The sequence below is a fragment of the Ammodytes marinus genome (assembly GCF_949987685.1).
Source record: "Ammodytes marinus genome assembly, chromosome: 3".
Taxonomy (NCBI): Eukaryota; Metazoa; Chordata; class Actinopteri; order Uranoscopiformes; family Ammodytidae; genus Ammodytes; species Ammodytes marinus.
The window spans coordinates 28771069-29059426 of record NC_137232.1 but is presented as its reverse complement, the minus strand read 5'-3'; the positions used below and the strand labels follow the sequence as shown (position 1 = coordinate 29059426).

General features: G+C 41.0%; 1 protein-coding gene across 3 annotated transcripts; it reads right to left on the bottom strand.

Annotated features, from left to right (window-relative positions):
* Window positions 1-71302: 71302 nt before the first annotated feature.
* kirrel3b (kirre like nephrin family adhesion molecule 3b) lies at window positions 71303-216836 on the bottom strand (the record flags this gene model as incomplete). Of its 3 annotated transcripts, none has more annotated exons than XM_080053634.1 (16): window positions 216717-216836; window positions 123505-123654; window positions 118193-118342; window positions 107071-107228; window positions 101265-101415; window positions 93365-93470; window positions 86609-86757; window positions 86277-86404; window positions 85680-85806; window positions 78770-78870; window positions 77238-77448; window positions 75339-75446; window positions 74672-74755; window positions 74222-74337; window positions 73354-73440; window positions 71303-71782 (listed from the first exon to the last, which is right to left on the bottom strand). In XM_080053634.1, exons 1-16 carry the CDS (start codon window positions 216757-216759, stop codon window positions 71303-71305), a joined length of 2349 nt encoding a protein of 782 aa, XP_079909760.1. In that variant the 5' UTR covers window positions 216760-216836. The 3 variants fall into 3 exon arrangements, with proteins under 3 accessions (XP_079909760.1, XP_079909761.1, XP_079909759.1); XM_080053635.1 differs by having other exon boundaries at window positions 74228-74337; XM_080053633.1 differs by having other exon boundaries at window positions 77250-77448.
* Window positions 216837-288358: the final 71522 nt, after the last annotated feature.

Here is a 288358-nt window from a genome sequence, read left to right as displayed (position 1 = left end):
TCTTAACCCTGGCCTTCTCAGTATCGCTGAGGTGATACTTACTGGCTCTGCGGTTTCGATGCCGTTCCACTCGACTGGGTAGACTGGGGACATTCCTCGCATGAACAGGGCACACTTAAACACACTCGCACACGCCCACTGTCACATGCTTAATTCATACCCATGGGGACAGCAAGCAGCATCTCATAATGTGTTTCTCTACTTGACATGTTAAGCTGTGGAATGCGCGTTATAAGGACGGCGAAGGCCTCGACGAGGCTCGGTGGCCTGCTTTTCAGCACCTCTGGGTCACCTCGCTGTGACAGACACACTTAAAATGACCGTACACACACACACACACACACACACACACACACACACACACACACACACACACACACCTCTTGCAACATGTCACCATTATCAGCAGTAAAAATCTTCGTATCACTTGTGAGGATACATCCGATTACTTCAATAGATCATCTTCAAAAATTGCATTTGATTAAAAAAAGGCAGCTTCTTTTACAATGACCCCGATGGCGTCTTATCTCTTCAGTGCATGACACACATTCAAAGGGTTGAGTAGCAGATAAAAGTTCAAGGAAGTCAAGTCTCTGATTACAAAGGATCACATGATTCCAGTCATCATAAAATATCCTCACAAATAGCTCGTACTATTTATAGGTTGGCAGGGTACAAATAGATTATTATCAACGCTGGCATGCAGGAAGCTCTAAAGAAGAGAAAAAAACAAAACAGCCCAATCCAGATATCAAAATGCATTTCTAACTTTATTTCTCAACCTATAAAATTCCAGATGTTTAACTTTTACTGTGTTGCTTAAAGGAACATAAACATTGAGGAGTGCTTGGTGCTGCTTTGCTTTTCTTGGTCACCGTATAGCTCCATAGCCTCTCATGCTTGGGCTGGATGTTGTCAAGCCCAGCTGCTGGCAATATCACTCGGCACCAGCGGCGCAGTGCCGTGCTGCGAAGTGAGCTAATGGGCCCCGAGTTACTTCATCGCACTTCTAAGTGTCGCTCCGTTTAAAGAGAAGTCGGATTGACTGCGGAGTGCACTAATAAAGCCGTTCAGAAGAGAAAGCGTCCCCGGAGATTTCATGGCTCTACTTGTGAATCGTTGACAAGTCTTTTTCCCCTAAACGCCCAGGTGTATCCTTCAAAATGGAACTTTCACTCCTCCGCTCATTTAAGATACTCTGCGAGGCCCTTAAAGTGTTTTTTAATAATACGCTTGACTGAGCACAGCCACCTTCAATTGTAAGTTTTCCTCTTCCAGTTTGTCAAATTGTCAGATTTTTTATTGTTGTTTGAATTTTTTTTTTTTTCAAACATGTACTGCAAATGCATTGTTTCATCAGACTTAAATTAAGACGTCTGCATGCTGTATTTGTTTTAATCGTCACAATGCATGAGGTTATTTTGCTCACAAATGAGAAACAGAAAATATTGTAACCAAGATGTTGCAGTGTTACAGCCTCCCGCTGCAAAATGCTAATCTCAAAGACAAAGGGAGCAACAGAATTGAGGTAGAATCTCTCAAAATCAGCGCAATTTTTATTAAACAAAAACAAAATCAAGAATAAGATAAGCATGTAAAAGGTACAAGTTTAAAACAACAAACAACTACTCAGCAAACAACTGTGTGCTCCTGTGCAGCAACATGCTTTGTTGGTACTGTATTTGCCTCCAGGTGTCCCCCCACACACAGCCCTATCTAAAGAGACAAATGTCTGAGGTGCTGGGACAAATTCTTTAAGCACCATAAACCATAGCACAATGTCAAAAAATGATGTTAAGATTCATGAGGATGGAGACACCTGTCTGTGTCTGTAACATGATATTTGTATTTTCTACATGAACTGGAGCATCAATCTTCCCCAGTTGGGCAGATACGCACTGTGTGTGAAATGTCACATCGCCCGTGCACAAAACCCCCCGTCGCTACACACTGCAAACAGCTTTTGCAGTCTGCTTTTGCAGCTTGAGTTTTTGCCTGTGAGGCATCCTGTGCCTATAAATTAAATAGCAATTACACAACTGGTTGACAAAGCACAAAGTTTGGGCATCTGCGGGAGGCATCACATTCTGACATGGCTGTCAACACACAAAGCACGGCCGCGGCTGGGTGTGAACAGGGGTTTGTAAATCATCCTGGGAGAGATTCATTCGCCTATAATAGCATGCAGAGCTTTGCCTCACAAAGCACATTAAATCTTACCTTAAAATAACTTCCAACGGTCTTTTTCCCTCCCCATCAAAGCATGTCTAAATTTAACAGTAGTCACTATAGTGCTATTAATTCATCAGATGTCTATAGAGAATACCAAAGTGTGAGGAAAGTAACGCTGTCTTGATTTTGGATACAACACTTTAAGGCAATTTATCATGAAGCATACAGTGTTTTCCAAGGGCTGGATGAAACAGGTGAGATCACTGCATTGGCATTGATCCTCAGGACTGGACATGCTCGGCTCCTTTCTCGCCAGGTGAGTTAGAGGTTGCCTGTATTTTTTTTTTAACAAGAGGGGCATGCTGTTTTTTTCCACTGCTCAGTGTTATTTTCCCCTTGTCGCAGTGATACCAATAGCCCCATTGCATTCATGAGATCCTTACCTATCAATACACGTCACTCATACACGTCACTCATTTTTTATATTCCCTGAAAACTGACAAAATGGCAACAAAAAAAAAGACAGAGGGGAATTAACTGGTTGTTGCTAAGGAGCAGCTTAGGAGAATCATAACAGAAAGTGCCCTGGAGTTGATTTCAACACGTATTTTCACCTGGAGGCAGCATCAGCAAAGGTCTCGCTTGACAAGTTAAGAGGATTCACACATATGGACTGTACAATATTCTGTGGAAAGAAAAATCACATTCCTGTCCAAACAATGAATAGTATTTGCCTTGCCTTGTGTAAATGAGCATAGGGGAGATTAGCTAAAACGCTCCTGACAGGCAGCAGGGTATACTGTATTAGCGGATAATGCTTACTGTTGTGAGGTTGATAAACTGATTGTGGACAGATTGATGCCTGGACATATCACTCTACAAACAAAGTACAGTCAAGACTTAGCCCCAATCGACAGTTACATTAATCATCATCACAAGAAAGAGGCAATTGCACATGTTGGAGATTGAGGATTTTACAATGTTAAGGGTTTCAGTGATTTAAAAAAAAAACTAGAACTGCAAGCAGTTGTGAACGGGGGCCAAGCCTCCCACGCGACTCGGGATCGGGCGTCGTCGTTCGCGGCGCCGGCCCCTCGCTTCACGGAATCCGGGGATGTAAAGTTTTTGAATGTGCGATGTTCGGTGTGGGAGTTATAGGCCCAAACGCGTTTTCTTTGCTTTTTGTGGTTTTGGCGCCCCCTATGGATGACATTCGCAAAACTGTGTTTGATAGAAAGATGCAGCTCAATGTACCGAACAAGTGGATGTTGAATTTTTCAATGTGCGATGTTTGGTTGGGGAGTTATGAGCAAAATGAAATTGTGAACCTCTCCATTGTAAAGACACTTTTTTGAATTTTCCCATTTTCCCGCCGAAAGACTTAGGAAATGGCGAAAAGAGGCAAAAAAATTGAAAAACTCTTTTTTTTAATAAGTCCGGCATACATAGGAATTTCTTGGCCATATTTTTTTTATAGACTCAGGTATGCCCCATGATAGTCTCCCTTGAGTGTCAAGAAAATCCCTTTTTTTTTTTTTTTCAAGGAATTTTCGCGAATCTTTAAAGCGCTACCGTTTGGTCTTCCGATGGTCGTAGAAAAATTATTTGACCAACTTTTGCTTGTGGGAGTCGGTAGAGCATAATGCTTTTGGTTTCGTCCAAATCGGGCGAAAACTGTAGGAGAAGTATGTTTTGGTGACTGACACAGTTTTTGCGATGTAGCGAAAAATGTATATATACGCAAATGGGCGTGGCCTATCTCAAAAGATGCAACTGACTTGTGGGCATCTGTGGATATAAAGTTTTTGACTGTCGGACTTTCGGTGCGGAAGTTATAGCCCAAAACGTCTTTTCCTTTGTTGTAGCGCCACCTAGTGGCCGGGATGTCTGAATTTTTTCGTCTGCGTACGTACCATGGACCTGGATAAGCCATGCAAGTGGCATGTCCAAACCCTTTACGGTTTGGGCTGCAGCACCACTTTTACGCATGGAAGAATAAGAATAAAGAATAAAGAATAAAGAATAATCCCTACAAAAACAATAGGGTTCCCTGCCCAGCAGGGCTATGGAACCGCGTTGCTCTGCAAAACGCGGTCCCAGGCCCTTCTCGGGCTTGGCCCCCTAAAAAGAAAAACATAAGAATAAAGTAAAAATGTTGAGTGTAATAACATACACTTTCACCTTTACTGGGAGCTCAATATTTTATATAATTGTAAAGAGAAACAAGTACATGGAAAACCTTATGTCACAGGGTTTGCGAGGCTTTATTAAAGGGGCTCAGACATTTACTCAAGTACATGTATTCAAGTACTATACTTACATTTTATGCTACTTTACAATTCTATTCCACTAGGTTTAAGGAGGGGTGGGGGGTGGAGGTGGGGGGTGGCAGTAACTGCTGTAGCGACCAGTTACACATGATCAGTTTACAAAATGTCACCAGAATATGAAATAGTTAAAAGTGTCTCCACTGTGACCAGCTTTAACATAAACTGTTGACAATGAATGATTCAGTAATATTAATCTAATTCTTTAATAGATCATAATGTGAAACGGACATAGGCCATTTGGTTACATAATTAGTACCTTATATTTGTATATGTTCCTGATAATATGTTAACCAGTTGTTTGTATTTCCCTTGTCAAATAGCTTCTTCAACTTGTATCGCTTGACTCTGTCCTTTCAGTTGTGACGTATGGAATTGTTCAAATAATTAAAGTCAGCAAACTTTTCATTATTTTTGTTTTTCACGTATTCAGCAGTGAATAACTAGCAACAGCAGGATTTGAAAAACATTAGTAACTTAAGTAGTTAAAAAAACATGTAAAGTCAAAGCCATGCACTTTCAATCATGGCAAAGAAAAAAAGATTTGATTGCATGTCAAGCTCTGTTTAGTAAGAATTTACAAGGTAGCTTAACTTTTTGTTTGGCATTTACATGAGCTAAGGGAACCCCAAAGCTTAGGATCTCTCACTGTGTGCCACAGGTTTACTTCCCCCTCTCTGTCCAACTCTCTTTAAGTTCACGCAAATACAGCAACACTATCCGCCTCAGGGCGAAGGGGTTCGGAGAAAAGGAAGCAAGAGAAGCAACCTATTCATAACAGTTTTAAAACAGAGCCCTTCCTCCAGGCCTTAGCTGCTGATAGACTTATGCCCATTGACTGATAAGGAGGAGGGCATCTTTCAGCGCGCATTCTCCTGCTTACTTAGAGAGACACATAATTCACCATTCACAGGAGAATCTGGTTCTTACACACATCCATCTGTCTCTCAAGTGGCGTACGTGAGGTGAGCACCAGTGGCATAAATAAAAGATAACCTGTCAACCTTTGCAAAGAGGCCTGACAGACTGTCAGCAACAAGGGGGCAAACAGGGTGGGCACCAGGCAATGAAATGCATAAAGCCTGTAAGACAAACTGTAAGAAATGTTTGCATCTGTGTGCAGTGCTGAGCAAAAAAAAAAAAAAGGAAAAAGAAATAGAAGGACAGACAGAAAGTAAGTTGGCCAGCAGCCAACTGCTGTCTGGAGCACATCCCAGTTGGAATGATGTAATAGTGGGTTAAGTAGTTCAGCGAGCTACAGGAGTTGGAGAGAAGCATTGTGTTTTTTGGGGTGACTTCGCAGCAGGTGAAACATAACAATCGCTGGATTCATTTCCCATTTAAAAAGACGAAGGGGGGGCGGGGGGGAGGACATTTTTTTATTCTACAGTTGCTATAACTTTGCTAACATTACCATGCCCTGTATTGCCAATAAAGTAAAGCACTTTGAAACAAAAGCGAGACAGAAACATTTCAGCATTTGCAAGCCTTGTTTATCTGTGACCTTTCAATGACAACCGTTCCTTCAGGTGCTTCCAGAGGTAAGTTTATTAGACAATGCATCCGGCACCGTCCTGAAAGATGGTCGGTTTGAACAGGGTATATTTACACCAAACCTGAATTACACAGTACACATGCAATGGGTTACACTGCTGCCTCTGTTTATACAGCAACCAAAATATAACATATGGTCTGATTACAGGGTTTGATCACTCCAGGGAACTCAGAATAACCTGTTCTTGTATATCTTAACAGGTGGCACTTTGTAGTTGTAAAAATTAATAACCACAAACTTGGTAGAATTCATTTACTTTACTGCGCAAGTTCACAGTGTCTCCCCAAAAATACTAAAATATATAGCCTATGTTTACAATTCACAACACATACGAAAAAATCATTTATAAATCTGTGAACAGGATCAGGGACTAGACATTACCAAATGTGTTTTACTACTTTACTTTACTAGATGTCTTATCTTTAAGTATCATTTGAGTTTTGACAGCTGGTATTGGTTGTGATGTAATGCAAAAAACCCACAACTGACAATAAATGATTGTTTTGAATCCCTTACCTCCCAAACTGCCCTCAAGTGACTGCTCTACCAAATACCAACTCTCTTAAGTCACTCTCCCTCTGACTCAAAAGACGTCCCAGTCAGTGTGTTCGCAAACACAGTCAAAGTTACCAGGGAAACATTTTCAAATGACGGCATTCAACATTGAATACGAAATAAGATTTAATGTCAACAGACGTAGGTGCCAGGTAGCTCAATATTAGTTGTTCGGTCGGGGTCTCGGCAGCATTTCAAGTCTGTGGTATTAATGGTGGTAGAGGGAAACATTATCTCTAAGTCCTGTGGTTGAATCCAGCACAGAGAACCAAAAGGTCTGCCAATACATATGCAGCTAACCCAGTCTTACATCCAAATTGCATTATGGCACACTCAATTTAGGCCGAGGGTTATTACTGGTCACAGGAGAGGACATAAGGCACATTTGTGGAGAATGGTTTCATTTATGAAGAAGGTCGTAAAAAAAGTTGGGTTTGGGGGCTGGTGCGGCGGGGTACTTAAGCAGGGGGACATGTCATCGGTGTAATAGCATTAAGTTAGACCTTTAAGCTGCATTGAAGTGTGTTTACTTTCCAATTAATAATGGGCTGCAATAGATCACGGTTGGCTATTTAAAATATATAGTTTTTAGTGTTGGATTATTTAAAAAAAATATATATATGTTGAACAGACCAATTACAGCTTGAATGTGGAACTGTAAAAGAGTGGAGAGATGGAAGAAAAAGAAAGAAAAAGAAAGAAAAAAGGAAAGTTTAAAAGGAACTCACAACTCAAATGGCCACCATATTAATTTTACTGACATATGAACAGCTGCTTGGCCTCAGTATTCAGAGAATATATTTTTCATGGTGATGGCAAGGTCTTTACAGCTTTCTCTCCACTTTTACATGCATATTTCAGACACATTTTTTCTTCTTTCCAACAACAACAGAGACGGTCAAAATGTCCCCTGCTTGCACTCATACTGTATTTCAGTTGGACAGAATTTGTAACTACAATCAAAAGTATTTACGATCTGGAACGCTCTTCGCTTCTACCAGCCCTGCACTGCAAACATGGTGGATATCAATGGACAAACTGAGTCCTCACACTTTTGCTATCGTTATGGACATTGTTTTGACATTGTTAGCTCAAAGTTTGTATTTCAATTGAGCATGACATGAAAGGAAGCAATAGACCTTTTCTTACATTACAGAGAAGCCACTCTTTGCAGCGTCTTAAGCCAGTTTGTTTCACTGTCATTTAGCAATTATGCCTCCGTTGAGGGGGCAATAAGACGGAAATCCTCGCGAAAGGAGATCAAAGGGGCCGGCTCTGCATCAGAGGGACTGAGCTGAAACCCAGGACTTGCACAGCTATAGCCGTGGTGGTGGTCTCTTCTTTTTTTCCTTCTCCCTCATTTTCTCTCATCCCTCCTTCTCTCACACTCTCACATTCTCTCATCAGCGTTTGCCAGAAGTGGATACCCCCTCTGTCCACCCCACCCCACCAGGCCCCTCAGCGGACTATCACCAAGTGGCCACCTTTGAGCATGGCACTGAGCTGCTGTGATCTAACAGCTATAAAATGCCAAATAAAACTTATGGAGCGCCATTGCCAGAGAGAGCAGAAGCCCATACAGCACAATGGATCATTGTTATGGAATGGGGGTGATGTCATCAGGGCTGTGCCGCCGCGCTTATTGCTGCTCCTCTTCATTTCCTCCGATCTTTTCTCTTTTTTTTTTCGAAAGAGACATTTTCTTTTTATTATTATTATATCTGTATGCTTCTTTGATGATGTAATTTTTCTTATTTATGAAGGCTCAACACAAATCTGTGACTGTTGAAGACATTGGATAAAAAAAACTTTGATTAGATAAATGCAGTGCAGTTAAAATTAGGTAGTTGGTTTGATATGTTAAAGGAAAACAAGGTGATGTATCTAACTGCAACCTGATCTTTTAATAGGTGAAGTAAGCGGTTTATTTATATTAATATAAGTGTTAAATCACCCTTTATTCATACAGTGATCACTTACATAATGTGCGCGTTTCATAAAGCCAATCTCTTAGTCAGCTGCTTTGCATGTAATCAGCAATTAAACTTTATGTAGTATCCCGAAATTATTATCCAATCACAAGAGAGAACGCTACAGACCGACACCCGTCCGCACCCGTCTCACTCATGGTCTCACTGCCGGTGCACGCCAGAACTACAGATGGGTGAATGTTTATGTGCCTACAATGGCGGAGCAGGTACAAATCCTTCCTAATGTCTGTTTTGATGGTTTTTATCATGTTTTATCACACTTATGGATCTGAGATGATGCTAGATAACTTGCTGTTTGAAGACCGCAGTGCATTAATGTGGTGACGTAGGGGCGAGCGAGGGGACTGCTAACTGCAGTAACTGACAGGAAGTTAGCTAAAATAACCATTCTGCTTACAGCACCTTTAATTTTGTATTATTATTATTAATATTATTATTGTTTAGTAGTAGCTATTATCTTTTTTTTTTTTTTTTTTTAAATACGTACAAAACTCACAGAAAAAGCAAATAAGAGGTCAAACCATTATTTGGTTCAAACTTCTTGCTTCAAAGGTCAAATCTAAACTTTCAAGGTCAATGTAAACTGGTTCCAGTGCCAAAATATCTTAGGCTAATAGGTTGTACACTGTGTACCCGGCATGAAGCATGTATCATACTGCAACCCTGCATTTAAAGACACCTTTCCGGATGAATGAGGACAATTAAATAATTGCTCACCTTAGTCATCAGCACAGCAAATCATGGTAGTCTTCTTGTCAATGTTCCTTTTGCAGGCTAAGTAACAATTTGATATGTTGCTCTGATAGGGAACTATGTGTGCTTAATAATTCACCCATAGCATCATTGGGCAGGTAGCAATTAAGTACTGTGGATCAGCCATAAATCTCCGCTATGAACTTCATGTTCGAAGCATCTCGAAAACAGAGGTTAGCAGGTTTCCGTTTTCTTTAACTTGTTGAATGCTATAAATTACTTCAGGGAAGTGTATGGTATGCGATGCCACTTGTTTCTATGCTGATGGATGTTTACAGGCATTTTTTATGCACTGGTGCACTCTGAACAAACACACTTTTTAGAAATTAATACATGTAAGCAATCCGTTTAATACACGTTCTAATGAGTTTTTATGATTTTTTTTATTGTAAGACAGTATTTCCACCAAAACATTAAAGATCTTTCAATGGAAACAACATTTTATTTTATATTCTTAGATTTTTATTATTTTCTAAAGAAGTCCCTGTTTCTCCATGTCCAGCACCCTTTGCTCGACCCTCCGATTAATACAGTGTGACTAAAGTTTACCGTTGCGAGTTGGAGTCGAGGGAAGGGTTTGAATTTCATTAGAAATGTTGGAGCGCTGATGTAGCCTATACTGTGCAGAAAAAAAACACATTTATATATTTTTAATAATCAACAATTGATTTGAAAAAAAAGACTGCATCAACTGCATCAACAGTGCTGCCACGGTGTCTGTCGCCTTAACAAACGTCTGTGCTTTTTGGCACTGGCTTTAATGGAACCCCCCCCCCCACCCTGCTGCGAGTGTGTAACCAAAGAACACCGACTTTGGCCCACCACCGCAGCAGCACATGCATGCAGCCTTGTTCTCTCTCTCTCACTCTCTCTCTCCACTCATCCCCACGGTGCCATCCCCAGTGGGTCCCCTAACATTCAGACCCATACACACACAGGGCCCAACCACCACCACCACCACCACCACCATCTAGACCCACCGAGCCTGTCCGTTCCTTCTGCCATCATGGAGCTCCGTCACCCTGGCGTCGCACGACATTCTTTCCCACAGGCAGCCACATAGTTCCAGCGTCTCCTCATGCGCGGGGGCCTGGGACCCTGCAACAGGCGGGGGGCACTTCAAAGGAGCGGCCGGCCCACAGCTGCAGCCTGTCGCTTCAGCAGCCAGCTCCAGTTTGTAATCATTATTAAAGGCTTGACCTCGGAGGCATCTCTGCCGCTGTTCACACCCCCTTCCCACCCCCCTGATAACGCTGCACGGGGCTCCTCTCAAGGCGACTCCAGTTACCCATCATCAGTAAAGAGTGGGGACTGGATGGAAAGGCATGATGTGGTGGAGCCATTGTTTCATTCATGCCATTGTGATGGCCGAGTGAGTTGAGGAATTAGTAGTTTTTCTTCGAGAGAGGAGCCTTTTTTTCTTACTCTTCATAACGGCACCTGTATGGTATCAGTGCAATCGATGCCTCAGAGCCCCGGGCGGGGACACACTACGCCTGACTGGAGTTTTAACATGTCTACTGCTAATAAAACAGTGATATATGAGTGACTACAGCTGAAGTCATGTAGTCCCATATTCAACGTTCAATCCAGATATTTATAAAGATAAGAGAAAACTGTCAGTGGAGGGAAATAGTTCCCATGGTTCCTTCTGCAGTTATCACTTTGTTCATTTTAATTATAGAATTTTGATCCTTTTTAAACAATCCATACAAGCAAAAACTCTGCAACAATTGTAAAGTCTGAGTCATTTCTGGAAACGACTATATTACTTAAAGGTGGAGTCAGTGATTCTGGAGAAGAGAAATTAAAGGGGAAATCACTTTGTGTCAAGATCAGTGAATATCTCCTCACAATACATTACCTGGCTGTACGTACTGTGTGTGCACTGAAAATAAATCTGGTGTTAAAGGTTCAGTAAGCGGAATGTACAGTTTAGCTAACTTCCTGTCAGTTAGCAGTCCCCTCCCTCGTCCCCACGTCACCACATTAATGCACTGCGTCTTCAAACAGCGAGTTATCTAGCATCATCTCAAATAAGCAAGTGTGTTAAGACATGATAAAAACAATCAAAACAGACATTGGGATGGCTTTTTACCTGCTCCGCCATTGTAGGCACATAAACATTCACCCATCTGTTGCTCTGCGCGTGCACCGGCAGTGAGACGGGTGCCGGTTTGTAGCGTTCTCTCTTGTGATTGGATATCAGTTTCGGGATCCCTGAAAAGTTTATTTGCCGATTACATCCAGAGCGGGTGACTGAGAGATCAGCTTTATGAAACGCGCACACTATGTAAGTGATCACTGTATGAATAAAGAGCGATTTAACACTTATATTAACATAAATACATTGCTTACTTCACCTTTAATACACAGACAGTTCATGAAGAGATATTCACTGATTTTGCCAAAAAAGTTATTTTGACAACACTGGAATCAATTTGAGTCTAAATTACTATAGATCAAGATCCATAGTGCTGGTTCAAATACTTCACTGAACCTTAAGCTTTCTATGTCCAGACCCGGAATTTCAACATTTTCAACATTGCTTTACGCAACAGAAACACTGTTCACTGATATACATCTTATTCTACGACTATATTAAAGGTCCACTATGTAACCTAGGGTGTGTCAGAGAAGTGAACATTTTCTAAATGAATAAACAAACTTTCCTCACAGGAAAATGTAATCCCTGGAACACTGTTTGAAGTTAGAAAACTTCCTGAAAAACCACTGTTTCACTGTTGATGTTTACAGCAGCAGGGCCCACAGTTTGGTTAACAAAAAAATTGCAGTCTTATGTTTGGTTCCAAGTTCCTCAAAATGATTTTATTTTGAATTCTGATGATAGTATTATTCAATACTAAGAATTTGATTTTATAAAAATATATTTTGTAAACCAACTGCTGGCTCTGCAAATGTAAACACATCACCATCCCTTGAAAGTGCATAGTGCACCTTTAAGTAAAACAATACTTGCAATACAACTGCAATATAACTTTGGGTTATTTCTTTCACCAAGCACCTGCAGAGACTACTTAACAACTGAACCTATGCTCCTGGATTGCCCCCCTGCCCTAGCTAAAGGTTCAATGGGGTGTTATTAGCTTGTTAGTCCTAGTGTGATGAAGGAGGAATTTATAGATGCAATTTTCACCTTTTTCATATCCTTGCTGGAAATGTCAGACCTGCCCCCTAATTCACAGAGACAAAATGCTTTGGTTGTTGCCTGCCCTCAGCAGCTTTTATTGGCATTTTTCTCATTTGAAAAGCTTGCTGATTAGAAGTTTGGTTTGTCAGCGACAATAAAAAAAGGTTTTAGCAATAAGTTGAGTGATGACAACAACACGGCAACCTTTTACGGCCCATATCCCAATCGCTCAACAGCTTCATGTTCCACAGCTGGACCTATCCATTCATACAGGTTGTAAACAAGGTTGTAATAAATACAACTTGTCCGTAATCTGCTATTACACGATTTTGCTGCACTGATAACAATCATCAGTAGCGCAATGCACAATGCGCTCATGCTTCAGTGATTCTAAAAAATCTACGGCCAGATGGTAATGTGCCAACAGCCAGGATACCCTTCCTTTCCTTTTCTCATTAATTTCTCCATATTGTTGATGTAATGCTCTCGAGTCACACTCCAAAAACAAGAATAACAGCAGGTGAGCAATAATGGCAGGCCCCTGCAAAATGAGTGGGAGGTGCCTGTGCCAGGTGTGCTGCGTTGGTAACAAACATGGAGCATTATAACCCTTCATTAAAGATTCCTTACACTGTACGGCATCCAGAGTCTGACCTGAAAATATCCATCTCCACATACTTATCAATGCTGACAATAACTCATTGGTTTTTATTGGGGCCTATCATTGTCCTACAGATGGTTGGGCGTTTTGAAAACTGACATTCTCTAAAGCTATCGTTGAGTTTATGGCTCTGTTACACAGGCAGTAAATCTCCTCAGTCACACCTTTTTGACAGATAACCGGGCTTGTAGAAAAACACAGTTGGTAATTACACAGTTGTTTTTGAGAATGAAGTTTGATGAAAGAGTGCTTAAATATATCTTACAGCCATTTCATTCACAAACTTGAGAATCGTGCCACTACTAAATGCTCGATTGGCAGACAAACCTAATCCTCTGTGGGCCCATAGAGCTGAGTTGTGTTCCACAAAGCTTTTTTAATGGAATATTGAATGTCAAGCCATCCGTCATCAGGAGATTAAAGAGGCAAATTGTATGCTGTGAATGTTTGTGCTTGAACCACATAAAGGTTGGCTCATATAACCCTTGAACCCTTAATCCTGACCACCTTTAACCTCTCTGAAATATTCAAAAAAGCACTTTGACCCTAGAAAAAAAAACTTTCAAATGCAAATGTTTTCTTTCTCACCTAAACACAACATAATTTGTTTAAATAATTTAAATAACCTATAATAAAAAAAACATTTTCTCTATTGACACTCTTTGGACACCAAACCACTTCATCAATACTGCTAAAACAACTCTTGCTACATTGCCATGGGTACAGCCACAACACTGTATGTTGTGTCTCAGTTACAAGTGCCATGATCACATCCAATCATTTATAACCATCTTGAGGGATAGAATAATTTTGTTAACCTTCCTCCTGTGTTAACTTTCTGCTACCATCCATGGTGTTAGCGGGTCGGTTTCGACCCGTGTCTGAAATCAGCTGTAAAAAACACTAAAAACAATTATCTATCATCCTTTTTGTTTCTCATCTCTTGGTTACATTGTTAGGCTTCCTTATCCATGAAAATATTGTTTTTAATAGTTTTGGTGGAGGAGGCTGGGCCTTTTTTTGTCAGTATGCGCCTCAATTTCAGTTTAAAAAATGGTAAAATGAACCTTAAGAGAATCATATATATAAATATTTGGTTGTTGTGTTACCTGATTATTACTGAGGGGTATGAGAACACATTTCTTAACAAAATGTGTTTTATTTATTTTTTCATATTAATATTATTGACCTTTTTAACATCTATGGTGTTACCGGTCAATTACGACCCATAAATATTTATTTCAGAAAAGAGCAAAAAAACTTTTATTTCAGCATTATACAAACACACAATGAAAACCAGAACAAGTCACAACACAAAATATAGATTTGTAAGGTCAAATAAACAACAACCAATCAACAAATCAAACTAATCGAAATCAATTACTAGCTCCAAAACTAGTAAAAAGAAACAGAGTAAAAGTCACTGTGTGCATGTGTATGTGTGTGTGTACATATGTGTGACAAAAAGCAACACTTTTAGTGTTCTTTGCAGAGATATTTCTTGGAGGTAAAGCACAATCCGTTTATCTTTCTGACCTTAGTGCTTCGGCAGACCTGACACCTCTTATTTTTAGAATCAGTTGGCCATTTTCACCAAAAACATGATCCAGAACTTGGCTCACTGTATATCTCCTCATTTTTGAATACTGCAAATAGGAGATGTGCACTCTGCAAGTCACTAACTCTATACTGAATTGACTTCACATGTCTGGATATGCCCTTCTGTTTGTTTCGCTTTTATGCAGGTATAAGGGCAAAAAAAGTCAAAATGATAACCCCCCCAGAGCTCACATGATTGGGAGAGGAGCTGACTGTCATTGTGTTGGCTGACAGTGCACTTAAGATTTCAATTTTGGCTCTAGTTATTGTTTTTTACATCTTATTCTATAACCGGGTCGAAAACGACCCTAACACCACCAGTGTTATAATTTCCACCAGAGCATTTTATAATTAAGTGAAACATTTTTTATTTTTTTTATTTTGTTGAAATAGAGGTTCCTGACAAAGTCAAGAAATTTTGAAGCAATAAACAAAATGTAAGTGGTTCTTTTATGCATTTGAAAACCAAAACGGGTCGGTGGCGACCCTAACACGAGAGGAAGGTTAACAGAGATCAAAGCATACTACAATGAATAGTGTAAGCAGAGAGAACACAATCAGCTGTGTTTACACCAAGCCCGGTCATATCCATAATCACATTTATCATCTGCTGGGAGATACAGTATTTATATTTATGTGTTTTAATAATAGCAATCCAGTTCTAGATTTCCAAAACTGATAATATAATTGACCTTGTTGAATATTGAAGCCCAGAAAATAAAAAAATAAAACAATGGAACATCCTAACACTCATCACCTTTAATGAAAACACAACACAGAAACCCCCTATTATGTTGGATGCCAGACATTCAGTGTCTATTTTTATTTCAATAGTTTGCATGCAAAAAAAGGGTTAGCACAGTACTTGAATTATCAGAAGAGATTTTGCCAAAAAGAAAACATACAGTGGCTGTATAATTCACCCCACACTCAGTTATTTTGCATTATCGCAGGTCATTTTGCAGACACTGAATGCCCGGTCAGAGTTGGAGCTGACAGCACTGTCGCTATATACACAGCGGGGTGTGTGGTTTTAGCGTTTGGTGAGTGGAATCTTTCCAACACGCTCGCGGGCTGATGGCTCCAAACAGATGGAAACAGCCTGTCTGTCCCATGCAAGCCCCTCGCTCTCTCTCTTTGTCCACCTTTCCCCTTTTGTTTTGTTGATTTGTTTATTTTTGGTTTCTATACAATCACGGGGTGTGGAGAGACCTAGACATAATATGACGGCGGCAACGGATGAGAGGCACAGCATGGTACAGGACCCCCCAGGCGTGAGGCAGAGGGGGCCATGGTTTGGAGCTGGGATGCCTGGAATGGCTCAGGGGTCCCAGCGGCACGAGCCTCCAACACTTAACAAGCGCCTTGCAGTTGTCCCCGGCCTTGACCCTGTCTCGTCTTGAGACACATATGGAGCACAGACAGGGAGAGAGAAAGCCTTGGGGACATGATCAATTACACTCTGTCATATTATAAGAATATCTCCAATAAGAATATTTCATAACCGTCTTTTCCATTACAAACGCGTAGAAGAATCTTTGAAATGTACAGTGTACATGCTGTTGATTAAAGTGACTGTGAGGAACCTTTATCTAAATGTGAAAATGTAGTTTTTACATGTGTACGATCTCCCTGGAATTTAGATAATACAGCTTACGACAGGCAGACTGGAACATCCTGTGTTTCCTGAACGGTACTACATCAAAGTACACTTTGCTTCCCCATCGTCATATTACCATTAATAATCTTACATAGTCACACATATACACACGCATATATAAATATACATAACCTCATCGCTGTGTATCCTGTGGTCTATCTTTCACTAACTTCCTGAACTAATGTATGCGCAGTCGGCATGCGCTCGCATAGATCTAGCGCAACAAACGCTTGTGTCGTAATAACATTTCCGCTTTTGTCCAATAAAGCCGTTAGAATCAACAAAAACCTCAAAGCCATTTTAATTGAGTTGAGAGGTTACAAGCAAAAAAAATTATATAATACAAAAGATGTTTTAAGAATCTGGTGAGTGTCTGGTCAGACAAAGAATGGGTGCACCTCAGGAGATGTGGATAGCATGGTTAACACATATGTTAACACTGTCCTCCAGTTTCGATTCTGCCCTTTTTCTCTAGCTGCCTTTTCCCTTGAGGAGGTCTAGGGATTTGGGACTGGCAGGTCAGTAGATGTCTCAGCTCAGGGCCTCCTGTTACAAGACCATAGCAGTCTTTGCTTGGTGAGTAACAAGGACACATTTCCTGGCTCCTTGCATGTCTATTGGGAGGCTGTGGATGACATACAGGAATCAGTAATGTAAGCTGCAGGCCGGGTAGAAAGTCAGGAGTAAGACAACGCTTGTCAAGTCATTTTCTTGTAAAAAAAAAACTAACAAAAAAACAACATCACTTTGACTGTATTATAAAGCATCACATTCTGCACACTTCTGCATAATGCAACAGGCTGATGGAAAGGGAGCTGTTCTTTAAACAATGCTAGCCATTCACCAATATACTATGCACATTGTGCAAACACTGATACAGTCAAAAGGAATGCAAAGTAAATGAGGGATGACTAACTGTTTTTATTTCAATGTTTTTAAAGCTATAAAACATGGGGCTGACTCAAGCCCAGGCCTGACAGGCCTACGGTCTTATAATAATTTCCACAATAATAGTGAAAAGAGGAAGCTATGCTATGCTAAATTGTTTTAAGGTATAATTTGTCAATCTGAGAGGTAAACTGCAGGTAAAACTGGATAGCCTAAACATACAGGTTACTATTCCTGTACAGAAAAACACATTAGAACACATGAGCCATGCATGATTAGCTGACCATTTAGAACCGATGATTACTTTTACGTATGTTATGCTTTGAAAACAATAATTTTCCATAGCCATTAAAAAAGAATACCATTAATCTATGTTGTTGACATGGATCTCTTTATATCAAAATGCCCACATGGCTGTTTCTAAAAGCTGAACCATTAGGAATCAACACTCCACATACCAGGCAGTTAATGTGGTGGACATTTGCCAAGTGTGGATTCCATGCAAACTGAGCTGCTCCGTCCTCTATCGTCCTGGGGAATACACAAAATGCCCCACATGCATTATGCGACAGCGCATTGTGCTCTTGAAAACGTGGCTTTTAATGTTTCCCTAATTGGGGAACATTAATCAATTGTGCTCCATCAGCAGAGGCTAAGAGGGCTGTAAGCATCTGCCCACTGTCCAGCTCTCTGACCCAAGACCAGCTGGCTCTCAACCCACGCTCTGCCGCAAGAAATCACTTTTGACTCCATCCATCAAAGCTACATTAATATTCCATCTTAAGCAGCCCACTACTTGGACTGCATTCATGGTCTTAATTACCTTAAGCCCTGCCAGAAGAAGGTGACCGCAGAGAGCAAAGCAACTGTATCAGCTCTCCCTTTCTGTCAGTTACCATACATACTGTATATACTCCATCAGGGACTAGCGACTCTTTCAGGCTTGTCCGCTTTGGCCCCCGTACATACCGGGTACAAAGGACAGAGGGGTATCAGAAATCGGGGACAATGGCAACAACTGCGCAACTAATTTAGCCCCTTGTTTATCACAAGTTTGTAATCAGATCCGCGGCACAATGCAGGGGGAGCACAATGGAATGGTGATCTGGGAGCTATTGTTTTTCAAGCTAATTAGCCTCTGTTCATACCTCTGAATCCTCTGAGGTGTGCGAACGCCGGAGTTAAATGTGGCTAAAAGTGGCATACATCCCGGGTACAGCTAAAACGAGCCTTACAAGTGAATGGCATTTGGAGATGTGTTATATGACGGCCTAGTTATCTGCTCATTACATTGCTCTGTTGAACATAGTCCCAGTACTTTGGGAGCCCAGTAACCACACCAGCAGTTGTTTTTGCTCTAATGTGGTCCATTTATCAGTTGTGATGCCAACACTCATTGTCTTGTCCACAATTGACAGTGCAGCTAAGCTAAAGAGATTACGCTATATGGCAAAACGGGTGGTGTCGACATTGACAACATTTAGCTTTTCCAACACCATGTCTTTGAAAATAATTTAATCACATATTATTTGAAAATTGACCCATCTAAGCTTCACACAAATTCAATATCGTAACTATTTTTACTGCAATAGTGTATCAATATAACCCTTAGAAAATACCAGTGGGGGCTGTAATTTGACAACAATGTGTGCAGCATGCATGATTATTCTTAGGACTGTATACTGCCAGGCCATTTACTAAGCAGCTCAGTGCATCTCAGCGATTGGTCTTAACTGTTGATTCAAACATTCAGCACCCAGGGTGGGAACTGTTACAGCCAGAGAAAGCAAAAGTTCCAAACTAGCCTTTGTGGAAATAGCCCTTGACCTTAAAGCATTAGCCCCTGACCTGCAACAGGTGGGGACAGTGTCTTTTCAGCCAGTTGGACAGAGTGTCTGGGGCTTTCTAGCATCTACTCTCAGCTCCCTGGAAAAATATTATCATTTTCCCGAGGACTACTCAGACAAACATGGTGTAGACTACATGTGAGGTCTAATAGCACATGTCACTGCGGGTGTAAATGCTGTGTCTGGGACTAGGAGAGGTCCAGAGGCTCGCTGACCGAATGAGGAAAACAAACCAGACACCTGTTTGGCAGTTACAACTCCTCACAATACTTGGGGAATCCGATGAGATGTGGGGGTTCAGAGATAAAGAGAGAATTTGTTCTAACTTCTCAGGGACGGGGACACCCAAGAATAGTGTTAGAGCTCAAGCGTTTAGATATGCCGTAATGTGAATCATCTTAGTCTATGAAAACACAGTGTGGGCATGACGATACGGTGATAATACAGTTATACAGATGCAATTCTTGTGTAAATCATTTCATTACAAGACTTGTTGGACTTTTTTTTTACATTTGCAAAATGTTGCATTTGGAATTCAGACAAGTTTAAGGGGTTTCGCTCTAGTGCCAAAATATCCACTCTGTTTTTGGAGGGAAAAAAAAATCCAGTAATTCTTTATCAGGCTTTAACAATTATTCCTTTCAAAAAATATTTCTGGCTTGGCATCTATCAGACAGCATGCTGTGGTAGAGCTTATAGTTATTAGTAATGGGGCGAGGAGGCACAGAGTGGTCTGTTGGCTGCCGACCAAATGGACGATCTTTGATGTGCAACTGTGTAGTTTCTTGGGGCCAGGCAGGCGGCTTCACAAGCCCTTTTGAGAGCAAGGGACAGGCGATGCCCCCCCCCCCCCAAAAGGTGTCGGCAAATCTTCCTCTGGTCTGTCCTCATCACGGGGAGAATGCACACAAGTGGCCCGCAGAGACTGTCCCTGACGCGGCTCTCAATGGCAAACGAGTTTTAATGGAGGGGTCAGGGAGAGTTCCTGACCAGCGGGGCCGAGGGCCAGGTGGCACATCACAGCGTCCCTATGTGCAGCTATCCCCAGAATGCGACAGTGTGGCGTCGGCAACTTTGCCTCTGATCAACGAGGGGAGGGCTAGGGCGTGATAGCATCGCCAAATGCTAAGGGGGGGACTATGGCAAAGGCCTGCTGTGCCAACTCTCAGTCAGGCCGTTCTTTTTTTTCTAGTCTGGACGGAGCTTAACCGTAAAACATTGTTATTCAAAGGTGCTATGAGGAACTTTGAAATATTTCTGAAACGGTCTCATTGTTCCTCTAATGATCATAAATGACATGTAACAGCAAACGAGACCATCAGTGCAAAGAATGCTATTTTTATATAATTTTTCATAATGCCTTTGTCATGGGTACGCTCACCGAGGAACTGCAGCTGGCGTAGTAAAAGCACTGCCTACTAATACTAATATACTAGCATAATACTAATACTACATAATATATGTATTGTTTTTTTATACTAAAAACACTGACCTTAAAGTCTTTCCAAGGGTGCCATGTTGTGCAGCAATGTAGAAAAAAATCAGCTATATATGTGTGTATCTGTATGTTTATCATAAAATATTGTAACTTCTAAAAAAAAACATATTATTTATTAACATTCTCACTTAATATGAGGATAAATAATGTGTTTGTTGTTTGACGTTCTGAGGCAATGCTTGTCTAAACTGTCTGTTAAGAAATAGTCTGTGATCATTTAGGGTGACATCATCAAAGTATGTATCAGGAAGTTTGCTTCAAAATATGATTTCCGTCTAAGTTGTATTTTTACACCATTTATTTAAATTTTTTGTTTTAAGAAAGGTGAATTTTACATTCCATGTTCCACAATTTAATTTGTGTTCACCGTCAGCCCGAGTTACAAGATCGGACCTGAGACGTCTTGAACAGAGATGTCATGATGACATGAGACAAACATTTGTACATGTGACTGTTAGGAGTGATTCAGTAATGCCATCTACTGGCTGTATCTTGTTTCACTGCTTTTAAAGAACTGAAAAGCCCACAAGTTGAAATCCGTCTTTGAATTATTTGTCCCTGTGCCTGATTAAGGCTCACCTGCCCACAGAACAGGCATCATCTTACACATTAGAGACTTTTAGTGTCCCTCCTCCAGTCATTTATCTTGACTTTAATGGAGCTCAGTCCCTTCTTGAGAGGAGAACGGGGACTAATTAGGGCTGCGTATGGCCCACAAAGTGGCTCTGTCATCTAGTGGCCATTGAAGAGAACAAACAGTCCCTTGCCACTCTCAGCTGTTCAGAGATATTAGAAAAACATTTTTGAAACGCCAGCTGTCTTGTGGTTTTCAGTGCGCAATCCTCTAAAACCACAAGCCTTGCAGTATAGCAGCATATCTGTCTGCCTCAAGACAGGAGGATAATGTTCCCGGAGGCCATTGTTGTGTACGGTCCAGTGAAAGCTTTGCCGGTGACAGTGCCTATGTTTATGCATGCAACTGAATAGCCTGTTAATGGCCTGTAAATAAAACCGATTTATTGTAATTCAAAACATAAAGACCTTCTCAACACATTTCATTTTAACCCAGCTAAAGCCGCAGATACTCACCCGAACATTAAAGTAGCTGTCATGTTATGGCTCCAGCCACTGCACTGTTCGCTGGCTGCATTTTCACATGAGAGAAATACACGTTTGCACAGTTTCTTATTTTAAATGGTCTTGGCAAAGATATTTAGTGTTGTGTACATGTTAACTATTCATAGAAGAAATTACACCATATCTCAACAATGATCTGTACTAGCTTTTTTTTTAACACAATATGCACCGCAAATAAACACCAAGTTGATTGCACATGCATCACGTCTCCATTCTCTCTGTCAAAACCTCCAATTAAGGCCCATGCCAAACACACATTTTTCTTTCATATACAGCCATCAAATCTCCAAGCGCTAGCTGCATGTCACCTTGCTATCCGGGTAAGTCAAAATACTTATTTTATACTTACAACGGGGAAAATTAAACTCTGTTTTTTCCACATCTATGCATAGATTATCACTGTGAAATACACAATGCAGCATTGCCTTTAAAAATGGCAGTGAATTCTGCTCATCGCTCACCGGAATAATCATTAGTGGAAAAGACAGCGCTGGGTACACAACATTATCTGTTTTCCTTTGACTGAACATTTGTAATTTGTGTAAACAGATGTGCAGCCTTGTTTTTACACCTGCAACGTTTAATTAGAAATGCACTCCTCCCTGCAGGCTAATTGTGTTATTTATCTATTTTGAGGTGGGATGCTAATTTGCACATTCTGTGCATGTTAAACAAACTACTGTGGGGTTTTTAATCCCCTGAAACTAGGCAGTAATCCCTGGAAACTAGGCATCACCCAGACACCAGTAATGCAGTATTACAGCTCTGCAAGGCTCGGCAAACTACAACGTTAGCTAATTATCTGAACAGCAGCTCCTTCAATTATCACTATTTTTTAACGAAGACAGCTTACATTATAATATATTTTAATGAATGCTCCAGTTTAGCCAATTTGACTACTGCTCTAGCCCCAACAAAGGTAAGCAACAATTGAAAGAATACATAAACCGAAGAATAAACTGAATAAGATGGTTACACAACTGATTGCCTTCAACCAAACATTGAATTGAGCAAATAGGAATGAGCAGAACCTTCCTACATTTTAAAAAGTGTATTATGTATGAGCTGTATTGCCCGAAAACAATTATCCAAAAAACAGCCCTCCTCCAAGGAATTATATAATCACTCAGCAACGGATGCAGTACATCTGCTATCAGTTGTTTTCTGCTTAACAAAAGCAACTCCATGGAGGTGAAGCTAAGCCTTGTACAGTGAGATCAACACTGGATTTGAACAAGTTTTCTAAGCTTACTCATTTCTGTCTGTTTGAAAACCACTGGGGATCCTGTCACCTTAGCAACCAGGTTGTATTTAAAACGTTTGCACCTGGCAGACATGTATCCACATACATTTACATATTGCAGGCTATAATCATCTTTGGTGTGTCACATACAGATACAGAAACTGTAAGTAAAAGTTTTTCTGAATATGTATAATTCATGTGCGATGATTAAAGCAACCAGAATGTTTTTCTGACCAATTTGCCTCAACTCTCCTATCTAATTTACTGGAGTAACAATCAAACTATACAATGTGATTTTTACACAGTTGTACCAAGACAATGATGATGTGTTTTTGATTACAAAGGAAAGGAAACATTACCATATATATGCAATTACATTCAGATTGAACACACTGCCAACATAGAGTGGGAGGTGGACATCTTGACTTTAAATGTCCAAATAATTAAATATTGTACAGCATATTCTAACCTCAATATCAAATCATCAGCTATAGAAAGCACATGGGAACACTTGTCCTACCTATTACTGCTGTGTAAAGTCAAGAGGGTTTCTCTGCAACTGTCTGCAACTGTAAGGTAATAAAACGCCTGACCTTGATCATCTCTTCAGAAGCTCAGATAAAGAGAAGAGCAAATTCAAGCAGCCATGCTTTTCTCTCCTTGCTTCAGTCCACTAACAATGGCGGTAATTAATTGAAACAGAACAAACTAGATGAGGTCCATGAAAAGAGTTTCACTGACCATTGGAATTTGATGATAATAACTTAAATAGTATCATGTATTATTTGTTTTGTTGCAAGGGGATACTTGTATTCCATAACCATGCCTGCATAGTTGGCTTATGTTTTCATACATTTTTGAACATTTCTTTTTCTGAAAACTAAATGTCTTAGGCTGAAGTTCATCAGTGACTAGGACAAAGACAAGATGTGTGCTAATAACGCGGATGCTGTGGCCATCTCTAATAATTACAGGGAAGAGACAGCTACCAGTAGCCAGTAGCAGTGTTTTTCATGGCAGCCCCTTGTACTCTGACCATAATAAAGACACTTTCTTCCCTCTATTATTTAGCATTCATCACAATGTACGTTGGACTGAGAGGACCCGGTTTTCCTCTGCTACACCAACAGATGGAGCCAGTGCTGCACTGCAGATCTCTGCCTGAGCTTTGCTGTCAGGCAGCTTCATCCCAGATGGTCAGAGTCAACACAAACTCCTGTGTGTATTTTTTGCCATGTAATACCCTCCCTGTTCCCTTTAAATCGACATTACCTTCCGGTAACTGTGTGTGCGTTAAAACCAGGTGCTGCCATGTTGCCAGCTTATGGCTAATTAGTGTGGAGAGAGTTAGAGGCGTACGGTACATGTGTAAATATTTTGTTTTGTGTCTTGCAATTTTTTTTTCAAAATGTTACAGAATGCAACATTTATTAGAACATGATGCCAGTCAATTCAAGATGTTTTCTATTATGCTGCACAGAGTAGAGTATAATGAACTAATGGCAAATAAGCTGCTCTCAGCTTGCTTTCTTTGTTACATTATCGAACAACACGTCTGCGGTTTTAAATGATTTCCTTTCCTGATGACATTTATGTTCTTTTTTTCACTTCCTGCACTGACTCACTTTCTCTGTCTCAAGCAGAAGAAACAAAGAGAGCAAGCAAGCGCGCGCGCGCACACACACACACACACACATACACTCACAAACACACACCGCGCAGGCACACAGGCACACACACGCACGCACGCACACACACACAAACACACACACACACACACACACACACACACACACACACACACACACACACACACACACACACACACACACAAGCTGAGATGAACAAACACCTCCACTAAGCACACATTTAAACACCACCTGAAAGCACACAGCACGTTGAAATAACACTTAAAGGTGAAGTAAGCGGCATATTGATGTTAATATACGCGTTAAATCGTTCTATTTTCATACAGGGATCACTTATATAGTGTGCACGTTTCATAACTCCGATCATAACTCTGCCTTGTGACTTCCATCAATGTGTGCATTAAGTTTACTGCACTCACTTTTGCAAGTCAAATTGTTACAGTACGTGCATATGCACTTGGATACAAATCTGATTGTAATTCTGTTTCTGTCTCAAATTCTGACAGTGCTGGCAGCTGGGTATCGATCGGTCTGGGATAATGCGCAAAATATAGCAACTACTACAGTAGACACGGTATTCCCTTTAGTTTAATTATATATATGAAAAAAACTGTTTTTCACCAAACTAATGCGTCTCAGCTCTACACACTATCACAAACACAAATAGTTACAGATAACACTCAGATAACATTAAAGGGAGTGTCTTTGACAAGCATGCGAAATCCCAGCTGACAATAACATGCAAGTGTATGTCTGTTTGTGTACGTAGAAAGTCTTAAGGTGACCTTGGGCAATCTAAGACATCTGAGAAGATGTCAATACAGCTGTGCACATGGTGAGAGCTGTTTGGTCTTTGTTTTCTGATAACAAACGTCATCGTTGTCTAAAAGAAGAACTGAGTGTGAGCGTCATTTATAAGGAATCCATAGCAGTTGGATTTGATTTCCTCGGGCTACAAAGATTATTATTATTTTTTTTTACAAAAGGACACAAACAAGTCGAGGAAGCGTTGTGACAATCCCACACAGACTGACTTTGGTGATTTTCCCTGTGCTGTTATCTGATGCAAAAGGTGACGTGCTTTGTTTTGCAATTGGCACATTTGCCTGCACAGCGAGAGGACAAAGCCTTCAGAATCTGATTGAAAAGATTTGTTTTCTGCACTTTTCAATTACCTTTTTCCTTGACGTGGGAGCCCATCTCCTACACAGTGAGCCAATCCGAGGATAGAGAGAAAAAGAGTGGCAGCGGGGACGGGTAGGGAAAAGATGCATCTTGTTGACACAAAATAAGAGATGGCATCCTTCCAAATGTGCTTTCACGATGTTTCCGAGACAATCAAAGAGAATGCCAAGGCCTCTGACTAAAATGCAGTTCAAATATATCCAATGTTCAAAACTACTCCATGAAGGCTGACTGACTTCCCAAAGGGGCTGTTGTCCAAACGTTTGCATAAGCAAGCGATAGCACTGGCACTGAAAGTTTAACCCAGTTTCTTAAATGAGCTCAAAAGCAAAAACTCCCTGTTGTTCTCCCCCCCCCCCCACACTTGCAAGTCACATGTATTCACTAATTAATGCAAGAGAATTGAAGGCAAAACACCCTTAGTCTCTTTTTTTGCATGTATGGCCTCGATGAGAAGCAGATAGTGTGTCCTTGAAGTGTAGGAATACAGAACTGCAGAAGCTACTGATGTAGCTATTGATATGCACAGCGCTGTTTTTTTGTCTTCCCACACCAGAGACCTCAACTTCTGCTTTTATAATGAACCGCCCACCTCAATCAATGCGTTAATTAACATATTCTAGACTTGCTCCGAGGAGTGTTGACGAAACTTAACGCCAATCTTTGACTGCAGTCGGTTACCCTGTGGAATGAAGACGGTTCCCAAGGTCGAGCTAATCAGACAACTGATTCGAATTATATTCTGCCTGAAGGCCTCTAAAGTGGGAACAGCGGAGAACGTCCACTATCAATGCACATTTGAAAGGGAGAACATGCAGCTTTTCACAAAGCGATGTTCCTGTCCTGTTTGCCAAATTAAGCCACATTCTGGTATTCGAGTCTAAATGACAAAGTCAAGGTGGAAATCGTGCACTGCTTTGTTTTATTCGGTGAAATGCTCCTCTTAGACCAACTCCTCTGAGTAGGCAGAGCACATTTATTCTCTCTATTTTTTTTATTTTTAAGTGGAACTTGTATAAATTGTTACATTATGATTTAGTTGCTGAGGAGAAGTCAAGGGAATCAGTTACCAATCATGCTTTGAAGTGCTTCTCAGCCTTAGCTCTTTCTCGCTGGCATCTGCACTGTGTGTGCTGCCCTCTGTCAGACTGAATTGTTCTTTTTCTCTTAATAACCTCATTGACTAGTCCTTCCTCTTCCTCCTTCTCTCTCTTCTGCCGCGCACTCTCTATCCCTCTGTCACTAATGCTTACCCTTTAGGAGGGTTTTCTTTGCATCATCTGACAACCCTGTCAGTGTTTCTGAGCCTAAGAGAATCATGGGCTTCCTACAATTGCCCTGACAAGCATTCAGATGAAGAATTTAACTGATGAAATGTTGTAATTTCCCAGCCTCGGGGAAAATCGACGTTAGGGTCAGGATTTGCGTTGGATCAGTTGAGTGTTTCATATTGGGTCTTAAATGATGAGATTTTGTTTAAATAAATATTTCAAAAGATGCTTGCCGTTTTGATGTTCACTTCTCACAATGCTGAGAAACCTGTCGCCCTGCCTCGTCCGGATGGCTGTGTATGAATGTACGGACGCACTTATAAATATCCGACATAAATCTTGAAAGCCTATTTTTCTATTTTTCAAATAAATGACACCTGTCTTTAAGCCTGTCGTGACAACTGACAGCTGATTCCTGATTACAACAAAAGTAATCAGGGAGTCAACTTACATCCAAAGATCTTTAGGTAAGTATGGTATCTCCTGAATTTTAACAACACACAAATTGCGACAAAATAATTGTACACTTGGTTGCACTTTAGATTACAGCAAGTAGTAAAACATTAGCAGAATACAGCACAATCTATGTGATGTAATGCGCATTGTGCCTGTTAAAACTGGTGTGTGGTTAAGGACTCAATAGGTAGTTCACGGACTGCTGGTGTCGCCCTGGTGTGTTGGTAAGAACACCTCTTGAGTCAGAAATGCAGTTTAGGATTTTTACTGGAGGTTGTAAGGCCAGGACACACCGGCCCGATAATCGCCGTCGTAGAGTTTCGAGGGGACGGAGACACGAATCTGTTTGGTGTGTGCCGTGAAATCGGTCGTAGTTGATGTCGTCGGGCTTCTTTTGGCGGCGGACAGTTTTTCAGTTTGAGCAATTTGATTTGTGGAGGGCTAGCGAATCAGTGAAGCCCGGAAGTGAGGCGGGTAGCACAAACAGCTAACAACAGTTAGCCATCGTTTTAATGTGTTTGTTTGTTTCGTTCAGCGAGTACTCACATGCATCAACCCTTGTTGACTGCTCGACACCATGCTCGACACTCTTTGCTAAAAATTGTGCTCTTTATGGTCCATAAATATAAATACATATTTCTATCTATGTTTATGGGCTAGAGAGCCGTCCCATCATTTCCGGCTTCCGTATTTTTTCGGGCCACAATACAGATTAGCGCCGCCTGCTGTTATAGAGACATTACGTCCCGCGCAAGCGCAGCGCGTACGGAAAGGCAACAGTCGGTTTGGTGTGTTCTTTGCACTTTTTCGGCCGCGACGGGAAGACTGGGACTCCCTGAATCGGCAGTCACCATTTTCGGGGTAGTCGGACTGGTGTGTCCTGGCCTTTAGGCAGTAGGCTAGAGATGCAAATAATGTGGTCTACAAGGAAAGGGAAACGGGAATATGCATTGGTATTTGTAATTAAGGAATACAAACCATACAAATCCTCACATATATGCAAATAACATAAAACAATGCACCCACCACTTAATGGTAAATCTGGACTATTCTAATTAACACATAAAATACAGGAAAATAATCGGCCATTAATATATTAAGAAAGTAAAACATATAGGCTACGAGGTCGTTACATAACGTGACCAAACAATGGCGATCCAACCGTTTCTAAATCAACGGCGATTAAACATGTAACTTCCACAAACAGATGAAAATACTCACGAATCATCATTGACACACACACACACACACACACACACACACACTTGCATCCATACAACGGTATTCGGCTAAAACTTAACAGGAAAAGGAATCATTAACAAGCCACGTAGCGGGCAAACTTATCCACGGTCGAAATAATGTAAGCGAGTGACAGTTGCGAGCAGGCCCGGTTCTAGAAAGTCAGACTTGGGTGGGCCTGTAGAAATTTTGGGGGGGCACACTGGGCAGGGAGACCGAAGATGCGAGGGCGCGCAGATCTGCGTCTGCTTTTTGGCACATTTACTGTGAATTGTGTAGAACACAATATGCAAATAAACTTTGAGTGTTGCTGTGTGGGAAATTTGATTCTTGGATGTTTTTTTTTCCAAAATGTTTATGAATAACATATAATATACATTATATACTACATAATGTATCTTTTTTTTTAATCGCAGTATTAACTGTAGGCAGCCTGAGCTGATTGAAGAGAAAGCTTTGGGACTGGGCAACCTCGATGGTGGTAGTCCAGAGCTATATACTATACACACTATATAGCAGGCGCGGCTGGCCCATAGAGGGCGCTGGGGCGCCGCCCCCCTCCTCCGACCCCAAAAAAAATAAAAAATAAAATTATTATTTTTTTATTAATTTGAGGCAACTAAACTATTTAATTTTACTTAAGAATGCACACTGAATTTATATTATGGCACTGTATTTACATTTCATGGCGAAATTCAAGCTCGAAACTGACTAATTTGACTTCTACGGGCGCCAGTTCACGGCGCCCCAAACCCTCGTTCACTCAGAGTGGCCCTATCAATTTCTATTACCATTCAGTTTTAACGGAGGGTTTGGGGCGCTAGGCATTGGCGCCCTGTAACTGGTTACCTGGCAACAAAAACAACAACATTCGGATCTACTACCGGTTGCTCGCGGAGTCGCGTGCAGTGTTGCCAACTTAGTGATTTTGTCGCTATATTTAGTGACTTTTCTACCCCCCTGGCGACTTTTTTTTCAAAACAGCGACAAGCGACAAATCTAGCTTTGTTCTGGTGTTATTTGGGACTTTTTCGCCAAGGCAAGTATCACTTTTCACTGTTCTCAACGAGCAGCGAGAGACTCCCCGGCCCCTCCCCGTCACAGAGCACTGATAGGCGGCGGCCCGGTCCTTGCGCACCAGTCCCTCTCAGCTGCGGTCAGAGCATGAGACACACACCTCTCTGCTCATGTTCCGTTAGCATCCCTATTAGCAGTTGTAGTAGCAGCTTCCCCCCCCCCTCCCTCTTCTACAGTCTATGAGTAGTGCAACTCAAAATATTATGCAGTGCTTTTTTAAACTTTGAGCATGTATGATATGATTACTGCTAGACTTACCATTATCACGTTGTTTATGCGATTGTCACGTTCATAACACACTAGAACCTCACCTATTGCCTAAGTTTGCATCATGCTTTTAGTGTGCATATTGTATATAGTTCTCTGCAAACCTATGTTGGCATCCTGCCTTTAGTGTGCATATTGTATATATATATATAGTTCTCTGCAAACCTATGGTGGTGTGACGCACACAAGACATATGGTCACAATTTGTGTTTATGTATTAATTTTATCAGTGATCATAATCACTTGTTTCCCAGCACTTGCTGATGATTTAAATTTCAACTTTTATTATCTCTTATTCAGTCTTTGAAGGCTTGTACTTCTGGGTGTGATACCGATTAACGCCAGAGAGAGAGAGAGAGAGAATGTTAACTTGTGTATAATTCTCAATTGTTATTTGCACTTTTAATCTTGCTGAATTCTACAAGGCAAATAAATTAAGTTAAAACCTAGTTCCCCTGCCCCATTTGTCTTTGTAAGGAAATTTTCTATTTTGTCTTTATTATTTTGTCAGAATGCACCAGAATGCTTAATTTGTATGTGAAAATCACCAAAAAATCTTCTGGGGGAGGATCCCCCCAGACCCCCCTACATGGTTTTGGTTTATAAAATTTCAGCCCCACCTAAAAGAAAATTCACCAGCCGCCACTGCTATATAGATGTATAGTCTTTCCACTATTGCCTCCGATGTCCAGCTGGGTGAAAATAGTAGCCAGCCGAGGTCACGACCCTGCTAGGGGGGTCCGGGGGTATGACCCCCGGGGAGATTTTCTTTTGCCTTTTTAAAGTGAAATGCATGAATCTGGTGCACTTTGAGAGGAACATTAAGAGGCTAAATCTGAGGAATTTTGTGTGAACAAATAATTTGGAGACACTGGGTCGGATGAATTAGAAGCTATTGAAGAAAGACACATGGATTTTCCATAGAAATATAAATTTGAAATAAAATATTATGCAGGGTCCTCTGGGATGGGCTTGGTGCACTTTTTCTTTTACGGGACATATTTTTCTGTAATATAATGAATCAATTTAAATGCAGTGAGAGGAACGAAGCAGAAGAACTCTGTTGTCCAGTTATCTTTTTTTTCCACAGACGAGGCTGAAATAGGCTATAGACTATAGTATACACAGTGCATGGGCAACTGAGGGCAGCCCCATTTTCAAATATTTTTAAATAAACTCAATACACACTGTGCATGCCATGGACTTGAACGTGACGTGATCAGTTAACCTCGGATTACCTCCCAGATGAACTGATTCAATTATTAAGCTATTAACTATCTACCAAAACATTGTATTACTTTTATTGTATGATAATTTACATTTACATAATATGATGTTGATATCAAACACACAAACTTAAAAAAAAAAATTGAGGGGGGCCCCCCTGGCAGTCGGGACCCTAAGCAACCGCTCATTCGCTTATGCCTCGGGCCGGCTCTGCTGACCAGTGACCACTATAAGCGGGTGGGTAACTTGGAGGCAGGCTGATCTGCCCAGTGCCCACCCAATAATACAATTAGAAGCAATGCATGGCAATGGTATATTCTTTAGTATTAATTAATTGTCTGAATTTTATTTGACATTTTCTTGGACAGCGAATGAACAGGTCCGTCCGATAGTGGGCCTGGACTTCCACCTAAAAAAACAAAAAAAACAAAAAAAAAAAAAACATTTTTTTTTTTTTTATGATTGGGTGGGCACAGCCCACATCTGGGGGGGCACGGCCCACCCTGGCCCCTGGCTAGCGCCGGCCCTGGTTGCGAGTGACAGTTATGAGCAAGCGACAGCATGAGCATGAGCTGTCAATCAACGCTGGCCGCACGCGTCACAGTGATCAACGGCTGCGCACATCACGGCAGCAGAGCATGCACTCAGGAGTTCGGAACAGCCATCGGACTTTCTAACAGTGCCTGCACTTTTATTCCCAACAGGTAGACTACTTCCACGTAGAGTAACCACATTACCAGTGATTCAGTGAACTGAAGTTTCTGAAGGCCAGTTGTCTGAAAGAGTTGGAAACAATTTCAATGTGAAGCACCACAATGGGCAAGCAGTGCAGTGCAGATAGCCTTCAGCTGAAAATTAAACCCAACTTTTTTGTGTGTTCCTTTAAACTCTTTAAAACTCTCCAACTGTGCCACACCTGCATACAAAGGAAACTAGCAGAAGCCATTGAGGGATGTTCTTTCAAAAGTGGATAGTAATTTTGTCAGGTTTTATGTGTGTCTACGGATTTGAAAGTGTGCCGTGATGTTTATTTTTATGTTATCAGGGACCTGAAAGCTTTTGGCCAGGTCATAAAAATGCCAAGGCTGAAACACAGTGGGTGCAAAAATAAAAACTTGTTTTGAGTGTAATACGAATGCAAGCCTAAGGCCTTCTACAAAGACCTTCATGAAAGATTGATCCTTTATTTTTGTTGAGATTCTGTCAGAACTATGTTCATGCAACCCTAACATAGGCTACATTTTGAAACCATAGTTTGGAAGTTTCACAAAATTGTTTTATATAGAAATGTATAGTATTTTGTGAACATATTTCAATCCAATAAAATGCCACAAACAATAACATCAAAGTTTGCCAACGAGTTGAATAGATTCCTGTCTATTGTTTTGTTTTATTAAAACAATTGTATCGTCTACCAGCACCTAAAGAAGAGTCAGCACTAGCTTGCCTGGAAATTCCCCGTCCTTATTTCGGATCTCCATCGACTCACCCAAGGGCTTAGCTCTCAGAATTTGACCCAGCCAGAGTTTCAAAGTGATTCAACTGGCGCCCTCAGTGACCCTCTGGCTCATAAATTTTGGATCGGGGGATTAGTTAGTGTACGTCTCCCGCCTCAAATGACCCTCCTGTGAGGACAGTGTCCTGACATCTGATGCTATCTATCCATTCTAGCTGGGTGATAGTGATGATCAATCTTCTTCTTTCTCTCCTCCCCACATCCAACTTTTCTCGTCATTGCACCCCTGGCCCCATTGTTCTGCCGACAATTTTAAACATGCTGACAGGGGGGAGCGGCACAAATCATTGGTGTGATCGTTAAGTCTTTAAGCATTAGAGTTGGCGATGTAAGTAGAGCAAGGGGGGTACAGGCACAGTGTGAATGGATCTCCACAGCAGGTGGGCATGTATTGGTCAGATAGACGATCATCAAACATCAGTGGCCATTCATAAGTTTCACAACATGTCTTGAAGTATTCACAATACACTGCATTAAAGGTGGAGTCTGGATTCTGGAGAATGCTTGTTGTCAAAATCACTTTTTGTAAGAATCTGTAACTATCTCCTCACGATCCGCTAGCTGATGTCCGTACTGTGTGTGGGCGGGCTGAAAAGAAAATCTGGTGTCAATACGCAACCTAGGCTCTGTAAACTGGTATGTACACAAAGGGTAAGTGAATGAAGGGTAGCTGGCAACATGCAGAGCCTATTAGGACTGGATTTCTTTTCAGCGCATAGGAGATACTCACAGATTTTGACAAAAAGTGATTTTGTCAACACACATTCTCCAGAATCACTGACGCCACCTTTAATGTTAACCAATCAGAAAGGCTAAAATAATGGTTCATCATGTATCACATTTTAAATGGTCACAATGAACATGTGTGCTACTTTTGACATACTGTATCTTACAACCTCAAATGTAAATAAATAAATACATTTTTCATATTTAACCAAATGGATTCATTAGTTTATTTCTGAAAATAGGGACTGACTATTGATCACAGTGTCTCTCCCTTTCCCTCTTCTTTGTTGTTGTTGCCATCTTTCATCCATCAACTAGAGGCCCTCGGAGCCAAAACATAAATAAAAGAAAATGCTAATGTCAGCTGATTACTTGTTTACTGAGTGGAATCAAATGTCAAAAAAGAGCAAAGTCAGATTTTGAACCTGACATAACCTTATGTCAAGTTTAAAACTGGCTGATACCCGATTGTGAAGCACTTTTGCTCATTTACACCCCGAGTGCAGCTGACGCACAGTGTTCACAGACTTCCAAAGCAAATGCTGCTGCCATGATGAACTCTGATGGAATCTTCAACGTATTGGGTCATCCTTATTCTTGTGGATGCAGGCTTCAAATAAGCAAACATAACGTATGCCCGCTGAATTTTGGTTTGCAAAGTAGCACTTCAGCCTTGGCTTACAGTAGAGTTGCCTGACCTTTGAGCCAATCAATAGCTTGGGGGAACGTTTGAAAAAGGCAAAGTCTGGAAGAAACCATGTGATTTGGTTTGTGCCTACTCTAAAACATGCAGTTAGGTAGCAATAGCAGATGGGTAGAGGTTAAAGGCATGATTTGACCTTTTGAGTTTCAGTAACAAAGAAGTGCCACGACCCTGTTATGTCTTTTGACTTCCCATCTACACTGGAAACGGCAGGGACGTGAACAGACATGTGGAGGGGCTGTTGCTCAAAACCTGAAGAAAAACTCCTCAAAATGACTGCGCCGATCGCCATCTCCATGAGTTAAAAGATTACACGCGTAAGTACCTCATACAACCCCAATTCAAAAATACTGACCTGTCCCTTTAATATGCTAAAAATGGATGAAAGCCATCCTTACAGTGAACAAACACACACCTGTGTGATTGATTCTCACTGGAGTGAACACAAAAAACAATGTTTATGATCATACATATCAACAGAGATATCTGCTATTGCAAAATCACCCTTCAGATATGCTCTATATTATTGAACAGTACTTGAATGTTGAATTACTTTATTCTCATAAATCATAAGATGAACATTATGTTTATACTGTCGCCTTCTTCAAAGTCTAAGTCTGGCAACCCTCCACCTCTGCCACTTCTCCAATCAAAAGACATTCTCCCATAATTCTGTTACATTTTTCAACATGAGTGGTGATCTCTGGTGTCTCCTTTCCTCTGACAGAGGCCCAAACAATTGCCTTTATAAAGGCTATATTTTTGGCAAACACTTTGATGTCAGACTGTTATTTTGGGTCACGGTCAACCCTTCTGACACTGCAGCATTCATAGGGTTTGCACCTCAAACAACAGATGTTTTGTTGTCTCAACTTACTCTACGAGAACTTTGATTTCACACTGTGAATTTTTTTCTCTTATTAAGCGACTCTGTCAGCGTTTGCCATGATTGTTTGAATTCAGTCAGCGTGAATGAATATTAATTACAGGCGTTTCACAGACTATTTATGGGGAACTATGGGTGTCACATGAATCCTGCAAAGGTGCTGCCACACTTCGAGTTGATTGTGATTTGATAAAGGGAAACTGGAGTAGGACAGCGTGCACCGTTTTTCAAATCAGAATATTATTGTGCCGAGAATTTCATGTGTTTTGTCCATACGCAACCTTTTGACAAGTATCCTACCCACAATTTAATAAATGAAGTGCCAGCTAAGATACGGTGAGAGCAGCTGCAAACAGTGAGATAGTCATTGGGGTAGAGTTAGTTGTAACGTTTTTTTAATCCAATATCTAAAGTGGATGTGGTGATTCATGTCATATCTGAAATATTTAAGCATTCATGTTCTCCACTGCAATAAGTGTGAATCAGTAGGTGTATAAACTTTGTAACATCTGAATTAATCTCCTCTATAGATAGATAGATAGATAGATAGACAGATAGATAGATAGATAGATAGATAGATAGATAGATAGATAGATAGATAGATAGATAGATAGATAGATAGATAGATAGATAGATAGATAGATAGATAGATAGATAGATAGATAGATAGATAGATAGATAGATAGATAGATAGATAGATAGATAGATAGATAGATAGATAGATAGATAGATCTGATTGGATTGATTGATATACACTTTACTTTATTAATTCCAAAAGGGTATGTATTGTATTGTATTACATCATATTCTGTTAACTGAGGTCGGCAGCTAAATCCTCCAGCTTCTTAGCCACACGGTCGTGGAACATGTCTGTCTTATGTGTGTCTTATCCATGCAGAAGGTGATAATACAGCATTTGTATATGACATCGCATAAGTTTAATGCTGTGCCCTGGCATTAAAGATCTGTGGGATTAAGTATGGCCTACAGCGTAATGGTTGGCATTGGGTCACCAAGGTATGCTTTTAACACTGGAACGGGTATAGGCAGGTTGAGCTTAATGGATTGAAGTTCTTTCTTGCGGTAAGCACAGTGTGCAGATGGAGGAGCTATATAAGCTGTGTCTCAATCGAGGGGCCGAACGAGCGTTGTTAAATGAGACGGTCTCCGCAGGTCTCCGTTTAGAGCATTTCCGATTTGCCTAACAAGCCGTTACCTTGCGTGAGGACTCGCCGCTCCTGTGCTGCCTAGCAACCCTGATTGCTGCCAACGTAAACAGCCTTGTCAACGGAGGAAAAAAGTAAAAGAAGTTGCCTACCAGACGAAAAGAAAAACAAGTACAAGAAGAAGTAAAAGAAAAGACAAGAAAAACAATAAGGAAGATAAAAGTTAAGAAGATGGAGCAACACGTTGCTGTTTTGTTATTTTTTATTTTATTTTATGCCATCTCTGAAAAAAACGCAATGAATCTTGGGATATGTTGGGCCGTGAAGGATACATCTGTTGGACCCTTCAAAACCGTGAAACGAAGGCTGCATTTCTCAGCCGCATATGAAGGAGCCTTCCAAATTGGACAAGCCTTTGCGCGCCGCAACGACGCAATCGGTCTTCAAATGCAGCCTTCGCAGGCTGCGGCCCCTTAAATGAGACACAGCCATAGTCTGGGCCCTGGATGATCGGCCATGTTTCGAGGAATAACCCAGTGTCAATGAGGCTACCATGTCTTGCTTATGGCGTGAATGAGAGCAAGAGAGCTAGAATGGTTCCCACTTCTGATTCTAATGCTGAAGTCCCAGCACCACCAGCACCCTCTCAATTCTCTGGGAAGCTTGCACTTAACGAGGCATGCAAGGTAATTAGCAGCAAGAGAGAAGCCTCAAACGAACACAAACTGTCTTCATCTTACTTTTTACTTGTTGTATTGCCCTCTCATCTCCTACCCTTCCCCCCACCCCACACACACTCGTCTTTTTATATCCTTTCATCTCTCCTACCTTCTCTCCCCCATGCCAAAAGGATTGGAAATAATGACAGAGGCTATTTTTGTCAGTTTGTTTATACGGCAGATAAATAAAGACAGACAGAGAGTAATCCCATAAAACAGGCATGTGAGTGATGGGCAGGTCCTTCACTTAGTACAGATGATTGATTAAAGAACACAGCCTTTTCTTTCCAGGTCTCATAAGACTCATCCAGGGTGATCGCCAAGGCATGATGAAACCTTGGAGCAATCAGACCCCCAGCAGGTGATAACGGATAATGTGGAAGTTGTCTACGTCAATACACACATTTTGTCGTTTAGTGCCGAGCAAGCCCATTGTTCAGTGTGAAAGGGTGATTTTACATTTAGTGACTTAGCTTTTAAAACATAATAATAGAAAAATACCTTAAAAGTAGCATAACACAACATTTCACCTTCAGTTGATAAAGTTCACCTCCAAACACCTGCCACGAGCCTTTATGGGTTGTCCAAAATTAAATGGAATGTAAGCCTTGGCTTAGGTAACTGGTAAAAAAAAAAGCTACTGCTACCCATTTCTTTCATTCCTCACTGCTTTCTACTTTAAATAAACATTTTAAAAAAAAGAAAATCTGAAAAGAAAACATGTTTTCAAAATCTTAACAATGCCGGTCTTCAGAATGTAGCTCCTACAACATTGCATTTTAGTATTTTCTGAGAGCAACAATTTATTTTGTACTTTGAACAATTCATCACAAAACCATGTACCTTTGTTTTGTGTTTTCTTTTCATTGAATGAGTACTGGGCTTTTATTGAAAATGTCTCCAGGCAGCAGGAATTGGCAGGGGTGAACATGGATGAAAACATCTTTTGCACATGGATGCTTTCCTATCCCGGGCTCAGATACTGCAGCAAGAAAGACATGGTCTAAATCACAGTGCTGGTTAGTCACGCGGAAGAAGGATGTGCAGACAGAGGTTGTGGAATACAGGGAGGGGGGGGGGATTGAGTTTGAGGTGGTGTGAAGGTGGTGAAAGGTGCCGGAAGTCAAAACTGTGGTGATCCAAAGTGAGCCGATGGACTGGCCTTGTGCAGCGTTCATGCTTTGCTTCCATCCTAACAATCCACACATCGATTCTGTGTTCCTTAATGAGTTCTTCTGGGCCGTGTGGGATTTCTGGCTGGCGATCTTCCATTCGCTGTCTTTTTTTAGGATGTGAGTGCTGTTTTTTACACAATTTATACGTGGGTTTTATTTGGAATATTTTAAACATAAACTTCCCTATAGTGAATTTATTTGCTCATCTGCTAATATAAAACAATCTTATCTTTCAGGGAGGGATACATTTATGGGGGAATACTAATATCAGTTCTGCTGCGTTCAAATTATCATTACATTTTTTTTTTTTTTTTTTTCTAGGTATAGGTGGGTAGGAAAAAAGAAACATTAAAAAATTAAACTGTATTTTCCTTGTAAACAAATCAAATAAATTGACCAACAGCTACTTACTAGTATTGTCTGTATAACTAAAGCTGGTTATAGTTCATTATTTTGTGTAATAGAGCTCCATTGTTGTCCAATAAATATACTTTAAAAACACATAGTGAGCCACTCAGATGCTTTTCTTCAGTAGGAACCAATGAAGACACATGGAGCATATTAGACCCTTCTTCTCAGGTGTTTTGTGATTCTACACCAGTGTCCCAAATTAATCCATGCCTTTTCATTGTAGTCAGTTCTTTATGAGTCAACTGTTTGCCATGCAAAGTGTTTGTACAGTATACATATGTATTGTATGCACATTATTCATAATTCAGCAACGTGTCCTCTGGCTCCATTGCAAAGTTCATGGGACACTGCCCTGATTAAGTGTATAATTCACTTAAGAGCAACCCAAGTCCACTGTGGAGTCATTACATTCCTTTGGAGAGAGGATTTGCCTGCATCATTCATCCATCCAGTGGTGGTTTTGGTTAGTTAGCCTGGCTTGTCTGGCTACCCCTGGCAGCAGGGGAATCTCTTGGATTACCTGCACCCTTACTTCTGTCCATATGTCTCGTTTCATGATTGTTGCCCAGGGTTACAGCAGTAGTCTCGAATCCACTTGTTCATGTTTTGCACACAGGACAAGAGGTCAGGAAATCCCCTTTGGGTAGCCATGGCGATTCATCAATCTATCTGTCCATACACACATGAATACACTTCACAGGTACAATCCTCTGTTTCATTTTTTATCCACCTGTCCTCAAGTGCCAAATCTCCTCCCCATCACCTTTTCGCAAAACTGCTATTTTCCTATGTAGCAATCCAGTGCAGCAGAACACTCTCTGCTCCCTTGACTTACTGTCTGTGAAACACAGCACCATGTGATATCTTATGACATCTTCTGTGCCTCTAGTTTGTGTCAGCATGGCAGAGGACACGAGTCAATGAACAAGCCCTGACCAGTGAACTGTAAAGTCTACGGGAACTCCTGTGGGAACAGTGCTGGAGGGGCATGAGCAAGAGCACAACCATGAGCCGTCAACCACATCAGCTGGCTCTACCTGACATTTTGACAGCTTAAGGAGATCGCCCATCACCTTCATGTAACTGAGACACAGCTGGGAGAGTGCGGTTGATAAGGCATTTCAGGTAGTCACTATGGTCAAATTCTTTATGAAAATATCAGTTATTACAATAAAGTACATTTTATTGGACATCGTTAACTGTATGTGAAAGGGTTTTGGTCTATACTCATCATAACTCAATTTATTTTATTTTTTTTACATATTTTGGACTAAAATACCAACAAAATAAAAATGTGTTTACAAGACGTGTGTTTTTTTGAAAAGTGTAATGTTGGCATTATGATTGCCGTGTTCAGTTGTGTGATATTACAGAGTCATGACAATTATGTGTTTTCCCTTTGATTTCCTTTCGGGCATTTTGCTATGCGGTTCTCTGTTATGACTTTTAAAATTTCACCATTATTATTGTATTCTTGTCATTTCCTTTTCTCCTAAATAATGCATCAGATCAAGTCATTTAAAGCTACTTCATCCGTGGAGAAAACTGTAACAAACAATACACTTTTCTGTTTTTTGTTTCTGGAATCTGTTGAAAACTCTTGAGTTCTTGTCAAGGGCGAACACAATTTAGTCCTATTTGACATGGTCTGTCCGTTTCTCTAGGGGAGGCATCTCAGTGATCTGAGAACCGGACCTTGCAGACAGTGTCGGCATGTTTTCCTCGCTTTCTGCTGATGGAGCTAAGTGAAGACAACAAGCTACACTCCACTGTCAGCTACCACCCACCAGTATCGGGCTGGCTGCTAATGAGGCATGTGTGTAACTGCTGTATAGGAACCAAGGTCTCGCTGAATCCATTCGTATTTGTCTGTATTTTATTGTGTAGGTTGGACAAAGGGTTGGGAATGTACAAGACATATTTTTTTACGTGTCAAGGTTTAATCAGGCTAGGCGTCTAAAGAAATGTATGTTATTCAACTATGCTCACATTTTATGCTTTACGCTTGAGAAATTCTGTTCCAGTCTACTCAAACAAATCCAGTATTGAAAAAAGAAAGTCATAATTTAATGTGGAAACAGGAGAAGCACCTCATACATTTCATTATTGTAGGTAATACGCCATGGTTGTTATATTTAGACTCGAATGCAATTCCTTTGCCGTTTACACACTGAATCTCAAACAACACTGCTTAATCCACACATTTATAGACACATTTCTATTGAATTCAGCTGTGATCTGTTTGCATTGCGACGAAGACTGGATGTAAGCTTGACTCCATCTCCCACAAAGTTTGTAATGAACCTTGTTTCTGTTCCTTTGATCTTGGCTACTGAGAAAAAACCCAGTCTGTGGCTGTTTGGGAAGAGATGCATGAGACACACCCACACACACACACACACACACACACACACACACACACACACACACGCACACACACATCTGAAATGTCAGAAGGGCGATGAGCTACTTATTAGAGAATATGCTCCAGAGACAAGCCTGGCTTTAATTAATTTTGTGCCCGCCAGTGACGAGACGAGAGGGTCAATTGGGTCTATTTGGAGACCACTTCTATTCTGACTTCGCTTTTCTAAAACTTATATTTAATGATTTTCAAAAGATGTTGCTGTGAATAATACGTTTTTTTTTTTGTAAACGTACTGTCAACATAATGATGGTAATAATAACAATGATAATGTTACAGCCTCCGGAATCCCAGTGTGCTCTGGCGCAACCAATGCAGTCTAGTGAAATGAGTCAGATTATACCGTGCTTCTGACTGGAAAGCTTTTGGCACGGAGCACAAGTATTGGACCATCAGCTGAAGCACCACTAGGGCCTTGTGTCTGACTAACAAGTCTCTGTAGCCCTTATTAGGCCTGTATTAGCTGGACACATTGTGCCATCCGCTGCCCTCTGGCCTCATTGTCTGCTGTGTAGGATGACAAACAGTTTCCAGACACTTCCTCCACGCCCAACATATAAACACACACACACACACACCATTAACACAGAAAGTTCCCCAACAATTCCCCTATATTTTCCAAACATTTTGATGTATTCAGAGTATGTGCTGAAACGATGAAAAACAGATGACCAAATATACTTTCTTTCCTCTTTCTTGTTCGGCATCTTCTTGTGGAGTGATCACAACATTTGTGACTACTAGCTACCACATACATGGCTATTAACCATGACAACCATGGTGTACCTTTTTACAAGAGGGATCAAAATTGACAGACACATCAAATAAAAAAATTAAACTGACAGTATAGTAATGAGGCTTTTTATTTGAGACATGAGAAATGAAGATTATAATTAGAGGTAAATCTTATAAACGTTATAATATACAATCACAGGCAAAGGTTGGCTCATCTTCAGTTCATTATACTGCATATCCTGAAAATATAGTTTGGCTCATTAATCAAAGTCAATACACCCTCGGATGTAAATGTAAGGTCGTTGTTAAGGAGCCAGGCAAGACAAATTAGGTATCCAATCTGGTATGAGACAAACACTGTATCAACGTCGCTACAACAAAACTTTATGACATAGTACGTGAAAGTTTGAGGCTAGTGAGTTCTAAATTCAGTATTAACAATATAGATCTTTTCATACAAGGCATCATCTTCAGGCTATAGGTTGGGCTATTATAGTTTTCTAATCAATTAGTTATCTACATTTACTCATGCATTTTGGGTCTTTGGATCAATAAAATCACACTGTCTAGTTGCTTGAAACTGTTTTTGCGTACTGCGCCATTTAGGCATTTTGTCAACTGTGCCTTTCTAAGTCTGATGTAGGCTATAGTACCTGCCTTGCCTTAGTCTAGAGATAACTGCATGTGAAGGAGCAGGAGTTGGGTCAGTATACTGATGATGCAGTGTTCTGTATAAGAGTGTATAAGATAATATTTATACCATTTTAATTAGAACACATATACACTGCATGCATGTCCGATTGCTATGTTGTTCCTTGATACAACATAGCATACATTGGGGATTGTATGGACCTACATTCCCTCCAAAAAAGGCCAAAGATTCCAGTCGTGGGTTCTGTTTAGACAACAACTCACACAAATGTGTGTTTTCTGTTCAGTCTGGATTAGTCTAAGGCACTGTGCATTCACATAAATGTGGATTATTCTCTCCATAATTTTTTTCAAAATGCTGTAGAACAAAGTGAACTGCTTTCAGGGGACAGAATGAAAATAAAATGTGTTGGTCATGACTGATGTCAGCCCCTCCCACAAGCACTGATAATGTTTCATACTAATCCAACCTTCAATGCCAGAAAGTTTTGACTGGCCCAAGCCCAGTATTTTTTATGGGCTATCTCAGGGGGATGTTGAACGGGAAAGAAAAAACTGAATAATTCAAGGGGCAAAGAGCTCGGCCCTGGGCAATGCAAAGGATTATCGACATTTGCTGTTTCAGGGTCCCGATTAAACTGTTGTCAGAAGGTCCAGGATTTCTGGCAGGGCTCCTGACCCTCCCTGAACATGGATGAATGTAGACAATAATTCACATTCACACATGCGTACCCACCCACACACAAACAAGTACATTTAAAATATTTTTTTTTCCGATTTTATAGGCAACTCTGTTGACAGTAAAATAAGCAAAATCATGTAGGCCTAAGTATACTTCGCTAACGTAAAGCCTGCAGGCAAATGATGCATCAGTAATAGGAACAGCACAGTTAAAATCTATCAAATACATTGTAAGAGTCAGCATCTATATTTTCTTGTAAATTTGTGACATAAATCTCAGATGATTTTATTCTTGCACATTTAATGTCAAACAATTAGATGTATACATTTATAATCTCAAACAGTATATAATTTATTTTTTATTTGAGATCTTCTCGTACATTTACAACTGGAATCTTAGATATATTTGACTCTAAATACCAGCTATTTTATTTAATTAAGTGCCGAGCGCAATAATTGTTATCCACCATACTTTATCTTATTATTATTTCCGTTTTTACGCGCAGAAATGCAAAATGTGTTATTTCTTTTTCAAGCAATCCGCCACAAGGTGGTGCTGTTATTAAGGCCCGAGTGAAAACAGTTTGAGAGGCCACGCCCCTCACACCGTAGTTCCTATTGTCTAGAAAAAAAGCCTCTGGGACCATATACATCCGCCTGGAAATATTCTTCGCTAATCAGCATGACCTTAAAAAGTTTTTTACCAAAATGTTCTCAAATTTTACGCAATCAACACCAACTTGATGAAGAAGCATCGGGGGGAGAGATACAGATGTCCGTAAAAGATAAGTAGGGCTTGAAAACGTTCAAAACGTTTACTCAGGGGCAGGGCTTAGCAGCTATTTGGCCATAAATCATTGACCATAGGTCGTATCATCAGAAAACTTGCTGGATATGTGCAGAACATGTGTTGTAGCATGTCACCCAAGGCCTTTCGAGCCTAACCCATAGGGGGCGCCAAATCTTACACACGTACAGCTCGTGGTGCACTGCAATAAAGCCTATATGACCATAGGGGTCAGCCATGATATTTCTTTTTCACCTAAATTGCAAAAACTGAAATATAGTCACGTGACATCTACTTTATGGATTTCCAACCTATCATGACCAAATTTTGTACACAGCCTTATGGGATTGACATACACATGTGTATAATGTTTTACCGAGATATCTCAAGAAACTTGGCAGCAGTTGGCGAAAAACTACCGTAGAGAATGAATGGGAAATGTTCAAAGAGATAACGGGGAAACAGCGCCGCAAATTCCACTTTTGGACAAACATATATTACATCCGTAGTGAAAATGGAGAAGAATCTCGCTGCGACCTGCAGGAGGGTGGTGCTTGACATCCAAGCCATCTTGCCTTTGCTTAGTGCTCAAAGTGCTTACTTCGGTGCTGTTTAAGACTAGCTTTACACCATCAAACAAAATCCTGGTTTTGCTAACAGGTCGTCTTCCTCATAAGTCATGGTTCTTCTTCTTCATTTTTGGTGTTTTATGGAGGTTGGCATCGGTAGTAATTGCATTACCGCCACCTGTATACAATTTTAGCGAGCCCCAAACTTTAGGACTCATCTTCGGAAAGAGCACGGTGGCACAATCAGATAATGATTCTGTTTTTTTGTTTATCACCTCAAGCAACAATGACATTTTATACATTTGGATAATACAATATTGATTATAGTTTAAACAGAGCACCACTGATCAATTGAAAACATTGCATTGCCCACACTATCTGGTAAGGTTAAGCTTTGATTTAGCTTCATTATGCTAACCATTTACAAAGAAAATAACATGCAGGCTTTACAGCTGGAGCAGAAATGAAGAACTGAACAGTATAAATTAGCAAATTATATTTCCCTGTGAGGTTGGTATACAGAAGAGTTATGAGTTAATTTTGAAGCAGACATCCCATGCTAAATTGGCATCAGTGTTACGTTGAGTACTAACAGGCCGACCAGGCAGGAAGTTACCGGAGCTGTGAAAGGCAGTGTTGATTCGACAAATAATTTTTGCAGCACTGGTGATGCTCTGCTAGGCAACGCTGACCCCCCCCTGTTGTGATGGCATATGTTAATAAAAAAACACTGCAGGACGTCCTTTGCATCCTAATCTGCTGGTGTCAAAATTACTGGTGACTGAGATTCCCCCATCCTTATGCTGCAGCATCTACTTGGCAATTGCATCAGCTTTGAGTGTATGTGTGTGTGTGTGTGTGTGTGTGTGTGTGTGTGTGTGTGTGTGTGTGCTGTGAACTTTCATATGTACTTATTCCGTGTTGTGTATGCCCAATGTGCAGGCATGGGGTATACTGACAGGCACAGCACCTCATCTACATGTCAATTTTCCTAATTTTAGTACATGGCTTATTATACTGATGGTGGTGATAATTACCTGTTGTGCAGTGAGTAGGGCACAGGTTCCCACAGGGCCCTCTCTCTCTCTCTCTTTGTAAGCCTGGTTTGCTGAATCCGTACACAGTGCAGTGGAGTATCTTACACTGGGGACTGGTGGGACATGACAGCACAGCAGGAATCCCAGCTTTCCCTTGCCACCAAACAGACAATCCTTTGGTGAGCGTTGCAAGGACCATCATGTAGGAAATGACACGTGGAAAATGTCTCTTAACATCTGGGGCGTACTCCCAGCAGACAATTTGTGCGTAATGATAAGCTGTCTACCAGAGCATAATCGGTTTAGTCAAGAAAGGGTTTAAGAATCGGGGGGGAAAGGTCAAGAGATAGCGTCTAAGACAGACAGAGAGAGAGAGAGAGAGAGCTTTTAAAGGGTGTGAGAGAACACAATGGAAAATATCCTGTTTACATTTGATACTACAGAGAAGATGGAGATTATAGCTGTCAGTTTGTGATACCAGGTGTCGGTGGCGATTACCAAAATAAAAGGAAAGGGAATTATAATGGGAGAGATTTTCAAGAAAAAAAAAGTATGCTTTATTCAGCATGTATCTAAGAGATGTTGCCTTCTCAATGTAGATGATTAAAACAAATAACATCATTTGTGACAATGTTTTGACAGTAAATAACATCCATCTGTGAAGCCTTGCGTTTGTAATTATAGCTGGTTCATGTGGCAATTTGCTGCTCTCCGGGACATTTGAAAAAAAAAAACTGTGTCTATGTGAGCACAGGTGAGTCATACTCTGCAACCTGAAACTGCACAATCGCCCAGCCTGCAGCCCCACCACCATTCCGCACAGATGAACCCTTAAGATGTCATAGAAAATTAAAAATGATTCCACTCATGCTCTACAGCTATATGTTCCCTGCCACCGCCGAACCTCTGTACTGCGGTGCAGGGGCGCACTATCAAGGGCCCGCAAATGGGAATGAACAGGTGTCACCTTAATTATGTCTCTTTTTTGCATTGGAGGGAGCCTTGCAGAATGGGCCTGGAGACGGTGGCTCTCTTAATTAACCTTGGAGCTTTCGCTGTTGAGACGGTGACAGTGCATATACGCTTGGGGCGCCCGTCAAATATAGGTGGACAATATCTGCCGTTCTACATGACTCCCTGGCTTCTATTAACAAGAACTGAGGTTGTGTGCTCGCCTTTTTCTTCACACTCTTATAGGCTTACGTTTTATTTTCCAACCTGCTCCAGTATGTCTGCTTAAGATAACATCATTTCACCACATGTTGAAGTCCACTCAGGTAACACCAACACCATCAGGCCATGGGGCTGAGTGTACATATTGCTGCTCTTATGTCATTTGATTTGAAATGGGGTCAGTCCAGCCTCAAAAAGTGTTATTTTCTGTTATCTTTACATAGAGGTTCTGACAGCCTAAAATGAGCTGGCATTGGAACTTTCAATTTCAGAAAAAAATCCCCCTTCAGAGAAGCAGCCAAATAGATCAGTTTGCTGTTGGCTTCATGCTGGAATGATTTCAAGGCCCAACCAGCACTTCTATACTCATATATACCATGCAGGAATGTCTCTGTAGATTTCCCCTCACTTACTCCCAGATTTGATTGACATTTTTATCCGATATTGCTGATACTTATCTCGCACACTTCAGATGTTACATCTTACATGCTTCCGGCTTCTTTTTAACCAGATAGAACAGGCTGCAGGAAGCACACTTCATCATTTTATGTGATCGACCCTAAATGAATGTATTTTCCATGAGTCTTTTAAAGAACATGTATACAGTGCTTTTCAAATCTGTATAAGTATAAATACTATTTTGCGCAGGTTTAACTTACCACTGTATTGCAAGCTGCTTTGGTTTCCTTCAGGTCATTCAAATCATTGAGCTACCAAAGTGATGAAGGATCTTATGCTGATGCATCATGTTTCTAATGTGTAATATGCACTCAGTGTGGATTCATTGATAATCTAAAATGCTTTATCTTCAGGGTTTGAAGAATCCATTGCCTTCTGTGGGCTACCTATCCTTTGGGAGTGTGAGTGTCGCCTGGAAGGTAGCTAATAATAGAAATGTGCAGAGTGTTTAAGCAATGAGTATGGAATATGTCATGTACATTTTTCACCTTAAGAGAGGTATTTCCTTTGTTCTCCACATGACTCCTTGGATCACAATACATACACCCCATAGATAAACTCCACCACTGACTATTCAGTATGTGTTCAAATTTAACTGCACATTTTGAGCAACAAAAGATTGAGTTCAAAGAGTTTCGAGATGTGTTTTCTTGCTCACAATCTGGCTGAGAGGGCGTATCATCATTTACAGAAATGACAGCCAATTGAACAAGCTTGGAGACTGCAAACGGCCTTATGACCAATATAGCATCACACAAGAACATTGCCATTGCCAGAGATGCCAAGGGGTAGGTCTCGTTTACAGGACACAATCAATAATACTACTCTATCGTAAACAAACCAAGGGAGTTCGAGACGAGCATGCGCGGCGTGAGAGGACGGAAGGGCTAGAGTCTCCTCGCAACGTGGTGTGCAATGGTCAAATAAAGTGTAAATCAAGACATTAAAACTCAATCAGTACCGACTAAGTACAAGAGGAAGTTTCACATTAACTGGACCTGTGGTGAAAAGAAAGAAAAGGGGAAAAGAAAAGGCGACAATTGAAATCTTCCGCGATGCCAAACCAAACAAGATCACAGGTGGCCGAGGCCGCACCTGCCGACATACCAGCTGGAGCATACGCAAGGTTTGACGAACTGGAAAGCAAACTTGACAAACTTTTAGACCTCCACACGGCTACCAACAAGCTTTTGTCAACGGTTGTAAAAAGAGTTGATATCATGGACGGGAAAATTGAAAAGTTAACAGGAGAAATGCACGAGCAGGTGGTCAATCAAGACGCGCAGCAATGCCGCACTAAAGAACTTGAAAACAAACTGCAGCTCGCAATGGATTACATTGACCAACTTGAAAATCGCCAGCGCCAAAACAATCTGAGGCTTCTAAACGTGCCTGAACGGCTGGAAGATAATTCGGGAATGAACATCTTCCTGGTTAGACTCATAGACCGAGAGTGGAAGGTAAAACTGAAGGAAGAAGATTTCGAAAGCGCACACCGCCTTGGCCCTTTCAAAGAGAGTGCGCGTTTCCCCCGCACCATTATATTCAAACTGCATCACCTTCAGAAGAAAATACTGATCTTAAGAGCTGCGAGGGAAAGGAAACAAAGTTCTGTGCTACACAACACCGACTACAGAATCACCGCGGATATCTCGACACAACTACGCAAGAAAAGGGAGGCGTTTTGGCCGCTGAGAGAACAATTGCACAAACTGGATATTAAAACCCAACTCCGTTTCCCTTCATCTCTGCAAGTGCAAGACGGTGAGAAAACGATGAACTACGCTACACCACAGGAGGCCCTGCTGGAGCTTCGCAAGAAACATCCTTCTCTTTCATAAGAGTAGGCTACACGTAAGATGAAGTAATTACTCAAAGACAATTAGTGGGGTAAAGTAAAAAGCCTATAAGTCAACTCTGGACCTTTATTTTCTTTCTCGTGTAAAGTGGGGAATTATTTAATGAAATGTCTAATTTATTGTAAAGTAGACTAATTGCTTTGTTTGTTTTTCAGGTCTAGAGTAATTTACTTTATTTGTCATTGCTGTGTTTACGGGGGGGGGGGGGGGGGGGGGAATGGAAGTGTGTGCTAGGAATGAATGTGAACGTGTTTAGGAGTGGATGACGTGGCGGATGCGTGAGGACGCTGAGGTAACGTGTGGGGGGAAAAAAGGCTATGGGCATTTGTAAATCTTAGTTTGAGGAGGTTTGAATGATGTATAAGGGGAGTAGTGTTTCTTTTTTCTTTTTTCTACCCTTATCCTTTAACCCTATGTGCATCCTCTTGTAGGCCTATCTTTGAGGAATATTGAAGGAATTATAGTATTTATTTTATTTTATTTAAATTTAAATTTTTTGCTCTCCTTTTCCTTTCCTCTCTGTAACTAAATTGCATCCTCCTTTCAGGCCCGCTGCTGCATCTCCTCCACTCTTCTTTTCTTCTTCCTCTTCCCTTCTCTCCTTGATACCAATATTTATTTTGATTATTTATCAAATTATGATGATTTGACCGAGGAGGTACAATATTGCTTTGTTAAAGTGAAAACATTGTTATTCTTTATGACCATTGCTATACACCAGGGGAGGGAGCAAATGAATTAGCTCAGGAAAGCATGTTTAGAGATGAGAAGTTTTCAGGGGTAGGTGTATTTTTTCTTTTCTTTTCATGTATATCAGTCTTTTATTGTCTGTGTCAAATGTGTCTGTGCTCTGTGATCTCCACGGTGGTTTCCCCTCGCTTTGAAGCAGCTATGTGTCCCACAAGTAAGATTACAAGTAGAAATGGTACTAAATAAATCGTTAGAAACCATACCCAACAAATTTACCATTTGTACCTGGAACATTAACGGGTTAAAAGAAGGTGCAAAAAAACATAAAGTTCTAGGTCAGTTAAAAAAAATGTCCTCTGACATAGTCTTTCTTCAAGAGCTCCATTTCAAACCCGGGGAAATACAATTTCTTAAGAGACAGTGGGTGGGGGAGGCGTTTGAGTCTACCTTCACTTCCAGTAGCAGAGGCGTTGGCATACTTATAAGTAAGAATATTCCCTTTAACCTAATATCAGAATACGCAGACTCAGAAGGTAGATTCTTAGTTATTAAATGTGATATTTTTGGAAGTAGATATACACTAATCAATATTTATGTCCCACCATCATCTGATGGGTTATTCCTAAATAAAATTCAGAAAGTTCTTGATATGACTCCAACAGGAATAATTATATTAGGTGGTGACTTTAACAACATCTTTAGCACACATGACAGCTCATGTAAAAGTAGAAAAGCAAAACCACCAACAAAACTTTTAGAATTTCTTTCTACAAATGAATTACGTGATATGTGGAGGGTAATGCACCCCAAAGGTAGGGATTACACACATTACTCGCATGCTCATAAATCGTATAGTCGAATAGACTACATTTTCATATCGGATATAGGGCTCAGCAATGTTATATTTACAAAGATCCATGACATAGTTATCTCAGACCATGCAGCAGTTACGTGTGTAATGACACCACCAACAAATACGTTTTCTCATAAAATCTGGAGAATGAATCGAAAATATTTGACTGATAATCAATTTCTTAACTACATAAAAAAGCATATTGACATATTTAAAAGCACGAATATAGATAACGCATCTTCTACTGATAGTCCTCCAATAGATATTATATGGGATACATTTAAGGCGTATATAAGAGGGATAATGATATCATTTTCAGCTAGAAAGAAGAAAGAACTAGATAAAGAGATTGACAGAGTAGAAAAAGCAATGCATTCTCTTCGTAATATCCATAAACAAACACATGCGAAAGAAGACTTAGAAAAACTGCAAAAATTAAAATTAGAATATGATAATCTTCTACTTAAAAAGGTTCAAGACATTAAGCATAACTCAAATAAAATATCGTATATAACGGCTAATAAAACGGGTAAACAACTGAGCGCCTTAGTTAAAAGAGTAGTTAAAAGGCACAACGTAGCATTAAAGGACACTTCCAACAAGCTAATTATAGACAATGAAATAATTAATAAGAAATTTGCAACATTCTATGGAAATTTATATAAATCTGATATAACTGAGAAATCTGACCCAATGCCCTTTCTAAAGTCAGTTAAACTTAAATGTCTCTCTGATGAACAAAAAGAAGACCTAAAAAAGGAAATAACAATATCAGAAGTCAAAAGTGCAATTGATGGTTTTCTCCCAAAAAAGGCATCAGGAAATGATGGTTTCCCAATTGAATTCTATTCTATATTCTGGACACAGATTAACCCACTATTATTGAAAGTTATTAATAATGCATGGAAGCACCAGGCTCTTCCACAAACAATGTATCAAACAATTATTAACGTGATACCAAAACCAGGACGGGAGTGCAACAAACCATCTGATTTTCGACCTATAAGTTTAATAAATAGTGACAATAAGATTATTACCAAAGTCCTAAATAATCGTATAGCCAAATTATTACCTGATATAATCCACCATAATCAAACTGGCTTTATACAAAATAGGAGTCTCAAAACTAATATTAGAAATTGTATATCATTAATTCAATATGCTAAAAGGCAAAAGATTGATCTGACATTGATGGCTGTGGATGCAGAGAAAGCCTTTGACCGTGTAGAATGGGTATATCTTTTTAAAGTATTAGAATTATTTGGATTTCCTGATGAAATAATTACCATGATAAAGACGATTTATAAATTACCAACATCACAGGTTTATGTTAATGGGACTTTATCTGAAATATTTAGGTTAGAAAGAGGCACTAGACAAGGATGCCCGTTATCCCCCTCCTTATTTGCGTTGGCCATTGAACCCTTGGCTCAGAAAATTAGACAAACAGAAGAAGTGAGTGGTATTAGGGTGGATAAACAAAAATATAAACTGAGTCTATTTGCTGATGATTTATTGTTATATTTAACTAATATTAAAACATCTCTTCCAAAGGTAATGAAGATCATAGACGAATTTTCTAAAATATCTGGTTATAAAATGAATATTGAAAAAACTGAACTGATGCAAATTAATAAAGGAACGTGCATCCCAGAAGATTTAAAGAACCTTCAGTGGAAAAAAAAGTTAAAGTACTTAGGTTGCATCATAAGCCCTGAAAAAACACAATTATACAAAGATAACTTTATCTCTCTAATAAATGAATTAAAAATTAGTATTAAGAAATGGTCAGACCTGCCCATAAATATAATTGGAAGGATAAATCTTTTTAAAATGATGTGGTTACCAAAATTTCTCTTTATCTTCCAAACAATACCTTTAATTCCTCCAAAAAAATTCTTCACACAACTAAACTCTCTACTCACCTCGTTTGTCTGGTCCAATAAAGCACATCGACTGAGTAGAACTCTTCTTCAAAATGTAAGAACAGAAGGTGGTCTTAAACTTCCAAATTTAGAACTGTACTTCTATGCATCACAGATGTTTTACATAGATCGGATAATCAATAATACATCTGAAGAACCCTGGATTGATATAGAAAGTAACCATTTAAAACCCCAAAACCTGTTCACAGCTTTGTTTACAAAACACAATATAAAAGTATCAAACTTTGTTACAAATAGCACTTTAAAATCATGGAACAAAATTGAAAAAATACTTGGAGCGCAGATTAGTATCCCTAGGAACACAGAACTTTGGAATAATCCATCAATTAAAATCCAGAATGAAGAGCTCAATTGGAGCACTTGGAGTACAAGGGGAATTAATCAATTGTCAGATCTAATTTCGCACAATAGGGTTCAACCATTCACAGAGCTTCAGAATAAATTCAAACTGTCAAACCAAGAATCGTTTAGATATTTACAGTTAAAAAATTGGATAATGGAAAACTTTAATTTACAATATGATTTGGTTCAAGGACCATTTGAGGAGGTTATGTTTAAAAAAGGAAAGAAGAAACAGTTAATTGGTAGCATATATAATATTCTTTTGAAGGAAGAATCTAAACACTACTCAATGCATAAGCTCTATGAACAATGGAATAAAGATCTCCAATTCAAAGAAGCCAATATAAAATGGAAGAAATGCTTGTATCTTACAAATAAAATTACCACTAATGAAAATCTCAGGTTAATACAATATAAACTAATGACAAGAATATATTATACTAGAGATAAATTACATAAGTTTTATGCTGACTCCTCTGACCAGTGTGTGAAGTGTGGCTCTCAAGACTCCCTCATACACGCCTTTTGGCATTGTATGAAAGTGAACAAAGGATGGAATGAAATCCAAGAATGGATATCAACCATTTGTAAAACAAAAATGCAGTTCTCAGCTCAGCTGTGCATTTTTCAGAACCCTGAGGGTGTAAGGTACCCTACGGGATGGCAAATTATGTTTTCTTCCCTTGTTTACAAGAAACTAATTTTAAAATACTGGAAAGATGCAGAGGCTCCTACATTAAAGAACTGGAAAGAACTTATGAAATATTATCTGACCATAGAAAAGACATTATCCGAAGACAACAACAAAACAAATCAATTTAATGAAGTATGGAAACACATCTATGAGGCACTATGAGAAATAAAGCTTGTAGCATTGCTGAGAAGGGAGGGGGGAACTACGGTGGAGATCACAGGACATGGATTTTTCTTTTTGTGTGTCTTTAAATGTTACGTGTGTGTGTGTGTGTGTGTGTGTGTGTGTGTGTGTGTGTGTGTGTGTGTGTGTGTGTGTGTGTGTGTGTGTGTGTGTGTGTGTGTGTGTGTGTGTGTGTGTGTGTGTGTGTGTGTGTGTGTGTGTGTGTGTGTGTGTGTGTGTGTGTGTGTGTGTGTGTGTGTGTGTGTGTGTGTGTGTGTGTGTGTGTGTGTGTGTGTGTGTGTGTGTGTGTGTGTGTGTGTGTGTGTGTGTGATCATGCAATAATGAACAACATACACATTTGTCCTTTTTTAATTTTTTTTCTGTCTTTTCTTAGTTTGTATGTATTGTCTGGTGTTGTTGTTTGTTTGTTTGATTATTGTTACAAAAAAAAAGCAAAATAAAAAGAATTATACAAAAAAAAAAAAAAACAAACCAAGGGAGTTCTGACAAGAGCAAGCTCATCCCCTATGTGAAGTGTGGATCATTTGACAGGTCAGGCTTTATTCCAAGTCAATCAGTCAATGATAAGGATGTCTCCTGAATTCAAGCCATTCAAGTGAAATTATGGATTTGTTTTACCATGATGTCTTTTTTTAAACTGACAAACTACGTGGCCTTTATCGTCAACAATCAACAATCTTCATTTATAAAACTGTGATCATAAAAGTGTGCTAAGGATAATTTAAAAAAGAAGAGTTTCCCGTTCCAAAGTGTGTGGGAAAGAATCATATAATAATGACTATCTTATGCGCGATAAAAGTGTTTACAATACTATAGACGTGGGATGAATCTAGATGGAGTACATTTGGATCACCTATTGTGCCTTTAGAAAACAGTAAAATGTAGTAGTGGATAATTGCACAGTCCTCCCCACCTCCTACAACTAAACAATGATATTCACGATGCCTCAGAAGATTCAGGTGTTGAGTTTGAGGATTCATGCAAATTGTTATTATGCATTTTTATTATCGAAGAAATACTCCATGAGAGAGACAGTGAAAATAGAGTTACATTAACCAAGACACTCTCGCAAAAAGACAAACCTAGCCAGAGAGCCAGCTGAATGTCCTAATTAGTTGCACACTTTGTGTTAAGATGATCACGATTTTGTGAAGGTGAGGAAGGTCTCTCTAGAGGAAAAATGTAAATTGAGTGCCTTTTTGTAATAAAAAGCAAGACGGTCAATCCAAATCACTGCTCATCTTGCCGAAGGCTTTAGATATATAGTGCCCAAAAGTCAAATATGCAAACACCTAAAAACCAAGGTTGCATCATTCGCCCGGTAGGTGGAAATCCCATGCTCTCTGTACGAAAAAAGTACTTTTCATAAACTTGGGGGAAAATGAAATGAGAGAAGCTGCGAGTTGAGAAAAACAAACATAAACCTCCCTCAGTCTGTCTCTGTCAGTCTCTGTTGACTTCTTTCTCCAATGAATTTCTATTTGCTGTGAGGTACTGTACTGCAGAGAGTTGTGGGTCAGATAGAGTGCTTTTCTGTCTCCTTGTGCTGCTCTCAAACAACTCTTAATTATTTCTGGGATAGCAAGGACTCCCCTGGCAGAATTGACTTTAAGGTTTTGGGGCTGGGACAGAAATGGCTCTCACATGGCTCGCCTTTTCCTCGCACCTACTGCACTCTTGTTTGAATTATTGGATGCTTTTCAGGTCTGATAATGTCCCCTCAAAATGTAGATATTGGATTCTTCTACCCCAATCTCCACATCTCGCATCCACACTATAACAGTGAATTGCCTCGGGGTGGCATGTGTGTGTGTATATTTGTGTGTTTGTGCAATGGAACACTCGTCATGATATTGCTCACCGTGTCAATGTGCAAACAAATTCAGGATCTTGGCCCACGCAGAAATCCAATCAATAATGCTGTGCTTGATCATGATCCAATTTGCCTGCTGCGCTTACCTAACGGTAAAATACAACAGCTTCTGGGTTTGCTGGCTCTCTCTTCACTTGTGCTCTTTGTGTGGGTTAAATAAGGAATGCAGCCTTGTTTCTAGAGGCATAACTCTCCCAGTCTTTCTCGCAGGCCTATAGAACTGCTTGTCAACAAGGCTACAAAACAAATTCATTTCTGAAAGGTCAGAAAGGTGATAAATGTTTAGAAAGGTAGCGAGGCAGAGGCAATCAATAACTTCAAAGTCCATCAAAGCAAAAGAAAACTTTACTGACCTCAGAATTTCAGGATTTTCTTACTATCCTGTAGGACCTGAAGGAGGAGGAAAACACGTCTTTCTTACACCATATAATATATTATCTAACATTATTTTTTTTTTTTCAGATTGTAATCTTTTTATATTTTCTTGAGTTTACCATAATGCAAAGGACCCGTTGTGTATTAATACTATCATTCGCAGTTTGACTTCTCAGGCATCTCGTTTCTTTTTGCTGGTTCTGGTATGGATGATGTGTGAGCTACAAATGGCACCAGAACATTTTTCGTTCACTGAATACTAATAATTGACCTACAAACAAGACCTCTGTCATCTCCTCAATTTCATGCCAGCTGTCTCACAGATACAACAATGTCCATCTGCAAACACAGATGTGAAGCCCCGCTGTATGTAAACCAATACAGCTGATGAAATGATAGGTTAATACAACATCTCATAATTAAAAAACTGGATACTGGCTTACATTTTTTCAAAATAGGAAGGGGTGGTTCTCATGGCAGTGATTGACAGATGTATGACAGTCGGTGTTGCTAGGAGACCTAAGAAAATGTTTCACCTTTTTTAACAACACACATCTCTGCTTATGTATAACAAAAAGTGATGTAATACCTCTGTCCATTTACAACAGTCAACATTTGGTAGGACATCGATCCTGTTAGATTTGCGTTCAGAGTCTTAAGTGAAGCTGGGCTAACTGGCTTCCATTGGGATGCTTACTAGCCTAGCTTTCTTACGTTAGCACCTTTTTTATTCATGTTTCCCCTTGGAATTCTGTTTGAAATGAAAATATATTTTTAGTGCCTCTTAGCACACATATGTTGCTCCATTCGAATGATCAATACTGATTGTCCCCTTTTGTAGGGGGCGCTATCACAGCAGAAAAAATAATAGGCCTACTTATACCAATTTTGAGTATACAAGTTCAAAGAAACACTGAAGATATATTTACTGATTACTTAAAGCCACTACGAGTAACTTTGTCCGTTGGCGGCCCCTTTGGACAAAAGTGATAGTATTTTTACGACGCCAGCTGTCGTGAAGCTGTTTTCTAGCTCGTGCCGGGCGTGCGAGATTCAAATGATCAGGAAGCAATATAATGCATGTCTGTGTGTTGAAAGTGTTAGGGCACGGACTCTTTTCGGCTCCGTGAGCGTGGTTAGACTCTGCATCAACTAATACCAATCAGTGCCACACACACTTGATTGCAATGAGTTGATGCAGGTTCACTAACAACTCGCACAGAGCTGAAAGATTACTTGTCCTCACAGAAAACAAATGAACGAGAGACGGCAGTTGGTAGGCTATGGATCACGATGAGGTAATGTGTTTATGTTGTTGTAAATAATGACTATTTCAGAAGAATAATGGTCATCTGATGATGGTGAAGCAAAGTAAACGTTGTTTTAGTACCGCTCATTCATTTGGGAGAAAACACTGCAGTCTAGTTCGCTCCCGTGCTTGGCAACGCCATCCCGCCCGTCTATCACTCTCCCTTTTAGCTTTTCTTCATTGCATTTTTTTCTTCTTTGCTGGCCCCGCTATCAGTCATTATGACGACAAATAATTGTCTCAAACAAGGCTCCCGCTCCCCTTCCCTCACCTGGAGGGATAGGCTTCTCAAATCGCGTTGCAGCGCTACACTGAAATCTGCGACCAATACGAATATGTGACCATAGAGCATGCATGCGCCAACCGAAAATCAGACTGGTTGTGCGCCCGGACCAAATGCAGTAATAAAAACTATATAAAAACGTCTTTCTTTGCACTGATGGTGTCGTTTGCTGTTAAAGGTAATTTATGACTATCAGAGGAAACATGGGGCTGTTTAAAAGATATTTAAATGTTACTCGTAGCTGCTTTAAAGCTCAGCTTCGTTTGTGCAGCAATATGTCGATGTTTGAATCATGGCAGTCTCTGCCATTTTCTCTTATCACAGACCCCCCAAAAAACATATAATTAAATAACTAAATATCTGTTCTGTGCTGTTGACTTAAAATCCCCTGATCATCTATCTAATGTGGAAATGGATTCTCATTTGAATATGCAGACGTGCGATCTGTCATTTCTTATCTGTTCTCGGTCAAGAGAATCTCTTCTGTGTCTTCCACTCAGCTGCCATGCAGGTTTATCACTTCATTGCAACCCCTTCTCCACATGGCATTCTGCGATAATTAGAATTTTGAACCTCAAGGGCAAATGAATGGTTAAATAAGAGAGCCCCTTATGAAACCTCACACAAATAAGTAACATAGGGGTGTTACACTAACGTCAACTAAAGACATTTCTTTGACTTCGATCGATGTGTAGGATAAGTGACACACTTACAGCATTAAAGGTTAATTGAATGAGAGGCAAATACATAATTGGCTTCTTGGTTGAAGATTGCTTCTTGTGGATGAAGTAGTTTGGAGGCACCTGCAAGGAATTTGACTAGCATAATCAGATCCCTTCCATCCATAAACTTCTAATTATTTACCACAGATGGAGTTGTTCTTCAATCACCTAATTCCGCGCCCTGATTGCGCTTGACATTTTACTCCTGAGTGTCAAACATTTTCCCCCATACATGTAAATGAGTTCAAAGTGTCTCCATTATGCAAACAGGGGTGCTAAGATCTCAGAGACTCCCGGATAAACATTCACACCCTATTGACTTGTTGTAACATTTTTGGGACAATATACAATGGTGTGTGAAAACAGTTGACATGTCAAAATGCACTAACATTATTCATGTAGTGTGACAATGACTTGCTTCACAAACCCGAGTGCAGTACAAAAACAACAACAGCACCCGAACGGCCTGTTGACAGAAAAATGTTGTCAAAGGTTGTGAACACAGGGGGGCAGTGTGGAATCATCATCCCTAAGTGACAACCACACACACACGAGCAGAGCTGAGGCTTTTTCTCAACAGAATATCTACAAATCTTTCATATCTGATCGTGAGTGTTTGATCTTTACCATATTCACCAGACTGCCATTTTCACTTTGTCCCTGATAGCTTTTGCGAGCTGTTTAGACTCAATGTTGAGAGAACACACAAAGACAGAAATATAATTAAACCCAATGAAAAAACAAAATCCAATCAGTATTGGCACACACACACGCTGCTATCTTGCATTACACTTTTTCTTTTTGTCGCTTTGTGTGCCTAAATACCAACTTTCAGCACACATAACGTCATTAGGAGGTTGTTTTGCAGTGTGGATGTTTTACATCTGACTGACTAAGAGTCACTCAGAGGGAATGTTAAGCTCATTAGAGAAATGACTCATTGTTTTCTGTCCTTTCTCCAGTCCTTCCTTGACTACAGGCTTGGTCACAACCCCTGGGCCTAACCCCTACCGCCCCCCTCCATCCGTGCTTGTGTGAATAACTCAATAAGTCCCATCCATGGCACAATTAAGGCATTATTACACCCTCCGCTGGACCTCCCGCTCTGGGGTGAATTGTGTGGGGCAGACGGGGGCCTGGCCCGACCCCGATTTCCATTCCCTTGCCCACTGTGAAGCCATGGCTACTTTTACCCCTGACCCATTTTACACTCCCTATGTCTCCTGATTCTACTCAGACACACACACAGGCAAGCACGCACACACGCACACATGCACGCACACACACACACACACACACACACACACACACACACACACACACACACACACACACACACACACACACACAAACTTACACCCCCCTCTGTTGTTTCCATCCATCCAGCAGGCGGAAACATGGCATCGTGAGTCAAGTCAGTGCCAGCAGCTGTGCGAAAGGCGCCATGTGGGGCGCTCATTTGGCCAAGCTGGGGGTAGGGTGTGTGTATGGGGGGATTTAGCATCGTTAGGGGTTGAAGGGTGGTGTGTGTGGGCAACCTCTCCTCTGTCTCTGTCTTTTACTCTTCTCCTCTCGTGGCTCTGTGCATGAAGGAAGCCATCTGCCTACTGCCAGTCATCTAAGGCTGGGAGAGCGTCTGTGACACTTTGCACTTGTCCATCTGCCGCCCACCTCTTCCCTCACACACACACACACACATGATGAAACCATGCTGTGATATCTGCTGCTGCTGACCATCTTTGGCTTCATTGCAACAACTTATTCCCCCTCTGTTGCTGAATAGCTTTGCTGCTATTGTCCTCATCTCCACAGTAGGTATGATGATGTTGTTGTTGTTGTTTGGCTGATAGTGCTCTGACATTCTCACAGCAAATGTTTCTTCTTTCTTTCTTTTATACACACAAGAGATACTTTGCTGAATTCCTTTTAGTCTAAAAAAAAACAAACCTTTGAATCGAATTGAATTGAAACTTTAATCGAGAGTTTTATTGGCCTTCATCACCTGAGTGACTTCAATTGAATGTGTTGGGTTCATTATGAAGTGTCCGTCAACTTCGCAGAGAGAATTTGTTAGCTCAAGAAAATAAACCTTCTAAGTAATATGGGAGTCAATATTTGTGCAAACAGTTTCCTCCCAAGGATCAGCAGCGCAACAAAAAAAAACCCTCATCACTTTAGTCGTCATCACTGAAGCAACCCCAGCCGCTCTCTCTCTCTCTCTCTCTCTCTCTCTCTCTCTCTCTCTCGATAACACCAGAGCCCAATGACTTGTTTTCCTGTATTCTAGCTTTGAGTAAGAATTCTTTGAGTTCAGTGGATTAACTGAAATAAACGTCATCGCTGCCTTTCATTAAACTGCAATAAACAACATTTCATCATGATTTACGGGAATTAACTAGATACGCTTTGGTTTCAAACAGCCAAGTCCCATGCTGCCCATGTTCTTCTTTAAAAAAAAACTCTCTTTGTCCACTGTCCATGTGATATTAATATTCATTGACAATTTCTTGAACGCTTCCAACTCAGAGAGAGACGAGTCTAACGAATGGACTGGCGCTATAGAAGAGTGGCTCGCTCTCCAAATGTCACGTCTGCTGCGGGGCAGTTCCATTTGTTTTTGAATGCGCTCCAAATGAAAAGCAATTTAAAGAGCTTAAATCATTAGAAAAGGGCCTCTGCTACTGAAGGCTCAAACCAAACCTTAATTAGGAAAAGTATGATTGTTCTGTGCACGTGCTCAGTTTCCCTTTACAATTGGCAGAAACCTCTTTTCTCTTTAAACCACCCTCTGACGATTTATATACCTCAGCCCGCCCGTATACTGTGCAAAATGTCAACATGCCAGCGATTAAATTAAAGCAGGTCTCTGTAAAGTAGACACATCTATCACATCATTACTGGCAGAAGATTAACTGGTTGACATTTCTCTCCACTACATCGGCACAATGGGACCTGATCCAGACGAGTCTCTGTCTACAGGCCCTGTCAAACACACGTGCATGATGGAGAATATAATTAAGTCAAATAACTGTCAACCATTTTTCAAATCCTCCCCAAAAAAAGGTTGTAAGTTGACTTTGGTAGGTGTTTAAATGTCAAGGACATTGTGGAGTTATGGTGCTGAAAACTTTCTTTTGGTTAATTTGACTATAAACCAATAAGACATGAGTGTGACTGTGTTTGCGTATTGAGGCATGTATGATACACGCTTGCAGCCTCATGCTTTACCCTTTACCTGTTATAATACAGGTCAAAATAGAGCCAGAATAATTAACAGTCCAATATGGAAAGCTCACATTTGATCAATCCCAACTGCCCGTAGTGTGAGTTCACTCAAAAGCACTGGAATAAACAAGAGCAAACCTTAACACAGGGAAAGGTCATAGGATCAATAATTCATTTAAGATGCTCCCTGGGATTTACTCTGCAGTCGCCTTGTAATCAGTAAGGGGAGATTTATTTATCCTAACCAACTTTAAATCCACATTCCGAAGATAGAAATAAAAGAAAAAAACATTGTGCCACCTCGGTCGATTTTCAGTGCTCTCGCAAAGCCATGCAATGTTTATTTACCCCCCCCAGGACCCGGCAAGGAGCAGCTCTTTAATAATACTGCAACAATGGACTAAGCATCTATTTAAGAAACTGTGGAATAAATAAATAACCCTATAAAAGCAAGGAGGGAACATTTAAGAATGAGGACTAATCCACGGCTAGAAATGTAATTTTAGTGGGGAGGTACTGGGGGAGGTAGAAGTTTGCTAGAGAAAACAAGAAACATACGTTCGCTCTGATGAATCTCTATCGATTCAAAATTCGTAAAGCGAGATACAAAATGGATGTTTAATCTTTGGATCCGTGTTGGTTGGACATGTGATGAGGTGTGTTTTTTGCAGTCCAGTGAAGGGGATCATTTATTAAACCAACCCTTGTCATGAATCATGTATTTGTTATAATTCAATGTATCAAGGAAAAATATCGTAAGTTCCTTGTAAAGTTTTCAAATATCATTCGGAAATCCATCATTTAGTTTTGCAGGGCTTTTGTCAAATGCAGTGCAGTGTGGTCGCAGGACTGGATGTGTGATTCACTGACAGAACCGGCTCCTGTTGATTTTAATAATGCAGCCCCGCTGAGTGAAGGCCACTCGAGGCTATACGGTGTGTCCGCTCGAAAGCTATACAAACCGGGCAAAAGATTTACCAAGGCCCTGTGTCCTAAGCGTGACATGGAATCTAGATGAACCCGATTGCCACACATTGCAATAAGGCTGCTTTAAACAAATATTGAGTCTATGCCTTTCGACACCATCCTCTGCTTCTATCTGATGTGCAGGTGATGGTGTTTAAGGACTGTAGGGATCCTATTCAAGATTTTTATGTGTGCCTGAAAGAAAGACAGATGCTGGTTGAGTGAGTTTTTTTTCCGACGAAACAGCTGTCCTTAAAATAAACAATTGACGATAAAGGAGACGTTTCTTAGGCAATTTCATCAAGGAGGCAGCAGTGTGGAGTTTTGCTTCAACCTGTCACTCAACTCACTTTTTTTGCTTGTTATTTAGACCATATGGTTTACACTTTTGAGGCTATAAACACATTTGACTGACAAGCCCATCAGACTGCCAAAGCACAGTGTGAACGAGACTATTTTATTCTGAATGTAAAAAAGGTTGGCTAACGCATAATGGCACAACGACCTCAACATGTTTCTTTTGTTGGGTTTTTCGTTGTCAACACGTTATACGTATGTTTGAGTCTGTTCTTTTTGTACCTCCTATTCCACTTCTTCTCTCACGCCATGTTAATGCCTGACAATTTTATAATGGAGTGCGATGGCGCATCAACCCGCTTAGTCCCTAAATTTAGGACTTTGTTAAATTGGATTCCATATGCAATTATCTAGCCAAGGTAATTCATGACCACATCGGCTGCTGTAAATGCTCATTTTAAAGGAGTCAATTGTGTGTCGTTTGGGACGATACTGCATATCTATTGTAAGAGGTGGGCCCCGCGAGGAGCCCAGCCAGCTTCCTACTTAAGTCAGGAGGGGCAGGCAGGAATGATTTGTGCCTTCCAATAACCAGTTCCAAGGAGTAGTGTTTAAAGCGATAGCCTACTGTTAGCAAATGACTGGCCTAGATCTTTCTACTAATGAGTTGGATCTCCATGATTAGTCAAATCCATCACAAATGGTGCTATTTGTATAATGTTTTGCAAATCACAGGCATTTTCTTTTTTTACAATTCAGCATAGGAAGCTTTTCCAGGGAAATCATGTCGTCGGCAGATGGATTTTCAATATCAAGACCAGAGTGGTTGTGGTGGCACTTGCTTTGAGGTAACCTTACGTAGGCGCAGCGAGTCCTTTGGCTGGCTGCTGGTTATTAGTTTGATGTGCAGCAGTGGAATGCTCACTGTGTCCCCCTTGTAAGCCACACACACACACAGCGTTCGCAAATCGGAGAATTGTTTCTGATGCAAGACTTCAAGAATGCTGTGTTTGCCGTGGTGCAGGCTGCAAGTGGATTAATCCAGCTAAAGAGTAATTGGCCTTGCATTGTATTGACTCTATGCATGAGGGAATTCAAATCACTTTTAAGTTTCAGTTCTGTTATAGGATTGGAGCCAGCACTTGAGACAAGCCAAGGTGTTTATGCGAGTTCTTTTCATTTGGAGTGAGCATTGCAATGGTCCTATTAATGGATTAACGGACTGCTTGTAAATGTAATGATGAGAATCTGCTGACTGGCTCGGAAAAATATCCGAGCAGGGAGAAGTGAATAAACAGCAGTCTGCCTACTCTGAAGAAATCCTGTAGAATGTAGAATGTCTCGACCTGAACATCTCAGAGTAGCTAAACACTGGCTGACTGTGGGCCTACAACAGTCAGTGCGTTTCCATAGCACAACTAGATTGGATTAAGACATATACCGAACTAGACACTCGAACGGACCGTGTCACTTGTCTGAGTATACCGTACTTTTCGGCTTACAAGCCGCAACTTTTTCCCCGTTTTTCGACCCTGTTATTACACAGCACAGTATGTATTCTGTAGCTACTGGGGATGGGCGTTAGTAATCGAGTACTCGAGTACTCCTCGTTTCAAATGATCTCGATTGGTGGATGAGGAAAATCGTTTTTTGTGTTTTTTAGTGTTTGTAGCCTTTAGGCCGGCCGGCGGGCCGCCCCTATTTTAAAATGTTATATACGTGTACAAAACGGCACAAAACGGATATAAAGTTTAACAAAATTAAATATTTTGATCCAAGTTAAATAAACTAAGCGTTGTGTCAAACAGAAACCGCAAATAACTGCCACCTCCTGGCAGCGCAGCCAGTGTGTGGTCTCCACAGCACCGCGGAGCTGAATACGGTGCTGGAAAACTTGGAAAATCACGTAAAGAAGCCAGGCTGACTTCGGGCACATTCGAGCAAACGACATTTAAGAAGCCTTTATAATGGAATATAGGATTGAGATTCAAAAGCCGACGGTGTAACGTTCCATTAACGAGGAATTAGTCGCGGTAATTAGTCACGGACAGGAGTGAGGTTGGATATACTAGCCTACTACTTCTACTGCTTTGGTGAGTTATTTAGCCTATCTATGTGTTTAAATTGTAGGACAATAATTTTATTGTATTTGCTGCCCTTCTTATTTTAAATGTCTATTTTGAATGTTAGCCAACTACAGCCCATGCTTTTTTTCTCTCTTTTTTCTCTCTCCACCGCAGACCTACTCGATCGGTTTAAATTGTGGCCCGCTTATTTAATTACTTTCAGTTAGGAAAATGTGTTTTAAACTTGTGGAAAATAAATCCTTAATATCATATGGCAACTGTGACTGTTTGACATAAGCATTGAGCGCTTTATTGCGGTCAACCGTTGTTCTGTAGACAGATGCGTTGCGTCCTAAAAATAGAAAAAAGTTTGACGAGGAATCGATTGATCCTCGAGGAATGCAAGCGATCACACGAGTAGCGAAAACACTTGTGCCCATCCCTAATAGCTACTATTGCACAAAATGGTAACACTTACGTACGTTATGCAAATATGCAACTTGTTTGTTGAAATGTGGGAGCTTCCTCAAGCAGCCCTCTCTTTCCCGACAATCCCCTCTGTGCACAAACTCTTACATATGGTAATTAAACATTATAACACCTGCGGCTTATTGTCCAGTGCGGCATATAGTACGGAAAGTACGGTACATGGCTTTTCAGGAATCTGAGAAATGTCCGATGCATGACTGTCTCCGCTATGCTAGGTGGCGCTGTAGCCCTTTCAACAAGTGGTTATAGAGCCACGTCTGGTTCCCTTCCGGCAATAACCCTACTATGGTTGCGTTCCGAATCGCATACTTTCTACTATATAGTATGTAGAAAAAAGATTTAGGATGTCCCGATTCTTGTGGCCAGATTTAGGATGGTTAGAATACCTGGATGGTCTACTTCATGCGGCCAAGATTGTTATTGTTGAAAAGTGCATCCTATTTGGGCGATTCTGACCCACAATCCAGTGCGCACGTGAAGTGACGTAACATCGACGAAGCCTATAGGTCCATGTTATGAAAACAAACGGGGATGCGACGGATATAAAAGCAAGAGGCAAGATCAAGGCGCAATGTTATGATGAAATAAGAGAGTAAAGTATGTCCCAATAGTATGCCTACTGCATCCTAACTAGATTCTTTTTATCGTCGGATGTAGTATGTAGAATAGAAAAAAGAAAGAGTATGCGATTCGGAACGCAACCTATGTTTTACGTCGTCTCCTTCCACTTCCTTGTGAAATCCTCCGCAGGGATTCTCGAGCAAGCGCAGAACGAGAACTCCGATATGCAATATCCGATCCCTGTATACATGCAGAGCGAATGCCAACAATGAACGAGTTATCTAGGTGTTCTTATCCGTCTTTGCTTGTCCGTTAATGTGCCGATTTGTGTGCGAAGTAGATCGGATAAAGGTGTTTACATGCATTTTACAAGTCCTGTTGAAGTCTTATTCGTTTATTTACCCGATTACGAGTCTGCATGTAAACACACTGAGTGAGAGAGGCATCGGTGAATGAGGCATGTCACTTTGCCATCGTCTCTGTTGTTGTGACACTACACCTGCACTCAGTCGTGTGAATAGGATTGTGTTTTTGTCAATTTTACACCCCCTCATTTTGCATCCTCCTAGTTTCCTCCCCATTCTCTAATGCAATCGGTTAAAATGAGGCAGTGAGATCATAAAGAGAGAAAGTGCTGAAAGGTGCAAAGAGGCCACAGTAGGTTCATTATTTTTTACATGTATAAATACGGCTCATGGTTTATTTGGTTTTAATTTATACTACGTTGCATTGTAAATGATGTAGTGTTTGTAATCACATATTTTCTGCCCTTGTTTCCTTCCTTGACGTTGTTATAGAGTGTTTCATTTTGGGCTATTAATAATTTATATGTTTTCCATTACAATTGTACTGTATATTTTGTTGTAATATTAATGAGCAGAGGGTTTTTGATGAAGGCTAAACCAGGGAAAAACCAAACCATCCCCATGCTATTAAAAAGAGAGCAATTGGCCTTACCAACGCAAATAACGTTTCACACCGAGAACATAATTATCTGAAAGTGGCCTATAGTGTCAACAAAATAAACCATTGAACTTATTCTAAGCAAACAATATTTTGCTTACTAGGTGAAGCTCATTCTCCATTTCTGCTCATTCCTTCTCACTGAAAGACAACAGTGCGACATATACACAAACTCAAACATCATTTTTATTCTCCAAATATACAGAGCAAAAGCATCATAGATTCACAGACCAGAACAGTTAAAATACAACCATTTTTTTTTCTTAGATACAGAGGGCCACTGCGTGAAAATAGTGGTTTACCAAGTATAATTTACATGTTGTCTTTTCATTACAATTATGCTTATGGTATTTATACAAACTTTGAAATGTCCATCTTAGTTGAGTACTTTTCAGACCTTGGTCATGTTGATGTTGTACTTGCAAACTAGATTGCATTGTTTGGAGCACAGAACAATTCAGCCAGTCGTAGAGAAGCGTACTGATTTGGCTTTCAAACGCTTTTCTGTGATTCTTTCAATTGTCCGCGTCTTACCACACAGTGTATGCTGCACACCGAGCCACACTGATTCCTTGTGTGCCCTGCAGGCTAGAGCAAACTATGAGGATTATTTGCAAACACTATTTAGTCCAAGCCTCTTCCCCTACAGTCGTATGTTATTAAAGTACTAACAAGGTATTGATTGGTAGAAAAGAACTGGAGTTGAGAGAGAAAGAGAGAGAGACATAGTGGTAGAAAGCATTTACATGGTTAAGAAAGAGTTATTCGGGTCAATACAGCGTTTATGGAATGGCACCTTCTCTAACCTATTCCATCACGGACAGTCACACCTATTGTGTAATGACGGAGACTTCGAATGTAAACCACCTGTTGCAGGCATAGGCGATACAATGGCAGTAGTAATGTTAAGCATTTCTTTATCCATCCCCAATCTCAACCCCTTTGTTTATTCAGACCAAGCGAGACCCTGCAGTAAACAAATATGATACTGTATATCCAGTTGGCAGAGAAACCAATGCCAGACACCTAGTACCAACCAGTCTTCATTTCCACCTGACCTAAGAAATGTCCAGTGTAGTACACGCTATAGTCTTACTAGCGTCTCAGTATACCACACCACCCTGTGTCCTCCGCTAGCTCTGACAGGGTTGGCTTTGTTTTATTAGGGAAAGGGCAGCAACCCCTTGTAATTGTTTCTGGGTCTCTGTGTTTATTCATCTGTTACGCCCTGGCATCTGTGCTGGGCCAGGGCAAGCAGTCCTGCTCTGCCCGCCAGCAGCAGCCGGGGAGGCGTTTTGCAGGTGAGCAGGAGCAGACTCTGGCCCACCACATGGGCTTTGATTCCCAATGACTGACATGGCACTCGCTATTCCGCGGTGCTCTCATGCCCAGTGTATGGCTGCTGCCATGGGGGGAGGGGGATGGGACAGAAGGCTAGGCCTATCAAATATTTATATGTTTACTGTGCAGTGTACACATTCTCTGGACTGGGGGAAATGCATCATGTTTGGATGAGAGCGGGCGGCGCACTGCATCAGATAAGTATAAGTTGACCTTTTTGTTTGATGGGAAAGTTAATTTGTTTTGTTTTTTGAGGGGGAGATGCTAAATGCCTGCATAAAGATACGTTTTGAATGGGGAACGTGTTTGAATTCTAAGCTGTGCATTTGAGGTGATGCATAATACATGCAAATAAAAACATAAATGTAAACTGTATCCCGACCAGTGTAAACTAGAGCACTCGAAGAAAAATGACTGCTGCCAATTTTAAAGGTATGAATTTTATCCTAGACTCATAAATGTGGAGAAAATATAAATTCAGAAATGGCACCGGCATACTTGACCAGTCATCACGGTGCCAGATGCAATATATTGCCGGGCATCTGGGCATCTCTCAGGAGGGCAGAAGGTATAATAACCTCTTAGTGCATCTCACTTCAAAGCTGTCCCAGCTAAGCCCAGCTTTTCATGCTATAGCCCCCTGTGTGCGCGCTGTGCAGAGTGTGAGTTTTCCCCCCGCGAGATCTGGGCTACGAGAAAAAAACTGCTCACACAAGCCTTTCGTGTGATTACTATGAAGCGAGTGAGGTTGATGACATTTTTTGGAAGGAAAACAAAGAGACAGAAATTGTCTGTCGTACAGTTTTGTTGCCACGTGGCTTTGTTGAGCTCTAATACAGTCAAATCTGACTGAGAAATAAAAGAAAAGCCAGGAAAAAAAACAATATACAGAGAAAGACAATATTAGAGATGTATATACAGTCTGCTAAGTGCCAAGTTGGATTATCAGCGTTGAAACAGAGCTTTGTGTCTTAAACTGTACAATGGGCGCCAATCCATTTGTTAAATTAGGAGTCCAAAACCACTGCCACTCATGTGGAAAACCCCATTGAAACGCTTTGAATATAATCGTATGTACAGGGCTTACAACAACAATTTGCTTTCGTTGGAAATGCCGTGCTTCGTTTTTCATGGGTGGAGAGGCAGTTCTTTTGATCATATCGACTTTGAGAGACATATGAGTTATTTTTTTTCCTTATTTTGATAACATAATTTGTTGGGTCTACATCTTATTTAGAGTTCCACATTGAACCTGACAGTGTGCAGTGTGGAAGCATCCAGGTAAGAAAGAAGATAAAATAGTGTTTCCCTGACTGATTTACAGTCTTTGCAGTCTGCGCTAAGCACACATCTGCATTAGGATGTTCAGTGTTTGGTGCTGAAAATAAAATAAAAAAACCTCCCCAGTCAATTCTTGTGTTCTGTCACAACACATAAACAATGCATGACTATGCCACTCTTGACAACAGGCTCCCTTTGAAATGTTACCTAGTGTAGTGTTTGTGTAGCTGCAAGTTAGGTCACTACTCTCACTTTTACTCTCACCTAAAATAAATACAGTGTCAGTGATTCAATAATAAATCCAAATGTCGTATAGGTAAAATACAGTGCAGAACAGAAACAAATAAAGAAAACAATATGCCCTCGAGAAGAGTCAGTGTGCCACCATTAGCTCCACAGTAGCCAAAATGAATAGCAGATGCCAAAATAAAACCCTTTTTTAAACCCTTGATGACCAGCGAGATCACAGGTAGGTATGCAATAAGCTCCAGCATCAACAATGACATTTGACAATAGCAATGGGATAACCACACAATAAGAAGCTCAGTTAAAATAGAATGTTTACATTTCATTGAACAGATACTCTCAAGTATATGGCTGTTGATCTACAGCGTTAGTGGGAGAAACAAGTACACATGTCTGTTGCAGTTTGCAGGCTTATTCCTACTGCGTGCCTAGGAGCCGGATTTGGCGCCATTCTAGCGCCATGGAGGACCCAGTTCCCTCATCAGCTGTAGAGCTGATTGTGTGTATACTGTATGTCTAGCTGGCGTATATTCAAGTTTGTATTGACACAGTTAAAACATAAGCTCAAGGCAAAGTAGATATAGACAAGAAGTCTCATTTCTGAGTCCGCCATGAGGACTCAGAAATGATATGCTAGAAAATAAATGACAGTCATATTATGTACACTGGTTATTCTTTATCGCAGTAAGTGTCACAGTAAAAATAATGACTCGTTGAAAATGAGATCTCAGCCCTGCTTTATCTCCCCAGCTCAATGGCCCAGATACAGAGAGGAACAACAGACACTTCTTTAAACGTTCTGTGGGCACATGGAGAAACTTTTCTTCCACCTACACAGGAGACCAGTTCCAACAAGAAGAAAGCTCAACGTAACAAGTGTTTGTAGGGAAGGTTGAGGGGGAGGGGAAAGAGTTATCACTTTAACAACTAAAAACGACATGCACATTCCTTTTTGTGCTTCGAAACTACAAGAGAGCAGCAGGACATTTAGTTCACTCATTATCGCGGCCTGTCCATGCTGGCTTTTTATGAATGACAATCTTCAAAAGGCAAAGAATGGTCCTTTGCCAGGGGAGCTGATTGTCACACAAAGCCATGTGTGGCTTGCCCTCTTCAAACCCTGCACCACTGCAGAAACCGTAGTGTTGAATGTTGAAATTCAAAACACTGAGTCAAAATGTTGTCTCTGTGTTGGCAAACAACCTCTCCATGGCACAATTCTGATAATGGGTCAAAAAAGGAGGAGGTCGATGGGTTAAGCTCGAGGGGAATATAAGGCTTCTTGATCCACTTTTTTTGGGGTGGGGGGGGACATTGAGAAGTCAAGTCACACAGTGTGTTAAAGCCAACCTCAGCCCCCTTGCAATCTCCCGGCATAAGAGAAAAGTAACAATATCACTCTATAGGGGGCTCCTTAGAGAGTTGGTTCTGTCACAGTTTTTTTTACAATCCTGGCTGCTTTGTAACACGCAGTTCAAACACACCCCTGCCTTTGCCCCTGCCTGCTCGGTCAGACGTGGGTCTGCATGCGCTTCTGCAGCGGCCGGGTGAGGTCTGAGTTCTGCGAGGAGGAGTTCTGGGAGTAGTGGGAGGAGGAGGAGGCGGCCGACGCCTTGCTGTCCTTGTCAAACTGCACGTAGCCGTCGGGCTTACTGTAGCTGCTGATGCTGCTGTCGCACTGCGTGTCGATGAAGGAGCTGGAGTCGCTGAGGGAGCCGCGCTGGAACTCGCGCTCGCACAGCTCGATGGAACTGCTGCCCATACCCAGCACGAAGCGCTGGCTGTAGTCATAGAGACGGTTGGGCCCGGCGCCCAGGGTGGAGTAGATGTTGGTGAAGGACATGCCCGTCGGTACCCGCTGCTTGCCCAGGGTGGCTGTGCTGGTGGGGTTGTTCCTCACCTCGACCGCCGACTGATTCCCCCCGGCCATGGTAGTGGGAGTGTGGTGCTCCTTAAAGGTGTTGACGCTGTAGTAGCCATTTGTAGGATCCTGGATAAAAAAAAAATAAATCAGGAAAGAAAAGATTATAATTATTTTTCATTATTATTACGATTGTATGTTTTGTTGTTTTTTATTTGTTAGGCTACATGTAATAGCAAATTATATCAGGATTTAAAAAAGAGGAGGAAAATCAGACCGTCCCCTTGTTGATTTGCAATTACTTTTTTTTTCTCCTGCACAAACCTCAACAGGAGCCAAGGTCACTCTGGCAGTAATTACCATTCAGATTTCTGAATAAATAAGGAAAGAGGCTCCCGTTGTACATACATAACAAGAAAAACAGTGCTTGTGTGCGAGGGTTGAGTCAGACTAGCCTCCTCGCTTACCTTAAAATAATGTCTCTTGCTAATTTAATGGGCCTTGATGATTCATAATTTGGCAATCCAACATGTCACAGCAAAGTTAATTCACATACCAGCGTTAATTGGACCCTAACACATTGTAGTGCCTGTTATTTTATGTATGAGCTGAAATGGCTTCTGTGGCTATACGGCAGTGCCACTTGTTTGTCTGCTAGGCTGCAGGCACTGTGCTGTCGCCATAGGCCCAGCACAGGGTATTAGTGTGTTTTTGTTTATTTATTTTTTCACAAGTCCTTGTGTGAATGGACGCAAATGTCAAGTATAGTGAGCATGGTGGCAAATCCCAAAAGAAGAGTGCTCATAATGGGAAAATGTGAGAAAAAAAACCCTGAGAGGATCCTTGTCATGCTTGTCATTATCAGACAACTGACGGGGGACATTGTTTGCGTCTGGCCTTTATCTCTTGTTCAGTTCCCCCCTTTATGCTCTTGCTTCCTACAAACAGTCATTAACTTAGATACACAAAAAACTGTTCCCAGAGGAAGCAAGTAAGCAGGCACACACTTCTGAAGCACACTCTAGGGAGCCAACAACACCAACATTGGATTGGACTAGAGAAGAGGGTCAGAATTGTGTTCATGGACCGGAGAGACAGGCTGTGCTAGATAGACTGTGGTTAAGTTTACTTGGAGGTCCACATGGTGTTGATATGACACTAACACATGCATGGGAAAATAATGTTTCTTTGAAAGGACAGGTTGAAAAGGATTTAGATAAAAAAACAAAGATTGTACTCCAAATTTGGAGTTAGAGAATGCCACGGAGATCAGCACTTCTTCCTTTCCAACATGCTCTTCTAAATAATCCAATCATATAAATGTGGTATAAGTAACACCTTAATAAGCAACTTAAATAACAGCTTGAGGGCCAACCAGCTACTTATTGCTTGAACCACCTTTGATGAGAGACTAATTAATCAAAATCAGCCCTCTACAGTAAGAGGAGTCATCTTGCCTCTGGACTAACACCTTGGAAAATCATGTGCAGCAGGAGAGGGATTAATGCTTTCCAGCTATTTCAGTCACATAGTTTTTAAGACCACCCTCTTCCCCTAAAGGCCTTCTCTCTCTCTCTCTCTCTCTCTCTCTCTCTCTCTCTCTCTCTCTCTCTCTCTCTCTCTCTCTCTCTCTCTCTCTCTCTTTCTCTCTCTCTCTCACACCACCTATCATTTTGGCTGACGTTGTTCATGAATTGTACCTTAATGTGCTGATATTCCTTCTCTTCCTCTTGTAACACCTCCAGCTGCTTTAGAACAGATTCCTGCTGGAACTCTCCTCTTTCAACCTGTATAGAAAATCAAGGAAAGTATACTTAGAGTTCTGTTCGTTTAAAAAAAAAAAACTCTTTCACTCAGAGGAAAAAAAAGGCATTTTGAGACTGAAGGATTTCTCTTTTATCACTTGTTCGTTCTTCTCCTTTTAAATATCAGTCAGGCATGTGTCACCTTCACTCAGGGCTGGCAGGGAGCATTAATAATGCATCCATGAATATATTTTATTTATCCTAACAAAATGCAGATTTGTGAAGTAGCCAAGCTCTTTTTCAACATCATGTACCGACCGCTTAAAGTATTTGGAAGTACAACGTAATCCAAAACTTCACACTGCAAATAGCCCAGCCCTGGGGCAAGCCGCATGCACACCAAACTACCGGTCCACTTCCAAAGAGGAAACAGCTCTTTGTGCTTCTCTAGAAGGTGTTTAGAAACAGAACTACACCCACACTAGGATTACCCAGTATGCATCATCATCTCCATAGTTACAATGTATTGGGGTCTGTTGAAGCTCATTGGACTACTGACATCATGTATAGATAAATATAGACCCTAGGCCTTAGCTACACCACATATACAATCTGCATGCCTTTCTGTCGTTCCATTACTCACAAAATAATGTATTCCAGAAGAAAATAGCAATGCCAATAATGAAGTGCATTCATCATGTTTCTGTCAGCTAAATAAGGGAATTGCAAATATGTACATATATTTAAGAAATAGCTGACATTTATTTTTGAAATAACAAAAAAAAGTAAAAAGTAGTAAAAAGTAGTATGTTCCGACACTCACACTCACCATCAGTTGTTTCATGGAGGTGTGCTCTTCGTTCTCGCGTGCTGCATTGTGGTCCTTGTGCACAATCTCCACGCGGATGTCGTTTTTCGCTGACACAACTCCTTTCAGATCTGGCAAAGAAACAGATGACACGCATATCTCAAAAAGCCAGATAAACACCATTCTGTATCTGTTGACATTATAATTTCCCTCAGTGCTGTTTGCAGAATAACAGAATTTAGCGAAAGAAAGATCCCAGGGTTTGGTCTGTGAGAGCTCCCCTGTTCCCCCCCCCCCCCCCCCCCCCGAAAAAACAATACAAGGCATTATTAATCATTTGTCGCCTGCCAACACAAGATTATCTTTTTCTGCATATATACGCAATCTCACAACAGCCTTTCCCTCGGTGGCTCATTCTGTTTTCGGGACAATGCTGATTGATACTGTCATATAACAAAGTCTTACTTTCTGTCTTAATTTTGCTTGCAAGTTCTCTCTGGTGAGCACAGATGGAGACGGGCAGTGAGGGCATAACCAGGTGCGCTTCCTCTGTAGTATACAGACAATAGACATGCTGAAGGGACCAGTAGCACAAATTGGTTCTTGGATAGAGACAGTGGCTAACTGTCTCTATCCTGAGTCACTTGGTACATGGGTGGGTGGCGTTGAACATGGCGCAGGATGTAAATAGCTTCACAAGCAAGAATGCAGCCAGACTGAGATTGCATGAAATGAGCCCTCATTACAATCTGGCTATCTCTGCACCACAAAAAAAAACATGTCCATCTCAACTATACAGGGATTTGATCTTTTATTGAGTGTGACACCATGTTCCAGCAATTTTAACTTGTGTCAGACATTTTGTCAAAGCAGATGGCAATATCTTGTAATCTTCTATTTTTATTTTATATTATTATGCCCCATATTCACGAAACCTAATGTCAATTTCTTTTTTTGCAGAGATCCAATATAACTTAACCTTGCAAGCGGATTTATTTTCCTCACCATTGGTTTTAAATGGCAATTATGTCTATATTGGAAAAGATGGACATTTTTATTGTGTGCTGGGGGCGATACAGTACTTTGGCATGCTCGCTCAGATAGTTGTAACAGGGGGGAAGAGGAGACTTACTTCTCTGGGCGCGGGTGCAGCAGAACGCTCCGATAGTGCCCATGAGGACAATGAGGGCCACGAAGGCTCCCACAGCAATGCCGATGATCACCGCCACGGGTAGAGACTCTGCACGGAGAGAGGGGAAAAGAGAATGGTTCGTTCAACATTCATAGCCACAACATCTCAAATCAAACACTCAATTCAACACAGGGCAAATGACAGAGAGTCACAGAGAGTGTCATAATATGGGGAACACACATGCATAAGTTCTCCTCATTTCTCAATCCTCATTGTCTGTCTGCCTGCAACAAACAGGAAGTAAGGGAAGATATATGCTTCATTAGAGCCCTCTAAGGGACTTTGACATTTTCCCTTAGGCACAATGTGATGAAATAACAATACACAGGCCCTACTATGCCACAAAAAAGTTGTGTACTTTACCTCCAAATCTCAGCGAAACGTTTATTTTATTTTAGCAGTGCATGTAAATATAATTGTCCTACTAATATTGTAAATGGTAAATGGTAAATGGACTTGACTTATATAGCGCTTTTCTAGCCGATTTTCTCAGCCCCAAAGCGCTTTACATATCTTACCACATTCACCCATTCATACACACACTCATACACCGATGGCAGTAGCTGCCATGCAAGGCGCTCTCTGAACCATCGGGAGCAATTTGGGGTTCAGTGTCTTGCCCAGGGACACTTCGACATGTGGCGGGTAGGCGGGGAATCGAACCTCCGACCCTGCACTCCAGAGGCAATCTTCCTACCCACTTCGCCACTGCCGCCCCGGCTTGTCTTGTTGTACTGCCATATAACTTTTTATTCACACTCATTTAAGCTGATCATTTCACTAGGGACTTTTTTATTTCCATAGAGTAGAGTGTGTTTGTTTCACATGATCGTGTTTGTGCGTTTTTCTGCGAGCATGTTATAGTGCATGTGCGGACCAGCAAGAGATTCAACCTGCATCAACGTGCTTCTCGGTCATTAAAACACACTTTAATGATCTGAGTAACCAGCCCGCGTTTATGACCTTCTCGCATTTTAAAGCAATGCAAACAAACCGAGCGCTCTCGCTACACCATTAAAGCCTATTTAATGTCTTCATTGATCAATGTCACTTTCACGTAAGCAGCTTATAATTTATCATTTGTGATAAGTGGATAGAAACAGCTTCCCCCTACGGTAGAGGGGAAAAGGTCAGCAGATAAAACATGTTCATTTTCGAAGCAGAATAAATAAATACAGAAGGTTCCTCCTTTACGTAAAGAAAGCAAGAGGCATAGTGTATTTTATATTCAGAGTGCAGTGTGTGTGCTAAGGGTCACTAGTTCATATTACCAGGGAGTTGCTCATGCTCATGTCGAACCAGAAAACTTATTTGAGTCATCATCACATTGACTGTACATCAAACGTTGTAGAATAGGTCATGCATGGTAGGTTTGTATTACCATCTTGCAGTTCCGAATTAAACATTTCGGATAACTTTCCAAAATAATTTGAAATTTTTATTTTATTTTAGGGTGTTTATGTAAAACTGCTGTATCTAAAAACAAATGTAGTTCATGATATACCAATTATTTTTAATGAATTACACACACAACAATGGATATGTTGTTCTTCATTTGTTACTGTGCATCATCAGCATTATTCATATTGGACAAATTTGTTAGAACATGCTGTATCATTCATGCTCACACACACACACACACACACACACACACACACACACACACACGCACACACACGATACAATGTACAGTCACACGCTCACACACACAGGCACACAACCACAGTGGGGCACACACAGCGGCGCGCAGTAGCTTGGTCACTTTTCAACCATCTTTCACTAGTAAAACCACAGTCACGTGATTTTTTTTGAAGAAGAGGAAGGTGGAACCTGTCGAACCTTGGCTCCCACCTTGTTCCTTAAGGCGTATGATCTCCGTGTCCGAGCCAAAGCTGTTCCACGCCGTGCAGTTGTAGATGGTCTGGAAGTCGGCCGGCACTATGTTACTCATGGTCAGTGTTGAGATGACTCCTTCTTCTGTGGTGACCGTTTCCACCGTGTAGCGACCCGATGTGCCCGACTCCAACACTGTCTCCTTCCATGACCAGGCCTGAGGAAAGAGAAAAGGTATTTTCACCTTTTATTGACACTTGAAGATTTTAAGTAAATAGCGGAAATAGGGAGAGAGAGAGAGAGAGAGAGAGAGAGAGAGAGAGAGAGAGAGAGAGAGAGAGAGAGAGAGAGAGAGAGATAGGGGTGATGACATGCAGTGGACGGCCAGGGACCACAGTCAAACCCGGGACCGCTGTGATAATGACTGAGCCTCAAATGGTAGGAAGTGCACTCTGATGGTAAGACAAAAGTGTTCGGTGGGAATACATTATAGGTGTAATACTGTATTGTAAATGGTTAGGGTTGAAATGTTTTAGCTAACTGGCCATTTGCTGCTGTGTTCTATTTGAAAAGCTGCCAGCTCTGGTTGATAATTGCAAATTGCATGTAGTACTCTAGGCAGATCTCTTCTCACCGCGGTATTAAGATGACTGTGTGCTGTGTGTTTTTGGGATAAGGCTGTTCGGAGACTCCAAGTAACCATTAGTAGAGCAGTGCTTGATTTGAGACGTATACGACCGAGTGGCAAGAGCAACTTTGTATTTCTTTTTTTTACACAGCAACAATAATTTTTTGGGGCAAAATGAACCAGATAAAGAAAATGTTCAAATAAAAATAAAGATTCAACCTTAATAACTTGTAATTAATTCATTCAATTTAAGTTAACTTTTTTTTAGTATTTCTTAGGAATAAGAACACAAGAATTTTTTTTCTCTCACTGACTGTTCACTGTGTTGGAACAGCAGCACATGCATAGCATGATTCAGAAATATTTCAAACACATTTTTGGTGGTATTTCCTATCTATTAGTAGTAGCCAAGTAGTAAGTAGCCAAACCTGCTAAGTCTAACTAACGCCACTAGATCTTAAAGCCGGACCTTTCAAAATGATGAATATGCCAATGCCAAATTCACTGACATTTGGTGTAATTATGACAGACCGTTACTCTGAATACTTTGAATACTTTGAATTCTGGGACGGACAATGACAGAAATATAGAGCTGCCCCTTATTCTTAAAATATTGTTTCCCCCAGCGAGGTACAGCAATAATGGAGGTGCTCTTTAACAATATAAAGGAAATTGACAGGCATTTTAGGTTTTAAATGTATGGTGCTGGAACAAATGATGGAGTTAATGTTATATTCTTCAACCTTTTCCAATCTTTTGTTGCCTTTGCAGTCTATGGCTAAAGTTAATAGATCCATAGTTTAGTCACGCATCATATTTCAGACACATGATAGGTCCTTGCATTTAAATCAGGCAAAGTTGAGAAAAAGATGAGATCAGGAAAAAAAAATTAGTCCCAAGGTGTACTTACAATGCGGTCCGGAGGAGGTGTGCTTCGAATGAAACATTTGATTTGTCCTTTTTCTCCGTGTAAAGCTTGCTGAGTCTGCGTACTGGAGATAGTAGGGGGCCCTGAAGAAGAGAAAAGAAGAACAATCATAAATACAAGTTTGACTCATTGATGAGTCACACACATTGGAACATGAATGATTCAATACAATTTTCAGTTTCATGTCATATGCCGATTCTACTCAATCAAGTTTTGATGGTATATTAGATTCTAATTGCGCTCCAGTTCCAAGCAGTTACACCTGAAGTGTTCAGTAAATTGGGACTCTAGGGGAAGATTGTATTGTGGCCCTATATGAACATGCCTTATCCCTCACAATCTAGCCAAGGACACACCAGGACTAAACAAAGGGCATACGTGAAGGCCCACACCTCATTCTGTATCAAGAAAAATTGCTGATTTATGGCTGGTTTGATTTCTCCCACGGAGATAAAAGTCGTTGGGGGAAAGTACAGCAGTGCATTCAGAATCGCAAAGATGGAAAGAGAAAAATGCCTCTGTGGGGAGTTAACACACACACACCCACACACACACACACACACACACACACACACACACACACACACACACACACACACACACACACACACACACACACACACACACACACACACACACACACTTTAGAGTGTCACCTCAATCCATTTTCTTACAGCGGATTTGACCTCCGAACCAATAGTTCAGCAAATCAATTAACAGTGAGCCACAGCTATAGTAAAAGACACAATCCATATATGACATGGAAAAATACAGCTTTATACTGTATTTGCATGCATTGTTATTATTCTAATTTATACTATAAATAAACATTTTAGTACCATTAAAAAAGTCTAGGTTCCTTGTAGGTATGATTGCATTTCAATGACTTTATTGGAGTTACAAACAATGTACACAGGGTGAGTTCAATCACTAGGATCTGCAGGTATGGACTTCAAGCCAGCATATGTTCTAACCTTGGTCAGGCTACAAGATCTGGCCTGACAAGGGCAGTTCAGCCTAAACGACTGGTCTGCTTGCCATCTGGTCTGGAGGCTGTTCACACTAGGTGACAGCACTAATATGAAGACAAGATGTCACAGCAGATGACCCAATTCTGTCTTTCAAGTGTATTTTCCCTTTGGTTGTGAAGAGCTCACTGCAAGTACAATTCCAGTAGAAAAGTACAGAGGAAAGCACTTTAATTGTTTTTTTTCTTCTCAGATCTAAGCATATTTTGATATTTATTTGATTACATGTGTCTTATACGTAATGGCAGAAGCCCAACAGGACGCATTCCGAAAAAATCAATAATTTCTGAATCATGTCGGCTTCAATTACGTTTGTTCACATTTGAGGTTCACCATATCCTGAAAGATTTAGGTTTCATGCTGGTGAATTTTCTTTTGAGGATGGACACAATCCAATTTAAAATACACAAACGTACATCATCACTCTCATCCACTCCTATTTCTTTTGAAAGAAGGGTTTCTTTAAATAAACAGTATGCTCGATCGAAAATAACACTCATCTTATGCTGTTTTTTTATTTGGTAAAAATGAAAAGAATGTAAAAATAAACATTAAAGCACGTCTTTTGTGATGGTTAGGGTTAAGAATATGGGTTTAAGGGGGGGAGGGGGGAGCTTTATTAGTGAGACAATTCGCTTCTCCGCCAACTTTTCCTCAAACTCCCGCTCTCTGCCGTCTCTCTGACAATACATAATTGCAGTTTATTACCTGTCTCTTATTAAAATGAATTAACATTTTAATGAGACTTTGCCAGATGGCGTCTTGGCATGCTACTGGAGAATGCTGCAAGGCTGCTACTGCTGCAGAATGAGGGCTGCATGCAGACAATATAAGACAAATGGATCAAAAGCTGTTCTGCTTCTTTAGCTTGTTGTTTGCCACATTGGAGTGAACGTATCGGTACAGCATGCGTATGCTGAAGTTCATGTTAGGATAGTTTCTATATGCAGTATTCAAGAATATAGATTACTAGATTAGCAGATTAAATGTATGTATGGGGATCCTATGAACTGTCAACTGTTGACACAGAATGTGCCAATCGCTTGAGGGTTGCAAAAGGTCGGTTGGGAGACACAAGGAAGATCTATTCTATGGATCAGAGCTGCAAATGAGGAATATAATTAGATAGCTTTATCTCACTGGCTCAGCTTGGTGTGAAAGTATGAAAGTGTGTGTGTGTGTGCGCATGTGTTTGTGTGTGTCAGTGTTTTCCCCTGTTGGCGTGTGCACTTGTTTGCAGCTCAAACTATCTGATTAGAGCAAAACACGTTGGAGGTGGGTGGCACTACGACATCAATGCTAGCAGCAGGGGAGGTAATCAAAATGTTGGGTGCAATGTTTTGCTCGTTCATTTGAGGAGGTGTTCACTCTGGAGTGGACATTACAATCTGATTACACAATATCGGTGTGGGTGTCAAAAGGACAAGGCTAACATTTCCTTCCTGACTGAGGCATCAGCTTTGAAAATAAGCATCTCCTTTGATTTGTGTGTTTCGTTTGTGATGAAAGAGAGCAAGACACGAGTCACAGAGTGAGTGGAACAGAAGCAAAAATATCAGTGATGGTCACTGGTGGCTGCATTTTCCAAGGGGAGAAATCCCTGTCCACACGTTGCCAATCAGAGTCTGTTTCATATTATTAATATTTGAACAATTTTGTGCAGTCAAACATACCAACTGCAGTATTTTATTTGTACTGTATTTATACTATAGATGTAAGTACATAGCCAAAAAATACTTGTTTAAACATTTGACATGGAAAAATCCGATAATGCAAACAAATAGTGGATACATATGATTTCCATGAGATTATCTGTCCAGTGGAGATTCTACATATTGAACTCTGTGCTTTGGGTTTATCTCCTAAAGTCCAGTCACTCTGCAATGTGTCCAAACACCAGAGACAAGATTAATCTGATAGAATTGTGCGACTGTGCGTGAACATATTGTTATTTAGTGGCTTCTCATCGACTTGGCTAGTCTACAGCAATGTTAGGGTAATCTTCCTGCTGTTTTATTTCAACTATGCTACATTGCAATGACAACAGCCAGTCAGGAGTGATTTAATCTTCATCCCTAATTGGTCAGCTGAGGTTGCCATCATGTTGAACTTCTGCATTAATACACTTTTCTATCCAAGAATGCTCTGACAGCCTCACCACATGTGCGTTCTTTGGCTCAATGCATCTTTACAACAGGGAGCAGACCCCGTCTATTTTCCCTGCATGCAGTGTGAGACACTTTTGCTTCCATTCACACTGTGAAACACATTTTACAGCAGTAACTCGGCACAGATGGCACAGGCAAAAAACACACACGAATCAGTGTATTGTCTAGCAACATTACTGTAAGTGCTTTATCCAAATGTGCAGCTTTTGAAGGGCGCTGAAAGTGTTTCCCAATACTTAGTGCAGTCTTTGCGCTATGGTCACATTAACAGAATCAACATAACACATCAACATTAAAAAATAAATCAGTTTTTGCCACAACAACATTCCACACTTGAGAGCCTCTTGCTTGCGCTATGCAAGCAACCATCCATTTGAAATATAAGTGAAGTGATTTAAGTGACTGGCCAATGTTTTTGTGGAGTATGTTCGTGAGAGATTTGTCTAAGAATGAAGATGTTTGACAATTATAGGATTTATTTGTTGCAAATGTAGGATACTTATCCTTGATCATATTCATGTTATGATGCCATTCCACTGTGGCATGATGTACTTTGCTACACAGCCATGTATTTGAAAATATAAAGATCCAAGTTGAAAACTATTGATTGTAATCAGTGGCGTGCGACTTTTTAATGTGCAGGCTGGGGTTTTTAATAGACGTTCTTTCCACTTCATTGACTGTACGTAGAGGATCTCTCAACCATTATTCCCTCCCTGCATAGACATACAGAGGACACCTTGGAGCTGCTGCCCTCAAAAAGTATATGACCTTTTGTGAACAGGCCTTATCCTCCGAAGAAAAGATCCTGTTAGAAAAACCTCTCCACACATTTAGCTTTTTGAACACGGTGAGGGAAATAATTGAAAGCTATTTTTCCACATGTGCGAAACATGGTGTCTGTATGAGCTGAGCACAGTCGGGTTCATTATGTATAATGGGAAAAAGTGAGTTCAAAGTCTTTCCGGAAAGTCTTGAAGATCATATCTCACTATGCCTGAGTTTAGCCGGTCAGATGAGACGTGCTGCATCTTAAATGCAGTTTTTCTCCTTCATTAATTTGCACTTTTCTTTCTCATACGGTATCATTGCCAGTTTAAAGGAGGCTGGAATGCTAATTAACTAGGCACACATAAAGGCTGTCTAGAGAAAGAAAGCAAAGAAAAAGGATCCATAACAACCTGGCGCTCTGTGGGATATGGTGGGATTCTCCGACCCTCCCTCTCTTTTACTGTGGTAATGGGCTCTCTCTCCCTAGGCTGCCCATTTATGCTGTATGTGTGTCATTATACATACTGCTTTGCCTAAAAGACACACACATTCTCACAAACACAAATGTCTTTCCAGATCGACTCACACTTGTTAATGTATTAATAAGTATGTATTGCCATACATGTATTTCCCTTCAGTATACACCCGCTAAATCCTTTCAAGCATGCCAGATAACTTTTTCTCAATTCCAACTTCTGCAGGACTGCGGAGGAAAAAAAGCCATGCGAATATATTGTATGTATGCTATATAAATAATCACACGCATGGAAGTGCACGGCTCCCCCCTTCGTTAATGTAGCCACTTGACGACGTCTGAAATGCAGAGACGCTTTCCGTTCTGAAAAAGAATGTTTGACTAGCGTAAGCAATATGTATCCATTAGTGACTTAAACACAAACGCTTTCCCCTGCTAGCTGTTTGATTATAATTAAATTACATTCTTCCCCAGGGGAAAGCAGGAATCCTCATGTCTTCAGATGCTATGCCACAGTGGGAGCCATTGACACAAAACAGAGGGAGAGACCGAGGGAATGACAAATTATAAACACATGTAATTTAAATGACGGCGTTAAGGAAATGGGGGATAACTGCAGGGAAAACAAACAGCAAAATAAATATTAAAATGTGCGGCAGACACCGTTGCGACATGAATTTCTCTATCGGAATGTGTACAGCCTTGCCTTAAGACCGTACCATGCCGCCCCCCCGCCCCCCCCCCCCCCCCAAAGGCTACTTAATTCGCTATATGTTAATTATTCATTGAGAGAATCAATGGAGTCCAGCTGACTGTCAGTGAGCTTGGGCTTATAGGCTGATTGTGAGGTATGGAGGAGCCCTCACATTCGTCTGCATCAGCCCCACACACGCGACACCACTCCAGCCGCAGTGTTTGCACTTTCACAAGTTTGACAATAAGATTCGCCTCAAGGACTGGCTATGAGAAATGACTCAGACTGTCCTCATTTGCTTTGGGAAGTAAAATAAATGATGAATTTCAATTATTCAGAAGGGTAAAGAGGAAGGAGGCTTTTCTAGAATGTCAAATACCAATTCAGGCAGCAAAGGGGTAGGAGACGCACACATACGCAAATAAATAGACTAGAAGACATCCAGAATTTGGTTGAATGAAGTCTGCAGAGACTAAATAAACATTCCATTTCGGCTTTGTTGTTTCCCAGTGTGCTTGCATTTGTGTTCTAATCTTTATTAAAGCAATCCGTCTTCTACCTCACATCATATTTGCAAAGCAAGGCACACTCAACAGTTACATGAGAATAAAAGAGAAGCAGTGAAATATACTGGTACATTGAATATGATCTAGTGTGTTTACAAATCAAGGCTGCTGTAAGGATGGTTGCTATCAGCGGAATGGGAGACAATAGAATTAGTCATGAGTTTTCTTCATGCCTCTTCTGCCTTGATTTCAACTGAATTCCTGGCTGAGAAAGAGGGGCGGGGGTCTCAGTGTGGTTCATAGAAAGCCATGGTTCTGATCCTGTGCTAGAGGGAATGCTGGTATCCCGCTCGCTCTGATATGCAAAGCTTATGTCAGGGTTTTTGAAAAGAAAATCTTTGCACACACTGTTTGCTGCTTGATGTACCTTCATGCCCAAATCAGCACCAGGGTTGCTTACAGGCATGCTCTTTTGTTAGCTTTTAGAAATGTGCGATGAAACACTGTCAGCATTAGCTCAACGTCATTTCAACAGCTTCTTAAAAAAACCTCTCTCTCTTGTGTCGTCTCCTTTATTTCTTCCTTTATTTATTTTGGGCCCAGTTTTCTTTGAGATGGACACGGGGAAAAAATAAAAGACACGTAAATTCCACTACTAAGAACCCTCTGCCACAGCCAAGCATGCTGCCTGAATATCAAGCACCGATAATGAAGTCATTTGTTTGAGAGTTGCCAGGTCTCCCACCAAGGCTCGTATTCATTAGTCAGTCGATTCCTAGGAAAAAGGCAGCTTCCTTGTGACTCACACAGAACATAATTAGCATATAAGTACATTTCACCTGTTCGCCTCGAAACGACAACGTCTGTTATGTGTGTTGCTTTTTATATGTAAGGGCTTCGCAATGATGCCAGCTGATGAAACAGTGCTGTTCTTATCACATTATCTGTGCCAGGAAAGTTAATTTGCATAGGCAATGCTATGTTGCGCCTCGTCCTTGTGTTTGTGTATATGTGTGCGTGTGTGTATCACGGCTTGCGTTTTGTTACTGTACAGTACTTTTTTTTTTTTTTTTTTTACAGACAGAAGGATTTCTGTAAACCACAGAGGAAGCAGAATCCTGACTCCTGTGACAAATTGCTTTCTTCTTGCTGTCGACGACCCCGGACCTCGGGATACACATGTGTATGTGTATGAATTTGACAACTTTGTGGGCTTTCCGAGGAGAAGACTTATCAATAATACAGCTTACCATTAACAGTGAGGGCAACCTCCTTCTCCCCTGCTCCTACACGCGGGACCACAGCACGACACACGTATTTCCCAGCATCCTCCTGTCTCACGGACTTCAGTGTCAGGAGGTTTTCATTGCTGAGAACCTGCAGCAAAAATAAAAGTCAAAGGTCATCCAAATGCAATGATAGCAAAGGCCCCATCTGAGATAGCAACAAGGCAGCGCAATGGGAAAAAAAAGACTAAAGGCAGCACATGGACCATTTAATACCTTAAAGGGCACCACTTCTCAAGTATTAAAATCCAATTTAGGGTCTGAGCTCAGTAGAGTGAAGGGGTTGGCTTTGGCCTTTTGATGTTGACAAAAGGAAAGGTGGAAGGGGTCTGAATTCAGGATCAAAACAATAAAACTGATTTGAAAAAAGGTGACCTGACAACACTAGGTTCACATAGAAACAATATATGGCTATGACGTAAAATAAATACCCAAAGTACTTCACATAGGCAATGGAATCCTACAAAGTCTCACACATGGACTATGAAGCAATTGTAAGTCACAGCATGTGACTGTTTATTAATAAACATACTTGGTAGCATTGGAAATCAATATACTTACCACTCCAGATCCTCTCTTCATCCACACTATGGTTAAAGAAGGATTTCCTGTCCAGGCACAGTTGAATACAGCGTCAGATCCAAGGTCCACCTGCAAAGACTGAGGCTCGGCAGCCATGCGAGGACCAACTGTTGAAATAAACACAATGTGTTGCCGTCTATGATACATCCACAATCAAGCATCGTGCACTTCTTGGAACGTCAAAATACACAAGGCAGTACAAATCCATATAAACAGTATTAGGTTGCTGGCATTCTTGCTGGCATTCTTTAAAAAAAAAGGCACAACACATTGCCAAAAAGGCACAACACATTGCTTGAATAGCCACTCACAGTAGACGTCAACATTGCGACTGACGTTGGTGCTGCCAAGAGGGTTGGTCACCTCGCAGGAGACAGGTTCCGTGAAGAAGGAGTGATCCACAATCACCTCGTACGTGTCTCCAGAGACCTCCTTGATTATACTGCCTCCTTTGGCCCACCTAGTAAGAGGATTACAAAGCAGAGACGGTAAGAAATTAAAACAAAATGAAGTTAATGGGGAAAAGGCATTAAAGGTTTTTACACCTCCTTATGTCAATAGCATCCTTTTGTGTGAATAAATCATCATTCTGGGGTAGGTTGTTCTGTGCTGGCTTCAGCATTTTTTTTTGTGGCAGCCCTCCACGCTTTGACAAGCTCCCTGGCGACTCGGAGCAGACAGCACGTTGCTCATTACGGCAGGCAGAGAGTGCAGCAGCAGAGAAGAAAAACAAATCACAAAATGACAAATGGGGTAACTCCCTCACCTATGAAGACGTCAGTTGACACACACACACACACACTGTATTACACACAACAGCTGATGTAAATTGACACGGGATCACATAAAAAAACATCTGTTTACGTTTGTGAATGATGGCTTCTGTGACAGGGATACAGACACTCGCCACGTGTTGAGGTGAGACTTTTATGATGTCACGGGCAGGGGTGCCTCTCACTGTGCATTGGTGTGGATGGCTCTGTGCTACTATGAGCAGACGGGTCCCATTTATAAAAAGTGAAGTGAAGGCATCTGTAGCTGTCTTGGCCCCTCTTTGGAAGAATTTAGACGATGCTGTGGGACATGCAATACATCATGCTTCTAAACGCTGCCATGCTCCACAATAGAGATGTGGCCGCATGCTGATGTAGCAAATGGAAAACAATGACAGCGGAGCCGGTGCCTGTCTCCCGTTTTTTTTTTATATTCCTGCCAGTACTCAGAGCACTTTTCACGGGATAGGGAACTCATTTGTTTTCCATGACTAAGCTGGCCCCCATGCTCGACTGAAATGCTATCTTTTAAATGAGAACAGATTACCTCATTCAATCAGTAAGTGAAGTGAAGCAGAATTCTAATTGGGTTTCATGGGATTTTTTTGTTGCATACTTTTTTTTCTTCTTTCTCTTCCCTCTAGCAGTACATCTTCTCAGAGTGGTGTTCTCCTGTGACAGGGAAATCAGCTAAGAGCACTGCAACACCTGTTTTTCCGGAAACGTTGAAAATGAAAGCAGACGGTTGTTTTTTGGCCTTTCTGATCCAGCACTAGTAGTACTCGCATGAGTCTGTGATTCAGTAAGTGTGAACATATGCATACCTTTGACAGCCTTTGAAAAGAATACACACTTTATATCTGCAAAGTCTCACCCTTCCGATACATTTACCAAATGTGTGCTACCTATATTCTAGTAGGGAGACTGTTTCATTGAATGTTCATTCATTGACATTGTCCCTCTTGAGCAAATAAATATAACATTACATTCCACAGGTGAAAAGCTTTGAATGGCTTTCTTGCTCTTGGAAACACTAAGCAAACTCCCTTTGCGATTGAAGATCATGTTTTATGATCCAAAGCTCCATAACCACTACAGCAGGGACTTGTAGGAGCTACTTGGTCTGCTGATACAATGGTTGGGATTGTCATGACCATCAATAAAACGACAACAACAATACATGTAGTATGGCAGCGTGTCACTGTTTCGAGCCACACTTAAGGAGCTGTAACAGAATTAGCACAGATGTTTCTTTGCAGCCGGGCTACTCTAGAGTGCAGGCTGCCAGGTTTTTGGAGCCCTTGACTGTGTTAGAGGGAATGGAGACAGAATGCCGTAGTCCGCAGGGAACATGGGATCTCTGCTGGTGTGCTGGGCCTTATCCAAGACTCATGTCTAAACATAGCCGGCTCACGGTAACACAAACACCTTGAGTCCCCTTTGGGAGGTTAGAAAGGCCGCTGGAAGCTTACTCAATAGCTGACTCACTTTACACTGCTGTATCCTATTCAGGGATTTGATTCAGACAAAGGGGTGGGAATCCTGTAAGATGGACTGTGAGTGTGTGTGTGTGTGTGTGCCTATGCACATGTGCATAGAAAGGTGAGTGTTTCTGTGTGTGCACGGCTCTGTTACCTAACACTGTCATATAGATAAATAGGTTGGCCGTTAATGGAAGCAGGGGATGAAGGAGACGTGGAGGAAGGGGGAGAGTTTTGTATTTGCGGAATGTGATTAAGGCAATAAAACAGTAACAATTAAATTAGGCAGGTATCTGTGCCATCAGCATCGAGACTCACAGTACATCAGGACCCACAGTTATTATCAGCATGGCTAAGCACAGCACAGTGCAGTTCCACTCTCCCTTACATGCATATTGAAAAGAAAGGCTGTTGAATTCTCAATGGAATATAAAGAAGTAATAGTAGTAAAAACCATGCTGTCATGCTGTCTAATACTTGTGCATTACAGAGCTATTTTATGGTTCGGCCAAGGAATCAAAGTTAAATATGCAGATTTGAAATTAAATGCATATAATATTTGAAAACAAAAACAATTGTCCCGTGTAATATTGTGTTAAACGGAAAAGGAAGTATATACAATCCACTTGGGAATAACCTCGAAAATTCAGTCTAACTTGTCACTTTTTTTTTATAATAAAAAAATATCGATATGTAGTCCCACATTTTCGTTTAATCTCCTACTTGTTAGTGTTGCATCGATTTATGAGTTTTTTGGAATGGTGCACATTAAGTCAAAGAAATGTGCAATTATGCTGTAAATTACTGAACCAATTACATTGTAGTTGGTGCGCCCAGGCACTTACATTTAAAAATAAATAAATCAAACACTAGGAACAGCAAACTTCCTTTCTCAACTATTATGTGTGTGTAGCTGCAGCTATTGAAGTCATACCAATGTGGCTATAGGGAATAGTGGTCTAAAGAAATAGTCCAACATACAGTAGCATTAATCAACCATCGCTACCATACCATATATTTGCAAATAAGGACGTTGTGATGATTGAAGTGTCAGTCAATAGCAAACAAATCAGGCAGTAGCAACAGCAACAACAACAACAACACTGATAATATAAGGAGGATTGGGATGCTATTAGCTGCAGTGCCATACAATAGACGAGGTCTTTGTTGTCAGTCTGTGCTTAGTTGGCTGTGCAGATGAGGGACCTTATTTGCGTTGTTTGTTATTCTTTTTCTCTTTTCTCTGGTGGGTTTCTTGTTTGGATCTGAGTAAACCCTGTGCGACTCTGTTAGCCTTATGGTGATTGGTGGTTGAGTGATTGATATGTATGCTGCCAGTTAGCCTTCACCATTACACACAGTAACGAAAGATGCTCCTAGCCACTCGCCTTTCCCTCGCAGGGCTTTGATTTCCTGAGTGCTAACTGCAACACATGGTCATTACTCTCATATCCTTCACACTTTTAGCACTATACTCTCATCTTTTTCTTCCCCTTCCATAACCCTTGACTTCCTGCCCATTTCCTCTCTCATTGAGGTGTGTTTCTGGCAAAGGGTTCAGGTATCTGTGGCAATTATATTTATGTCCATTCTCTTGTTTTTAAGTCAGATTTTGGCAATCACTGGGGAGTTGTATAGGCAGCAGAGAGTGCCCAATGCATTTGACTAGTGCACCCCACTATCTTGGGTCTGTGTCTCAAGTGTCCATTGTATTGGCTGATGGCAAAGTGGCGCGAGGCACATTGGGAATGGATGGCTCTCTTGGGGGATGGAAAAGAGGCCATCCGTCTAAGAAGTACTCTGTCCTTGCGCCGTATCTGATCTGGGGGTAGACAGAGTGTATTAGCACTGAGAAATGGCCCCACACTGCTTGACCAGCTTTCCTGCTCTCCTCTGTGATATTGCTCTCTAGAGAGGGGGAATTTGCAGGGGGGCTTCTACCTAGTGGAAAACCTCTCGGGCCGAGCATTACGAGGCCCCGCAGAAAATCTCCCATGTCTGCCACGACCTGAACTCTTTGAAGCATTTTGTATAAAATGTCTAGATAAATCTAAATGACAAGACTATGAAACTGAAGAACTGGTACAGGGAGCATGGCCTTGAAGAATCAGAAAGTGATTAGTCCGCGTGGATATTGTTTAATCCTACAGCAGATTGGGTCTATCTACGTCAGAGAGCCAGACAGGAGGGGGGGACGGGGGGGGGGAATCAATGTTGGAAAAAGGTTGGAGGTTGACTCCAACCCTTTTCTTTTATTCTGAAGCTTGTCAAGAGAAAAGAAAAAGCCATCTCAACTGCCATTGCATCTTAGCTGTTGATACCCTGGGGGGAGAAGTCTGATTCTAGCATTGATCGCATAACAACAGAGGTGAAATCCCTCTGCAGGTACAATAGACGTCCTGTCTATGCCGTGCACCTACACAATCAAATACAAACCTTGTTCTCAACAATATCAATGCCCTCCCGCCTCCTTTTTTCTTTTTCAAAAGGGCAAAATCCATCAAAAGGCAACATCTCTGTTTTGCCGCCTGTGAGTGTGTTGTACATCTATTTCATTTCCCAGTACCATTACAAAATTCAGAGCTGGCCAATTGCCTTTGCTATCGATTTCATTCCATTTATTTTTCGGCGGGGTTTCTTAAAACCTCCCACACAGAAAAACCATCTCTTGACAAATCACTTCAGTGTAACACTTCTAGAGGACCATGAACAGTTTTATGAGAATAATTACTGTCCTTTTTTTAGTTGATCACAAGTCCATATGAAACAAAGAAAAATGTAAATAGTGATGCTAATAATTACATTATTCAATAAGGTCAAGAGTGAGAGGAATGCAGCTATACTAATATGGCATTTATTTAGCTGACGCTTTTATCCACAGTGACTAACAATGCATGGAAGTTCTTTGACCATTGTTTGAATTGTAATGGAAACAGGAAATGGGACTGGGACTTAGTATCTTAATTATTTAAAAGACAAGCTCACTTTCCAGTGACTCCTGTACATATTGGATGATCCTGCTGTTCACACTTTATCTGAGGTGCGAATGTTGAACCAATGCAGGCAGAAGAGTACCGGTATTGCATGTGTCAAAGCAGAGTTTATCTTTGTGCAGGTTATATATATATATATATATATATATATATATATATAGATAGATAGATAGATAGATAGATAGATAGATAGATAGATAGATAGATAGATAGATAGATAGATTCAAGAAAACAACTCTGCTCTTCTACTGTATATCAGCACCCTGTCTCGTGAAAGGGTTATTGAATACCAGAATATAAAAGTTGTCTAGGGATAGCTGTAGCGTTGAATGGATAGCCAACAAAACATGTATTGATGCGTCCTCATGGAGGCTGTAAATGTTTTATTTGTACAATGGCTTCAGAACGCATTGAAATCCCTTCATATTTTCTATATCTTGTAATCTCCCAATAACCTTCACTAGTCAGAAAGACAGAAAACACAATCTCAAAACTGTTAGGCAAACTTTTTGAATTTGCAATAAAGACTTGTTCGCTTAAACTATGGTGAGTATTGTTTAAGTTATTCAATGTCTTTTGTAGAACTATGGGCCCCTGAAGAACCTTCACATTCTTGTTCTAAAACGTAACTCGGTTTCCCACACATTATTTCCAATCTGTAGTCTTTAAAATAGGCTACAATGGTTCCAACCACACCTTAACTAACCTCCACCACTCACTCACACTAATTCAAGTATTTTCATTCAATTTGGGCTGAAATGTTAGTACAAGTTTACATCAGACTAAAGTGCTCCTCTTGCAGTGGAGTTAGTCTATAGCCTCTTTATTAATTCTCATCCCATTTTTTAAAAGAAAACAATGAAGAAAATGACAATTGAATGCGCTTTGAACACTATGCATTTGTAGACGATTTTCAACCATTCCAGCACACACATAAAAACACGAGCAAACCCCTGGGGGGGCAGACCTGCCTTCTTACTGTATACTTCTGAGCACAACCTAATCTCAGAAAAGCTGTACTGTTGACAGCTTCATCAGATATCATACATTTTATGTTTCCGGCTTTCCTCCAACACACTGATGGACATTTAATGTCCAAGGGAGAGGATATGACCACAAAGCAAACAGCTATGCAACAAAACACTCTACTGCTTTGCTGCAGCCCAGTGGAACATGACACATTTTCCCAAAAGATTCTTTCCTGAGGTGTATTTTCATTAAATCCTTCAGCATGACGGTGTTTCATTGATTTTTTCTACTCTTCCTTTCAAAGTTTGTCAAGATATAGGCTATACTGGTGTCATGGCACCATACAAAGGTGTCTGGGAATGATGAATGATGCATGCTATTACATGCTAAGACCTAATTCAAAAGGTGGAGTCAGCGATTCTGGAGAATGCATGTTGTCAAATTCACTGTTTTTAGTCAAAATCAGTGAATAGCTCCTCCCTATCCGCTACTTGTCAACACTGGGTGTGTGCAAAAACAAATACAGTTTTAATCAGCTCTTTAAACGGGCATGTTGCTAGCTACGGTGGGCCCATTTGTTTAAGAACCCTTTGTTCATATACACATTCAAGGAGCCTAGTTTTTGCATTGACACCAGATTTTGTTTCAGCGCCCACACAGTACAGACAGGGAGCGGATTGCGAGGAGATATTCACTGATTTTGACAAAAGGTGATTTTTTTAATCTCCAGAATCGTTAACCCAACCTTTAAAGTTAACTGTACCACCTAAAGTTTATATTTAAAACTATGGTAAACCTTATGTTTTAATGCATTTATGACTTGAGAAACACTTATTGTTGTATGATCTCACCTGTAGAGTGTGACAGGAGGGTTGGCCTTTGCAGAGCAGTGGAATTTCACAAGGTTACCTTCCAGAACGGGCTGCGGCTCCACTGAGAGATTGACAAGTGGGAGATCTAAAAAAAAAAAAAAACAGCAACAACATAGAGACACAAAAGACAACCAATTACAGATATGGCAGCCCCTTCAAACATCCTGTAGTGAGCTGTTAGAGACTATGTTGTTGACATGTTCTGTAACTGTGAATAAGGCTCAGAAAGAAAACAAATATAGCGCATAGTCTGCAGAGAGAAGAAACTAGACACCTTATGAGCAGCTCAAAAAACATCTAAACTCTAAAGAAAATATACACAGACCAACATGCAAACTAGAATCACACTTGTATTCAAGCAACCTTCATTTTTCAAATGTATTTTCTCTTGACCCATGTCTAATATGGCTGTCTTTTAGCTGTACCATGCATATAGCACTGCAGGTAATAAAAATGCTCCATTTAAAACCACTTCTGAAAAATTATTTTTATTTGGATTATACAGAAACCTGTGGCAGAACAGTTGTGACTACTTATCACACATTTTGGCACAGCATTTTCACCCAAATAGTCAGCAATTTACTCCTGAATAATTTGATGTCCTACTTGTTATATTCCCACCTGGGGGTCTGGGCCCAGGTGCCTCTATAACACATTCACAGGTGTGGGAGAGACCATGCTATTCTTACTCTATTATATTCATTAGCACATTTAGAGAATGCAAAGAATCAAAGGAAAGCTTGACTCAATATAATGAGTTGCAGTTACTTGCAATTTAGGAAACAATAGTCCACGGTGCAACCCACTGCAATTAAAACAAACGAGCAACCTCAGCGATACAGTGCAATTAAAACAGTTCTTGGAATAACAAGCATACAGATCATGCAAATTTCATAAAACAACATAATCTATCCTAATTGACAAAGGTGGGATTCTTTTTGAAGATGTGTGTTCATTTCCATATCAATCACGTCCCATGTGAAACAAATAGCTATTTACCCCACAGACTCAGAACATTTATTTCAAGTAGGTGAGGCTATTTGTCAGGGATTTATACGTAAGTCGTATGAGCGTATTTAGGTGAGAGCTTAAAATGCAGCGAGGGGAAACATTGATCAAACTGAACTGTAGCTGTCCAATAGTTGTTTAATGGAATGTGCCCTGTTACAACAATTCATACAGTCCAATTTATCATGATGTGATGGTATAAAAAAAACATTGTGTGCCATTATAGCAGGTTAACTGTATTATGAAATGCCACTTCCAAAGACTGCATAGACACGTTACATTTGTGGCACCAGTATAGGCTATACATTATGGACAGTAGAACAGTCCCAGGGGGGAAAGCTTGTTAGGGGTTTGTTGTTTTTTGCAGCCATCTGTTTCAAAGGTGTACCAAGTCTATATGCTCTGCGTTCAATGTTACTTATGCAGCAACCAGGGACTGTGTTTGGACGTGGATGAAGAGGAGCAGGGAATCCACAGAGAATTAAAGAAGCACACAAACACCACCGTGATGAAGCCAGACCCCACTGTGTATAGCAATGTAGAGTGAGAGAGAGAGAGAGAGTGTGTGTGTGTGTGTGTGTGTGTGTGTGTGTGTGTGTGTGTGTGTGTGTGTTTGTGTGCGTGTGTGTGGGCATGAAGTGTAGGAAAACTGTTTTTTACCCTGTGGCTGTGCAGATGCTTTGGGATGGCTCAGCTGCCACAAAGCCCCAGAGAGGGGGGTGGTCCAGGTGCCATATTCCTCTCTCTCTCTCTCTCTCTCTCTCTCTCTCTCTCTCACACACACACATACACACACACACACACACACACACACACACACACACACACACACACACACACACACACACACACACACACACACACACACACACACACACACACACAGTATTCCCCATCAGCAGACTAACTTCCCCCGTAGAGAGTTGCCCCCCCCACCAACCACTCTACCTTCAAATCCACGAGTTCCACCTGTGCCAGTTTTCCCCAGGCCGATAAAGAAAAACAACAACACTGTGGATCCTGGAAGACCCAAGGCCACAGTGAACCAGCCAATCTCTCCAGGTACTGAGCGGCCAACTGTGTGTGTGTGTGTCTGTGTATTTGCATGTGTAGGCACATGATTATCGGTGGGTATGTGTGCATATTAAAGGGCATGTGGGTGTGTGTTATCGTATAAAAAATAAACTTTCCGTGCCTTGAGCTGCGGCATTTGCTGCCAAAAAGGTGTATTCAGCATCGCATGCGGTAAATTGTGTGGACAGAAATGTGGGCAGAAGGGAACATCAGGGGCAAAATGACAGATGTGGCAGTGGTTGGTTGGTTGGTTGCTGGTAATAAAAATCCAGCAAGCTGCAAGACGCTGTATAGAGTTAAGACAAAGGGCAGACAAAAGCCGGGAAGATCTGGAGGTGGCGCCTTAGCTTATAGGTACAGTGTATGTGTAGAAGCTAATCGCCAAAGTTAATTCACATGCCTTTTTTAAAAAGTGTTCCTATGATGTACTTTTTAATCATGCCAACCTTCCGGAACTTGCTGCCAGGAGACCTCTAATCAAACACATGCTCATTACCGTCACTCTGGCTAGTAATATGTTCTTTTTCCAACAATTGAAGCATAACAACTTCAACCTCCCCTAAAAGGTCCCTGTGAGCAAGAGGTTACGTCGTCATGACAAATTTACATCTATATCCGAGTCGGACGGGTCGATTGTTGCATAGTTTCATATTCATGAAGAACCACAAGCAAAGGCAGCCATGGGACAGCTGCTGTCAAAAAGTCTGACAGCAAAGGGACTGTCACTTTTTCGACACCTTTGACCCCTTCCGATATCACATCTTTTTTAATAACACAGTCAATGTGCCACTCTGATGTATAAATGCATGAGTGGCTGAGAGAATCCCCATCAATATGCACAGTGGTTAATTCTTCAGATTTGTCAAGAGAGTAGGAGTGAGGGATAAAGAGAGGGAGTGGGGGACCGATCGCTGCTATATAGTGAAAACAACAGTACATGAATTGGGATTGGGGGGCTGGGGGCAGTGTTAAAGTTGGCCGACAGCTTTTGATCAGTTAGTTCAAAGTGGAGACCAGATGGTGTTTCTGGAACAATCATCCAACTTCTCTCCATTTCCTGGAGATAGTGCCAACACAAATTGTTTTTCCCCTTTTCTTAAAGCTCAATTTCCCGTCTCTCCGGCGCCGCTGTAGACAGCTGTTCTCCTGTAGGACTGGCCTCAAACTCCAGGAGTATCAGCCGCCTCTACCTCTACAAAGCAGTTTGTGGGCCGTCCGCTTGTGGCTGACGGCTTAAGCATTATGTGAACACTGTCATGTGTCTGGTTGAGTGGAACACTTAAAGGGAGAACAGACTGACTGAGAACCTGAGGTCAAGCATATTGATCATGATATATTCCGCCGTGGTACAGCAAAGCATTTACTCAAGCTTTAATGAACGCAGATGTTCTGCTATTCAAATAGCAGCCTTAAATAAGAAGGGGCTACATTGCTTGTAGCATATCTCCAAGTGTTTAACTATGTGCATTAGTATCAACGTTTTGTTACAGATCCAATCAAAAGATAGTAGTCAAAGCTTAGTTTGGAGCATCAGATAAATCCTCATATCTTCGGAAGTGCCATATTAAGAAATATTCACACAAGCCTTGCATTTAAGATCCCATGAGATAATTCAGTATTGCAGCATCGTTAATGTACAGACAATTTTGGGGTGTGTATTGCCCCCTTATCCTGGCACACTTTTTTTCAAATTCTCTCTCCTTCAAAAGTCCTCTCAACTGCCTGCCGACAAGTTTGCCATTAACTGCTTGATTAAGCAGTGAGACCATGTAGCTGCTTCTAAAAAAAAAGCAAATCCTCCCCAATTGCACATCTGCATGTTCTTTATTAATTGGTCATTACAAATGGCATTAATTTCCCTCCCACATGGTTCAGCTTGTTTGCAATGCAAACACATGGAAAGACCTTGGCTTGGTCATTTCAGAGTGCATGTTCAAAAGCATGTTTCGTAGCCTCTGCAGGTATACACAGATGGACCAGAAAACATTAGAGGAATATTTTAAGTGGGATTCAGAAGGAAATGAAACAGTGGCATCAACATCATATTTCACTGTGGTGGTGTTACGCCAGGGGTTAGGGGGACTTCACTGATTAAAGTCCAAAGGGCATAATGCAAGTTAAGTCATGCTGTCAGAGAAAATAGCATCAGGGGGTAGCCACCCCTCCGCTATCAAATAATTGCAGTCAGCTAATGGACTGGTATGGACAACTGAAGTCAGCAGTCTATGCTGGCTTCTGAATCACCTCTGTTGGCTCTAAATCCCTCTCATTCTGGCAACATCACCAGTACATACTGTATTTAGATGCTAATTTGACTAACCCTAGGTCAGATACCTCCGTATGAACTTCTGTGGGAATGGAAATGCTGAGGTGGATGTAAATCATGAGCACTAAAGCAACGATTAAAGAAAATACCGTTATAAAATGCATTGGTTTTTAAGGCCGGTTTAAGCTGTTGAGCAATGTGCAAGGTTGTGTTTAGATTACTCTCATTTGGATAGCTGTAAGGATGTAGCAGAGAGGGAAAAAGGGTTCACCTAAGCTGAGATGTGAGTGGAATACAACATGTTGAGAAGGGCAGACGGACTGAGAAGGTTTTAATGATTTCCGTTGCCATTAATATAATCTCACTCATTTGGTGAGTTAGATAACTCTGGGCAAGAAAATAAAAGCCTATTTGAATTCCTAATATTAGGACTTACACATACAGAGAAAAATACATATTTTCAGGGAATTAACTATGTATTCAATAGCTGCAAACTGGACATTTCAGACTTCTGGTTAGCGAGAGGATAATGAGTCTGAGTAATCTAAAATTACTGTCCACACAATCAACACACATGTTGCTTTCACCAGGCTGTATGCTTTGAATTCATTTTGAAGAATACTTTTTTTTAAGCATGCCAAATTCCAAAACCCAATTGTAAGTCAATCAGATCTTGGATGGACACAAGTGGTTTAGAGTTCTGTTTAGGCTCAGTGATGTTCCGTAAACGGCCCTCACCACCTCACTCTAAAGGCTAGACTGCCATTGGTCTCATCTTCTTTGTTACAGAACTGAAGCACATTGCAGCACCACTTGTAAAACCCATGAGTGCATATGAGGGAACATGGAACGGATGAAATGGATTTGGATGAGCAATAAACATGGACATTAATTATTTCTATTTTTCAAATGTGTTACGAAACATTAACGGCTTTAAGTCTAGATTGACCAGATAAACGTCAGTATGATTTTAGCCATGGGAAGATACGGCAATGTTTGAGGATGTCCAACTTTACGAGGACCAATTTTGTCAAAACATATTGAATATCAGTGCTGGCTATTAGAAGCATTTACCACTGCCAACACTTATAATCCAGTGGCTGTTGAATCATGAAATAAGAGTTTTTCTTTTTAAAAAGGGAACATCCAAGCACAATTGAAAGTAGATGGTCAAGTGTTACATGTATTTTACAATCCGAAACACTTGAGGTCTGAAGGAACCATTGCTTTGATAGGAAGGGTGATGGCTTTCACCTTTGCAGTGAAAGGCTAACTAAGACAGTATTGTGGGCAGAAGAAAACTAGGTTTATTTTCAGTTTCTGAGATGTGATACATGCTCTTCCATTTGGCCTTGTTCTATTGTCTGACAGTGGTCTAGACATCGTTAAGAGTCATCTTTGTTTTTTATCGTATTAAAATCCTTAATGAATGAGAAAAATACATTTCTGAGTTAAGAGCACCTGAGATGTCACAGTTGATTCTGAATATTAGTTCATGGAGGAATACATTGTGTTAGAAAACCGCTGTATGTACAAGGTCAGGTTTTCTGTTTGCTTCTTTTTTTTCTTATCGGGTTGATTTGGTTCAGCCAGCATTTTTTCTTTAATGGTCTGAAAGTTCCAATCCTCTGAATTGGGACACATCTTTGTTGTGCTGCCTCATCTGTATGACAACAGAAGCTTGCCATCAATATTTACCACTCGACCTCTATGGAGGACTAAAGCGCCTAGGTCTGCTCCTTAAAGTCAAGTTTCATATGCTACCATTCCCGATGTGTTCTATCATTTATTCATCCGACACCTGTTTTTATTGTCACAGTATAAGACTGGGTGCCACTCTCCAATGCAGTCACCATCTCTGAAACGCGTGGTGCATTCATATTCTAGTGGTTTCCAGATTTGCAACTTCAAAACATTTGATCACTTAATCCAAATTGCAGAAATGGACAAATAGGTAAATAGTCACAATACATTTCAGCACTGCACACCTTGACAATAAACCATTCATAAATAAAATCCAGATAAATAATCACATATCTCTACCTTTGGTATATTAGGAGTTTACTGCATCCGTCTGCGTTACAGTGCTCAAAGCGTACATCTGTGTTGTACATCTGCATCATAGCTTATTTTTATATAAAAAAAAAAAACATGTAGTGTTTTCAGACGCAGTTGTTGAGCCACTAACCTAATAATCGAATCAATCTAATCAGGCAGTATGTGCAGTATTGAAATTAAGTAAAAAAATTATCCCCAACACGAATGATTCAAAGTTCAATTACAGCATGTTTCAATTTCAGGAGAAGCATCATTTGCAAGTGGATCTTAGCACACAAACTCCTGAGGCTCTGCTGAACACTTTACCTGTCAAGTCTGCGGCAGGGGGGAGAAGGAGGGAGGCAAACGCGAGGCTAAGCCTTATGGGAGACAATTTGAATCTTGACAATTAGTCTCTGCTGTCGCTCGGTTTGATCTCAAACTGTGAAAAATGTTGTCAAGAGATTTAATTGTGTAAAGGGGGCACATTTAGGAATGCTAATTAGGAATGCGCGGCACTCATTTTTCAGGGTTAAATCGCACATTCAGGAGCGAGGAGGATGCCATGATGGTGAGCATTTATCACAGACACATCATTATACATGGTGACAAATCAGTTTACATGTGGGCAGACGTTCCCTCTCTGACTAGGGCATGACAGAAACAAAAAATGACGAGGACAAAATGCCAGCCTTGCAAACACTAACAACTGTTAATAATTTTTTTACCCCCGCGCCTGAGTTGGCCTGATGGTGCTGTGCCCGCTCTTGCCATGCATTGCCTCTTGTGGTGTACATAATGAAAATAATGGAGCCGTCAGTCATATTGGCTCCTTAAATAGCATTTTCTGCTTTATTAGTCATACTTAATGGTGTTGAAGGGGCGTTGAGTGATGCAAAATCCCCTTTGTTCAGAGCCCCTCTCTTTTGCCGTGAAGGCTTCTCGATAGAAAAAAGATTCCCTGACAATTTAGGGCTGAATGTGTTTTACACGCTGGGCTTAACTTTCCCTATTTGGAGTGAAACTGCGCATGCACTCATCAAAGAGATTGATGGCATGAGCATGGAAATAAAAGAGGTGGAGACAGTGTGCGTAATGCCACAGTAGGCAGGTAGACGGACTAAAAAAGACAACCCATTCATTTTAGACGGACAGCTCCTTTGATATTTCATGATGGCGGGCAAAAAAAAAAGGAAAAAGAAAATTATGCATCATCAATCCATCGTCACACCTACATGGTATGAAAGCAAAATGGAAACCAATTATAAATATCCATCGGAGCATTAAACAAATCTTAGATGTTTACAGTGTGTTGGTCTCGTATGTTCGTCTGACAGTTTTACGCCCCTACATGTGCGAAATACCTGAAATATTGAGCAATGCATGTGATTCGCAGACTTAATTTTCTCCATCTTTACTGCTCACTCACCAAGGAAATAAAAAAAAAACAATACGATGTACAAAAAACCTACATAAAACGTAATATATGCTTACGTTGGATGTCAATTGTGACGCTGGTCTCCTTGCCATTGGGGACTGCTTTGTTGGAGGCCTTACAGATGATCTGCTGACCCGTCTCGATGTTGGAAGGCGATAGGTAGAGTGTGCTCACAGTGCTTTCTCTCCTGCCATCCCGGAGCAAGGTCTGCAAGGAGCAAATGTAAAAGTTGAGTGAAGTTGAAAGTAACAGTGTAGGCAGTCGTGTGGATGAAATGTTTTTTTTTTCGCCTTAAACAATGTATGAAGCAGGGTTGGATGGTCCGATGGCTAGTCATGCATGGAACCTTAGGTTTGGATCCATCCATCATCAATAATACGAGTCAAATACGTTTTGAAGATTGGATCTTCAATAACTCAAATTCAAGTTGGGAATCTAAACCGTTGAAGTGATACACAAAGGGAAGAGAGACGGAACAAAGCGTTCATCGGATACACTTTGATAGATGGGTGTAAAATTGTAAAATAAAATCACAAAATACACACATTTTATCCCACGAGGGGTTGAAAGAGGCAACAACTATCAGAACCCTCTAGCCTGTAGCTTTACTGAGAAGAAGAAGTGAAAAAAAAAGTAGAAATATATTTTTTTGAGCCTCTTTTGTGTGTCTGGAGAGCCGCGCTCTAGTGCATGGCTTGTCATACTCCACAAAGGAAATCAATCTTCTTTTCAGCGCTCATCCTCTGAGCCCTACATTGTGGAAGCCATCTGGAATCGGTTGGTAGCGCTCAGTATAGCTCTCACTCTGCCTAAAACGCTCAGGGGGGGGGGGGGGCTACGGTAGCCTCTGTTAACCAGTGCGGGGCAGAACAAAGTCACTGACTAGAACAAATTGTGTCGGCAAACAGGGCACAGTGTGGTCAACCACAAAGTCAAGATGCATTTCCCTGCCATGTCTTTAAAGGGGGATCACTGTTGCTTTGCGTTTTTGAAGAAAAATAAAGCCCGGCTATGGTGAAGTGCATCAAACATTTACTCAATATAGCAACATAACTATACTTTATTGACAAGAGGGAGCTGACTGTGGACTTGCTTTACTGCATTGCTACCTTTGAAACAGCCTCACACAAATGTATGGATTCCTTCATGGATATTTCCTTCACTTGGAGTCAGCAAGAAAAGCAATAATGTCACACCTCAACTTCTGCAAATCAAAACTTCTGTAAATGTTATGGCTCTGTACTTATGGGCAATAGCCTTAAACATGAAACGAAAAGCTGATATGTCATGACTGAAACTCAGCCAGCTACATAACTGTAATAATACAATGTCCTAAATAGAGCTAAGCAGCATATTTCAACCACCATAATCACTACCCATTAATCATTACCTGAGTCAAACTGTGGCTCATTGTCAGCAGTCTACTGTAATGCAAGGGTTTATTTGAAATATAATCTAACTTCATGCCCGCTGTGCTAAACGCATAGCCTATTGTTTATGGGAAAATATAATTAAATTGCTACAAATAGTTCAAGTACCTCATACATCTAAGTTCACATTGAAGCACCTGTGTGAAGATTAATAAAGAAAATGCTCATCAATACACAAACAAGAGCTTCAAGTTTAAGGACATTAAATATGCCATGCATGTTTCTGTGGAGTCCATTTGTATGAAGAACCATGCAATGCAATTCATAGTTGTGCATGAGTCACTTCCTAAGCAGAACGCATTGGCTGTCAGACTCAGGATATGTCAATGTAATATCCTTTCTGACACAATCAGGATTGTTTCCTGCGTCGCTTTGGACCTGTCTGAAGTCATTAATCTTTGGAAACGGGTTAGCCGGATGCTGCGTTGAATTCAACACCACGCCACATTACAAACTGATACAATTTCATATCACTGCATGGAGCATATGTGAAGAATACTTTTACCCAGGCTAGGCTAGGAATGGCAACAGTCACACGGATTGAGACGGAACGGGCTGATTTTATTCCATGGTAAATTAAAGCTGCATGTGTTGATTTGATTTCTGACTACTAGAGGGTAAAAGAGACATGCAGCAACTAGCCAGAAACCTCAACAGGGGCATTCCATTGACACTCTCTTGTCGGTGACTGAGGAATTATAACTAATATTTTCATTCATTTCAGCCTGTGTTTGTTTACATCATCTCTTTGCTATACAGCTTATTTTGCGTTGTTTTGTTTAGGTATACTCAGTTTACTTTCTACCTAAAATAGCAGCTTAACAAGCCTTGAGCCAGCTAACATATAAATAGCTAAGCCTAAACTATAGCCTGACTTTAAGCTGCAACTGCCAAGCCAGGCTTTACCTGTGACCTGTGAGTAAACGATCAGGCATTGGCCACCTGGATTATCTGTTCATTAAAAAAAATGGCTGCATTTAATGTATTACTTACTAAAATAAACTTGATGCGCTTGCTGTTTTTTAGACCTAGCACCTAAAAACCTGGATCTCGAGTCAGACACGTAGTTAAAAGGATTCGGGTTATCATTATATGAATGGATACTGCAATGCTAATTGATGATATCTTCTATGCAAATCATATACTATATTGTCGTCATTGAGTTTGCACAACACATGTAAATGCACCATATCCTGAGGAAAACTAATCCAAGTATTTGTATTAAAAAAAAAACGTTATTCTTAATTTGAAGAATAATGACAACTATACATGATTCTATTTTATTAGTTTATTATTAAAAATAAAAATACATTATTATTGTTTTCTTCATTAAAAAGCACTATAGTCTCAGAACCACCTTTTGATCCTCTAATTTCGTCAATATATAGTTGATGGAAAAAATCAAAGCAAGCTTGTTACTCATCTTTTATGAGCATTTCATTCATACCCCCCCCCCCAAGTCATCAATAACGCAAACTTCATAACATTAAGTCAAAATTAAAAATGATCCACTGAGACCTTTGCAGGCACGCTGGGAAAGCCTTGATTGGATCAGTAATAGGGGATGTAAGGGAAAAAAGCCTTGCAGGGATGGTGCTGATTTTACCAAATAAGCATAAGCTAATCATTTATACATCATTAATATTCTGCTAACCCAACCAACAAGCCTTTGATTTGATATAAAATGTATCTCTGGGTTGTATTGAAATGCCTAATTATTTTTTTAATATTCTGGACAACAAAAGGTTTATCTAACCCAAAACAGTCAATGTTCTTATCATTGTACTACATATGAATGCATAAGTGACATTTTCTTTTTCTTTACTGGGGTTAAAAAGCTTTCTTTATTTAACTTTACTCGCTATCAACTCAGATGAAAATACCAAATCAAAAGTTCTTATAGCGATGCATTGAAGCAATCTATATTCAACTATTTGAATGTACTGTATATCTTAAAAAATAAGGTCCATTAGCTTGCCAAAATATGTTGAGCTCTTTTCAAACTGGCACGAACAAATTATATTAGTGGTGAATGTAAAGAGCCCTTACACTTAATACTCTCCTCGGCTGCTGGCAAAACTAAACCGGCTTCATAATGAAAAAAGAGTTGACCTATTTAATGCCCACTCAAATTTTAATAGCTTGCTTTATTTGTAAGTATTTTCCTACCCTATTACTCAATGAGGTTGATGATTAAAATGCAATAAAGTGCTCTAATTACACAAACAGACTCCCATGAAGGATAAGAGAAAAAATAATGAAACCGAGAGGCAGCAAAAGCAGCCGCTTTCGACCACTCGTAGGAAAGTAAGGTGGTAGGAAAAAAAGGGAAATCGGATCACAAATGGGATACTTTTTTCTTCCTGCTGAAAAATTAAATCAATCAAAAGTAGCAGTTTCATGTAAACTTTATCAATTTTACCTGATGTTAAACAGCAGCATACAATTCCACAGCAATGCTGAGCGGGTATACCATTAAAAAAAGCATCATACCGCTATTCCCAGGAAGATCAGCACATCAAAATGTCATTAACAAAAAAAAATAAAAAAATCCAACCTCCTAACACTGCGATAACTCCCCGGTCTCCTGCTCACCTCTCTGCTTTGCCATTGGAGCGTTCACGAAAAAAATATGTAACACATCGGGGGAGGAGAATGCATCATGTATTTCAAATGATTTGTTGTAACATCCCAGTGTAAAAAAAGTATCACAGAGGAAGTGTGCACACCTCCAAAACCACAGCTCAGACCTGGAGGCTGCTACACACACAGTCATCTGCTGTTTGCCACGGAGCACAGATGGGAGATGAGTGTTTGAGAGAAGATAGAACATTATTCATTAATTTCCTCCTGCCCACATCTTCACACAGCTAGTCTTTCTACTTGAATCATTCGAGCTTACTGTGACAGGCTCCAGCCACTTAGTTTTTTGGGGGGTGCCCCCCCCCCCCCCCTCCATAATAAACTACAGTTCTGTTTTCCGAAAGCTATACCCTCACTAATGATAAGCAATGTGTCAGTTCAGTGACCTTCTTATATGGCAAAAACCAACACACATTTTTGCTAAGTAATAGCTTTATTCATACACTTTCTCTTCGACCATCGGTCCGGGAAATCGTTTTTCTCCGAGAGGTCATAGAGATGAGGGTTTTTTTGGAGGCTTTGGTGGGAAATTATCTTTTGGGTCAGAACTATCATTAGATGCGACACCATCAGGAAAGCCATTTCTGTAAAAACCCTCCATCGCATCTGCTCGCATTAGTCCTCTTCATCTGCGGGATATGAGGAGAGCATCAGAGCAGATGATTATGCTTACCGAACGTCCCCTCACTGCTCTTCGGACCCCAAAAAAATAGTCATCTCCTTTTAATTGAAGCCATTGCTTTTTAATGGTAGGCAATAGAGATAAGAGGAGACAGAGTGACATACTTGGGCTCAGTGCAGGCATGATGTGAACATCCATCAGCTAACACCAGCAACAGCATGTCCCTTATACAGTATCTGCCTTTCGGTGTGAGACAAAGTCAAGGCACGGAGCGCACTCTCCGCCCACCATTAGCGAGCGGCACCTCCAGCAAATCACTTTATTCAAATGCGCCCGGTGCTGTACCCCCAGTCCAATCAATGGCAGTTATCTGCCTCTTTGAAAAAAGCCGATAATGGGATGAGGCAGCGCTAGGAAACGAGCGAAAAGGCGGGGGAGGTGTTCTCTAAAGTGTGTCCAAAGTGCCTAGTCTCTTTATGTGCTCTGTTTAAATGGAAATAGAACATGACAGTGTTGATTCAATAATTAGCCTTCGAGGAGTGAATGTCAGTCAAAAGTCTATGGGAGTCAGGTGATCATACCACAACAGGCTGGTGTGAACAGAGGGCTATTGCGTATACCGTGGCATCAAATGTGGGAACGCGCCGGGCGAGATACGTAAAGTCACACCGGCGGTTCCCTGATCTCGCCATCTGCTACGTCTGAGCCGGCGCGTATATACAGGAAGAAAAAGGTCAGCCATCTTGTTGTAATCAAAACACAACCTGGATTTTCAAGGGATTTCATTTCGGCGAGCAGTCTGGATGCAAACGCCCTCTGATGACTCAGGCAGTCACTTTGGAACATGTCACAGGCGTTGAGCACTTTTGCAGTAATTTTTCGCAGCAAAACAAGACATGTAAAGTAATGGGTGTTTTCAATACTAATCTTAGGTGACTTTAAAGGTGGTGCACCTGCCGTTAGTTTACAACACATACTCACTTCAAACAGTGTACCTGGGGATACACCTTAGAAAATGTTCATTTCTCTGACACATTCAAAGTAACATTGTGCACCTTTTAATACAAAAAAAAAAGCACAGCCATCCTGCAACCCTGTTCCCCAATATTACTAACTATCCCCAGCCGGTCTCTATACACCTGGTATGACACACACCTCCATGCTTACCTTGGAGTACATGGCCCCGTTGAGAACCTCTCCGTTGCGGATCCATATGATGGAGGCGGCTGGCTTGGCGTTGTCAGCGTGGCAGGTCAGATTGAGGTGATCACCGGCCCTTAGGCTCACCACCGGCCCTCCACTGATGACTGGGTCCTCCGGGGGAACTGCCCATACAAGCACAGAGAAATGTGGGGCCATTTAGCCATTTGACAACCATATGAAATGAAACCTTTATTAGGAAAACAAATGTGGGAATGTGTTATTCTAATAATTCAATCTGGACTATTGACAGAATGTGAATAATCATACATTATTGAATGTGTTATTTTTGTTGAATGCAGAATTATGGCATACTAGCAGCGAACATTGATTCCTGCATGACACCTACCCTCACACACCATGCAGTCATAGCCATTTAATGAAAGTGATTAGACGGCAGACAAGGGACAAAAGAAGTATTCTTGTGTACACATTATTTTTCTCTAAAACATGAAAGCCATGTTTATGGTTACTCTTTTTTTTTTTTTTACCTTTATTTATACAGGTATATCCCATTGAGTCCGAAGACTCTTTTGCAAGGGAGACCTGTTCCCATTTACACGTTACCATTCACACACACATTCATACACCGATAGCAAACTATCGACATTCACACGAGGCAAGGTGGGTGAAGCGTCTTGCCCAAGGACACAACAACTATGACACAGGTGGCAGGGCGGGCATCAAACCTCCAACCCTTTGATCATCGGCCGACCTGCTCTACCAACTGAGCCACAGTCGCCCCTAAAAGGGCTTACTACAAAGTAAGACATTTCCCCTGGATTATGCTTGTAGTATATCTAAAACCTAGTAGCAATAGATTGTGCTGTTTGAGGCCGGAAAAGCTTTGCACAGGTCACAGCATGAGACTCTAAATAACTAACAACTCTGGCATCATTCAAAGCAGATGTGTTTCCCAAACTACACATACGATGCACACATACAGTACATGTCGAAATCAAATAGGATTCAGTCTGTGCACAACCCCCCCTCATACATATGAATATTTGTTCACCCTATTTCTCTCCATATCAGCTTTGACAAATACAGTAGAGAGAAGAAAGCATCACAGCGATGCAGTATGGGTCTGAGAATGGCACTGATCAAAGTCCTATTCCTGTTTTACCCACGAGATGATCTGTTTGCTTTTTTGTTTTCTTTCTTCTTTTTTTCGTTGATAACTGAAACTCTTGTAAATTATTGATTGACCTGAGTGCTCATTACAATGCAGATCTGGGGCAAGATGAAATCAAAGGCTGCAGGCAGCTGCCATATTCCCCTGCACAAGCATTGTGATCAGGAGGAAGTTTGTACGGGCTAGAAGTATGCTGTCAGTGGCACTGTGATGAATGAAAACAAAGAAAATGCAATTTGGGATTTTCACATTTAATGACAATAAGTGTAAAATAGCTCTTATATGGCAGTGTGCATTCAGTGTTCTATGTTGTCATTTCTTATCACTTTGCTTAACTTGGTTTTTGCTTGAAATTGCCACAAATTTGTACTTGTCTTTGTCAGGGCTGTAGTAAGTTACTGCTAATGCAAACTGAACATTTCCTAATTATTTAGCCATTTCAGACACATTAACTGCTCAAGGAATGCTTGCCGAACTGGTTCTCACCGCCATGAACTTCATAAACAGAAATATTTTAAGATCACAACTTTAAAATGTGTATTTTGATTGGATTAGATGGAGTTTATAGTTCACCTCAATGAAAATGTGTCAGTATCATCTGCAGTACAGCACATATAGCACACTATCCAACGCATTATTGTATCACACGGGGGTGGCATTTTGTTCTCTTATGACTAATGCCTTTTCATTACCAAAAATGATAAAACAATAAAAAATAAACTTGGAAGCATTCATTCCACCAGCGCCAAACGTATATAAAAAAATGTGTAAGAAGTGAATCAGACCAAGTTGGGAAAAGAGAGAATTTTGGACTCTCTTTTTTAAGACCACACTAATGACTCGAACAAACTGGACCAAGTAAACATGCTATTTCAAAGACAATTCTCACTCACTAGTTTCCTATTGTGTGTACTGTGTTTTGACTTTGCAATGCTGTGTTGATTCTGCCCCGGCCGGCTCCCTTTCATCTAGGCCTTCATTAGTATGCGGAGGGTTGGTACTAGAGGTAGAGGAATCCTCGGGTCAGCACGCAGCAGATCAGACAGAGTGTGCTGATCTCGGCAGGTCGAGAAAGAATCTGTGTGAGAATGTGGTCACCTCCCGCTCGTCTATCAGCGATTGAAAACAAGGTCAAGAAGTTCGCATTGGTTTAGTCTTGCACTCGGAATAGAGCTAGTGCGTGGTAATGCAAATGTGGAAAAACCCTATGAGCCGGCACACTTTCGAAACGGCTCGCTCCCATTTGTCGTTAATTAAAGAAATAACGAACAAGATGCGAGGCTGGGTGATCGCACTGTGTGACAGTTGATTGTGAAAGATTCACTGTTATTGGTTTGCTGTCAGTGCTTTCTTCTACACATGACTTAAACATTAATTAACAGTCAAGCGCATAAGGCAGTTATAGACAGTTTTTTTTTGGAGAGGAGGAGATTAGAATGGAAAGTCTGCCAGTATATGTGACTGATAGGACTTCGGAATTGATTGTTTACCATTCATCATAGTGAGGTGATTTCATTTTTATTGCTCGGCAAGTGCTCAACAGTCTTGGGGAGGCTTTTGTTCACCTTTCTCTCCAGAGGATAAAATGTTCATCCAATACCCTATTAACACATATCAGTGTCTATACATAGGTACTACAGGGTCAGAGGGTTACACCACTAATGAACAGGGTTATACCCGCACATTTTTTTCAGATAGTCACTCTATGCCTCTCTTTGACCTTTAATAGTCTCAGTTGACTGCTATTATTCGGCCGTATGTTTCCCATTAAGGGATGTCAGAGCGTATACAGTGCAAGACGAGTTTATGGTTTCATAAATATCGGAGTAACATGGGAGAGATAGGAGGTCACAGGCAGACCAAACAGAGCAATGCTACACTTTTGCAGTGCATGTCCCCCCTGGAGGGTTGCCTGGCTGCCAGCAAGACAGTGAGGGTGAAAAGGAGAGAACAGACAGAGAAAAAAGAAGGGACACGGCTGGCTGCCTCAGTCCTGCGTTCATATACCTCTGTATCTCTCTGTCCCCCCATTGTGTCTGAGGTCTTACTGTATGCAGAGGGTGCCAGTGTGGAGACAGTTTGTGACAGCCTGTACTGGAATGTAGTGTTGTTTTCTTTCTGGATAAATAAAACATGTGCAAGGCATCTTTTGGAAATCCGAACCAAAAAATAAATAAAAAACAAGAATGGAAAAAGCTTCTCACCAAGGCAAAAAGGCGACTCGACTTGATTACACAAAATTCAGTTAAAGAGAAACCTTGTTCTCCTTTTCCTGGCAAGGGAAATATTCAATGTCTGCTGAAGAAATGTGTAGATTTGACCAATGACCCAAAGTAAATTGACTAAAAATGAATGGCTAGGAAAGTTTAATTCAAACTGATTTTTTTCTCTTTATCTGGGATCTTCCACTGATCCTGCCTTATGACTGCCAGGTCTGACTGTTATACAAGGCCAAGCCTTGAACTTGAATCAGCCATCATCATTACTGAGCTGTTTGCAAACTCGGCAGTCCCTAATGGTTCTAAATTAGCTCTTTACTGCAGCCATTCGATGGACTTGGCATAAGTAGTGTGGTCAGTGGTACAGATTGATCGCTCCCTCTTTAATTACAGGGCTGACTCACTACAAACTGCTCCCCTCGCTACTTTTCTTCTCGGGGATAATAATAAAATTCAATTCAACGCTTTCGCAAATCTGCGTATTCATGTCCATGCCTAGACATGCACGCGGTTGCCATGCATACAGACAGTCTCAGACATTTACATATTTTTCAGTGATTGCAGGTTTTATAGAAATCAAAGATGACTAATAGCACATATCGGTTACAAAGGAGTGTGCTCTTTTGCCCGTCTGTATTAATCAAAGATGTAAGGCGTGTGGTTTCAACCCCAGCCTTTAAAACTGCCATGAGACACAGCCAGATCATTACCAATCATTTGAAATAATTGGTCAGGGTGACTTTAACCCATGGCTTCTTCAGATCAAAAATGTCATGGTGCTAGTTAGCGCCAAGCATTACATTTTTTGGGGGAGAAATGGAGTTGGTCCATCACAATTTACATTCCGGTATTTAGTTTAAAGGCTGCTTACATTTTAGAACCTCACTCATTCTGAGATAAGACTTGGGATTCATTTCCTCCCAAATCCACCAATGCCGGAAAGATCTGACTATGAAGCCCGTCTCGGATAACTCAATCAAAAAAGAAAAGAATAAGGATGTGTCAGAAAGCCTGCACTTCAGCGAGATAATTTACTTTTAACTGCATAATTAAATAGGTCCATAAAATGAGACCAAGGCATATTGGTGTGTAATTAACTCAACAATGCAAAGCGGTAAGTCCGTCACCAACCACAAGGCTCCTGAATAAACCGCTGGGAGTAATAAAGCTGCCTTTTGTCCCGTGATATATATATATATGAATTCTACAAATACAGGACATAAAAGCCCCCAAACACAAAACATAAAACTTGAATATAAATGAGGGGGGGAGCTGCCACATGCAATGGGATTTGCTGAGAAGTCCTTTTCGGTCTGGGGGGATAGAATGGAAAAACTGGTGCTGCTGATGGTGAACCTGCTGGATATTCCAGGCCAAACCAATATTGGGGAAGAACTTCTACAAGGCAGCCAATGATATTGTGTGAGCACCCCCAGCTTTCCAGAAGAGTGAGTGGAGTGGGGGGGTGAAAGCAATTTGGAGGCGAATGGATGAAGGAGGGAGGGAGAGCTCCTTGCATAGAAGGCTGGATGGCGGACTGGCAAACGTGTATGGCTGCTGTAGCGCTGTGCCTCAGAAATACGTGTCCTGAACAACAATGAAGCCTTCTGACTCGCCTGTCTATTTCAGAGGATTTCTAGCACGGGGCCGCCTGTCATCCCCAGTGCGACAGCTTGCCAGAGTTTGTGATAGATAGATCGGGGTTAAAAAATAAAGGAAGACAAGAAAGGAAGAAAAGCGGAATACCCAACACAGGTGGATACTAGAGACAATGCGTGGTGGCTCGGTGGCCCAAATCACCGATCCCCTCTTCAAGTGCTGTCATTACACCACATCTGTTTGAAAAGCCAGCGGAATCCTTAGCCATGTGTGCGCGCATATGTACACACAAATACTAACACACACACACACACACAAATACTAATACACACACACACACACACACACACACACACACACACACACACACACACACACACACACACACACACACACACACACACACATACTAACACACACACACACACACACAGACACTAACACACACACATACACACACGAAATTAGGCACAAACAAAGAAGTGTAAGAAATTCACACAATACTTTAACATGATTCGCAAACAGGATGACAGATGGCAATCACAAAAAAGCATGGCATACTGTACGAAAAATAAACACATAAAAGCAGCAGATGACTGAATTGCAAAACAATGTGTGAAAATAATGTGCGAAAGTGGGGGGGAATAAGGGAGGTACATAAAAAAGCCGGAGGTGAATGAAAGTTTTAAAGAATTGCGCTATAGAGGCAGTTTGTAATCTAATGGGTAAATGTGGAAGTAAGTACCATTGAAGGAAACATTTCTTAGAGGAAAAAGTACCATTCAAGGAAAATGGCTCTGCCCCCCACCAAAAACAAGCAGCAACCAAAAAAGCCTTTACTTCCTACTTACTTGTTCACTTCACGCCATTCTACGAGATGTGAATTTGAAATCAGCACCAGCAGCCCATGTACTGTTGCAACAGTATACTGTTGTTTTGCAGCTACACGGATGTAATGTGTCATTTCATTTCCTTCTTTTGAAATGCAGAGAAAAAAAAGAAGGGAAAAACATCCCACGTGGCAGTCTGTCTACCATAATCAGGCACCTGTTCCCAGCGTCTCTGAGATCATAGTAGTTATCATTACATCTCGTCTTTCAGACAAAATGGAAGGAAAAAGGCAATGCAATATAAACGTTTCAGTCATATTTTTTACTCCCGGAATGACTATCGTTTAAGGACATCTTATATCTCTCCCTGTGCTTCAACTGAGATGCTTGGCCAGATCCAAATTCACTTTGGTAAGAGACAAATTGGTTACTTAAGCTGGAGAACCATAAGCTTTTTTTTTTTTTTTACTTCTACAATTGGACTGCTGGGAAGATTTTATTTTTCCTAGGGCCTCCAGTTTGGCTCATACACACACTGAGTAAGTGTAATGCAGGTATGATGTATAACCTTACATCCTTAAAATGATGAAATAAAGATATTTGAAAAGCAATACATGTGCATCTACAAACACCCGAGTACTTTGGGACAACATTTGTACTGGTTGCTGTAGGTCATAAAGAAGTAATAAATCATATAGCAAAGTAACTAGGCTTACCACTAGAGTTGTCAAACCACCCTACAGGGGCTACCCTGAGATTATGCTGACACATAATTCTGCATGGCCCAATAACAATAATTGCACAGGTGAACAGACAAAACAGAGGACATTTTTTTTTGTGTAAGCTGTTATATGGTGAGGCAGTAGCAAAACATTTCTCTTATCCTAATTTAGCAGTGAAATAGCACACTTAGCTGAGAACAGGTCTAGCACCACGGACAGCGTTTTTCTTTTGACAAAATGCACATTCATTGACAGTGTTGAACACTAACCGTGTCTTGTTTTCAGCATGAACGCTCTTAATTCCGTGGTAGTATTTGTTTCACCATGGCCCTAAAGTTCACATCCATTACCAAAAGGATGGCGGTGTGTGATCCTTGAATTGAATCGAGACATATCCAAAGAAATGGCTGCTTTAGCGTTGGCTGTGGTTGTAAAGAACAATAACAAAAGCTTCCTTTGGGTTTTTGTGTACATAATTAATTGTTGCCAAAGCATAGGACCAAAATGTTAATGGTGCAGTAAGGCGAAACAAATATCTTGTGCACTGCAATGGCTCGCTCAATTATTTTTGTCAGAACATAATCACATATTGTGTTTAAAAAAATGCCTGCCACTTTGAAGATATGTGGAAGGTCTTTAAAGTTTAGCTATTGCATATTTTCTTTGTTTTAATTGTCTTCATATGCTACGAGTCAGATCAACCTCTTAAAGCACTTTTCAACTTCTGCCTGAATTCAAAAGCATGTTCTGCAATATGACCTTAATAACGACCCTGCAATGGACAGGGCTGGAACACGGATATACATTACTGTGAGAGGTTTGTCAAAAACCGACGCTGCTTTGCCTTGCTTCAGTTCCAAAGGCAACACATTATGCACATCCTTTGTAGTATTTTCATTAGAATAGTAACATAACAGAATACATTCACAAAAGGACTGTCAATGAGAATACCTGGAAAAACCTGCATATAAATATAGTGATATTGTTCAACTGTAATGAGAAGCTACTTGTGTTATCTATTGAGTTCCTCTCTGCCTGTCAAAGTAAATTTTAAAAACCGCAATTAACGGAGATAACACCGACATACTATGAGCTTTTGCATTCATTTTGTATCCTTTTAAGGTGTTTTCTTTGTATTTAGCAGAAATGAAGTTAGAAGAAAAAATCCATGGCTTGCATTAGGAAGGATTCAGTGAGTCATGCAGAGAGACAAACATGAAACTAATAATAAAATAATATGAAAAAGGATGATAGAGACAGAGAAACAAGAACATCCAAGAAAGACTGATGCTCTATTCAAATGTCAAAGCCAAGTCAGTATACAAAATTACACGTTGCATTTGAAAAAAAAATAACATAACCAATTACGTTAAAGTAGTTTTTCAGCAGCAAACCTTCATCAAACAATGGTGATCTCCCTTGCTTTTGTTCTAGTGGTCCCCATCCTAAGGTAGAAAAGATTAGAGCAAAGGTCTGGAGCAGTGCCAAGTTGCTGCGAGGGATTTAATTAGCCTCAGGGGTCTTTTTTGGACCTGAAACCCCTTCTATTCTCTTTCTTCATGACTAATTCACAAGACCTTGATTCTCCTTTGGCATCCACGGCTAAGCCTGCACACGCTCGGATGGGTTAGGTTCACCATCCATATTTTATTCTCAGAGCTTTTGTTTGAGTGGAAAGAGCTTCATTAGTGTTTGTAAAATGTTGATTTGTTGAGTATAAGTATTGTTTTGTATTCTCTAAAAATGAACAAACGGTAAAATAATGGCTTTTGCTATATAGTTATTCCAGGTTTGTTCTTGTAAATGGTTAACTGCTCATTTAAGGTCAACCAGCGCTGATACATCTTTGGCTCAGTGGAACTGTTTAGGTTGTCAAGGACAAACTCAAATCATTAAGGAAGCAAAGCAAGAAAGAAAAAAAGGAAACGTTATAAAGGTTACCGTTATCTGTTGGTAAATATTGATGTAACGCTGCTTTCGGACCTATCAAACTCAAGAAGGGAGGAAGTTCCTTTTGATTTTGGCACATTGAGAAGTTTGGGGGGGCTGATATTGAGTTATGAAAGATGGAGTGGAGATTTTTAGATTTATTTATGCTGTCAGCTTCCCGAACAGGGAGGCTGCACTGGATGTAGGTGCGCGCATGTGTGTGTGTGTGTGTGTGTGTGTGTGTGTGTGTGTGTGTGTGTGTGTGTGTGTGTGTGTGTGTGAGGATATTGTGTAAATGCCTATATATTTGTGTGTGTGTGGGTCTGTGTGTGTGCACAAAGGTGTGTGAGAGCGTACCTGTCTTCCGAGCCGATAGACACACTCTGTCACCACTGGCATGCAATTGACAGCTTGGAGTTTGCAGTGACACAGGCCTTGCATATATTTCCTCCATTGCCTTGTGCGTGTGTCAGCCTGCAGTTCTCCCTGGCGGTGCATTCAGCAGTCAGCTATACTAGCTCGACAGGGGAATTAAACAAACACCTCCTATTCTGGGGCTTATGGGAAGGAATGATAAACTCTCACCCTCAATCAGCCAAATAGGTATTAAAGGCTTCCCCCTTCCCCCTTTCTCATTGCTGATTGGTTATTTAAATACAGTACAGGGCCAACTGCTGCACTTTCTGCTGCTGCACACTGTTTTTTGGTTCAAAGTCAAGCATTTGCAAATCATTTGTTTCTTTGTTTTAATTACTCTGAGTAGCCTGTGTAGGGTTTTGCCAAATCAGGAAAGCACATTGTCAACTGGATTGAGAAAAAAAAATAGAAGCAGAATGATTTGCTCCTGCTTTGAATGGCAGTTGCACACTCCCTACATGGGGCCGTTTTCAAATGAAATGGCTACAGAGGAGGCCAAGAAAGGCTAAATAAATTGTCATTCATTATGATATTTAAGTGAGAACATTGTTAAAAAGTTAAAACTTCTTATAAACCTTTACTGCTTGAATGCGATTCGATGGCTGAATCAAAATCCTGAATTGCTAGTGACTATTGTTTTACCTCCTTTGTCACTGTGAGCATATAGCAATAGGTTCTGTGAAAGGCACCATGTCAGAGGAGCAAGACTTCGATAGACAAGTATAGAGAAAGAAAGGACGGCATGAGGAGTAGAAAAGTGCACTCGCCACAGACATTTTCCAGTTCTCTGTATAGAAGTATCCATAATTATTCCCTCATATCCATTTGCAGGGCAGCTCGGCAGCCAGAAAAACGTTATGCCGCAATTTGTCTTCCCCCCTCTCTCTCTCTCTCTCTCTCTCTCTCTCTCTCGCTCTCTCTTTTTCCTCCTGCTGCCTTCTCCTCTACAAATCGTTAGTTTCACTTTTCATTAGGCTGGATCAATAAGGCGGATCAGTCGCTCGTGGCACGGCTACTGCGTGGCACGGATACCCCCTTTCTCTCTCAACTCCTCTTTTTTCCCCCATTTCTCCCATCCGCAATTCTTCTTCTTTTTCCTCGCTGTCATTTACTCGTTGACGTAAGGTTGTCAGAGGCAGCAGGAAGACAGACAGCAAGAGGGCCCGGAGAAAAAAGACGTGAGCCAGCAGCCATTGCACTGACGCTACTCAATAATAATGAAGGCAGGAATGGCAATGCTGAATAATATCCCGATTATGTTTAATTACGTAGCTGTAACCTCTCAAGCTTAACAGTTATAATGAAAACCGAGGCCGCATGCAGAGGAAGGAAATGAAAGTGGGAAATGTAAGGGTCGGTAGAAGTTTAGTCATATTGACACTCTCTGCCAAACAGGAAACTCTAGCAGTGATTTCATTCCTATCTGATGGTTCTCATATAAATACACTCTTCATCTCAAGATGTAGCTTGCTGAGAGACTATATTTGATCTCGTTTTGAGTAAGACTGCTTTTGGAACACCTGTGTGTGTGTGTGTGTGTGTGTGTGTGTGTGTGTGTGTGTGTGTGTGCGTACCTGTATTCCTATTTTCTGTGTAATGCAAAGTGAACAAGGACACACGCTGTTTACTTTTATTGTTGTGAAGCACCACTTGTGTGAGGGGCCCCCTTGAGCTCTGCTAGTCCTCCCAGTCTACTGTTCAGGCTCTAGAGTGCAAAATTGGGTTGAACATTGTGTGGATGATGCATATGCGCCAATTTGCCTTGTTCTCCTTCAGAACACCTGGATTTGAGCTCAGTGATGTCGTGTCAAACAGAATCGGAACACGATGCTTAAGCTGCATTTTGTTCTAATGCAAGATCAGATAGCACACACATACTGTACATACTGTACATACAGACACACACACACACACACACACACACACACACACACACACACACACACACACACACACACAGACAGACAGACAGACAGACAGACAGACAGACAGACAGACAGACAGACAGACAGACATACATACATACATACAGGGAGCTACGCAAACAATAAAGAAAGCTTCTGTTTTGTAGACAGAGTTGCTTTGGAGCTCCACAATTGGAGGCAGTTGACACTAGTGCAGCAGTGTTTTTTGCAGACAGTGTGTGTGTTTGTGTGTGTGTGTGTGTGTGTGTGTGTGTGTGTGTGTGTGTGTGTGTGTGTGTGTGTGCGTGCGTGCGTGTGTTTAAATGGGACTCACCCAGCACAGTGAGACGGGCAGGCCGGGACCTCATGGCAGCCTGGACAGCCTGGCACTCAAACACGGAGTCATCCATCAGCTCCACACGCTGGATTCTCAAATGATGCTCTCCGGTCCCGTGGTCGCCAATCACTGTGTAACGAGGATAGCCTGCAGCGCAAAACACATGTGTTCATTTTAATCACCCTCAAAATCACAATATTGCATACATAAACAGTTATGTCAACGGTAAAACATTGGCACAATGCGCCTCAACTGTATGCCTTTAGCCACATAACCAGAATACTCAAACAGGCAGCAGGTGAATGTTATAGAATATTGGTGAGCAAAAGTTTTGCGATTGTTCATTTAGCTAATTCACTCGCGATGCATTTTAATTGCAAGGTTCAAACAGGAACTGTAAAATACATGTCTTTACAGCACTCCTGTAGGCGACGTTAATGAGCTGGAGGTTGCTGCATTTCCGAGAATTATGTTTTACAGCAACAGTATAAAAAAAAAAAGAGGCAGCTAGAGTTTGAAGAGGTTTCAGCATTGCTCTGTCAACTGATTTATGGTTTAATAATGCACGAAAGCGCAGCAATATCCAAGAGACCTGAGCATTTTACACAAGTCATGTGAGATTTTTAAAGGTATCCCCTTAACTATTATCAAAATATGCATTGAGAGTGTGCTGTGGAGTGCAGCTCACCACCGGGGGCACATAAGCAGTAAGAGGAATGTGTTTGACTGGTTGGCTTTATGGGGTTATTTCTCACGATTTTGGAATTGCTTGTCTCTGAAGATCCCTTTTGTTTTCTCTCTCACTCCATCTTTCTAATTATTGGAGATACACTATATGTGGAATGAAATGATAATGTTCATAAAGAAAGGCACTCTGAGGAATGTTAACAATATCCAGCTAAGAATTACTATATTTCTTCCTGCGGTGGTCCTTACGTAATTGATCAATGCTGGAAACTAGTGGCTAATACTATATACTATAGTATTGGATAATGTTCAATCATAACAAGGGCAAACTTTCAACAAGGACTCACTCAAAACTTTCTGCTTTGTACGTTTAAAGCTTCAACTCAACCCCCTTCTCATATCCTTTCCAAAAAAAGTATATCAGTACCCATCCGACTGCTGGGCCATTGCCAACAAATTGTTGGGGCTTAAACTATTGATTTCTCAGTAACAGCTTTAGCCAGTGACTCATGTTGACTTCAAAAGATTCCAAACATGTCAGTCTTTCACTGTAAAGGTTTTACAGGCTGCCTATAAGCGCCAAAAAAGGGAACATAACAGACTGGGCCGCCTTGTAGCATATTTTAAGCCCTTGCATTTGTCTACTGCAAATCCCTTCCTCCAAGTCCAATTACTGACTGTTGCTTCATTGAATCCAGTTGCCGTTAATAGAGCATGTAGAGGGCCTCATTTTACGCTGGTGTGGTGAGCTACAGACCATTAAGCCGTCCTCCTACACTTTGGCCTTTAATCTTAAGGGGCTATACAGTGGGAAGCCGAAGAACAAAAGAATGCCTAAACATCAACATTAAAGCTGAGAGAGGATAAACAGAGGAAAGCACAATAAGTGGCAAGCTAACTAAGAAAACATAACAACAAAGGACACTTTTGTGGAAAAGCTAGTACCACTGATAACAAATTGTCTCCTTTATTTCAATTTTACGCTACTTGTTACAACGTGTCCTACGCTGAGGGATATCAGGACTTAACTGAAACGGGATGCAAATGTAACAGGGTTAATAGGGACCCGATCGCAACTAAAAGCTTCTATTAATAACTTGTATAATCATCGACCGAAAATGACTTTTCTTCCTTCTCTTCCTCCGAATGATGCCAAAAATAATGGCCACGCCATCATGTGCACGAGGTCACCCGGAGAACCATTTAGTTTCAGTGTTATGTCCATTGATGAGATTCAAAGCAATAATGCCATTGCGGATCTGAAGGGTAATGATCATTGCATATCCTGAATGATGTGACCTTGGGTTGACTCCAGTCCTACCAACCCATGCATGTATACCTACCCTCAGAAACATTTATTTACTTCAAATGTACTTTTGTTGTGCTCGTATTAATTGCATGATAGTATGAATGCACATTACTGTTACACAAACAGATGATCTAGCCAATTAGCTCATCTGTGCCTCTGGCAAACTAAGAATAATTTTGCTGTGTGAGGATATGGCTCTCTTCCAGCTGTAGGAACGGAAAAGCGATTTGCATTTGTAGTGGACATTTATTGACACAAATTTTAACGGTAACATACTGCAATGTGTTTTTGCTACTCTATTATCACCTTGATCATGCATTTTGTCATTATGAGTCAAATTGGAATGGTGCCCAACCCATGAAGACTGATCACCTCTGCACATGTGATGTGTACCTATAAAGGGCCATTGATCTTAGATCTCAGCGAATTTCAAAGACACAATGTTGTTACCTAAAGCAAACAATGTAAAATAGGCCCATTAAGGAGTAATGAATCCATCAGGAGGAAATGGATTTGTCTTGAGGCTGGATCAATGGTGTACGTGCATGTGTGTGCAAATAAGAGTATGGACACTTCTATAGGCGTGGCCTAGTGATTTATAGCATTCACCTACAACATGTTTCACATAGTGTATAACCAAAAGGGTATATAAACAGGTTAGCTGCAGTTGTGAACAAGTTACCAGTGTTCAGTGTGCCCTCATGAGAGGCAAGCCTCTTCTGAACAGTTCATTCTCCTTTATCTCACACAAAGCATAATGTACACAAACTCCTTTTGCTCTGTCTTAAAGGTGGAGTAGGCGATTCTGGAGAATGCTTGTTGTCAAAATCAGTGAATATCTCCTCACGATCCGCTGCCTGTCCGTACTGTATGTACACAAAATCCAGTGTTAATACACAGCGTAGGCTCTGTAAACGGGCATGTACACAAAGCGTATGTAAACAAATGGGGACCACCATAGCTAGCAACATGCCCTTTTACAGAGCCTATAGGCTGTGTATTAACACTGGATTTATTTTCTGCGCACAGTGACACTGTACGGATAGATAGCGGGGATTTTGACAAAAGTGATTTTGACAAACAAGTATTCTCCAGAATCGCTGACTCCACCTTTAACTGTGTATGCACCATGATTCATCTATAGCCGCCTTGTCTGTTTTCGACATCATCGTGTGTAGCCGATATATTCTCTGTAATGCAATGTTCCTGACACTGATTGGCGGTTGTGGGGCTACTTTCCTTTCCTTTAATTAGAGTGGAAGACGCATGACACAAAAGGAACTGAATAGGAAATTCAGGGACCGATAGGAATCATTGGCTTTTGTGCAGTGATTTCTTGCGCTGAATGGTGCAAGAGTTCTCTGGGTTTAATCACCGCTCCTCTGAATGAAAACAGGTCCCAGGCGAAGCACAACGTTGCCGACGCGGCTCCTTTCTATGAATAGCCGAGCAGACCTATGTTATTGAAATGCTCCATGCGACATTTGATTTGTCGCACTTTTTATGTATACAGCTGCCACTTCCCTTTCATTGTGTGCATCTCGCGGTGGATGTAGCATCACTCTTTTAATGCCGCTTGCATTGCCTGTTTATGTAGGCAGGAGCGATAAAAAGGACAGCTGTGGAGCCCTTTATTTTGAAAAGTGTCACCCCTCTCAATAGGAGGCACTCAGCCCCTGTCTGTATCATACCGTTAATTCTACCCATCTTCTCCTGGCAGGCAGCTATTCCTCCTTATACAAAACACTCTGTGCATTCTCGACACGGTTTCAAGAGAGAAACATCGATCCGACTATAGTGTTGGGAAGAGGGTCAGGATTAGTGCATCGTATTGAAACATTCGCACATGTTTAGTTAAAGGTGGATCCGTTGGCGGCTCCCTTGAGAGTTGTGGCCCAGACATTTTCTCCACTTTCTCTGCTGCTCCATCCCTTCCTCTTTCTTTCCTTTGGCCATTTTTTGAAATGCGATTCCACCTTGATTGTGTTGTCTTGTAAAATCAATATATAGAGAAGGGAATAAAACAAACTCTACATCTCTACTCCACTCTGACCCTAAATAAAATTGTGCTCTCTCAGTCTGTCTCCGGCAATCATAAGTACCTTCCCTGTCTGCCTCCTTCTCCTCTAAAAGGAGACTCAGAGACTGCAGGACCATTGTTTACTGCAACCCCTCCACCCTCCCCTGGGCCTGATAAGAACCTGAAGAGGGAATAGCATGGCTTTACTGGGGCTCTGTCGGCCACTGAGGTTTAATTACAGACCGCAACGGTGACAGGGGTAGGCCAAAGAGCGTTTTCTAAAGCTCAGGGAGTGGATGTAGACCCACAATCTCAAGTGAACTACATATTTAAGTGTACCTGTTCTACAGAGTTTTTGTGTTTTAAAAAAAGGCTGCAGGCAAATATTGCATCACTGTGCTTTGAATTGCAATTATTTTGCTTTCTTTGCGGTCACACCGGGGTAATGTGGTGTGTGAGGATAGTTAGAAAGGGCTAACATAAATACTCTGCCCTTATAGAGTAATGCAACCCACTGCCTACTGAGTGCTGTACTGATTCAAATGTGTATGTGACTTATTGACGGATTTAATGATAATTTCAGTAAATGATGCAGGCGCACTATGCTTTCATGGATTTTCTCATTCAAAAGCCCAGGGCTTCAAAAGGTTGTAAATGTTTATTTGGAGGAGTGATATGTTTCCTTGAAATTCATCAAGGTCATGAATAAACATCAAGCCTCGATTGGTGGAACAACAGGCCACCAAATGACAGAGTGCGGTAGTCACTTTTACTCTGAATTAAACAATTAAGGTAATTATACATGAGGTACAGAGTAATTAGAGGACGCCAAGCTACTCCTCACAAAAGCCACTTAGCAGCACGCACGCACCATGCAGAGAAAGACCAGTGCAACTATTGATTTCACATTTCATTTTCAGATTTTTTGTACTTCACTGTCAAACACAAAGCGCAAGAGATTTAGTTCTGCATCTAACACAGAGACCGAAAATAATATTTTAATTGTAGTCATGTAGGGGTGATATTATAAATTGATGTTTCACCTGAACACTTGTAATGTGATATCTCCTTTGTGACAAATTATTATGAGAGCCCTTTTTATCCTCATGTGGAGTGATGATATATTTTAGCGGAAGGGTAGAATGTTGACATGCCGGGGTTTGGGATGACAAGAAGCCGCCATTTGATTATGACAGTTATATTAGATAGTGTAATTAAAAGGGGAAACTGAGGGTGATAGAGGAACGCACGGCGATACGGAAACTCAATGGAAAAAAATGCTTGTTTCCTTACCGGCTAGATCTCTGCCAACACCGAGAGCCAGGCCATCTTTGATCCACAGAACCACACCGTGGTAACCGGGGATGGAGCATGGTAACGTCACAGGCTGGCCCGCCACCACAACCAGGTCCTGGGGCTGCTGGGAAAACACGGCCTCCGCGCCTTTAAGAAACAAAAGGAGAACACAAAGATTATAGGGGCTGACCAATTTAAAACCATCACGCTATTCTTAATAGAATCAGCAGAGGAGGGCATAAAGATCAAAGACGGTGGTGCTTTCAATGTGTTTCAACTACTGAATGGCAGTGTAATGAAGGAAAGTGCACACCACACACCGTATGCCCATTTTCACCAATTTCACTCAACCCCTTGTCAGACTCTTGTTGAAAGAAACGTTAAGGGGTGATATACAAATGCGTGCACATTCTTTTACTATTCATGAGGCCGAGGCCGGATAATGTACACGCATTCCGAGGTGTCAGTGCAGGGCTGCCAGGACCGAAGCACAGGGTAAGAGACAGCCGTCACAGCTCAGCTTGGATCATTTATGAAGGATGACACCATACAGATGGAGCTGGGCTCGTACACACCACCACCAGCAGATAACACCAGCTTGTCTGCCAACACTCGCTCTAGTGGCATACATTAACTGAGGCTCACACCCATGTATTCTGACGCTGCTACTGCTATTAGCTGCACTCCTTCCAATGTGAAAAGTGTTGTGCAAGTGAAGTCCATTAGAGGCAAAAGTGTGTGCGTAAATGGGGAGGGGTACGGTGGCACCAGAGAGAGGGGGGGAGGTGTCGTGGATCAGAGTGGAAGGTACACAGACTCAGTATCTTTCTTTATCTTGGATATGTGCAGAAGCACAACCACAGGCAAAAAAACTATTATGCTGAAATGGTCACAACACACAGTCCTGTTTGATGTACTTATATGTAAATAAAAACCTGATAGAAGAAATCAAACGTGGTGGATTTCAATAATACGCATCGCAAAGACAGCAATGAATGTGACAGCGTGTTTTCATCTTTACACCATCTTTGTATTTGCATCTCTCCGTATGACCGTCTTCTTTGTATGCTCGCTTTTATTATTCCAAGATCATTTCTATCCTTTTGCAGACAAGAAAATTAATTAGCTCTGTTGTACAATTTCAAACAACATCAGAGAAAAGATTGTTGTCACACTGAAAACGTGATTTTAATTTAGTTGGAAAAAATGCCATTAGAATCCCCACACGTCATATTTTTTCCCCCTCGGCCTTGAGCTGAATTCCACGTGATGGATAGCTTGTTAAAGATGTAAGCAGAAGTTTTTCTCATTGATTCATGCACTCTCTTCCACACGTCTACGCACTACACACACACAAATAAATAAATACACAATCAGGTACACCGCCTCATTTCAATATACATTCATCTAAACCAACACCAGGACAATTATTATGTGCCCGACAGTATACAATGGGCCTTTTCATCAACTTCAGACTCACAGCCGCTTCTCCCCGGCTTACCTGACACATTTCATAAATGCACCTGTATATTGCAGGGGGATGCTGGCAAGTTGAGACTTAATCACGCCATATGTGTTGCCCTTCAAAAACCTACACAGCTTTGTTCAAGCCCTGACTGTATGTTCCCACGTGAGGCGCTTATCTCGGCTTGCACTCTGCTGCTAGGCAGAAGGCAGCACCGCTAACATTTAGACAGCTCCTCAGCAGATCTCTTGGCATGTTCCGGAAAAACAGTGCTAACGCCAGGGAATCTTGTATGTGTCATGGCCGATATTATCAAACAGTTCAGTCTGTGCTGTAATTGATTAAACATTGGAGGGCTTGTCTCTGTTGGCAGCACACTAGACCCTGCATACTTCCTAAAACCCGCCTACTGTATATGTCCTCACTCTTGTCCTTCTTTTCTTGAGCCCTCATGCTTCATGTGTTAACAAGAGGTGGGATGGGGGGGAATGGGGATCATTTTGTTCAGAGATATGGCAATACCTGCCATGCTGAAAACCAGTGCAGAGCTGATTTAATTAGGTGAAACACGTTCTTAGCTGTTTCATTGGCTGTTTTGTATTGTCTGCCCACTGACAGATTTTCTTTTAGCACACAATTTGCTGTAGGAGTTCATGCTAATTCTGTGTCACACCTTGCCCTGAAAGAAACTGTTCTAAACACATTTTTGAATTCTCAAACAGCCCACTCAAGAATATTAATCAAGCGTACTCAGTTGAATCATCAGCAGCATCATGTATCTCACACGCATGACTAAACACACATGTGTGGGGAGCTTGACCTGGAGCTGCACGACTTAAAGGGCGCTCTCTTTTTTTCACACCAACATTGTGTTACTCCTCCAGAGAAGCATAACTCAACATGTGAAGTGCATCATTTATTCTGTGGCTCTGGAGGGATCGTTCGATAGATTGAAAAAAACAAAAAAAAACAGAAGATCATTCTTTATTAAAAGTGTGTTTATTTTTGTGTTATTTAAAATGGGATGTGGAAGAGAGGAAAAAGAGAAGAATGAAGACACATTTGTTCTGGTTTTCCCTTTACATTTCATTGTACTGATATTGGGGTGTCTAGCTGAAGTGAAGAGCAATCAGCTCTGAATGTGCTGCAGGAAATGAGACCGGCGTTGTGTGTTTAAAATTGAGGGTATGGAGTTTAAAAGACATACGTGTTTACTCTGCAAGGAAGGTCTCACACAGGAGATCATTCATTTGGGTTATGGGAAATACAAAATCAAGTGTTTCTTTTTGGATCTTGACCCATAGGCTACTGCGGTCTCAAAGAGTGGTTAGTAGCAAGCCAGACCTGTTCTCATGCATAACTTTCTCTTCTTTTCTTCCTGATGTTGTTTTGTTTCTTTTGTCTTTTCTAACCGCCTATACTGATTGGGTGTCAGTGCAAAACTGTATTTTAGCTAGTTGTGAATTAATTGTGTAAAATTGTTTTATGTAGCTGCATATTGATGTATTGTATTATGACTTGCCGGACTACGGATGCAAATTAGCATTTATGCTAACTCCGGCATATTTACATTGATACTCTGCTGACATGTTGATTAATATGCACTGTCCTAATCAAATAAAACTAAACTAAACTAAAAGGTAGCTATTTTCTTTTATGGAAATGTAATATGAAACAGCTTGAATAACACTTTAAAAAATACATTCACAGACCAAAGCAGGCTGCTTTTTGTAGCAAGGTTGCATCACTCTATCGCAAGAAACATCAGACAACGCCTGACACAATAAAGCATGGCAAGTATTCAACTGAAAACCAGACAGTCGAAAACCCAAAGTTTTAGGACCTTGAATGTTACTTTCAGATAATTCTCATCTTGAATTTAGACATTACAAACTTGCTCTTATACCTCTGTATTATTTCAAACATCTTCCTAAAACTTTTTACTCTGTTGGCCTTTCGGGACTGATGTCCTGGCAGGGCTATTAAAAAATACAGCGGTGACAGAAAGAAGACTTAACTGACTTCAGCTTGTACCTGCCACCTGAGCGGTTAAAAGTGACCTCCTTCGTTCAATTTAAAGCCTGGCTGAGTCTCGCAGCAAAAATGTGTCTTTATGGGCACACACACACACACACGCACAAACACAGTGGCAAAGGATGGTGTGGTGATGTGCTCGAGAAGGCTGGGGCTTACATCAAGGTGGCTACGTTGACTCATCCATCCCCCTATGCACCGAATAAATCCCTGTCACGTCTGCCAGATGTATCCTTCACTGGGCACTTCACAGCGTTGGCAAAGAAAAAAAAGGAAAAAACGCACCCCTCCCCAATCTACTGTAACTCTTCGCAACCGGGCAAATGTAACCCCTGTCCCCTCCACTTATTGTGACAAATATTTTCACAACTTAAAATGCCCAATTAAGCATTAAGCACCTCACTTTAGACTTTATGGCAGTAATATGAGGGGAGGAGGAGGATGATTGCCCGCACAGAGCTGGAGATCCACGTTAATAAAGCCTTGTTAAGCATCCTATTGGGGTTAACTAGAGCATTAGGTAGAGAGAAAAAAAAAAGCATAAATAAAAACATGAAATACAGTCTGGACATGCCAATTTGCTGTAAGACAAATGGGCCTTGACTACATGGGTTAAATGAGTGGGCTCCCGGAGCAGGAACGGACAACTTATGTCTGTTGCTAGAGACAACAGAGGTTTTTCTCACTCAACAACAACCATGAATAGAAAACATTGGGCACTATATTTATTGTTTTCATACATTGCCAAGAAAGTGACAGTGGCAGAAAAATGGTTTTACTTCAGCACTTTGGATTTGCTAAATTGCGAATAGTACTTCTTTCATAAGAGCTTATCAACACATTAACAGCCACCTTTCCTTAAAGGCACACCGCACAGTTTGACAATCACTTACTTTAGCGTGAAGGTCGACTAGATGGATTGAAAAATACTTATTTTTCTAACGAACATAACATTTGTCCAATTGAATTTGGAGCACAACGGCATTTTCGACAATGGCTATAGTGCAAATGCAGGGTACATCACTGAGGATTAGAAGGAATCTCCATACAGCACATCACAATGACTAGATTAGCCAGCATTGGGTTAACGTGCATATACCCTTAACAGACTCTTCTAGCTGTGCAGAATTTACATGGCAATCACCCAAAATGAAATATGTCAATAAAGCTCACGTCATGACAGAGAAAAGAACGCATCTGCCGAAAGCTGTCAGTAAATGGCATTGGTAAATATCCATCTAGTCTATGCATTAGCCCTTACTGGAATGTTTATGCATCAAATTAGAGACCTTGTTCCATGCTGGGTTTGATTGAATGCACTGCATTTAGAATGGGGAGGCCAGACATCTTTCATAAAGGACTGGCCAGTTGTTTCAAACGGTGGTGAGAGAAGCAGGTAGTTAAAGACTGTATACAGAGCCGTATTCATAATGTGGACCGGCACTTTGCTTCGCCTAATGTTGTCGTTTCACTTCAGATAATGTGTTTACCACTGGACGGCTGCCGCATTTCCACACACTTCAGCGCTATTTTCCCCTCAATGCTAACTGCCCCAAATTTCATGTGTGTGTGTCCATAATTACCATTACAGACACACATCCAGCCCACTTCAGAGGAATAATCAGCATGCTGTCTGTGCGGCGGCATGTGGCCACACAGCACCGGAGCTTAGCCCAGGATCATTATCAAAAACTATTACCCCTCTGGCCTGGGCATTTTATAACAGCAATTTAGAATCACATGAGGGTTTCAGAATATGTAGTAGTGGGTTTCTTAGTTATATGTGTCATGGTCGGAGGTTCGATCCCCCGTCTCCCCGCCACATGTCGTAGTGTCCCTGAGCAAGACGCTGAACCCCAAATTGCTCCCTATGGTTCAGAGAGCGCCTTGCATGGCAGCTACTGCCATCAGTGTATGAGTGTGGGTATGAATGGGTGAATGTGGTAAGATATGTAAAGCGCTTTGGGGCTGAGAAAATCGGCTAGAAGGCGCTATATAAGTCAAGTCCATTTACCATTTACCATGTACCATGGTTTGGGGTAAGCCAATGACCACGGTTTCCATTTTTTTATGACATCACCTCTGGTAGTTTTTCGGGGGTATAAAACAGGAAAGTACTGGAGAGAGAGAAGTGGGGAGGTGAGGGGGGAGAGGTTTATTTTTATCTTCTTATCCACATGGTCCTGTTGCCATAGGTGACAGGTACTGTGCCTTTTTGATAAAGGGCAGTATTTAGAGACTAAGGCCAGTTGTTCTTATGCTGGAGATTCTACTGCAGTGACCGCCAGGAACCATGTCAAATGAAAAATATCATCTGTTCTCCCTGCAAGGGCCCCCAACAGTTCCATTTGCTTAAACTACAGAGGAGGAGATGCCACCCAAAGGAAGCAGAAAAGTACATTTTTTACATCATGGACCAGACTTTATTTCCAGCCTTTCCGAAGCTCTGTAAATTGTTTGTTAACACCTGTAACATGACTCCAGTGGTGTCTTTAATTCTGCCCTGCAGTTCAATAAAAAAACACAAATCTCCTACAAGATGGATGTTAATCCCCATCCCTTCCAACTGAAAGTAGCTTAATCCAGTGCACACCACCACCCTCCCCATCTCCTCACCAAACCTCCTGCTCCTCTGAGGCAGCCATGCACATTTGTGTCCTTCATCATCAGACATTGATCAGTCACAAGCCAACAAGCATGCATCCTCTCATTCTCACCCTAAGTCCACTGGCCAGGATTTGTGCAAATCATCTGCAGAATAATCATTTATTTGACGATGTCGTCGAGGCATGAGATTCATCAATCCATTTAGAGATTATAGAAAAACCCAAAAGAAAGACTTCTATCTTGTCCAGGGGGTTATGTGTTGGTGATGGATGTGTTCTGTAACATTTCTGAAGAAGCATTTTGAAGGAATTGGTCCAAAAGTAAGCAAGCCCAATTTGAGAGGTGTTAATGCAACATTACTGCAAATGTGTGACAGAAAGTTGGCTGCAAAAAACGGCCAACTCATTACCAGGCGTAGCCACTGCAAGCCCGGCTTCGATCAACTATGATTTATACTCAAATGTATTCACTATATAAAATTTAGAAGCAATTTGTCACCACGTACTTCTGATCGGCTGTGATTGATTTCCCGCGTTACTTTCTTGATATTCGACACTTTGAACTTATTAAGAGCAGAACCTGGTATATTTGTAATAATGTGTGTCAAGTGCACAATGGAAAGAGATGCATGCCACATAGAGCTAAAGCGCCACACACACACACACACACACACACACACACACACACACACACACACACACACACACACACACACACACACACACACACATTTAACTAGACAGACCATGTCACAGCACGCTAATCTCAACATTAAGTCTGAGGGCATGCAGGCATTAACTCTGCAGATGAAAGTGGCTGAAAATGAATAGCTTACCTCACATTTACGAAATACATCTTTCTAACTCATGAAGGGTACAGCATTAAGTTCCAAAGAAAGGATGTCTATATATACAGGCAATGCACAGAAAAGGATTGTAAAGTACAGTATGACACATTTTGTATAAACTCACATCATTTTGACAAGAATGACCCTCAATGTGTTCTCAAAAGTGGAAATTACATCTGACCTCAAACGTCTCCCTTCAGAGAGAGAAAGAACTGCAGGAATGACAAGGCCTCACAAACTGTTTGCCATAGTATTTGTTGTACTTCTGCTTTGGATTGTACATGGTATTCACTGTGAAAATTGAAAACTTGGTTTATAAACGTACTGGTGACCTGTCAGAGCAGCTAGGCTTTTGTTGCATTGTCGTTATACTTCATTAATATCAAAATGTAGTCCTTCAGATGTAGCTTCGCAATGTCACAACAGTACTTACCAATAGTGAATATTTCACACAAGTTCCCTATCAAGCCCATCAGAGGAGCTATGTATTACTAATGATCTGTCTCCCAGCTTTTTCTCATCACAATGTTCAAATCCTTTTTCCCGTAAAACAAACACTGTACGCAGACTGATAATACACCAGGCCTATCTGCGCCGTGATGGCTGCTATTATGAGTAGAATTTGTCAGTGTGTGGAATGCAAATTCATGAAGCAGAGAAGATAAACATCAGGGCTGCTGAAAGACATTGTATTTATGCCCTCTCTCACACTGTGCATTAGTGGAGCATGACAGTTGCCAAGGCATAATCAAGACGGATCACCTCCCGTTATGACTTCTAAAAAATTACAAATAGCAACAGCGGGAAGGCCTCGCAGGCACTCGCTGTATCACCAGCCCTACTCGGCCATAGGAAAGTGAGATTCCACGGACGTATATCGGCCACAAACGGCATATTTAATCTTTCTAGGTTGCATCTTCTCTGGCTGTTCGCATACTGTCGTGTCCAAAGGTCAGCAAAGCAATGTGTGCACTGGAAAGGAATTCCTAGCGTCTGCCATAATCCGCAGTGGTAAACCAACAAATTAACTTTAACATTTCACCTGATGGAAAACTAGATATAGAGAGTGCACTAATGAAGCGTAAAGGTCATCACGGCCGACAGGCCTGTAAGCTTTCCAAGTATTGTGAAATCAAACAGTACACACACTGAACTCTACTTACTGTACAATATGTATGCATGTACAGTATATGATCTTTGTTCTGGAGACCTGGTCTGACCATGGACTGTAATTACTGTTATGAAGCAGCAACTCATGTGGGTTGGTTTCCAAGGTAACTACAGTTCAAAGAGAACGGTTCAAATATTCTAGTTAGCATAAATGCGGCTGAACACCACCTAACCCTCCCCTCCACTGGCTGGTATTGATTAAAAAAGTGCAGGGAGATGGAGGGACTCGCTTTGCAAACTGGACTACTTTTTTTTTTTAGCGTACACTTTTGCATAATGGAAAGCTGGGGACATAAAAGAGATGCAAATGAGCGAGGGAGATGGAGAAGAGAAGTAGTTTGGGATTTCAGATGGGGCCTGATTGAAGAGGAAGGGTCCCTTCTGTTTCTCCACCACGCCATTATGTCCTTCCTTTGTCAACTTTCGCCACTTCATCGCCCGAGCCTCCTCGGCGCTCTCAAGTCCGCGGAGTCTTTTTTTTTATGTTTGTTTTCAAAGCTCGTGGCCAGCCCTGATATTTTTCTCTACACTGACACATTAGCACTTGAGTGTTAACCGAGTGTATGAATGTCAAGCCACTTGATGATTTGCAAAGGGGAATATGTTTGTGCAGGGGATGGACCTTGAAGGGAGCTCAGAGTGAGCCTGCATTGGGATTGATCATGTTCATTAAGGGATGATGAGCATTTGAAACAGACTCAGGTGGCTGATTTGATGGATGTGGTGTTGGAGAGGGGGCCTTAGTCCACTATAGGGCATATCATATATTTTGAGGGAGAGTCCCATTTTTCTATTACATGATATGTCACAGGCACAGAAAGCCACATTAAGCTGCCTTCTGTCCAACCATAACTCATGTTTTGTAGGCCTGACAAGATAAAAGTGCACCATGACTTTCAAGACTTGGATCTTTTGTTGGGGTCAGATTAAATCACAGACAGATCAAAGTCCTTGGAAAATCAAGTCAAATGGGATGTGTCTGTTTGTCAAGAAGGTTTAGGAAAGATAAATAAAATATTTCAATAAGTCAAAGAATGTGCTTACAAGTGAGATATCAGGATATTTCACGTATTTGAATAATACCATTTCTCAATCATTTATTGTTGAGTGAAACCGTTTCCTTTTTGTTTGTATTTCCACACATTTATTTGAGATGAACATACATTTGAACATCGTGATGACCATATCCAGGCCGTGTTAAGACATCGTCTATGTACATGCTTACAGTAGACAACCCACATAGATGAGGCTCCAGAAATAAACCGCACTCTCAGATATACTTTGTCCAAGAAGAGGTTCTCACAGTACAACAGTGATGGCACTTTTGAGTTGTTTACTGTTCTCAGCACCCCCCACTGAAAAAGCATGTCGTATCTGTCAAGGTTTCTCTGGCAAAGCTGTGTTGTGTTCATTTCTCTCTATTCACCGCAAGCTGTGGAACACAGACATCGACATTTTGTTTCTTTGTTTGCAAGGAATACTCGGCTACGTAAGGCAGCCTGTTAAATCCGCGACGTCTTTGGCAGGATAAACAAAGGTATAGCGTGTGAGACGTCGGAAGAAAAAATAGGCTCGGTGAGTTTGCTCTTAGTAATTCACATGGTTTAAATGCAAAAGGCCAGGTAGTTAAATATTGTAAGACATTGTCAAGTTACTTTCCTTTTTCAAGAACGCAAAGTTGGCCTAATTCAACCCATGTCCTGTTGACTTCAATGGATTAGTGTAGAAATAATGGTTTGAATGAAAAATAAAGATGATAAGAGCCCTCTTCCTACTACCCATTCTCCCGGGACAAAGCAGTGAATTCTCACTTGTCTTCAATTGGTAAATATATTCATCCACTTCCAATGATTGATGGTCTTTATAATTACCTAGGATGCAAAATACATCAACATAGACTTGTTTGACCTGGCTCACAATCAAATTCCGTGATTAGAAAAACACTATTCGGACCAGAGGACAAGCAATGTGGTAATGATAGCAGGTAACAGGGGTCACTGGCAGCTGGCATTGTTCTTGTCCCTGGAAACACTAACCACTATGTAGACAGAGCCACAACTCCCCGCCTCTTCACAAATAACTCACATAATTGATGCCGCTGTTGCTTTTATGAAAGGTTTTTTATTTATTGTATCCAGGGTTTCTAACAATCACCGAGCAAGAACATTGAAAATGGTCTTCCTGAGAGAGGAATGCGGCCTCATTAAAAGCGCTGCTCTTCGCTGAGCTTCTTTCCTCTGACTCATAAAATCCTCATTCGACACCCTCCAGACAGCGCAGACATCCATTCTCCTCTCATCGTCTTCAACTATTTGCTTCCCCTCGGAGACAGCCTCGCCGTCTCATTCTTCTTCAGCCCCGGCTGCTGTGACATTGAAAGAGACCCCTAATCAAAACATTTGTCTTTCTCTCAGCCTGCGCGCGCTCAGACCGGTGAATGAGAGCTGACACCGGAGCGGAGGGAGACGTATTTGTCCCAATCAGGGCCCCATTTCTGTGTCACCGCTGGCCCAAGTGTTTTATCTCGACAGAGTACTGATGAATCCGCCACTTAGCCTTGATTTGGAGGAGCGGCTCACCAGCGCCAAAGTGCCAGGTTAAATCACAACATCAGGCGCTCGAGCCCTGGGTTCATCACGGGCAACGTGCAGACAGCGTCAGCCCCTTTAATGTGCATAGAGGTTGCAATAATAAAACCCTGCCTTCTTGTTTGACTAGTGAACTGCAATGAGAATCCCATGTATTATAATTGCATATTCCTATATGAGCTTTAAGATGACCATGCCAGTGTGAATTATACCCGTTATCATTGTAAACGTGGCATTAAAACAATGGGTTTATGTGGAACTTCAAGGATGTAGGCTATGTCTTTATCTGCAGGCAGTGGAAGAAGATGGCTTGACACCATTGCCCAGGTGGTGTTAAGTCTTAGTCCTACTACCACATATACGGACCCTCGTTTAGCTCAAGGCTCACGTGGATTTGGCTCACATGGGCTGCCTGATTGAAAAGAAAAAGAAAGAAAAAGAATAGGCTATGTGTCACAAATGCCACCCCATAAGACAGCTTACTGGGGTAGTTAACAACGTGAGAGAAGGCTAAGGGCCTTTGTGTCGTTTTTCAGAGGGAGGTGTTTCTAAGGAAGGGCTTAGATGTTTGACTTTGACATTCATTTTCATTTGAATTTTTTTGCCCACAAACGTTTTCCAAAAATTCCAAAACAACTCCACGGACAGTGACCTCATCTCAGGTTTTATTTCCTGGATGGAACGCTGTAGTCACTTTCTAACAATAACATGGCTTCATTGACAGGCTCCATTGTTCCATTGGAGAGTATTTAACTATTTAACCCCTGTCTGGTTAGTGGGCTGCAGGTTGTCAGCAGCTCTACACATAAATGCAGGTGATGGATGATGTGTAATACATTTTGAATTTCCCCAAATGCATGTCCATCGCTGCAAGAGCTATCTGCTACATTAGTGAAAAAAGCTTTTTGTGGAAGTGGAAAACGAATGCTTCGCGTGTGTCTCTGTGTGTGTGTGTGTGTGTGTGTGTGTGTGTGTGTGTGTGTGTGTGTGTGTGTGTGTGCGCGCGTGAGAGAAAATGTCCGTGTGGAGAGAGGCTATTGCTAGATAGAGTACCTGTCAGAAAGAGTGGAAAGTTGTTTTAAGACAAGGAAAGTTTTTTTTTATATATATCAATGTGTGCAGAAAATCACTGATAAAAGATAAGAGGCCAGAGTCAGAACTACATTACTCCACACCTTCACTAAGAGGACTCTGTCAAGACAAGAGTAAAGAGATCCATTTCAGTTTGGGAGCCACCATAATACTCAACTGCAGAGAAGCCATTACCGTTCAAGCATACACTCTACCTTTAAGTGCATATAAGGCAATAAGCAGACACTCTATGCTGTAATTTCATTTGGATTCCCCAACCCTTTCTTTGAAATCTGCCTTTAAATGGACAAAAAAAAAACATATTTCCTGAAAGCTGTGGGCAATATCTATCTTAAGTGGCGAAAAAAGGTTGGGAAAACGGCACTGTGTTTGGAATGGGGAAATCAGCTTTTATAAGAGGTGTGGTTTACAGTGAGGACACCTGACCAGCCGATCGTCTGCTCAGTCGTCATATGGATGGCACTTGAGTTCAACAAGGCGTCCTAGAGCGTCCTCTACCAGTCCATGTGGATCCTCAGCAATACATCACCATGCCGCAAAAAAACAAACAAACGGGACCACAAAACATCTCCCCTTGGACTCGCTCTCCACACTGTCACCTCATACACAACAACCCTTTCAATGGAAATCTCTCAATCAGGGCTTCATTTGCATTTCAAAGTAGCACTTTACAGCCACGGAGAGGACATAAAATCACACCTGCTTTCAAATAAATAAATGGGAATTCAAGAACGCTGTAAAAAATGATATAAAAGCACGCGCTGGCAGAAAAAACTAAGCGTGTCATATTTTATTTCATTTACAGTACATTAGCAAATGCCATAAAAGTGCACAGCTGTGCGAGATGCAGAAGTCGTAGGATTTAGAGGACTTAAGGCAGTAATATAAATGGGAGGGTAATGATAGGAAAAAGGTTTGCCAGAAAGTACGTGGGCAAAAAGCCTAAAAACTAATTGAAAATGCTCCCTTTTCCTTTTTTTTTGCATTTTCTCTCTGGAATCACGCAATATTCTGAACCAGATTAATTTGTTTAAAGAGCTGTTCATCAAACTGCTTTGCTTGGAAGGACATTTACGGACCTGACCAACAGAAGTATTTTTCTTATGTGGGGGGGGGCCTTTACCTTAATCAAACATGTTAATGTTTTCCACTTTACTAATAAAAAGGGGGGGGGGGGGGGTCCATAAACCAGCATATAATACAATTTCAAAGTGGCAAGGATTTCTTCATTCCAAAAGTGCTTGTATTAAAAAAAAGTCCAACTATGACAGTACTTTTAAACATAAATTCCCTTTTTCTTGATTGGTGTCGACCAAGAGCAGTGAGACCATACGGACCAGGCTGTGATAATCGCTCCTATTGACAACTGTTGGGGAATCAGTGAGCGAACACAGAAACCTTAGTCTTCAGTGTATCACAGGAGTGGTTTGATGCCTAGGCCCAGGTACCTCTCATCTTTAGTTACTGTCTCTTAGTGCCCCTGGCCTCCCCCGGGGCACTTCCCTACATCCTACTCAGGCTCCTGCTTACTAGACTGTGAAGCCTCAAGAAAGCCCCTTTTTTCAAGACTGCTCCTCTATTTTTCCACACCTCTTGAACTTTCTTTTTTCGCCGACGGCATTGCCTCGGGCCATAATTCAGCTCTGGATAGGGGAAGAGCTTTGGACCCCCACAAGCTTCTTTACCTCCATAGCCCCCCACCCAACATTGTCTCTACCTTTTACTCTTTCCCATTTCATATGAGCTTTGCTCTTGCCTACTTCAGTGTTGTGTGCTACTAAAACACTGAGAAATGCAGCTGAACCTGGTATTTTACAAAAAAAGAAACAATGTAGTCACACTCACTCTTCTCAACATTGTTGATTTGATTAATGACTCTGACATGCTTTTACAACAGGGTGCCTTCACCACACAGTTTTACTGAGGAAGGTGTGAAGGAGTGGATGTCAGACTTTGGTAGGTCAGTATTTCTAATACATGTGGAGTTCAATAATGGACTTCAACTCACTCAACACGCAATGATCAAAGTGTGTTACTGAATTGTTCCTTTCACACTTTGTATCTTAATAACATTAGAGGAAAAGTCCGGTTACAGCCAATGTCTCTCATTCACAATTTAGCCCTACTAATGCACAGCATACAAACTAGAGGAAAGAGAGGGGAGAGAGAAATAGGCCTGAATGACCACAATGGGTTTTAAAGTGGGGAAACATCCTTGGCTGCCTTTGCCTTACTGAGAGCGTATTGGGCATATAGACTGTTACAGCCAAAATGCCAAGCATGAATAAGTAGTCATAAAAACTGTGCCATCTACTGTGGAGTTCTCTCCAGGGACCGGCCCATAGCTCATTATACCAAACGATCTTCCATTTAAACCTGTTTATAATCCACGAGTATAGGTCCTCATCACCTCTCCACTTACTATGCGTGGCTACTGGGTTGTGGAGGCATATTTCAAACCACTCTTAAGTGGTGATGACATGGGTTCTAAACCAATTAAAGGCCCTTTCGACAAGAAGCAGTCATGGTCCTCTGCGGTTTTCACAGGGCACTTAAACCCTTTTCTACACTCACTTTCCGCCTGGTCACTGAACCACCTCCGTGACTCCAGCACTCGTGGATATACCCTTGGCTATTACCTTTGGCTAGCATTGCCTCTGTTGTCCGAGCCTTTGTCCCACTGCTGGGCACAATGCCAGTCGCGAGCTGTAAATGTATGTGAGGCTCTCACACGTACACACAGAAGCATATGAACACCATCAGGTGTACACACACGACACATACACGCATATAAATATGGACGCGCAAGCATACAAAAATGTGCCCTTCTGTAGACACTAATGGAGATAATGTTGCACTATTGAAGGTCAGGTCAGGGAAGATTGGAGTGGCTGCCCCGCACTGACAGTCTGACCTTCTGGAAGCTAGTCCTCACAGTGTGACTTCTCTACTGTTGCCTTGCATGATCACTGTGCCTTAGTTACACCTCCCAGAGGCTTGTACTCTATGAATGCAATCATAAGGAATATGGCCCTATAGCCAGTCTCAAGGCTTTCAAAAGTCAGCAACATTATACATAATGTTGCTGACTTTTGAAAGCCTTGAGAGTTACTACAATCGACACTGATATTTCTTGGGACTATCAACAAGTACCACCTTAGAAGGAGCGACTTGTCACAAGTGTGGGGCAGGAATTATAGGCTCTAAAACTTAATGTTCATGATAAGGTACACAGTTACCTTACCTGCTGTTTTGAAAAGGGCTATAAATAGAGAGAGGCATGGGAAGGTGAGACTGCAAGAACATCTCCGTTGGCAAGTTTGTTGCAATCATCTGGAGTGAGCTCTACTGGTGGAATGACGCGATGCCCTTTCGGATGATAAACATCAGATTTTGTTATGCTACTGCGGGCAGTGCTTGTGTGGGTGTGTGTGTTCAGATGTGTGTTTGTTTGTGTCAGTGCGAATGAAGACGAGTGGAGCATTGACTCCAAGCCAGATTTTAAAACCCTACAAGGTGACAACTCTCTCCTGCACCTGGCTACAGACAAGCAATTAACATGCCACAACCTCAGCCTTCTGTCCCGACAATTTGCCACTGAATTTACAAATTGCTTCTGCCCAAGCCTCGGTTCATAACCAAATGAATTCATAAACCAGTGGCTGAATGTTTGACGGATAGGAAAATGCTTAAGTGCCGAATATATGGGGAATCTGACTGAAATGAGCAGTGCGCATTAACATATATCCCTTGCAGTGACACCGTTATTACCACTTTGTTCTTTTATACCCACATTTAACCTTGGTTGAAATAGTGCTGAATATGAATAATAGGTGGCGGGTCTTAACCTGTGTGCCTGCGTTACCTTGGTGTTAAAAATATCTTCAAATACATTACCAGGCTAGAGTCAGGACATGCATAATGCCTTTCCATTAATTTCGAAAGGCGCATATTTTTATGAATAATTATTGCTGGTATCCCTGCATCTCCGAGGTAATGAAGTTGTCATGCAGGGAAACCGGCCGGGAGAAGGATGAGAGCGATGGGGACGTGCCAGAATAATGGGGGCCACTGGAGTACAGCCCCGTGGAGGAGGTGATAACTTGAGAAAAGATACTCTCTGTGATTCTTAACAAAGGACATTATTTATAGCCAACCTCCAATAAGTTCCACTTTAGCTAAAAATACCTCTCAAAAACATTTGAGCCCATGAGGATCCACCACCCTCTTGACTATATCCAGGCACATGTTAGTACGGCATATTATAAGCTCCCTTAGAAAAAGGGACAATAACGACCTAATTCTGTTGTAATAATGCACCAGTTGGTGCCATTTTTCCAGTGTTGATGTATGTTGCAGATCTATTTTTTGGTCTGCTTCAATCTTATTTGCAATGTTTTTTGAGTGTATGCGAACACATGGACAAACACAAACAATGCATACATATGTGTGTGGTTTTGAGGTTGGTTTGTATTGAAGCAGGGAAGCCAGAACGCACACCTCGAGAAGTGATATGCGTTGAGTGGTTATGTGAATTAGATTAGCATGTCTAGACAAGGATCCATAGCAAAGCCATTGTTGTTTGCGGCCGGTGTTTTTTTGAAAAGCAGCCATCTTAAATGAATCCCTGGTACCATTCCATCTACGCCAGAATAGAGGACATAGCATGCCGTGTAAAAAGAAAGGACAGCTGTGAAGTTGACAAATGTCATCCTGCACAACTAGGACATATATGGCTATACTTTTACTTCTGCATGGCTAATGGGTACTCATTCTCACACTTGAGCTCTGAACAATACAAATGAATTATTAGGGTAAGGGACCCTATCAAACATTGATGTTGATATCCCGCCTGGAAAGTTGATCGAATAGCCTTCTTACCTATACAGTATATCTGCCAGCTGCCTCATCTGTGGGCAGCATGCATCAAAACTGGCTCTGACATGCAGTGACTTCTCATCCGCTTTAACGTTGGTAGTCACATATGGATTATGACCTCTCTCTCTCTCACTCTCTTTTCACATTTTCTGTTTAACTACACATTCACCCTCTTTCCGTCTCTTTTCTCCTCCAAGCCCAGAGCACATAATTTGTCATCTGGAGAAATTGTTTCGCCTCTGTCTTGTCATCATGCTGGAGCATATTTTCCTGATCTCCAGGATCAAGGGGGGTTTTTGAATAAAGAAAGAACTCCATATCATCCAGTGACCCTGGCTTCACGCTGCCAGGCTCCTAATGAGCCCTCGGCAAACGGGCTGATTTCTTCTCTCGTCTGTGCCAATTGAGCTGTGACCCGGCTAAGGCCTTAGCAAATCAAAGGCGTCTCGAGTCTACTCATTATTTACTTGTGACAGCTAGCAGCGAAACATGATTAAAGCCAGCCAACTGATAGAGTGGGGAGAAGAAGAAGAAGAAGAAGAAGAGACGAAAACAGCGTCGCCGAGGTACGTATGTGGGCCGATTTGATCAAATGTTTGCTTTGGACTTTGACGCAGCTGAAGGTCATAGCTTCGGATTATTAAAGAAAACAAAAAAGCAAACACGAGCGGTGTATTACTCTATTTCAGACTCAAAAAGCTCATGGTATTGCAGGTGTGGTATGTGTGTGACTGGTGACTAAAAAAAATATTGTTTTGGTGTACATACTGTATATGTGAGGAACAGGAAAATATGACTTAGCTATGCCTGTGAACCATTAATCACTGATAGATGTGCATATGTCCACAACCTTTAATATCACAAGGAGTCACTATCTATGGATGTCACCACACTGTGTCACTGTGGAAGGTCAGATGATTCTATGTTTAGGAAAGTCATTCTCTTCATCAAAAGCTTGAACACATGAGTCAAAGAGAGACACGTTTTCGAATCATAAACCTAGACAATACCAAGACTGGTATTAATCCCACTCCATTAAGAACTCGCCAATGAGCAAAAATAAATAAAAAAGACTGTTTCAGAAGAAAAAACCTGACAGTAGATTTAGTGTTATCAAAGCTCTATTGCTCGAGCATATGTTAGCATAGACAAACATTCATGCCACACACAATTTAGCCATTTGAGGAAGCTTTTAGATGTCAAGGCAACACGTCCTCAAGGAAAAGATGGAACAGGCCTTCAGGGAATTCAGAGTGAGAGGGAGAGGGAGAGATAGATAGAGAGAGGGGCAGAGAGAGAGAGAGAGAGAGAGAGAAAGAGCTAGAGAGAGAGATAGATAGAGAGAGAGAGAGAGAGAGAGAGAGAGAGAGAGAGAGAGAGAGAGAGAGAGAGAGAGAGAGAGGATGAAGCTAGCTTGTCCCCACCGATGTAGCGAGGGCTTAATTAGGGCCAGGGCATTTCATTAAGTACGCCATTAAAGCCAGCTTCATTAAGTGCAACACTGTCACGCCACACTGGAAGATTTGAGCCATCACACACACACATGCACATGCATGCAACCATGGCAGTGGCATCCAGTGGACCTGAACGATATGCATGGGGGCAGATTCCTTTCACTATAATTAATAAGAATTCTCCCCTCCCCCACCCCTATGGGTGTAGAATACATATTGTATCCTCCACCCGCTTTCCTTACACTCACAGGGACCATCCGTCATATTGCCTTAATGTGTTTAGTTGCTCCACACAAGGACGACGGATTTTGAATGAAATCATAAAGGACACTTAGATTGCCATTACATGGGAGAGGGAATCCCATATATCACACCCCAGTGTGTGTTCATTTCCAGGAAATGACTCAGGCCTTATGCTGTAATAAATGGTTGATCTCTCTCTCCATCTCTTTGTCTCCACCTCATAACCGCATAACATATAGAAAAATTGCACCAGGCAGAAATGCTGTAACATTATTATGTTACTGATTGGGATGCATTTCATACAGACAATATTCATTTTGCACTGCTTTGCTTCCCTAATCATAAACAAAACATATTGTGTCCTCTTTCGGAAATTCATAATCCTCACTAAATTCAAGGGGAAAGTGTTTTACAATGTTATTCTGCTTCGTGTCAGCAGCTGCAGACAAGCCATTGACTCGCTTTCCGCCAGCCTGTTTTCCATTCTTTCCCGTCAACTGATCTCCAAAGCGTTTGTTAGCCTCTGCATGCAGGGACGGCACAAGTCATCCCATGCAGGAATTGTGTGAAGATTATGTGAAGATGGCAAATAAAGGGAATAAGAGTGAGTGAGAGAGAGAGAGAGCGATTAACTCATCTCTGATCTTAAGTGACAATTTGACTTGGCGTTTTGCCAGGAGGACGCCATACTGATGAAAGAGAGCATAAATAAAGGATGAAGAGAAGATGTCAGCCAGCCGCAGAATAGTGGTAGAGACAGAGAGAGGGAGAGGGACGGGAGGAGAGGAGAGGCACAGGGGTAGAGTGAACTGTTTGGACACTTCTGGCTACATTCCCTTGCCTATTACGGAGTCTGGATCTGACTTCACATGCTATTAGAGGCAGTGTAAATCAGCAATTAGGGGCACAAATAAAGAAATGTCAGCTAATACCTGGAGCACAACCTACCGACAGACCTCGCCACGGAGCATTCCAGCACAGGCAGGATCTCCTGTCATACAGCCAGTCAACTACCCACACGTGTGCACACACACACACACACACACACACACACACACACACACACACACACACACACACACTCATAGAATGTTCAACATACACACACACACACACACACACACACACACACACACACACACACACACACACACACACATAACCACATGGGTCTCCACTCACAGTTCAATTGAGCAGTTCCATGGTTTTGGCAAGGGGATGGCACTGAGCTGCGTGGCTCAATTAGATATGTTGTTGTAGTTTCCAGTAAGTATGACAACCGTTCCCTCTGGAACTGTCACAATCTCTTCGCTCTGTTAAAGGGCCTCAAAAATAAAAGACAACAAGGGGGTGGAAGTGTGAAGAATGAATAAAAACTAAACATTAGTTTGAATAATTAATGTGAAGAGATATTTCCCCTTGCCTGGATCCTTATACAGGCAAATGTCCGGCTCCTTGCATGGGGTCTTTTTTTCTTTTTAGAAAAGTAATAAAAAAGGAGAAAAGAAAAATTGATTCCCCTTTCATCAATCAACCCTGTGGCATTAAATCAATACAAACAACTTTTTTTCCGTTCCCTACTGGAAATTAAAAGGGAGCTGAAAGCTATCCCAGTTGACATCCGGATAAGGCATTGAAGGCCACTGATTAGCTTTAACAGTAACTTAGTGGTGACTATACAATGGAAAGTTTCCAGTTGATCTCTTGCGTGTGGACTTTTGGAAAACTTAAACGCAAACGGGGGACACAACATGTGGTCAGAACTGTTTGTAATTCCATGGATCTTTACATTGGCCTTTACTTCGCCTAACGTAAAAACAGGACTCATGAAGGGGTTTGTTGAAGTCTTGCCTCTCTGCACTCTAACATACTTGTTTTTTTTTACTAGGTCACAACAACCACATCCAGTTCATTTCAGTAGGTTTACTTAACGTCGGGAGATCTATAACATGGAGGGACAGAGCAAAAGAAGGGGAAAATGTGCAGAGCTAAAAAAGCAGGGCCACTTTGCAACGCTGTCAACAGTGTTGTCCTAATTATGCAGCCACCCAAACGGAGGCCCCTTTAATCTGCAGGCACACTGGCCTGTCAGATTTCCTACCAAGATCAAGAACCCGCATACAGAAACAAACTCAGCAACTACTTATGCACACTCACCTCGCACCTTGAGCCTCCTAAGACTTAAATTTAAAGCGTTGATGGGAAATGGAAAATCAAGTGTGAACACCCATAACCCTATATTTACTCCATGTTGTCTTGGCTTGCATTGTGAAGGATCGGGTGCTGTGACCTAGGAAGATGGAAGCGCTCGACTAGCCCTCCGGGGATGTGCTTACTCTAATGCAAGTTATTAAAGCAAACAGCTGCGTTAACCATGGGAGACCTTTTGAGTGAGTGTCTGCGCCACATATTTGGGTATGAGTATGATGTAGAAATGTACAGTATAGTGACATAAGCATTCAGGGTCTATGTCGGCAAAGATTGCACACAACTGAATATTCTCGTTTTTTGGTGACCTCCGTCTCTGTCTGCGTTTGCGGATGTTTTGTGAGGCAACCCAGAGCCCCTTTGACGATTTGCCTGTTAATGAGATGTATTCCCAGTGCTTTGTACTTGCGCTAAATGTCAATATACACCTCATATAACTCCCTCGTCTGAACCAGCTTACACATTATAATGACTGCCTTTGTATACCCCCTGCATCTGAAACATCTACACTGCCCAACTCCTAACATCACAGCATCTCGTGCAAGCTTGACATCATGTTTTGATTTTAGGTTTATGGTCAGATGCTGTATTGGAAAATTCACTCATATGGTGATTGAAGGTCATTAGTTGGAACTGTCTATCATGAGAAAGTGTTAATCGCAGTGATGTTAAACAGTTTGATTGAAAGAGTGTATTGGTTTGAGTTGAACTGTTGGAATGAGGGCGGGAAGTATGTGGGAAACTACATTTAGCCAGACTTGAGAAATTAAATGTTACTCTGCCCTTATGATGGGTTCCAGACATAATTTGAGAAATCCTGCCATATTTTGTTGGCCCTAAAAATGTGTGTGTGTGTGTGTGTGTGTGTGTGTGTGTGTGTGTGTGTGTGTGTGTGTGTGTTGTTTATGTTATAGGATAAATTAACTTGTAGTGGTTAGTGAGGCAGAGCTGAGGGGAAATGATTAGCGTGTTGACCGAGTGTCTGCATCTCCTGTCTCCCTCTGACATTGCAGATGCTTCCCTTTCAGGTAACAGAAAGCTGGAAAGGCTTGAAGATGCTGAAGATACTAGGAACGATGAGGGTAGACACTGATGGCAGCAGCTCCCTGCAAGGAGATGGATTTTTCAGGCTAAACCTGGCAGCAAGTTTACACTGCAGCGCCCAAACGCACGACAGGCATGGCATCCAAAAAAAGAAAAATCCATCTCCCAGATGGAATAAGAGGAGATGCCTTATGACTCCGGTTATGAAAGGCGTGGAATGATTTCCACAAAAATAAAACTGCCCATCTAAGCAGAGTTTATATGCCTGCTGCATCTCTTCTCCTCACATACACACAAACTCAGCTGAGTAAGCACAGATGCCTGAATGGCTTTTTACCTTTGCCCAACTCCTTTTTTCCCTTGCCAGATGCTGTTTGTCTTCGACCCTCTTGCTTATAGTATCTGGGGCCATCTGAGAAACCCGGCACTAGCATTGTGCGCTGCTGGGTTCAGAGCACTGTGTGGGAAGGATTAATGTGACACAGACTCCCAAAGGTGCCACAAAACCATCATCTTTAGCCCTGGCAGTAAAAAAAAAACACACTCAAAGGGAGTTAGTAAGATGAGCCAAACAGTCTTGCTGCTTTCTACCACAAACCACCCACCACTAACCCGTAGATAAGCAACGGCAGGCAGCAGAGAAATGTGTGAGGCATTAAATCATGTCTCTGCTAACATTAAAGAATAATAATAATGGAAAACATTGAGACGTCTCCAGTTATTGATGTGTCTTTTATGACATCCCTCTACTGAAGAGAGTGTGACACTAATGTCTGCCCTGTGGCAAAGAGAGGGAGAGAGCATCAGAGACAGAGGCCACTGTTCATTTATTTGCATAAGAATAAAAGAGCACTGTCAAAAACATGTAGAGTAATCATTTCAAAATCCAATTTATTCCCCTTATGAGACTCGGAAATATATATCAAAAATAACACCAGAGTTTACAAACAATTCAGGGTTATCATTTCACTTTTTTTTTTTATAGATGTCTGTGCAAATGGTTTTGGAGATTGGGAGGGATGAAATACTTATCACGTTGGCTGGAGGGAGGGGAAAGCCGATAGTATATTGCGGCAGTTTTTCTTCGACGCACCCGCGGTCTGATTGTAGCTTAGTTTAGTTTGAGCAGAATGGTGCCCCAGGTGCCACTCTGTGACAGTTGTGCTCAGATGGATCCCAACCACCATTTGCACTGTTGGCAGCACTTTGCTTCCGTATGCTGTGGAGTGGGCAGGCAATGTGGGACACTCAGCTGGCCATGTGGACTGGGTTCGTGGGGACATAGCCGTCTGCCAAGGGCTAGATGTCTAGGGGTTTGGTGCTTCTTTGTTGTGCATGGCGCTGAGTGTGTGCTGGCAACTTACTGGAGCCCATATTAACCAAACAGACACAATAAATAGTGGAGACATCTCCAACTTAGAGGTCAACAATGAAACACACAGATGGCGGCAGCACTGGCTGTTTCACGAGATCTTTATGCAAAATGATTTCCCCCTGAAGGTGAAAAATAAGATAAGTTTTCATTTTCATTCAATAACAAGCCCTGTGTATTTAGTTTTAATTTAAAAATCTATTTTAAAAAAGAGTCCATGGTAACTCAAGTGGTTCTAATAGAAAAATGTTCTTGCTGTGCAGCAAGAGATGTTCAGCTTTGTGTTACACTGGAAATTGTAAAGAGTCCCCTTATTGCAAATGAATTAGAGAAGAATACACAGAAGCCTGACAATAGCAGCATAATGTGTGTGTACATTTGTCCTTCATCCATCCCTTACATACTTCCTCCATATACCTCTATTTGTCTATGTCTACAGCCTCCAGCAGTGCACTCTGACACACAGAGTTTTAGTTCTATTTCAGTTTTCTATCTTCATCCACCCCACTGTATCTATGCACTATACACAACCTAAACTCCCAGTGCTACACCTGTATGACCTACGCCATAGTACCAGGCCGTGGTCTGAGCGAGGAACCCCCAGTAGATCTCTACAAGCTGTGTTCTGCCGAGGAGGGGGGGGGATGGGGGGGTAATGGAACAGCGTCTTCCCGGGGCGAAGGGCTGAAACGCAGAGATGGTAGAGAGCATCGTTAAAAGCATATGGGCGCGCTTGGAAGAGCGAGGAGCCAGGCTGCTCAGAGAAGGGCAAGCTTTTATAGGGCCAACCTTTGTCTGGGAGTGCAAGCAATCAACACACTTTTCTTTGTCCAATGCTCTCAGAATTTCAGTCCCCCCCTCCTTAGCTGTGGGTGTCCTTCTAAAGTTTGTTGATTTGTTGTGTTTTTTTTTTACTTTTTCTCTCTATCCTCCTCCTCTCTCACTCTCTCTCTCTCTCTCTCTCTCTCTCTCTATTTCTCTCTATTTCTCTCCTCCTCTCTCCCACTGACAATCTCTCTTACTCGACCATTGGTTGCCGTCACACGCGGCCATGACATAATGTTGAACCGGCAGGGTCAAAAGTCCCTAATAGGTTGTTTGGTATCTCAGACGCAATAATGGCGCTGATTCACTTTTCTTTATAACACATGCGGGCGTTAATGGAAGGCCAAGGGGGTGACGCTAACACCGTGTGAAAATAATAGTGTTTGCCCGTGTACTGGCTTGTTGATTTGCTGCCTGATGGATTTTTAATATTCAGCGCTGGGTCGGGTCGTTCCGGACGGTTGGTTCGTGGCCATTTAGCAGCTCAATGCTTCTGGACGACATGCCGTGTTGCCACCATGGAGAGGTGACCGGGGTCGGGGGGGAAAAGACAGAAAGGGTAGACACTTCAAGTTAATGATGGTCCGTGGCAAGTCTGTTCTGGTCTTGGCCGGTTTAGAGAAGAGAATAAGACGTATGTCCGATGACTAAAAGGTTTCGTTCTAATTAACAGGAGTGACTGTGTCCGGATGGAGAGGCAATAATCAGGTTTGGGGAAGGTCTGAGAGGGAGAATGGGGACACGGTGACCTGTGAGCAGGGACAGCGGGCGAGCAAGCAAACAGCAGAATGAGGAGAAAGCAATGCATTCTTCTCAGGTTAACTGACTAGGACAATCAGAGTGCCCTCCAAAGGCCTTGTATAGCAACAACCTTGAGTGACTCATTGATGTTCCAAACACCTTTACTGCAGAGACATATTCTGCTATTTGTCATGGAATGGATCGCTTTTATCCATTCAAGTGTATAGCAATTGACATATGGCATTCAAGACATTATAGATTCCACATCCGTAGCATAAGTCAAGCTTTCAAAATGAGGACATACTGTACAAGCTGCCACTGAATAGCATTTTCTTTTCAACACACCTTCCCTCCTGTATACCTTCTTTCAAACTCATTAACACTACATTGTATAACTACTTTAGTTATAAAGTGCTACTTTATAACTACTTTATAACACAGTCTGAAGCATTGACAATAATAACTCAGTTCTTTCCTTACACTGTATAACCGTCTAGGCGGGAACATATATTATAATACTTTTTCACAACCTGAACAGCGATCTCTGGGATTGAGTGAAATAACTTTTAATAAACTAAGAAAATTAAGAAAAATAAAATAAAATGCTGTTTCTATTGCCCATACACTTACAACCAGACCCCTAGACCAAAGAAAATACATTATAATTGAACCGTGTACCCTCTACAAAATCAAACGAGTGACACTTGGCAAATGCACAAAGGTGATTCAACAACTGAATCATCAGATGCTTAATGACGTCAATTCTCAGTGAAGATGTTCTAGAAGTGTCATGGCTTCCTAACAAGGCCAGGCTAACTTTGGCACACACTAGTTGTAAATAGGATGATCCGTTGAGCACACCCCCGATCACAGGCACAATTCTCTCAGGGGATTGCTCATAAGAAGTTTGGGTGTGATATTTACACTTCTGCCACCTCTTCTCTCCCAGTGAAATGAAACTCTGTGAACCCAGTATGCCGTGAATGTGCACTTCCTTACATCTTTCACACCGTCTGTAATTGGACTCACCAGGAGCGGATGCTATTCAACCTGGCATCTGAAATATGACTTGTTTCTCAATGACAGGTTATTATTTCATGAAAGTATCTTTTACGTGTCTTTTTCTTGTACTAATGCCTAGCCATCCCTTCTATTCACGGTTGCCCGTACAGATTACAGACTATATTCCCCCTGGGCACTGTGTTATGAATGCCCCTTCATTTGTAGGTAGGCCTAATTTGACACCTGCCTCATCATTTACAATTAGGCATTATGGGATGTAATTGGCCATCTGCCTCTGCCATCTTGTGTTCCTGGACAGGGGCCATGTTTGTCGCCTGCTGTTTGGAAAGAGGCTGTACACACACAGAGATGGCATTTGTCTGAACTTGACCACTTGATTCTTCTGGTTTAACAACAAGAGCATGGCCGGAGGTAGCTGTCACAATTTTACTTACACAGCAAAATATGGTATATGCAGTACATATCCTGTAAATAAGGCAATTCTGGGACATTTAGATGCTCTTAAAAAGCACTTGAGCTACTGTAAGTCACCGTTGTGTAACTGTCGAGCATAATTAGACCCTTTTACTTATACTTTCAAGAGCCACGGTGAATATCAGTGGCTGTTGATTGAAAAAAATAATAATCATGCAGAGACTGAAATGGAAAGATTTAAAAAAATACCTGAAATGTGTTGCCTCCTCAATTGTCACCCCACCCACACACACACACACACACACACCTATTGAAGTCAAAACCACACAGTGTGGCACTGTAATTGTTCCCTTTCTTTCTGTCAGTCACAGTTAGCGCTCTCTCCATATGCGGTTCCCACTTTTAGCTCCACCTGTGCCCCCGTCGCCTGCTCGCTGTGATGACAAGCGCCACATTTCTGATGACAGGCAAGACAATCTTGAGCAACAGTGGCGTTCATTCCTTCATCTCTGTCACTGTCTCATGCTGCCTGGCCACTGGGAACAAGTGTTTCAACTTAGCTTGTTGTCTCTGTACTGTAAGTGCTTAGCATTGACAGTAAAGAATGATGTCTCTCTTGCCCATGTGCACTTCTCAGAAACCCCCGTGGTTGATGCTGGGACAAGCTACTGTTCAATAAGTAAATGACCTTGTGGGTGTTGCAATGATTAAAACAGCCATTGCCAGCAGTTTTTTTTTTCCTTTGGCTTCGGGCGCAGCGTTTCTTGCGGTTTTAACATTGCCACTGAACATCACTACACTTCCTCTTGCTGAAATAGATTATTTTAAGTCCACTATCAAAACATTTGGGGCCCCCAGTACCTGTGGGACTTAAAATGTGTTTGCCCATCGGCATACTGCACATACAAGAGATCAGTCTCTCCAATATGCAAATTATTTTCGCTGGAGGCAATGAGAAGTGCTGCAGTCTTGTTTGCTATGCAACATATCCCTGTTCTTTGCATTTTTCCCTTTTTTTGCCAGTTTTATTAATCAATATTTTTAATTTCACAGTTTAGACCAGCATTCTTGAGTTGGTTTATATTATGTTTGTGTGACTCCAAATCACCAAGTGGGTAAATCCTAATTAATAAATACATCAAATAATACTAAGAAAGTCACACACAACAATATTATCACAAAAACAATGTTCCGTGACAAAGCGATCATGATTTTCAAAAATGACATAATGTGAGGCTGTCTGCTGCTGCAAAAGCATGTTCATTTCAGACCTTATTCAGATATTGCGGCCATGAGCACATGCAGTACATTCATGCTGTCCTCTCAGACATATTTTTTAATTTTTATTTGAACTTCTCCCTTTCCACACTGCGATGGGTTAATTAACATAGCTTAAGGAGAATGTGGAGGACAACATTCCGGAGAGATGTGCAGGGTGTATGCTCATATCAAGAGCTGCTTATAACTTTTTTATTTTTTTTTCCGCCTGCAGAGAGATACAACTGTAGTTATACAGCTCATCAAAAGCTTGCCAAAGGAACCTTGAGGACATCTATGGCTGGCTTCTCTTAAATATTCTTTACTATGCTAAGTCTTCAGATAGACAGACAATCTTACGCAATCGTTATTTTCAATATCATTCACTTTACACTAATTATTGATTGTGCATTTTCATTTTCCGATATTATTCTATTACGCATCTTATGAGTTTGTCTTTTTTAAGGCAGCCACAGGAACCAAAGAGAATGTTTCATCTGAGAAAAATCAACACATACTGCTTAACTTTACACATGCACACATAGACACTTGTTTGTTGTTTAACACCGTAAGTCAATGTTGGACTTTGGTTGCTAAAGGGCAAAGAGGGGCCCATAGGAACATACCATGCTGCTCTATCCAGCAGACATCTTACTGATTTGTTCACTTGTCTCGGCTTTATCTAATCAATTCCTGGTGTCATCAATACTGGATGAGCAACTTGAGAGAAAAAAAGTGAATCAAAGAGAATAGTCATGCACAGGGTGTTAAGTAAGAGCAGTTTCCGTGGGGGTATTTCATTCGTCTTACAGATGTGGCAACTCGGTTTCGTGGAAGCGAAAATGCTGGAGACAAGACAAACTTTTTCTTTCCAGGGTGGAATTTTGCTGTCATTAGACAACCCATTAGTTTACTTTCAGACTGAGAAGGCTGAGAAAGCTTGGTGGTATGGATCAGTCGGCATTGGTCAGCAGGTCGCCCTGGATTTACACTTGTAAGGCTGTGGGTACATCTGCAGCCTCTGAAATGTAAATGATGCAATGCAGGGGTGTATTTATGCGAGCAGTTGTTTGTTGTTTTGGTATATTTCAGCTTGTATATATGCCCAGTAAATTCTGCCTTCTCTTATCTTCCATCCCAATTTATAAGGTTGCCTATTTTTTTCACTTTTGCACCCTGTGCATATATGGCCTTAAAAGTTCTCTATGTTAAATGGCATTACATTACCACTGCAGATTTACCTCTGTCCATCTCTCTCTCTCTCTCTCTCTCTCTCTCTCTCTCTCTCTCTCTCTCTTTCTCTTTCTCTCTCTCTCATACATGTTGTGATACACTAATGTATCTGTAGCATCCGATATGGTGTGCCCTGCCACAGAGAGGGGAGTCTGCCGGTTGCTGTGTCACTATGACAAAACATGACAGATGTGTTTAGGGAGTGGAGTGCCGGACCTGCCACACAGCATTAGGCTCAGGCACTCGGAGAGGGGAGCGCTGGGTATTCCCACACAGGGAGTCCAATCATGGACATAATAATGGTTTGTCCACAGTGAGGGTCGGGTATCTGAGTCAGCCTGAGAGACTGCTGTAGAGCAAGGAGAGCTGTAACTCAAAATCCTCCTGGATATATACCGGGGATTCACCGGGGTGGAATTGTTGATGTGGAAGATCTCCAAGGCTTTTGCTTTAATAGGCTCACAGCTTACAGTGACTTTCAATAGCAGAATCCGGATGATTTACCACAAATAACCGACACGAGCGAACATAAAATGATCAAAGACAATCTCATTATTCTTCCATCATTCACTGGGACTTTTTATTTTTTTTCTTTTTTTCAAAATACTGATTAATTATTAATTCATCACAAGGAGATGCGCATGAATACACAATTTTGGGGGAACTGAGATTTGACAGGTATCCTAACACGGCATTTCATGTTCATCTCTCATATGCTGCTAAGGCTTGTCCTGGTACCAATCAGTAAACTGCAAGGCAGCCTATTGTCGATAAAAATCTGAGCTGATGACAGATCCCCCCTTGAAAAATGCAGTGTGTTTGATGAATTATGGAAGGGCATAATGGAGGTTGTGCTGGACCTTTCTTCCACTAGAGGATCATGGTCAAATGTGTCATGTGATATTCCACTCACTCTATAAAGGGCTGACTTGGAAACATAATGAACATAGCCTTTTGTCCCTATTATCGGCTCACCTGCGCTCAGTTTTACTGTGTTGAACAATGGCAATTACCCCGGATACCCCTGATAGCAACTTCTGCAAGGTTTTAACGCCAAAAAAAGTACAAAGACGTGACTTTGTGACTAACCTTGGTAAAATGGGGCTTCTATTACCATAAAATGAAGTGCCAGAGTCATTACATCACAAGAAAATGTACATAAAATGAGTAGATGGAAACCTTTGCTCTGGACTTTAAGGGATACTTACACATTATGATTACCCAAGGCTTAATTAACATATATAATGTATCCTTGGCAATGTCCAGCCAACACGTGAAGAACACCTTAAAATAACATTAATATAATGTAGCTTGAACCAGGCTGGTTGGTTGGCTAGCTGACTATGAGGAACATTTTCAGAAGTCGGATCTTAAGGAGTAGAGCAGTGCACTTGCCATTCACTTATATTGTTTTTGAAAGAAATTCATTAATAAAAAAAATGGCGCTGCATAAAATGAGCACATGCTACATCTTACCCATCAAAAACCACAGAAATTTGACACAACATCTAACTGAAATGTAGGCAGAGCAAATTCCAACTCAGTTCACTTAGACATGGATGGTTTTACAGGCTACACACGGATAGTTTTACATTTCTCTGCGTTTTCTCTGATTTAATATCCTCTCCGACAGAGTTAACCAGTTGGGATGAAAGGCAGGTCCTGCTAGTATGGGTCTTTGCTAGTGCGGTGTTGTTTTAGTGGCCAGTGCTGCACTATAGAAGTATATTTCTGGTCTCATCTCTCAGAGATAGTGGACACATCCGGCCTGGGGGAAAGTGTGTGAAGTGCATCTGCTGTCAACACGACTGTGGTCACAGCAGAGGTCAGCAGCACTCAGGCCCTCTGGATAGAGAACGGCTCCCTCCATTTAGACCATGAACAGAGGTCTCTGTGTCGCTCTCACTTACATACACGTGTGCATTTCCATCCGGAATGCCTAGAAAGCCACAGTGCAAACATACCACTCAAACACAAGTTTACACACACACACACACACACACACACACACACACACACACACACACACACACACACACACACACACACACACACACACACACACACACACACACACACACATACATACAAAATATCATGGAGAAACAACAGCAAGCTATTACAAACAAAAGCAATATCGGCATAAGTGCCTGCATAAGCAATACAAGTAGTGCCTGCAAATATGACACAGTATGTCACAAGCCTGCATGCCCACTGCTCCCATCCGGAGTCACGTGGCCATCACCATGGCAATTGAGTTTCTTGATGAAAGCTGTCCACCAATGAGATGCCTACGTCACTCTAATCGGCCAGACAGCTTATTCATGCTTACAGGCAGCGGCGCATCTACCCACTAATGTGTCTGCCGTAGGCTTTGGAATCTACGCACTTTTTTAATTTATTTCCCGTACACAAGATCCTAATGAGAGTGCACATGTTGAGCTCTAGACCCAGAGTGGTTTTGACTTCATACCTTAAGCTAGGACTGAATTCAACACTTGATGCCGCGGCTCGAGTGTGACATTTCCCAGGCAAGGGCATATCCGCACACCTTTCACAAGCCTATGCTCTGGGGCAGAGGCTAAAAATAATCTGAGAATGTTGCAGTGGAGCTGTTTCACAATAAAACCTCTCTTGAGCCCCGGACTTTTACTGCTTCCTAATTGGCTACAGGACCTTCTCACCTACTTTATTAGATGTTTTGACAGTGTGGGAGCTAAAAATACTGCCAGTAGCCTCGAAAGGTTTATGTTTCAATCCTATTATAATTGTATATGTCTGACTCTTGTCACTGCTTACTGTGGGAATGTTATCAGATTCTTTTTCTACGAGATCACAAAAAAAAATATGATTCTTTGCACGTCCACCTTAGAAAGCATGAAAACGTCGAAAATGACCCGGAATTCCACTGTCTAAGCCTGCATGTCCTACGGTTTTCCTCCATGCGCCTACGTCTGTCAAGACTCACCGGTTCTGTTTTCAAAGCAGGCACGGCCAGCGCCGCTGGACAGCTGTAGTCGCGAGACCAAGGAGTTCCCGCGGTAATTAAAAGTGATCACGCTTGATAATATGATTCTGTATGTTGTATTATTACGCAACAACAAACGCAAGGAAGGTTATTGTTCCTATCCGAACGAGTAAAATAACAGTGGACATGCTTGTATGTGACTGGATTTTTTAATATCTTGTCGCCGTCTGTGTTCCTGTCTTTCTCGATGTGTTCTGTTCTAAATTGATTCGGCGAGCTCCTAGCCTGGCACCGCCTGCCTATGTATTTTCGCTCAATTTTCCTTTCCCTTCAGTAGAAAGTCTGGGGCTGCGGTATATTAGTGGGTTGTCTCCACCAGAATTTTGCCGGTCCAATCAGCGAACAGAGGGAGTAGCTGAGAACAATGACGTTGAGGTTGTGCGCCTGTTTCAGTGTCAGAACCCGGCGCATGCCATATGTCACAACCAAATCTTATGAGATTGCTTGGCAGATCCAGAGTGGGACTGGGCAGATCCAATAGTTTTAAACTTCAACAGACACCTGCCTTCAAGTGAGTTAACATTTATCAATTGAGCGATTCCAGACCTTCTGTACAAATGAAATGAGGTATACAATTGTCTGGTAGGACCAGGCTAGCAAGCTCGGGCATTCGGCAAAAATAGAAGCAGCGGTATCACCGGACAGCTGGAGCAGCAACGGAGCAGAGAGACGGTTCAGTTGACCTAGTGGACGCTCACACATTGTCTAAAGTAAAAACCTCTCAGCTCCAGTGTCGTGGCGGAGCGGAGAAGGACCAGACAGGCAGCTGGTGGAATGTGGCCTTAAAACCCTCCAGTGCACATCTTTTTCTATGGCTCGGCATCTAAAAATATTTTACGGACGTGATGCATTGCTTACATGACATAGACCTATAAGTGGGCTCTTATTGATTGTGGTGCTAAGTGGAGTTCATGAGAGGCAACAGGCAAAATTAAGTAGATGCATCGTGGTAGACAGATGCCTGTAAAACAAATTCAGTAATATATGGTTCTTGCAAGTCTGCAAAAACTCCCTCTGCAATCTTTCTACACATCTTGTAGATTGGCCTGCGCCTGCACAAGTCAAATGCACTGTGCAGGCCACATTCTATATTTGTCAATGATAGCATTGTTAATCATACAAGGCTTTGATTAGATGTTTATGTGTACTTTGAAAAGGAGCAGCAGGTGAACGTTGATTTTTTTTCCTGGAAGTTCATGTGATGACCACATTTCATTCTATTCTCAGACTCCTGTGCGTAATTGGAAAATGAGAGAAAATAACAAAATACTGTGTAGTCCTATTTACATCCAAAATAGAGTAGGGTTTATTTTGTATCATATAGCTTCGGCTGGCTCTCCAGGTTTGTATATTATTGACACAATTGCACTCCAGCATGCATCCGAGGCATCAGAAGTCTATACTGGAGTAAACCTGCCTGAAGGTGTGGCTTTCCACCCTCCGGCTGTATTGTGCTCCCGAAGCAATATGGCACGGAGTAGCAGGAGAATTAAAAACAAGCCCTGTCAATTTTCATTATTAGGCATCAGGTGCTGTGCCAGGTCCAGCCGTCATGCTCGGCTACTCTCCACCACCCTCCAAGCCTTTTAACCCTAATTGACAGTCTTAAATCCACTATCCTGGTGCTGCCTGGGAGACAGACAGACAGAGAGGGAGGGAGAGAGACTGAGGGTGGAAAAACACAGACACACTGTATGGATGAATACAGTAGAAAAAAAAGTGAAAATGTGAAATTTGAGACAGTCATATCTTATGAGTTTCAGTCTGTTTTGCCATCCATTAGCATAAAGTATAACTAAGAACAAAAGTTGTTTCTATCTTCATTCTAAGTACAAGACCTACCTAGATTGAATTGGCAAAATGCACCACCTTAGCCAAGCATGGTTTAACATTTACATGTTCTCTTCTTAAAACTGTATCACACTGATTCAAGTGGAGCAGTGGACCTTATTTCATTGTGTCTGACTCCCCGAGTGTAGTTGAATGCCTTAATCAGCTAAACACTACTGATGCGCACTTACCACCGAACAAGTTGACTCCTAAGCTGCGTAACCGTCCCCACTGCTCCCCTCTCTCCTTCTCTCTCCTCCCCGCCGAGCAAGCCATGCTAATCAGTGCAGAAGAGGCGACTAAAGCTACTGTTAATCCATTCTGGAATTACGGGGGAGAACAAATTAAGAAACTTCAACTCATTAGCTGAGCTTTAATTCACCGCCCCTCCTGGAGTAATCCCTAAACCCAGCCTCTCCAGTTAATTATATCCAGGCCCTGGATGAGAGGCCCTTCATTTTGTTGCTGTTGTTGTTGTGTTTGGGCTGTGTTGGGTTTGTGAGGTGTGTATGTGTGTGTATGTGTGTGTGTGTGTGCCTGTTTGCCGCTGCGGTTTTGGACTGAGAAAAGGCAGGCTAAGAAACATCAATACCACACCGGTATCCTAGAGCGCGAATCACCTTAATGCTAAATATATTTCAGCTGGCGAGATAACTGCATAGACTCTGACAATTCCAATGATTTATTTATCGAAGGGTTCAGTTTGTAAGGGAGATGAAGAGAGGTTGTATTGCGTGTGGATGCACTTTTTCTATTTGCGGTGTGGGGGCATGAAAGTAAAAAAAATAAACGCCTTCGATCAAAAAAGTGTGCATATTTATTTTTCTTTGCATGCAGGTTTGAGGGGATATTTTTTTCAGGGTCCATCGTGTGCATGTGGGAAATGGTATGGTGCCGCTGTGATGAGAGGAGGCAAAAGACGGCATGAATCAAAAAGTGTTCCTTTCAAGAAAACAGTCACCTGTGCCAAGCTACACATTGAATGATTTAAAGACTTTGGCATTTTCTCTCCACTCTAAGTATTGATACACTCGTACGAGTCCGGCCCTTTCGAGCAGGAACCAGGGAAGCTTAATATGAACTTTGGTAGCTCTGTAAAAGTGCTTTCAACTTCTTTTGCCGATCAAACATCGGAGTATAGATTATAGCAGCTTGAATTTGCATCACAGACATTGTTTGCTTCTGTATTCCAGTTCAAAATACAGTATGTAATCCAGAAATGTGTAAAGCACTACCCTGGTTGAACACGTATTTACCCCTGCTGCAGCCATTTTCTTTGCAAGCAGTTTATGTTATTGGACTCGATTGTGATGCTTCATGTGGCCCTCTACATACATCTTAGTGCTTCGACAAGGACACCTTAACAAAATGGTCGTGCAACATTGCATTATGCTAGAACCCGATGTGCTGTAACTAACACAACAATAACACTCCTGCTGTCCTCCCCAAAGAATGTCATAACATTAATTTAGTTCTCTAGTCCAGAATAGTAGGCTACTGTAGATATCCAATTTACAGCCACAACATTTCAATCCATTTTTTTTTCAGACACCAGCAGCTACTTTGTAAATGAACAGTGGTTGCCGCGGCCTCGAGCACCTCTCGGAAGAGCTTTTCAATGGCTTGTTTGAGCTGTGCAGATGGATTCACATTTGAACTTTGTCATTACATGGGTGATATAAGCCGCCCAAAAGAGGAGGCTTTTGTAATTTCAAATATGGATAAGTGGCGTGTAGAGGATCAAGCAGGAGCGATGGATGGACGGATTGGATGGAGGTATAGATGTGCGGGGCCGTGCTTTAAAGCCACTTCATGTGCCTCACTTATCTTGCCCAGAGACGCATGCGGGGTGATTGTTGTAATCAGACAAAGCCCTCCAGTAGGCCTAATATGGGAAGCTGTGTAATACCTGTTTCCAATTTGCTTTTTGTTTACGCTCCATTCGCACACACAAGTGGCCCTAGCCATTTGCAATCACCGCCTCGATAATTAACGCCGAAGTATTGTGGACCAACAGATAGGATGTATATGCTCTGTGTAGCCCCTCCCTCTCACACCCCGCTGCGAGCGCATTGATTTGTGGGCCACGGGAGGTTAGTGCTGGGGACGCATGCCATGGATCTCCCATCAGGCTAATGAGGCACGGCATGACAGCGTTGGTTTCTGGGTTAACAGAGGAGGCTCTAGTGTGGCTGTTCCGTCCCAGTGCATTGCTGTTGTCCGGTTACATGGGCCTTATTAAAAAACAGGGGTCAAACACTTACAGCAGTTCTGATGCACATTTGAATTGTGAATGTGCCAATATCCCACAGAGGTCCTCTCCAATCACAGCTGGGTGTTATGTTTGTGGACATCAATTATGAGATCATGGCCCTCGAGATCAAACACTGGAAAAAGCTGAAGAATTGGATATGCGTGTGTTTGTCTGTTTGTGAGGGCGGGTGGGGTGGGTGGGTGGTAACATAAAAGGAAATACACTTTGTCAAATGCAATTATAAGCTGGCTTTACAAGAATCAATAGGCATGAAGTCAGAAAAGAAAATAACTTGAAAGAAACAGAACAGAAAAAGCCTTTTTTTTAACTATTTTTAATGAGTTTTTCTGCACATGAAAAATAAGCTTTTGTCCTGTTCGGCTCGCCATTGTTCTCTGGCATGACAGTTTTCCTTGTGCAGCGGATCTCAAGGTGTAATGAATGTTGTTGAATGCGTGCACAACAAAACACATGTCATTTAAGCATGACGGAATTGTCACAGCACTTGAACCCATTTCTCCGTATAGCTCTCTCTCTCTCTCTCTCTCTCTCTCGCACACGTATACACACAGGGACGCACTCGCTCCTCATCGCTGGATTCCATCTCTCCCCCCTAAAGGCTCAATCTGACGCCAGATCAGATCTCATCTGACGCAATGCAAGACCGCATCCACACTCCTGCCAGCAGCTAGAGGGAGAAATAATAATCTCTCTCTAATACCTGAACCTAATTAGCTCTGAAATCTGAGGTTAATTAAACAAAAGGAGGTTCAATTAAGTGACTGGGATTTAGGTGGCGACACACCAGATTAAAGCCGCCCCCGTCCCTCTCTGAATCACTCATCCTCTTCGCTATCCACAGAAAGCCTGCTCTCTCTCTCTTCATTTGGGGTCTCTATGATAGTTCACCATCAAAGACATGTTTTAAGGACACTCATTTTCACACGGTTATACTTAAAAAGCACATATAAGCAGAAATAACACCAGACGACCATGGAGAATAGCGCAGATGCATGTTGCTCACAAAAAAGGTCACTGTAAAGGCTGGTGATGATTGCAGTCATCGGTCGACAGTGTTTCTGTTTGCACCTATCGAATGGATGGCAATGCAGCGACCAGAATTAGAAAAAAGCTGTCACGCACTTTATCTAATAGGCTAACAGTGAAAGAAAATTACCATCGGGTTTCTGACATATAGAAAAAAAGGGCAGCCTCAAAAAGGGATCAGAGTGCTCTAATGAATGCCTAGTTGACACATCAACTAATGGTCATCATAAAGCCTTGCGAGTGGGCTCACGACTCACGCACATGAAAGCCTTAGTCTAACCATAATCAATTTTGATCGGCAATAACGCGCTGTCAGCGAACTCCGAGGTAATGGATTTTCTTTTTCTCTTCTCTATATCACCAGGTCAGATATTAATAGGGAGGTGAATTAGACATTGTGATTCCAGTGCTGGGTGATCCTTACATTTATTTTGTAAAGCACAAATAAGAATTATATTAGTATATCTCCTACATAATGCTTGACCTTGTTATTGGTTCATATGCAGGGTGCCCTCTTGGCCCACTCATCACTTTTAGGGCTGCAAATTCCAAAACATAAATTGTTCTCACTCTTACTCAAACAGTCTCCTCATCCTCTTTCGCCGGACTATAGTAGAGGCGCACGGAGGGTTTTTAGCGCAAGAACAACTGTAATGAAAATGATGTCATTTTAAGAGTTCAAGCTCGCAAGCACAAAACTAACCGGATAATGTACATTTCAGGATAATGATTACCTCTCCAGAAGTCTCTGTAGTATCACCAAGGCCACCACAAAGAGGAAAACACAAACAAACCCTGCTACACGTAGTTTGAAAGCACTTTGTATGTTCCTGCAGATAACCTTTTAGTTGGTGGAAAGAAAAAGCAGATTGGCCATTCAGGCGTTTTTAGGCAACACATGTGACATGCTGATAGCCCAGCAATCACTGGCACTTGAAAACCCACTCCACTTTCTGCTGCCACCTGTGTTTGTTGCATAGATTTCACCTGCACTCAGGCTTTCAGCGCTGGTTACTTTCTGTCCGCGGCTAACATTTGCAAGGCCTTTGCAGGGACAAAAAAACAAAAAATTGCTCTGGATAAAAGACGGTCTGTACCCTAACCTTCATCAACAATGCTTCTCCCCCACTGTAGCATGCCACTGTTAACAACCTTTAAAAGTAAAAAATAACAACAACAAACCTCAATTTTTCTGAGGCAAGGTGTCCTCCACTAATGGGCCAGCATGCAACCTGTTGCCTCGCTGTTTTCCTCCACACATGTAGCCCTGAGTCAGTAATACAAAGGCATCTTTTTTGAGTTGCTTTTTTTCTGGTCTTCCCATGGAAGGGGGAAATGTGCTGCGAGCGGGTTATGTGCTAATGCTATTACCAATCCGGTAGACTATAGAGAAGTGAACGCGCAACAAAGAAATTGCTGCCCCGGTGTATCCCTATAATCATTGAATTCCTTGCGTAGGTAGAGCCCATAGTTTAACCACCATACTCTCCCTGTGCTCCGAGGTCCATCATTATGAGCTAGAGAGCTGTCTTATTCTTCCCTGAGACGCTGTGTATGCATCTGCCATAGTGCTTCCACACGGTGTGTGTGTAGGTATACGGAAAATGTTGAAACCTCTCTTGCCCCCCACACGCTCCACCACAGTATGAAAGGAATGGCTTGAGGGAGGTCATTTGTATGTGCTGCCCCTGTTCCTTGTCTTAGCTGTCCAGCCTGTAGGCCACCTAGTCACGTGGAACCTAGGTGTCAAAAGGAGTAATGGCACAGATCGATGTCACAGGATGCGCTGGCCATGGGCAAGTTTTCTTTTCGCCAACAATTTTGCTCTCTCTCTCTCTCTCTCACTCTCTCTCTCTCTCTCTCTCTCTCTCTCTCTCTCACTCTCAGTCGAAACACATTGCCTGGGAGCCGTTGGCGGTGGTGAAGGCCGGTGCTCAGGGGTCGTCGGGGTGACATGCAAACATTTTTCCTTGTCTTACTGGGCCCTGTCTCTTAACCCTCCAGGCAAAACATACATCAAGAACATGAAATGCATTGGCTCTGTGTGTGGCTAAGGGTTTTTCGGACGATTTGTAGCCATGGCCTTCTTCAAAGCACATCATTAATAGCATCTTATTTAGAGCTCCGGTGAAGTGTAGAAATGTTGTCATAAAATCTATTTCCTAACTGTCACACCTTTGAGGGGAAATTATTCCAACTGTTGATTTAGTACATCAATATCACAGCAGGCTTCAGGTGATACAAATGGCTTTGGCCTGAAGCCTCTAGTTTTTATTTGCTGCTTGTCAAATAACAGTGTTTACAGGTAAATCATTTGCAGAACAAAATTACAATTATTTTTCACAGGTGTCATCATCTGTTTTCATGGACACCATTGCGAAATGTCCAAACAACTGTACTGCTGCCGACTGATCTATATAGACCAAAGCCTTTGGAGGAGATTACCAGAGTAATCATCAGAAATGCGGTTCCTCCAGGAATCAGCTATGAGAATGAATGGATTACATGAAGCAATTCCCAGCTCAATATCAGAAGCTATCCCAAAGCCAAGAATGAAAAAAAAAGATTCTGATCTCATACTATTTGCTGTGTCCTCTGGGCTCTGTGCAGCGGTCTAAGCACCTCTGAGACCCTCCAGTGCATAAACCACCGTCGCTTTATAGCGCTGTCAAGGTCACAAGTTCACATTGGGTATTTGTGCGAGTCCCTAACGTTTCTTTGAATATTTGTGAAACAATGCAATGCAACTGTCCCTGAGTTATTTTCATATCACAGAAATGAAAAGATAACATAACCATATATATGTAGAGAAATACATAAACACACACACACACACAAATAGCTATTTAAACGAGAATCTCAAAGAACATTTTTTAGGAAAATAAATTCCACCCAGTGTTCTCTCCCATGGTAATGACATGGATCCACATCTGTCATTCTGTGCCCGTGGCAAGACCCCATCTCCAGGGAGAGAAGGTAACAGGAGGCTAATCAGCTCCTTCTGACATCTTCATCACAAACAGCCACACGCACACACACACCTCTCAGTCGCACACATACAGGCACGCAAAGGCACACACACACACAGACGCATGGCCGAAACAAACACAAAGACTCGCAAACACATGCGAGCGCAGACAGATAAAAAGGATTAAGGTCTAACAGGCCAGCAGACAACAGGACAGAGGAAGGACACGCTGTGAGTGTGTATTTGTTAGTGAACTGAACAGCTCCCTCTCTCTGTCTTTCTCTCTGTCTGTCTGTCTATCTGTGTGTGCTAGATAATGTCTGTCTCTCTTACCCTACACACACACACAAGCCTGCACGACGCACAGTCCCTCCAATCTCACCCAGCTACACACACCACACACACACACACACACACACACACACACACACACACACACACACACACACACACACACACACACACACAGACACACACACACTTTTTGCTCATTCCCTTCCTCGATCACTCCTCCGTGATTAATGGAGGCTGAACGTAAAATTGCTTATTGACTTGAAAAGAGGTTATCTATAACATCAATGCCCAATTCCCCTCAGGCATTCCACATGCAACAGCTGCATATACTGTAGGTTTTGGCAACAAAAGAGAGAGCATTTACTTCCCTGTGCCTGATTTTTTTAATGATTTACTATTTTGCATGTGCACAGTGTGCGGCACACAATGGCATGGCAATAAGAATAGAAGCGGGCATTTTGATGACAACATTTAAATGTAAATGCGACAGGGTACATTTACATTTCAATTTTAGGCATTTAGTCTCTACATATATCCAACACAACAACAATGAGCTAAGAATTTGAATAAGCCTCGATTATACGTGGCCTACATTGCCAAAAACTACAAGCGCAGCAACGACGAATGCAGGGATAAACGCAAGCACTTTGATGGTATAATACAGTATGTCTGTGTGTCACAAGGATTTCTCCAAGCAAAAGCGCCACAGTACAAGGGTATCATGTCATTCATCATCACGTTTGTAAAGTAGCTGAATGCCCCATCCCCGCAGAGATCACAGGAGGTTTTTAAAAAATGTTGCATAGCCTCATGTCCTGATGACCCCCACTGCGTATGTATGCGTCTGATACGGCCCGTGTGAATTATCACACATCTACTATAACTCATCGATCAAAGTGTAAACAGCAAAGACAAGACCGCAGGACTCGCATTGATTTCCCCCTTTCATCTCTTGGTGCAAAACGAGAACATGTCTTCTTTATGCCGTCCGGGGAGGATCACTTGTGGTGCAATGTTCAAAAAGAACAAGAAAGTGTCTAACATCTTGTGATAGAATTAATTGTATTCTGACAGAAGTAATGGATGTACTTCAGGGATAGAGCAAGTGTGTAAAATGTTACCCTTTCTACAAAGCAATGGAAGCTGACATATGTCAACGTGTGCATTTTGTCATCCTTTGTGGTGGCGAGAGGTAATCAGACTCAAAGAGAGATGGAAAAGTCATGCTAGTGGGGTTGCCGCGTCAACTACGCTTTGGCTGACATTGAGTATTGGTTTAGCACAATTTACCTCACTCTTACGTACAATTTTCTAAATAGACTTGTTTATAGATGCCTTGACTTGAACACATCAGTGCTGCTTCTGTGAGCTCTGAACAGCTGGCACTTGTCGTGGATGTCAATGTGTCAAACTGCAGTCAGCTCAGGGTTGGAACAAACTTTATTGGAAACATAGCTCGAAACCGCAGCAAGTAACTGGAAAAATAATAGAGAATATGCAACAAATGTAAAATGTCAAACATTGTTTTCTCTATTAAAATAAAAAAAATGTTGTAACTCTAAATCCCTGAGGAAAAAAAAACCCTGACGTTTAGATATGTTGAAGAATACAGAAGCCCAAAAGCAGCCAATTCATGAAAAAGATAAACATCTTCAAAAACATATAAAAGGCTATTTTTCCAAGTTTGATTCATACTTGCCCTGTCAAATGGCCCTTTTGTACCCTTTGTGAATATTTTATGAAAGAGGACACTGTCAAGAGACAAGTGGCCCTTGAAGGTACTAAAATCGTTCTTTTTCTGTGAACCATTCCTCACTAGACACCAAATATCTCATGGGATTCTGTTAAATACCAAAGTCTAATAGCACATTAATAAGGATGGTTAACCAACATAGTGTTTTTATTTTTTTAAATGGTTTGTTGGCAATTAATAAATAGCTCTGTGCCTTTAATTTCACATCCTTCTGTTGCTGTTGAACATACCAAGTGAGACAAATACATTACCATCCAATATGTTATATAGCTTATTGAAAAAAAAAATATAGCTGGACAATTGGAATAAACATTTAACAAGTTGATGAGGTTAAGGAGTTTGTTTACACCTGTCCGTGAAGATGCCACAACAACACACCCTTGCCAACTTTGGTGAGATTAGCATTGGGAAGGGAAGCTGTGAGGTTAAAGAAAAACATGTTTTCTCCCTTGACCCTCTTTCTCTCCTAACCCTTCCAGCATATTGCCCACCTCTCACCTTCTTTCCACTTTGCAGGCTAGACACCCTCTCTCTCTCTCTCTCTCTCTCTCTCTGTCTCCCTCTCTGCCTGCTTCCTCATGCGTAGCAAATATTTGCCTGCACTTAATGCACATGTCACACACACACACACATACACACACACACACACACACACACACACACACACACACACACACACACACACACACACACACACACACACACACACACACACACACACACACACACACACACACACACACACACACACACACACACACACACACAAACGCACACACATAAAAGGTTAACCCTGACAACAAGTGGGCTAAACCTAGCATTTACCTCAGCAGCTGGGTTCACCACCAGCTACAATTACGGCCATTAGCATGCTTAATCAACAGATTTGCTGGCAGCTCATGCAGGCGGAACACGATTCCCCCCTCCCTGCCTAAACCACCGGGCCTCAGGAGATCCAACTCCCACACCGCTGACCTCCAAAGGTGGGCGATTTGTGGGGAGGCCAGAAGAATACCACTATTCTGCTCAGCCTCATAATAAATAATAAATTAATGAAATTCATGTATTATGAAAAAATTAGCAGAGACCATGTTTGTTGCAGACTGTTGCAGCACTGACTTCTGATGGATGTGCACGGACAGAAACCGAAAGCATGTAGACAAAAGCTGTGTGAATAAAAACATCATCCTCACTGTGGCCCACTGAAAGCTGCTAGTGGTTCCAGGCACTTGACCACTTGTCACAACATTATTTGTTTGCTTGGAAAATGTAGCAAACCCAACTCTTACCCGAATTTAAGTATGCAAACATCAGTGCACAACTTAAGCATCCATCCAGTCATTACTGAGGTCCATGGCTTTCTTTTACACTATAAATATCATGACGAAAACATTCCATCGTTCATTTGCATTCTTAATATTTGGTATATAAAGAGAGTGTTACTAATATATGTACACATTTACTGTATTTGTGATATTTTAAATTTCATGATATATCCTTTGTGCAAATGGGGTAATGACAGTAAACATCCCTATAGTATATATATAAAAACAAATTGAGAATTGAACCAAGAAAATGTTTTAAAATAGTATGCTTTAGTGGTGTGTAACCAACTGGAAGACTTTAGTTACTCTCTTGGTAGGTGATGTCATCCGCACTTGAAAGAAACATTAATTTATTAAGTTGAGAGAGAGAGAGAGAGAAAGAGAGAGATAGAGAGAGTTATTAAAAAAAGGTGCCATGGCTGGACAATCCTCAGTAAAGTACTCAGGGGATAAGGATATGACTTTATGAAACAATAATGTAACGCTACAATGAAGCTGTGGGAAGGGGGAAAACCCAATTAGAGTGTGCCACTGGTGTAGAGTCCTCCTGAGAGAGCGACACAGGCTATGTTAAAAATGTATCACACAGTCCTCGGCTTATTAAGATGTCATCTGTGCAAGCTCTGCAGGTTTCAGGGGGTAAATACCCTGGTGGCGTATTCTTGTGTGGGCACGTCGATCCACCCTGTCGCCCCCTTTCGCAGTCAATGACTCTTTAGTGGCTGACATTGGCTGCCTGGAATGCTTCATAAACATCTTCTGCTTTCTCACCTAATTAGGCTGGAGGGATTTTGCCAAAACCCTCGCCCTTTACTACTACTCACACTCACACTTGCACTGAGGAACACACTGCTAGATGATGCTGCCCCCCAGACAATACTCTGGTGGTGGCTATTCCCCTCTACTCCCCCTCTCCTCACTTCTCACTTCTCAAACTTTGTCACTTTGTTAGAAGTGCTTGAATGCGTTGTAATAATCCAAAATGTAAGTGACTGTTTGTGGTTAGAGGGCCATGCAGGGGCCAATGTGCTAAAACATTTTGACGTAAAGGTGCTACAAGGAACTTTTACATATTTCTGAAATAGTCTCATTTTTCCTCTAATGATGAAACGTGACATGTAACAGCAAATGAGACCATCAGTGCATCGAATGCTATTATATGCTATATTCTATAGTTTTTCCTTAATGCCTTTGACATGGGTACGCTCACCCAGGAACTACACCTGGCGTAGTAAACACACTATCGCTTTTGTCCAAAGGGTTGCAAGAATGAACACAAACTGAAAGTTCCTCAGAGCACCTTTAAAAGAAAAATAAATAATTGAAATAATTTGTGAATTACACGTTATATGCTTTTGTTAGTGCAATGATTGGCAGATACAGCAGCAGAGGTGACTGAGATTAACCATGTTTATGGCTCACATTGTATTTATACATACATACATGCATACAGTACATTGCCAACACCTAATGTCTATGATTGATTCCATATCACATGCATCAATTTACCATCCAATTAGACTCCTGGCAGATAAAATACCACCAATGATGCAGTAATAACATTTGTGTCTATACTGAGTCTGTATCTGCATTCTGCCACATACACATGATGCATGCAGGTACACACATATTCATGAGCACGCATCACACGCTGTGTCGACATGTGTGAACGAGACATCTCCATAACAGGACCAGCTGACCTGAGACTTGCAGAGCTGCTGGTGACTCCAGGGAGGAGGATAATAGAATTTTTCCAGCCGCCTTCCTGTTAATTACAACAGGCCTCGTCTCTGAATAAATATTTATTCACAGGGTACGGCAATCTGCATGCATATTTTCGAGCAACCTAGCCATGGCCAGCCAGAACAATCCCACGCGTAAACAACATAAGAAAAGAAGGAAAAAACAACAATGACAAGAGCGATAATAGTTTTGTTTTTGGAGATGTGTCTGGTGAGAGCATTACAGTGCTTTCAATTAGCACCAAGCCATCAATGCTAAAAATACAATGAATGCAACGTCTGCAATGTAGAGTATTTTAATATTGGACAAACAGGTGATAATGTAGCTTGAACAAGAAGAGAGCAAAATAAAATGAAAATAAGTGCATTTGTTATATTTTCTTGAGTGACTTAGTTCAAGGTTACAGTTTTAGTTTAGTTTAGTTTCAGTTTATTTCGATCAAAACATATTCACAACATTACTTACATGAGTTAAAAAATAAAATAATACAAAACACACAAAATAACACAAAGTTGTCATCGTAATTTTTATATTAATTTCTTATAAATAGTATTGATCGAAAAGGTGTAGGCTGAAGCCTTAGCTTATTGCGCCTACCCTTTTTACATTATGTTTATTTATTCATTTTCCGTTGGTCACTCAGGATCTTATTTAATTATTATATATATATATATATATATATATATATATATATATGTTTTAATAATGTTTGTTTGATAGTTATTGTAAATATTATTGCTATAATTAATTCCTGTATATGTTAAACATATTACATGTAAAGTTATGACACAAGACAAAATACATCCACAATACATATTCACAGTGCCATTCATGCCTCACTTTTATATTTGTTAAGCATCTTCTTTTTCAGTATGTTTTTAAAGTACAGTGACAGTATCACACCACAATAAACCAGCTACAGTTGAGTTACACGACAGAAATATTGCAGGGGCATCTGATACAGTACATGTAAGTGAATGAGTTTCATACCAAAGCATAGTATGAACTTAAGTATGCAAGGACCAATTAAAACACACAGATGTATTTATCTAGTGAAATGTCTGTGTACTTTGTTTTTTTTAATAATTTGCAGCATTTGCAGTGAGTGGCATACTACATTTTACTGTTTTTCTTTCACCAATACCACCCCTTTTCTTTTCTAGGGACATAAGGAATCGCACTGTTAAGTTTCAGAAGATTTCTTTGACAGATGGAAAAGGTAAAATCTATACTTTGGCAGAACCACCAACCAGTTACCAAAGAAAGACTGAAGCAATATAGTATAGGAAAGACAGGATACACAACACCATACTGATGTGATTAAGAGCAGACAAATAAAATATCACTGCCCTCAACTGCTTCAGCTATGTATCTACTGTACATAGCCAGATATACTTGAGATGCACATAATACTGTGTACAACAACACCCATGCATGGAACACTCGTGAAATTACACACCACACACACACACACACACACACACACACACACACACACACACACACACACACACACACACACACACACACACACACACACTTTTCCCCTTTGCTCTGTGGGCCAGGCAACAGCTGTGTTTGGTGCAAGTGGAAGAGCAGCTAATGAACCAAACACAACGCTCGACAATTCACATCTGCTGACACTCTCCAGCTGCTGCTAGCAGGCTGGCCCCGCAAGCCTCCCCAGACCAAGACCTAATGCCAGCCTAAACACCTGGGAAAGACACCACAGACACACACCATTTAATTCATGCATACAGTACAATAAATAAACACAATAAACTCACACACACAGACATGCACATATTCCTTAAAAATATATATATTCTTGAGTATAATCATGGCTAATACACCCACAATTGGCTTAAGAATAACTAAGGTAATGGTGCGTTCAAACTGAACTCACTGGATCACAGCTTACATCCGATGAAACCACAAAAGACACAAAAGAGTGGTGTCAACTACTTTCTGTTGATATTAATTGACTCGGTATCACGTGCAATGTTTCCTCGTTATACCTCAAGGCACAACATCCTGTGGCAACATGCAGTTTTGTGGCACTATATCTGTCATACTCAGCTGTGTGTCTCACGCCACTGTTTCATCTCTCCGTATATGCAAATATTTTATTTATAGCCAGGTCTAGAGAGGACAAAGCCTTTACTGTGATTGCAGCATAAAGATCAGTGATCCTTTTCGACCATAATGCCCTCTTAACAGTCATCTTGTAGGACCAAATGGATCGAGACCCTGCTGTTTACCCCAATGTGGACTCACTAGTGACATTGATGGCAACAGGTCTCCATACCTATTGTGCTTCACACTGCAGCATACAGCACTGTGAGCCCATGTACTGGATAGAATGACACTCCAGCTGCTGCAGTGACACTGAGATTGCGGTGAATGTAAAAGCAGCATCCTCTCACTATCACCGAGATGAAAAGTGGTCCCTTGGGTGCGTGTCACTGCCTCTACTCTGTTGCCTCACTTAGCATGAAATTGCTCACCTGTTCGGTGAAACTTGTAACACACACTGTAGAGGACTTACTGTATGTTCACACACAGATAGGTCCCATGTGTCTCCCTATGTCTCTGTGCGTCATGTTATGAGCCCTTTGTAGTTTGTTGAGGGCTCACTCACACACACGCACGCACACACACACACACACACGCACACACACACACACAGACACACACACACAGACAAATAGACAAATGTGTTCTCACAGAAGAACCTTTTGTCATGCTATCCCTCTCCCTTTCACTATGTCCAATTTGCCCAGGATCTTAATGCGGGGAAAATGGCTCATCCTTTCTGATTGCATTTGATAACAGTTTTGTCAAGGCTCCTCTGGCAGCCGGCAAGGAGCAGTCCCATCAGCAGCTGTAGCTAATTAGCCACTATCGCTAGCTCTTTTGGCTCACCCTCCACCGCTTTCCCTTGGCCCAGTCGCTTCTAAATATAAATTATTGGACTGTCGAGATAAACGAAGGCTCGCAAAGAAGTGAGTAGGAGAAACGAGATGAAAAGGCGTTCATGAAGGAAGCGCCTAGAGGAGAAAAAATTATAGAGATTCTTGTAATTGTTCCTTTCTGCGATCCTCACAGTTTACCTACAGCTATGTCCTTGGTCATGCAACACAAGATCATATAGTGACAATTCGACTCACTCCAGTCAATTTTGTGTCCACTGTGTAAAATGGATTTAATTAACCTCTGCGTCAATACTGTTTGACCTTTTTCTATTGACTGCAGGAGAACACAACAGCTCACAATATTACTTTGGTATGATGAATTACGTTTTTATAATAAGTGAAGGGTAAATATTTGCCAAAAAAAAAAAAATTCCGCTATCTCATGTTTGAAATAGTTGAAGAAGCATATGAGTGATGGCCCCTACTTGCTTTTCCACATACATTCCCAAGACAAGAGTTACCAATATTGGAGATAACAACGAAACATAGCAAGCACCTACACGCCAGAGGAGTTGGACATACGTTGCTGCGTGCTGCTAAGGTGCTGATAGTTGCTGACGGTACTGGGAAAATGCAACTGACTTACAATGACAAAAAAGGCAACTTGATGAAAACACAAGGCAATCACAGAGAACAGAAAGTCTAGTCAAGGAAAAGCAGTGAGCGATAACACATAGGACAATCTTTTATCCCCCTCTGATTTATCCCAGGTCCTTCGCACTCATACACTGGATACAGTGTCATCAGCAACCTCTATGTTAATGGGAGTTTGACTAGGGTTGCAGGAATTCTGGCCCGTAGAGGGCTGTTTGAGTGTACAGAGATTAACCTCCTGGCCATCAAGGCATTTGTCTGCTGTATTTCATCCTTCATTCTGCTGCAGATATTGCATCTGCTGCACCACCTTGCATATCTTGAACCCCATGAGGAGGCAGACATGAAAAAAATCAAAGTCCTCCTAATGGCAAAATCAATATAGAAAGGGGGCCATCCTTATGGAATTACCAGTATGAATGTATTAATCTTGCATTCAGATATGGAATCGCATTTGGAAATATATGCCTGCATTTAATCTAAAAAGTGAGGCGATCAGACCTGAGAAAAAAGCTGAAGGTACTTCAGTCGGTCACAGCATGCAGTGGTCTCACGTTGATGCCTCAGTGGACAGTTCACTTAAAGCAGGGAAATAAATCCTGCTTTTCCTGGATAGCTCTTCAGGAGGCTTGCTTCACGGACAGTTATACGCAATGAAGTAGTTCTGGTGGCACATGTTAATGAAATCGTACAGCACTTGAGTGATTGGAGGAGTTGAATGCAGGGGGGGGGGGAATTACTAACAGGTAAAAATTAAAATAATTAATTTAGATTCTAACGGCATCATCTTGAGTTGCTATGCTTTGCACCTTTGTGTGTATAGGGCCCACAGCAATTACTTACTTATGTGTCTGAACAGTTCAGGTTTTGCCCAGTGATCAGCAGGTATAGCTAATGATGCGTTGAAATGTTTAACATTTGTATCACACTGTATTCAACCATGTTATTAGATCTTGATAAATAACTAAGATATTATAGCCAAGCACTTAATTTTCTTGAAGAGTTTTTAGGTTTTTAGTACTGTCACATAGCATGGGATATCATCAGTTAGGTTCTGGGCCTTGGTGTCCAACACATGTAACAAATAGTCCTACATGCAAAAGTCCAATCTATCAACTTCACCTGTTTATATTTGATACTAAATTATGATTTGTAGTATGGCTCGCTAGCCTACTTGAAAGCACAGTCATCGATTTAGGGATATATCGAATGCAATATCCAGCGTAAACAAAATAAATACTATCTCCACATAAGGGCTTACTATTTCACCGTTGCAAAGTGCAAACTGAGTGTCCCATCATGTGTAACTCACTGGAAGGTTATCTTTCCTTTACTACGCGGTTAATGAGCCCAGATGCAGGAATATGAAATCCAACAAAGTCTGCCACAGGTTCACTGACAGGTGTTTTCGTGCTAATTGAACACATGCCAGCAGGCGTATTGGTGTCAAAACAGACATACCCCTGGGTGACTGCAATGTGAAGGAATGGTGTAAGAGATAATACGGATTTGGTTCTACCATCTTCCTTGTGACGCCTACACACACTCTTTTGACAGTGTTTTGCCACATCTGAGCTAGATTGTGTGTGTGTGTGTGTGTGTGTGTGTGTGTGTGTGTGTGTGTGTGTGTGTGTGTGTGTGTGTGTGTGAGTGTTGACACAGGAAGTTTTTTGCGGTGGATAAAAGAAAACAAACAAGTTACTGGCAGCCCTCAAAAGCTGCTAAACCAGCGTGTGATTTGCAAATCATGTGTTGACCTTCAGATGTCAAACAGGCCGACATCAGAGGAAAATAACGTTCCTCCGGTCGTACTGCAATGCGTTTCTGAAATAGTTTGTGGTGTGTGATTGTTTATTTTTCTCAGGCAGCAGCTGTCATTGACGATTAAACAAATAGCGACAATAACAGAGTCTGATTTGAAAGCGAGATGAGGAAGTCAAATGTTCCTGTGTCATTTAAATGAGGACAAGTGCATTTATGTGAGCTTAGAAGGATAAAATAATCATGTGGATTGGATCCATACTGGGCCAACTTAAGATGATCAGATATGAACTTGGCCCTTCATCCGCAACAGCCTTAAAACATATTTAATTTCCACTTCCTCGTTGGCACCTCAGAACTTTGCCTCTACAAACATCCCTGTTCTCTCCTTTATCTCCCATCCTCTCCCACTTTAAGCTACCACGGGTCTATCGAACGTACCACATCCCGCATGCAGGTGAATGACAAACTGCCCTCTCAATGAAATTCTTCATAAATCACACAAATAACAGTGTGCACTTGACAGATAAGCGATGGATTGTGGATGCCGCAGGGGTAGCGCCAAATGACGCAGCCCATTAGGTGTAGAGTAGAGTTATTCAAATCAATAACGCTGTCTTGTAAAAAAAAATAAAAAATCCAACTCCTTCCCTTGAGGTCCGAGCCTGTCAGATAATGACACCTCTATTTGTTTACCATGTCACTTTCCCCCTCTTCCATGTATCTGTTATGAACCTTGTCTACTCAGTGTATTACGGCCATAAGTGACACGTCATGCCCTCTGTGAGGCTGCTGTTTGGGCTTTAAAAGTATGCTCCACAACCATTTCATGATTTGAGTATTTGCATATTTGACATTTGTGCTCAAGTAATTAATCTGGTATTTCAGGCAGAAATTAATCAACAATCAACAACAATTAAAATACATAAGTAAACCAGTGCATACATAATACACTCAACATGTCAAATATTCTGTGGTTTCAGCTCCTTCAATAAGAGTTTATTTCTGTTTTATCTTACTATATATGGATATCAGTGGGTTTTAGACTGTTGCTCAGCCCAAACAAGCACTCTGAGGACAATATCTTGGATTTTTTCACAGTTTTCTGACATTTATCCAACACAATTAATCAAGTGAAATTGACCCTGAAAATTGTTGTTAGTTTCAGAACCAATTAATATATGAACATAATTACTTTCAAATGAATGTATTTTCTGTTGGGATCTGAGGTATAGCTGAAATGCAGTAGATGCTTAACTTTGAAGCCGAAAACGTAAGGCTTCATAATTGTTTTGAACATTCTTGACAGTGTTAATCTCATCCTCTCAATGTAAAATATCCAAGGAATGGCGGAATGCACCAGAGGCCCAGACGCTTTCCATTGCAATAGACACATATTGTCTTTAATAAATTGTGCCACACTGTCAGAGGGAATTGATGTGTAAACCAAAAAGCTAAAAGCATGACATTTAAATCAAGAAAGTTGTCTTCATGTTTGAAAAAAAAAAAAAAAAAAAACATAAGTAAATTCAAAGGAAGCCATCCTGCTGTGCTCAGAGCTATTGAAGTGGTTGAAGTATGGAGGAAAACAGAGAGAATAAAAAAGAAAAACATGAAATCAGAGTGGGTTGTGACTGATTGTTTTTGAGTAATAGCTCTGCACACTGTGTTAGATCCTCCAGGCCCGTTGCACTGCATCTGGCCAAAGACAAAGATAATCGCCGAGGACTGTGATGTGAGAGATGGTGCTGGATGGGCCCCACCGCGGGGCAGCTAGGCTCATGCTGGGTGTGATGTTTGCGTGTGTAAATGTGTGTGCGTGCGCGCCTTCAATCATGAGCTCAGTGTGGGGGTCATAGCACAGACATCACAAAGGCTTACCTCAAACTCTGCATCTTGTGCGTGTGGCTTGTTTTTTTTTTAGCGCTATGTGTTGTATTTGGAAGGATGCATTGGTGTTTGCGAAGCCTTGCCTTAGAAGCTAAGAGCACCCCAAGCTGTGATTGCTTTTCAGAAGGCAAACAACATTAGTCACCCTTGACAAGTGCTTCTATCGCTTTAGTTTATTCCAGATAAAGTGGGCCACATTGTCTCATCCTTTTTATACAACTTATATATGTTTATGAACATCCTTTGACAAGACTTGGGAAGCGGAAGCACGCCATCGACTACTTCACCGCACGCTGTGTTTTGTTATGGAAGCCTAAACTCAAGCCCTGTTCATGGTCTGAATTGTTGGCCTCTGGAGGGTGGAAAAGACCCAAGCTATTTCAATGCAATCATCTCTTTTTTCCTCTGCCCTATCCACCGCCATGCTTCCCTTGTGTGTCAGCATCGATATGTATTTCATTCCTCAGGTCCATGTTTTAAATTATAGAGAGCTCCTGGGGAAATGGCCACGGATTCGATTCACTCCTGGCACATTTAGTGCAGCAAAGAGCTAAAGAAGCTTGTCACTATTTTTGGGGGAGACTAACATACCTACACAGGATAAGGTTGGTAAGAGAGGGCTCTGCATTGGCTCTAAGTCAATGATGTAATAGACTCCCTTGGTGAAAGATATAGTGACAGAAGCTTCCAAGCATCTGTGGTGAGTGAAGGATGAGCACAGTTGTATTGCGGTGGACCCGACAGCGTGTTAGAAGAATGGGACTAGGATGGAAGTAGTCATTTGCCAACCACGGGGAAGCACTGTCAAACACCAATGATAATATTGAATGGAGGGATGTATAGGGTGTGGGGGGGCAGATACAGGGGAGGTGGGGAGATCAGCCCGTCGACTAGGGCAAACAGGAAGTAGCGGAGGTTGTGAATAACAAATTAATTAGAAATGGGTGCAAGATAGCGATGGATGAGAGGCCCGACGGACAGGGTCCAGAAAAAAAGAGAAAAAAAAAAGCCAATCACTGAGCAGTGAGCTGTGAGCCCCATCCATTATGTGGGGACTGACAAGTTACCAGCAGTCAGAGCAGGAGCTGCACTTAATAAATCAAAGCTGACAACTCCTCCTTGGCCCTATCTCAAGTACAGCTTTCCCACTTCCCACTTCCCCAGCTTCCATTAAGCTTCACCTTCTGCAGATGCCCGCTCCAACCATACCAAGGGCTATGCGAGCAGCGGATTTGTTATTCCTTTTGGTTGTTTCCGGGCAATATGTACTACTTACTGTAATAAGCAGTGGGAATGACAGCCGCACGGTTTACAAGTGCGAGCCGGAATTAAAGGTTGTTGAATCATGTGACCTATAAGGTTGGGCAAATCCCTTAAAGAAGTATCTTCTCCCTAAAGACAAAAGACGACTTAAAGCCTCTAGTTTCTTGATTTTTAATTTGCAAAAAGAAATGAGGGTTTATTCATTGGCAATTCATTTCTGAAATCCTGTGGCTCCCTCCAACAATGCAACAAACAAAAAAGAAATACATAAATGTATCTATATGGGGTTATAATTGCAGGGAATTGCATTGTGGAGTGAGTCTGTGAATCTCCATAGCCGTCTTCTTCTACATGTCTTTGCTCCCCAAGGGTTGAATGGGTTTAAGTCAAATTGCCTGTTTCAGAATGAGAGAAATCCATTGATGTGTCGGCTCCACAATTGCATCGCATGCCATTATTTAGCACTTGTGATTTAGCACAATTTGTTCCTTAATGAAGACAGAGCTCCAGGAAAAGTTACAATTTAATTAAAGAAGTTTGTGCTTCCGACAGTAAAATAAAGTTTTTTCCTGCCTTCTTTTATAAAGTCAAAAATCTTTCAAAATGTGATCAATTAGCACCTGCTAGAGGAGCAGAATACGTAAACAAGCACTGTGCAGTGCAGCACAACATTTTCAGCAATTAAGAGCCTTGGTTGTATTAAATGGAAAGGGTTCTTTAGGGAGCAGTTACACACAAACACACAGACACACACACATACACACGCACACACACACACACAGAAACAAACACAAAGGAGGAAAACAATTACTTGTGCAGCTGTGTATACTGTAGACCTTGCTCGGATCAATTCTAATCAAGTGTCAAAGGGTTTAAAAACTGCCTTGACATTCACTCGTTTTCGCTTCATTCCCATTAAGACTGCTGTGTTGTGTATATATTGCCTTTTATCACGCAAGGACAGGGGTGAACCAGAAACACTGAACGTATTCAAAAAAATATACCCACACTAACTTATAGTGGAAAAGCAAGGGCAAGGCACTTAACCCTTGGGCTGGTCTGGTGGAGCTACTCACTGACCCACAGTAGACCTGAGCAATCGGATTGGGTTAAGCAGAGGGTTTCAGCTGAGAAGTGGAATCAGCAGGTCAAAAAAAGTAGTTCTCCGCTACAAAAGATAATACTGGCCATTGTCCAAAGTCGCAATGATTTTTTAAACATATTGTTGCTCCGGTAATGTAAGTCTATAGAAAATTGCAAGTCCACTGGTAAATGAATAAGACCATTCAGTGTCTGCGAAACGATCGGGAAAATGATATTTCCCTGCAGTTTATTCTTTTATGCCAGCTTTTTTTTCAGATCCCTTATGTCCTTTCACACGTGGCCGATTTTGTTATGAGACACCTTTGTTCGAGGTAATGGAAAGGTTAGTTGCCTTTAAAAAAAATACATTGGGCATCACCCTGCGCATATACAGTAGCTGTGGGGCAGTGAGCAGATAAAGTCCTGCAAAGAAAAAAAAACACTGGATAATTGGAGGAAAACACATCGCTTTCGCCCCCGAGCATTTAGAGACGCTCCAGCCTGTGCTGACATACGGTACAAACTGTATACCTGCAGTTTCATGATAAAGGGAAGAGAGAGATTTCAGATATTTACCCAACACAACGGCTCCCGGTGTGATAATGGTAATAGAACAGAGGAACCAGACACTGTTTACCCTCATCTCAAACTGTAAGCCCTGCTGGGGTGATATGAGCTGCGTCATAATCTGGAGATCTTGTTTGATTTGTGAAATTAAAAAGGCAAAAAGGCAAAACAGATGAATGGACATGAGGCAACTGTTGAGAGGCTTGGGCAGAATGTGTATGTCCTTCTATTAAGAGTACTTGAAGTAATACAACAATGAAATATATCAAAACATGTACACCTGGTCAACAGCAAAGTCACTCACACATACAAACAATAAGCTCTCTCTCTCTTGCGCACACACACACACACACACACACACACACACACACACACACACACACACACACACACACACAGTTCAATTTGCAGTCCTTGTGAGTCCCCTGGTCCTCTTCACGGTCAATAGCCATATAACACCAACATCGTCAATGGCCATATAACACAAATTACACACAAATTATGTCCCCTCCCTGTTGTAGGGCCAAAACATGAACAATTAATGCACACACATAACCAACTAGGGCTTTAATTGATTATCTCATTAATATGTATGATTTTATATAAGAAAATCATTATACAAACCATGTGCAGATTATGCCCTTATGGTTGTGTTTCTAAATATATTGGTGGTCTAATTTCAACCTCCCCTGACCCGTACATTTCTGCAGCATGCAGGACCATGCCCTACCATTTTAACCTGATATGATGGATGTATTTGAAAAATAATTGTGGTCCTTAATTCCTTACATGATTTGCATTCAAATTCCCCATTAGGATGCATTTTTGATATACTGCACTAGTTAAATGAGCACTATGGCCCCACGACCAAATGCGAATACAAGTGTCTCCCTCTGACACATACTATGATCCAAGTGATTTGTATTGTTAGACAAAAAAAACGTATACGATTTGTCGTCCTCCCCCACCCCCTCAAAGGACAAAGTAATTATCAGCCTTGGACCCCCTAGTAAAGACTCTTTCTAATTTGTAGCTTGGGGTTTTTATACGAGTGGGTGGTATATCAGCAATTACTCCCTGAGGCAGGGCTCCACGGCACCGTTCAATATCTCCACTGCTCATCCCTACCCCAGCAGTATATATCCTGTCGCTGTTCTCTCTTGAGGCGCTACTTGTTATGCATTTGCTCTTGAGGAAAAAAAATAAACTTGTTGAGGCTAGATGGGACCTTGCCCTCGCGAGGCAAGATGTCACTTCACTACATATGACATTAGCTTTTCCCCTGGTTTAAGTAATTGGTGTGCCTGTCCCTCAGCCCAGAAGGCAGAAGGGGTTAGGGGTGTTGGAGGGGGGCTCAAAAAAAGGATGGAGAAGGAATGGAAGTAACGGTTGAGCGGCAGCAGGTATGCCTTCACAGAGCCTTTCTGATGAAGTCCCACGAGCTCTGTGCATCTGCTGCTCCAGATAAGCGTATACCTCAGATGCCACTGGGAAAGGTGGAGGAGAGAAAGAAAAAAATATATAGGAAAAGATGGATCTTCTCCTCATCTTTTTCCATTTTGGAATGAAATGCTGGGAGAACTTTCTCCAGAGTTATACATAGAGAAATACACAGACATCTCCCAAGTCAACCGGTACTGGAGCCAGGCCCTTGGAGAGCGCATGATGTGTTGTGGTCATTTGAACAGAGGGCAGAGAGAGAGAGAGAGAAAGAGAGAGAGAGAGAGAGAGACTTAATCCCAAACACATAGAATTTGTTTTATCTTCGAGACTCACAGCCCCCCCGCAGAGTTTAACTTCAGGCATCATCCCTGAGCAAAAAGTCTGAAGTCATGAAGTCAATACAATTAGAGTGGAAGAAAAAAAAGTGATGGAAATCTCCTCAGTCAAGATCTTCCCAGTCAACAAACTGGCTTTGCTGTTCCAATGCTCAGGTGCTAAACAAAGATGTGAGAGTGCACACTCGCACGCTGCTGAATTGGAATCCAGAGAAGTAACAATCCATCTCTCTACGGTTTGATTCTACCCTCCCAAAGGCCATGTGTGACAGGCAGATGGCTGCCGAGATTATACTAGTTGGATGTGCTGCTTTTATCCCTTCCTTAAGTCGTTATGTTTGATGTTGCGAGGCCAACACTTCCAAAATAATAACATGCGTGCAGTCTAGCTTGATGCATTATTACGACAGGAACGAAACTGCACAAAACATCAGCAATAATGACATCATATGGTTTTAGCTTTTGCAAGAAGAACAACGCAGTGACTGTAGCCGGGCTTATTGTTTAGTCTTTGCATAATAGGAGCCAGCATCAGCCCAGTGCATTTTAGAAAGTTACATTGTGTATGTACAATGTAAAATGTCAAACACAGTCTGATTCCATAGAAAAAGACAGAGCCAGAATGACCAATTGCTAAAATTAGCAGATGTCTTGTAGTGCTACAGTCAACATATGTTCCTTAAGAGAGTCGAGCTATTTAATATTCAGATGGGCTTCTTGAAGTTGTTCGAAAAAAAACCCGCTTCATTTCAGATGTTTTTTTATTCCATCTGGTTTTACTCAAGTTGAACATAATTGAACCTGATATTTAATCACAATCCCGCAAATCATCGGAAAGCAATTTATTTCCTTGTGGTTTTTCGGAGCATTCGAGATATTGCACTTCAGTAGGCACTCATCCTCCTCTTTGCTCACTTTGCAGGCTAGCAGTTTATGTGTATGTATGTGTGAGTGAATGCTCAAAACAGTACACACACATACCCACGTTTTGTGTGCACATGTGTGCACACGCTCAGCATACGTAATTCTGCAGTGACAGCGTGGATCTCTGGTCCAGATATGGTTGAACGGCTGCAGGGGGAAATTACTCCCTCTCTCTGACTGAGGCCATTTTTCACAGCAATGGTATACTCAAGGTCAAACCAACTACCTGAGAAAACACAGCCATTGTTTTCTGCATAATAACAAAACAATACATTAAGCAGTATATAATTAATTTGCTACGCTTGCTTCGTACGTTTGTTATCTGTGGCTTGATTGCACAACCTTGTACCAACAAAAAACTTTTTTTTTCAAGCTAAAGTCTATTTATGATCACACTTTTCTCTGACGCACGGATTATCCTCAACCTATAGTAGAAGAAAATAAAAGCCTGTGCCAAATGTTACACGCATGAATTATTGGAGCGCAGTGAATTTGAATCATTTAGTAAAAGACAAACCGAGAAAAGTTCAACCTCCTATATCCCTTCAGTTCCCCATTCCCCTCTGTGTGACTTTGCCACTGCTCCTCAGTAAATGTCTGGCTTAATTAAAACATGGCCGGGCCGTCTCTCTCAGTGCACACACCTGTGCCATCGTAAATCCAACTGAACTGTGGTGGCACGGTGGTGAGAGCAAGGGGAAAAGAAGGAGAGCAAGGTTTTGTTTGTGTGTGTGTGTGTGTGTGTGTGTGTTTTCATTGGTCTGCCACCGTCTCTGTGCTGCGATACACCCTTGACCCGATTGTCAGCGATCCGTCATGACCGCTGAGTGACGGCCCACAGCGCATCTCTTAACCTTCTTTTAATCAACCTGTCTCTCTGCATCACCTTAAACATAAGAAGCGGCTGGCGTGGGGACACCGGGGCATTTGTCTTTGCATTACAGACGGACGGCCTCTCCTTGAGAAGCCCACCAGATTCATCAGTGTGATAAAGTGGTGTGTGTGTGTGTGTGTGTGTGTGTGTGTGTGTGTGTGTGTGTGTGTGTGTGTGTGTGTGTGTGTGTGTGTGTGTGTGTGTGTGTGTGTACTCCTCAAGGGAAGGGAGAGAAGAGGGAGAAGAGAGTCAGAGGAGCAGAGAAAGAAGAAGAGGGTTAGATGGAATAGAAAATGAAATGTTAGGGAGAGAAGAGCTCTCCTAATAGCAGAATGTGTGTGTGTGTGTGTGTGTGTGTGTGTGTGTGTGTGTGTGTGTGTGTGTGTGTGTGTGTGTGTGTGTGTGTGTGTGTGTGTGTGCACGTGTGAAGTACTGTGTTTACCTGTTTGTGTTGAACCTTGAAACTCAAAGCTTGTGTTTGTAGGGAACATCCAATCAATAATGGTGCGCAGTGAATGAATGGGTGTTAGGGGAAGTTAAGCGTAAACTTAGTCTTTGCTTCTTGTCAGCACATTGATTGTAGCAGTGATGACCATGTGTGCTCCTCTTATGTTCAGATGATATATATATATATATAGTGTATGTGTGTTTGTGTGTGTGTGTATATATATATATATATATAAATATATATATATATATACACATACTGTCAACGTTAACACGTTAAGTCAGAGCATGACACGTTTGATTTTTTGAAATACATGTGTGCTGTTGTTTTGTCCATTCGGCGCATCCTTACTGCTTCTTGCTTCCTACTGCTGCTGCCATGAGACAAACAACAGAAAAAATATGCTCATAAATGGGTCTTTTACTTTTCTTTTTTAATCCCAAACTGCTCAGTAGAAATGTCAAACCTAATTTGCACCTTGCTTCAAGTTTGAATCACATCACCTATTTTAGCATCCAATTGCAGCTCAGCAAGATGCTAACGGCACATGCAAAGCCAAAGCACACTATTTGAAAGTGTGAAACTCCTTAGTTTTAAAGGTTTTTCTCCATAAGCTTCAGTATTCTGCCAAATTCCTTCCTGATAACAGTGTAGTCAGGTGATCAACAAAATTGATACCCTTCATCTGGAGGGGTCATAACTGTCTTCACCAAATTACAAGGCAATGCAACCACTTGTTTTAGAGACATTTCATTTAAATAACACTGATGTTATCGTGGCACAATATAACAGTTTTGAGGGTGTTACGGAAGTCATTACATTTTAAATTTCGACTTGGAAACCGTAGTTAAGCTGCACTTTTCTTGGTTCAAACCAATCATGTTTGTCATTGGCCACAAGGTCAGTTTGTGGAAAAAACATATTGAATGGTCCAAGCAGTTACCATTCCCTCGTGCTGCTATCACAGCTCTCAAAAAGCTTCAGCTGATCATGCTTCCCATTGTATCTGTAGATTTCAGACAGCAACAGGCTGGTTCACCTACCTGTCATCTCCCATCGACTCCAGCAGCGTGTTGTTTTGCCTCCTGCCAAACCTCAATCTTTATGACTCACCCAGCGCGTCCTCCTCCTCCTCCTCCTCCTCCGAGCTTTGCATCGAGTGAGCGAGCACATACTATTATTCATGCCAAATACCTTTTCATACTTGACTTTACACACACACACGGGCAAATCCTGAAACAAAGCCCACACACTCAAAGAGGTGGTATAGCCACCAGCATTTGCTTTGTCGTCCCAACAGAGTACACGGGGCTCCTTCATAGGTTGAAGGTCAATGCTCCACCAAACAGGATTGGTGGTCACCAGGGAGACCCACTTCCTCCAGTCAGTTGGCAGGCATGCTTTAATCGCATAGCAAAGCTTGTGTTATTCACCCTAAACATGTTTCAGAGGCACACCACAGACTCGTTAAGAGAAGGTAAAACCTAGCATATTAGCTAAGGCTTGATACACGTCTAGACCCTTTTGACTTAAGCCTGCATTCCCTCAACCCTCTGCAAAGACAAACAGAACCAAGGCTGTGTGTGGAAAATAAATAAAAACACTCTAGATATTTTCTCATATCCTTCCATTGTCTTCAATGACAAAATCCCATCACAAAACCAAACCTACTACTGGCACATAGAGAGACATTTGCAACACACACTTCATACCTCAAATGCACCTCACATACCCAAGGGACTAGCTGAGTTGAGAAATGATTCAGACAATATTTCATTCAACATTGCATAGTTCCACGGCAGTCTCATTCACCTTTGACGGTGATAATCTAAGTAGCTGCTAATTGATTACCTGCTGCTGGAATATAAAAGGATTGAAAAGGTCAAGGTATGGCACCATGCAAAGGACAAACACCGCAGGCAGCAGGAGAAGGTCAAAGCCCCTTTTTGCAATTTTTTAAGAAAGGAGCGGTGGATGAGCTAGCAGAGTCCCAGGGGAGCCACAGCATGAGTCATTTTAGGGCAGACGGCAGTCTTGACTAAATATACAGTAAGCACTCAAGCTGTGCTGACTGGCCCACGTTAAAGGCCCAGTCTTAAGACAATGTTCAAATCCAGGTCAAAAGGATATAGCTTTGCCCTAAGCTGCATAAGCGTGTTACATGTTTAACTAACGGTAGTTAGTACTGTATGGAACGGCTGTAATGGATTTGATATGTACATTCAAACATCTACTAAATCAACTTCTGTTTGGAGGTGTCTGTAGCAAGGTAGGGAACATTACTTTTTTAAGATGGCCAGCATATTCGTTATTTATTTTATCATTAATATGATATGAAATAAATATTACATTATTTAGTGTTTTTGGCTACATGTTAAATGTAATGAGCTGAAAATGTGTTCTAGGTTTTGGAATACAGTATGTATATACGGTATGACACATAATATGGAATCTAACATTTAAAAAAAAAGAGAAATTAAATAGTTGAATTAAATAAATACACACACACACACACACACACACACACACACACACACACACACACACACACATACACACACACACTGTCACCTCACATGGTAACTGTCTCTATCATGTGTGCTCAGGTGTCTACTATTATCATTTGGATGCCTATGGTTTAGAAACCAACAGTAGATTCATTGATTTGTAACGATACCTGCTTGTAGCTGATGTCTGACGTCAACACTATACTCTACTCTAGCCTTTTTATCCGCCCCTCCCAAAAAAGCAACAACGTGAAATGGTGGTGACAGCCACATCCTTCCCGAAGCAGGCCAGACATTGCTTGTTAACACACAGAGAACGAAACAAGACTAATGTACACTTCAAGGGCAAAGAAAGAAGTTGAATAATTGAACGCCCCACTCCCGCTAGGAGTGGGGCGTTCAATTGGATGTGTTAAAAAACAGGCTGACGATCACATCACATCGCATTCACTTTTCCAGTCGGTTTCCGCTCTAGTGCCGGGCAGCCCCAGTTGAAACACAGGCATTAGGTATTCTTTCACGTAAGCTCCGTTTCTCCCATGAGTGTCAGAGCTCTATTCATGGTACAAAGGGGAGATAGTGTTTGCAGTCTTTGATTTACCGATGTGGCCCCCATAAGATAAAAGGAGCTTGGGAGTCAAACTGAAGTGAAAATACTGGGCTTAGTAGACAGCAGTTAACCAACAAGGCTCCCTCTGGACCTGAGGGTCCTGCTCGTCAACTTGACATACTTCATGTTGCCATTTGCACTTTTACCAAGGGGATTTTCCTCCCTACCGAGCCTCCGCAGGGCTCTCCTCTTTCCAGCAGAAAAAAGGATGGAATGAGAATCCAAAGGCGTTGCAGGTTTCACCCCCGAATACAAACGGGTCATAGGACCATAAGCTGTAGCCAAATCCCAAGCTCTCAACACTCTATCTACACACCGTGGTATCTATGTGAACATCCACACATACACACATGCATGGAACCAGGTGCAAGTGCACAAACATGGTCAGGAGTTGCTGCTAAATTAGCTTGGCTGACTATAGCATAATCTGACACCTTCTGCCAGATTTGCAACTCTAAAGCTTTTTTTATTGTTCGCTTCATGGTTTTATAAAGGTGTTTTAGGAGGGCTCCGGGAGCTGCTGCATAAACTGCGTTTGCTGACACATGTATATTTCAGAAAGTGTCAGGACTGCAGATCAAGGGGGACAGGGGGTTGTTATAACTACGACATATTATATTGGTCTTAAGACTAATGCTCTGCAAAACACTGCAATGCTGCTCTTGTTTATATGAAGTAAGTTGTTTGTATATAGTCAATTTCAGAAGTTAATGTCAGAGTTCTGCAGATCAGGCAGGACAACCCACTGACACTCTGATGATCATTCACTGCCATGACCTATCAATCAGATCAGAGGTGTCGGGAGATACAGACTGCTTGATTGATGCTATGTGTCATTGGACTGTGAACAGAATTCGATTTAGGTGGTGACTGAAAGCCTCTGGGAAGTTAGTCAATATGTTGCTTGCCAAACTATAATTAGCCCGGTGGGTTCCGTGTGCTGGGGCAAGGTAACATTGTAAGTCAACTGTCAACTTTAATAAGAATGTCAGTTTTGAAAAGTGATGGCTTGACAAAGGTGTCATAGCGTATTATGTATGCTTTAGACAAGAACATTCTCTACCTGATGACATTATAAAATATGTGTGCTTAGCTGGTGGCGTCGCTGTTTAAAGTCATTGTGACTGCAAAGATGGTCGTCATCATTTTTATTTATTTTTTGAAAACATGAAAACGTTGTGTTATGAGTTGATGAAAAACGTTCCATTGTCCCATCGATTGCTCAACTTATCATAAGGAAAATAATTCATTAACCTGTATGGTGCATTTACTGCAAAAGCAATCCATTATTAAACATCTATATTTTGTAGTTTTCTTTGCTGTTGGAGACATGCTGTTTCTCCGTAGCTCTGTAAAAGATACAAAGGGCATCAGACACAAGGGAGCGAGTGATGAGCTATAGTTCAATCTCAAATATTGTCAAAATGTATGTTTACCATGCAGCAAAAAATATCATAACTTTGTTGCATGGGTTCTGAGAGTTGTGGTACACAATGCGCTTCCGCAGAGTGCTTTCCAAATGAGAGGTGCTGCTGTTCAACCCATTATTGGACAGGGAGGACGTATTTATGGGATAAAATACATGTTTGCGAAAGTGTGTGTGTGTGTGTGTGTGTGTGTGTGTGTGTGTGTGTGTGTGTGTGTGTGTGTGTGTGTGTGTGAGTTTGTTTGTGTGTATGTTTTGTTACACACAACGCACACTCTTTCCACACAGTAGAGTGATGGCATGTAATTATTTCCTCAATGGCTGACCATGTGTTTATCAGAATGTTAATGTATGCATAATAACAGGCACCACAACGCCTGCAAGAATGTCAACGCTGCCAGCCTGTCAATCATGCCTCAAAATAGAATGGCAAATAAGTATGCACCGCTGTCATGCTAAATGACAGACAGAGCCCCCTCATAGCCCTTAAGCTGACTAATATCAAGCCAGTGTTTGGGATGGAATTATTGTATCAGGCGGCGTAGTGAGTGTATAGTCATTTGGCGACTGGTGAACAAGCACCTGAACGTGGGGAGAACTGAGCTGAGGAGTCAGAGTAGAGGAGAGGGGGCGGACCACAGATGACACACACACACACACACACACACACACACACACACACACACACACACACAAGGACATACAGAGCAAAAATCCGATAGCAGATGGACATAAACATAATAATAATAATAATAATAATCATTTTAAAAAGCATCAGCAGAGATTTTTATCAAGTGGTAGAGGGAACCGTGAAGATCAGACATCAATGAGCTACCCACATGTAACTGCTGTCGATTATCTGTGAATCCTTTGGAAGACCTCCCCCCCCCATCCCCACACACACAAAGAAATGGAACAAAATACTATTGGTTTGATCCTTGGTAGACCCTACAAACAAAGGATCACGTTAGAAAAGAAAGTGTCAAGTGCTTAAACCTATATTCCTATTTCTTACATTTCTGCTGGATATTGGTAGACAGCACGGCAGTGTGTTGTTAAGGGTGCACAGTTAGCGTACCTGTGCCAAACTTGGAATGGTTTTGATACTCTCTGCCTCCTTGGTATCTAATAGTCTATTTATGGCACATTGTTGGAGAAAACAACATACACTAGGAAGTATGAACTTGGTCCAAAAAAGGATTCAGGACAGCTATTATAAGGCACAGTTAACATTACAAATTTAAATTAAACATAGCTGTGTCTCAGCCTACTTCACCCCCCCAGTGTACGCTGTCTTTTTGGCTCCAATAAATAGTTATCAGCAGCGTAGCAATTATCTGATTTGCCTCATTAAAGAGATTAAAGAGCAGAACCTGCTAATTATCACCTACAGGACAGATTTCGTTCAGATAAGCTCAAAGAAGACTATTTAGGAACACGGTACGTTAGATAAGGAAGCAGGGACAGACGCCAGAGAGGGATGCTACTAGGCCCTCCCGGGTGGATCTCTGCGTGTGTCCATGAACCCACAAACAGTTATCCCAAGGCTTTAGCTCCTGTCTGGACCACACGCCGTGTCAATTTACGACCAAGGAGTGAGGGTTATCTGTGTCAAATAAGACATGTGAGTTGGGAGACACCCGCTGCCTCACAAATGCACAGAGCCATACCTGAGTGGTGAATAGTCTCCATATGTATGTATTATGTTATTGATCTGCACAATTTGAGCTGCAGATATGTTCCAGAGGAGAGACACACATACACATACACACACACACACACCTACACACACACACACACACACATACACTGGATGTTCTTTAGCTAGGCAAACTTTTGGGGAAGTTGTACTTTTTTTTTTGGGGGGGGGAAGTTCCATTGATTGCAGTCATTCATCATTTCTATTGAGAACGTCTGTGCTTGAGCCACAACAGTGGAGGAGGAAGCACAATGCATCAAAGATGCAACAGCTTTGTCCTGAAACTTTTACTTGTTCGAACAGTGCTGTCATACCTGTCAGCGACTGGCTGCCTGCCACCACAGTGCAGTGCATCCCAGTGTATACAGTCGTAATTGTAGAGGAGAATTATGAGCGGCCCACATGGCCTATTCCTCTGTTTCTTTGTATGATAAGGCATATAGGAGCTGTGTGGATGTCAATCTTGAGCTCCGAAGCTCACATTGCCAAGGACACTGGGAGCACAGTGTCGCCAGTGTAAATCTTTAAACAGTGAGCTCACCTGCACATATTTAAAATAAGTAATGCCAGGATGGCCGAGGGGACAGGATGGCGTGTCAGTCAGTATGAGTGAATGCCACAGAAACGAGTTAACCAAGCAGAATCGTCTTACAATAATCAATTCTTAATTTCATGCTGAGTGCCTCAGATTAATGTGTGCAGCAGGGAGAAGTAGGTGAGCTTTGATTTTGGGCTGTGTTACTGTGCTGCTTGTTAAATAAAATAAAGGAAGAAACAGAGGTATGGTGGAACTGGAGAATGACGGGTTGGAACTTCACTGTTTATTTCAAGCACAAAAGACACTCCAACCACATGGCTATTGAATTTGTTATACTGGAAAAACATAGTGATGATAGCAAAGAGACCCGTAATGGATGCCAATTACTGTAGACGAAATAAAAGCATTCTGTCAGGCTAAATAAAAAAATGTGTTTTGGAAACCCACAGTCAGTCGTCTCGGAAGCTTTAAATTAGAGAAGCAACAACATGTGGTTGCTGAAGTAATGGAAATTGCCTTTTGCAGCGCACACGTTGAGAGCCTGAAAATAATTTTCTGTAGGGATATTTAGCAGTGTGTCCCACCATGCATTTAAATGACCTCATCACATAGACCAATGTAAGATGTATGAGCTTTTTCAGTGTATAATCAGCAATATCCAAGGAAGATCAGTGCGCCTCTGTAAACAGTTTATTGAATCAAAGCAGATTTCCCCTTAATGACAGTGCTCAGTCCACAAAACCGACAGCATCAGCGAGAGAGAGCAGCCTTCAAACTGTTCAAAAAGACACACCCACGTGCACACAACAAATGCACACGCCGTCTAATCATTAGGGCCAATCTGGTGACAACGATCACCTAGTTAATTGAGAGCGCTTTAGGAGATGAGTGCATCAAACACACACACACACACACACACACACACACAAACCGCCACCCAGAGGAAGACAGCTCACAGGGATGTCTTAGTTATTTACTAAGTAATTTTTCTTATCACTTAGTAAACAGCCAATGGGGAAGTAATGCAATCTCCGGTACTGCTCACTCAATTCTCAGATCGTTGGGGGAAAAAATTTGAGAGAGAGAGAGAGAGAGAGAGAGAGAGAGAGAGAGAGAGAACAACACACCCCTATTCTGCCAGTTCATCACTCATGACAAAGTGGCAACCCAACGAGGTGACGTTGAGTGGAAAGCCTATAATACATTACACCATTTTTCCTATACTACTATGGATGACAGTTGTGTTATTGTTTTTAATGGTGATTTAAATGCTTGGGAAATATAAAAATGTCAGGTCTGTGCTTGTCGAGTGGTGCCCCTCAGCCGATAGCCTTTACACAGAGCTGCTCCTGCCAAACATTGATTTAGTCACTGACCTTGTGTAATTGAATCGTAACTAATTGTAATTAGCAATCAGGGGCTGGAACCACCCACCTCGTAGAGAGCAGTGCTTGTACCATAGGGGAGGCTCACAACCCTGCTGTCACTTTTACTGCTTGTCAATGGAAGGGGCCCCAGCTTCGGACTCAAATGAATCAATCATCTTCTGCATAAAGCAGAATTAATAAGGCATGCGGTAAGTTATGGCTTCAGGAACAGAGACACTTCTCATATAAAATCAAGTGCAATGCACAGATCTAGACAGCCCATTCATAGGGCACTACAATCTACCTCAATTTTTTTTTCTTTCGTCTCTAAAGCTATCCTGGCATGTTCACACCACAGAAAACCCAATTCCCCTTGGGAGTGCCGTAGTTTGATTGCTTTCAACTGAACAGATGTCAGAAAAAAGAAACATAGAAATGTAGCATGGATGATTTATTGCAATTTTTTAAAGCACAAAACTAAAAATGTTGGTAAGTTTAATGTTCTCTCTAACAGAAAAATTGAAAACAGGTACCAAGTCACATTTAACCAGCCGTTACAAATCAGTGGTTTGAAAGCTGCAACGTGGGTTGTTGCATTATGTTCTACCCTCCTTACCACCCCCACATAACCCACCACCCCTAAATTTCACCACACACAAACACACACACACACACACACACACACACACACACACACACACACACACACACACACACACACACACACACACACACACACACACACACACACACACACATACACTGATCTGGGCAAAATTCCTTCTTTTCACATAATACAAAGATAAGCATGCTATCTCACACCAGTATCTGTCAAGTGCCATTAGTTTCCCAGCTATTCCATTTCGCTGTGTGGATCCATACTCCGTGCCTGGTAATGATAAAGTCACTTAAATGGATGGCTCTCTGGCTGGCTGCAGATAATCTTCAATCCGAAGAACAGTCGTTGGTGTTCCACTACTTGAAAAAAGCTCACCTTGACTTTGTAACTAGACTGTAATGTATGTTGCACAGACCAGTCAATATGAAAGTCAATTGATAAAACAAGGGCTTTCTGTTCTCTGCACGTGTGACCTTAGATTAGAAAAAGTCTGGCTTGTCTCCCTGAAGAACATGACAAGAAAATAAAATGTTTCTGGATTTAATGTTAAATGAAAATGTAATCAAATGCAGCTTTGGACTAAGCTGCAGTTTTAGAACTGTATGTCCTATTACTATATACAGGGCATGTTATTTATTTATTTTTTATTTTTTTATAATGGAATTACACATTGTTTATTTTGAATGTTAAAAATGTGAGTCATGATAACTTGCTTTTCAGCTTCATTGCATTCTCGGTGGATTTAAAATCATGTGTATGGCTTGTATTCCTGTATGCGCATGGCGGTATGCCACAGAGAAGTGTGTGTTCTTCTTAATTGTCAAAAAAAATCTATATTTGTTTTAAAGCATAATGTCAATTGAGCAAAATCGAATATTTCTTTTTTAATCGTTTTTAGAAATGTTGCTTTTCAGTGATAAGTATCTAAAGTAATAAGCCTCAGCTACAAACAACACAATTTGATTAGACACAATTAGATTTCTATATCCCTCCCTTCCAAATGGAGGATCTAATCCAGCTCTTGCTAAAGGATGGAGCCTATACAGATATGATCGCTGCATCTGCAAAGCTAGTTGAGCACAGCACATGTTACTAATCCATATTGTGCCCTAAATTGAATTCCCCAGACAACATGCCTAATACACATAGCAACTTACCCTAAACGTCCCAACTCACAGTAAAGATTTGGTGTCTACATTTTACACAATTTTTTCAAGTCCAGCCTTTATGTTCTGCATCCTCTTTCTAATCGTATGACATTCTATTGAGCAAAGACATGATTCCGATTACTCAACTAAACATAGCAGGCTCTCATTGTTCCTTGCAAAATAGTACAGGCAGAAACATATTAAACCAAAAAAGACTGAAAGTACTAATGCCTCCGTAGCTTAATGTGGAGAGTAATATCTCATCCATCATGTCCTCTCTATTTATTACGCAGAGTTTGATAATAAAAAAAAGACTCACATTATTATACTGTAGCTTAAAAATCCACGGTATGTCGCGCTGCTTTTCAGGCGTCGCCCGGCTAATCCGCCGCCGTTGTTGGACAGCTGCTATTTGTTTACATAAGTAGCAGATGTTGCAGATGGTATTTTCTGGTGCACTTTGTGACACATTCTTCAACTTAAAAAAAAAAATACAAAGTGAATGATCAAAAGCAGATCTAACATGCTGGGACAAACTGACGAAAAGAAAATGCCAAGTAGCTTGGGCTGTCATCTAGGGTTAGCGCTGCCGAACTCACAGCTGTGAAGCAAACCACCACAGAGGTTCTGTGAATCCAGAAGGATGATGGGGACATTCTCGGTAAATGGCAGCATTTTTAGATGTCCAATTAAGTAACAGACAGCAACTTGACAAGACCGAGAAACTTTTGTAAAAAAAAAAGTCTTATCTTCGGGGCAGTTATCGCCGACTCATCCCTTCTGTCAGTCACAGGGTAAATCTGTATAAAGGACATTCAACCCTCACAATCTTCCTAGTTCTAGAGCTACCCAGTCATTGTTTTCTCTTTGCCCTTGATAAGTTAAACAATCTTTAATCAGTTCACTTTCTGGGATGTTTTAGTATGTCATTACTGACGAAATATTCTAACACAATAAGATTAACACATTTGTTGTTCTACATCTTAATTAATATTTCAAGACGGCTGCATTCTTCTGACTGATACTGGAGGAAAACAATATTTCAACAGATCAATTACTCGATTAAAGAAGAAATACTGAGACGATTAGTCAGCTCAGAAAGGATTGAGCAAGGACAGCTGTGGTCTTCAGACACATTTTTCAAAGAAAATATAATGACTAATGCAACTTTCAACCAGTCATCTACTGAACCAACGTGTTAGCTGAACATGTCTGCATACATCAATGCTGTCAAAATAGATGTGTGTTTGATTATTTGGTAAATCTTAATATATAAGCAACGTGGACTATCAAATGCTAATAAATCTCTTCAAAAAGTAGTCATACAAAGGATCCTAAAGCTCATTCCTTGACTCTTACTGGAGGAATCACACTTGCAATCGGGACAAAGAGAGAGGACTTACATAGACAAACAAATGTGACAGTAGTCTGCGGTCTAATCCTACTTAAGTCCACTGCTCTTGGGGTACTTTTGTTGGAAAGGAAACCAGGGGTGTTTGCCAGTTTATTTCAGATTCCCCTGTCTCTCCAATGAAGATATGAGGAATATAAGCCCCCGTCAATGAGACGGTCAGTACTTTTGTTCAGCAAAGACAATAACTCATCTATCTCCTGTAGGTTCACAGTCTGTGCTGAGTTTAGCTTTGAGTATTTGAAGTAAAGCTGAACAAACAAGGCAATAAATCAAATGAAACAGTACACAACTGTTTATCGGTGCAAATGAAATATGGATCCCCAAGGAGCGAGAGAAGCTGTGGATGCAGATCAAATCCTCACTAAATCAGAGCATCACAGCTTCCAACTGAAAGGGATTTTGAATAAGTTACCAATTTTCTTCTTGTGAACGACCATTAAATTGTGATTATGGTAATAAAAAAATGTGTCATCTATCTACAGTATGTTAAATCCATAATGGATTTAAATCCACTATTGCTTGCTAGGGAAAAGTGAGCTAGGGAAATCAGTGATCTCAACCGTAAACAATTATTAAAATATAAACAGATAATGACCTTCATTATTCAGAATGGTTGGTCAAGTTATAGTTATAGTACGTTCCCCATGAGGAAAGATAAGGGAATTTAAGCAGAACAGAAGCATTAACAAAGGTTGGCATAGACAAGTCTTAAATTACAGGGATCACAATTATACTTGTCATAATGAATTTTTTTTTGTTTTTGTAGTTGCTGCCAGATACTGTGCAACAAAAGAATAATCCTATTAAAGTCATACACATGTGGTGTCAAGTACAAACTGTGTCATTCTTCAATATCCTTTTTTATGGGTTTCCAGGACAATGTTTGCCTTCTAGCACTGTCTGTTTCGAAGCTCACCAGTAAACTATTGGCTACTGACCTCTGGGGCGGTCACAACAATCACACACAGCTGGACTCCAGGCCATAATAGGTGCTGGGTTTGAGGATTGCAGCGGGTGGATTCATCAGGAAAAGTCAAGGCACATTTCATTTATCAAGATTTCTCATCCTATCAAACTTAACAGTGAGCCAATTGGTATTTCAGGTCCCTGAAATTGCCCTTTAGCCACACGGCTGGGACCCTTTACTTCCACAGTTGCTCTTTGGTTCAATGTTGTTCATTGTACTTTGAAACTTATAAAAGCTGTAGATTATGGTGTAGCAATAACGTACATGCCCTTCCCTCTGGTGCCACTATGTATTTGAATCACACCATCCAAAAACACACATCTTTTCAGAAACCAAACATATTCCACCCACATCCAGCTTGCGGTCAAGGCATCTCGTTTTATATTTCCGCCCCATATTGATTGTATCTCAATCAATAATATGGTTGAATAATTTGATGTTCAAAACGAAAACAACAGAATTATTATTTATTTATTTTTTGCTTCCTGAAGTGCATGCATCTGTGTAGTTGTATGAGTTTACACCTAGCTCGCTTTACGAGGCCATTGAACAGCAATGCATCATCGATATTTATAAAGCATACAAATGGGACATAAAGGGCCACATTTTCTTTCCAGGAGGGAGGGGCGGTCGTGTACCTTCCTGTGCAGTAATGTTGGCATGCTAGGTAGATTAAATTGAGTGCTACAGATTGTCAGGATTTAGGGGATTTGGTGGGGTGGGATTGACGGTATAGTGCGTGTTGATGGGGGGTGGATATTGAGAGCAGATTGCTGTGATTTGGGCATGATAATCCAGCCTTTATTGTCACTGATCTCCATCATCCTGTTTCATTTTCTCAGGAAGTGCAGCTCATCTCAAACAGAAAACCCAACCGCCCCAATCCCAGGCAATGGACTCCGTTAATGGTGAGGATTAAAGGTACCTCCTCCCCTGTTTTTTTTTTTTTTTTTTTTTGCAGTGCCGCTGTATCTCTCTCCTGACCTGACTGAATAAAATGACGTTAAGAAAACTGAATTAAGTGTCTTGGTTGAAACGGCTTGTCTTTTTTGGTTTTCTTTCTACCTCTTTATATGTCGCTTTTCAAAAGTAGAATAGAAAAGGCTTGAAGCAAGTGGTGCAGAAACTGTTGGAGATTTATATTGTTCCTGGCTCGGGCAGGTGAGAGTCGCAAAATTAGATCATAGTCATGCTGAGAAATCAGCTTCGGAGAAGGTCTGCCAAGGGACAGGGGCCAAAGCCACTCGCCAAAGAAGGAAATTAATTTGAAGCCATAGCAAGTAGTGAGTGTTGGAAGGCAAACAATATTAATCTCAAACATGAGCATATGTCGTCAGGGTGTTTCTTGGCACCGTGGAGTCCATTAACAGCCAGTTTCTATCAAGTGCAATGGTTTGTCTAAAGCCTAGGTCGGAGTAAGGTCAACCAATCTTTCTCAAACGGCACATTTAAAACAAGGTTAATCCTGGCGCTGTCCTGTGCGTTATAGAGGGCGCACTAATGTGAGTGCTCCATTAAAAGCCTAGTGAAGGTTACCTCAGAAGCTTTACAGCAGACACAAATGCCCACTTTGAAAGACACTTACACATACACACACACATATATACCTGTGTCTTCATAGCCAATCAAAAGTTAATCCTTGATGAATGTAAACATATGACAATGGCATTTCTTTTTTTGTACTGTTTCATTATGGTTAACGTTGCATAGTTAATGTATGTTGTTGCAACTCTTGATTTCCACCGAGGATAAAAGCAGCCAATCCCATTCCTTTTTCACCCTTTCTTCTCTCTAATTACTTCGGCTTCAAATTGAATAGCTACAGGACTATGAAATAAATCAATTTAACTCATTAACAATGTTGTTTCTTTTTCAGCCTATTTCACACTTTTCATGGTAAGCACATCAGATAATTTAATCAGCCTTCAAATATGCATAGAAAATAAAATAGATGATTCATTTTACGACCACTGGCAGGTTCATTATTAGATTCCCTTCCCAATGCATTTAAATAATTGTGTGACAATTGCCGGTGAAAGATAAGGTTCAATTAAAAAATGAAAATTAGAAAATAAAAAAAACACACAAAACCACCATTAACCATGTCACCTTGCCTCGCCTGCAGTCCCACTTACATTAAGCTGCTTTGGCGAAGTGACACCTCGTCCCATTTTTGATATCTGCCCAATCATTTTGACAGGACCCTCTATGAGAAAGGCTCTTGGCACTTTTACACCAGTGAGGGGTGTGAGTTAGACTCCCACTCCCACAAACCATTAACAAAAAAAACAAAAAAACACTCCACATTTGATAACCATGCCTTGTCTGTGTGATGGGAGCTGGTATGGATGTGTTTGTGTGTGTCGGTGTGCGTGTGTTAGCGTGTGTATGTGTGTGCGTGTGTGCGTGTGCGTGTGTGTGTGTATGTGTGTGTGTGCATGTCAGGGCTGATATACAGGGCCCAGGGCAGGTGACAAACACAGGAGCTCTAAATTTGGAGTCGGTGGCACCTCAATAATGAGAGTGAGCAGGCACTATAGGGCATTGGCAGGCAAGACCCTCTGACTGTATGGCCATCTGAGCTGCATCCACTGTATTACAAACCACAATGCCACTTCAGTCAAACTAAGGTAAGTGCATGTATTCCAAGTAAGAGTTGCCAACGCTTTTGAGCATCTCCTCTTGTTCAAACCTGCATGTGTCTTTCTGTGTCTTTTCTATTGTCTCCTTTCAGCCATTTAGCTTGGGGGGGGGGCAAAGAAAAAAGTTTGCATAGTTGGTAGACTTCAATGTCACCTTGTCGGGGAAACTGTTTAGCTATACTTGTCAGTACATATTATTTCTAATGCTTCAGCCAACTGTTTCAATGTCAGCGCGGTCAGTAAACAAGATGATTCATTTTTCTGCCAAACTTACAACAACTTTCAGTGAGCATTATAAGGTCTTAAAGGCTTGGATCCTTTTTTTTTCAGATTTGGCGGGACCTGCATTCTGTGTGCTCGACTTTCCCCAATGAGAAAACTAGGACAAGAGTATTTCAACATCTGTTTTCACCAGTTATAAAAAACCTGAGTACGAGAAGAAAAAGAAAGGAATGTGCACCCTTACAAAATGTCTCTGCAAGGTGTTACACACACCAGGAGAGGTATTTACTAATGATAATGAGACATTTTAAGCAGGGTTTTTAGGTTAACATTCTACTTCACTGAAAGCTACACTACCCCTTAGTATGATAAGATGTGGCAAGGAGGGACACTGATAATACAGCTTTAGGGTGTTTCTGCCAGTTTTTGTCTTCAACCTTGGGAAGCCACTCTAACTCGGTGCTGTATAGGAAAAAGGAGCATTATGCTAATGAGAACTTGCCCTGTGAAGAATACATTTGCTGTTGGAAAACATTTTGGCTTCCGCCTTGGGAGCTAATTGAGTACTCTGACAATGCAGTGCTTGGCTGGTTCACGTACACATGGGTGGAAAATTCAATTTCACAGCTGGTTCAGAGCACTCTGCAAAGGAGAAGTGAAAGAAAAAAGGGATGCCTGGATTAAAGAGTCGAGCTGGCGCTGCGGCTTGGTGTCTGGCTCAGCGGGCATATTCTTTTCATTGCACCTCTGTGTTTTATTGTTTTATTGACCAGCTGACAGTGAGACTGAACATGTAAATATACAATGCAGTGCCTTCCTAGGGTTTTCAAAAGCATATTTTGTCGCATGCTACATTACATTTAATAGTAAACATAATTGTGAATGTAGTTGTAAGACCTAAAAATGACAACATTTAGTGTTCACAAGTGAATTTCTTCTTTTTGTTTTACTGGAAAGACCTCAGATGATCACCTGCTACTTATTTTTTGGTCGTGTTTTTTCCTTCAATTTCACCCATTATTGTTCCTGTCTTTTCATCAAAGTAACACACTTTACCCTCAATGACTGCTGGCAACAGTGGTGTATTTTGTGTCTCGTAGATTTTTATCCAACCCTTGGCCAACATTTCCATTTTCAATATTTTAATTTCATCAACTCTGTGTCATGTTCAGGATAAACACTGCAACGCTCTGATAAAAGACTGTTTTGCTGTTCGGGACCTCAGACTTAGTGTCTCCTGTAAACAAACTAGAGCTATTAACGATCAGTTCAGTTTACTACTGGGTGCATGTGACTACTGTGCATATTAAATAGTACAAAATATTTATCCCCCTGCAATTTCTTGGTAAGACAATCTTTAACCACGGTGCAGTTAAAAAAAACGTGTCTGGGTTGATACTTGTCTCCCACGACCGTGACTGTGTACGGATACCTATATCTTTAAGTAAATACTCATTTGCAAGCTCTTAAGACACTAATGGGGGTCTTAATTAAAGGCAGAGCAATTGGAAAGGTCCCTAATTTAGCCCCTTTACGTTCAAACGCAAGGCTCAATGTTAGACAAGTACTCCGATAAACATTATCTGCCTAATTAGAGTGATCAGCCTGTATTCACTTGGAGGTGATTTCCAATTAATTTGCAAAGTCACATTGATAGGTAAATATTGTACAGTATATCAGAGAGCTCTCTGATAACATCTAGGTTCAATTGTTTTTCACTGTCACTCCATGTGGCGTCATCAGTTGTGTGGTCCTATAAAAGTATTGCAAGGGGGCAGAGGGACTCAGCTGTTGTTTGCTGGCCCAGACCTTGACCCCTGCCACAGCACTAAGGCCAGTCCCAGTCATAGAGGATTGTACTCTATGCCTGTCTTGCTTAACCAGCTCAGACATAAGGCACAATTAAGTGTCAGTGGACAGCCTTAAGAAAGCTGTTGATACACCAGAGAGGAACTGTCGTCACACACTGTTTGCTATCCACCAAAAACGCCCCAATGCGTACACACACACTCACTGTGAAATATTCAAAATTACACTGTGTAGACTCACTGCCAACTTTACAGTAATGAGGCTATATTATTACTTTGCTGATAAAGTAAATTAACTATTCAATTACTTTGTATACACATTTAATACATTCTGTATGCCCATATTTACTTTTTTGTCTATTTTCAATTGAATTTTCTATTGACCAAAGTGCAACAGGACGTATGATCAGCAGTTTCAGTTCTGTGTTGCTGACTGATGTCGACAAATGAAAGAATCAGTCAACACTGTGAACAAAGCTACAAAAGAGAGGATGTTGGGAAGGAAAAACAAGTGTACTTTGAAGGTAGGGTTACAACACTCTTGGGACAGCCTGCAGATTTCTCATTGTCATCAACATAGACGTGCCCTTGATCAAAGAAGCACACTGCCCCCATTGTGTGCACCATGTGTAAAGGGTGTAAGACGCTTCCTGCAGTGCTCCTCAATACTGAGAAATCTATTTGTTTCAAATCCCCTTTGAAAGGAACACAGCAGAAACAAGTTCTTGTCTGACAAATAAAAGTCCTTGCAAAGACCAAAGTGCTGTTTAGTACACAGTGATTTGGGGCCCTGAGCAGACAAAAGCCATATATTTTTTTTTCTCACACAAAGGTAGTTTTCCTGTTGCTTGTTTGATGGAATACTCTGAACCTATTAACTGTGCTGTTTTGTTCTGACAGTGTAATTACTCGTGAAGGTAAGCACAGCTTTGAATTTGCATTATAATGCGGAGAGAGTCTGGTTTCGCTCGGCGCTAGGTTTTTTTCTTTTGCAAGCTCAATGCAATATAGCAGAAACATTAGCTTGTAGACCTTGCAGGGCTGAGCTGAACTCTGCCTCTCGCTAAATGACTCTTAATTCACGGAGCCCTATTCTCTCTTCGACTAGCGAGCAATTAGCATTTGCTGCTAGGGGTGCTATAGATTGTGCTTTGACATAGCAGTGGGACTGAAGAGCCTGTGGAGGAGAGGATGAGGGATGTTAATTCCAGTATGGGGGTGGCCGCTCGTGGGAGGACGCCGCCGTTGAGAAAGAAGCCTATCTATTTATTTTTCCCATTTTTTTTGTGCATTTCCAGCTATGAACAAGAACGCACCTGGCTTCAGTGCTGGCATTACTAGAAGCGCTTCTCCGGCTCTTATCTCATTTGCACTTATACGCCGAAAGGTTTGTCTATGTGGGTAGCCTTCAGTATTGTTAATGATGCTGCCCTTCTGCTATATACCAACACGGCTGGTCCTCGGTGTGGCGGAGAGAGAGAGAGATGGATTGAAAGAGATAGTGAGCAAGTAGGGCACTTCAGAGCAGCCAGCGTCCCCCCGAACAAAGAACAAGAGCTCATCTTTTAGTCTGGTGGATGCTGGGGCCACGTGGCGCAGTATATAGTGAGCCATTCTCCCAGAGCGTTTGAAGGTTCTTGGCATTTGTGACGCACGGAGGGGCAGTGACAGGCCGGCCCGGGCCTGTGAGTGGGCGCTGATGCTTTTGTATGTCTTTGTGTTTGGAGAAATAAGTATAGATACATACATTCTCATGTTATGTACATAAAAACGTGTGGCTTTTTGTGTCCAATTTTTTCTCACGTGTGTCTGGAAAGAAAGATGAATTCAATGTTCCTTATACTGAGTTTGTTTTTTCTCTTCCTCCCCCTTAAGACACAGTGCTCTGCCGTCACTCATCTGTTTGCTTCACTGTCACACAGGCATATGTTGGAGTTGTCTTGTCATGTTGCATTTTGTGAACTCTGAGATGCCCCTGACCTGCTTTATGTCGCCGCGGGGTGAATAAGTTGGGGGTTGGGGTAGGGGTAGGGGTAGGGGTAGGGGGTGGAAGACGGGGAGGCAAAGCTGGTGTGCAGTGTCCCAGCATGAGTCTCTGGGGGTCAGGTGTGAGTAAGTGCACATGTGACATGCAGTCATGTTAATACTTCCATGTTGCTATGTATTTCTTTATTTATCCCATCCTTGCTGTCATACTAAGGCTCCCCTATGCATGCTCTGGTTCAGTTTCCCCTACTCTCACTCCAGCCGTGTGACTTAATCAGTCTGACAGACTCTGGGTGCCTGGGGAAAGTCTCTCTCTCTCTCTCCGCAGTCCCCTTTGCTCCGCAAGTTTACGCTCTCCGTGACAAACTCACTCTGGCACCTTTCGAAAATGCAGTGCTCTCTGTTGGACGGCCCCCTCTGTGGTCTCCTCCTCACACTCCTCACGCATTACACACAAAGACAGAGTGCGCAAACTCCGCACAGCACATGCCACACACACACACACACACACACACACACACACACACACACACACACACACAAGGCATCATGCATAGAGGACCATGCATTCAGGAACATGACGATATGCCAAGACATAAATACACAGGAGATGTGACTGAAAAGCAGATCGTAGGGAATTCTCCAGACACACGTATAATGTTTCACGCTGCTCTCCCCCTTGGTTACCCTCCTTTAAGTGCTCACTCAAACTGCTCTCATGCATAAAGAAGAAGCAGTTCTGCGTATTGGTTTATTGTTGTTGAGTGACATTCTCAATTAGTTTTCATGGGAGTCTCGTGGCGTCTGACCTCTTGAGTTCTTGCTCAGAGCCAGTTATAAAAACAAGAGGATTCTAGGTCCACAGTGCGGACTAACCTTGGCTCGAGCCCAATACATTCCGGCTAACAAAGTGGGCTGGAGAAATAATATTCAGCCCGTGGTTAAGGACCTCCCCACAGAGTTCAGATGCTTCTCTGTTTAATTCAGCAGCACAACAGCACCCCTGTGACATCTTCAACCACTCCACTTAAACTGAGAACTAAAAAAAATATATGAATATTTTCTGGAACAGCCTGGGTCTGTGATCATCTGGGACTTGATTAAATTTAGGAAGAAAGATTATTCTAAAATGCCGGATATCCTTGCTAACAAAGTTATTTTGAACACCTAATACAAATTCCATCAATAGGCCTACTGTGCAATGAATTTAAACTTGTAACTTTCAAAATGAATGATATACAATACTAACTTAAACAAGACAAGGCTTGGATTGGATGTAGGTATCCTTGAATCAAAAAAAGGCCCAGAAAGCTTTTCACTTACATAAGAGATGGAAACGGAAGGTTGCACAGGATATCGAAGAAAAAAGAAAGAAAAAGAAAACTCTCCGATTGACGTTGCACTCTACATGGTACCAAATTATAAAGCTCACCGACTGCTTCAATTTGCTGTATTCTATCAAATTGATATGACTCAGCTCAAAATCGGAGTCTTAGCCTTGACTTTTCTCAGTGTGTGATCCCTCTGCCAGGCCGGGAGCTTTCATTCTTTCAAATTAAGTTAAACAACACTTACGGTGCACAGGGCGCTTCATATTCTAACGAGGCTGTTGCATATTTTGTAGCTCTTATGCATTTTATTATTTTGGCTGGTTGCCTTTTCTTTTCTATGCAACTTGATTATTGTTTTCCCGTAAGACCAAGTCATGAAGCTAGCAGTCTTCCTCTTGGAGCCCTCTCAGACCTGTCTCTCTTTTAAGGGTCTTGAGATAGACAGCTTTCATACTGATAGCACCTGACAACCGTTGCCCCGACGTACCTCCTTCCATCTCTTGTCGTTGGCTTCCACATGCCTAAGCATTTTAACGACAAAGGGTTTCAGGCAGAATTGATGGCATAAGGGGACCTACACAGCAGAACAATCTGCAGACTTACTTTTTTTTTCCGGAGGGCAACACACGGACAGAAGGGAGGAGAAAAAACAATGGAAGGCGTAAGGTTTTCAGGAGTAAGCTAAAGGGACATGTGTTGGGTCTGCTCAAGGATCCTCTCATTATTCTCCATTTTCAAGAGAAGCAATGATGAGAATGAAACATTTCCTATCTCTCAGAGTGGCAATTTGCTCATTTAATGACTGCTTTATGCGGGCCGCGCGACATCCTTTCATCCACCCTCGTTGCACTAATTTAATAATTTTTTCCCTCTTTTCTTTCTTGGCTGATAATTCTCACTTTATTTCCATTAAGCTTTGTTTGTTCACAGCGATCTGTTGCTGTAATTTATTAGGGGCTGTCAGCTTAAATGATGTTGCATGCCGACACAGACCAGCAAATAGTGGCTATCCCCTCTCTGCTTTCCCTTCTTTTTATGGAAATGTGCCCTAGTTTTTTTTTAAGGGGTGGAAAAAGGGAGACATTACAATTAGGGTGGCGACATGGACCCCCTTGGTGACCATGCTAAGGGACCAGATGTCCTGTCAGAGAGATGCTGGCCCTCACCTCTGGGGAGCTCTGGGTTGAAATCTGGTTCATGTCTCAGTGGGGGAACACCACTGCTCCTGTTCTATCATTAATTCAAGGATAACCGATTCATGAAGATTTTTTTATCTCCCCCCCATTGTGGGCACCTTCACCTCCAGAACTAAACCTACTCATCCGGCCATGTGTTCACCTCTACCATTTTCGATCCACTCCCTATTCAGCTCTCTCTAGTCTACACCAACTGTCAGGATTGTTGTTCAAATCAATTGGTTCTAATGCATGGCATGAATTAGCAACCCAGCAATACCTGAATATTCAAAGCATCGTAACGTATTGCATATTTACATAGAAGATGGTTGTAAGCTATTTGGCAGAAAAAGGGATAATCAAATTAGAGACATATTTCAGTAGCATCAATGTGTCTCTGAGATTCATTCTGTAGTACCTGATTACACCTTGTTATGCATCAACACATTTTTGGTTAGAAGCCTCATTAACGATGGAAGGAATAAGCGTGCCTCTTCAGAAAGAAAATCTGCTTGGCTAGGTAAACTGATTTAAAAATAAAAAGTTATTCATGCTCAAGATGTTTGGCAGATGCCCTGACTATCAGTGTTGTATGAGGTACAAGTCATTCCCCCCACATGATTAGAGGATACCCGATCACAAAAGAGACCTCACAATCTTCACTTTTTCATTTCCAAGTCTTGGATACTGCCTTTACTCGAACATGGTGTCCTGTTCTCCTTTTGTACAGGGCGGCTGCAGTTTTTTCTCCCGAGATGAAAGACACTTGTTTTGCAGTCTTCAAAGAGTCACAGAACTCTGAAAGTCACTTGTATGGCGGAGCTGTTCATTCTCCATTTCATATCCAATATGGAGGTTATGATCAAAAGGATCAGAGCTCAGGGTGAAGCTAAGAGATGTCTGCTTTGGAGTAAACAATGCCACCACTACCAATACCCCGACCCACATAAGGCCTCTTCTAAGGGTTGTCCTTCAGGTTATGCCGGAGAGCAGACTAATACCTATTTCTATATTTGAAAAATGTCTTAGGTTCTGATCAAACCAAAGGGGATTATTTTTATGCTGTTTATAAGTGTGGATGGATGGGTAGTTGGCACTAAATAAATCAGGACCAATGCATCATGTATGGTTTTAACTTATCAATGTAATTGATGGTACACAACCAAGAGGAAAAAAAATAATCAATTACAAATATCAAAGCATTAGTTACAGAGGACTGACGGTAGACTCTCCACTCTTTGCGGGGTGCAACCATCTGGAGGAGACTCCTTGGGCTGCAGGAGATCCAACATGAATGTATGATATAGTTTATCCATGTTTCAAATTAGGCTTTTTTGGAGTTTACATAGCCGCTTCTGAACAAATTGCATTTTTAAATGGAAGCCTTTTTAATAATTCACACCCGAAACCTGGTTGAAGTTGAAGGCCATGCACTGGAGTAGTTATGGGGATTGGTGATTGGTGTCCTGCTGTGCCATTGTCACACAGTATTGGGACAGAGGCATTGGCTTTTTCCAGGTAGATCACAGTGAAACACAAGCTCAAAGGGACGCAAGGGTATTTTTTCTGAAAATAGTAATATACAACTCTTGTGTTACGCTGCTGCCCCAAAACAAACAGCACTTGTGTCCTTTGAAAACCATTGAGATGAAGTTTGAACCAAAGCTGTTTAGAGTTAGATAGGCAAACAATGTGAAGTAATACAATTAGCATACAACGAAAGCAAAGATGATCACAGTTGAGCTTGTTTGCACATGTGTGAAAAAATACTCGACCCAGACAAACAAATACACTGGCATTAAGGATTAGGGCTGCAAAAAGCAGATATATTTTCATTTGCGACGAGAAGGGGTCTTCCGTTTGAGACTTGTTTTTTTAATTTTCTTTCTTTGTTGTTCTTTCTTCTCCTCTCATTCGCTTTCCCAAGAGCTCAAAATATATATATATATATATATATATATATATATATATATATATATATATATATATATATATATATATATATATATATATATATATATATATATATATATATATATATATATATATATATATATATATATATATATGTGTGTATGTGTGTTTACCTTGGAAGGCATTGTGTGTCATTACCATCATCCTTCTATTATTAGATAGAATTGCCTTCCAGCAGGACTTTTTCCTAAGTGCTGCTTTGCTTTTCAATAAAGACTCCATGCAATCCTTCCGATGCTCTTTCTATTTTAATCTTACTACTATTTCTGTAATTCAATTATCTGCAATAGCAATATCAGTTTCTCCCAAATGCTTCATGGGTATCACCGATGAAATGGGACCTAACTTGCAGTGAACCCCTACACACTGAACCTTTCCAAACAAGATACACCTGTGATCATGATGATACTACAGGCTGACCAGGGTTCCAGAAATTGACAGCCCATTTAATATTAACGATCCACTGGTACTAGCTCTTAAAAGAAGATGAGTGGACTATGGTGCACCTGCTTATCCACCATACCCATCCCAACTGATGTAAGTTCTTTACAGGGCGCTGTCCACTCATCTGTCATTACATGGGCCTTTCCCTAGTAACATTATCGCTTTAGATAAGGCTTCAATAAACTGCGCATGGCTTTTACGGTTCTCTCTCTCGCCACTCTAATCCAATCTCTGATGTGGAGTCTGTTCATCATTGCGCACCGCAGGCCTTTTTTGGTGTCCCTGCGCTCTTAGTTGCACAGGAAATAATGGATGGCCTTGCCCTTGGTTCACCCCAAGGGCCGTCTGGTTCCTCCTCAGCTCTTTGTCTCGAGGTTTTCTCAAATAGGTCTCTCCACTGCTGTGGTATTTTTATTTGATTAAATCAAGGTTTAAAAAAAGGTTAGAGATGGAAGGAGGCAAAGGGGGTTGCCCCGCCCAGTATTGTGTGTCAGTGCCATTTAGCATTGGGCAGTGGCCAAAGGAAAAGTGGAAAACTGAAATGACTTCTGTGCTCCTTCGTGATTTGCACTAATGTCCCCCAGGGATTGAGCAATGACCACTGCAAATTCCCCCAGGACGCCAGCCAGATGGAAACCCCTGCCAACAGATTTGAAAGGATAGCAAATCATTTAAACTCCCCAATGTGCATTAGCATTTTTTTCAGTGCCCGGGCCAGCCTCCACAATATTAAATTGCACTTGATAAAATAAAATAAAAATCAGAGAGTGCGACAAGGGCTCTTCAGCCTCCAAATCAGCAAAGTGAATATTGGAGTGGCCCCATAAAAAAAATAATTACATTTTAATTCATTTTGTTTACTTTATCAGGTTTCTGACGTCCACTGGAGGAGCCAAGCTGATAGAGAAATGACTTAAGATAAAAGAGGCGCCCAGGCTCTGAAAGGTGCCGTGTGAGATAGACCCAGAGTAGTCAAATATATTTGCCTTTTGATGCTCCTGCATGTGAAGCCACATTATTAGGGCATATCAAAATAGACCAGGTAGTAAAGTGGGCAGAGTGAATCTCAGCAGTACAATGTTAAAAAATCACAGGGTTACAATTACTTTAGCTATTTTCTTTTTGGGTATATTAATGTTTGACGATCAATACACAACTTACTCATAGCATGTTATACAACATGCCAAAACCATTCAGCCCCCAGTGTGCACACACTGCACAGGCTTTTTCATCCATTATTGTTCTCTGGCAGATTGCTCCTTGATAATGCAAGAGAGGGAATGGGATGTGTGTGTGTGTGTGTGTGTGTGTGTGTGTGTGTGTGTGTGTGTGTGTGTGTGTGTGTGTGTGTGTGTGTGCGTGCGCATGTATTTGTGTGAGATGGTTGTGCCAGATGAAGCTTTGCCTCGTAAACAACCAAGGGCCTCACACTGCATTTGTTTGGAGACCAATTGGGGGATTTCTATCAACATGCAAACCAAGTATCCAGTGTCACAGATTTCCTAAGACTGGTGTCAAATGCCCCTACACTTCCTTCAACAAATGCACAAATAAGAAACGAGGTTGGCACAGTGCCAACATTTGTGGTGCTCAAAGAGTCTATTGTGTGGGAGGGGGGTGGTATGAGGGGCAGTTTCTGGCTCCCATGCTAACACTGCAATCCCCACTAGTGAATGGACTTTTCTTCCCGATTACTTAATTGTCTTAGTGGGACAGGCAGGTGGCTCAGAGCCTAAATTGGCATCTGGTGAAAAAAAAGAATAAAAAAAAGACATGCTCATCCACGCAGTGCATGGGAGTGTTGGGGGAGGGCGGCAGCCTTGGACATTTTTTCATTCTCAAAGCTGCATATCCCCCCTTGGCAGATTTCAAAAGTTTTGGCTCGGATCAAGAGCAAGTTTGTGCTGCTATTGTGTCTGATGTGCTTTGCTGAATAAAACATATTTTGATATCAGTGCCAGATCAAATAACCTTTCAAAAAGCCATGCCTCTCACTGTTGGTGTCTGGTACCATAGAGACAACTGTTTTTATATTAATTTATTAAAGAAAACCTACCGTGCCCTTCCATTTAACACCTCTAAACACAATTGAGATATGTCTCCTAAAATGGGAGCACACAAGTGGGGTGGTACTGCCAGAGGCACATAACTGCAGGTGGCCATCTCACACCATGGTGCAGGAGTGGACTGTATCATATTGAAGTCCAGACACATACAACAGCCTAAAGGTGTGCTTACAAGTGGAAGTAATGTGTATGCTATCTTTTGCCATTGTCCAAACACACACATTAGCCATAATGGCATGCAGAGACAACATCCACATTCATCCAGAGGTGAACAGCTTACCCCTCCCCATATTCAGCCTGTACAAGTTAAAAGGTTGATTTGCATTTATATTGCCATCCGAGGATTTCAGCTGTAATTGTTGTGGCACAGCAGCAAATGCACACAGACAACACAGGTCACTCACATGCATACAAGCAGACACGGACTGCATGTGTAGTGTGCAGTTTGAGAATCCTTTGCACGAGTCCACTGTTAGGAATCTTTAGCATTAGAATGTTGGGAGAGTGAGAAGCAGAGACAGAGATGTGAAGGAAAGGGTGGAGGGGAGAGAAGGGTGAGTTCATCCAGGTGTAATATTGAGCTGTCCCACAAACTTCCCGCCAAACACTGGGAAGTCGTTATCACATCAGCTACCCAATTCCTCAAGTGCCTCCTGCGCTGAAGCACCACATGCATCTTCTAGGCTCTTACCTAACACATCCCGTCACAGTGGTATCGATGCATTGGGTGGCTGGTTTACTTACAAATGTTTCAAGCAATAGCAGGACACATTACATGACACAGGTTGCATAATTGTGCTGTGGCGATGCGTGCGTGCATTTATAGCTCATAGCTGTGCATCTGGACAATTTTGAACTGAACATTTTTCACACACAAATTAGTCTACCTAGCATGGCACATGGGTTATTGTAGGTCACATAACCTGTAGGCTACATGTACAGTACATTACTGAACATGCGTCAGCCTCTCAGGAGATCTAGCAACATGTTAAAGTGGATGTGTTTCAAAATTAGGTTTGGAGTATGTGTAATCACCATAATACTCCATTATGTTGACACAACTGAACAGATTGAATACAATAATTAAAGCTGCACTGGCCCAGGTGTCAAGTATAGAGGACGATTCTAATGAAGTTGATGTTAAAAACACACTAAATAATTAATGCTTATTGTTCCATTAGCAAAAGCTAATTTTGGGTCCAAATATTTTTCATTTTTAACCTGCAATCTGTAACCTTCTGCACATGACGGAGCATGTAGTATACCTGTATTTTGTTGTGGTTGCTTTGCAGCGAAAATGCCATCGTCGATTCAGTATTACAAATAGCGATGTATTTATAGAACCCTAACACTAATGTGTCCTTTTGGCAATGAGAAGTTAACGGGTATGGACCAACAAACCTCATCAAGATCAAGATTTGCCATTAGCAGTGCTTGATGAGTTTCTCCAAATGCTTTTCACAATGTGTTGTTTTGCTCCACTCAACCGTACACGTTTATATAATAAGGGAGTATTTAGTGCACATTTTTACATAGTTTTATTCATTTGAATGTATCAACATTAATATAATGTTGCAAATGAACAGAAAATAACTCAAGGAGAAGATTGTATTTGCATGAAGACAACAGATGGCATCCTCTTTTTCCCCCTCTGTTCACACATTTTACATTTTCACCCTCATAACCTTTTGTTCTTGCTAACCTGCTTCCATGACGAATCAAGAGCCAAGTGGTCTCGCCCATGTATGTAAATACAAAAGGCTTATTATATTGCTGAAAACACACATCTAACAATAGCTGAACTCTGCATGTATCTAGGTTTTTAATGTTTTGAATCTGGTGTCCAAGTGCATTTTTTTCCCATTAATACAACGTATGATAATTTATAAACTGAATGCACTTATATTTTGATTTTCTTTTGTTATTTTCCAATATACCAATAATACATCTTAGTATTATTTGTATTGAGTTTTTCTATGGAATAAGGTTTTCTCCCTTATTAAATGAGTCTTATTCAGAAGTTAGTAGAGAAGTGTTTTTATTTAATTTTTATTATTATTAAATGCATTCAGTGCATTGAAATGTGTTGTTGTGTGGACCCCAAGAAGACTATCTGTCAATAAATTGGCAGCTAATGGGGATTCTAATGAAAAAGAAAGAAACAACAAAATATCCTTGTGGTGCAACAAACTTGTATTCGGTTAAATAATGGGGACATAATTATATGTAAAACCTGAATGTGAAACAAAATAAACATTTGAGTGTGTGAATGTCTTGAACAAAAGTCTTATAATGGCTGAGTTTTGCAAGCCACGGTTTTGACAAGAAAGGAAGATACTTTGTATTGCTACTTTGTTTGAACGTACCCGTGTTCTACTAGCAATCACAGATATCAGTAACAAGTAAAAGAAAAGTCTATCAAAACCCCCAGCTAGGTAGCCATGGGATTATCATACCAAATGAATCATTGAGCTAAACACACCAACATTTTTCTTTTGCCACATCTGTGCCATTGCTTTGTCCTCTCCACGGAAAAATAACACAGCATGATCCACCACTGGTCTACTTACAGCACCCCCACACACACACAAGCATGTGCACGCACACACACACACACACACACACACACACACACACACACACACACACACACACACACACACACACACATCACTATTCAGTTGCTCTAGAGGGGGACAACATAGACTGTTGTTATCTGTGCATTAAACCGCAATTTAGAAGACAGTAATCCTCCCCATAATCCCGGATAGGGTTAGAGGGCTTCGGCACACTTCCCTACATTTTACTGTACTCTTACATATACCTCCTTTTAAAAATCCAACTCTCTCTCTGTCCTCTGAGGATAAAGTCTCAGGTGGATGGCGATGTAACGATACACAGCGGAATTAAAAAAGTGCAGATGCTTGCGCCGCCTTCACAGGTGACCTAGTGTTCACAACAGCATCTGCTTGAATTACTTAACACTGTCCGCCCAACAGACATGTAATCCAGGATAATGCCCTTTTGCTGAGTGCTTCAATCTGGATAAATTCATCCCAGAGGAATGAGATCTGGCAGCAAGCAGCTAGAGTTTTAGAGAGAGGGAGTTAGAGAGCGAGAGAGCGAGAGAGAGAGGAGATGAGGGGCTTGGGGTTTGATTGGTTGGTACTAAAGAAAACAGTTTGGGCTGAGGAGAGGGTCTTCTAGATGGATAATAAAGCCCCAACAGTAAACAGCTTGATTTTTGTTGACTGGTCGAACTGACTTGACTGCATGCACGCGAGGAAGCAGATCATTGCCTGGATTTCCAAGAACACTCCACCAAACTAATCATATTCCCTTCCACTGGCTGACCTGAATCCCCAAAAGACTCAAGATGAGGCTTTGATACAGGCTGCAGTCGTCATATACTGTACTTACTTTACATTACACATTTTTATTTTGGTATATAGTACCTACAACTGAAACAGCTTCAAGGTTGTGTTCTTAAGTAAACATACGTATGCCTTCGAAATATCACTCTGATATTATCTTTATCTCTGTTTATTGATTGAATTATATATTTTTTCTCAATGTAGCGTTTGAAATCATCGACCAATCTTCTCGTGGGCCATCAACCAACATAAAAGGTCTTAGCCAAAAAACAATTTTTTTTTCTTGGAAACAGCATCTCTCATTAATGCAGCAACCACTGCCAAGCATAGGGACTTACAAGTTCCAGCTGTCCATCGGGCGCCTCTTAGATTATTTATTCATATGTTTACTTATTACCATTAATATCCAACGGGGCTCTCGGCTCAGAGGGATTACAGTGGAGCTTAATCTATGGTGGCACAGAAATGAGCATGGGTCACTGCAGCGGCTGAGGTGACTTAAGCTAGCAAGCCTTGATGGGACATGGAACACAAACAAGAAAACAAACTGCATGCCACAGGGCCCCCCATCACCAACTGATGACATCATCCGTCACTCGCTGCGTTTGCATGACAGGGTAAGCTCACGCCAACTGTCATGTGTGTGGTGACCGGGTAAATCATAGCAGTACAAGGACACTTTAGGTCTCTTAACAGGCGTGTATTCATTTCACCGTATAAGACTCTCATAATAACACAGACAAAGCTCAGATATTTAGTCATTTGCGTTACCTGTGTCGTAAATCTGACCGATGAACCGGCAAAGCGCATGACAACGTGGAAGAGAAATGTACATTGCCTTTTTAGCATTCCGTTTACATGGGGATACATCTATTAATTACCTCTGAGTTATTAGGATTTGAATCTGTGCCTCAGACAGAAAGCAGTGTGTCTTGCTTACGAAATAACAATGCATTATAATGAGGCTGATCATTTGTATTCCTGTTTGATTATTTCTGTATTTATTTCCTTCTCTTTTTTTTTGCCCTCGGAGAAGCGAGAATGATTCCTCCATCTATCAAATATCCACACATTCAGACATGACATTGGGAAGACATTTAATTATACGTTGGTTGAGAAATATGTATCAAAGCCTGCCGCCCATGAAAAGCGGATTTAGAGTCGTCAGACAGCGGTTAATAGACGGCAGTAAATGAAATAGGGGGCAGTTGAGGGTGGGGCGGGGGTGTTAAGACATGCTTTCCAGGACTAAGAATCAGCTTAGTCTGGCTGGGCGCTGAAATCGGGAGTTTTGACACAGGACATATGCAGGGTTGGGAGATAATTGCTGCAACAGTGGGGGGGAGGCAGATTTTTAAGAAGATTGAGGTTGTCATTCCTGTGCATCAGCACCACCACTAGTGTCATTTAGATATAGGTGTCATTTAGATAAATAAAACATAGTGAAAAAAAAGGAAACTAGAGACAGAAGAACAAAGGGATGGGGTAAAAGAAAGCCCATATACTTAACCTTAACAATTGTTTTCTTCACATGCTTTTCAGTGTCTGGCACATCCAGCACAAGACTATATTCTCAAACTGTCTCCACTCCACTAGGACATCATGCCCTCCCTTTCAAATAGTTCACACTTTGCCCGACAGGAGGCTGGAGTCGTCCATTACGCTGCTTCTCAAAGCTTAACAATACAATTCATAGGAGCAGAGAAATCAAGAGAACCATGGGCTGAGTGTGAGAGTTACTCTGGACTTTGTATGGATCGCAAGGGGGGTGGCGGGGGGGTGTGGAGGAGGATGTGGTGGTACTGTGACGTGAGGAGATGCACCACAACCTTATTTATGGACAGGTTTGGCTTGAGGTGAACGTGTTCCTAAAGGCTGTCTCTCCTAGATCCTGCTGACAGGTGCTGTGTCATATGTCACAGGCACGGGAGAGGTGACGGTGAAATTAAAGAAAGGTGCCCTAGATGCGACAACTGCACGCACAGTCATGGAGGGAGAGAATCTCACATCAGATGTCCTCTTTCTCAATTCTCCATCTCTCCATCTCGCCCGCTACAGACCATATGCTTTTCTCAGTTTGAGAGAGAGAGAGAGAGAAAATAACTGCTCGGTGCCTCTGCATACGCTCCGACACGACTCTCCTGCTCATTCTCTCATTTTCACGCTGTCTTTCTCTTTCTCTTTCTCTTTCTCTTTCTCTTTCTCTTTCTCTTTCTCTTTCTCTTTCTCTTTCTCTTTCCCTCTCCCTCTCTTGCAGGATAGCTTGATTCTATAAGTGCATGACGGCCACAACTCCCCTCTGTCCCCCCTGTTCATAAAAACGAGATTGTTTTCCGGCAGCTTTCTGCTGACACCGGCCCGGCACATAAACAGAGCCGTAATTTGTACAACAACAGTAAGCTACTGGGGAAGCACTTTTTGTCCTCCCCAGAGGCATGCCTATAGAGAAAAGGTAGGGGTTGTTATCCCCTGTTTACCTGGCAGGGAAAGCAGTATTTTATATTAGGGTAATAACCAACTGTGCTGCAATCCCATCTCATTCCGGTCGTACCACTCGCCTCATTCCAGGCTGGTAGGGATCTGATATATGGTGCTGGTTGTCCCCCAGAACTGCGGAGGCTAAGCCTGTGATGGCATGGTAAAGGCATAAGTAATGGTCGCAAAATAAAATCTGAAGACAACATTTTGCGCCATGTCAATAAATCCAACCCCCCATCAGCAGTTTTAAAGTCTATTATAACCAGGGTGTTATTTATGTGCTTGACTTTTCAAGAAATGGGAATACATTTATTACAGAGACAGTACAGATCCAGTGGAACTCCGATGTGGATATGAAGCTTAGCAGATGCTTAACAGAGTGCAGAAGAAAAGACTAATGACTGATCATGTACTTGTGCGTCACACAGTAAGCACAGATGGTGCAGAAAGACTTGACAATAAACTCCGGGGACAAGAATACAGCAAAGCAGTTAAAGTATAGCACCTACAGTGCCACTTCCGATGTACTTAGACTGCCTCGTAACAAAAGCCAAGACCTAGACAGACAGCTTCCAATGGCTTAACTGATCACACTCTATCAGTGGATTTAGACAGCCCGGGTCACTGTCCCAGGTCACACACAGTCATAACGGAAACAGACAGGGAAGCTGACACCCTCTTTGGAAGGGATCTTTAAGTGTGGGAAATGCTGAGAGGGAATTAGAAGCTTCATCATTCCACATTCCAATAATGAAAGTATCATTATCATTGCACCGATCCTGCATGAATACTGATTCAGCTGAAATGTATCATTTACGGAACATGATTGTATTGAAAGAGCAGAGTTTTTCATGTGTTCCCCTCGTAGGCTATACATCAACTTGTGGAACAGCAAAAGTCAATGCAGTGAAAAAAGTATCTTGTTTACCAAGTTTCATTTGTTGCTGCTGCGTCAGCAGCATGTTATACCGACTTTTAGGTGCCAACCTCAGCAGCACAACAAACTGAAAACTCAGATTGGGTGAAAAAAAAAAGATTTTGCCTTTCAAATCAAATCAAATCAAATCAAATCAGTTTTATTTGTATAGCCCAAAATCACAAATACATTTGTCTCAGTGGGCTTTACATTTCATACAATATGATACAATATGACACCCTGCCCTTACACCCTTAGCTCGGCTGAGAAAAAACTCCCAGTAAAAACCCTTTACCGGGATTTAAAAAATTGAAGAAATCTCAGGGAGAGTCGACAAAGTAAGGGATCACTCTCCCAGGACGGACATACTGCAATAGATGTCATAAGTAGAGAAAATCACGAAGGAATTTGATCATTGACCAGGTGATTACATGGTAATACTAAAGTAAAGTGCGAATAGTGTGGATGCATAGGAAGACATTCCTATGCAGTTTTTTTTAACAAAAAGGTTACAAGCCCCCATGGGAAAAATATATTCACACGCACATTAAGACACAAACATTCATTCAGTCAGCCCCCCTTAGAGACTTCTTCAATGTGACGGGGTCAACCTTTGAAAGGAGGGGGTGGCTGTGTTACTGACCCTGACCCTGTGGAGTGTAAACCAGGGTGCTTGTTGCGACGCTAGGAGCTGACAAACACCCACTGTCTGATTCAGCCCTGTGTGCCTCTGTAAATCCCACAGACAGCACACAGAGGTAGAGAGTTCGGGCTGTACTTCACCTCACCTCTATTGTCTTACAAAGACAACCACCTGGTGGCAAGCTGGGGAAACAACTCATCCATCCTCATTCTGTCCACAAACAGACTGTCAAGGAATAAAAATAACAACAGCACACTCTGTCCAAAGGGCAAGAGCTATATACTCCTGAGTCTGCCCTCTGAATCACTTCAGCGGTAACTTTTTCTTCTCCCCTTTCTTTTGCCCAGAACCCCCCGTAGTTGAACTCAATTGGGAAGGGCTGTCAGTTCAAAACAATGTGACTTAGCAGTGAACGCTTGACTGAGCCGGACTGGGGTTAGAGGGCTTTTGTTTGTGTGCATCTATGTGTGTGTGTGTGTGTGTGTGTGTGTGTGTGTGTGTGTGTGTGTGTGTGTGTGTGTGTGTGCGTGTGCGTGTGTGTGTGTGTGCGTGTGTGTGTATATGTGTGTATTACAGGAATATCAAGCCCGCATAGGAAGCATTTAACTTGGTTTGAAAGAAATGACACAATATATAGACGGAAAGTAAATTGCATGCAGGCTACAACTATTCATAGCATCTTAACCCCCAGGACAGCCCGCAAAGACCTGTTCCTCTAATGTCCTCCGTTTACTCTTTAGCATCAGACATAACAGTGCACTCAGAAGTGCAATATTAGAAGCACTTAAAAAGCACAGATGGTATAGGACGAGCTCAGACATCACAGCAGCAGCAACGATGATGATGATGGATTCAGAGTATATACACAGTTTTCCAGCAGGTCACACAGTGTAGCCATCGCAAGCAAGCAAAAAAAAAAAAAAGATGTGATGAATAAGCCAACTTAATGTGGAAAACTTACCGTGTCCGGAGATCCACAGGAGCAGAAAGACCCAGGGGATCATGACGACTTGGGGGAGTGAGTGGAGAGGGGCTAAAACCTATACGAAAAACAGTGGGCGAGTGTGAAATTGGAAGTTGGCAGGCACCAAAACACATGCACCGGATGAGACAGTGGCTCCTCTGTGCTTCGCTGGAGGGGATGGATGGATGGATGGATGCTCCAGTCCCTCTGTGGCGGTGTCTCCGTTTACCAGTGGAAGGCTGGCAGTCTATCTTCTGTCCTCTTCTTCTTTCTCAGTTCTCTCTCTTTCTCTCTCTCTGTCTTTCCTCGTTGTCAGTACTCTTCAGAGTTGCTGGTGGTGGTCAGCTCTGCCTCGCGCGCTCTCGCTCTCTCTCTCTCTTGTTTGGTGCGCGCTTGTTGTGGACTTTTCTGCGTCTTCGCTGCTGACTCTGAGCGCGCACACACACACACGCTCACTCTGTCTCCCTGGCTCGCACGGTTTCTCGCCTCCCATCCATTCTCAGTCCCGTCAGCCCTCACTCGTCCTCCACCCCTCCCCTTTTGTTTCTCTTTCTCTCTCATGCTCTCTCTCTCTCTCTCGTTCTATATCTCTCTCTCTCGCTCTATCTCTCTCTCTCTACCACTCACGCAGCAGACACAGTCGGGGGATAGTGCTCCCCTTCTAGACTCCTCCCTCCCTTCCTCTCTCTCTCTCTATCCCTCTATATATATCTATCTCTCTGGGTGGCTGTGTATGAGTGTGAGAGACCTGGAGACTCGGGTCCTCACTCTGGGAACGAGAGCTGCCATGGGAGACACAGAAGAGAGGGTTCAGCTCCAATTAGAATGAATTAGAATGAGAATGGGGAGCGACTCGGCCCCTATGTAGCTCTACAAATAACACAGACATCAACAAAACAAAACGTGCAGTCTAGTCTCACCCCTCCTCCCAGTTAAAGACCCCCAGCCTTTCTGTCTTTCTTTCTCTCTTTCTTTATTTGTATTTTTTATGCATTCTATGGACTGAATTGTGGGGCATGGTGAGCGCCATCATTGGGAATGGAGAAAGACTACGTTAGAATTAAAGACTGAAGCTGGAGAATGCTTTCGATTTTAATTTTTCATCAGGATATTCATCCTCACTCACTCAACGAGCCATGATGTAGGATGTCATAAAATACCTAAATGCACTGCCTACTTACAAACACATTTTCCTAGTTATGCTGTTTAATATTTTAAAAGGGGGCATCTCTTTCCTCTGTTGCATACAGGCCTGCTTGGTCCACACTGTACAGTATAACAGAGAGCGAGCCCTATGTTGTGAACTATAAAAACACAATGGTCCACTGTGGATTATGGGAACTAAAATGCTTGGTAGGATTCACATACTATTTACGTTTAAATACTCACAAATTAAAATTATATCTGTAAATGTACCCCACGTATCAATATTTTAGTGGTCTAATCTGCAATACAAAAACAGCGATACTTTATTGTATAAATACAAACTTTATAGAGATTTCAAATAATTTCCGTATTGTTATTTCCGTATATTCCCTATTCTAGTTCAAAACTCAGAGTATAGTACAGTATGGTTGTCAGTGGTAAAAAAAAGACAATAGGCGGCGGCACACAAATTGAAGTGATGGTTGGAGAGATGGATAACTGTAATTTAAATGTTGTTATCCATTGTTAGGAAAACATACATTGTATGTTTTGATGATGGGCATGCTTGGTTTTGATTGGTGTGTGACACGTTTTGTGAAGGCAGTGTAATTTTGAAAACGACATGTGCTGTTTTTTGTAATCTCATCTGCAGTTCACGGCTCTGTGGGAGTTTTGACAAAGCAAAATGGAAATGGAAAAATGTCCCTAAGCAATCAAGGCAAATTGTAAAATGACTGATAAAATATCTTCAAGCGCAAACAGTACAGCTCATCTGTGATTTAGCCCTGGTAGAACATTCTAGAACGACTTCATTAACATTTCAGAATGTAGAAACATTATCATTTTCTATTTCTTGTGGATAATGATTGACATTCAAATCTGGTGCAGAGGGAAACAGCGTCCATTAATATGAGATGTACAGTAATGCCCAGTAGCCGATAGGAGCTCTGATAAAGACACAGTAAGCACTGCATGAGGGGCCTAGTCTACGTCATGTCAATTTAATCCATCCCTTTGACATCCTAATCTAATCAAAGAGCCAGAGGAGGACAGGTGGTCTTTTCATCAGTGCAACTAACAGCTACACACAAAACAACCCCACTGCGACCAAACAAGCGGATAATAGATTTGCATTCTACCTAAGAACATGATGAGTAGGGGCAAAGAATAACAAAGGAGCTTAAATGCTTGAAGGTTGAGCAATGAGGGTAAGCCAGGTAAACAGGCAAAACACATTTGAATGTCTACAACTCATAGCACCCTATTGGTACAATAAACCCCGTAGCTTGGGTCCCATTTTGGTTTTGATATATTAAATATTTAGACAGATTTAACGATTATGAGCTGAACTGAAGTCCTCATTGTCTTTTCATCAATATTAAATTAGATAACATTTTGACGAAAAAAAGAGAAATACAAGCAGGGCTGATTTGAAGAGTAATGTCTATGATACAAGTGATCACCTTTGTTAGCTGAAACCTGGGTGTCTTCAAATGCGATTAACACATAACATATACCTTTAAAAACATCAGCGGTTCCCTCATGTTAAAGGTCACCTATTGTGCAAAATGCAGTCTTCATGTTTTTTTCAACATTAATATGGGTCCCAGTAGGTGTGTCTAGATACTCTCATACTTTGGAGTCTCTCTAGACTCTAGAGAGACTCCAAAGTATGAGAAGAAAACAACCCTGTATCTTTCTTCCACCTGCTTTCTGAAACCCTACGATCAAAAACCTTAGTCAGATGTATCTTCCCTTATGACATCATAAGGGGAGAAGCCACGCCCACTCATTACCAATTTAACTTAGCACCATACCTCTACCTGGGATAGAGCACAACCAACAGATACACTTAAATAAACAGGCTCTAAAATGGAGTGTTTCAGACAAAGGCTCTCAAGAGGACATTCCGCAATGACACTGTGATCAATACAAACATGTTTCTGGACAGTACATCAAGAAAACAGTTTCTAGTATTAACCCACATTACAATTTTGAACCTGGAAATTCGCAAATTATGAGACCTTTAAAGCCTGATGTAGAAGTTGCGTGTACCATACTGAACACCAAGAAAAAAAAAGCAATAACATGTTTAGTCACAGGCACAAATGGGGAAATTAAAGAGATTAGAAGTCTAGTGAAGGGCCTCTACACTCTTAAACCCAGAGTGCACCCACAGGGAGCATACTCTTAAATGACTCAGGAGAGAGGGAACTCTTCTTTTCAGAGTTTAAGAGAGTCTTTAAACTGTCCATGACCATAATCCACTGTAAAAAAAGACATGCTCAGAAGGAAGTGAAAATGAGCTTGAACAAGATGAAGATAGACCATTAATCGGTCAGTGCTGCCTACATATCACCCTGTACTCTCAACGGCAGGTTATGTCTAGTCTCTGGTGGGACGTGTTATAAAAATAATTTTTTTTCCTGCACTGATAATTGATTTAACACAGAAATATATATTCACATTCTCTACTTGTGAATTCAATTATGATCATGAATGCTGATCCCATTTGTTGTGCTAATAAATAATATCTTACTTCCTGGTATAACATAACCCACAGCTGCCATTTATTGGGCTAAAGTGTATCTGAAATGGATCTGAGGAATGCTTCGCTAACAGAAAAATATAACTTCAAATCAAGCAATCGAAAAGACAATAGACCTGATATAAAAAAAATATTTATGGCAATAAAAGAGCACATTAGCATTGCACTTCTATAACATTGTTGAAATATGTGTCAAAATCAATTAAGCAGAACCAGAGATATACTTTTTTTTCTCCACCCATTCGTTTTCCTTATCAACACTTGGCCCCTACATTACCCACAATGCAACTCAAGCGCAGATAGTTCGACTGGAGAGTGTGTTATGCAAGTAGCGGCTAATGCTGCCTTGATCCTCTAGCCTCTAGCAGAGATGATGAGCCGGCTGTGGAGGTCTGGTAAGCTCACTTCCGTGGTGCTCAAAACCCTCAGATTTTTTACATTTTCAAACGTGTAGTCTTTAGCCCCACACGACGCAGACTAAAGTTATGTCACTTGGCGACTTATCATGTTCCCTTTTGGAGTTTCTCTTAAGGGTTTCATGAACACTTTGATAACATGTAAACATACAACCAAAAAGCAAGGTAAAAACTGTTAAGTAATACATTGTATGATACAATCTAAATAATGTGTGAAAGCCCCAATCTTGTATAAATTCAGTTTTGGTTTCTACAGGGTTAAATATGGCACAAAGCCACAATTCATTCGGTAACAAAGAATACATGTCTATACAAATAACACTGGTTATTTTAGATTGTTGTAACATGGGGGTCAAGAGATTTATGTTCATGTAAATTCAACTTTCAAAAACGTAGGATTCTGCAGGGCAGCGAGCAGTTTCTCTTCAAGTGAGAAATGGCAATAGATCATCTTTACTCTGTTTTTTCTAAAGCCTGCGTGTCAAAGCTCAAGGAGCACATCTTGCACCGCACAGCAGAACAGCAGCTCCTGACTAATTTAATTAATAAGGTTGGTTACAAAGTGACCTTTGAAACTTGAGAGCTTTAAAATGAGTACAGTACAAAGTACAGATTGAGAATCAATCCAAAACTAAGAGCTGAGGGGAAAAAAATGCAATTTGGAGGCCATGAGTAATGATTCATGGCGCTGAATATTAAATTGTCTATTGGAAATATAATACTTGGCATGGAGACAAAAAAATAATATTAAAAAATTGTACAAGTTCATTTTAAGTTTTGCAACGATATGGCTGCCATGGTGAAAAAATACTTTGGAAGTGTCAAAGGCCCTGTTTCCACCTGGGATTATGATGTGATTTTGGTGATCCGATCAAAGGTGGCCAGCTCTCAGTCCGTGTGTTCACATTTGTCTTTTTACATGTGACTTCTTTGTCTACTTGTGATCGGATTGCATTTACCCGCTCTGTATGTAAATCTACAAGTACATCATTTCCGTATGCATTGGTGTTTTTAACCGGTGGAGTTCAAACAAATAAACATACAGAGCTGTACAGTGCCATAGTTTTAATCGCATTTGCTATTAAAATTCATTACGTGCGAAGATAATTACAAGTCTAGGTTGACGAGATAGGCTACTGTCTCATTTAGACAAGGAGGAGCGATGCACAATACTGCTTAGAGGGCTCTACATTAACACTTGCCAAATGCGGGTAAATATCATAGATAGTATATAAAAATAAAAACTCTTAGTTATTACGCCACTTTGGCTGGTGAAAGATGTGTGCTCGCCGGGCGGCTTTTCTAACGTCTGCTACACTCTGGTCACCAACCAGTACACGGCTGTCTATATGCAGTTAAGTTACTGCATGTGCAAACAGAATATTTCCTGTAAGCCGTCACATTAAAAGCCTGTTACTAGCCAAACGCGAGTTGACTTTTATTTTTAAGCAGATAAGAACAGGAAGTCGTTGCCTTGCAGCGCACTAGTCAATAGCAGTGATTTCCGTGTTTTCAGATTTACGCAGTGAAATGAAAACAGAGGACAGAAAGCTTGCGATATTGGCAGATGCAACTAACGTTCATGAGGCTTCTATAACCTTCCTCTCGTGTTAGGGTTGCCACCGACCCGTTTTGGATTTCAAATGCATAAAAGAACCACTTACATTTTGTTTATTGCCTCAAGATTTCTTGACTTTGTCAGGAACCTCTATCTCAACAAAATAAAAAAAAATCACTTAATTATAAGTGGAAATTATACCACTGGTGGTGTTAGGGTCGTTTTCGACCCGGTTATAGAATAAGATGTAAAAAACAATAACTAGAGCCAAAACTGAAATCATACGTGCACTGTCAGCCAACACAATGACAGTCAGCTCCTGTCCCAATCATGTGAGCTCTGAGGGGGTTCTCATTTTGACTTGTTTTGCCCTTATACCATCAAAGCGAAACAGACGGGCATATCCAGACATGTGAGGTCAATTCAGTATAGAGTTGGTGGCTTGCAGAGTGCACATCTCCTATTTGCAGTATTCAAAAATGAGGAGATATATAGTGAGCTAAGTTCTGGATCATGTTTTTGGTGAAAATGGCCACCTGATTCTAAAAATAAGAGGTGTCAGGTCTGCCGAAGCACTAAGGACAGAAAGATAAAAGTATTGTGCTTTACCTGAAAGAAATATTTCTGCAAAGAACACTGAAAGTGTTGCTCTTTGCCACACATCTGAACACACAACCAAACATATGCACAGAGACTTTTACTCTGTTTTTTTTACTAGTTTTGGAACTAGTAATTGATTTCGATTGATTTGATTTGTTGATTGGTTGTTGTGTATTTGACCTTACAAATCTATATGTTGTGTTGTGACTTGTTCTGGTTTTCATTGTGTGTTTGTATAAGGCTGAAATTAAAGTTTTTTTGCTGTTTTCTGAAATAAATATATATAGGTCGTAATTGACCAGTAACACCATAGATGTTAAAAAGGTCAATAATGTTAATATGAAAAAATAAATAAAACAAATTTAGTTAAGAAATGTGTTCTCATACCCCTCAGTAATAATCAGGTAACACAACAACCAAATATGTATTTTTATTGAAATTGAGGCGCATACTGACAAAAAAAGGTCCAGCCTCCTCCACCAAAAATATTAAAAACAATATTTTAATGGATAAGGAAGCCTAACGAGGTAACCAAGAGATGAGAAACAAATTGGATTTAATTGGTTTTAGTGTTTTTTACAGCTGTTCGAAACCGACCCGCTAACACCATGGATGGTAGGAGAAAGTTAACACAGGAGGAAGGATAAGAAGCTGCATGAACGCCAGTGATGCATTTTCAACGTATTTCCGCTCAGGCCGGGGGGCGGCAGTTGAGTAGGAGGTCCATAATGTGGCCAAAAGTCACATTGCTGTTTCCACTACCAAATGAATGCGGACAAATCGGACACAAGCGACGTAAACCACCTCCGAATGTGGTTTTTGTGATCCGATCTCAAAGCGTCTAGAGAGTGTTTTCACCTGTAGTTAGAGCTGTATTCATGTGAGGGGCGGCAGTGGCGAAGTGGGCAGGGAGGTCGCCTCTAGAGTGCAGGGTCGGAGGTTCGATCCCCCGTCTCCCCGCCACATGTCGAAGTGTCCCTGGGCAAGACACTGAACCCCACATTGCTCCCGATGGTTCAGAGAGCGCCTTGCATGGCAGCTTCTGCCATCGGTGTATGAGTGTGTGTGTATGAACGGGTGAATGTGGTCAGAAATGTAAAGCGCTTTGGGGCTGAGAAAATCGGCTAAAAAGCGCTATATAAGTCCAGTCCATTTACCGTGATCAGATCACACAAAAATCACAGGTTAAAGACAAGTGGAAACGGGGTCAGAGCTGTGCTGCTTGCCTGGTTCCATGTCATCCATGAAATCCTTTGCCTCCTCCTCATTCCTTCACCAGATCAAATGCAAAGTCTTATTATCTTATTCAAAAAAAAGTGACACATTTAAGATGATTGACAGACAGTCTGTTTTTGAGATAAATAAAAAGTGACATATCTGTTTATTTCTCCTGGGCCTGTATGTCTACTGTGGAGACACAGAAAGCTCTGAAACACTGCTATCTGTAGGTGTGTGTGCGTGTCCCAGTGTACATGTGTGTGTGTGTTCACTGTGTGTTACCATCAATTTGTATTTTGAAATTAGAAAATCAGCCAGTTGTCTTTCAGTGAAGGACATCCACTCAATCTTTGTCAGTCAGACGATTCCCCAGAGATGCTACATGTAGCCTTGATGCCTCAGATTCACATTCCAATCAAGTCTGCAAAGTGGCAGAGCAGAGGATATAAATGAACGGAATTAAACAGTCAAGGCGTTAGAAGCAAGCAGGAGGAGTGACGACATCTCATTTTCACCCAGAGCACATTTCAAGACAAAGACCCGCGTTGGGAAATACAGGAGGGTGGTAGGCATGCTGCAAATTTCCATGTCATGTTATGATAAATAATACACACTGAATAGATGTGGTGTTATAATGTATTCTTAATAAGATAATTGCATCATGGTATAGATCAACCTTTATATTTCGAATTTACACAAAATCACTGTTGATCAAAATCAATCCACTACCTCTCTGTGTGAGCTCTGAACAAAATCTCCTATTGAAACACAGCCTAGGCTCTGTAAACTTGTATGTAAACAAAGGGTATATTAACAAAGTGGGCCCACTGTGACTAGCAACGTCCATTTAAAGAGCCTAGGCATTGTGGTAACACTTGTTTTTCAGTGCACACACAGTCTCAGATATCCACTGATATTTACAAAAAAAGTGATTTTGACGACTCCAATTTTGATGGTTAATAGTAATCAAATTATTAGAATTATTTTCACAAATGAAAGTGCAATGTCACAATCATAACCTCATGGATTACCTTTGCTGCACCATGCTCTTTTATTTGAATGCTTTGGCTTCACTGATTTCTCACCTTAACCACTCCACAGGCACAACCACTTACTCTCCTGAGAGTCACTCTGCTGACTTTGTTGATTTTAAGATGTTATTAAGCCTTGAAATCAAAGGAATTCCAAGCTGCACAACAATAACTAAAAGAGGAAAACTGTAGGATTCGAAAGGTGTGAGAACAGACTTGAAGTGGCTGTGTGCCTACATACTTCCCCAACAGTTAATCAAACTAAAATTATGTGGTTGCTGGAGGTAAAATATGAACAACTTGCAATCAGCCTCCTAATTTCAAAATACTACCATGCACTCAAAACACTAATTTGACAGCTGATAATACATCACTGATACAAGTATGCTGTATTTTGATTAAAACACAAATTCCAAACTTGTTAATACACCCACCTCAACATAAGTACTTGTTGTCTGCGTCACAGTGCATCACAGCATAGCACACGCATTTACCTATAAAACCGTACTGAAGAAAAGCAAGAATAAAAAGATCATCCCACCAAAATGTCATAACATAACACACAAGCCTGGGCGTAGCTGTTTTTCTCAACCCACATTTTTTTTGTGGACTTTCATAAAACCAGTACGCAAATCTACATTAGAAGCTGCAGCAGACAAACTGTGATACGTCTCTGTGGGGAATTTCCTGAGAACCCTTTCCGTCCTCTCAGTCAGGCATTTGCGTGTGAGGCCTCTCTCCAGACCCAGCTGCACCACCTAACTCTAACCCCTGCCACCATTGATGCGCCTCCCATGCCCCTTTCCACCTCAGCACACAAGTTAAACGTTCATTTGAAGTTGAGTGTTTCTGAACAACCCCCCGTGACCTTTTTTTTCAGCAGCATGGTTCCAATCTTGGTAGCCTCTCACTATGAATGTTGGGATCACTGAGGTAACAGGTGCAAATGAGGTGTAGATGTCACCCCCATTGGACCAAGTCAACCAAAAATGCAATATGTTAAACCACATATTACATAACCACATACATTTGGTGCAAATATGCTCACATTAAATGCATGCAATATTTATTTGCAAACATGTCAATTTTTTCATTTAAACTGTGCAACTATTTACACAGCCTGGAACTCTGCTCTGACTCAGCCATGTTCACATTGCTGCAGGGCAGCCAGGTGATTTGACTTTTCCCCATTTGAATTGCATCTTCACTGCGCCTTGGATTTGAGGTTTGTACATGGTATGCAAAATAGTAGTATAGATTTGTTTGCTGTGCTCAAATGGAGAGCAACGGTCAGCAGAATGCATCTCAAGAAAGCCGGTCAGGGTTCAAAGGGTTTTGCATAAGTCAAGCTGGGCTCCCTTCTTTAGAGGGAAATGGCTACATGTTGTTTCACATCTGACTGATCGACCATTGACACTTCATCTTCTCTTTTCATTGCATGCATTGCCCCTGCCGCTTCTCTTCCTTGACATGGTGCACGGTAAATAAAATCAAAGTGTTGAACTATGGATTGCCCTCAGGCTCGAAGAGGAATCTACGTAATATAAATGGAAAAGAATCTGCTAAAGGGAAATCATCATCCAAAAAACAAACACAAATGATGTAATATTCCAATTACATTGTGTAGAACAGTGTGTCTTTATGAACTGTTTGTTCTGGTGACTGGTCCACACACACACACACGTATTAAAACGTACAATTTCCGATATTGAACATATTTGGAAAATGATTAAATATTCATGTTCAAACTTTCCATTGTTATAGTCCATTAAAATCATAACATTTGAAATAAAAAAAAGTTAAAACCAATAGTAATCCTATTTACCTAACCTTCGAACAGTACCACACAATTTGAAATGTTTTTTGTTTTTTTTGTTGCAAAAATACATTTAAAGTGCTATGGGGCAAACATCCGAGGCAAGCATCACTGTAGAGGATATTTTGTGCTGAATCGGGATAGCATACACATGAGAACGGAGCATTTCTTCAAAAAAATAAGTAAAATGCTGATGTTATGCAGAAGCAAATATGAGAAAATATGCTGATTCAGCCCATTACCAGCCTACACTATACTATTCAGTTAACCCACTTATAGCATTTTTGCCCGTAGTCTTAACTAAAATGCAGAATGGGCCACTAAGTCTGAGCATCCCAGACGCCCAAAGCCAAGCCTTTGCCATCAACAAATTACTCTTGAGAAAACGTGGAACGCATGAGAAAATAATATGCATGGGACGTTGCTTTAAATTCAAATGGATTTCAAACTGCTGCTCAACACAGGCAGGTTTCAAGATGGGTGAGAAAGTTTCTTATGGGGTAATAGTATGTCAATAACTGTTGACTGAGAGCCACATGATACACATAATACTTCACTGACTTAGTAAATCATTGGAATCAGACTTGCTTGGCAGATCAGTAAAAACATTTAATTCACACTCACTCACAATGAATGTTCACACATTGCAGTGCATGCCCCCTGGGTTTGAATCGCAAAAATGGTATAAATGTTTGGAATTTAAAAAGCCTGAAAATCAAGCACATTTTGATAGAGTACATACAGAACTTTCAGTAAGAACATTCAGTAACTTGTAGGCACACTTTCGCCAACTGTTTCCTTGCAATTTGATAAAGTATGTAATGATTACAAATGATTTTAACATGTGTTCTGGATAGTGACTGTGGTAGTAGTACACAGTGCTTTCAGGTGTATTTGTTCTTAAACGTGAATGCCCTTACGGTTTGGATTAAGTCTTTTCGATGGTGTGACTGTGTTAATCATATTTTCAAAGTAAAGGCATTCTCTACTGTTTGAAGGATGCCAAAGGTTTCTTTGGCAGGTGTGGACAATCCTGAAAGGATGTTGTTGGTTTTTCACCTTAACCTCCTTTTCCAGGAGATCTTTATTTTGTTTGAACAGCTACCCCCAGTATAAGGCGTTTCTGCCTCGCTGATTTAAATATATAAGAAGAAGGAAATGGCAATCTGGTGCCATCTCTGAATGAATAACCAAACCCTTATTTTTGTTTTTCAATGTGCGGCCACATTCCTGTGTATATTAATGTCCCCTGTTTTTACTGTAACAGTCATTTACGTATTTGTGTTTAAAGGCAACACGCATTTATTTTTTAAGTATAAAATTCACACGTTTCAACCAGTTGCAATAAAGCATGCTAAAACACGTATATGATGCTGGAACATTGTTATAAAGTATACAGGAGTGACGGAAAGGCAAAACACTGAGGTACTAAGCAGCAACTGAAGCGAGGGAGTCATCACGGAGAGGGAAGCATTCGCCTAAATTGTAAATCTTCCATTTATTTCTGTTCATGTGTAAAATGTTATTGGTTTCTCTGATGTCTGGATACAGTTCCATAGTAAGTTATCTGTGCAATGGTCGTATAGATAAAAAAGAAACAACATTCATTCAAGATGCAAGAGATGGGTATTTGTTTAAAAAAGTATAATATTACATCAATATTTTGTAGAAAATACTGTACAATGTATGATGGCCTGAACAATTTAAATGGGCATTAGGATTAATTCCTTGTACTACTGTTGGTAATACTAATGGCATTAAAGGGGCTATATTCAGTGAATGAGATCTTTATGTGGGTCAGACTCTGTTTTCCTCTGATAATCTCTGTTTTGCTGCAGTCTTGATTTATGGCCCAGAGAGGGTCACACTGACCTTAGATGGAAGGTGTTCCCCTTTGTCAAAGACAGAACAAAACAACATGTTCCTTTATATGTGTTGTATTGCTATATCTCCTACCCTGACAACACCAACGTGCATGCTTTGTTGTGAGATAAATGCAATCAGTTTTTTCAAAAAGGCATATATTATTATTATTAAAGTGACAACAATCTGGATGCTCTGTGATGTCTGTGTGAATGAAAAAGGATGCAAGACATGAATACGTTTGTGTACACAGGAGAGATGCAGAATAACCTCAGCCCCATTTTGAAGCTGAAATAACTTTAGGATAAAAAAATAAATCTTCACTAATTATGCATAATATCTATTCCACTTTACAGTATATTCCTTTTTTTATTTATTTGTATTAAAAGTGTACATTTAGGAAACTGTCAATGGCCTTCTCTACAGTTCAAGAGCTGATGGCTTATTCAAATAGATGATCCTTCTCTCTCGGCACAAAAAGGAAAAAAGAAAGACACTTTAGCTCTGAGTGACACTTCAATTAGCCTCTTATCCTCCACTACTAATAATCAGATTGTGAGCCATGTAAAGGACAAGGCAGGTCATTAAAATATCCTCAAAAACCCAGAAGATTTACTGTAGGCTGTAGACATTGCTTGTGTTTGCTTGACAGTCGTACAGCGCTGCCCTCCCTCTTGCTCTCCCCAGATGAAATAAAAGCTACACTATCTCGCTGTAATTGCTGAGAAAACTGATTTGCCAGTGTCAGAAACACTTTATGTGCCCTCTAATTCCGTTCCTCTCTTTCTGTCACTGCCAGACCCCTCACAGGGGCCCCTATCTACTCCATTCAGTACTCTTCAATGTGATGTTGCTGCAGACCCTGATAACCAAATGACGTAGGCACAGTGTTATGACAGCGTAAACGGACGGAAAAAAAAACACAAACAGAAAACCTCCAAAACTAGCTTTTGGTCTACATGCAGCAGCACCATCAGAGCACACCTTCTTAAAGTTTTACAATATTGTTTGGGCATTCCACAATATATCATCATTTGGATTAAGTAAACAGTTAGTTCAAGGTAAATTGTTGCCATCAATCCACACTAATGTGGGTCAGGGCACCTTTCACAAACAGTTACAGTAATAGGTGCTCCAGAGTTCAGGCTGGATGTTTGGTGTAGCTTTTTTTGCTGAAGTGGGATTCTGTTAAAGACTGTTAACTCAAAGCTGTTTTATCAAGCGTATAGCTTTTTCAAACAAGGTTGATTTTGTTGGTCTAAGTGTTTATTAACCTTCCTCCTGTGTTAACTTCCTGCTACCATCCATGGTGTTAGCGGGTCGGTTTCGACCCGTGTCTGAAATCAGCTGTAAAAAACACTAAAAACAATTATCTATCATCCAGTTTGTTTCTCATCTCTTGGTTACCTTGTTAGGCTTCCTTATCCATGAAAATATTGTTTATTATATTTTTGGTGTAGGAGGCTGGGCCTTTTTTTGTCAGTATGCGCCTCAATTTCAGTTCAAAAAATGGTAAAATTAACCTTAAGAGAATCATATATATAAATATTTGGTTGTTGTGTTACCTGATTATTACTGAGGGGTATGAGAACACATTTCTTAACAAAATTTGTTTTATTTATTTTTTCATATTAATATTATTGACCTTTTTAACATCTATGGTGTTACCGGTCAATTACGACCCATAAATATTTATTTCAGAAAAGAGCAAAAAAACTTTTATTTCAGCATTATACAAACACACAATGAAAACCAGAACAAGTCACAACACAAAATATAGATTTGTAAGGTCAAATAAACAACAACCAATCAACAAATCAAACTAATCGAAATCAATTACTAGCTCCAAAACTAGTAAAAAGAAACAGAGTAAAAGTCTCTGTGTGCATGTGTATGTGTGTGTGTACATATGTGTGACAAAAAGCAACACTTTTAGTGTTCTTTGCAGAGATATTTCTTGCAGGTAAAGCACAATCCGTTTATCTTTCTGTCCTTAGTGCTTCGGCAGACCTGACACCTCTTATTTTTAGAATCAGGTGGCCATTTTCACCAAAAACATGATCCAGAACTTGTCTCACTGTATATCTCCTCATTTTTGAATACTGCAAATAGGAGATGTGCACTCTGCAAGTCACCAACTCTATACTGAATTGACCTCACATGTCTGGATATGCCCTTCTGTTTGTTTCGCTTTTATGCAGGTATAAGGGCAAGAAAAGTCAAAATGAGAACCTCCCCAGAGCTCACATGATTGGGAGAGGAGCTAACTGTCATTGTGTTGGCTGACAGTGCACTTAAGATTTCAGTTTTGGCTCTAGTTATTGTTTTTTACATCTTATTCTATAACCGGGTCGAAAACGACCCTAACACCACCAGTGTTATAATTTCCACCAGAGCATTTTATAATTAAGTGAAACATTTTTTATTTATTTTATTTTGTTGAAATAGAGGTTCCTGACAAAGTCAAGAAATTTCGAAGCAATAAACAAAATGTAAGTGGTTCTTTTATGCATTTGAAAACCAAAACGGGTCGGTGGCGACCCTAACACGAGAGGAAGGTTAAATCAAAGTAGCTCAAGGCTGAAAATTGAGAGTGCCGACAATCACAATCGAACTCCAGTGCTAAGAAAAATGAATGGAACGGAAGAGAAGTCACCTTTAACAACAATGTCCACAAATGCAGATCGCTTGCATTAGCATTTGAGCTCCACTGGCCAAGCTAATGTTGTTATAAGGAGCTAATGTTGCTTGTTTCCCCAACATTTGGAATCAGGCCACTTCGATAAACTTTGTGTTATAGGAATATTACAATGTATGCCTCTATGCACTTTTAGGGTGTGCTGTATAAGATTGCCTATTTTTTTCTGTCAAATGTGTTCACATAAATATAGATTCACTTTTAAATCATTGTGAGAAAATCTGTTAGGTATTCATACATACCTAATAGGTTATATTGCTGGTATGCAAGGTGCTGGCTGGGGACTCACGGATGCAGCCTGGTTGGATAATATACTATGTGTGTACACACTGGGTAATTTGTGCGTGTGCACAATTAGTCCTTTCCCTATCAAGCTCAATTTGTGAGATGGCTGGACCATCAAGGAGCAGTAGGGAGTCCGTTGGTGTAAACTCAATTGAGTACACTGGGGCAGAAATATTTTCATCTACTCACTGGGAAGTCTAAACTACGGTGCTCAGTGTTTATAGGGGTCTGATTCGATTTGCAGGCGATTCCTGCAGCAAACTGCTATTAACTGAGAAATAGTTCTACTTCTACTTGTGAAATCAAAAAAATAAAAAGTGTGTTTGGACCTCTTTCATCACTGAACACACAGGCTCCTGACATACGCTCCCAGATGTATAATGGTCACCGCATTTCGGCTCCCCTTTTTCTGTGAGCAATACAGCGATAACATCTCCAGTAAGACTTTTTCATCACATCAGCAGTGCCTTTCTGGATGGGGCACAGCAATTGAAGTTCTTCTGAAAAATCATCCGTGTGATAACAGAAGCGATTGGTGGAAGATTGCCAAGAAAACTCTTTTTTAGGTTGTCAAAAGATTCAATACTGCATAGGTTAGGCTTTATTTAGCTTTTCGAGAGTCTTGATGCAACTATATCACGTTCTGTCAAAACCTATATTTCATTGTTAAAGGGTTGAAGCAGCATACTTTCCTAATTGTATTAACATGCTTGTTGCTGTATCCAATTTTAGTCAAATGATCAATATAAAGCTTCTTGTGACGTGACTACACTTAATCCAGTCAATCGGTACACAATGTCAACGAATCCTCAACATGCTTTACAGACTTATCTTCAAGTTTGAGACATTTCAATTATTGCCCCAACACCTTAAGTTATGCAGCACAATACATTTTTTTTTAAAAGAGACTATTTACATTTAAATCGAAAACCACTATCTCTCTTATGATGATGTGCTCTAATCCAGCTTTGGCCATCATCCAAGGAGGTTAAATTGTGAAATATTACATGCAGCAGTCAGAACGTTCTTTGAGTGTCTCCTGGGACACAAAGCCTGTTCTTGGTCGTTTCCTTCCGTTCTTTGAAGACAGGGGAGGAGGAGGAGAAATAGGATTGGGAGGTGTGACAGGGAGTTCACACAATCTCTTTTAGGTTGGCCTTCACACTGCAAGACACAGTGAATTTAATACCTTCTTTTATCTGCTATGTGTGCTGCAGTGAATGGGAGGAGTTGCAAATGTCAAGTCTTTATACTCAGGTAGTGTTCACTTTGGTGTCTTGAGGCGCCCACCATCGAAGTGGATGGATGTGGGGGTAGTTATGGGGGAGTCTTTTTCAAAACGGACTGACAAACCCATTTGAGTGATACTGACTCCTGCTAACTATAGCTAATTAATTATACCTGCCAAAGACAACATATGACACACTTAAGGTTTTCAAAGTATTTGAGTTATGTGTGAATACTGTTTGTATGTGAATCAAGGGAAAGTGGAGACTTTGACCAACTGATCGTTTACATGCAGTTGGAATTCCTTATTTGACTTAAGTGTAAAAAATGACTTTCTACACAAATGAGAAAAACACTTCTGCTACAGTCTCATGTTAGCTGACATAAGCACATTTGTGCATGTAACTGACATTTCTGAATCAGTTCACTTACTTATAGACTTACATGACTGTTACAATTCAGCATTTCACAGGCAAACAATTCAAAGATTTTAGATTCTAAAATTTTGAACAATTAAATAATTGAAACCACCTCACTTGTTGTTTCCTTTTGGTCCTGTTCCACTTAAGGCCTTGGCACACCGGGCGCGACGCGAATAAACGGCACGTAAAAGCGAATGTTTTGAAATGTGAATTTTGTCGCGTCTCACTTTAAGAAGCGACGTCCCAGAAAAATCGAACTCAGTTCGAAAAAATAAAAGACGCAAATTTGCGGAGCGAAACTAAGGCGCTGGTGTGGAAGCTTGTATTGACTCTGTATACGTTTGTTAATTAACGAATGAATCGCACAAATAAAACGCGCACAGTGTGCAAAGGCCTTTACTCTGTCCGGTCGCCTTATGATGATGTCATTCACGCATTTGACTCAAGATAATCTTGGGAAATGTAGTGTGGCACAATAAGCCATCAACTTGTAATTGCCACTCACGCCACTGTGGTCGCTGTTGAACAAAAGTTACACCGCCTCACATTTAGACTTAAAGTAACCAGAACCAGGAGAATAACTTAAGTTATTTAGTTATTTAGTTACAGGTAATAGTTACAGTTTGAAATATTGTGAGGTTAGGATCACTCCAAGAGACTCCAAGATACTGTACAAGTATGTATTGTTATTAGTCTAAGAGTATATAACAGTATAGCATTTAGTGCTACACATTTGACAGTAATGGTGAAACTAGGGGTGTTGCATTATAATATGCACAATGGTTACATGGGTTTCAGTCAGTATCTGGTTGGCAATATTTGTTTGCATCAAGAGATAAAACAAAAAGTAATACTGTGAACAACATTTGTATTCATTTATTTAGTTTGGTTTGATTGCTGTGGGACTATTAAAACCTCTTCAGCTCTATAACTTACTAGTATACAGTAACACCACCCACACATATTTGCATTCCAATCAATGGCAAAAACCAGACAGCCTTACAAAACATGGGCCTCAACAGCTTGCCTCTAATTCCATTGGCTCAAATCAATGCAACAGTTCAATAGCCTTGATTCAAGATCTGTGTGCTGTGGCCTCCAATATCCCCTCTGAACCGTTAACTATCTTAGAGCAAGGGAGCGCTAAAAAGCATAAAATCCTGCTCTATAAACTCGAGGTTTCAGTTAATTCAATTTGTGGTCACACTTAGATTGCACTATTCTAAGGTTAAACTGCACAACATTTTCCCAGATCTTTCGCCTTTATGTAACAGGTGTAAGATTGCAGAGGGTACACTTGCTCACCACTTTTGTGAATGTCCAAATCTTTACAACTTTTGGTGTCTTGTATTTCAATGGTATTCTAATGTTTTAAATGTGTCTTTAACCCCTGATCCGGAAACCGCCCTGTTCGGACATTCCACAGCCCTGGAACAATTGGACCACAATGCACGCATAATCATGGTTTATGGCATGGTTATTGCCAAAAGATGTATCCTGAGGCTGTGGAAGTCCGACTTGGCCCCCCAATTTGACACCTGGCTGAGGGAAATGGTGGGCATTTAACATGTGGAAAGGCTACAACATAAGCTGTCAGGCCACCCCCATAAATTCCCCGCTATATGGGGCAGTGCTGCGGCACTTAGGGAACCAAAAGGTGTGAGGTTTGCCCCAGTTTTGTTTTAGCTTTGTTTTGTTTCTTGTGCATGTATAGCTTATTTTCTTAACAATTTTGTCTTAGTTATTTATTTCACTTTGTGTCTGTATTCCTTGTCTGTTTATGTGAGGGAGGGGGAGGGGAGAGGGGGTTGGGTGTTGTGTATGTATTGTATGTGTTTACTTATTCAGTTTTTTTAATAAATAAAAAAAACACTAAAATAAAAGTTAAAAAAAAAACTATCTCAGAGCAGAATTAATGCATTTTGTATGCAAACATTCTACACATACGACTGTCAAAGCAACAACAACCCACTGAAAGGTCACATTAAGCACAATCAGTGAGCAGTTGTACAATCTATAGCTAAGTATTATGAAGGTTTGAGTTTCGATGCAGCTGTGGCAATGAAGGAGAGTAGGCAGAAGACAAGAGCGTTAGAGGCACCTTCATGACCTGCCAGAAGAAAAGCGAGTTGGTCCAAACTTTAATTACCCATCATACCACATGACGTGTAACAACTTCTCTTCGCCCACTCAAGCACCAAGAGGATTACCAGATCCAAACACAAGCCGACTTACAACTGGACAAACTAACTGTTCAGTTATAGCTATAGAGTCTCCTTTTATTATGGACCTCACATGCTATATATATACGTACACTTTCAAGCTGCTTACTCACAAAAAGGAAGAAATTAGCTTCACACACGCAGTGGCTGAAAGTCTAGCTTTAATTTACACTCATTCTGTATTATTCTGGGAAAGACAAAAACCTTTTTGTAGGGTATACTTTAAATCATAGTCCGTATCGGTGTGCCAAAATACAATAGACATTGCTTGGTGTCAGGAGTCTGCAATGTAGTTCTTAAGTTATATATTATGTAGTAATATGCTTGTCATTGTTTGGCTCTTTTCCACCACACATGATTTCAAATGACAAATGACTTTCAGCAGGTGTTCACATCATCCATTATGGGTGGACAGTGTAGCCCTTTTTATCTCTGGGGAGTGACTTCATTAGAGGGGCGGCTGATTCTATAAACAATTGTGAACACCCATAGGGAGCTTTGGAAGTCCACTTTTTAATTTTTATATTGTACTATATGACTTTACACTTTACTAAACAGTTACACCTCTTCTTCAGTCACTTCCAGTAACAGTAATCTTACTTACCCTAAAACCTCCAACTCCCCGATTGTTTGCTATCTTCTCTCCTCTCTCCTACCATACTGCTGACCTATGAGCAGAGGTTCCCTTCCCCAGTTGGACTCTCTTTGCTGAAAGCTAACTTTACAAGCAACACAACAAGTTAGCGACTGTACATCTGTAAGGCGAAGGACATAGCACAGCAAGGACAGTACCCGCCATCAGAACCACAGCTAAGCCTGGCTCAGCTTATGAGAGCTCTAGCTAAAAAAGCCGGACTTAAAAAAAACAACAACGCGCATTCTCATGCACGCGGAACGTAAGACGGCATGTTCTGTCACTCAACTCGTATGAACTTATTTTTTCTTGTGGGAGGTATACAGTATTTAGTTAGTAGACTACATACCTTGTGTTTAACTCTTATATTTTTAATACATGTTTTGAGTAATTTAATTCTCCATTTTCCAAATTGATAATTTAGTATTTCAAATAAGACTAAATTGATTAAATGGCTATCAATGTTCGACTTTTTAAAGGGTGGTGCCCTGAAGTTTATGTAATGTGAATGTTATTCAATATAAATACTGATTCCTACTGATAGCCGACAGTGAGTGTAAACCTGCTACTTCCCTTAAAAGCATTTACTGCATAACCTTAATGCCTTTTCGGCTGTTGCACCTACAACCCTCAAATTAACTCTGAAAGGGGAATACAATTGTCTGTTATGATGGAGGATGAAAGATAGATCATTGGTGTTAAAAGCCATGTTTAAAGCCGATGCTGCTGCCAAGCTGTGATCAGTATGCCCATTAGACAGCTACAGTGTCCTGTTAATGTTAAGGGAAAATGCTCTTTTTTGTACACAGTAGATTATTGAGTTTGTGTTTTGCCAAAACAGAACATCACAGCAACACATTTGAACACTGGTGTTATTGCTGAAGTGCATCCATTTCTTCTTTCTGCTCACAAACCATAACTGAAACAGTATACCATATATTGTAATAGAATTTCGAAATTTGGTGCAGACATTCATGGTGCTCAGGTGATTCCTGACATGAAAGCCATACTTTTCATCTAACGCCACGATAAGGTTGACATTTTTAGATGATATAAAAAAATAGAAAATGCCATATTTCGTAAAAAAGTTTATCAAATAGTTATTCATACCTAGGGGGCAAAACCCCTTTTTTTTGAAAAACAGACATGGAGCGTTGTAAAAGGTTGTTCACCAGAAATGATATCCAGGACCTTCCACGATCACAACCTGGGTGGACAACCTTGTCAACAAGCTGCTGTAAAGCTACAGCGGGCCGACATAGAGCAAATCAGAACCACTGTTTAAGCGAATAGGGGTGGGCTAATAGGGAATTTTTTAAACTTATATATATCATTATGAAACTTTGCAAGTTGATTACTGACATTAAAACAACAACTTTTTGTATTACAGTATTTTCCAAAAGGTTTGAATAAATATGAAAAATAATAACTAATGATGCGTAAATTTGCATATCTGCAAAGCCCCAAAATCTAGATGTTGGACAAAAACAAAGTCAATTTATTTTTAAATTTTGAAAACAAAACAAGTGTCCAACTGCCTGAAGCCTTTCCTAATCACAGTTCAAATTTGATCAATAACCCATAGAAAATGAATTTTTTACACTGTTTTTTCCAAGGGAATGTCTAGCCGTTTCCTAAAATACCAGCTGGAGACTCCAAAAGGACACCTTTGGTCCATGGCACATGAACTGTAACTGTGTAAAAAAAGTATTTTCTATGGGTTATTGATCAAATTTGAACTGTGATTAGGAAAGGCTTCAGGCAGTTGGACACTTGTTTTGTTTTCAAAATTTTAAAAGAAATTGACTTGGTTTTCTTCCAACATCTAGATTTTGGGGCTTTGCAGATATGCAAATGTACGCATCATTAGTAAGATATTGATGATGTTTCATATTTATTTAAACATTTTGGAAAATACTGTAATACAAAATGTTTTTGTTTTAATGTCAGTAATCAACTGGCAAAGTATCATAATGATATCTATAAGTTTAAAAAATTCCCCATTAGCCCATCCCCATTCACCCCCATTCACACAGTGGTTCTGATTTGCTATGTCGGCCCACTGTAGCTTACCAGCAGCTTGTTGACAAGGTTGTCCACCCAGGTTGTGATCGTGGAAGGTCCTAGATGTCATTTTTGGTGAACAACCTTTTACAACGCTCCATGTCCATAAAATCACTTTGCCCCCTGGGTATCAGTGTTTATATCAAATACTGTTGTATATATTTTTTCTGACAAGCCATGATAAAACTCAATTATTTGAACCGATTATTTGCAGACCTCACTATTTTTAAGTATGGCCTGTAACTTATTGTTATCCACCATACTTTCTCTCATTTTTCTTACTTCCCTTTTTTCTAGCTCTTTCTCCTCCAACACCGTTACACTTATCAATGCAAAAATTGTACACAACGTGCGCCCCCACCCTACGGGGTGTGCTATTATACAGTTTTTTGAATTTCCACAAGGTCACAAGAACAGTAATTCTTTTTGCAGATTTGCCACGATTGCAACCTTCAATTGGCCACAACTTGGGAATCGAGTTTGGAAAGCGCGCAGCGGCGGTTCGTAGAAGCGTTTAATCCGGTCCGACGGGTGGGGCGCTGCCGATGCGGGGCTGGAGGTCGGCGCCGGGGGGCCCGTACTTCTAAAATCTCTGCAGGATGTTGTAGTTTGGAATTGCTCTCCTTTGTTCTGCTTTTTTAATATAAATGTATGAAATCAGTGATTTTATAAGCTATTATTTGCAGAATTTGTATTGCATTTACATTATTAATGATTAAGGCAGCTTGTGATAGCTTCTCCATCTGATGAAAATATTCACCCAGTCACATTTAAATGTTGATACCGAAGTGCAGAGGCACACATGCATTTAAATAATATTAATTTCAAATAATCTACCTGGTAAAGCTTGCAATATGCTACATAATTCCTAAATGTCCATCAACCGGAAAGCAAGTTGTGTTGATCTGCACATGTTTCATCATGGACCATATCACTGTCACGGTAAACAAAGGAGACTGGAGGGGCACCAGGCTCAATGAACATGCACTCCTAACACAGCTTGTTCCACATAAATCAAAAGAAATCAATGCCAGATTGAGGATTGTGGCCTCTGTTGTGCAAATGAAGCCTGGCTCCTGAATAAGTTAATAAATCCCTGCCACATTATTTCAGCTTTTGATAAATGGAGCAAAATGAGGGGGTGGGCTGGGGGGACTGGGAGCAGGGGGCATACATCTGACTGTGAACAACTCTAATAAAACATGAGGAATGCCTTTGATACACCAACATAACGCTTCAGTTCCTATCATGATCGTGGATCAAGCACTCTGACATCTCCCGGTCCAGAAATTTTTGTATCTATGATTATTAATTTCTGATACATTAACTTCAAAACTAAAATATTTGTTGTATCGCATTAACTATTTACAGAGTACTCTTTAAAACCTTTGCCAACTCATAATTTGACTCATTTTTTGAGTTTGATAGAGAAGCCTGGCCTGCATGTCTTTGATGTTTCTCAGCTAATGCATGGCCCACATGGCCAGAGCTCCAGTCAGGAGTAGTCCGAAGAGTGGGAGAAGTTTGCAATCAAAAGCCGGGCAGATTTGAGCCTCTGACAGATGTGGGATCAGTGTCAGAAGCTATCCATGCCAAAGGGCTGGATTGGCGCTGAGGGAGTAAATGACTTGACTCTCCTGGCCCTCAGCATGTCTTTGTACCCCAGCCCCCTAGGGCAAGTGGTGGCAGGAATACAGAAAGGGGAAGCTCATATTCTATAGTACATGCCACCAAACACACATGCATTCCATTCCAGCAGAAGGCTCTCTGTGCTTCTTGATTGCAACCGGAGACCATTGGATCACCTTTACTTCCATCCATTCTGATACCCGATATGCTAACACCAATGCTGAACATGACCAGAGGAAATTAGTGAATCAGAGCATTATTCCATTCTCCATTTGCAAGATCAAGAATACTTTCAGAGAAATGCTTTGTATTCTGTGTGTGTGTGTGTGTGTGTGTGTGTGTGTGTGTGTGTGCGTGTGTGTGTGTGTGTGTGTGTGTGTGTGAGATGCATGTCTTCATATCTGATTGATTTTGAAAAACACAGATTACCTTCTGTGATATTTGTTTCTATCAAACAATTACCTTTCCATTATTTTTTTTTTTTACAAATGCTGAACAAAATTGTATATACAAAGTGACTAAATCCAAGGAAATTATGCCTACTAGCTCTGCTGGTTAAATCCCTGCTGTTTCACTTTAAATGTAATCTAAATCTAATATCACCCATGCTTCAGAGTAAACATTTCCACAATATTTTTTTATATTATGGTATTTGTCTCCATATTTATATTTGTATTTGATAGAATACACAATTACAGTCTAAATAATAAGGTAGTAAACAGTGCATCATCATCATCCAGCCCTCGGCAAGTTAGATCCAACACACAGTCTGCAGGCCGAATTAGTATGCAGAGTTAACACTGCTGAGTTTTGTTGTTCATTCAAAGCTCCCACCACTGTTATCAGCAGTCACTCAATGGTGCTGCCACTGTCAAACTCCAAGAGCTGTGAAATCACTGGAAGTTCACAACACAAGCAACTGCCATGTTTATTTCATTGTATCCCTTCACTCCAACCATCCATACCCATCCATTGCCTCAAAGTCTCCTGTTTCTGCTGTCTTTCAGTTTGATTTGGGCACTTAACATTCAGCAGAAGGTTAGGCAAGAGAGGATTGTTGTACTGGCACAAATATTGACAAGTGCCATTGTAGTTCTATAAGCCTCATGATTTACATATACTGCATGGGAGGATATATTACACAGAGAGCACAAAGGCAAGGATGACACAATGTTATTGCATAATAATGTTTAAGGTTCTTTAAATAGGCTAACAACAACCAGGTGAATTTTCAATTCTAGTCTATGACCTTGTACTTTTCGATTTTGAAACTGCATGAATAGGCCTATACGACACACACTAGGCATTTAGACCCCCAGTTTAGAACATCATTCAGCTTGTTAATTGAATTCTAAAGTAGATCGATTTATGATTTACATGTTTTTAATTGTACCTTCTGTGGCCTCTACAATACTGCCCACAAATCGCTATGGCTGATTTAAAGGCTATAAATTAAGGGCTATAGCATCGTCAAATGTTTCTTGCTATGTCAACATCTTCGGAATTTCAAAAGCAATCCCCCCTCCCTCCTCCATGCATTCCTTGACATCCATCTCCAAATCACTTTATTCCACCACAAGATCCCCCACCCTCATTCCCTTGGCCTGTCTCCTCCTTCCATCCCTTTTCTAATGGGCCCAAATAGAGAGTGACAACTCTTCCTGTTCCCCTACAAAATTCATGATTAATGTTTCATTAATCATGTGTTTTTAAAACATGCTGTTCCCGCGGGCTTTCTCCTATACTAAAATACATTCATAAATGAGCCAAGTGTGCACAGCCACTGAGAGACGTTGCTTTTCCCGTGCCATCCTTTCTTATCGCTTAAATAATGGTCATTGTTTATGACACCACTGCACTCAGAGGTGCTTTCAGGAGAAGACCATAAAGTGAGCCAGTGTCCCACTGAGTTTTATGTGTTGTCTAAATGTTGTATCCTGTCTAGTCAAGAACTAGGGGACTTCACTCCATAGAATACATTTGTTTTATTACAACAACTAAGAAAAGATGATATACTGCATGCAATCAAAAGATAGGGATATGTTACACTAACATACTATTGTGCATTACTGTTGGACAATCCAATATAGTAGGCTCAGTGTATTGATGCTGTATCAGCATATCACAAAATATTCATGGTGAAAGGTTTCCCGAAATAACAGAGTAGACGGAAACACAAAGAGTGTAGTGTTCTCGTGCAGTGTGTTGTAACTCTGACTTAACACCGAGTTAAACCGTAGTCAATGAAGACAGAGTCGTAGTAAGGTTGACCATTTACTGTCACAATTCCTCATTAACAGACGGTGAAAACTGTAAATAAAAGAATACAAAAATACTGAATGTACATTTCTGACCAAACAGCACGTTGTACATAGTTGTAAACAATAATATAAACTGTCTAACACTGTATGTAGACATTCTGATGCCAATTGCATTGTTTTAGCTAGTACACAATTGCTATCCAAAAACGTTCTTAAACAACACATCAAACATAATTTTTAACTAAATCCACTGTGATATATTATCTTAAACATGTCCTCTATTGAGTAAACAAACTTACGGCATTGCCTCTTTGATGCTTTCAAGTGGATGTTAGCAGATTACATTCAGACGATGCACATGTCTGCCATTCCTTCTACACAGGTAAGATTTTTAACAGGAAATGATGTCACAGGAAGTGACTAAACCGGAAGTGACATCATCGCAAACCTAAACCGTCAAAATAATATGAATGTATACCTTAGCTAATTTCAACTGTAAAGTAATTATCCACATCCCGTTTTACATACAATTATTTCAGAAATAAATGCAAGAAAATTAAATGAATGCCTGGAAAGACAACACACTCCCCGTCTGACCTGTGAGGTCACTTAGAACTTCTACATTATCTTTAGATCAGTCTTTAGGAAGAAGCAGAACAATCTCTGCAGTTGGCCGGAGAAAGGTTTTAACATTGCCTTGGTCAGTTGTTTTCACTTCGACCTTCCATACATGCCCATCTTTCCCAGGGAACGTGGCATTGACTCTGGCCATAGGCCAGTTGTTGCGAGCGGCCTGCTTGTCCCTGAGCAGAACCAGATCTCCATCCTGAAGGTTTCTGCGGGGCACTGTCCATTTTTGTCTGAGCTGCAAGGACGGTAAGTATTCTCGGCTCCAGCGGAACTGGTTTGCAAAGGCCTGGACTTGTCTCCGTTGCTTTGTGTGCAGATCCTTGTCAGAAAAGTCTCCAGGAGCAGATGGAACTCCCGAGTTCTGTGTGAGGATCATGGACGGAGAGAGTATGAATGGTTTCTCAGGATCCATAGACACAGGTAGAAGTGGGCGTGCTTTCATAATCGTTGTGACCTCCACCATTAGTGTGCAAAGCACTTCATGGGTCAAGCGAGTGTTTTGCTGTTGGAGCATTGAATTGAGGATTCTTCTGTCAACGTCAATCATACGCTCCCAGTAACCTTCCATATGAGAGGCGTGCGGGTGGTTGAAATCCCAGCTACATATTTGTCCGCTGAGGTACCTTTGCACCGCCTTGTCTTGGTTTGAATATTTGTAGGATCTTGCTATGAGCAGGAGGAATACAACTCCTCTCAACAGCGAAGTAAAGGTGGAGAAGCGCTCGAAACAACCAGAGGTGACTACCGATTTCTCCAGGTGAGTAGCAGAAGTTTGTACATGTGGTCGGATTTTGGAGTCTTTTTCAGGTTTAACTAAGCTGAATCTATCAGCTGTCAGCGTTTTCTTATTTGGTAAAGGCTGGCGTAGTTCGCTGAATGCCAAACTGTTCGTGTTGTCTCTGTTGACGTTTGTGTCAATTATCCTCATGAAGCTGGTGTCTTCCACTGATGGAGCAGGTTTGTTGTCGTTCTCAGTATGGTTGAACACTGTCTGTCCCTGCATACTCTCGGGTGCTGTATCAGACCTGTTAAAGCTTTGGTGTGTCTCCTTAACGTGTGTGAAGCTTGTACAGGGTTGAAAGATTGAGTGTCGACTGCTGTCCAGCACGTTGGTCTTGAATGTGTTGACTGTTGGTTTTTGTACATTACCCAAGCACACTTCTCCTATCACTACCCAACCCAAATCCAGACGTTGGGCAAAGGGGGCGTTATGTGGTCCGTTGACCTGCTGCCTTACCTTGTGTGCCCTGAGAACATCTCTTCCTAGCAGCAGTAGTATTTCTGCCTCTGGGTCCAGTTCAGGGATGCGCTCTGCAATATGATGGAGATGAGGCTGATGAAGAACAGCGTTCGGTGTTGGAATCTCAGATCGATTATTCGGGATCTCTCGACACTCAATGAGTGGTGGAAGAGGAATGAGAACTGTGCCGTCCAGTGACTCGATTTCGAATCCTTCTGCCTTCTTGCCGGATGTTTCCATGATGCCAGAGCAAGTTCTGAGATGGTACGAGAATGGTTTGCTCTTCACACTGAACCGCTCAAAGAACTCTGGTCTTGCTAACGAGCGATTGCTCTGGTCATCCAGGATTACATAGGCTTTGATGGCCATGTCCTTTGAACCTTTGGGGTAAAGCTTTGCGAGACAGATCTTTGAGCATGAGCGGCTCCAATGACCTGGACTGCAAACTTCTGTGCAGCTTGCTCCAACGACAGCCATGTCGGGGTGATCTTCTCTCTCCCCGCCGTTCTCTTGTGACGGTGGAGGATTCTTGACAGTTTGAGGAGGTGGACCAGGGTGCATGGCTGTATCATGACTGGTGCTGTTGCATTCAAAGCACTTCACAACGGACCTGCAGTCTTTGGCGAGGTGAGAGATGGAGGCACAGCACTTGAAACATATTCCTTTCTCTTTGAGGAAGGCCTTTCTTTCGTCGAGGAGTTTGTTCCTGAATGTTCTACACCTTTTAAGGGGATGGGGTAGGTTATGTATTGGGCAGTTATTGATAGGGTTGTTGCTGGTAGTGGAAATATCCGTTGTGTGAACCGAGATGGGTTCGTTGTTGGTTGTTGAAATATCCGTTGTGTGAACTGAGATTGGTTCGTTGGTGTTCAAGTTCCGTGAAAATGGTTTGTCGGGTTTGGTGGATGTTGTTGTGCTGCCTTGATAATTAAAGCTAGGGTCGTTGCGCTTTTTCGCCTCGTAGCTAATAAAGTTGCAAAAGTACTCAAAGGGAGGGAAGCGACGGTCGTTTCCTTCTTTGTACCGTGAGCCTGCAGACACCCACTTCTCCTGAAGCCCGTAAGGAAGTTTGTCTACGATTGGTCCAATGCCGCGTGAGGTGTCCAGGTAGGACAAGCCGGCCAGATATCCATCTTCTTTAGCTCCTTGGATCTCTGTAAGTAGATCCCCAAGTTCGCGTAACTTCAAATGATCCTTGGCTGAAATCTTCGGAAAGTTGTCTAAGCGCTGAAACATTGACTTTTCAATTACTTCGGGGGCGGCATAGGATTCACGCAACCGTTCCCATGCTTTGTCTAGAGCCAGATTGGGGTTGTTGACATGCACCGATCGTATGCGTTTAACCTGTTCGCTAGATTCTTTTCCCAGCCATTTGGTCATGAGGTCCAACTCTTGGGTTGCTGTGAGGTTAACTTCACTGGCTGCACTGAAGAAAGAGGAGTACCATGCACGATAATTCTCGGGCTTGTCATCGAATTGGTACAGCCCTGAAGTCACAAGGTCTCGTCGTGCCAAATACTGTGCCAAAGGCTCCCCTAAAGGGGACATGGGTGTGCCAGTTTGAGGGGAATTTAGCGGAGTATACGACGGAGCATGAGTGTTCATGGTGGGGTTTGCTTTACTAACCTTAGCCCTTGTCTCAGCTTTAGTTGGGTCATGTAAGTCTGGTGGCGATGGTTGCTTACTGTCAGCATTTCCCTTGCTGACAGGTTGTAGTTGTGAATCGTCTTGCACCGGTGGATGCCATGTCATGAAAGTGTCACGTGACCTTGGATTAATGGAGAGAGCAGCAGGTAATGGTGAGGGAGGAGAACGATTCTTAAAGTCGATCTGGGATTGAACGTATTCACTGGTGTGTTTAATTTTCACCTTTTCAGATTCAGATTTCCCGTCTTCGACAACAGACTGCATCGCCTCTGCGTCTTCCAAGACTTGAGCTGTCACCATGGCTGCGTCAGCTTCTCTATGAAGGGTTAACACTTCCAACTCTGTGTCTATTCTTGTAGTTTCCAATTTATTTTGAGCATCTCTAGTTGCCCTTTCTGCCTCTCTAGCAGCCTTTTCCATTTTTAGCTTAGCCTCCTGGTTAGCATATGAAGCTCTCACCTTAGCAGCTTCTGCTTCAGCCCGAGCGCGGGCTGCGCTTACTGATGATGCTGATGTTTTGATGCTCCTAACACTGCCGACAGGCGATCTGTTGCTTGTTGCCATCATGACCACTTCAAAACATCCAATGCTGCCTTTTCACTGTAGTGTTCTCGTGCAGTGTGTTGTAACTCTGACTTAACACCGAGTTAAACCGTAGTCAATGAAGACAGAGTCGTAGTAAGGTTGACCATTTACTGTCACAATTCCTCATTAACAGACGGTGAAAACTGTAAATAAAAGAATACAAAAATACTGAATGTACATTTCTGACCAAACAGCACGTTGTACATAGTTGTAAACAATAATATAAACTGTCTAACACTGTATGTAGACATTCTGATGCCAATTGCATTGTTTTAGCTAGTACACAATTGCTATCCAAAAACGTTCTTAAACAACACATCAAACATAATTTTTAACTAAATCCACTGTGATATATTATCTTAAACATGTCCTCTATTGAGTAAACAAACTTACGGCATTGCCTCTTTGATGCTTTCAAGTGGATGTTAGCAGATTACATTCAGACGATGCACATGTCTGCCATTCCTTCTACACAGGTAAGATTTTTAACAGGAAATGATGTCACAGGAAGTGACTAAACCGGAAGTGACATCATCGCAAACCTAAACCGTCAAAATAATATGAATGTATACCTTAGCTAATTTCAACTGTAAAGTAATTATCCACATCCCGTTTTACATACAATTATTTCAGAAATAAATGCAAGAAAATTAAATGAATGCCTGGAAAGACAACACAAAGAGGCAGATACATAAAGTAGATTTTGTAAAGACAATGCATTGCTGTTTTAAAGGTCTCATATTATGCTAAATGCACTTTTTAAATGTGTTCTAACATATCCATGGGGCCACGGTGTGCCTAGAGACTGCCAAAATATCAAAAAAAATAACAATCTCTCCTTTTCTCACTCTCCCCCTTTCTGAAACCCCCACCCCTCCCCCCCAATTTACTCCAGTCAGAATTCTCGCCGGCTATGTCGTCACAGCCGGCACAGCCACATCCCCATATTTTCTATATATGTCCATGCTTCCGATGCTTCCCCCCCCACATTAGTAACCAGAAATTTCCACCGTGCAGTAGCCTATGATAAAAAAAAAAAAAAAAAAAAAAAGTCTATGATAACCCCACCCCCCCATTTCTTATTGGTCCACGGCCCGAGATCCCGTGGCCGAGATCCCATGAGATTCCACGAGATTTTCCCCTGGAAAATTTTCTGAGCGACAGCCATGTTGCTGTCCCCCTAAGCGTAGCCTACAGCCTGAATGTTACATACACCAACACAGAATGCTTTTGCTCATACTCCACTAATTTATCTTATCCACAGCAGTCTATGTCTCGTTTTTAATAACACAACGGATATGAAGCTACTTGTGGGTTTTTGCAAACAGTGAAACTGAAAGGAATGTTTTTATTGGTATTTTTGCCTGACTGGTGTATAGCTATTTAGCTTTGGGACAAGCATTCAGCTTTTGCTCATAAAAACATAATTCTATTACCCAAACCAGTCTGGAAATGCCTCGTTTTTAACAGGACAAAGGATTGTAACTTAATAGTGTGGAAGTGGAACTGATTTGTGCGGTACTTTTAGTTTATTTTATCGTCTGAGTCTTATTTTTAGCGTTAGCGCCCATGTAGCTTCTGATGTAGCACCAAGTTTTGCTCATAACACGCTGTTTATACTCCCCACAGCAGTTTGAAAATGACTCGTTTTTAATAGGACAAAGGATTGTAACTTAATAGTGTGGAAGTCAATTTTAAATATATTTTTTTCACTGATTTGTGTGGTACTTTTAGTTTATTTTATCGTCTGAGTCTTATTTTTAGCGTTAGCGCCCATGTAGCTTCTGATTTAGCACCAAGTTTTGCTCATAACACGCCGTTTATACTCCCCACAGCAGTCTGAAAATTACTCGTTTTTAACATGACAAAGGATGGGAAGATATTCCTGTAGAAATCAAGCTACTGTTTGAAGCTACTGTTTTCACTGGTTTTAATCATGTCAGGTCATGTCAAACTGTTCTCTTAGCCCGGAGCCTCTGGGTAACAACACTGTGTTCGCAGTCACGACTCACGCAGTGTCTCTCTAGTATCGCGAGAGCACGGCAGAGACGGTGGGAGAGCTCCATGGCCATATAAAGAAAGCCCGGCAGAGAGGTGGGAGGGGCCAGCCAGATCGCAGAAATACAGCTCATCCAGGACAATCAGGGTATAGAGGCTTGCTACAATAAATGATCCGAACGGGTTTTTCAGCAAACATCTAAAAAAATAAGTATTAGGGACTACTTGGACCATATAAAATTGACAGCAAAGTGCATAATATGTTACCTTTAAATGAAGGCCTTGCCACATATTCTCATTTGAAATGTTGGCAAATGAATAAAGAGGAGACATAGTTGGGTTTGAAACTCATCTTCAGTCGGATTCCCTGACCGTCAATATCTCACTGCGTCGTTGTGCTGCGAACAATGACTTGCAACACTTTGTGTGGAATAATATTTATAACCGATGGCCCGGTGACTTCAAGTGAAATAATCAAAAGGCACTGTCTCAAGTATTTGCTTGGCAAACAAGAGGGCCTGGAATTTCATTGAACAGCCCATCCACATAAATAAACTGAAGCTGTTCAATGTAAAATCTATTATGAGAAGCCGAGTGTTTGTGTCTTCCGTTTCCTGCCTTGTCAGTATATTATCTCATTCAAGTAACATATTCATCTTTATCTAAAGAGGTCATCCATACAGGATGATCAAAAACACTGGCTCAACTATTTGAAGCCAATGACCTGTGGCCTGATCTTGAGAATTATTGGCCCTGGTGGAGTTTGCCAGCCCAGTAATTAACTGTGCAGAACAGGGTGACTTTAAAGGTTGGTCTCAAAATGTATCCAATGAATTTGATTGATGCATAATTCCCACATCTAGAAAGTACTTGCTGTTTTTCCTGTTGCATTAAAGAAAAAAATTAAGGGATCATAAAACCGCATCCTCTACTTAGTGCACAACTATAACTCTACATCTGCTATTTTTATACTCCTGCCTATTAATGTGATGGCCAAATATGAATCAGGGTTAATTTATATGTAGCATGTAGTAGAATATGATTTGCTAATGAGCGATTGACTTATGCCTGTTGATTCTGAATATGGCTGTTCATCGGTGCTCTAGAAAAAAAAAGTTAATGTAGAAAAAGCAATGCCAAAAATAGATTATGCTCAACTTAATCCCGTCTCATTATGTCTGCAATATAATTTATATATCATCTACCGACATGCACCAAGTATGAACAGGAGGAATCTGACAGTTTTGGTAGCATTGTGCTTTTCCAAACAAAGTCATGACAGATGTTCCCTTTGAAGGGGAACACTAATGCTGAGGGTAACCATTGCCCTGTGTCCCCTGTGTCCACTCATTTATTTCTTGCATCTTTTCCCCGATCAATGCAATTTGCCAAAGGGGGTCAATCTTATTAGAATGTGAAGCAATTTGTCAACACCACCTTATCTGCTGGGCTGAATCTGTTTTTTTCTTCCTTTTTCTACCCACAGCTTCCCATTACTGTCTTGTGATCGCACATCCTGTAATGAGAAAAAATCCCATATTAGTTACTTCGGGGAGATTCAGCATGTGCTGGCCCTGCAATAAAGGAAGCCATAACGCAGGAGAGTGATTCTGTACATGCGGTCTGATAATGCAATACTGCCGTGATGATATTGATTTTCCCTTCTCTCGTCTTCCCGCTGGCAGGGCTGGTGGATGTATAAATGATTGCACATATTGGCTGATTGTTCTAAGTATTGCGTTTTTTGCCGAGGGAGGTTTTGACTTAAGAGAACAAAAAAAATCGTTATCAAGAGAAACTTCACTTCCCATTTTGGTAAAGGATTGCAGTGGAGCCTGAGCAGGTTAGATGATCATCATTTTGTGATGCAGTCATCTTGTGGTATGTGTCCTCATATGGGTTGTGAGAGCTGAGTATTACTTATAGCCAATACGTGTGTAGTACTCTAAGTTTACACGACAGCATCAACATCACCCACGTGTATACCAAAATTGTATTGGAACAACATTGTAATGAAATTATTATCAGTAAAATAAAAAATTAATACAACATGGAGAAGTTAGCACATAACACTCTTCAAAAATGGACATATTTACCCTGGAGACTCCATTAAAGGCTATGAAGCATTGTTAATGTTTGAAAGCAGATGTCTTACAATGGCGAGAGTCTCTTAGTGCTTTTGCTGTGCTAGGATATGGGATGAGTGTCATGGACAAAGAATCCCTGTTTGGCAGCTGTTAACTGGGTTTAATAATGGTCCACACAAACGTGCGTCCTGGAAAGTAACACAGTTAATGGACCCATTCTGCATCCACAAGCAGTTCCTCCTATGAATCGATGAAAGCTGGAAGAGTGCGTCTTCACATTGAAACAGGCATCATCTCCCTGCACAACGGCCTTAGTGAAAATGATTTACATGTATTTATTTATTTAATACAGGGACAGTGCATATTACTAAACAGTTCTGTCAATATGCCAGAATTAGCCAGAAGGCTATTTTTCATCTGCAGTCCCCTAGACAGATGGTAAAAGTCACCCTAAAAGAAAATAAAGTTACACATTTACATAACACAACATACCTATAGTAAAAAGTACTATTAATTTCTTTAAATGGAATTTAAATGACCTATATGTGTTCAGATTTCTGATGGCTATAGGGGTGAGGTTCCACTCAGTAGCTGCACGAACAGAGAAGGAAGTATGGCCAAATATATTCCCCTCTGTATTCCCCTCTGTTAGAGAAGCATACATCTGCATATGTTTCATACTTGTCTTCCATGTTGTTTTGGGGCTAGCGTCAGCAGTTGATATAGATGGTGATAAACCTTGTTGGTTGCAGTGATTATCTGATCTGAATGGTGGCGCGGAGACTATTTCAATGTGTTTTGGTAATCAAATAACACAATGTTACTTAGACATGCTTATTTGAATAACTTCAGCAGCATCAATAATGCAAGAGCACAGAAGTTGAAACAGAGGCGTGCAGCAAGAATAAGGAAACTCATTAGGCCTGTTTGAATGGTTTGGATGATAGCCATCATCTTTTGTTTGTGCTATTGACATATTATCTGAAACCAACTCTTCCACTCTGCAGTAGCAATGATGGGGTAATGTTATTATTTTTAGTCTGTGTTGCCAGCATTCAAGTAATTTGTTTTAATATTTATATATGAGTCAGTGACTGCTGTGTAAAATGGTATATGGTCTGTATTTACTGTATATAAGGCTAGCCGTACTTGACTATTCTAAGCGCTTTACACTGCCATCATATTCACCAGTGGCGTTTACAAGACATTTTGACTGGGGTGGCCAAGGTGGGAAACAGGCCGTATTGTAGTTGAAAGTGCAATGCCTTGCAGCCTGTAGCGTCATTGAGGGAAAGTAGGTGTGGGCCTGTCCTGTGAAATTAGATTAGCAGGAAAGGAGTGAGCAAAGTATAATTGCCCATCCTCATTTTAATCTCTGTCATTATCTTTTTGACCATACGCCCCCCCCCCCCCCCCTCTAAAATAGCCACTGCCACTCACACACACACACACATTCATGCATTGATGGCAGAGGCTGCAGCCATAAATCAGAAATCCCGAGGCTTTGATCTAACTAGATTGTTTTCCTCTCACTAACCCATTCAGATACAATCATTCACCAATGGCAGCAGCAATTTGGGGTTCAGTGTCTTGCCCAGGGGCAATTTTACATGTGGCAGGCAGGAGGCAGGGGATTGAACTGCAGCCGCCCCTACGTACAGCAGGCACCTGAGATCCAGAATTTGAGTTTCAAGGACAATGGTAAGACCTCGGGTGACCAGCGATGATTGTTATACATTTATGAATATAGTTTAGTGTATATTACAAAAATAAAAAAGGAATGTGAGTTATATGTCATATAAGGACTGAGCTACAGTAAGTGCAAAATTAATTCAAATGCTGCAGGTAGATACTGTAGATTGGTGTAAATCCAGTGCAGCAGTGCATGAAATGAGTGCAAATTGGATTTAATGGAGTTAAGGCCTAGGTCTACTTAAAGAAGCATACAAAAATCATAAATTTTCAGTGACAATGTATGCTTAGAATCTTTAATGTTCATTGCTAAGAATGATAACCGACTGTCTCCATATTTCCCTAGTCTTATTAAATATACAATAATAAACCATTCGAAGACTGTAAAATAAATTGTGATAGAAAGAAAAATCATCATATACTGTATGCTTAGACATTCACAGCCCCAGTTAAAGACATTACTAACCCTGTCTCGTTTCTCTAAATGTGATATTGATAGTGGTTTTTGACTAAGATTCATGTTTCAGAGGTCAGATGGAAGATATTTGCAACGATTGCAAAGCATAGCCCTTTGTCAAGTTGATTTATATTTTATAAACTGATACACTGTTAACAAACCCATGGACTTTGGAGAACATGATCAGATCCAGGCAACTCAATTGGGTGATCTCCAATCAAGGCATTGCATATTGATATCTCAATTGTATTCATAGAGGTTTGGACTGCAAATGGGTTAAAATGTGGAAGCTCATGTCAAAAACATAATACTAATATTTTCATCACAGGAGTATATGGAGCTGCATTATCTCCAGCGAGATTGCATATCCCGTAGAGAGGATTAGACAAATTCAGTAGCCTACTTATCTGTTAGTATTTTTCCGTTGCAGTTTTTGCTTTCATCTTGGGCATTGTTTCGAAAATCTAAAGTGCTTCCAAATAGTCTTAAGTGCTGATAAGTTGACGTACCTTCTCTTGAAAAATATAAATGTGTGTTCTAACCTGCATATTCCATTTAAACGGGATTGTGATCTATAGTCAAATATACATTTAAATATATATTTTTAAACATATTTTCAGTTTAAAAACAAATGTGCAAAAAACACTAAGAGGACATAAAGCACAGTAAAGTAACAAATGGCTGGTCACTAAAGTAAAATCCCTGACCTGGTCATATATAGATTAGTTCCTATTAGTAATGTGATATTTTTAATGACTTTCATATTATTTTCATCTAGTATTTCTACAGTACTGTTGAACTTGGATTTAGGTCAATTCTTAATGCCTTGTGTTTTCCATTTATTTAAATAATAAAACCACAAAGTAAAGAAGATACATGGTGAATGTTGTGGTGTCTGTGTGTGTGTTGGAAGTTGCAGGAATGTACATCATATGAGGGCTAAGAAAAAATACCGCAAGCATAATGCAATGCAAAGAAATCAGCTGACCTGATGGCATTTGATCTGCAAGAGCAACGTTTCAGTAAGTCAAACAAAATGGTCTACATATTACACACTTTAAACATCTGTTTGAAGTATTGTTTGAACAAGTGTCTTGCTGGTTTAGCTTGTCTTAAAAGGTTGGATGTTTTTGCTTGATTTTTGCTTGACACCAGTTTTTAAAAAAAAAGTCTATACATGAGTAATTGGGCTCTAAAATTAACTTTCACCATAAGTTGAATTAGTGGCTGCAAATCCTTCCCTTTCCATTTTAATTAACCAAGGCTTAAAGAGGGTGGGAACGTGGGGGCTGGGGAGACATGAGAGTGAAAAAAATGAAAGAGATCAGATCTTAAGTAACTGGCAGCCGCTTTGACAGAAAATTAGATTAATTTTCTGCTGAGAGCAATCACTGTGATTTGAACTGATTACTTCGAGGAAGATTTCTGAGGAAGCATCAGTTGGCTTCAAAAGTACTTTGTGTCTACAATAAGATGTGCAGCACACGCACCCAGTCAAATCAACCAGATGCTTGTCCATGTTCGGCATCTGTCATTTTAACTGATTTACCATGTAAAACCAGCCACTGTGTTTCTCAATCGCCCGCACATTTTTACATTTTGTTAAGTGATTAAAATAGTTTGGTCGTGACACTCTTGAATGGAGCCACAGCCAATGTGTGCAGGGCTACTGTATATTATGTTTTTAGTCTAACAAGTACTGTCCAAGTCAGATAGATTGGAACATCTAAAAATAGATATAGTCAACAAATAATGAATCCCGGCTTTAAAATAATGAGCATAAACTGCATTTGATCATTTAATAAATACAAATTAAAGTGTATCATGCCATTGTTGCATGTCAGAGCAAAAGCACTGGTGTACGTTCAAGTTTTAAAAAAAATCCTGGATAATGTGTCTGAAGAAGATTGTGGATTCAACTGGGACATATTCAAGGGTGAGGAGCCGTTGCGTGTTAATAATAACAGGGTGCACCTTGTGATACATTCTCTTAAAGCTGATCAAGGCAGGTTGTCCACTGGGTTGCTGGGTCGGTGATTCGATCCTCCCCCACCCTGCCACATGTTGAAGTGTCCCTGGGCAAGACACTAAAACCTTAATTGCTCCTTATACTTAGCTTGCACCCTGTTTGGTAGCTACTTCTATCGGTGTATGAATGTGTGTGTCTGTGATTTGGTGAATGTGTACAAAACAATGTAAAGCTCTTTGGGTCTGTGATAAACCTGCTAGTATCAGTACCAAAAAAGGTATGTTTTTATTAATATCAGTATGAGCTGAAAGTTACTGTGTCTACAGTGTGCATTAATGTCTTAACTATGTTTTTACCAACATGGATAGTGTGCCATGGAAACTAAAGACAAGCAAGTAAAACAAGGTTAAGCAATACTATTAGAGGATACAAAAATGATGCAAAACCACAATAGCCGAGGGTGTGCGGCATGTGTTCCAACATCATTTACATAATTAGCGGTTGAATTTTCTGATGATGTAATTCCAGAAATGTGGAGGCTGCTCTTAAGTGAAACATAATTTGTATCTCTGAGATAAATGAAATATTAAAACAATATATACTTAAACTAAAGGTTTACATTTAGGGAATGGAGATGTGCCTCTCAGGTGTGTGTACAGTGAACAAATACTTTTGTATATTTATTGAAATTAGGTCATATTCAAAAATCATTACCAAGCACAGCTACACTACAGCACATGAATACAATAATAAACACTATATTAAATACTCATATATGTGTATGCATCTCTGTTAAAGGGCATGCAATTCAATTATCCACCAAGGTTTCAATATGAATTAGTTTACTGTCAAACAATAATGGGTTCCTAATGAACTTCAAATAATGAGGTATTGATTCAAACCAGTTAATTTAGAAGTTGTGACATGACGGATTAAATGTCAAACGGCATGCTACTCTCATCATTAGGCCAGACATTTTAACAAGCTAGGGAGACGAAAATAGCAAAGAAACAAAAGGAAAAATATCACAATAGAAATCATTAAGTACTCACTGGGCATGAATACATTCTGATAATAATGCTTTGCCAATCATCATTGCTCTGCACAAACAACATCCATTTACAGGGTGTTGTAACCAATCAATAATTAGCTTGGAGATGTGTATCCCTTGTATCAGAGGCCCCCGCAGAGATCCTTTGATCCGCTGTGTATCGAATGATTGTGTTCAAATTTAATTGTACATAGATTACAGACAATGAGTGTAATGGCCACAACACAAAGGAGACAAACAACTCATATTGATGGTAGCTACGTTTTTTACGCCTCTGCGCCGGCAATAGCTGAATTCCGGAGGCATTGGGTTGTCCGTCCGTCCGTCGGGGGCATTCTTTTGAGCACAATATCTCATGAACGCTTAGAGGGATTTTCTTCAATTTGGCCAAAACTCACTCTGATTAGAATATTTACTGATAACATGTTGGAGGTCAAAGGTCATGGTCAATGGGACCTTGCATATTGTGAAGGCAATATATGATGGACAGTTTGAGGGATTTTTTTTCTAAGTTTGCACAGATGTCGACCCTGAGTCAAAGATGAACTGATACGATTTTGGAGGTCAAATGTCAAAGATCACAGGAGATTGTAGCATATTGTAGCTTCTTAGGAGTTTGACCTTTTTTTAAGCATCGCCTACCTTTTACGGTTTCAAGGTTCAAGGTTCAAGGTTTTTATTAAATGTCGCACGAGGGCAAATTTGTTTACAGCATGAGTAGTGGTTAACAACACACGACAAAACAAGACAACAATGGACACAAAACACCACAGCGTGTACACAAGCATGAGGAGACACTTCAAAATAAAGTGCCAGGATATAAAAAATTCAAATAAAAAATTTAAATCAACCAACAACAACACAAAAATCAAGTTTTTTGGCAATTGTATTCCTAGCAGAGGCACACAAGCGCCAGGTGCTATATCGGGTATTTTAAGTTATTTCAATCAAATTCGATCAATTTCAAAATGTAATTGAATTTATGGATCAGGAAATAAACAGGATTTTCTGGTGGATTTCGATGTACTGATTATTAATGCATCCAATATGCACAACATACTGTATATTGGATACATGTTTCTAAATGTAGACATTTAACAGGACTTCTCTCTGTGAAAAGTGGTTATTTGTAATAGGCTTCCCATTGGCTTTGATTAGTGTACCCACTGGGTGGCCTCTTTACCTCAGTCTCTCTCCAAATACCTGGATAAGAGAGCCAATCACTGTTTACTTTAGAATGAAAACATCGCATTCAACTATAAAGAATAAATACATGAAGGTTTTACAAGTCATCTCTACTCTGTATATAACGTTAAAGAAGGATTCATTTTTTCATACATCTGAACACTCTAACCACCTCAGCTCAAATACAAGGGCATTGTTCTAATCTGGGTCACACAGACCATTGCTCAGACCATTGGGAAATAGCAAAATGCAGAATTTCACTGCAAATCTCAACTAAAAATGCTAAAATGATGTGAGGAGAATAAGAGAGAGACAAAGAGAAAAAGAGAGAGAGAAAGAGAGAGAGAGAAAAACAATATTATACTGTATTGATCTCTTTATACTGTACTGTATACCATAGTTGGTCTGTTGATATTCCCTGTGGTTGAGCATATAAGACAGCCTACATTTGGGAAAATAAATTCAACTTGTACACGTTGACTGATATTGAGCTTGGATTCGTGGGTTTATAGTATGTGTGTGTCCTAGTGTGTGTGTTTGTGTGTGTGTGTGTGTGTGTGTGTGTGTGTGTGTGTGTGTGTGTGTGTGTGTGTGTGTGTGTGTGTGTGTGTGTAAGAGCCACAAGGGCATGCCTGTGTACATCTGTATTTTGATTCATGTGCCTCCAGCAAGGATTCACGTGTGTAGAGATGGGACCGATAGCTCACGTAACAAAATAAATTAAAAAGCAGATATTAAAGATAGATGCAGTGAAATCTTTACAAACCTTTAAATGGGGAACTAAGTGAAAAAAATGATGCCATTACACATGCATGTGTTGGCATACAGAGAATGCATTAAAAAGTGTACGTATTTTACACTTTATTTCAGTAAGAAATATTGATTTTCCCCCCCTCTGTGCTGCATTTCACATGGCAATCTGAGACTTTCATTACTAGAAAAAAACGCCTTTAATTTGTTTCAGCTACTCTGCTTTCTCCTATCAACAGCTAATGTTGGTTTCTGAGCCATGAGGGAGACCTTTCCCTGACCTTATCCACATAGATTTAGGTAAGTCGCTTAAATTAATATTTGAGAAATACCATCATTCACTTTCTCCCCAAGAGTTCGAAGAAGATTGATACCGCTCTCATGTCCACACTGCGGTAATTATGAAGCTTCAGCCAGCAGGCGGTTTGAAAAAAAAAAAAGTCCAGAACCTCACACCCTTCAACATTACATTTTTACACTCCAGTTTCATTTTTTACACTTTAGTTTGAGTACAGGTTAAACACATTATAGTATTTATAACATGGGGGAAAAGGACTGGTTAGGCCATTGAGCTCCAGCTTGTCTTGTCAAATTTAGTGAATCACCTGAAATGACAGTTAATGGACATTGTAAAAGTTGCATAGCATACGGTGCAGGAGGACAACTACAACTTTCTCTGGTGGAAACTTTTTCCTTGCAGGCACATTCATTTGGTAGCAGCTGACTCCGAGTGTTGTCCTCATTAACAAACTGTGGGTATGTTTGACCGAACAAGGTTTTCTGAACATTTCGGATAAAAGCAAGTAAAACATATGTTTACCGGAAGACAATTTTCAATGTATAGATGCTGTGGGCTTTTTTTTGGCATACAAAAAGCACCCTTTAACATCTCACCTCCCTTTTCTACTCTAAATCAGCCCCTTTCACCCACCCCTGCGTCTCACCTTCACCATCTCTCTGTGTCTCTCTCAGTGTCAGTGACAGGGTCTGTTTCATGATCAGACTGCCAGCGTGCTTGGTGCCAAACTTCTCCCAGCTCTGGGGATGTGGTGAGCAGCCCTTTATCTCTAGGAAACAGACGTGTCCGATCACCTCCTCGGGGGGGGGGGGGGGGGCTGGTGTGGGCAGGGAGGGCCAGGAACAGTAGTACTCCAGCAGGGTTTTTTTCTTTTTCTCCTTTTCTCCTTCTATTCCAACGTCAGAGTCATCCAAATATCCGTGCACGTAGCCTACATACGCACGGACACACATTTAAAAGGTCCACACTCAGCCTCAAGCCCTTGCTCCCCTGTCTTAGGAATGTTGATCATTTATGCTTCATGTATCAATGTATGTAAGCGAAAAATGTATAGCGAACGGGTCACTCCCAAGAAATAAAGACAGACGAGGTGAACAGGAGCCTGACGCGCTGTAAGACCCTGTTCTTGTAATCCTAACATGACACGGTCGGAACTTCCTCAATTGCAACGGTAACAATGTAAATAGGTGGCAAAACGTACTCACGTCGTCTTGACTGGAGTCCTTGTAGACAATAACCATGACTCTGAAATTCCCTGTTCTCCTGATACAGTCAAAGTAATGTTAGAAAATAATTCCATTGTTTTTTGAAGAAGTAGTAGCCCTAACTGTTTGTAGACGTCTTGTCAGCAGATTGATAATGATAGGAAAACAATGACGTAGGCCCTTAGCAGAGAGTGATTATCCTTGACAGCGGTCATTAGCGAGAAATGAATGACCGTATAATGCCGTGACTGACCAATCAGAACAAAGGATTGATCAGTGCCTTGTATTAACATGCTTTACCATATACTTAAGGGGCACTAGAGTACCTCTCTCCCTTCTCCTTTTGAGCATTATTTTCCTTCTTGGCAACACTTGGAATCGGGGTCACAGCTGTGTTGACCTGTATGATATATTTGCACAAGTAAAGTCCTTTCATTCGTGCTCAATCATTCATCTGACTGAAATAGGATCTCCATCTCAGAAGATGATATGAATTTGTCTGAGCAGTGGATGACTCTAGTTCGCTCCAGGCCAAACTCTGTTTCTCTTGTACTGAGCAAGATGAAACTCCAGTGCACCTACCAACACACTAGTCAAAGGTAAAGACTACTGACATGTTTACTTAACATACTTGACTAGGATGTCTTTAAAGTATTCCTGTGGTGGGTTAAAGCAGCCCTCAAAATACACATGCAACAAGTCTTACAAATCCTCAGTATTTATCCGCAATAACCTGGAACCTGTTGGGAAGGAACGGATGCTTCCGGAGCTGCCTGGCATTTGTTGATCACTATGCATCATGTATTTTCAGCTGTGTGCTTTATCCGGCAGTCCGCTTAATCATGACCCGAGGCTTTTACTACCTGCTTTTCATTCCCCTACTGCCATCTGGCAGCAGTGTCTCTGCTTACAGCATCAGTTTCCCCCCAGTTAACTGTTTTCGACTGTATCCAAAGACTCGGATGGTGAAAAACACTACCAGTATCTGGTGTTGCCCTGAGCCAGTAAGGTAATGAACGCATCAAACACATCTCTTAATCTCGGAATATGACAGTGCACACATGAGGAAACTTCTAGAGACCCACTAAAGCCCACTCATCAATGTCTTTCAGTGGCAAAGCAGAAATATGGTGGCAATTAGTACCATCCTATGTAGTATTCCAAAGAGGCGTTAGAAGAGTAATGTTCCCACAATGACGTTCATAAAAGAATCTGCTGGCACAAGTCCAGTGGGGGAATACTGATTAATAATCCATTACTTTTTACGAGTGTATTCTTTATGAATCATTATTGTTATGCGGTCAGTACAGTGTTGTCTTGTTCTCTCCCTCTCCCCTTTCCCCCCAGGAGGTCATTCACCTCCTACCAGGCCATTGCTTAAATAAGACATTGTTTCTTAGCAATGTTTGCCTGTTTAAATAAAGGTTGATGAAGGTCTTTCCTGTTGCACCGATTGAGTTTTATTCTGAAGGGGAAATGCTAACACCGTTCACCTCAGGAGCTATCCGTTAAAAGAGGCTTATAACCGGCCTGAAGGGCAATATATCTGCTGTGTATTATTATTTTTTGTTTCTGCTCCTGGCCCTTCTGTCTTATCTTTTCAATGGTTTACAATGGTCAGCAGTGAGCAGAAGACACCGGCTTTCTTTCCTTATCTTGCATGTGAGCATAGAAAAGCAACACAAAAAAAGAAAAGCCTCTTCACTATCATCAGCTCAGTGCAGTCCTATGAATTAGATAACTAATTACTAAAAAATAACATGTACATGGAAAACTGACTGGGTTGCAACCGGAAAACTACAGTTAAGAAAGGGCAGCATGTAAGATAGCTACATAACCAAGTCCTATATTTTAGATATAAATCGTTGAAGAAATGTTAAGGTTTTGATGACACTGATTCAAAATGCAAAAGGTTGCACCTTCTCTGTAGGGCGTATAGAAATCCAAGCATGCCATCGCAATAAAAGAAAAATAGTGCAAAAAAAATGTAAATATAATAAACATCCCTTAGGCAGAACTGTGTATGCAACGCTGTATGGGATATTACAGTGCAGTTTTTGATCTACCTGTCTGTAAGGGCCACGGATTTTCATCTACATCACAACACTTCACATATTCACAATTATTCCAAGAATTGTATTGTAAGTATATTCTGGTCAACACAACATAAGCAATTGATAAAGTAGGGAACAGTAGTGACTCTTTTCCTTGATTAACAAATACAGTATATTGCCCAAAAAGTCATTGGTGCATTCATAGCCCTTTTTAGAGTCTAAGTTAAATACTATTTGATTATAATATAACAACATCTACATTTGCATCCACATTACATTTATTATCCAAACCCGTAAAGCTTCTTATTCCTGCTTGGGAACAGATTGTATCTGTTAATTTCAATGGGTTGAGGAACATAAACACCAAGAATGATAAAATAGTAACCGTAAAAGAGTTGTTTGGGCTGTTAGGATAGTATCATCCACAGCGGATTTTCTGTGGTAAGCAGCTCGACTGAATGTACCTGCTACATTAGACTTTGCCTATGTCTAAGTCTTGTTATTAAATGTAGTGGACACGTAACAGGAACATGTGTGGAATGAGCCTGCTATACCCGATTATCCTTGCTTTCACAAAAGTGATTTATTTATTTTTTTAAGTGGGATTTGGGAGATATTTGCTAAACGTTACTATGTACCTTGTCAAAACAGGCCTTCAAGATTTTTCTAGTTTTTAAGATTCAATCATTCCTCTGTTGATTCTCCCAGTTCACGACTGACCATTGAATGTGATTATCCGGGACGTGTTCCCACACACACACACACACACACACACACACACACACACACACACACACACACACACACACACACACACACACACACACTCTCTCTCTCTGTCTCTTGGTTGTCCATCGATTTCGATGATGACGTTCACTTTACACACACACACACACACACACACACACACACCCACATGCACACACACACACACACACACACACACACACACACACACACACACACACACACACACACACACACACACACACACACACACACACACACACACACACACACACACACACACACACACAAACACACAGTACTCGCTGACCTCTTAGATGTCAAGTGTTTTCTAATAAGACTGTGTTGTGTACAGTGTAAGCATAGAAATAGAAATATCATTCCTGTATTTGTGAGAAAACAACTAACCTTTGAAATAATGTCACTGTGGGGCTTAAAACGGCCTGATATAGCAACTTTCAATTTGTAACATACAGAGGGCATAGAGGGACATCTTCAAGAACAGCATCCATCAGCAAAAACGATGCACAAATGATAGAGATCAAGATCCCGCTGTGCTGCCTGCGAGTGCTGCTGTAAATCTGAAACTAGGAGAACATCGACAAATCCCACAAAGCAGTAAACAGGTCAATGACTGTAAAAAACTCCCATACTGACTTTTCTTCCTTTACTTTTTTTCATTTAACTTACACATCACTCTGCATGTTGCTGCACACAGTTGGTTAAAGGTATTTTCCCAAATGCAACAAAAAAAAGGAAATGTCATAGCATCTGTTTTTTTATTAGCACTTATAGCACAGTGGCCTGATCTCTGTTAAATAGACTGAGGAGTGTGTTGGCAGATGACTAAGAATCAAATATAACATTTAAAAAAATCATTTTATTAGCGCAAATCTTTGATGCAGTTATAGAGCTATACTTAGTTTTTCATTACCTCTTACCTCTGTCCTTCAAATACAAAAGTGCCCACTGTGGCAACTGAACACAGGGGCTTTGCAGATTTTATGTTGATCTAACATCAAACTCATTTTGAAACACGCCTGTCAACGTATGCCGTTGGAGGCCTCACTGATGTCTTTAGTTTGCATTGGTCTATCAAAAAACATTTGGGTAATTTTGAAACATGCTTTGTACATAATGTTAATTCTTAGCTTTCTGAATCATTTCAGTACTAGTGCTACAAACACTGCAACCAAGCTCATAGGTATGTCAATATAAACTTGTCAGGAATATCGTTATAACAACCTTGTAGACGTTGATTGCTCCCAGACAAGGACTACGTTACTCCAAATACAAAGTGTGTTAAAATACTGTGTCATTGCATGCACTTACAGAGATGCTCTCATGCTCTCTAATATTTGTTATATACAATACATGATTGCACCATGGCCTGTGGTATGTTTTCCACAGGCCCAGAACTGGCTGACATCATTCACCCAAGTAATGAGTCATACATCATTCAGAGTGTAAACTATCACTTTGAAAATGACCACATGGACATGGCTGGTGGAAGCCTATCCAGGGCATAAGCAGCTGACTGGCTACCTTGCCTCAGGACATTGGTAATTGGACATTTAAGTCACCTGGCTGAACTTAAATGTGGGCATTAAAAAGAGATGAAACAAGGGTAGGGGTGGAACGCACATTGACTCAAATACTGTACCTAATTGCCGTTATAATTACTTATTAATTTAAAGAAGGATTTTTTTTCTTCATTAGGCAAACCAACTCATCTGAACAGACCTGTACTTTTGTGCTTGCGCGTGTGCTAAAGTTCATGAAGCCCTAATCTTGTTACAGCGGATATTAGAGCTTTGGGATTTAAAAGGTTTCTCATGTCATGAATCTTTTAATTGCACCTTATGTAATACAACGCCACAACTCAAAAGTTTGTATCAAAGTATTTTGTAATAACCAATCAATGTAATCTCAAATTCAAATCTGCTGAGGGCATGTTGAACGAAGGTGGTTTACTTAGCCGTACAGTTTTTTACACAAAGGGTCAATGTTTTTATCATTGTGATATAACTTTGTCCACATGCCCATTGCTTTTGGCTGCACAAAAGGATGGTCTATTACAGTTTTCCTGTGTGCTCTAATAAGTGTGAGAGGGTCTTTTCAGAGATAATATCTCTGCCAAGAGGTGCTGACACGCTGCAAATAGAAAATGTTACTGTATGGGCACATTAATATGGGAACTTAAATTACCATGTGGGTGTTTGGCTTCAACAATTACTGGCACAATTGGCAAGAGAATAGAAATAGCTCAAATGCGACACACTGGATCCAAAGTTATGAATAGTTTTGGCCCTAATCTCAGTTTATATATATTTCTTGATACAGCTAAGGGCACACATTTCCCTGTAATGAAAGAGAAAAGCATGGCAATGCTACAGTGAATTTTAGACAATTAAAACTGCCCCCCTCCTCCACTTCCAAAGTCTCCAAAATAGAATTTTACATTCTAACAGCTCATCATCAAGAGCCTATAGTATCTCGATAGCAGTGCCATAGTATCACATTTTCTCCACCATGCATCTCATTACCATTCATTTGGCACTGTTATTTAAAACAGTAAAGGACTACGCACACAAGTCTTGTGTTTACGACTGTAATTAAAGAAGGGCTCATGAAGTGTGCAGTGCAAAAAAAAGAACCCTTAGGACGCAACGCTAGATCACTGTGATTAAGTAGCGAGTGCCATATGTCCAGAGCCTCCTGACCTATCATCAGTTTATTAACGCCGTCCTCTAACGACACCAGAGGTCACATGCCCAGCAAGTAACCCAGTGACTACTGTGTGGCGTTGACAGAAAAATAAATCCTATGAATACTGAAGGCTGTTTGACTTTTTGACTTTATATCAAGGAGTCATTCTGCTAAAAGTACAGTAATATTGTACAATAAAATATAAGAAAATAATGCATAATTAAAATGGGTTTTGCCTGGAATAGTATATCCTTTTTATCTTAAAGTGTGTAAGCCAAACAGTGGATGAATCCATAGATGAAACAATAGGCTTTCCAATAACCGGTGTGGCTAGATTCAGGTGTGTTTTTCCGAATTTGATAAAGGAGGATAAAGGGATCTCTCTCGCTGAAGGGGTTGTACCACGAAGACCAATGCTGTCACTTTGGGCAATCAACATGGTGATGGTGATGGCATGAGAGTGATGTGATGACATGTATAGAAGTTGGCAGTCTATTAACATCCCATATAAATTCATGTCCATACAGTCAGACAGGGAACCACAGAGGATAAGGAGACTCAGGACCTGCATGCCCCGAAGCCCTCGGGGGGTAGGAGATGAGCTCACAAAGAGACACAACACTGGCTGGCAGCACAAAGAGAGGAGTGTTTGTGGAAAGGAGGGAAGGGCAAGAGTATAGGGTTCGAGAAAAGTGGAGAGTAGGTCGATAAAACAAGTGGAGAAACACAGAACAAAGGTAAAGAGTAGAGGACCAGAGCGCTATTTGGAGATGGAATAAATATGTTAACGTTTCATATATTTTTACATTTTCATCTTGCCGGTGCCACTATTAAAACCAGGGTAGTTAGTTAGCATGCTTTATCGCAATGCTATCATGTTCAAAAACAAACCACAATCACCGTTTTACATGCTGGGAAAAAATAATTCTGTGCAATTATTAGCAGATCTTGCATTACTTCATATGGGAATACATGTCTGTTCATTAGTATCGCGGTTCCTTGAAGTTTGCAGTGAATACATTTTAATAGCTTTATGGGGATTTGTTTATTTTTTTTTATTTAGCCTACATCCTGTTTCTACGAAAAAAGTGGCGTTGCTTCTGAAACGAGTGCAATCTCAATACAGGCTGGACACAAAAGCAAAAGCCGATAGAAATGATTGAAACCCTGACACTGCTCCTGTAAATGACATAATCAATGCCGTGGTGTCTTTGGCACCTCCAGAAATGCCTTAATAACGGTCTGTTTGCAGGCCGGCTGTTTACATGAAATGGCTTAAAGGCTCCCTCTCTCTCTCGTTTGCCCATGGTAAATGAGTTGCCATCTGCTTTGGAGTCTTTATATCTTTCAAGTGCAACCAAACAACCCCTTACACACACACACACACACACACACACACACACACACACACACACACACACACACACACACACACACACACAAATAAGCAATCAATAGTTGAGCTACACAGATGAATAACCCATGGGAAGACACTCCTAGAATTTGGTTCCGGATCCCAGTGCATTATGTTGCACTGGGAACAATCTAGACATAGGTCCCACCATACCAGGAAAGAAAGTCAATGTAATAGCTCCCTTATGACTCCCCCATGTGCCTCATAAGAATTCAAGGAGGTTGCTTTTCCCCCTTTTTATTTTGCTTAATGTGAATCTCCCTAGAGCTCTCCTGCGATTTGAGTCCAGCAATGATAGCCCAAAAAGGTTTACAAGCACTTTGCAAGAGAGGAGCTGTTTTATAGTTTGTGGATGCTATTTTTTTTGGCCATTGATTTTACCTCTTGGATTACTCCCCATGGAAGATGATGTTATAAATCCAGGTATGCTTTAATAATGTACACTTCAAGGTGTCCCTGCCACGTAAACCCAAAGAACTGGAGGACTGAGAGTGGTGCATTTTCACAATTCACTGTTGTCACCGGCACTTAGGTCCAGATTTGTTACTGTGCGAAGGAATCTATTTTTTCCAATTTTACTTTATTTTCTGATAGCTGAATGTTTTATTCAACATAGTCTGCTCATCCCACAATATCTGAGAGGGACCAGCGTGTATGTGAAAAGGGCAATTCATCCTGATGTGTAAAAATTCGCCCACACACCCATGGGTATGCTAAGGGTTGAATATCGATAGGAAGGCAAGTATAAAGGGAACATAAGCACTGTTAATAATTCATGTAGGCGCACTCCATTAACTATGCCAAAGTATAGGCCTTAGGGCCATTCTAGAGAGGGATGGGGGAGAGAGGTTAGCTCACTCCCAGATGAGCTAAGTGCCACGATCCCATGAATCTCTTGGGTTAAAACATACCTGTAATTATGAGAATGGAGTGGTAAAAAAACAGATGTTGAGGCAAAATGGCAGAAATGCAGGAAAAATATATTCCGCTTTTTGTTCGACCCATTTTTTAAGATGTCATGGTCAATGGTTTAAGCCTTTCTTCTCATCGAATGGCAAGTGCCCCTAAAGCACAATGTGCTCATTTGATTACCCAAATAGTCAGTCTATTTAGTGAAATAAGTTTTCACCACATCTTAAGCTTGTAATACTTTAGTGTTGGATTCAAGTGCCTCTTGAAGATGGTATTTATTAAGTAGTGTTTCAAATACTGAATATGGTGGCCATGACCTTACTTTTATTACTATGAAGAGTGAATATGAAAGAGGTGTAAGAGCTTTCATAATATTGAGTATTGCAATTTTCATTAGATGGTATCAGAACAATAACCAATAAACCAAATGACCATCCATACCTTTTTTCATTCTGTTTCCTTTTAAGCTTTCATATTATTTGTAAAAAAAAAAAAAACAGTTTGTCTAATTGGCCTGGACGGCCTGCATATAACCAGCTTTATTGATTCAAGCCTCCAGCTTCTGCTGCACCTAATCACTTATAATTCAAATTTGCAGGCGTAAGGCAGCCTCTAACCTGCTGTGTTCCTGAGCATATCTCCCCAGCACAGTAACAACAAGGAGACTTAAAGGACTGAACAGCCTTCAGTCAGTGGGAAGTGTTGTCTTAGCTTCAGAACACCACAGGCACCCAGAGCCAATGTGTGGAAAAAATAGCCAGCAGAGACCTCTGTCTCTCCCAAGCTGGAACTCATTGCCCCCTACACCCTTGGCTGGGTGAGATCTCGACGCACAAGGCTTGTCTGCGGCCGACCCCGACGAGTACTCTATTTCCAGATCTACTGGCCCAGATGATGGCTTTTTCCACATCAATGGGCACAGCCACAAATATAGCAATCCAAAAAGGTGGAAGCAGCACTAGTGGTAGCAGCGGCAGTTAGGGTAGGTGGAGTGGAGAGGGACGGGGAAGGACAGTAAGGAGTAGTGGCGGTAGGAGTATAGCGCAGAGGGGAAGTGAGTCACCCTCAGCAAGGGCTCTCCATCTGGTTAGTCTGCTGACTTGCAGCCCATTACTTTTTTATCTTGTCAGGGCGTTAATATCCACGCCATCATGCATTGTGCAGTTCAGCAAACATTTTTCTATTAATCTTACTGAAAGAGAATTGGGACAATATGTAATGGATGCTTACACTGTAATGATCTCTGTGACCCTGCTGCGACAGAAAACCTTGTGTCACTATAAATGTTTGTTCTCATATCCAGTTGTAAGATAAAAAAAGGCTTAAAGCATGCAAGCAGTGTATACTGAGGCATGTAGCTGTGATATATGTCATTGTGCTTGCATTGGGCAAAGATTTTATCTGAAGACAACTGTATGAATTGGACATTTCTTTGGGAGTGTTTATTACGTGGAGGCCATAAGTCTTCAGTGAACAAAAATGTTGTGATTAATATACCTGCAAAGTCAAGAAAAAGAGTTGAGTTGGACCCAAATAAGCAACACAACTCCTTTTATGTCATTGGTACATGTGAGCAGGGACAGATATAAACACATCAAATCTTAGGGGGAAACAAGCAGCCACTTGACTTAAATTACATTGGGCAGAACAAATAACCCCAGGAGCCATGTTTATACAGTTCTCTTAATGGACATGGATCTCAGCACAGCAGTTAATCTAACATCCCAGTTGCACTAATGAGACCAATTCATTGCAATCTCACACCTCAGATTCAACTCTTGCATCCCCACAATGACAATAGTTTTTTTTGTACAATAGTATGTGCACAATGGGCTATAAACACGTAGTAATAATCACACATACACTGAAAATCCACAGCGTTTGGGTGGCAGCTGAGTTTGAGCACAGTTCATGAGTTTTAAGTTTTGAAAATATATGGTCATTACAAGCATTTTGTATCAAAGCAATTCAAAATGTTATTCACAGTTCAGTCCAAATTGATGATGTGATGTGTGACTTCATTGTATTAAGTAGTATATGGTATTTATTTATACATTGCAAACAAATATAAATATAATTCCCATAAATGCATTAGTGTAGGTCATATTTATATATTTCTAATACTACTTGTTGTTGTTTTTTTGTTCATTGTGTAATACATATTTACACTCTGAGCCCTGAGATATTTTCGAAGGTTACTATTGGCAGACAAGTGCTGTCAGGGTCAAGAGTTGAACTTGAGGGATGTGTAGGAAGTGCAGTTTGGATGTGAGAGTAACTGTTCGACTGAGCTGTGTTCTGGTAAAGAAACCTGTCTGAACAGTTTTTGAAAAAGTGAACTCAGAATAGAAACTTGTATTTATATATGAATCTATTTAACAAGATTACCTTAAAGCAAAAAGAAGGACACTTCTTTATTGTGTTAGAATGTGCAGTACAATATATGTCAGAGAAATAATTCATACAATGCTGCTTCAGTAGGATTTACTGTATTGTCTACTGTAATATAGTGTAAGGGACACTAATGCTGGGCATGTCATGGTAATGTATCATTGCAACAAAGGCTGGAGCCACTATGGTGTTTAAGATTATGTCTGTTCATATTGATACAATAAAGGATGTTGAGAAACCTAAAAACTAATACAGTTTCTTAAACTTTAAATATTTAACTGATGGCCATGAATTAATCCACTCTTAAAAATGCAAACATATATCAGAGCCATATTGAAAACCACACCATTCATTACCACAACACATTTTACTGTAAAAGAAAAAAAGTATAATCTGATTCTGCAATCTTCCACTTCAAAACATACCACTGCTCTCCATCCGACCCTCATTCTGCAGCTGCCTCCTTCAGAATCTGGAACTTGTACTTGTGAAAATTCTCTGGACCTGTCCTTCCACAGGTATACAAACAACAACTGTTTAACCACAGCCATGGCCATTCCCTCCACACAAAGGTCCCTGACGACAAATGTTAACACCTTTCTCATCTGATCTCCAGCATGGCTTGTGTTTAGGTGGGTCGGTGGCGAAGATGATTTTATCATTACTACACAAACTTTCCAGACACATATCTAGAACGATATCAAGTCTGGCCACGATCAATAGACCTTCCCAACTCAAGGGGCGGCACCTACGCGTGCATTTCAAATATCAGCACAATAAACAAGGTGGCGTATAAAGTTCAGTTCGTTTAGCGTACAGCGGGGTCAACTGGTAAATTACACTGTTGTTGTGGCAGGTCGGCAACACAAAATTCTTCTCTCTTGTTAATGAAATATTTGAGTGCTGTCTTCCAAATCAACTTCAAATTTTCCGCCATAGTTAATGAGCTCCAATGGATTGTGTCCAGACCAACTGGCTGAGCAAATCTAAATTTACCAGCGGCAGGTCTGGATGTCCAGGCTACAAACTTTCCTCAACTCAGTGTTTTTTTTAAATTATTTCATCAATTTGATGAAAGTGGTCAGGCAGCTGAATCACTGAGAAAGGTTAAAAACTTTACTGGACTGCTTGTGGCTCCATAGCATTCATCTCCATACCATTTACTGCAGAACCTTCAATCTATGTTAAACAGTGGCTGTCTATCATGATGCGGGCTTGTTTTCACCGGAATCGTCTAACTTATTCCATCCATCCAACGGTAGACTTGTAAACTTAACTTAAAATGCTCTTCTTTCTGTTCAGTTTTTATAGAGGTAGTAGCATATACTTCATGTTAAATGTGGTACCTGTCAAATATTTGTATTTTTTAAATTGCAAGATTATCCTTGCAGATAACATTTACATATAAATATCTACTGACCCTGTGTTTACTTGAGAGAAAAGGGAAGAGATTAGGTGATGGAGATGAGAGAAGAGGTGCAGGTACTGTCAGCCCCGGATAGGATTAGCATACTCTGCAATGCAGTTGAACACAAACACGGGCCGACGCGATCTAATTCAAACGATGTAATTACCTTAGAGATATACACGTTCCTTAGTTATTACATAAACAAAACAACCTAGCATTATTATAGTGTGCTATTATAGTATTAGTGTATACACATATCATTGTCCGACACACACAATTTGCCCATATGTATGATACTGATTCAGACATACTTCTAGAATGCAAACTCTAAAGAAGGTGTAAATAATTGTAACAACATATTTTGAAGATGGTTTGCAGGGGAGACAGATGAGGGGACCCAGACAAAAAAGGATAGTCAGTATATACAGAGGGTTACATGTAACAAAAGCTTTAGTAGAATAGAGAAATGTGATGTTGAAGGCAGAGAGACAAGAGGCCATGAGAAAGGGGAATGTTATGGAAAACAATTGAAAAGCTATTAAGTTATAAGTTAAAAGTTGCTGTGGCATAGTTCAGATCAGTAATGGGAATGCTTTTGATGCTGTGGTGAAATGGATTAAAATAAGTGCGCCTTTGGATTGGTTTACAAGTTCAGTGGGTCAGATCATCAAAAAAAGAGAGTTTTTCAACTAACAAGGAAGCACTCATCTAACATATATTTGGAAAGCATAGGCCAAGGTGCTGGAAAAAAAAGTATTTGGTCTGCCTTTCAGATAGCCGCTCATGGAGGAGCACTGCCAATTGAGATATTCAAAATCAGTTCCAAATGGTGAATAGCGGTAGCTGGCAATGTTTAAAATCTTTGGAAGTGAATGTGTCAGGAAGCTGGAGAAGATGTTGGACGCATTTCCAACTTACACAGAGAGCTGCTTGGAGGATTTTGCAGAGGAAAAGGTTAACCTGAACCAAAACAAATAGTTAAAAAATAGAATCTCATATTTTGGTTCATTCATTCCATGGTGTCTTTCAACTACTTCTAAAAAATCTATCCGACACAGAGGAAACAGAGACTGCTTTGTCCTTGCTTTAGTTATTTTAACTGTAGTAATTAATTTTGATAAGCATCAAATTAATTTGCTTGAAAGGCAATCATGAGGTAAAGGAAATTAAAACCATTAATATAATACATATTGGACTGCACTGATACTCATGTCAAAGCAAAGCACAGTTAAGTGTTCATGTCAGTGATAACTTGCATTATTTTTATGTTGCATCGTGATGGTGTTATCTACTGTTTTGATTTAGCACAATACATTTAATTAAAATGTTTTTTTTTTCATCATAGCGACAGACATTTATCTTGTTATTTTGCTACCTTTCTCCCAGTTCTACTAACTTGGGCTGTAGCTGTTATTACTCTTAATAAAGTTAAAACATCTTGCAATAATTAATAAGCTGGATACAGTAATCTAAAATTAGCATTAATGCCTTAAAGGGGACATAAAGTATGGTATTCCCTTGATATAATATCAGGAGAAGTAGCTCCATAGGGAGGGGATAAGTGGAAGATCTCTATGTTGTCTAATCTCTGGGGGTTTCTGACATTTTTAGCAGATTCCTTCCCACGCTTGCGACTCAGGTCTTAGCCAATGCGTCATGTTGCAGATTGGCCAGCGGCTCTGTGTCTCTCTCAGCAGGCAGCTGATCGATAACGTCTTCACACTCCCACATAAGGTGTTTGTCCGCAGTTCTGTCTTTTTCTAACTTTTGTCATTTTAGAAGTTTTCTCTTCTTGGCCTTTAGAGTTGCCTGGATTCCCAAACTGTAATCCCACCACACACTCCCTATTGCTTATTTTCTTCTTATTTGACAGGTTAAGCTTTAAAATGAATTGGTACAGTTAACACTTGTCTGATTCTCCCATGTGTGAAAGTGTGTCGTTGTCTGCTGCTGAACAAGTATAAACACATGGTATCAACCGTATTACAGGTTTAAATGTCATACATGGTAAAATCATGTAACATACTTATTATTCTGACCACATGTGCACATCTGTGTGTATCCCCATGTGTGCATGAGTACACTTTACGTATATGCTCAGCAACTTTAAAATGGCAAAATATAAAGTTAATACTTAATACTGATCCCCTCCCCCTTGAGAGGGTTGAACAGAGTGTGAATTCATGTACATTTTATTTGGCATTGCAAACACGGTCCCTTTGCTATTTGCTTGAATGCATGATGAATTCCAGAGATCATTTTATGGCGTAGAATGTCTACTGTTAACCGCTGGTGTGTGGCCCACATACTGTGTAACCTGCTGTACATTGGCCGGTTGTCACTGAACTTTTCATTAGTGTCTTCTTTGAGTCTTGGCAGGGCCGTTGTTAAGACGCAAAGGCTGTGTGAGAAGGGAACTCAGCAAAAAGTTTTCTCCTTTCTCATTGAAAGATGTAAATGTGTTACTATTTTCCAGCTGCTACACTCTAGGGCAGTGGTTTTCAAACTGTGGGGCTATGGCAGGGGGGTGCGGATGAATATGTGAAAAAAAAATTATTTGTTCACTCACAATTCCTCATATTTAGCCTCTTAATTTTCCTCTCAAAGTGCACCACACTCTAAAAAATATTTCAAGGGCTTAGTAAATGTAACAGTAATATAAAAGTATTTTTTGCTTGAAAAAGATGAGTAAACATCATTTTGGTGAGCATTTGGGTTAACTTAATCAAAATTCATGAGTAAAAATTAAACAGAAATATTTGTGTGAAATGTAATAAATAAAGTAAGTTTATTTAATCAACAAAATGTATTACTTGACTGACAGATTACATTGTGTAAATATTCTAGAATAATTACAGTATGTTTCATTGATATTTTTGAGAATAAACTATGGATAGAAAATATTAAGTAAATCTACTCATTATTCATGGTTTGTTTTACTTGATTTCTAAGCTTTGAAATGTACTCCATATGTTTGAGTGTAATAATGTTACATCAATTAAATTAAGTAATATGCAGTATCTGTTTTTAGAGTAGATGCATGCATTTCACTTTCAAAAGGTGAAAACAAATCTCCCGGAGGGGGCATACCCCCGGACCCCCCTAGGAGGGTCTGGTTCTCCACTGGCTACTATTATCCTCCAGCAGGACATTGGAGGCACTAGCGAAAAAACACTGGGTGTGTGAATGACATTTAACTAGTCAATAATTTGGGCAAGTCTGTCTGCCTATCTTTCTCACTCCGCTGCACACTCAGTCACTACTATCCCAGGGTTTTTCCTGCATAGAGAATTTTTTGGCGCCCCCCAAAGTGGTTCTATGCTTCCCCCAAAGGAAAATCTCCAGCTGCCTAAATCATAAAAATTGAGAATATATTACGCCATTTAAAACTTCTCCAAATGTTTCTAGTTCAGCCCAATACAAGTCATCCTTCCTGTAGTGCTGGGCGATTCATTGCATTTCAATTTATATTACTGCTTCCCTCCATCATGAAAACAAAATAATCGTAATAAAACTATCATTGAAACTCTCCTTCTCAACCCCATACTGCTCTTAAAATTCACAAACTTTTCGCCTTTACTGTTGCAGTCGCGACCCCAAAGAAGTTGTTCCCTGTTGTCACCCCCCAAAGGCCCATTCTGAGCCAGGAAAAACCCTGCTATCCATGCTTAAAGGAAGCAGGATTAAACCACTGGATTAAGATGTTAAAATGTATTAAAAAATGTGTTAAAAAACGCACAATTTTTTTTAGAATGTTTAAAAAAAATGTTTAAATTTGTAAAATAATTAAAAGATCTTTCAAAACACACAGGGATATAGATTTTTTTTTTTTGGGGGGGGGGGCTCCGCTGATTTTTGTTGGGGAGGGGGGGCTCACTCTCTCACACTTTGAAAAACCCTGCTCTAGGGCATACCACTTAGACATCATTTTTAAATTGCAAAATATCAATATAACAAGTGCCAGACATTCTTAAATTGAAATGTATTTGAGACAACAATGTATACTTTTAATATGGATAAGCATCGGGCTGACACTACCTGAGTCATCAATAAATCTTCACAATGAAACTCAAACCAAGTCTTTTCATCCAGAAATACTGATTTTCTGCAATACCAATTTAATCAATATGAGAAGGGATACCAACATTCAGTGCCTGGATCTGGATTATTCATGAGTTTGTTTAGTCATAACTCTTTCTCCCCGTCAACTAGTTGGATTATATTTTGGGAGAAAAAAATTATTGTTTCAGTTCCATAAATAATGCTCATCTCGGATCATAAATGTGTTTTGTTTGTATACTGTACTTTGATGTTCTCCACTTTACAGAATGATTGAAGTGCAAAGTTTGACACTTGGTAGCTACAGCATGTTACTGTTAAGTTTATATGCGCTTATGTTGAATCTGAGTTAAAAAAAAACATTTGCCTGCAAGCAACTTAATTGTGAATTAACTTCTGTAGAAAACACATTTCCAAGCCTAGTGTATTAATATGTCCTAAATAATTACTGGAAGGGATTGTATATGCTACACCTTGATGTACTATATGAACAACCCCTTTATCTGCATATAATATAATCACTAGTTTGCTCTGTCTTTCTGTTCCTTTCTTTTCTTATTTTATTTCCCATCATGATTATCATTTGCCCTGAAAAAATAACCACTAACGCAAAGTGATGTAGCATTAACATATGAAAACAATATGGATGCCAAGAATTGTCAACTTTAAGTCATTTGATTTTGAGTTTACATGTTTAACATAATTGGGAGAACATTTGCTGATCAGGTTATACATGCAGTGGACTGATGACACACACACAAATATATGTATACAATTTCATATTATGGACAAACTGCATGTAGCCTGAGGCAGGAAGTCGCTGGAGTGAAACTGAGTTTGTGGCAAACCGGCATGCAAGTCTTTCTGGTGGAAGAGCTTATGAATACGAATATTAATGTATGGAAATACTGGTATGGAGTTTCTGAACCAAGACCATATCTGTGTGTCTGGCTAATAAAGAGCTAGAGGCCATGGAAAACACAATTTGGGAGTTTTTATAATTGGGAGTCGGAGCCAAATGTGGATAATCTGGGAAGAATTTCCATGTTGTTAATCTAAATAAGTCTCATCAGTCACTCACTCAAACTCTTCAGTTTTCTCTCGAAACACAAAGGCTTCTGTCATTTGGATTTAAAGGAAATTCATTCAACTAAATGGCATGTATTGGCCACTTTTGCAGAGCCACCGTTAACTACAGTTTATTAATTTTCATGAACTGGAATTAATTAGCAAGCGTAATGTAATGAGGGAACCATGTACAAAGCTTACAACTATTTAAACAGTCTCATATCCAGAAGAAGGGAAGATCAGAAAGCATCTATTGTCATGACATGGACATGAGGAAGTTAGTGAGACCACACTCATGCCGGACCCATACAGCCCACATTGTTCCTATCTGCTACTGCTGTCAGTAGACTGATGAAATACCGGCAAAGGCTTGAACAATTAAAATCAGGCATCCTCCTCCCCTTTAAATTATGCACATCATGAATACTGATATTTTCTCTTAAACTATTTCTGGATCACTACCCCCTTCTCTGGACCATGATGGATTAGATTGTTATTGTTTGGCGAAGCCACATTCTTTCAAAAAGTTAAGATAGATGAGATAAATCCGTTATTGTCTTCAAAGAGGAAATTTGTTTTTACAGCCCACGGTTTGCATGGCAATATTAAAGAGGAGTAATACAAGACATTGACAGTTCACAGCACACGGACACCCATAGTCCACATATTGGACAGGGTGTAACCGGAAGAATGAAGTCAAGAGCTGCAGATGCCTCATTTCAGATAGTGAGTTTCCATTCCATGATCTAATGTTTTGGGACTTCAGCATTGGAAGATGTTCAAAGTTAACAGTCCATTCAATAGTACCTGTAACCAAACCTCTGTAATACATCTGTGTGACGTTCCGTATTTTGAGATTTTGGGGTTTGGATTCAGAGATCGTGTTGCAACATAGTATATGTTCATACCAATGTAGTATATGTAGGACAAATGCTGATGGTCTGAACTGATTTTCGAACAATTTATGCTCAAGTAATATGGGCTAATGCTGGTTCTCTTGCATCCGAAAAAAGGGACACAATGTGACATGAATGGGTTGAATCATCCTTCCAAATACAGAGCATGGACTCTATGAGAGGGGATGAGAGAAGATGAATCACTCGATTGAGGGGGAACGACTATTTGACTAGGAACTGTTTTTCTTCTGAAATCTGGCTTATAACATTAATATTTTCAGTTTTACATTAATCCCTGCTTGGCAGTCACCTTTGTGGGGCCGGCTTATTTGTTAGCTTCTCCAAAAAAAGCACTGGCACCCCTAACATCAATACTCTCCAAGGTTCTCATTGAGAGGCATGCATGCAACAGTGGAACGAGAGAGATATAAAGGGGGGGAGTGGGGGGGGAGGGGTGTTGGGCAGAGATAATTTAAGCCAAAGAGACAGGAAAAAAGGTCTACCATAAAAAATAATTCCAAAACCAACACATCAAGAGTTTTGGCAATCACAGCCGGGGTTTTTGCAGGCGTCACAGACAACAGATTCGCAAACAACACTCTGGTCCGGAATAGTGTCAACCCCATGATTAATTCCCCCCAAGCCGACTGATCTTGTGAGTTTTCTGGGGTAGGCAATCTGTGGAGAAACGAATCAGTTGAGGTGAAATAAAAACAATGTTTGAACCTGATGCATGGCAGGCAATACTTTGAATGGTAACATTTGCTCAGGGGTCAGTCACCTTGGAAAGGCAATCTGCGGGGAACCACAGTGCTGACTGTACTGTAAAGTAACTGCCATTACCTCAGTGCTTACTTTTTTCGTCTGGTTCCCAATATATTACCACTGACATATTTCCTTTGATGCCTTGGGTTGTGATCATGGTATAAAGCCTGAGTTTACTGGCAATTTATGACTTATTTATTTGTCTACTACCACAAAATGTTGTATATATCCCCCTGTAAGGTTTACCACTATGTGTCAGAACAAGTGCTTCTAGACTTACTTGCTATTATTTTCATATTCTAAATTGAATACCCCATGTTTTCTATGAGTCAGCTTGCCATGTTTGACTTCATCACCAAAACCAGAGCTGTGGCCTACTTTATCCTGCGTTGCATGTGACACATCCCCTGGTTGTTTCACACAAAGCCCTGACAAGTCAGAGTCCAACTGTTTGATACTATTTATGGCAAAGAGTGGGTGGGGTGTCCAATAATCCATCCCTTGCAATATTAATCATCACCTCTCATAAAGCAGACAATGTCTGTCTACCAGATACCAAATACAGACATTCACTCCCCCATGCTCCAGCGGGAAACAAATTAGGACCAGACTAATGGGGCATTCAGGAGCAAGAGTTTTTTTTTTTAATTTCTTTATTTATTACCCTTTGTTGCGCGCTCCCCCTTCCTGCTCTTTCCTCCTGTTCCCTTCTCTCCCTCAGGTGTCCTGATTCGGGGGGTGGGGGGGGGGAGCTCTCACAGTGGACTGCTCGTGGCCGCTGATGTGCCGTTCTTCTCTGTGGTTTTTGTGTTCTATGATTTAGTGAGTGGAGGGCTGTTAGTTTAGGTTTGTTCGTGTTTTGTTTATAGTTAAAGGGTTTGGGATTTTAGGTTGGGGGGAGGAAGTCCTGGATCCAACGGTCCAACTGCAGCTGTTCCAGGCTTCCTCCACACTGCTTTTGTTTTTACAGCCCTCCAGTGAAATGTCAGTTTTGGGAAATCATATTATTGTTTAAGCTTTAATTCTGGTTTTGGTGTTGTTCTTATTTGTTGCTGGCAGAGGAACAAGCCAGGCATGGTCGGCCGTAACACCCTTGAACCAGTACGAGATTTAAAAAAAGCAGCTGCAAACCGGTTGAGAGTATCACTCCATCTCAGCTCCAGGTCACAGCAACAGTCACACAGAAAGTGATTTGGATATTACATTATCCAAATTTGGGAATGTCAGACTTTCCAAAAAAAATAAAAATACTTGCAATCAGGAGAAAGAGATTGTTCGGCGGGGATGTAAGGCGGTCTTGAGGGCTCATTACAGGGTATGGTGACAAGGCCAGGTGACGGGTACGAGAGAAGGGAAGCATAGGGGGATAAGGGAGAAAGGGATATAGAGGACGGACCAGGAGATATGGGGGCAACAGCATTGATTTATTCAGAAGCTCATTAGTCGGAGACAGGCCGGGGCACAGGGGAACAGGGAGTTCACCCTCATTGGGGGCTCATTACACACTGGCAGGGAAAGTGACCCGGCCGGGGCAAATGTGGCACTCATCAGGGTAACATTGACTACCTCTACTCAAGACAGAACAAGACTTGGCTAGAGTCACTCTCTCTCTTTTTACTCAACCAAACACACACACACACACACAATGTCGCTCAACCATTCCTTTGTCAATTACCATCATCCCTGGCTCCCCTCTCTGTGGGTTGACTGACAATCAGTGAAGCACTCTGATCTTTGTATGTAAACATCACTAAAACACATGAGGCAGTGCTGGCACAGGGGACATGTGGCATGGGGAGGAACTGCAGCGTGAATATATTCGCGTGAATACATTAACTTTTTTTTTACCAAAGGAGCCACCAGGGATTGGCTCGAATGGGGGGCTTTAAAAAAAAAAAGTGCATTGTGGTTGTTTTTGGCAGAAATATAGCTGCGGTTCAGCAACTGGTTTGCGAGTCAGCCCATGGGCCTTTTGTTCTAGAATTCATGTGTGAACGATCAGCGCATCCATAGCGACGCTCTGTGTACCTGAACAATGGCATTGGCTGGCTGGCTAAAAGGGAGCCAATTACGATGGGGTTGGGGTTTCTCGTTGATGGGAGGCGAGCCAATTAAGCTGACAGAGCTGAGAATGCTGTGTATGGGGAGGAAAAACTGGCAGGGCGTGCTAGCCTCGGGAGCTACACTGAACCAATGGGGGCTTGCACTCACTTTAGCCCTGCTGGGGTGTGAAGTGACATCACATGGCTCGGAAAGAGGAGTGGGGGGGGGGGAAAACACAATAGTTGTGGTGCATTTGTGAGTGCTATATACGGTTTGCTTCACACTTTGTACTTCGTATCTATCAGCTGTCCTTCAGAAGGAATCAAGATCCGCCATGAGCCGTTAATTAGTTGGAAAAGGAGTCCTGTTCAACAAAAACACCTCGTCTCCTCCCCCTCATTCCAGGGATGTCTCACCGTCAGATGTATTATTCATTTGGGCTTTTTTTCTTCTTTACTAATGACATGATAAGACTCCAGTGAAATAGAAAAATGCTCATGAAACTACCATCAATTGAGCGTATATCACACCTTAAAAACACGGCTAGAAACGAAAGTGGAGTGGGAGTGAAAGTGATGTTGAGCAAGGGAGATGAGAGTGATGTGGGAGGGAGGTGAGACGGGGAATTATGTGTGTGTGCGTGTGTGTGTGTGTGTGTGTGTGTGTGTGTGTGTGTGTGTGTGTGTGTGTGTGTGTGTGTGTGTGTGTGTGTGTGTGTGTGTGTGTGTGTGTGTGTGTGTGTGTGTGTGTGTGTGTAGAGGGGAGACAAGGATTGAAGGGAAAATATAGGTGCTACCAATAGAATATTACCAGTTGTTCCGGTACTGGTCATACAAAAAAAAATAAGATGGAATCAAAAGGCACAGCTTTGAAGATCAATGCTTAGTTTTAGCCACATGTCCTTCAAATACCCCTAAAATGAGGAAATAAGGGATTAACAATGATGCACACATGCACATGCACGCTTGGCCAGGCTTTTTTCTTTTTCTTGATCTTGGTGTTTCATGCATCTAATCCTTGATGTCAGAATGTGTAGATTGGTCTAAATTAACAATGGGGCTCATTTATGATTTATCCAATTCTTCAAGGGGTTTGTCAACAGGAAATACCTCTTCAATTCCGTGAGCTCATCTTTATATGCACATGTTTCAGGTTTCCCCCCATTTCTTACCCAGCGATTGGTATGAGTTGGAGCACATTTTTTAATTTTGCAAATAGCATATGTAGACAATCTCCAAGATGAATTGAGGGAGCTAGACACACAAGTTTGCAGCTCAAGGTCAGTCAAATTGGCGACCGTTGACAGAAATTAATGACTAAATGATTAATGATTGAAGTAAATTGCAGTCTGACATCAGACCTCTTGGAAGCTTGGGAGGATATGTTTCCAATTTTTAAGATTGCTTCTTATGCAGGACCATGAGGTGACGGTGAAGCGCAAAAACAAGTTAAAAATAAACGACTCTGCAATGCCTTCCTTAGCCAGTCTTTCTTCAGGTGCAGGGACAAATGAAAAACAGATGACAAAATAAGCTAAATAAGAGTATATCCCCAGTTCTTGCTCCATGAGAAGTGTAAGGAACAACACAGCAATGCCAGTGTCTGTGGATAATTGCAACTAATCCTGGTTAATGAGATATAGATTTGTGGTCTAATCATAAAGTCATCCTCAGCTATCTTGTCATTTGCAGTCACTGAAGAAATATGTTTGCATAATGGATTGAACGCTGCCCTTTTATTGCCACTGTGCACATTGGGTTGAACGCGGTAAGCAAATTTACAGTGTGGTTTGAAAAGGCTTGCGGTCAGGCTTATGAAGCTTGATTAGGAGGTAACGTCTGTGTGAAATAGAACCGTTAATAAGGTAGGAAGGTTTACTTAGTGTGTATGAGTATACAGCATTGTCCTTACTTCACTTCCCATATGGTAGTGGAACTTACAACTGCTCAATGAATCCTCAGCCTTCTAGTCTTGGCTGCTGAGAAGCGCCACACATTTAGGGCTGCAACTAACGATTATTTTGATAATCGATTAATCTGTCGATTATTTTCTTGATTAATCGATTATTAATCGATTAGTGTTTTGGTCCGTAACATGTCAGAACATGGTGAAAAATGTTGATGAATTTTACAAAGCCCATGTTGACGTCCTCAAACGTATTATTATGTCCAAAACACACAGATATTTCAGTTTACTGTCATAATAGGATTAAAGAAACCAGAAAATATTCACATTTGAGAAGCTGAAATCAGAGAATTTGGACATTGTTATTAAAAAATTACTCGAAACAATTAATCGATTATCAAAATAGTTGGAGATTATTTTAATAATCGATTAATAATCGATTAATCGTTGCAGCTCTACACACATTACTGATTTATTTCACTGCCAAGAGTCTCCTGTTCTGTTTTGGTATTAACATTAGCAATGTTTTCAGTTCTGGCCACACACTGACTTAATTATTCTTCCTTAATTATTTCCTTGTTATTCCCATTGTGGAATGTTTCGAACCTTAGCATAGACGCACTTCACAAAGCATACTTGTACCCCAAGAGCTTGGAGCAAATCAGGCTTCCAAACTGCCAACTGTTGCATCCAACACAGTGCATAAGCTGACAGCCAGCATCACATACCACAGTACACCTGACATAGAGACAATGATAGACAATTAACTTAGAGCTGTGTGAACCAGGCACAGTTCTTCACGCAAAATGGGTGGAATGCAATTTTGTTTGACCATTAAAGGTCACACAAAAGTCCAAAGTACAATATTGAGAAATTGTCACCCTCACCGTAAAACTTAATCATCAGTACACTGTGTGTATATGTTAAATTTGAGCTGATATGAGTATAACATTATACAACTATACTCAACAGCAGACAATTGTATAATCTTGAGGAGCAGAATTTTTTAAAATGTGGAAAACTCAGATTAGCAATGAAGGTGCTTTCCGTTTTGGGTTGACTGAGACCTGAGGAATGGGGGAAGACAGTTGTGTTGATTAGCAAAGACAATACAGTGTAGTCTCTGAGTGCGGCTGGAGTGCCAGTTAAAGATTGTGCCATAAATGACCTTGTCTTCCTTTTCCCAGGGTATTGAACCAGTTTGCAACAGTATTTTACTTGCCAATTTAATTACTGCAAACTGGGGGATTGGAAATATTGCCTAATACAGAGTCCAGATGACCTGGATAAATAAGGCTTGGACACAAGTGGATGTTCTGCAAACTGCACATTGGCTTTGCTGCCTATTCTAATTTCTATAATGTATTGTTGTTTCTAAGATGCTGAGTCCATCGGTTTGCACAAACTCAGTTGTGTTGTATAATAATATTCAATGGCAATACAGGATAATCTGATCTGATCTAATCTTATCTATCTACATCTACATATGAAGAAAGAAACGTCTGTCTGTCTGTCTGTGGCTCGCATATCTCTCTGACTTTAAGGGTGTATTCACACATGCCGTGTTTAGTTCGGTTGAAACGAACTCAGGTGCACTTCTGCCTTCGGTGCGCATCTTTCAGGCAGGTGTGAATACAGCAATCGCACTCGGGGGCGGACCAAACAAGCGGACCGAGACCCAGCTGAAGAGGTGGTCTCGATGCGCTTCAAAATGAACTCTGCTGCAGTTCGTTTGTGGTGTGAATTTGGCCGGACTCGATCCGACCCAATTGCAGGAAGCAATGCGCCTTTGATTTCTTTTCTTTTTTTTCTTTAATCGCCATCAGCTTCACATTATGGGAAAGTGTTGTTGTCGCCGTTGTTAGGAAGATTAGTTGTGGTTTGACCGGGAGCCCCGAGCGAAAATATTACAGTTGATAATGACGCGTACACATGCTGATATGTTCAGCGATCAGATGGAGAGGGGAGCGTCTCCCGCACAGTGCCAACAGGTTCACCCTGCGCTTTGCATGAAGTGTGTGTTTTTATTTTTCTTCCCAACGTGACCGTCAATACTGTCCCTGTGTCAGTTTGGAACTGAACTGCGCTGAACTGACACCCAGCTGATACACTGCTTAATCAGCTGAGTGTCAGCTTGAGCCTATTCTTCTCTCGAGCCGCGCGTCCAACAGCAAAAATACAGTAGGCTATACATTATGTTTCACATCGTAGGCTACAAGCCACATAACGTGGCATTGACATAGGGCTACATATTATAACCATATGAAACAACAATAATTAGATTTTCTTCTTCTTTATTTATAGGCTAGATGTAGGCCTTTTTATTATTTTTAACCCCGTATTATATCAATGATATATTTCGCAGTTTTTACTTCGTTCTTCCTGCTTCTCTCCACCCCAGAATGTCTGTCCAATGAATGAATGACCTCAGATCACGTGTGGTTTTGCTTCGTAATGCTGGTTCACTTGCAAAAGGGGCAATATGAAAGTGGACCACACCAAACAAAAAAAATCTAAACTCTATTTGGTCTGGACCAAAGCAAGTGAACTAACGGACTTTCCATGTGTGAATACACCCTAAGTCAGATCGGCCTGAGCTTCCGGATATGGCTTGTGCACGGCACAAAGGTGTGCATCCTCGATTGTTTTTGGACCAAATATGTAGAAGTTATCCTATGTATATTATGCTGAGGGTGAATACGTACAGACACTGAATGCCACAGAGAGCACGGAGCATGAAGTTAGCCCCGACTAAACCCCACCTCCCTCTGATTTGATTGGCTGCTGTGACCAAAACTTGCATTGACGAGCCGGACACACACAGCAGACACTGCCTTTTGTTACTACCTCATTCAATGCACCCAACTTTCTAAACAAAACTGTCTTAAACCTTTCCACAGACATCACCAACTCCTCAAACCTGTCTGCTTTAGTGTTAAAGATTGCACGTTACGCTATTATCACTGTTATACAGTTAATTTATAGTTAAACACTTCCGCGACAGTGATGCTAATTTCAGTTAGCTTGTCAATAGCGTTATCCATTTAAATTGGCAAGGTCTCGGATAGCTCATACCAGTGAATGTAAACACAATCTTGTTTTATATCCATTAGGAACACCTAAACGAGCTAAAGACTAGGTAAGATGCAAACATTAATCTGAATGTGAGCCACCCCCTGTATCTAGGCAACGGAAAACATTTGTGGTCATGTGAGATATATGTTTTCAAGCCCCTCTCATTTCCACATGGCCCTGAAAGAGAGGACCTCATGGTGCTGTGGTAAGCATGTTTTTTTCACCAAAATAGGTATTTTGCATGTAAAAGTAAATGTTCTTGCTGTCAACTTAATCAACTGTTGTGCCAAAGCAAATGTATACACGTAGAAAAAATTCTATCATACGTGTTGATGAACTACCAACATATGAAACCATGTGATGCTGATAACTGAAGATTAGCCTGAAATGCTAAGAGAGGTAGTTTTTTTCTCAAATTGTGGTGGTGGGGGAAAGTGAGCCAAATGCTGTGGGGGAAAGTGAGCCACTGTCTCACTTTCCCCCACCATGAGGCACAAGTTAAGTTTAGTCTTAAACATATTTTAATGTAATATTACAGAACATATGTTTTATTTTAATGTCATACACATTGTAGAAAAGCCATCATGCCAAGGAAATACACCAGGAAGATGACCTGGGGCAACCATACGGAAAGAGCACCTTCTCATTTTTCCCTGTAACCTTCAGGGCTGGAATGTAGAGTAGGCCTAGTTGTAGAGTATGACAGGCTGATGTTATAATCCAGTTGGGTCTTCACCTGTGCTCTGAGTCCCAGGCTGTTCTCGCTTGTTCTGATTTTCCTATGCTTTGACCCCCAGACACTAGCTGGCTCTAAGGGTCCTGTGTTCTGACCCCCAGACTGTGTTATAATCTAACTGGTTATATCTTTCATTTGACTCTTATTAAAACATTTTGAATTATAATATGTTGTATTTGATTTTGTTCAGAGTTACTTTCAAGTGTTTAGAAAATTTGCATTGCTTAAAGCCACTACGAGTAAGTCGGCACGTTGGCGACACCTTTGAACAAAAGCGGTAGTATTTTTACGACGCCAGCTGTCGTGAAGCTGTTTTCTAGCTCGTGCAGGGCCTCAAGATTCAAATAATCAGGAAGCAATATAGGCTAGTGCGTGTCCGTGTGTTGAAAGTGTGAGGGCACCGGACTCTTTTCGGCTCGGTGAGAGTGGTTAGTGACACAGCATCAACTACACCTGATTGCAATGAATTGATCCATTGTCACCTCTCACGGAGCTGAACGAGTATGTGTCCCCACACAAAGCGAATGAACGAGAGACGGCAGTTAGTTATGGATCACGATGAGGTTATGTGTTTATGTTGTTGTAAATAATGACTATTTCAGATGAATAATGGTCATCTGATGATGCTGGTGAGGCAAAGTAAACTTTGTTTTAGTAGGCTACCGCTCATTCATTTAGGAGTAAACGCTGCAGTCTAGGTTCGCTCCGTGAAATTGTGTATACGTTGCTTGGCAACGCCCTCCCGCCCGCCTATCACTCTCCCTTTTACCTTTTCTTCATTGCATTTTCTTTTTTTTCTTTGATGGTTCAGCCCCGTTATCAGTCATTATGACGACAAATAGCCTAACTGTCTCAAACAAGGCTCCCGCTCCCCTTCTAGGATGACCAGATCGCATTTCCATTACTTTTCACACGTCCCGCAAATTGAGACGTTGTCCCGCATTGTTATTGAAAGTGAGCCCCCCTTTTTAAATGCTTGTTTTATAATCTGGCATTTATCCGATAGCTGTGAGGAGACAGCAGTCTCCGTTTGTCTGTGTGTGTGGTTGTCTGTGTGTGTGTATCGGGCTGCTGGGCTCAGTGGCTCTGTGAAGGTGCTGCAGTGCTTCAGCGTTCACTTTCCTGTTACTTCAAAATAAAAGCCAACTCACGTTTGTCAAGTGAAATGCTAATGTGAAGCCAGTGAAATGCTTTTAATGTGAAGCCGCAGCCTTAATGCTCTTTGTTTAACAGTAGCTAACTTAACTGCTGCGCGCTGATCTAAAGATAGTGTTTTTTTAATATAGAAAGCCGTGTCTCTGCCATTACCGGTGGTGACACAAGTTTATTTTGCTAAAAAAACGGCACTTTGTCCCGCATTGTCCCGCACAAACGTAGTCTTTGTCCCACATCTGGTGAATTGGGATCTGGTCTCCCTATCCCCTTCCCTCACCTGGAGTGATAGGCTCCTCAAATCGCGTTCCTGCGCCATACTGAAATCTGCGACCAATACGGATATGTGACCATAGAGCATGCACGAGCGAACCGAAAATCGGACTGGGTGTACGACCAGATCAAATGCAGTAATAAAAACTATATAAAAACGTCTTTCTTTGCACTGATGGTCTCGTTTGCTGTTAAAGGTAATTTATGATTATGAGAGGAAACATGAGGCTGTTTAAAAGATATTTAAATGTTACTCGTAGCCGCTTTAATTGACCAAACACCATCATTCTTTTACTAGTCCGACATTAGTTCTGGAACTATGTGTTGGTATGGTAGTTTCAGAGTGGAAAAAGTAAGTGGATCAGTTTACCCCACAGCTGGGGTAAAGTGAGCCACATGACAACTTTTTTTAAAACAATCATATTTTCACTGCCCTTTGTCTTGAAAAAATTCTGCTAATGCCCATTTCTAGGAAACATCCTGAATTAATGGGAAATGTGAAAATTTGAGTGATAAATCATTTTAGCTCGCTTAGAGGGGGGCACATGTAAAAAGTGGCTCAGATTACCCCGTTCTCCCCTATATGGCGCTAAAAAATATTGAAGAAAGACCAAAAGTCTGCCTGAAATGGTAACAGATGGTTTTGTACGAAATTGACTTCATCGTATAAATGTTCTAAGCTCACATGTATGAAAAAGGAATCGAGGATATGGTTGGATTTATATATATATGCACAACATCTATAAATAGACATGCTGGTGCTGGCTGATTTTTTTTTCTTCTAACAAAACAATTGAGTTTTCCTTTTAAAAAAAAGTTTTCTTCCCTCTTTGTTCTTCTGTTTTATCCTATTCTTTTATAGAGTTTTGGGGTGTGGATGATCAATGGGTGCCCAAGTGGGACCTGCGTCTCCATGGATCTGGCCCCCATCTGTGCTTGCCAAGCCCAGTCAGCCCAGTCCCATTGTAATCGTACAGTGCTGCGGGGATGGATTCATTTCTTATGGAGCGACTACAGTAAAACAAAGCCATTGCTCAACAAAAAAAACACTACGAGGATGTGATTCAGCTGCACTTTCAGGATAGGGAGAATTAAAGGAATAGATGTTTGTTAGAAAAGAAAAATGAGAAAAAGAAAAAGAAAAGTGTTCACAAATTTACCAAAATACACTTTGCTGGATGATGGATGCTGCCACATGTTTAAAACAATTAGCCCCTCGATTGCAGCAGGGCTGAACAAGATTAAATTGAAAGCTAATAAGACATTATTCAGTGTGCAGCCATCACATTTCTACCTATTCATTGTCGAGTCAATTTGGCATCCGCAGTTTGTGTGGCAATGTCTGTCTCACATCCATCACTGGCTCATCGCAATCCTGGGCAACCATCGAGAGACAGCTCTAATTCGCTGGTCTAATTAAAAGATAATGTATGTCAGCATGCACAGATGTCAATGGAGTTCATGCGCACACCTTAATCACGAGATGACAACTTTGATGCAGTGAGAGACATTGACGAGGCTACTTTGAGTTCATTATCTGCGTGCTGCCCATTAAGGAGCTAAAAATGAGCCTGCTCTGATGTAAGGTGGGATTTTATGT